This window comes from Myotis daubentonii, chromosome 4 (genome assembly GCF_963259705.1).
Source record: "Myotis daubentonii chromosome 4, mMyoDau2.1, whole genome shotgun sequence".
In the NCBI taxonomy this organism is placed as follows: Eukaryota; Metazoa; Chordata; class Mammalia; order Chiroptera; family Vespertilionidae; genus Myotis; species Myotis daubentonii.
This window is the reverse complement of record NC_081843.1, coordinates 14255902-14509840: the sequence shown is the minus strand read 5'-3', so window position 1 is coordinate 14509840 and position 253939 is coordinate 14255902. Positions and strand designations below refer to the sequence as shown.

Genomic DNA, 253939 nt, shown 5'->3' with positions numbered 1-253939 from the left:
AAAGTCCAGAGAAGGCAGTGCAGGCATTCTGTCGGAGTCAGACTGCATTTGCCTGCTCCATGCAGGTGCAGGCCTCCCTCCTCAAGGTTATCTCTCAGGGTCCAAGGGCTGCTGAGGCTTCCAGATGGCATCATCAGAAAGCAGCGCAGGAGCAAGAGGGCACAGCTCCCAGCGGCTGCCAGACACTTCTGCGTCCACATCACTGCCCAGAATGCAGGCATATGGCTGCACCAGCTACAAGGAGCTGGGACATGCAGATAAAACCCAGTCACCAGGACACAACTACAGTTTCTGTCGTGATTGTAGCAGGCAGGTTGGCATCCTCAAGGTGACCCCCTCCCCTATGTATGCCTTCGTTGTCCACCTGAGCTCACCTCATCAAGTAAGCTCCAGAGACCAGCAGAAGTGGCCACATCCTAAGGCCTGCTCCCTACCCATTCTCCATGTAGTGCCCTGGCCCTCTGGTTGCAGGGACTCAGAAAAACAAACAAACTGGACAGTTTCTTGCTGAGCAAATTCCAATCCCAGATCTCTGGTCTGGGATCCCTGGCCTGGCCTCATAAAGCAGCAGCAGACAAAACCAAGGAGTGAGCCAAGGCCAGCACCCGGAGGGGAGGGGAGGCTGGAAGGCAGGTCCAAGGGCGGCCACAGGCTCTCTGGGGATGAGGGGGAGAAGGCTCCAAAGGCTGGCATAAGGCTAGACTGCCAACCAGGGCAGCTGGTTCCTGCTGCTCCATCAAGTGACACCCCGTGCCTGCTGCTGTTAGCTCACCTCGGGCGTAGGCTCGCCAGGCCCTCTGGGACCCCCACTCGCACACAGGTGGGCCAATGTGAAGGTGAGTGCTGCCCACACTCATCCAGAGCCTGCCCGCTGCACTGAGGGACAGAGTGTCACCTGCAGACAGAGGGATGGACGTTCCTGGGTAGTTGGCCTGGGCCCTACCTGGACCCAGAGGGACTAAGTTCTATCCACTCTTGCATCTCAGAGATGGCCCAAACATTCTAAGAGGCACCCCCCACACACACCAACACCAAAGTTAGGGTTAGGCCAGTGGTTGGCAAACCGTGGCTTGCGAGCCACATGGGGCTCTTTGGCCCCTTGAGTGTGGCTCTTCCCCAAAATACCACGTGTGGGTGCGCGCGTACAGTGCGATTGAAACTTCGTGGCCCATGCGCAGAAGTTGGTTTTCAGCCTGGGCCAGTCTATTTTGAAGAAGTGGCGTTAGAAGAAGTGGGGGGTGTCGGTCGGGATAGGCAGCGCGGGGGAGGTACATTGTTTTGAGGTACATTCGCTGAGGTCGACCCCTTCCAACTCTCCCATCCACACTCGTCTATCTGAAACAAGTATACAAGACCAGTGTGGATGGGAGAATTGGAAGGGGTTGACCTCAGCAAACATACCTCAATCAGATTGAGGACGTTTTTAGCAAAGGCCAGCTTAGGAGTCCCCTAATTAAGTTAATAACAGTGTACCTACCTATATAGTTTTAGTTTTAAAAATTTGGCTCTCAAAAGAAATTTCAATCGTTGTACTGTTGATATTTGGCTCTGTTGACTAATGAGTTTGCCGACCGCTGGGTTAGGCTGCTCACCCCACGCCACAGCTGAGGCCAGTAGGCAAGTGTACGATATCCCACCCTCCACACAAAAGGCTCTGTTCCCTGAACCCTGCTAAGGTCTGATCCCAAACCCCGGAATGTTTAAGCTCCTGCAACCGTCTGCCTTCCCCAACAGCGGGCTCTCTAGGGACCCTGCATGAGAGGGAGCTCAGGGAAGGTGGGCCTGGAGACCACCAGAGAAGGGGCAACAATGCAGAGGTCCAGGCACCTGAGGAGAGGCAGCCAGGAGGCAGGACAGTGCTGGGCCCTGAGTCCCATCCCCACCTGATGGGCCCACGTAGTCTGGGCTTCAAGCAGACAGGGGGAGGGGCTGAAGCTGTGGGGTCAGGCCTGGGGAGCAGGGCCCCTGCCTGCCTTCCTTAACACGTGTTGCTGCCCAGGCCCCACTCCTGGGCCTGGCCCATACCCCACAGGTGCTGGCTTCAGAGGCCTCTGAGGTCAGAGAAGCTCCAAGGTGACTAGCTGTGTGAGGCACAGGGAAGGGGGGAGGGCTGGGGGCTTGGCCACACAGCTCAAACCCACTCAACACCACAGCATGGCCTGAGGCCTACCCAGTGCCACAGCACACAATTCACCTGCTCTGCACCCAGTTCCGGCCAGGCCCCATCCTGTTCCCTGTGACCGTCCCAGAGTGGGCAGCTCAGGCGTTACTACTGACTTCCTTGGGGCAGAAACAAACATGGGGCTTTGAGCATTAAAACCAGCACAGGCTCCCAAACCCACAGCTCAGCTGACCCGGCCCTGCAGCCCCTACTGATTTTGATAACAAAAATCAGTAATATTTAGAAACAAATTTGATTAATTTCATGTGATAAATCACATTTTATTTTTATTTTTTTTTAAAATATATTTTATTGATTTTTTACAGAGAGGAAGGGAGAGAGATAGAGAGCTAGAAACATCGATGAGAGAGAAACATCGATCAGCTGCCTCCTGCACATCTCCCACTGGGGATATGCCCGCAACCCAGGCACACGCCCTTGACCGGAATCGAACCTGGGACCCCCCAGTCCGCAGGCCGACGCTCTATCCACTGAGCCAAACCGGTTTCGGCGATAAATCACATTTTATATAAAACGTGTTACACAATGCAATACACAGATTATAGAACTGTACACCCAAAACCTGTCATTTTATTAACCAATGTCACCCAATAAATTCAATAAAAGTTCCTAAATATAAAAAAAAGATTAAATGTGTTAAAATCTAAATGCATGTCAAATTACTAGTATATTACATTAGGACATTTTCAAAAAGCAGAGGGGGTTTGTGAGGCCAGCTGGTTATTCCCCATCCTTCTCTGCTCATGCTAGGGACATGGGCCTGCCCCCCTCCCAACCGGGATGTCACTGCTGCCCTGGGCAAAGACTTGGAGTTCAAGGCCCTTCAGGCACCCACTGAGGGTTGGCCCAGGATGTGTGGGGCTCCAGCATGCTGCCACAGCCTCCTCACAGACCTCCAGGCCTGGACCACCAAGGCCACCCCAGCCCCAGTGCGAACACTGGGCCTCTGCACTGCTGCAGGACCAGGGCTGCCCCTCGGTTCCACTGACCCTTCCATGCCTGGCCTTGGCAGAGGTGACAGTGAGGCAGAGAATTTAACTTGCTCTAAATGTCCCCTCATCCCTGCCATCAAATCTAAATCCAAAGGGAAGACACCAACCCAGACGGACTCAACCTGCCAACCCAGCCCCAGGAACATGTTGGTGCCTCAGCGGAGGGGTCTGGGGGAGGCGGGGGGACTGGGGGGGGGGGGGAGCAAGTTGCTCCTCCCACGCCTCATTTGTCCGGACTCCTCAGACACCCTCAGTACAGGGTGGGGTGTTAGGGGCACACTTGACATCCCTGGGTGGGAGACACTATTGGAGGAGGGAAAGGAGTCACCATCACTGGCTGGGAACACCAGTAGAACAAGAGCAATGACTTGCAGAGGGCATCCACAGCACCGTCCATCCACCCCAAGTCACCAAGCCAGTCCTCCCCGATGACATCTAATCCGTCTCCAAGTCACATGGATTCCTTCCTCCAAAAAAAATCATCTAGGATCTATTCCCTTCTCTTCCTCACAGCACCTAACTGTGCAGACAACGTCTGGGGCTGGGTGCACATTCCTTCCTTCCACTAATAAGTCAAGGAAGGACTTCTTGCCAGACACCGAGGCGGGGTGGGGGGGGGGGGGGGGCGGAAGTGGGGGCTAGCGGTTGGCACAAAAGGGAACAAAACCCAAAGCCTGGCCCTCTCAAGTAGGCTGGCCGGGTCGGGGCCTCTACACCCTCACCTCTTCTTCTGCCTTTTCCTGTGCCTCCCTGCCACGCCGTCCACAGGCAGGGAGGGTGGTTGGGGGGAGCGGGGAGGCCTCAGGCGGTATCTGGCTCACCCTCCACGTGCCCCCGCACCGCTGAACTGCACCTTCCCAGCCCCGGCCTTCGAGCCGCCACACGGGCCTCCCTCCGCGTCTTCCAACGAGTCTCCGCGCCTTTGCATATGACGTTCCCTCTGCCGGCGCGCCCTTCCACGGGGCTGCAGTGTCACCTCCTCCGAGACGCCTTCCCTTTGGCACCTTGTCTTCTGCCTTTCGTACCCCGTCCGTGCTGGCCGCACTGCCCCGTCCGGTCCCTCCGGCCGAGTTCCGCCAGTGCAGAAGCCAGTCTTCACGGCCAACACGCACACCACGCGTGGTTTCTAACCGCACGAACCCATCCGCTGACCCGCCCACGCACATGCCCATGCCCTGCGGGCCTCCAAGACCTGCAGCCAAAAGGCCGCTGCCACCGCCCGGTCCCCCAGGGCGCGAAACAAATCCGTAAGGAGTTTAGCGCCCGGGAAACCGCCAGGTCCCCTGCGAGCCCAGACACGGGCCCACGGAGAGAGGCGGGGCCGCGTTAGCCAAACCCGCGCCGCCCCTTCAGCCGCCCGAACGGCTCAGGCCTTCCAGCCCCAACAAGCAGCCAACGTGTCGGGCCCCTGAGGCGCTTAGCGGGGGCCCAGGGCAGCCCAGCACCCCCGCAGAGGGCGTGACCGAGTAAGAATTCCCAGTGCATCTCCCCACAACCCGCCTGGGCTCTTTAACACTCCGAGCGCACGCGCCCATTGGCGGAGAGGCTCTACGTCATCGCTGCGCGCCGAACGGCGTCTTCCCGCTCCCTAACCCTGACAACTGAGCGTCGCCGACCTCAGCGGCTGAGGAGAGCGGGACGAAGTCGCGGTGGCGGGAAGATGTAAGTGGGGGAATCCGACCCCATCCGACCTTCGGGGGGTCGCGCCCCGCTATCGGCGGGGCGCATCTTGGAGCCGGCGCGCTCCTCGGCCCCGCGGCGAGGACGGCGGCCCGGCGGTGCAGCGCGGGGACTAAGAAGAAAAGAGTGTGGTCCGGGGTGGACGGAGTGGGAGGGTTCGAGGCCGCGGCCCGGAAGTAGTTGGAGCCGCGGCGGGCGGAAGGGCGGCCTGGCATCGTCCCCTCTGCGGCAGGCCCAGCTAGGCCCACCGGACTCGGAACGACCGCGAGCGTGGCCTCTGCCCTCAGGACCCTCTCGCCGGGCTGGAGATCCGGGCCTGCAACGCCGGGCCCTGCCCTGGAAGCGCCCGCGGTTCGGCGCCTGGACTGGGGAGTTGTGAGTGAACGGGTGCGGCGAGGTCGCGTGCGAAGCCCGTGCCCGGTGGGTGCGGAGTTGCTTTGTGGGATAGATGCCGTCTAATCCTCCCTTCAGGGCCATTAATTCAAACAGTTACTCCACGAATGTTCACTGAGCCCCTGTGCGCCCGCCATTCCCGGTGCTAGCCCGTGGGGATACGGCCCCCTGAGGTCACGGCGCGCGGATTGACGGCTGAACCCAGAAGGGAAGGTTAAAACCTATGGAGGAGATACGTGGCTTTTTCTCTTTGTTATTTTGCATGAATCGTGCCTAAAACGTACTTTTAAGTGGGGAAGGCTCTCTGAAGATTTGAGCTGAACGCCATCTGCTCGAGATTTAACTAATTGTTCTCTCCTCTCTCTGACTGTCGGACGCGCACCTTCTCCGGAGGATGGGGGAGGTACCCGAGCCCTGTGCTGTTAACCCGAACGTGTGTGAGCAGAGAACCTCAACCTTTGCTGGTTAGCGTTCGGCCACACCCGACGAAGAGTTCATTTACTCTGTGGTTTAAGTTTTAGTGTTTAAGAATAATTGGTGGTGCCTGTTTTCACAAAGTACATTCCAGCAGATCTTTAAGTCAGTGTAGGCAGCCATTGGCCACATAGGGCTATTGGGCACTTGGAATACAACTATACCAAATGGGGGTGTTTTTAGGCTTAATAGTGGGTGTTAAATGTTATACTAATAAGATTTTATACCGATTGCTGAAAAGGTAACACTTGTTGACTTCTACTTTTTGTGATGTGGCTTCTAGAAAATGTTAGGGTATGTTTGGAACGCTGTTGGACAGTGCTGCGCCTAGTGATCCTAAGGGGGCTGTTCAAGGACCACCTGTTGAGCACTCAGAGATATGTGGCTTTGGGGACAAGGGTTTCTATAGGGAAAGAGCCTCCAAACATGAAGAAACAGCCCTTACTGAGCCTTAACTAGATGCCCAGTCTCCTTCATGAGTTAATTTGATTGATGTCCTTGATAATTCTGAGGTGTAGGAAACTGTACTTCTCACCATTATACTGGTGAGAAGTTGAGGCTCAGAAAGGTTAAGTGACTTATCCAAGGTTACACAGCAAAGCTAACTCAAGCTGACTTCAGAGTCTTAACCCTAATCACTGATTGTCCAAGGACGCTAACCTTACCTGGTATTGCCAGCTCGGTGTCTGTACTGTATTAATGTTTTAAGGCAAAACATTAAAGATTTTACAGCCCAAGAAAAGAGGAGCATTCACTTGATTGTCCAAGGCCAGGCACTTTGTTAACCATACCATTATTCACATTTTGGACACTCCCTTCACACACGGAAACAGAATCCCAACGGGTGTGCTATGTCCATTTTACTTACAGGCTATTGAAAAAGGTGGGACAGAAGTACTGACATCCTGAGATCTTTGCTTACAACTCAAGCAAATTTTACAAAACCTCACGGGAATTCCTGAGGCAGCAGTCCCCAGGAAATAGGGCACATAACGAATTAGCAGTTTGTTCTTGAGTAAAATTTACTAATGACCATTTATTGAGCATGTACTGCAGTTCAGGCACTTTGCTAAATCCTTAACCTGTGGTATTTCATCCAATTCCAACGTCTACTTCCCATCCCCAAGCATTTTATCTTTGAAAGAATGTAAACATACAGAAAGGTTGAAAGAATTGTACAGTGAATACTCACATTACCACCACCTAGATTTTATTAGTCACATTTCTGCAATATTTGCTTTATCATATATGAACCAAAGTTCAGTGGTTACAATGACTACTCTTTAACGTATTGTTTCATTGCTTTTAATTTTAAAATGTTCATATGGGATAATTTATGTGTGTGGGTAATAAACTTTTTTTTTAAAACCTCATCTGAGGGCGTATTTGAGAGAGAGGGAGAAAGAGACATCGATCAGTTGCCTTCTATACATGCCCAATCCAGGGTCTAATCCACAACCCAGGTATGTACCCTGACCAGGAATCAAACTGGCAGCCTTTTGGTACAATGCTCAACCAACTGAGCCACTCTGTTTTGATGCCAGTACCAGTCACTTTTGAAGTAGTTTTTGCTTCCAGTAATATCATATATCCAAAGTATCCTATAAGGAAATTAGAGCAATAAAACAAGATCTAAACCTATCAGGAGAGCCACACACATTCACTTAGGTTTTTCTCTATTCTGCATGCAAATGTGCTGTAGTATTTCTGAGGGATTGTAAAGGGCTTATCGTCAAACTTAGAAGTGAAAAATGGGTAAATAACAGTGACCAGCATTTCCTTAAGAAAAAGACAAGCTGAGGTGACGATTCTACTGTGTGTCCTGTGAAGATGGGATCTTCCCTGAGGAAGTGGTCCCCGGGTGTTCCTGGCTTTGTGGACACTCGCTGCTGTGTTCTTTGCCGCCATCTTGTGTGCTCAGCTTTTGGTTGCGAACTAGATTTGTTGCCTTGTCAATTTGTTCACTCTGTAAATCCTTTTATCTTGTTATTAGGCTGCACTTTGGCGTAAATTGCAATCGATTAGGGATCGTTTCTCTGGCTCAAGTTAGAAGTGAGAGTTCAGATAAGTGAGGCCGCCATTGCTGCTTTGAACACCTCAGAAGGGGAGAATGGATTTATCAGGAGTGAAAAAGAAGAGCTTGCTAGGAGTCAAAGAAAATAATAAAAAGTCCAGCACTAGGTAATTCTTCTGTCAGATTTTTCTAGTGCTACTTTGGGGGTGCTTGTTGCTAGGGACTCTGAGAAAGGGGAAGATTGGAAATGTCTTACATTGTACGGTCAAAGTGACCTAAGCCACAGATCATTTTTGGTCTATGATGGCCTGGGATCTGTAGCCGCATGGATCCCCTCTTTTGGGTTGTGCTGTTGTTTCTGGGTTTGATCAGAGGGGCATGTGATCTCACACTCTTCTTCATCATCCAGGGCTCCTTCTCCTACCAAACGCAAAGACCGTTCTGATGAGAAGTCCAAGGATCGCTCTAAAGATAAAGGGGCCACCAAGGAGTCGAGTGAGAAGGATCGTGGCAGGGATAAAACTCGAAAGAGGCGCAGCGCTTCCAGTGGTAGCAGCAGCACCAGGTGGGGCTGACGGGATTGTGTTGAGAGGCCTAGCTTCCCCCTTGAAGAGCCCCGGGAGAGCTCTGTCTTTTTTATTATTTGTGAAGAAATCACACTCTGTTAATTGGCATTCTACTTGTGGCCAACTGGTTTGGGGTTTGCTCTGGTTATGTATAGGAAGTTGGTGTCTGGTTTTTCTTTCCTGGAGATGTTGAGGAATGAGATGTCTTGGGGTATATTTTTCTCTAAAGTGCTTTTTATTCGGAGTAATTGTATTGCCCTAGCCCTGAACTTTTTTCTTCCATTGAAAACCAGCCTCAGTCAGCCAATCAGTAGTTACCTTTCAAGCTGAATTGATGGCTCTGACTTGCCAGGCTCCTTCCTTACCTTTCAGTAGACAGGGCTTCTGTGTCAGTAGGAAGCAGCTCATTCTTCCTTTTTTGTCACTGCACAATGTGAATGCTGTTTCCTGTTCGTTCCTACCAAGGGTTTTGGCTTGAGTGTGAGATGGTAAATGTTTTCCCCGCTGGGGAACGTAGTGCCACTTGGAGAACAGAACAGCTATTTACTCTTGGGAGCATGGTGCAGGCTTGCTTGTGCTGTAAAGAAACATTGCTCCCACCTGTTGTCTGTAACACCCGCCTCCTCCATCTCACTCCTCAGGTCTCGGTCCAGCTCTACCTCCAGCTCTGGCTCCAGTACTAGCACTGGCTCAAGCAGCGGCTCTAGCTCTTCATCAGCATCAAGCCGCTCAGGAAGTTCCAGCACATCCCGAAGCTCCAGTTCCAGCAGCTCCTCCGGCTCTCCGAGTCCTTCTCGGCGCAGACATGACAACAGGCGGCGTTCCCGCTCCAAGTAAGCTCCCCTCCAACACCATTTCTCACCAAACTTGTGAATTATCTGTAAACGTAAGTTTACAAAGGGGGACTATAAAGTTACTGTAGTTATTCTAAAAGTAGACCCAAAAGGAGTCTTTCTGTCCTAGTAGTATTTCTAAGACAGGGATAATATGTATGAACTAGTAGGAAAGGCTTCCTTATTTAAAAACTCACACTAGCAGTTAACATCCCAACAAAAAAACTTTGACAACAGAAATTGATTGTTTTGGTATTTTGTTTTTTCAATCAGATCCAAACCACCCAAAAGAGATGAAAAGGAAAGGAAAAGGCGGAGCCCTTCCCCTAAACCCACCAAAGTCCACATTGGTAGGCTCACCAGGAATGTGACCAAGGTGAGGAATCCCAAATGCAGTGGATCAGGGATGGTAGCCTTTTGGAGGACTTGTGTGATAGATGGTACATGATTCAAGTAGTGCACTGATTAATTCATTTTAATGGAGTAAGTGTGTGTGTGTGTGTGACTAGATTTACCACCAATGCCAACAATGTGGTGAATTCTTGTGTGTGTTGTTTGTTTTTATTAATGATTTCAGAGAGGAAGGGAGGGGGAGAGAGATGGACACATCAATAATGAAAGAGAATCACTGATCTGCTCCTTCCTGCATGCCCCACACTGGGGATCGAGCCCGCTACCGGGGCATGTGCCCTAACCAAAAATTGAACCATGACCTCCTGGTTCATAGGTCGACGCTCAACCACTGAGCCACCGAGGCCAGGCAGTTCTCTTTGACTCTAATACAAGTGACTGGTGCTTAAGCATTAGTGACACTCCTTTCCCTTTAGGATCACATCATGGAGATATTCTCCACCTATGGGAAAATTAAAATGATTGACATGCCTGTAGAAAGGATGCACCCCCATCTATCTAAAGGCTATGCATACGTGGAGTTTGAGAATCCAGATGAAGCTGAGAAGGCGCTGAAGCACATGGATGGAGGTGGGTGTGGGTAGCCCTACCAGCACTCCTGGACTCCTTTCTCTGTCTCCTACCCACCATATATAGGGACCTTTAGAACCACTTTCTAACGTGGCTACACATCAAAATCTCTCTGGAGCCCTTTCGGGATTTTAAATCCTATTCAGTGGGTGTGTTTTTACCAAAAAACATGTATATGGAACATTATTGAAAAAAATTAGCAGACATGACTATATTAGCATTTTAAGAATTTTTCAATCTGTTAAAAAGCTTAAGATTGAATGGTGTGGGTTTTGTGGGGTTTTTTAACACTAGAAAGACTGAAATTTAGTATATACCTATATTGCCCAAAAGCAGTCAAAATGACTGCATTGTGAAAGAATAATATCGGAGCACTCTTCACTTATGTTCCTTAGCTTTTCCAATAACTCACTTCTATTCGACATTTCTTTCATGAATTTAGGGCGCAAAAGAAATAAAATAAACAACTTATTAGAACAAGTATCACTGCATAAAGATTCGAATAACAAGTACTAGTTTAGCTTATTGAGCAACTGCAACTTATCAAGTATCGACAATTTATCATGTACTTGTATGTTATCATGTGACGGTAATCGAAAAAAAATGAAAACTGTTATTTCAATACAGAGCCGAACTGGTCATATAAGAAATTTACTCAATTCAATAATAAGAGTCTAAAATTTCCCAAGCAGTCAAAATGACTGCTTTTGGGCAATATAGGTATAACACACATATATATACCGGAAATGAAGGAGGGGGAGGTAACTACAATTACTAATAAACACATTTATATGTTGTACAAAAAGTCACAAAATTCTAAGACATTGTGTTCTTATATACATAATTGTTTTTCTAATTGAAATTAAAAAGCAGTCAAAATGACTTCCTTGGGCAATCTAGTGTTAATCCTCTCGGTCATTTTTCTATTTTGCTAACATTTCAGCATTTTTAATATTTTTTAAATTACCTGAATTCACAAATTTAACCCATTTTCCAAAAGCTTGTATCTTAGCTGTTTCTGATGACATTTGCAGCCATTTGGTATTGAGCAGAATGGTTTTAACGGTTAAACATTTGTGAATAGTTTCAGATGGCCAGTTTTCATTTTGTCTTTTTTTTTTTTTTAATATATTTTATTGATTTTTTTACAGAGAAAGTGAGAGAGATAGAGAGTCAGAAACATCGATGAGAGAGAAACATCAATCAGCTGCCTCCTGCACATCTCCCACTGGGGATGTGCCTGCAACCCAGGTACATGCCCTTGACCGGAATCGAACCCGGGACCCTTCAGTCCACAGGCCGCCGCTCTATCCACTGAGCCAAACCGGTTTCGGCTCATTTTGTCTTTAAGGAATGTGTAATTTGTCTCTGCCCCAGCTCACTGACTGTTTCAGTTTATTTAAATCCCTTTGAACTGTTTTAGGGAGTAGTTTAGTTCAGAATAAACTACAGTCCATCACTTTGCATGCATCAGCTTTTGGCTTTGTGAGTCACACCTTTGTATTAGAGACTGTCAGTCATGTTTGATGGCTTGTGCACTTGCTAAAAATTCAGGAGACTTGGACACATCCAAGGTGTACCTGATTTATAAACATTCCACATTTTTTTAATATTCTGGTGGACTTTTGTGTTTCCATATTGTGCTATGCACCATCGAATGGAACAAGTCTACATTGTCTCCAGAAGGAAAATCCTGAAAAGGCTTGGCTTTTACTGGCAGCTGGCCAAAAGGTGTATTTGTCTCTGTTGTCTTATAATCAGTACCATGAATTTCATAACGGGCTGGCTTTGGTAGTGCCAGGGCCAGCTTAGGCTGCAAATACTTAAGCCTTTTGAGTCTTTTCTGAACACAGTTCCTTGTGCCTCAGTTATCCCCTCCATGCCTTTGACATTTCCTTAAAGGTTGGAGCTGAGAAGATCAAAGAGCCCTCTACCCTGTGGGGACACACAGGGGCTGTGCTTGGTTCCCTGAGCAATTCCTAGACTGAGGTTGCAGTGTATGCTTTCCTGGGGTTCCTGGGTCTGCGGCTCAGTGTCCTTTGGTCTTTCACTGAATCTCTGCAGGCTCTTCTGGCCTCCTTCCCATGCTGCCTCCCTGTGAGCACTTCCAAACTCTTAGGGTAGACTTGGCATCTCCTGAACCTCATTTCATTTTGTCCCCTCACCCCTGAGGTTTTCTTCCTCCTGAGCCCTACTTCCCAGGTGATAATTCATCCAAAACCTGGTGCTGATCATCTGTCATGGTTCTTGTGAAACCCCCTTGTGAGTCTCCCTTCTCTTGCCTGTCCCCTTCCCATTGTTCTTGAGAAGGAAGCTCAAGTGCTAATCCCATGGTCCGGCTCAGGGCCGGCACACTCTTCCCCTCAGTTTTGCAGATTCCAGCATGTTCTTTAGATGTTGACCCTGGGAGGCCATCCCAGTGCATCAAGATTGAGTCCCCAGTAATGTTCTATGCCCACTTAGAGTTTTCTAAATGAAACCTTCAATGATAGTAATTATGTGGTTATTTCTGTGAGGAGCTGAGTTTGTCCTTATTCCCAGGGCCCATTTGTCTTGCTTTCCATGGTATGCCTACATCTGACATGGGGCCTGGCCTAGATTAGGGGCATGTTAGATATTATGTGACTTGATCCTTTTTTCAACAGGACAAATTGATGGCCAGGAAATCACAGCCACTGCTGTGCTGGCCCCCTGGCCTAGGCCACCCCCCAGGCGATTCAGCCCTCCCAGGAGAATGCTACCACCACCTCCCATGTGGCGTCGGTCACCCCCACGAATGAGGAGAAGGTGAGTCAGTTTGGGGTTTCACAGGAGACGGGGGCCAGTCTGGGTTGGTTTTATTTACACCACAATGTGACAGTAATGACTTTGGGATTTTATTCAGCCCCACACGTACTCATGCACGAGTGCACACACACCATGATGCGCCTTCAAAGCTCATGTTCATTACAGCAGGAGAAAGGGAGAGAGACCACCAGAAGGTGTGGCCCTTGCAGGTTGCACCAAAACTCCAGAACATCTTTCCTTCGCAAGCTATCCTGACTCGGAGTATTGAACCAGGAAACTGTACAGAATTGTTCCAAAAAGCCAGCGTTGCCCCTGCAGTCCGAGATGCTGTTATAGGAACAGTAGTTGCACAAAAGCATGCCCTTTCCTGAAGGATCCTCAGGCTACTAGATGGGCCCTAGGTCATCTATGGAATGGAAATGTGCTTCCATGGTGTGTGCTTCAGTGTCTGATGTTTTTCCTCTTCCCACAGGTCACGCTCCCCACGGCGCAGGTCCCCCGTGCGTCGGCGATCCCGTTCCCCCGGCCGCCGCCGCCACAGGAGCCGCTCCAGCTCCAATTCCTCCCGATAAGCAAATCGCCGAAACTCTGCCCCGAAACGTATATCCCATCCAACCCAGTTCTGTCACTTTTCTAGCTGAAGGACAGTCAGTAGGAAACGAATCCTCACTCAGGGGCAGGCTTCCACAGGAGCATCAAGATGTTTCCTCTGAAGGCCAAGTTTGGCTGCAGAAGTGTTGTTGATTTGGGGTTGTGCCTATGAAGATGCTCTCCAGTTTCATAGCTAGAAAGTTCCCGCGTTCCCCGTCTCTGAGAGTCAGTAGCAGAGCCAACAGGAACAGAGCAGGGTTCCAGGTGGCAGTGCCGCCCCAGCCTGGGAGCACATTTCCATTCCATAGATGACCTAGGGCCCATCTAGTAGCCTGAGGATCCTTCAGGAAAGGGCATGCTTTTGTGCAGCTGCTGTTCCTATAAACCTGGCTGTGCTCCCCTGCTTGAGTTCTGACTCTAGAGAAACATCCCATGTTAGTTGCTGTAAATGGTTCTGTTTTCACATGTACTCATGTACATACATCCATGTGGCACATCTCCTTTTTCTCTGAAATTGGTGAGCAAATTGAGAGCTCTGCAAGGTCATCACAGACCTTCCCCCCCTCCGTGGTGGTCTTTGGGGTTACCTTGGCAACGTGTACATTGCTTTTTCGGCTATTATTGTACAGTCAGTACTATGAATTTTCTGTTTTGAAATTTTTTTGTAACTTTGTAGCATTTTAGATAATGTGTTTATACTTTGTTGTGTAGAGTAAAAGAATTGTGTTGAATAAATCTAGGATTAGAATGCAGATTGAGTGTTGGGTTCACTGCTTTCTTCCTGTCTCTTGGCCCCAAAGATAGCTATGATTGTGAGGGACATGTGGCTGCCTAAAATCTTAATTGGTTTCGTTTTCAAAGTCACACCTCTAAAATCAAAAAAGAGCACTGGTCAGTTGGGTTGCTCCTGCACATAGACATATATGAGGAAGATGTTTTATCACCTTTATATCCCCAGGAACTTCTAGTTCTGCCTGACTGGAAACATGGATCTCATTTGCTGCTGCTATATTTGATACTACGGGAAAAAATATTGTTCCTCATAAATTGGTTTGTTCCAAGAGGAAGACTTTGAAACACTTAAGGTGTTAAAGAGCAAAAGTTCGAATTATCCGACATTGCACTTGACCCTTGTTGTGCCCACTGTGCAAACCGAATGGTCAGAATAAGACCATGTCCTGCCAGGCGGTCCGAAGGCTTGCTCCCCATGCCTCTCAGGTCATCTTTATTTGTTTATTGGGTATCTTTTCAGTGTTTCTCCATGTGGGATCAAGCAAATGAAAACACCCACTATTTCTTGTGGAGGAGAATGGTCCTGACATAAGTGCCGGTTGCAGTCTGCAGCAAGTGTGCTGCCCTGCTGGGCTGTGGAGGAAGGCAGATATCCTTTCTCAATCGCCAGGCTGTGCGGATTGCCGTGCCTACATTACTATCCTCCACAGGCAGCAGGCAGAGCTCACACTGAGGCAGCACCCGGCTCCCATCTGTTTCCTGGTGTGAGTTTGCCAGGGTTCCCGGAGTCCCTATTACCTTAAACTGACAAGCCTCCATGACCTCTGTGAGTTATGGGCAGGCAGTCCCAGTTTCAACACTCCTGCTTTGGTAACTTGATCTTGGCCAGGTTGGGAAGCCTGCCAGCCTCCCATGGGCGCAGCTGTAAAGGGGGGGGAGGGGACGGGGGCGGGGCGGGTCTGTTCTGTGGGATTTACGGGGGGGGGCCTGTCTGGGACCGGCGCCCCACGCCAGTTCCTGCAACCCCGCAGCCCGTTGCACCTGGCGAGCCAAGCGGGGCGGGACCGCGCCGGCCTGCAGGAGGCGTGGCTTGAGGCCTGGGCGGGGAAGATGCGCGGCCGGCGTGACCCGGGGCAGCGGTGGAGTGGACCTCGCGGGCGGGGGCGTGGCCTTCCGCCCGGCAGCGAAGCCACACCCCTGCGCCGCGGCCCGCCCGCTTCCAGTCAAGATGGCGCTGGCGACGGGGATGCGCGTCCCGGCGCGCGCCCTGCTCCGCGCGTGTGCGTGACCTCCGGGTGGGCTGGGGCCGGGGATGGCGGGCGGGGGCGGGGGTGGGGGACGAGCTCACAGGCCTCGCGCTGCCGTTCACAGGGGCCTGGCTCCCGGGCGCGGCCCTCGGGCGGACAGGACCGGCGGCCGGCGGCGGCGTCCGACGATTCGGGAACCAGCGGGTGCTGGTGGAGCCGGACCCGGCCGCAGGTAAGCGCGCCCCGCGCCCGCGAGCTCGGAAGCCCGGCCTTCCGCACGCCCGCCTAGCCTGCTCGGCGCAGCGGCCCGCGGGCCCGGAGGCTCGGCGCCATGCCGGTGCCTGGCCAGCGTCCCGGCCGCCGAGCGGGCTCCCGGCCATGCCCGCCGCCCAGGGGCGGGAATGGCGACACGGGGTAACGCCTTGCGGTGCTGACAGCGGCTCCATGTGCCCTTTGCCGTATTATTCTCCTCCAGGGTTTGCGGTCTGTGCCCCTGCAGGCTGTTAAACTGGAAATTGAAAGTAATTGGAAGTATGTTTGGAATGGAATATTTTAATTTTTCTTAATGCTTTCCCGTGGCACAGAACCCAGCAGATATTGCACTAATTAAAGCAGGATCCACAGGTGGAATCACTCCTAATGCCACCGCCACTTTCCAAAGGGGATAGAAAAGGCACCTTGGAGAGAGACACCTGGGCACTGCAGAGCTGGGTACGGAGCAGGCGTGGGGGCAGAGGTGGGCGAAGTTTTGGGTTTTAGGACATGCTGTGCCATGGCCTCCCCGCTGTAAGGCCTTAGCCAGACGACAAGTGCAGCAACACATTTTAAACTTCTGGAAGGGATGGCGGTCGTGGCTGCACAACATTGTGAATATATACTTAACGCCACTGGATTGTACACTTAAAAAATGGTTTAAATGGTAAATTTTATGTTGTTTCTAAAAAGTATTGTTGAGATAATTTTTTTTTACCAAAGTGTGTTCCCACCCCACCACAGAACTCACTAGCTGTGCTGGCTTGTTGGAAAGTCAAGTTTGGGGTGTGAAAGCCAGAGCTGGTTTTGTCCTCACTGCTGGACCCACTTAGCTTTCAGGAACCTTGAGGCCTCGATGAAGTAATGCAGTAAAAGTGCTTTAAAAATGTCTTATTTCAGTGCTGCTACTGAAGCTGATCGTAGATTCGCTTGTAATATTTATTTTAATAATCACCCTGTGCCAGGAGTGTTGTTATTTATCTCTGGTTCATCCAAGTTCAGCCAAATTTCTCTCTGTTAACTCATGTTCACCTTTGGCCTCTTAACCTTTCCCCCCGTGTCCTGAATTCTGCCCCACCAGGCACCACAAAACTCCAGGGTCACCTTCAGGAACTTCCTTCTGAACCAAGTTTGGGTAGCTCACTTCTGAAAGTTTTGGTTGCTTCTTATATGTAATAATTACCTCTTCCTCCTACATTAACGGCCTCAAAAGATTCTTTAGGATTAGTTCTTGCTCTTACGGAATGGTTTGTGTGGACGGTCCAGGGAAACGCACCCTAAATGAACGGTGCCATATCTGAAGTCCTTGGGGGCTGCCCTTGCTCAGCAGTGAGAACAGATGGCCCCAGCCGGCCCGGGCTAGCAGCTGCACTGTCCACAAGGGCAGGCCCTGTCTCTCCTGCTTTTCCTGCTGCTGGCGTTATGAATGAATGAAGAACATCCGACACCCCCTCTCCCCAATATTTTTTGCCTCTATCCTTAGATAAGCATAAACAAAAAAGGGGGCCTTCCATGTTATTCTTTGAGATAACATGGAGGGACCTGGAGATTATGCTAAGCAAAATAAGTCAATCAGAGAAAGACAAATATCACATGGTCTCGTTTATATGTGGAATCTAATTAACAAACTGACAAACAAAATAGATCCAGAGACATGGACGCATGTGAGAGACTGATGATTCTCAGAGGGAAGTGGGGAGGAGGCAGGAAGAGAATAACCAATAACACATGGACACAAACAATAGGTGTGGTGAAGGCCTGGGGAGGGGTCAATGGGGAGAAAGGGGGGGCAGCTATAATATTTTCAACAATAAAGAAAAGTTAAAAATAAAATAAAACAAGCGAGAACCAGAGCACCTCACTGGATTCCTCTTTGCACATCTACTTCTCAGAGTTGGCTCACTCACTCCTTAAGAAACTAAGGCTGTTTCCTACTCCCATGGAGACAGTGGACTTGTGTGGAAGGAAAATCTGTACATGAATGTTCACAGAAGCATTATTCACAATAGACAAGAGGTGGAACCAACCCAAGTGTTCATCAGCACATGAAAGGATAGACAAAATGCAATGTACAACGGGATGTTATTCGATCTAAAAAGGGAATGAGGCTTCCCTGACGTGTGGCTCAGTGGGAGCGTTGTCCCATGTGAGTTTGATTCCCAGTCAGGGCACATACCCAGGTTGTGGGTTTGATCCCTGATCGGGGCATATACAGGAGGCAACCAATTGATGTTTCTCCCTCTCCTCTCTGTTAAAAAAAAAAAAAAAAAGGAATGAGGCGCTGATACATGTTACAACATAGGTGAACCTTAAAAACATGTTAAGTGAAAAGAAGCCAAACACAAAAGGTCACATGTGATTCCACTTATATGAAATGTCCACAGTAGGCAAAAATCATAGCAGCAGAAAGTAGATCAGTGGTGGCAAGGGGGTAGGACTGGAGGAATGGTGACTGCCCTGCCAGTCGGTACAGCATTCCCTTTTTAGGTGATGGGAATGTTCTGGAACTCAATAGTGATTGTACAACAGTGAATCTACTTAATGGACCTGGATTGTTCACTTTTAAAGGGTTGATTTATGTTATGCAAATATCACCTCAACTTTTTTTTTTTTAATATATTGATTTTTTACAGAGAGGAAGGGAGAGGGATAGAGAATTAGAAACATCGATGAGAAACATCAATTCAGCTGCCTCCTGCACACCCCTTACTGGGGATGTGCCCGCAACCAAGGTACATGCCCTCAACTGGAATCGAACCTGGGACCCCTTAGTCCGCAGGCCAACGCTCTATCCATTGAGCCAAACCGGTTAGGGCGACCTCAACTTTTAAAAACCATGTAACTTCCCATGGCCAGGTTGTGGGTGCAGGGTAACTAGGGGCACTTTTCCAATGCTGGGCATGAGCTTTCTCTTCACTTTCACACTAGGGATTGCTGTGATGAAGTTCAAGAACCCCCCAGTGAACAGCCTCAGCCTAGAGTTGCTGACGGAGCTCGTCATCAGTCTGGAGAAACTGGAGAACGACAAGACCTTCCGAGGCGTCATCTTAACTTCGGTGGGTGCTTGTTAGTGCTCCATGGCCCGGAGTTCCCTGATCAAAGTGTGAACCTGTTACCAGATCAGAGTCCAAACTCGGAGACCATCTGTACATCCTAGTGTGGAAGAACTAGGCATCCTTGGACGCAGATGCCCACGAGAGATTTCTGGGGATCGTGGTCCTAGGCAGGTGACGTTTTTGCAGGCACAATCCTGAGCCCACATTGATTCATGAAGTCTAGACCTGTGCAAACTGGGCAGTGGATTCCTGGGGTGCCCTCCCTGGGTGGTCCTCAGAACCTGGGCTGGTTTTAACACCAAGACCCGCAGGATTTGGCATCTCGTGTGTTTCTACCCTCCTCCAGTGGGCACCAGGCTTACCTGCTCTGCCAGGCACCAGAGGTGCCAAGAGAGGACACCGATAAGACCAGGCCAGGGAGGTGAAATGTGGACCCAACATAACAGGCCATTTGTTGGGTCAGGAAGAGTATTAGGGTCACCTTTCAAGTTAGGAGCCACAGACAGCATGAGGGCCCCCCAAAGCTAAATGCCACCATATTAGAGACCTGCCATCAATCAGTAAAGGTGCAGGAAGTAGACTGCCCAGCCTCTTTCAGCCAAGATTTGGAGCATCCACTGTGGGTGTACATCTGCTTTCTTGTCCCTCAGGTTGTCCCAGGGGCAGCCTGGTATTGTCAAAGCTCTGAGGAGCCTGGCTGCCTCTGACCCTGGGGGAACCAGCACTGCCAGCGACAGGGACCGGCAGGGGACTCCCGGGAACCGGGTGTGATGTATATGCCTGGTGGACAATGTGAAGCTGGGGTTTGCAGAACACAGCGTGGCCCCTGCCTTGGAAGAGAGATTACTCCATGTTTCCCCGAAGGTGGGACTGATACTCGTGGGTGTAGGTAGTTGAGGGCCTGGGGACAGAACCCCAGGGAACTTTTTGACAATCGCAGCAGAACTTTCTGGAGATGCTAAAATTGCCTGGGAACTTTTCACCCTGGGTAATTTCTGAAAATATTCCATTTAAGATCTATCCTAGCATGACATTTTCTTTATTGTGCTCTAAAGTGAGGGAACTGTGTGTCACCAAATACAGGACCTTCAGAAAGAAAGGGGAAAGCCATCGCTTCCCCAAGGCCCCAGCCTCTGTGCTGTGGACACGGTGCCACACAGTGAAGGTCCCTGCTGTCTCCAGGCCTCAAAGTCACACGGCCCTGAAGGGGGGAACCAGGGTTTGTCCCTCCACGGCCCATTTTCTCCCCACTACAGCGTGATCGCCCCCCACCTGTATCTCTGTATTGAGTGCCTCCTGTGCATGGAGTAGCACAGGCCTGCACAGTAGTTCCTCAGCAGATGAGTGTGGAATGATGTCACTGGTGTTATGTGACCACCATCACAAAGCACACAAATGGGCTGGTTTAAAACAACAGAATGGACCCTCACAGTTCCGGAGGCCACAAGGTCACAATGAAGGCATCGGCAGGGCTGACTCCTACAAGCCCTAGGAGAGAATCCTCCTTGGCCTCGTCCAGCTCTGGGGGCTCATGGTGTTCTCTGCTTGTCTCCACCACCAGCCTCCTCCATCTTCACAAATGTCTGCCTTGTGTCTCTGCTCTCCTTAGAAGGGGACCAGTCACAGGATTTAGACACCGCCCCCCCCCCCCTCACTGCAGTATGACCTCATCTTGATCACATCTGCAAAGACCCTATTTCTGAACGAGGTCATGTTCACAGATCTGGGGGTGAGGAGCTCACCTTGTCCTTTTCAGGGATGCAATTTGGCCCGCTGCCGCTGTGTTGCTAAATCACAGAAACAGGTCGTCCCACACCCCTTCTAGTTTATCTAACGGAGACCATCCCAGTTAGGATCATGTGGTTTATTCTCACATCCGAAATATGCTTTGCCTTTGATTTCCTGAATATGGGCAAATGCTGTTATCCTGCCCTACGTCTGTGCTGATACAATGTATTGGATTTTGTGGGGGGAAGGGGACCAGGGGATTTTGGTGGGAAAAGGATGAGGAAAAAGGCAGAAGCTGAATGTACTCTTGCCGTGTCCTTTAAGCAAGAGCAGCTCTGTCCCTGCTGCCATCCCTTTCCCAACCCAGGGCTGCCTGGCTTCCAGGTCCCTGTGTCTGGCCCATGAGGAACAGTGGACTTGGTATAATGACTTCACATCTTTCTCTGTTGAGTCTTTTTAAGTTACAGGAGTAGGACACAGTCCATGGAAACAAGAGGTCAGCCTCCCAAGTATTTTGCACATACAAGCCATTGAGTATTGACTGTCCTATATTTTATCTGCCTGCTCTTCACAGACAATGGGTGGTTGTCATTCTCATAAGCAGTGTGGTACCCACAGTCAGTTCTGGTTGCCACCAGCCTCAAGCACCCCATCCCCCAGCCATGGGAGTGTGGGAGCATCTCCTTTGCTCAGAGGTGCTGTGTCCACATGGGAGCCCCAGGGGTGGGTATTTCCAAGTGAAGGCTGCTGAGCCATCCCTACTTGTCTGTGTTCTTGGCCAACAATCCTTTGAACACACAGAACTTGGTGCCCATTGTGCTGGCAGCCCTTTATTTCCGTCTATCGCTCCTCCTGTGTGTTTGCTCTCCCTCCCTTCCTTGGCAGCTGTTTCAGGACCTGGGGCATCCATATAGGACATATGTCTTCAGAGTCATTCCCCAGGCTTCTGTCTTACATGTGACAGCCCAGGGCAGAGGTCTAGCTTCTTGACTGGTCACTGCCCCTTTCCTGACCAGACGGCAGCATCTTCCTGTCTGCAGCAGTCGGCAGCTTGCTAGACCTTCGGGAGTCTATCAACACGGGTCCCCAACAGACTGTCAGAAGCCCTCCCCATGCCTCTTAAGTTTTCTGCCTGGGATACCACATAGGTTTGCACAGAGCCTGGGGGAGTGCCTGACCCTGCCTGCCTGCTCTGCCTTTTCCAGTTTGAATTTGGAAAGGGAAGAACTTCCCAGGACAGAGAAGGAACTGAGTCGGAGGGAGGTGGAGGCTGAGTCCTCGAGCCCCAGCTTTGGGCTCCTTGGGGCAGTGTCCTGCCTCACCCTGAGCAAGACCTCAGCTTTGCTGCCCCTTGAACACCCGTGGGCTCCCCCTGCTCTGGGAGCACATTGCCCTGGAAGGGGGACTCTGAATGGGCCCTTGCTCCCTCACTCACCCAGGACAGACCCGGGGTCTTCTCAGCTGGCCTGGACCTGAGGGAAATGTGCGGGAGGAACCCGGAGCACTATGCTGAGTACTGGAAGGCTGTGCAGGAGCTGTGGTTGCGGCTCTACCAGTCCAATATGGTGCTGATTGCCGCCATCAATGTGAGTGTTTCCACTCTCCACTGGCCTTTCTGCCTCCCTGGAGGCTGGGGGGCGTGGGCGGGGGGGGGGGGCAGATGTGGCCCTGCCCTCGGGAAGCCCTCAGAGGGGAAGGGTGCCTTGGGGAGAGATGTGCACAGGTAAGCGTGCCATTACAGATCACTGTGACATGGTGACAAACAAGGTAGGGGCCACAGGGGTCAACTCACTCAATGAGGTGGGGGCAGGGCCCAGGATCCAAGGGCTATATGGGGAGCAAGTGGGGAATTGGACCCACATTTTGAAAACATCACTTTGGCCTGACCTGGGGAAGGCAGGGGCAGACCCCTAAGGTAAGGTGCTGAAGCTAAGGCTCCAGAACTGGTGTGCCCTGAAGAGATGTGGTGACAACCCAAGTAAGGTGCAAGGAGAGCCTGCGCCTGGCGGAGGGAGGAGTGGGGGTTAGGTCACTGTGAGAGCTCACACCCACCAGCAGGCATTCCTCGGGACCCTGGCTCTCTGGAATACTATTGGGACCAGCAATAGCAGCACCCAGAGCCCAGTGGTCTTGCTTCCCCTGCAGGGAGCCAGCCCTGCTGGAGGCTGCCTGATCTCCCTTACCTGTGACTACCGGGTCCTGGCTGACAATCCCAGATATGCCATTGGGCTGAATGAGACCCTGCTGGGCATCGTCGCCCCTTTCTGGTAAGGCCAGGAACTGCACCCATTTTCCACTTGGCCCAGGGATGAACCAACCCACCTGGGAGCCCCCAGCCCCAGGTGAGTGGGTGTCTGCATTCCAGGTTCAAAGATACGCTTGTGAACACCATTGGGCACCGTGCCGCAGAGCGTGCTCTGCAGCTGGGGTTGCTCTTCCCGCCAGCAGAGGCCCTCCAGGTCGGCATAGTGGACAAGGTGGTGCCTGAGGACCAGGTGCAGAGCACAGCGCTCTCAGTGATGGGCAAGTGGCTGGCCATTCCAGGTGAGGAGCACAGGGATGGGCAGCCACTGTGGGTACTGGTGAGCAAGCACAGCCTCCTTCCCTCCCCTTCTCTTCCTTCCCTCCCCAGCCTGATACTCCTGGTGAGACCGGAAAGTTCTCAGGTAAAAGTGCACCCTGCAAGTCAAGAACATGCAGACTGGCTTAGTGCCCTGGGGCTACTATAACAAATAATCACAGGTGGATCATTTGTGCTTAAAACAAATGTATTCTCTCACAGTGTGGAGACCAGAAGTCCAAAGTCAAGTTGTAAATAGGGCAACGATCACTCCAGATATTCTAGGGGAGGCTCCTTTCTTCCTCTCAGTTCCTGGTGGCTCCAGACATTCCTTGGTTTGTGGCCCATCGCTCCAATCTTTGATTTCATCTTCACATAATCTCCTTTATCCCACATCTCCCTTTCCTTTCTATTAGAAGGACCTCATCTTAATTGCATCTGCAAAGACCCTCTTCCAAATAAGGCCACGTGCACTGGTTCTAGAAGGGTGGTTAGGACTTATATCCTGCATATATGTTTATAGAAATAGGGCTGGTTGTGTTAATTACAATAGGGACTTGGACCAGCAGACTAAAGAGCCAGGTGGATTTCTGGCTTTGTGGGTCACACAGTCTCTGTCACAACTGTGGCATGAAGGTAGCCACAGAGAGTGTGTGAACTAATGAGCATGTTGATGTTCTGATAAAACTGAAATTTTATTTCATGTAATTTCACATTGCAACATATTACCCTTTTTGTTCAACTATGTAATAAAAGGCTAATATGCAAATTGACCAAACGGTGGAGCAACTGGTCGCTGTGATGTGCACTGACCACCAGGGGGCAGACACTCGATGCATGGGCTGCCCTCTGGTGGTCAGTGCACTCCCACAGGGGGAGCACCACTCAGCCAGAAGCCGGCTCTCGGCTAGCGAGTGCAGAGGCTGTGGTGGGAGCCTCTCCCGCCTCTGCAGCAGCGCTAAAGATGTCCAACCAAGGGCTTAGGCTGTCCCATGGGGAGTGGGCCTAAGCCCTCGGTTGGACATCCCCCAAGGGGTCCCAGACTGCAAGAGGGCACAGGCTGGCCTGAGGGACCCCACCCCCGGGATTCACGAATTTCATGCCCAGGCCTCTAGTACTATATAAAAATGTAAAAACCATTCTTAGTTCACAGACATGGGGATGACCAAATATATTGAGTGACTTGAAAAATATTCTCTTTTTTTTAAAATATGTTTTTATTGATTTTAGAGAAGGGAGAGGGAGAGAGAGATAGAAACATCAATGATGAGAATCATTGATCAGCTGCCTCCTACACGCCCCACGATGGGATCAAGCCTGCAACCTCGGCCTGTGCCCTTGACCCAAATCGAACCTGGGACCCTTCAGTCTGCAGGCTGGCGCTCTATCCACTGAGCCAAACCAGCTAGGGCTGGAAAATATTCATGATAAGTCCTGGCAGGTGTGGCTCAGTTGGGCTTCATCCCATGCATTAAAAGGTTGCTGGTTTGATTCCTGGTTAGGGTACATGCCCAGGTTGCCCGCTTGATCCCCAGTTGGGGGCATGTAGGAGGCAGTCTCACATTGATGTTTCTCTCCCTTCTCCCTCTCTAAAAAACAAAAACAAAAACCTTTAATAAGAAGATGTTCTCGATAATATAGTTGAGTGAAAATAAATAGGCTAAAAATGCAAATTACTATTTTTTTTTATTGGTTTCAGAGACAGGAAGGGAGAGGGAGAGAGACATGGAAACATCAATGATGAGAAAGAATCATTGATAGGCTGTCTCCTGCACAAACTGTACTGGGGATTGAGGCCATAACTGGGACATGTGCTGTGACCTGGTTTGTGGATTGAAGCTTAACCACTGAGCCACATTGGTCGGGCTAAAAAGGCAGTTTTTACAGTATCATCCTATCTGTTTTTAAAAGATAACGGTAGTGGGAACATAGGTGATTTCATTTTCTTTTTACTTATGTTTAACTTCTAAGTGTTCTGCTAAAGTTTGTGTTGGAACTCTCTTAGGAAGGTTGGGAATTATTTTCACACATGGACCCTGTTATCTTTAGATCACGCTCGACAACTGACCAAGAACATGATGCGAAAGCCCACAGTAGACCGCTTGGTGAAACAGCGCGATGCTGACATCAAGAACTTTGTCAGTTTTGTCTCCAGAGACGCCATTCAGAAGTCCTTGCAGATTTACTTAGAAAAGCTCAAACAGAGGAAAGGCTAACGGCGGGGCTGCCCACACAGGCTGTAGGCTTAGGCACCCTTCCAGGGGCACTCTGGTCCCACGGGGGTTTAAACAAGGTATTTTCCAATTTAAAAATCCTTTCAGCTCTTTGTTTTGCTGATCTTCCCAGAAGGCCCTGTTCCTTGTAGCCAGGGCCAAAGACCCACCACCATACACGAGTGCATTTTCTGCCTGGCAGGTGCGGTTTGCAGGCAGTGTCTGGATTGGGGAATTATGAACTGGCAGGTGGACCTATTCTGGGCCTGGGCAGTGTCACCGCTGAGTGCCTCCTTTCCCAAAGAAATATGACTGAAGCCCTGGCAGGTGTGTTTCAGTGGTTAGAGCATTGGCCTGTACACCAACGGGTCACGGGTTCAATTCCCAGTCCCTGGCGTGTATGGAAGGCAACGGCTCAATGTGGGACACATCGAGGTTTCTCTCTCTCCCCCTACCCCCTCCTTTCCACTCTCTAAAAATTAATGGGAAAAATATCCTCAGTTGAGGGTTAACAAAAAAAAAAAAAAGAATTGTCACTAAAGTTCTCAGGTTGTCCTATCCCTGGCCTCTGAGCTGCCTGATTGCTAGAAGCATAAGGGAGTCATGGGCCCTGATGATCCACACAAGATACCTCCCCTCTCCCCCCCACCCTTGCCCCCAGAGAAAAACCCTTTGGCTACCACATTTGTTCATTTAGATGGAGGGAATGTATGACAATTCAGAGAAATCAGGGACTTGAAGAGGATCAAGGGAGGCATTATTTGAGAGGCATTCTATGTTGCAAGTGTCCTACATCTTAATTTAAAAAGACTTGTCAAGAAAAACCTGCTCGAACTTTTGACAAAAAGGCTTTTCCTCCCACCATACAATTCAGGACAGTTACCAAATCCTGCCAAAAACTAGAAACCTCATCAGGCCCCTGTCAGTTATGCCATGTACTCCCGATCCTCAGGGGATGGGTTTACCTGGGATACAGGCCATTGTCCTGACAAGTCCTTGCCCAGCCCAGGGCTCCTGAGGAGAACCTACCCAGGAAGGCACCACCGAAGGGCTGTACCACGTGGAGTTCTGTGGGCAGGATCTTAACCTGACCCCCTGCAGTGATGGACAGGACTCCTCATACAGACCAGTGCCTGGGGGTTGAGGAACATTGGGGCTGGAAGGTTGGCCTTGCAAGGCAACACTATACCTGTGTGTGTGCTGATCCATACTGCATTCACAGTGGTCTGGAAGTGGTGGTTTCCAGCAGGGTGTGAAATGGGCAGGCCAGACCGTGCCTGTCCCCTAAAGCAGCAATCGCCAGCCGGTGGTCTGCGGATGAGGTCCAAAAGGTTGTCAACCGCTGCCCTAAAGAACCTGCTGGGCTGCAGGACAAGGTTTGTGCCAGAGGAAGACAAGCTAAGAAAGGACACGGAGGCCTCTAAGCTGGCCTGTTTGTGGTCCTAGCTGAGCACTCTTGTTTATTGAGCAGAGCCACACCCAGTGCTCTGGGTTGCTCCTCACACCCCTGTGAGGTAGGTAGTGGTAGGCCATTTACAGATGGGAGGATCGGCTCCTGTTCCAGTAACATGTCAATGGCCACCTGTCCAGGCCCAGTTCACCCTGCCCTGCAGCCTTGCTGAGGGCAAGCCAGCCACCTTGAGTCCTGTGGAGCTGTTCCTCATAGCCAGTCTGCAGGCAGCATGCCCTGGCCAGTCCTCGGAGCTGTCAGTGGGACTTAAGGGTCACCTCCACAGGAAAATGGTCACTGATGGCGAGGGCCTGGAGGGAGAGGGGCCAAGTCTCAGTGGCCCTGCTGGGCAGCCTGTCCTTCCTGAGGCTTCACCTCAGAGAACTGGCCCCCCACCTAGGATGAAGCCCACTGGGTTTGTAAGAGACCACCGTCTAGGGGAGCAGGCCAGTGAGGCCTGGGCTGTTCATCCCTGCTGTTGCCTGCAAGTGGGGTGTGGGCACAGACTCAGGACCCGACCTCTGGGAGAGGCGAAGGCATCCTATTGTGCCTTCCCAGACTTGTTCCATTCAACCACAACTGACCCTGTAGGGGCCTGTTCCAGAAACTAGGGCAGGGAGGGGATTGCCAGGTGCACTGAGGCTGAGCCTGGTTCTGGACAGAAGAGAGCTGGCTCCTGTCTGCCAGTGCAGAGCGGCCAGGGGACACCCCCCACCCCCCTCCGGTGGAGCTCAGCCCTCACCTGAGTCTGGTCCAGGCCAAACACCTCCTGGAAGTTGTGCACTGTGGCCGACTGGGGCTTCAGGCTCCTGCGCAGGTGAGCACCACAGACAACAATGCGGTCGTAGGCGCAGTCCGAGTTGCCCACTGTAGTGTCAGCGCTGTCCGGGATGAGCCACTTGAACACTTCGCTGCTGCGCAGGCGGATAGCCGCCCAGTCCTGCTCCTTCACGTAGCTGCAGTCCGCGTTGAAGTCGCCCAGGAACAGCATGTCCTGCAGGGGACCAGGGTCAGCCAGCCCACGCCTCTATGGCCGCCCCCAGGGCCTGCCTCCGGGGACCCAGGGCTGTGCGGGCGCGGGGCTTACGTCGGTGCCCCACTTGTCGATAATGTCCAGGTACACATCGTAGAGAGCATCGATCTCCGCCACTGCGTGGTGGGGCGCAGCATGCAGCGGGACCAGCACAAGCTCCTTGGCAGCTGTTGGAGGGGGTAGGTGTCAGGGGTGGGTGGGGCCCGCGGAAGGGGCGGGGCCTGCAGTAGGGGCGGGGCCTCACCGGAGCTGGGGGCTGAAAATTTGACCACGAAAGGTTCACGACTAAAGGTGTCCTCCGGGTCCGGGTACTGGTACGTGTCTACCACCGACACCGCGTCCTTCCTGGGGGCAAAGGGCGGGTGGGTGCGCCGAGCCAGCCACCTCCTACCCCGCACGCTGCGACCCCACTTCTCACCTGTAAACGAACAGGTACATTTCCTTGTACTGATCCCGCCCCAGGGGCTCACTGCTCACGTAGCTGTACTGGTGCCTAGACACGCTGCGGAGATATGGGCCAAGCCCCGAGTCAAAGCACCGCTCCCAGGCCTAGGATGCCGGCCGGAGCTCCCGACGCTGGGCCCTGCCCGCCACACCTGTTGATCTGCTCCATGAGCACGGACACTGCGCTCAGGTCCGGGTCTCGCACCTCCTGCACGAGCGTGATGTCATAGCCAGCCAGGATCTGGAGAGGGGACCGTAGGGGCGGGTCACGCGCGGCAGCTTCACCCGCAGAGCCCAGAGGCAGCAGCCCCAGCCCAGGCCCCGCCTCACTTGTGCGATGACGCTGGCACAGTCTGAGTCCAACACTTTGCTGTCACCAAAACTCTGGATATTGAAGGCTCCAATGCGCAGCGCTGCTGCCCCGGCAGCCCCCAGGGCCCAGAGCGCAGCCAGTAGGGCCCGGGGCCGTCCCATTGCTCCGAGGCAGTGGCTGGGAGGACAGACACAGCCCTGAGCGCCCACCCGGAGTCGGACACACCCAACCACCCCTCACCTCCCCAGGTGTGGGGGCCTGACAGGGTATGCCACCCGATGCTGGCCAGCACCAAGGGCGGGCTCCCCCTGCGCTCTCCCCAGGGTGGTGTGCTGGGCTCATGGCCATTCTCCTCTCCGTGGGAAAACTGAAGCCCAAACAGACGCACCCCATTACCATCCAGCCCGACTCACCTGAGATGTGGACAGGGCAGTGCCAGAGGCTCAGGATTTGGGCCCAAGTAAGGGTTTGGGGTCCAGGCTGGGAGTGTATCCGTGGTACCAGACTCCAAGGGCTTGGTCTGGCAAAAGGTCTGTCTGATGCCTGGGCACACTCAGGTATTTGAGGCCCTGGTCCAGGGAGGGGCCAGCTGTGCTGGGTCCCGCCCCCTCAAAGTTGGTGCCAGAACTCCTGGCTCCCATTTCCACAGAGAACCCAGAAGACAAGGCAACAGGGGATCCACGCTGAGGCTCCAACCCCCAAGTCTGTCAGAATCAGGACTCAAGCCCCTGCCAACACCCCAAGATCTTCATGAGGAATGAGGGAGATGGCCAGCCAGGCCCTGAGTCCAGGCCTGCTCTTGTCTCCACCCCTCAGAAACTAGGTCATCCAGAATCTCCCTCCTAGAACAGCATCCCCTCAGGGAAACTAAGGCAGTACACTTAGGAAAGCCCCTCCTCAGCTCCAGTCTTCCACTGTTTCTGCTACATTGTTAGAGGCTCCTGGTCTCCTGGCCTAAGTCCCCTGCCCCAGGGAACCACATCGGGCCTCAGGAAGCTAGGGTCACAGATCCCAGTGGGCAGGGCACCAGCAGATGGCTGCCTGTCCACATGCCAGTGACACCCACACGCAGCCAAGGTGTCGCCAGCCCCATCAGGAATACTGGGCGGGGTGGCCCGGGCAGGCAGGTGCTGCCATGGGAGAGCCTGCCAGGGCTGCCACTGCCGCAATATCACAAGAGGTGGGTTTTCATGTTTTATTGTAAAGCAACAAAAAACTCTATTTACACCCCCACGTCTGAACATCTGGATTCTGTGCTGTGTCTTGTCCATACTAGGCCAAGTAGGAGTGGGGAGGGCGCTCGGGTTCCTTGCCCCTGACCCAGCCCAGCCCAGTGGGACCCTACAGGCACCCACGCTAAACAATGACAGTCTGCACCTCGAGCTGGCCCTCTGGCGAGGCAATAACCAGCTCGCCCGCGTGCTCCAGGATCTCAATGTCCTCCGATGAAACCATGGTCACAGTAGCCTGTTCAGTGCCATTTGCACCCGCACGGGCAGTAAGCACAGTGCCCTCGCTGATGGCTGAAGCCAGTGTCATGGCCACCTGCTCTGTCAGGCTTTCCGGGGTGGCAATGGTAATGGTGTCTGCAGCAGCCGCTTCTGGACCTAGCTCCGCCTCCTGATCCATGGTCACATTCTGCACAATGATTTGGTGCCCGGCGCTGGCCTGGTGTACGATCTGCTGCACCACCTTCATGATATGGCTATCCACCTGTGGGTGGCTCACAGCTCAGCCCACAAGGTCGGGTGAGGGCACCACACCTCCCTTCTCCCTCTCCCCCAGCCCCTCACCTCTGTCTGGGTGCCCTCGATGATCTCTGTAGCTTCACTGGTCTCTGTATCATCCGTGGTGGCCTGGAAAGAGGGTCAGAGGTCAACCTTGCCTGCCCCTGGGCCACATCCCAGCCCTGCCCTACACCCACCTCAATGATGTACTCCTGGGTGTCAGCCACCACGGATGAGAATTCAACCAACACAGTGTGCGGGTCTTCATCGAGGACAGTGGCAGCTCCTGTGGGGCTCTCTTCGGACACCAGCAGCTCCTCCACCTCCAGCAGGCAGCCCCCTGAGGTGGAGGGCTCAGTCAGGGCTGGCCTCCTGCTGCCCCTCACCCCCTCCTGCCTCCCACTCGCCCCGAACCTTTAGTGCGCAGGTGCCGGTTGAGCGTGCCATGCTCGGCAAAGCCACGGCCACACTTGTAGCACTTGAAGGGTTTCTCGCCCGTGTGGTGGCGAACATGTCGCACCAGTGAGCCCTTCTCCCGGAAGCCTCGGCTGCAATATGGGCACACGTGCGGCTTCTCTTCCAGGTGTGTCCGGAAGTGTACCTGCTGGGCATTCTGAGGAGGCCACCGTCAGGATCAACCTGGTCTTGTCCACACCTAAGACTGAGGCTTTCCCCACCCACTTCTAGGGCCGGGGAAGGGGGGGATTCATTGGCCAGCAGGGAGGGTCCGAGCCAACACTGGGCAGAGGGGTAACAAGGGAGGGCTGGGGCAGAAACAAGGGACGGAGCTGGCACACAGAGTGGGGAGCTCATGGGCAGGGGGGTCAGAAGTCAGGGCTGGAGGGCCCACCTTGGTCTTGTAGCGCTTGCCGCACTCAGGACAAGGGTAGGGCCGCTCATCTGAATGGACACGCCGGTGGCCGCGCACGTGAGCGATGGTCTTGTAGAGCTTCCCACAGTCCCCACAGCGGAAGCGGCGCTCGTGCACGTGGACCTCCTGGTGCTTCTTGAGCAGGTAGGCCTTGGGGAAGGCCTTGCCACACTGCACACATGTGAACAGCTTCGGCCCTGGGGCCACAGGCAATGTCAGGCCACGTCCCATCCCCAAGGGCCCCCCCAACCGCCTGCTGCCTGCCCACAGGCCACCCTGACCACCATTGCCCAAGGGACCACCCTGGCCACTCACGGTGCCCCACTCGCCACCCACCTGCGTGGCTCCTTTTGTGGGCCTCTAGGGTGGCAGCTGTCGGGAAGGTTTCACTGCACTGAGGGCACAGATGGGTCCTGGATACCACTGAGGCTTCATGGGCCACCTGCTGGGGGACCACAGCGTACTTCCAGCATCCACTGCAGGCTGGTCCCACAGACAGACCCGTAGCACCCCCACCCTGAGAGGCTCATCATGGGCTCAGGGGTAAGCAGCTCAGGGGACAAAGTCACTGCAGAAAGTGACAGCAGGGAGCACAGCAAGGAGGCTGGCGGCCAGGCCAGGGTAGCGAGCAGCTTCCTCTACGGTGCGGCCCCCAGGAGTGAGCACACTGGCAGCACAGGTACCTACTGTCTCCACCTGCTCCACCTCCAGCAGCGGCAGTTCTGGGGGACCGTCTCCTAGGGGCTGGGCACTGGACGCAGCGGGAGGGACTGGTTCCAGGGGCCCCTCCTCCGCAGTGACCCGCTCAAGGACAATGCCAGAGTTCTGCATGGCCTGGTGCAGCAGGTTCTCCCGACTGTCCTCGCTGGAACAGGGAAGCTCCTTGGGAGCAGGGGGCTGTGGGGGAGGGGAAGGGAGGAAAGTTGGCCAGGCGGCTCCGCATATGGCACCCACCCGCACCCACCACACAGGAGAAATCCAAGGGGCCCAAGGACCACTGTGCACACCCAGCATCTTCACTCAGGAATGCCCCTGGGAGCCCACCGTCCACTCCCATCTGCTCTTGCCTGCCCCATCTCGGGCAGCCATTGGTCTTTCATCGCCTCTGCCACCACACAGAGTGCAGGCCCAGGTCAGTCCCATTCCCACTAGAGCCAGTGCCCAGAACAGATCCTGGCGCTGAGCAGTCAGAGGCCACACCCCCACGGCCCCCACCTCTGGGGTTAGGGCTTTCATGCCCAGGGGAAGCTCTTGCATCTGGACATGGACTTCATGAATGACAGTGCCCTTGGCATCTGTCACCAGATGAATCACGGGTGATGTCTCCATGGGCTCGCCTATCACCGATGATGATGTAACGGTCCCCACGGCGGAGGCACCAGACCCTTTAAGGCAGAACCAAGAAGAGTCCTTGAAGAAGCCTCCCTGACCAGGGCAGCTTCAGGGCTGGAACAGGGAGCCTTCACCATGCTGACCTGCATGCGCGTCCTCTTTGCCAACAACCACATCCTTGCTCATGGTGAATCGGATTTTTTCAGTGCACGGGGTGAGAGACTTGAGGTGCCGGGTCAGTGCACCTGACTCCCGGAAGCTCTTTCCACACTTGGCACATTTATAGGGACGCTCATCTGTGGAATGGAGTCAGCTTTGGGTAAAGAAGGCAGGCCTGGAGCCATAGCCTCCCACCAGGAGGCAGGGGTGCCCCACATACTGAGCTAGCTCACCTGTGTGCCGCCGGTGGTGCCGGATGAGGGAACCCTTGGTCCGGAAGGAGGCCCCACATAGCTTGCACTCGTGGTCCTTACGACTGCTGTGGGTGACCATGTGGGCCTTGAGGATGCTACCCTGAGAGGGAGGGGCAGCGAGGCTCAGGCAGCTCCCTGGGCAGGAGGCCTGGTCCCCTTAGCTGACACGGCCCAAGATCTGGGGCTCACCGTCTTGAAGGTCTTGTGACACAATGCACACACGTAGCGGCCATCCTCGTTCACTAGCAGCTTGAGCTGGGCCTGTTCACCCTGCCCGGCCAGCCCGGGCCCCTGAGGATCGGGGCTGCCTGAGGCCTCTGCCATCTCGTTGTCGCCTGGATCCACCTCAGCAGCCACAATGACCTCTTTGATGTGTCCACTGTCTAAAGAGAAGCAGGATGAGTCTCAGGACGCCGTGGCCCTACCCCTCCTGGGATCCTGGCCCAGGAGTACTGCTGGGGTGTATTGGAGCTGCTTGGAGAAGTTCCAGGCCCCCAGAATGTATCCAGTGGAGACCACGGTGAGCAAATGCCCCCTCCCCTAAGCCAAAAGGAGTACAGCACTAGATGTGCACAGGGGTCCTACCACTTCTAAGGGCAATGGAGTAGCCAACACAGAGACAGTGGGCAGGCCAACCCAGCTCACCGTAATCTATCCTGCTTGCTGCCCCAGCTCCCACTAACATAAGAAAATGCCTCCAGAGTCACCCACTAGCATCTATTTTGAAGCAGGCAGGCGAGGAACCCGGCCTCAAAGTGAATGCTCATGAGACACCTGGGACAGCCTGAGGTTTCTGCACCTGTCGAGAGCGTTGAAGAAATCTGACAATCACGCTGGCTGGGTAGCTCAATTGATTAGAGTGTCATCCCAATGTGAGTTCGATCCCCATTAAGGACACAACAAGAATGAACCAATGTGCCTTGTCTAGTGTAGCTCATCCCTTGCACTGGGAGGTCGCCAATTTGATCCTGTCAGGGCACATGCCCGGATTGGGGGCTCGATCCCTGGTAGGAGTGTGCAGAAGGCAGCCAACAGATGTTTTTCTCTCACATCAATGTTTTTCTCTCCCCCCCTCCCTTCCTCTCTCTCTCTAGAATCAATAAAAACATATTTTAAAAAAAATAAATCTGACAATGTGTAAAGCTAAGCTGTAAACACTTCACAATTTCTGTTCATAAAAATGACAGTTGGAAATGGTTGTGAAACTGCTTCTTTGAAGCCTCAATCAAGCTGGCACCATGTGTTGACAAGTCATTCCCTCCAAACAGAATGGAAGCACAACAAATAAGGGCCCAGCCAGTGTGGCTCAGTGGTCGAGCATCAATTTCTAGTCAGGGCACATGCCTGGGCTGCCAGCTTGATCCTCAGTAGGGGGTGTACAGAAGGCAGCCGATCGATGATTTTCTCTCATCATTAATGTTTCTCTCTCTCCCTCTCCCTTCCTCTGAAATCAATATTATATTAATAATAAGAAGACGACGATAAAGCATGCCTAATGCTTTATCTTTCCTCTGCCCCAGAATGTGTCATACAGTAGACCAAAGGTTCAGGGAAGGGGTAACAAGTGAAATGCAAGTTTGTTTCCCAAGAAGAGGCAGGAATGGGTATCTAGCTGCTAATCGGCCCCAGCAACCTCCGCTGACCATGCAAAGACACAGAGCTCTCAGCCCTGGGACAACAGCAGATGGTAGTTTAGAGTCTGGCCAATCCTGGGCTGTGGACCACTGAGCAGCTTACACCAAGGGGACATTTGGGGCACCCAGGATGCCTGCAAAAGGAGAAACTCCCAAGGATGTAAGAGAGGCAGGGTGCCCACAGAGGAGCCCCAGAGCCGCCGAGCTGCAGGCATGGGCAGGCTGGAGGGCAGGCTGGTGGGAAGATGGCTGACGGAACAAGGGTCTGCAGCCCGTAGATGCTGCCCAAACACAGAATTTGTTTTTTCTTTCTTTATTTTTATTTTTTAAATCCTTACCCAAGGATAAGCCTTTTTGATTTTTAGAGAGAAAGGAAGAGTGAGAGAGAGAGAAACATCAATGTGAGAGAGAAACAGTGTGCAGTTGCCTCCCATACGTGCCCTGACCGGAAACCGAACCTACACCTTTTGGTGTACAGGACAGCACTCCAACCAACGGAGCCACCCAGCCAGGACAGGGAACTTGTTTTTCTATGACACCACCCACCCCAGAAACCAAACACCAAGCCAGGGCTGGAGCACGGCCCCACCTCCCACAGGACAACATTCCTATCCCAGAGGGGCACCAGGTGAACTTCCTTGTCCACAGGAATCTCATGGGGAAAGAGCATGGAGACAAGGACAGGTGCCCATCACCTCCCTGAGGTGGGGCCTTGGCAAAAAGCCTGCTCCAAGGTTCCCCTCCCCCACTCTCCTCCACCACCCCTTCCTTCTACCCCAGATGGTCCTAAGAGCTTCCCAAGGGCAAATTCTACCTGTTGCCCAAACTTCCTGTCTAGCGCCTCAACCCACTCATGCACCTGCCAAGGTCTCTGCCCAGCAGGCTCCCCCGGTAACCACCATTCCCTTCCAAATTTCCCAAGGCAGCAGGCTCAACCCAGCCTTCCTTCACGGCTATGCACACACCCAGCACCTCCCCTCCCCCCCCACAACTCTCTTCACCTGCCCCAGCCCTGAACTACCCTTTACATGTCCCCCTGCATTGGCCTGTCATCAATTAATGAGTGTGTGATCCAATCCAAACATCTCAACTCCCCTCCCCTATTGTATACATCAGAAGGTACTTTAACTTAAAAAAAGCCATCAAAGGGGCTGGCTTGGCGTTGTATGCTCATAAAAGCCTTGTGAGAATCAGGTCAGGAATCACTATCCCCACAGGGAGTGAGCACTGGGGAGTAGAAGGCCAAGGTCAGGCAGCAGATCAAGGCCAAGCTGGAGCAGCAGATGCACCCCATGCATACCCACCTGGAATCTCCAGAGCCAACTGTGGGGGGAAAAAGGAACCAGGGGGTAGCAGAGAAGTAGGGAAGATCCTAGGGCAGCCCAGGCAACATGCTTTCCCTTTCCTGGCAGGGGAGGGCCTGACCCCAATGCTCAATCCTCCCATAGACCTTGCCCTGGGGAAGGTGCACACCGGGCCTCAGTTCCTCCTGGGCCAGGCCTTGCTCTCAGGGATCAGAGGAGTGTGGGCAGCAGAGGTTCCCAGCCTCCAGCCCTGACCACTGATGGCTACCAGGTCAGCGACACTTCAGGGCTGAAAGACAGGAGTGGACACGCCCAGTGGGGCCAGCTTACCAATATCAGGTGTGTGGCTGATGTCTGGTGTCAGAGCAGCTGCCTCCACAACAATGTGGGCCAAGGTGATGGGCTCCTCCGGGCTTGCCACGGCCGGGACCACCTATCGGTGGTGAACAAGGACAAAAGGAACTCGTCTGTGGAGCTCCCAAGCTCCCTTGGTTTGGGGAGTGCAGGCTTGGTTTTATGTCCATGCAGGATGGCTGGGGGGAGGCTCTCATCTCCCCCAAGAGACTCACTACTCTGAGCCCAACTCCCAGCCTGGCCCAGGGTGTCAGCCCCATCACTCTAACACCTCTGGCCCCTGAGGAACACAGCACCAAGCACCCTCAGGGAGGCCTCCAGAAGGAAGTGATCAGAGCTCCAGCTCGAAGCAGCTGGCTGTGCAGGAATGAAGGTGGTGAAGGTAAGCTATTACACCCCCAGCCCCAGCCAGGGGTCACAGGAGAGGGCTCTGGGAGTGTGGGTCCAGGGGCCTTCCTAGAGGAGAGGGCACTTCTGGGAGGGGCAGGTGCAGAGCATAGGGTCGGAGTAAGACAACTCTGGGCCCACTGTCCTCTAGGCTACTCCCTGTAGTGACCTGACCTGAGGCAACAGACTTGTCTTGGAGCCTCCTTTCCCACTTCCTTCCGAGGATGACAAGAGTGCCCACTGTGCGGGGCGCTACGGGCCTTAACTGTGTGTGTACAGCCCCAAGCACACATGGGGTGCAACAACGTCGGCCATTTTTATTATGGGGTGGCAGGATCCAGAGCCATGCTCTGCTTGTGGGATCCACAAGAACTATCTGTACAGGATAGAAGACAGGCCAAAAATACAAAAAACCACCATGATACCCCTGAGCCAAGGCAGAACTCTGGGCCACAAGAAAGGAGGGACCACAGGCCCCAACTGCGTATGCTCCAGCCAGAGGCTGCTGAGAAGGCCAGGCCATCCAGGAAATCCTAGAGCACCATCAGGCTCTTGGTGGTAGAGCCAGATGCCCCCTCACCCCGACAGAGGGCAGTCCCATCCGGATGGCTGAGTCAAAGCCAAGCACTGAGGTGTCTGCCACCCACTTAACCCTCCCTTGGCTCAGAGTCACAAAATCGGATGCCTGCTCTCTGCCTGCCCCGGTGTCACTGGGAACCAGCTGCACAGGTCTGTCCCCGCATGCCACCTCCTCCTCATCCTGCATGTGTGTGGGTGGTGGGCTTACCTCCTGGCCCAGCAGCGCAGCAGCCGCAGGGGTGGCAGGCAGGGCCTCCGGGGGAGCCCGCTGGCAGACCTTCTGGAGCTTGTGCTGAACAAAGTCCTCCAGAGCAGTAAACTCCGCCTGGCAGCGGCCGCATCTGTGCACATCATCCTCATCTGTAACAAGCCTGAGGTCAGTGGGGCTGGGCAGGGCTTCCAGGCCCTGGCCAAATCCACCCCAGGGTGGCATCAGAACCAGAAGCGCCTTCCCTGACCCTCCCAGAGGGGCTGAGAACACTCTCAGGAGCCCAAGGTGCAAGCCCTCATCCGCTGGAGGTCAGCCTCAACAGTACACTTAGGCTGCAGGAATCCACCCAGGCCGTCATGTCCACAGCCCCCACCTCAGAGACAAGGGGAGAGAGGCCCAGGGAGGCGGTCATGAGGCAGAGGCATTTGACCAGTTTGGGGACAGTGGCTTATAGGGTTTCCATGTGACCTTGGGTACCTCAATGACCACATCTGGGCCTGTTCCCTCAACTATAAAATGGGCTGACCCAATGCAGAGTACAGCAGAGGGAGAAGAGGTGCTGGTGCCCACAGGGCTCTGGCTAAGAGGCCGGCCCTTGGCAAACACAGAAGAGGGGGCACCCTGACCCATAACTACTCTTCTCTCTCTCTGACTTGGTGCTTCCTTGGTGCCAACAGGCAGCACCTCCCTGCTCTGGTGATGACACCCAGGATGGAACCTGAGAGGGACTCCACGCCTTAGGGCCACAGCACCTGAGCCCCTCACCATCTGGGATAACCAGCCAGTAGTGCCTGCCTCTCCTGCTCACCGAGTCCCTACCACATTCCAGGCACCTCACTGGGGATGTCACCAAATCCAGACAGCACCCTGGGGAAATGGAAATTACTATTTCCACTCTAGCAGAGCAACTTGGGATTCAAGACCACCCAGCTGGTGACTACTGGGGCCAGAACCTGAACCTGAGGGTCTACTCTAGAAATCCCACTGTTTAGACAAAGGGATGGGAAGCTGTTCCCTCTGCTTCCGTAAAAGTCTGCTAGTTCCCATCATCTCATATGCAGCCCCTCATTAGGGTCAAACCCAGGCCTGGTGCACAGGGGCCGTCAATGTCTATTGAATTAATGAGCAATCAAAGGGCCAAACCACCGCCATGACTCGCCTACAGGCCACCTGACAGAGGGCAGTCCCATCCAGATGGCTCAGAGTCACAAGCCAAGCACTGAGGTGTCCGCCACCCTTTTAACTCGCTGAGTCTGACTCGGCACCAGGGTATTGAGGGTTGAAGGAACTCCTGCCACAGAAGGGGACACACCCAGCCCATGTGACACTGAGACAACGCCATGGGCAAGCCCAACAGGGCACAGCAATCTCCAGAGAGACCCCTCTTCAAGTTGGCCCTGCCCCTACTGGTACTGCCCCTCCCCACGCTGGAATAAGGAGTAAGAAAAAACTGTACCAGGAATATGAAGGCTGTAGGGAATATGAATGCTGTAGGGACAATGGCCACCAACCCAATATCACTAGCTGACCCCCTCCTGTCTGGCCCAGGCTACAGCCACATGGATGGGACAAGCTCAGAGGGCAGAGATCTTAGTTCTATCTCCAAAAGCTACTTCTCCGTGAATGAGCCTCAGTGTGTTCCAGCATTGTTCTCAGTGATTCACATGCTGTTTTCATTCTCACCACTGCCCTATGAGATGGCAGCACACAGGAGCGTGTTGAACTGTCTCACAGTCCTGGAACCCAGTCCAGTCCTTGCTGCTTACTAGCTGGGTGACTTGGTCACTTCCACATTTTTGAACCTCAATACTCCTCACTCACAAAATGGGAAATAACAACAATAATAATAGTGTCCAGGGTTGGTTTGAGGATGAAAGAAGCTGATACAGGTTAAGTGCTTGATACCTTGTTATCAGCAGCATCCCCATTTGTAATAGGAAATGGAGCGGTGTGTGGCCACCTGCCCAGGATCAAAGAGCTAGAAACGGGCAGGTCCGGGACGGAGCCCGCAGGCTGGCTGCAGTGCACCGGCTCTCCTCCCCAGGTGCCAGCTGGACAAAGCCCAAATCCTGGAGAAACCCGAGGCCCCGCCCTCCTGGAGCCCCCAGTCACACCCAGCCAGGGCCCCGGCGGCCCGTCAGGTTTAGTGGGAGGGGGCCCAGGGGAGAGCTGGGCTGGCGGTGGAGGCGGTCGTGGAGGTCCATCCGGACAGCCCCGAAGGCTTGGGCAACTGTGAGTATCCAGGAGTCAGCACCGAACCCACGGGGATGACTGGCGCCCCGCAGGTGAGGCCCGAGAGTCCGAGGAAACCGGGGACTCGTGCAGGTGTCTGAGGGGTCCCCTGGGAGAGAAATCCGGGTCTGGGAACGTCAGTCGCGCCTGCAGCTCAGGTCATCGGGGCCTCCGCCAGGCCCGGGCAGAGTTGCCCCCACCCCGGCCACACCCCGCCGCATCCGGCCGTGTTACCTTCCTCGCTAAAGGGCGCCGGGAGGCCGAGGAAGCCGCCAGGAGCTAAGGCCGCCGACGATGCCGCCTCGACCCCGCCCTCGCCCGCTTCCCTCCTGGCTTCGGCCCGGGCTTCTGCCGTATGAGCGGCCGTCACCCGCACTGCCATTGCGCCCTCCATGTCGCAACGCGCCGCAGGAAGATGGCGGATTTACGACCGTGTCGTCATAACAACGGGCCGCGCCGGAGCGAGGAAGACGACGCCAGGTTGGCGGGGCGGGGCCAGGGTGAGTTTGATGGACAGGTGGAGGGGCGGAGCTTATAACGAGAGGTGGTGGGCGGGGCTTCTTATGGGGGCTGGGTTACCGTGGAGCGGACTGACAAGCCGCGGGCTGGGTCTGGAGGAGGGCTCTTGGGTTTGGTTTAGGAAGGAAGGGACGTAGCTGAGCTAGAGGAAAGCAGAAGGCTGGGGCGGGCCTGGAAGGGGCTGGGCTCGGTCCCGAAAGCGGCATCTGGACTTGAGAGCTGGAGTATAGGGGCGAGGTGGCCCGGTGCGCCACCCGGCCAGCCTTGAGAATGCGCTATGGCCCTGGGCACCACGCGGGGACCCCGAGCTCTAGAGGGCTGTATGGGGCCTTCGGTCCACCCCCGACCCCCCTCAGGTGTCAGAACGTCCCTTGTTGGTTGCCCGGGTCATGGAGTAAAACCGAGTTTGGGATGGCTCACGCACAGTTAGCTTCACTAGGCCTCTTATTCTTTTGTGTATTTTTTTAACTTGTGATAAGTACACATAAAATTTATCATTAGTGACATTTAGAACATTCGCAATGTTGTGCAACCATCACCATCATCTAATTTCAGAACTTTTGTCATTTCAAAAGAAAACCTGTACCCATTAGCTGTCATTCTCCATTATCCCCTTACCCCAGCCCCTGGCAACCACTTTCTGTTTCTATGGATTTACCATTTCTGGACATCCTATATAATAAAAGGGTAATATGCAAATCAACCTAACTGTGGAGCAACTGGGTCGCTATGATGTGCACTGACCACCAGGGGGCAGATGCTCAAAGCAGGAGCTGCCCCCTGGTGTCAGTGTGCTCCCACAGGGGGAGCGCCACTTAGCCACAGGTTGGGCTGATGGCTGGTGAGCGCAGCAGAGGTGGCAGGGAGCCTCTCCTGCCTCCACCGCAGCGCTAAGGATATCCAACTGTGAACATCCCCCAAGGGCTCCGGGACTGCTACAAGGTGCAGGCCAGACTGAGGGATCCGCTCCCTCCCCCTCCCCCACCTCCAGTGCACGAATGTGTACGGGCCTCTAGTTTTATATAAATAAAATTACACATGTGGTCTTTTGCCTCTGGCTTTTTTTTATTATTATTAATTTTATTGATCTCCGAGAAGAAGGGAGAGAGAGAAACATCAATGATGAGAGAGAATCACCAATCAGCTGCCTCCTGCACACCCCCCCACTGGGGATGGAGCCAGCAACCCCGGGCATGTGCCCTGACCGGGAATCAAACCATGACCTCCTGGTTCATAGGTCAACACACAACCACTGAGCCACTCTGGCTGGGCAACCTCTGGCTTCTTTTGCCTAACACAATGTTTTCAAAATTCATCTGTGGTAGGCAGTTAGACAGACATGAACAGAGCAAGGGCTAGGTACTGGCAGTCACCAGGGCGGGAATCCCTGGGTGCCAAGCAACAGACAAAGCCGGGAAACAAGGACCTTGCCCTCAAGGTAACCTTTCCTCCCCTAGCATATTGCTGATGATGCAGTTTAGACCCTCTGACCTTCCATATCACTGGTCACAGTGTTCGGACCCTCCCCTGACCTTGCCTCCCCTGGCACAGTTGCTAGTCATGGGGTTGGGGGTTGGGGTGTGAACAAGGGGACTGGAGAATAGCCGTTAAGCATTAACCCCGAGGGATAATGTCTAGGCTTCAGTTGTATTTCAGCTACAGAAAAGCAACAAAACCTGGCAGCTGACCTCAGGACCAGCTGCACTGACTGATGACCCCCTGCCCTGGCACCTACCAATCTGTGGAGACCCTGACCCTGAAACGATACACCTGGAAAGTTGATGAGTATTCTATTGGGATCCTCCCCTGGTATTGCCCCTAAAACCCCCGCCCTTAAAAGCCCTTAGGGTGGAGGACCCAGCTTGCTCTCCCTCCCCTGAGCATACCCCCCACCTTTCCCCTCCCATGCCTCTTCCCTCTCCCCCCAAAGCATGTTACCTCCTGAGCCCATTTCTTCTGCCACTCACTTCTTCCACCTCTGTGATTTTCTAAATAAATGTTCTCTCATAGTTTGAGTTTTGGCTCTGAATTCTTTCCTTGCCAGAACTCAAGTACCAAGGTTGCTGAACCCAGGTACAGTCTGACCCCGCCGGTCTAACACCTGGTGCCATTCTCACCACCTCCAACACATCCAGGTTGTTGTATGTATCAGTACTTGATTCCTTTTTATGGCTGAATAATTATATGGATACATCACAATTTATTTATCCATTCAGTACATTTGGGTTGTTTCCACCTTGTATGGTAAATGGGAACCTGGGCCGCTTCCCATGTTCCAACTCTCCTTCCCACCCTATTGGAAATATAGTGATGACCACCTGTAAGTGGACTGTGAGACCTTGACCAGAAGAAATGCCAAAGAGAAACTGCTTCTAGATGTGAGCCAGGATTGTAAATAGTGTTTCGATCTCACATAGCTTATGTACGGGCACATCCCTCTCCCCGTGTGCCCTGTTTTTCTCTGTTTTTTGTACTCCATAAAACCTTGTGTTGGGAAAGTCTGGGTAGCCGCAAAACAATAGCACCAGCCGGCCACTCCCAGTGCGGCCTGTCTGCAGGCCAGATGGGACTTAGTGGGACAACTTCACAGGTGGAAGCCAGTGTGCTGGCAAACTTCACTGGTTGGTCGCCACTGGTATACACGTTAAGTCCTAATAAACCCATGTCTTTCACCATCAGTCCTCTGAGTTATTTCTTTGGAATTCACAAACAATATGCTAAGGTTTTCTGGGACCTCAGCACTTTGCATAACAAGCCCCAAAGTGGAAACAACCCAAATGTCCATCAACTGGAGAAGAGATCAACAGGGGTATATTCTTACAATATTCCACAACATTGTAACAACTCCGGATAAAAAGTGGCCATATGCTAACCTGACTAGCTCAGGGAAGGCCTGCATGGTGGCCTTGCAAACTCAGAGACCTAAAGTAACCACAAAAGTTACTTTGTGATAAATACACATAAAATTGTATCTATGGTAGCCTGAAATTAAAACTTTTTAGCTAAAAAAGTGTGTGGTGGGTAGTCATGTCCTAGGCCAGCATCTTCCCTAATTGAGCCTGTCATTGTCTTTTTGCAAAGATTGACAAAGGTCAATCTTTACCCTAATAGAGCCTGTCATTGTCTTTTTGCATCTGTGATAACATATCTTTGGAATGTCCAAGTAATTTTCCTTTTTCTGGACCCCTCAAAGCACAGGCACCCTTCTGTGGAGACCAAGACCATAAATCCCCTCATTGTCACTGAGTTTATTGTTGACTGTTAACTATCCTTTACCCACCTATATGTAAAAGAAGTATGTGTCTGTCATTTTACTTTTTATCCAATCCCAGAGGTTCCGCCCCTTTCCCCGGCTTTCTCCTGCCTCCCTAATCTACCACCAATAGATTTCATGTCACCCACATACATCTCTTTTGATTGTAATGCATAAAATAAGGTGCAAAACTGCCATTCTCCAGAGCATTATCTCAATCCGTTGAGATTTTGCTCCCGGCAATTGTTGACAGTTTGGCTCAAATAAACTCACAAAAGTTCTTCACAGTTTTGAATGTTTTTTAAGTTGACACAACAAAAGCGAAACAAAAACACTAAGAAGGAAGCATTTCACAGACATTATGTTGACCCAAAGAAGCAAGAGCCAGAAGAATACACACAGTAAGATCTTCCTTTTAAGATGGTCTAGAACAGGCGAAGGAGGCCATGACTTCATGGTGATAGTAGTCAGAAAAGAGGCTGGTGGAGGGGTCTCCGCTATTGGCTGGATAGTGATGTGAGGGAAGCTGAAGCGATGGAAATATTCTGAATCTTGATCTGGGTTGTGTTAACACAGGTGTATAGGTATGTAAAAACCCCATCAAGCTGCATACTTATGATTTATGCAACTTATTATACATTACACCTCAATCAAAGATAACAATAACCTAATAATAATGCTGATGACCAACTAAGGACCCTAATTCCACCGCCTCGAAGTTACTGGTTCACAAAACCACTAAGACCGCAGCGAAAGCATTTTTGGAAATGACAACGCAAGGCTTATGAGGAAGGAGTTAGTTCCGAGGTGGCTCTCGGGACTGGCCGTAGTCTGTCCGCACGCTGACACTGTGTGCGGAGAATGTCCAGTGGGAAGGACAATGCCCGGCCCAGCCCAAGCGAAGGTGGAGACGTGACTGCCTCCGAAAGGGGGGCAGCACCCCACCCCTACCGCGCTCCTGCGGAGAGCCCCGCCCGCACGACGGGAGAGAAGCCAGCCAATCAATAGCCTGCCCGATTGAGGGTCATTCGATGAAGGGTCTCCGTCACCTAAGCTGACCACGCGCCTCCAATGAGCGAGCTGCCCGCTGAGCTGCCCAATAAGCAGCGGCCTTACGTCCGGCGCCGGCTCCCCGGCTCCGCAGCGTTTCCGCAGTCAAGGTTCCACTCGGAATACCGGTCGGCTCCCTGCCAGCCAATCACCGAAGCGCCCCTGGACTTACAGCCAATAGCTGTCCTCCTCCCTGCGCCGGGCCGTGACGGTTGGCGCTGAGCTCCGGCAACCTGAGGTAGGCAGGGGCGGATTGGCGCAGGCGGTGTCCAATGGGCGGTGCGCGTGAGGCGGGGGGGCCAATGAGCACGGCGGGGGCGGGGCGGACACTGTGGCGGGCGGCTGTGAGGAGCGGCCGGTGGCTGCCGGTGGCGGTGACGGCGGCAGGCGGCCATGGCAGAGGCGGAGGCAGGCGGCGACGACGCCCGCTGCGTGCGGCTGAACGCCGAGCGGGCCCAGGCGCTGCTGGCCGACGTGGACACGCTGCTGTTCGACTGCGACGGCGTGCTGTGGCGCGGCGAGACGGCCGTGCCTGGCGCGCCGGAGACCCTAACGGCGCTGCGGGCCCGTGGCAAACGCCTCGGCTTCATCACCAACAACAGCAGCAAGACCCGTGAGGCCTACGCCGAGAAGCTGCGGCGCCTGGGCTTCGGCGGCCCCGCGGGACCCGGCGACAGCCCTGAGGTCTTCGGCACGGCCTACTGCACCGCGCTCTACCTGCGCCAGCGCCTGACCGGCTCTCCGGCCCCCAAGGCCTACGTGCTGGGCAGCGCAGCGCTGGCCGCGGAGCTGGAGGCCGTGGGCGTCGCCTGCGTGGGCGTGGGGCCGGATCCCCTGCAGGGCGACGGCCCTGGCGCCTGGCTGGACGTGCCGCTCGAGCCCGACGTGCGCGCCGTCGTGGTGGGCTTCGACCCGCACTTCAGCTACATGAAGCTCACCAAGGCCGTGCGTTACTTGCAGCAGCCCAGCTGCCTGCTCGTGGGCACCAACATGGACAACCGGCTCCCCCTCGAGAACGGCCGCTTCATCGCGGGTCCGTGCGCCCCGGGGCAGGAGGTTGGCGGGTGGCGGCGGGCCCCTCCAGCCCTCTGACCTCGGGCGCTCTCCTCCCCTCCCCTCTCCGCCCCTCAGGTACCGGTTGTCTGGTCCGAGCCGTGGAGATGGCCGCTGAGCGCCAGGCCGACATTATAGGGAAGCCCAGCCGCTTCATCTTCGACTGCGTGTCCCAGGAGTACGGCATCAACCCCGAGCGCACCGTCATGGTGGGAGATCGCCTGGACACAGACATCCTCCTGGGCGTCTCCTGTGGCCTAAAGACCATCCTCACCCTCACTGGAGTCTCCTCTCTAAGAGATGTGAAGAGTAATCAGGAAAGTGACTGCATGTCTAAAAGGAAAATGGTCCCTGACTTCTATGTTGACAGCATAGCCGACCTTTTGCCTGCCCTTCAAGGTTAAAGATTTAGCGTCTTTAATCTACAGAATAAAAAAAAAAAATTGAAAACCACTTAACCAAATTAATAGGTGGGGCTTAAGCACTTGCTCAGCTAGGTGGCTTTAAAGGTTATACTTGGAGTTAAGCAAAGGCACTAGTTAACCTTGGAAGTAAAGGTTTGGGGTGATTTTGTTACAGGTGTTTATAATTTAAGATGCACTTTTTTTTTCTCTTTAAGAGAGGGAAGGAGAGAAACATCAATTTGCTGTTATTTATGCATTGATTGGTTGCTTCTTGGATGTGCCCTGACTGGGGATCGAACCCACAACCTTGGCATATCAGGACAACCCTCTTACCAACTGAGCTACCTGGCCAGGGCCTAAGATGCACTTTTAAACTTGGAGGGCATTGTGGGAGTTCTGGGCTTTGGTTGCCATTGGCAAGAGCAGGCTTCACATCTGTCCAGAATTCAGATAACCTAAGGGCCTGCTGATGGGACTGAGGTAGGTCTAGGGGTGTCACATATTTTATTGAAATTTTTATTCAGGGATCAAGTCCTCTTGTAGGGCAAAGGGGAGAAGGGACTGATTATTTTGACTATCAGGAGAAATGTACAAACCAACCCAAGGCCCCATGGGTGGGGTCATCAGCAGAGGAGCTTGCTGCTGTATTCCAGCTCCTCACCTGCATGGTGGGATGGAGGATGGGGTGGTCCTCTGGTAGTGTCTCCCTGTCTTTGGGGTGTGGAGAGCTGTCCTCACCACCGCCACTCCACATTTCCTTACAAACCACTCTGCCATATTGAGTGTTGTGTTTCAGATGCTCAGGGCTGCTGCTCCTCATACATGGTCGTGCAGCTCTGTAAACTCACCCCAGCTAAACCACAGTTTTCTCAAATGTGCATTTAAACCCAAGTGACATGGAGTGAGCATATTGTTGGCTGAGTAGCCAGAAGGACATGGGTGCCTTTGCTGAACTTTGGCCTGCTGTGTAGGGAGCTCAGAGTAGCATTGTTATAAAAAAATTATTTTTTTAAACTTTTGAACAACTTTGTCAAGGGGTGGAATTGAATCATAAGCATGTTAATAGCTGTGCTCAGTCTTGTAGGGCAAATCCCACCGAAGAAATCTCCAGGCCCCGCAGTGAGCAGCAGGGCTAAAGTCATATGCAGGCCAAGGAATGCCTGTTATCCAGGGTGCCCTCTGGGTGGGAGAAGAAAGAAGTGTCCCCAAGAACAGGAAAATGGTTCCTACAAAGCATCCAGCCTCTTCCTGTCCTCCCATACCTTTGGTTGTGTGGGGGTTAGATGCCAATGGTCCGTGAGGCCAAATATCTTGGCTCTGAAGTCCTTGGTCAGTGGCCAGCTGGAGGACTGGCAGGGTTCACCAGCTAGCCACGGGTTCTTGGTAGGGAGCCCTGGCCTTTTCTGCCCGTTCCCTAAGTTGCTGACCTTTGGGAACAGGCCTGATAAGCAGACTTTCCAGCTGCACTTGTAGGGTAGAGCCTGGGAAGCTGTTCCTTTGGGCCGACTCCTTCCCGGGGCCTTGCTCTGCACCCAGTGGTGTCTGCCTACAACCTGTGGCTTCTCTCCTAATCCCAGAGTTACAACACTCTTTTACTCCTTTCTCTGAGAGTTCCCAGTAGTGAAGGGTGTCCTGAGCCTTTAGCTCTCCCAGGCTTGGAGTGTCTGGGGGTTGGACTCTGCCAACAACAGCAGGGCAGCCGGTGCCTGTGAGGTTGGTGGTGCTGACGTTGGCTCTGCAAGGTCGGCTCAAGGTGGGTCTGGATATTGAGCAGGCCTATCAGGGCGTTGTCACCCACACCAGGAGCACACAGCAGGTGCGGCAGCCAGCGACACCTTCCTCTTCTGCGCCCCATCTCTGCCCTTATTGCACTGTGTGAACTCAAATGCACATTAAACTCTCAAACCCATGCTGACTAGCGTTCCTTGTTCTCGTCTTGACAGCAGCCTTCACACACAGGCTGCAGCTGTCTAGCCTTCATGTGGGTATGGGGCGGGAGGACTTAGTTGAAGGATCTTCAATTCCAGAGCTGGAAACAACCCCAGGTTCATAACAGGACAGGTTCTGAAGATCCAGGAAAAATGAAGCACAAAGCAAAACCAGAGTAGGAAAGGGCTCCTGGTAAGGGCACCCATGTTGTGAAAGCTGCCTGGGGAGTCCTGCCTGTTGCAATCCAGTGTTAGATGACTGGAAATGCAAGCTAGGAGCCAGGGCCATAGCACAGTTAGAGAAAAGCTATGCTGGTCAGGGCAGAGGCTGGTGGACACAAGGCTGACCTAACCATCTCGGTGCAAAGGAGGTTCGAGTAGTCTACCTTTTCTGCAGCAGAGCTTCCTGGAAGCCATCCTGGTGTGGGGCACATTCTCTGGGATGCTACCCAACCCAAAATTGCAGGGGTTGGGAAGTGGCTGGGGTTTATGGGGAGGGAAGTAGGATGGCAGTGCAAAATACCAACCTTTCATAACATAGACATTTATTGATGGTTTGCTATGTGCCAGGCCTTGTGCCCAGCCCTAGGAATCTGGAGGTAACCCAGGAGACTAGTAACAGGCCTCTTTAGGAAAAGTTAATCTGCCCCCAACAAGACAAAGCTGCTCTTGCCAGGCCTGAGCTGCCCTCCCTGCTATTCAGCAGGTCTTGATTTCCACAATGGCCATGCTCTCATGCCCTACCAGGTTTGTGCTCTCAGGTTAGTACAGGCCAGGTGTGAGGAGAGCCAGGCACGGTGACAAGCTCATCCCCCTCCCCCAGGTGGAGGGGAGAGGGCTGTCTTGGCTCAGGTAGCTGGGCTGGGGAGGAGGCAGGAGGGGAGGGGGCCAGGACGGTTTGGCTTATCAGAGGCTCCTGAGGTTTTCCTGGCTGACTCCAAGGAGTGGCAGACAATCAGTGCATTGTCACCAGGGCTGCATCATGGAGCAGGGGAGCTGCTGTGCAGAGGATCCTAGGCCTGGGCCTATCAGGGTGAGTGCCTCCCATCACCCAGTGCCCTCTCCTGGGACAAAGACCCAGGGCATGCCCTGAGCAGGGGACAAGAGGGCAACACCCATCACCCACACCTCCTCAACCCCTATCTTCCCTGAGCCAGTCTGCTCCAAGCCCCACTGACTGCAGTGTGCCCTCAGGTGAAGACCAGACCCTGCCATGGGGGCTGGAGAGCCCTGGGCCTGCTGCTGCTGTTGCTGGCATTGGCCACTGCTGGGGCTGTCACTGGAGGGCTTTTTGGCTTTGCTCACAGCCCTCCCAAGGTGAGCCTCCTCAGGACCTGGGCACACTAGGAAGGGGGAGGAAAGGCCAGCACATCCAGCCCTCCAATGAATCCAGGGCTTAGAGCTGAGCTTACAGGGAGAGGACAAAGGCGTGGAGGGGTCAGAAGCCTTGAAGAAGGGCTGGGGAAAGAGGGTGAGGGAGCCCTAGCCTGCCCAGCTGAGCTCTGGCTTCCCACCCAGCCACTGCTACAGATGCTCCGTCTGACCCGCCCGAGCCCCAGGGTGTACCAGTTCAACCAAACTGCCCAGGTGGACGTGGCCGGGAATGTGGCAACCATCAGGGTGACCCCGACTCAGAGTAACCACAGCTGGGCGGTGCTGTTCGATGGGCAGAGCGTGAGTTGACTGGTGGGGAGGGGGAGGGGGTCACTGCCTAAAGGTGGTCAGATGGACTTTCCTTACCTGCCTGCCTCCCCAGGACTGTGTCTGTTACCGACCTGCAGAGCACCGGGCCTGCTTCCTCCACCCAATGGAGCCCAGAGATCGCAAGACCCTGCAGCTGCTGGTGAACACCTCAAAGGTGAGCGGCCTCCATACTCGCATGGTCAGGCTTTCCAGGCCATGGGCCAGACAAAGGGTCCTGTGTACCGCCTGGGCCCGGGGTGGGCTGGGGCTCTGGTTTCAGGGGAACAGAAGCTCTATCTTCCCTTTGCTGAGACTGCTGACAAGAACTGAGGGCGTGGCTGGCACAGTGCTGGCATGTCCAGAGATTCATGGGCCCTGCCCAGCCAAAGGCAGTGCAAGTATCCCTGGCCCAAGGCCCACCGGAGCCTTCTCTGCAGACCCAGGGGTCTAACAGCCCCAGCCAGGAGACCCACTACGCTCAGGAGCTGCTGGCCGTGCTTGGGAGCCGTGAGGTGGACCCTGCCCAAGTGGGGGCTTCAGTGCGGCACTTTTGCTCAAAGATCCCCATTTACTGGGCCCGTCGAGCAGAGGGTGAGTCGGGGCAGCTATGGGGAGAGGCCTGGGCTCCCATGGACATTCTGGGAGAGGGAGAGGAACTCTTTTGGGGTTCATTAAGGCCCTTCCCCACAGGGCCCCGGAGGCAGCGGCTGATCTATCTATGCATCGACATCTGCTTCCCAAGCAACATCTGTGTGTCAGTCTGCTTTTATTACCTCCCAGACTGAACTCCCAGCCCACCAACCAGCCAGCTGGACGGCCCTATCATCAGTGCCATGGAAGGCGGCCACCAGCAGGGGCTAATAAACCCCTCCACCTGGCCGTGATGGTGTTTTCTGTGGTCTCGGGACATGTAATGGGTGGGGAGGGGGGAAAGCACTGGCTTGGGGGTGGGCAGCAGCCAGGCTGCTTGGGTCAGCCTCCTGAGCCCTGTCACATCCAGATAAGCAACCAGGGACTAAGAGAGCCCTCAGCAGACCAGCTTGGCCCATCTAGGCTGGCCAAGGGGGCCAGGGCAGTCAGTCAGGTCCAGCTAGCCCAAGCTGGTAGAGGCTAGCCCGAGGAAGGGTCCGCTCTGACATGGCAGCTGAACAGTCACATCAGCCAGTGCTGCCTGATGGCTGCCTGCAATCCCAGGGGGGCACAGGCTAGCCCAGCACACTGTCATTGAAGGCCAAGCAGACCACGGCTTTCTGGTGGCCGCCGTATTCTCTCTTGATCTCTCCCGTCTCCACACACCAAAGCCGGGCCAGGTTGTCAGAGGAAGCTATGGGGAGGGAGGACATGGGTATCAGCTCAGGATTCGGCCCCACACTGGAGGCTGGCTCCCAGGTAGCAGGGAAGCCGCAGGAAGCACCACTGGGCTAGCAAGGCAGGGAGGCAGGGTAGGTGGGACTCACCCGTGACAATGTACTGGGAGTCCCCAGAGAAGGCGCAGCCCCACATCCAGCCTCGGGATGACTCTCCGGGGTTGCTGCTCTTGATGCTTAGCTCCGTCATCAGGGAGAAGTTGGACGTCCTCCAAATCTTGCACGTCTGGTCAGCTGAGCAGGTGGCGAGGAGCCTAGGGGTGGGTATGAGCATGGTGGGTGTGTCATCAGCAATCACTCCAACCTTGCATCCCCTTGCCATCCACCAAGCAGTCCCAGATCCATCAAGCCCCCAACCCAGTCAGGTCCCTTCCTCCCCATAGCCATGGAGAACTCCTGGTCCACCGGGCCCTGCACACACGTGGAGTCTGGGCTGAAGCGGCACTGCAGGGCGTAGCGGGTGTGTGCTGGGATCTTGGTCTTGGGGATGAGTTGTGTCACCTCATCGCCAATGCCCCCCGTCAGATTCCAGACATAGCAGTTCCCCTGCAGGGTAGGAGGAAAGTCATGAGGGGACCAGAACCTCCAGTCTGACACATGGGGATGGATGCCCTAGCAGGTAGACCCAGATCCAGGGGCTGCCATCCCACACCATGGCTGTGCACAGGGGGTCTGGGGGCCAGGGACATGTTGCAGGCACATCAAGTCCTGCCTGCAGAGAGCCCCTGGAGGCCTGGCCCCAATCAAGGGCTACACCTGGTGGGCTGAGAGCAAGAGAGGCTATATCTAGCCTTCCTGATGCTGCTGGCCAATCAGAATGTGAAGAATGAGATGGGCCAATGGTTAGAGCATTGGCCTGCATCCTGAAAGGTCACAGGTTCAACTCTGGTTCAAGGGCACACACCTAGGTTGGAGGTCTGATCCCCGCCCCCAGTCAGGGTGAGTGTGGGAGACAACCAGCTCATGTGTCTGTCACATCATGTTTCTCTCTCCTCTTCCCTCCAATCCCTCCCCCCACCACATCCTCCCTGCCTTCTACTTTCTAAAATCAATGGAAAAAATATCCTCATTCCTTGGGTGAGGATTAAAAAAAATGAGATGAGAGGAGGGCACCCGCAGTATCTTGAGGCCCTGATAAGGAGCCAGGGTCGTCATGGGATTTATTCAGGGAACAATGGGATCAGGCTGGTTCTACTGAAGAATGCCCTGGTGGTAGAAAGAGAATGGATCGGGGTGAGGGGGGTCAGAGGGAGGCCACAGAGAAGGGGAGGCAAGGGAAACTTGTGTCAGGAAATGGGGTAAGTGGGACAGTAAGAGATTCAGGAGATGGGAACTGTTGGGACTACAGCAGGAAACGAGGTGGCTTCTTGACTTTGGTGACTGGGTTGGAGCTGGAGTACAGGAGGGGAAAGCAGAACTGTGGGGTAAGGGAGACACCTGCAGGGAATAAAGGAGATAAGGGGCTGGGTGCTGAGTTGGTCTCCCCCACTGCACCCACCCCAGGACTCACAGTGCTGTTTACTGCTGCCATGTAGCTGGCATCTGGATCAATGTGGGCAGATGTGATGGAGACCTCAGGCTCAGGGATCAACTGCTCATTGTGGTCAGTTTTTAAGTCCCAGATGTGGATAGCGCCGCTCTGGTCACCCACAATGAGTTCTGCCTGGGGTGCAAGGGAGGTGAGATAAGGCAGGACCCCTATCCCCCAAAGCCCCAGGGTGCCCAGACCTGTGCATACCCCTCACCTGGTTGGGGTGCAGGCACACACAGTTAATGGGTGCGTTCACCTGGAAGATCCGCTGACACTGCAGGTTGCGGGACCTTTGGGGTGGGAGACAAATACTGTAGGAGATGCTGTTGGTGCCCCACCCAGATGCCCTTTCCCAGGCCATTTATCCTAGTCCCTCTGCTGAGAAGAACTACCCCACAGGAAATACTTAGGAGGCTCACACTCACCAGGGGCAGTCTGAAGCCAATGATTGACTCAAAAGGGACATAAAGGCCAGTCCCTGCCTCAAGGCAGGACTTGCTCTTTGATGCAATTTATTCTCCAGAGTTCCCTGTGGGACAGGTTGAGACTGGACTCATCTTTGTGTGGCTTTATCTCTTCTCTAACCTGCTTTCCTCATTGCTCTCAATAAATCACCCACATAGCAAACCCTGTCTCGGCTTCTGCTGAGAGGGAACCCGACCTAAGTCACTCTCCAGTTTGACCCTCATTCCCATACACCCAGAACCCCTACATATCCAGGCAGCTGGCCCTCCTGCCTGGCATCCACACCTGAGGTCCCAGATCCGGGCAGTGCAGTCCTCCCCACCCGTGTACATCCAGCGGCCATCCTCATGGAAGCCCACAGACGCGATGTTTTTATTGACCCCGTCATAGCTGATGATGGGGTTGGGGTTATTGGAGTTGAGATCATACATGCGGATGTGCTGGTAACCTGTGGGCATAGACCAAACTGAGGTTTGGCTGTGTCTAGATCAAACCACCAAGAGGTTAGGGGTCAGGTTGAGGGTACAGGTACCTGCAGCAGCAATCATACTGCGGTCAGGCGTGATTTCCAGTGCATTCACCTGCTATGTATGCTAAGGATGATGACCAGCAGAGCCCTGGAGTCAGGAGCCCTCAAGGCCTCCACCATCTGGCTCAGCTGCTGCTGTATTCTCCCCACCCCAGGCTGCTATCCCCACCAGGAGTCCTGTCCAGCACCACCCTCCCCGCCTTCCCAGCAGAGGATACAGAGTCCTGGTGCTGCACCGTGCGAGTGCAGATCCCGCTGTGGGCCTGCCAAAACCGCACGGTGTGGTCATAGCCCGCAGTAGCCAAGATGACCGGGTCACTGCCCACAGTGCCTGGGGATGTGTTCATGTTGTGGCTGCTTGGAAGACTCAGCAGGGATCAAAGGTCAGAGGATCTGGAAAATAGAAAGGTGAGTATAACCCTGTATGTCCTAAACCAGCGATTTTCCATCTTTTACAGCTCATGGCACACATAAACTAAATACTAAAATTCTGCGGCACACCAAAAAATATTTTTGCTGATCTGACACACACACAAAAAGTTATAATTCTGATTCATTCACACTGAAGGCCTACTGTTGTGTTGGCTGTTGTCATTTTTAAATTTGACAATCTAAGGAAAAAGAGGTCAGTGTCCCGGACTAAATGGGAATTGCATGTTTTAAAAATTCTTGCGGCACACCGGTTGAAAATCGCTGTCCTAAACAGAGTATAGGTCCACTCGGAGAGAAATAGACATCATTCCCATTTTAGAGATGGAGAAACTGAGGCACGGAGAGGTTTAGGGACACGCCCGGCAACCGGCAAGGGGCAGCCTCCCAGCTCTACGGCGCGCTCCCGCGCCGGCCCCACAGACACGCCGCGGACGCCGCCACCCGCAGGGGCAGTTCGCCCGACGCCACTCTGCCGCAGGGAGGGGTCGCGCGTGCGCAAGGCAGCAGGCGGGCCGACGGGAAAGCCGAGTGCTGCGACTGCGCATGCGTAGCAGGCCAGCGGCTAGACCTGATGTGAGGGGCCCTCGGTGGCGGGGTCCTGGCGCTCCCTGGCTCTCTGCCGGCCGGCCGGGCTCCGTCCCACTGGGCCAGCTTCCTCCGGGCGCGCTCTCCGGGCCACACAGCAGCTGCTTTCTAGCCCTCGTGCCGCGACCTCAATCCCGTACAGGCGCCTCGGCGCTCCGCCGCAGTCCAGGACGGCGAGTGGGGCAGGAGTGAGTCGATAGAGCCTGAGGCCGAGCGTAGAGTTATCGATGGGCCGCTAGGGCGACACCACGGCCGTGCGGGGGTGGGTGGGACGAGACCAAAGTTCTGCTGCCGCGGAGCCAGTCCCTCCCTGGGAGAACCAGCGGAGGTCTCGGTGCTGGCCGGCGGCGAGGGGTAGGTGGACGAAGTAGTGGCCTCAGCCTTCTCCTCACTCGAGCACCCCACCCTTGTGGCCCTCGTTTTCCGTGCTCGGGCCCCGAGGCCGGGTCGCGCAGTCCCGTCCACCCCCTACTCGCCATGCCGGGGTAGGATTCCCAGGTAAATTACGGGACGCTTAGTGACATGTGAATTTCAGATGAGCAGCAATAACTTAAAAAAAAAGTCCCAAATATTGCATGAGATAAACTAAAAAGTTATTCGTTGCTTACCTGAAATTCAGATGTAACTAGGCGTCCTGTAGTTTTATTCGCTAAATCTGGCAACCCTAGTCCGGGCACTCACAGGGCTTTGTAGCCCCATCCTCCATTCCCCTAACTCAGCCCAGTGATCCCTCCAAAACTGGGGTCCCTCATACTTTTATTTTCCATCCTCTCCCCCCCCACACACACACACACTCCAGGCACGTGGTCTCACCCCTTTTCACAGAAAAACAGCCCTTAAGACAGGCTCTCCCACTGTTTGTGCCCACCAGGCTCAAAACGCAGCTGCACCTCCATCCCCTTCCTCATCTGGCCCTTGTACCAAGGCCGCCCCTCCAGCCCATCCACCCAGGCTCTGGGTCCCAGGAACCTTCCTTCGTGTACCTTCCCCACCTCCCCTTCTTCCTTCTCCCCAGACTTTAACGTCCATAAAACAACCCAAAACTCCACTTCCAGCCAGCACTCTCTCCTTCAAAGAGCTGTCTTCAGAGCCTTGCTGGTTCCACATTCTCGCTTCCCACTCCTCTTGCTGTCAGGACTTTTATTCCCAGCGATCCAGTTAAAATGTCACAAGGTCACTGCCCTTCTCATGCTGCCAAACCCAGTCGATACTTTTCTTTCTGGATCTTGACACGTTTACACAGTAGTTGACAGCACTGCTCGGGAAAAGCTCCTGTTGCCCAGCTTCTTGTCCAGGCACTCAGTCTCTTTCTTTGTCCCTAAGGCTGGTGCCTTCCAGAGTTTTTGTCTCTGCACACCACCCTGTCCCTGGGGTCTCCAGGGCTTCTAGTACCACCATCCCTCCTCCCGGGTCTCCAGCTCAGGTCTAGCACCCCGTGAGACACTCCCTGGAAGGCCCCACGGACATCTCTACTTTTCACAGCCAAGACAATTCACTATGGACCTACTCCTCTGTGAGCAGTGGCTACCTGGGTGTTACAACTAGTTACGATCCAGATGCATCCCCTACCCACTCTCCCACAACATTCTGGCCTGCCTTCCCACACCACTCGGGCCCCCCTTCAAGCTATCCTACACATTGCAAAACTGTCTCTTAAAAACCCAAGTCTGAGCCCTGTTAAAAGCCTTCAGGAATTTCCTGTCACCCTCCAGACTCCTGGGTCTGGCCTCTACAGACCCACCAGCTTTCGCCCTCTCTCGGCTCCATAAGCCACTTGCTCTATGCTCCATCTGGCCAGAGCAGATGGTTTGCCACCACACTCTCCCTTCTGAACCTTTCCCCACACCTAGGATGCTTTCCCCTCCACCGCTTTACCTACTGAACTCCTGGTTTTCAGCACCTTTCATAGCATTTTGAGGGCTTATTCTGTGTGAGGCGTTACGCTGTTTTTGTTTTAATTGAGGTGAGATTCACATAATATGAAATTACCTTTTTTCAAAATTTGTGACATTTAGTACATTAAAAAGGCGTGCAGCTACCACTTCTATCTAGTTCCAGAATATTTTCATCACCCCAAAAGAAAACCACATATCCATTATGCAATCACTCATCATTCCCCACCCCCACCCCCCTCAACTCCCCCAGCTCTTGGCAACTACCAATCAATCTACTTTCTGTCTCTATGGACTTGCCTATTCTGGATATTTCTTTTTTCTTTTTAAATTTTTCATTTCCATTTCTCCGCCTCTCCCCTTTAAGCATCAGCTTGTTCCTAGTGTGCTTCTGTTTTGTTTATTCATTTGTTTTGTTTTTAGGTTCAACATGTAAGTGAAATCATAGGGTATTTATCTTTCTTGTCTGGTTTATTTCACTTAGCATAATGCCCTCTAGGTCCAACCATGTTATTGCAAATGGCAGGATCTCATAATTTTTATGGCTGAGTAATATTCCATTATGTATATATACCAGATCTTCATTATCCATTTCTCTATTGGTGGACATCTATGTTACTTCCATACGTTGGCTATTACTAGTAATGCTGCAGTGAACATAGGGGTGCATATATCTTTCAAATTAGTGTTTTTGTTTTCTTCAGGTAAATACCCAGAAGTGGATTTGCTGGATTGTATGGCACCTCTATTTTTAATTTTTTGAGGGATCTCCATACTGTTTTCCATAGCGGCTGTACTAGTTTACAGTCCCATCAGCAGTATATGTGGGTTCCCTTTTTCCACATACTCACCAACATTTGTTGTTTATTGATGATAGCCATTGTGATAGGTGTGAGGTGATATCTCATTGTGGTTTTGATTTTAATTTCTCTGATCATTAGTGATGTTGAGCATCTTTTCATATATCTGTTGGCCATCTGTATGTTCTGTTTTTGAGAAATGTTTATTCAGGTCCTCTGCCCATTTTTAAAAATTTTTATTTTTCCATTAAAGTTGACATTCAATATTATTTTGTACTAGAGGCCCCGTGCATGAAATTCATGCACTGGGGGAGGGGGGTGCGTCCCTCAGCCCGGCCTGTACCCTCTCACAGTCCGGGACTCCTCGCTCCTTACCACCTGCCTGCTCGCTGCTCCTGTCCACTGGGCTTGCTGCTCCTTAGTGCTGCCATGGAGGCGGGAGAGGCTCTCGCCGCCACCGCCACTCTGCTCACCAGCCATGAGCCCAGCTGACCACCATGGGAGCACACTGACCACCAGGGGGCAGCTCCTGTTTTGAGCGTCTGCCCCCTGGTGGTCAGTGCACATCATAGTGAGTGACCGGTTGTTCTGTCCATTCCACCAGAACGGTCGCTTAGGCTTTTATTATACAAATTAGTTTCAGGTGTTCAGCATAGTGATTAAACAGTCATATACTTCATAAAGTGATCACCCCAATATTTCAAGTTCCCACCTGGTACCATACATAGCTATTACAATATTATTGACTATATTATGTATGCTGTACTTTTATATCCCTGTGACTATTTTGTAACTGTAGTTTATTTTTGTTGCTTTTGTTGTTGTTTTTATTGTTGTTTTTGTTGCTGTTCTTAATCCTCACCTGAGGATATTTTTCCATTGACTCTTTTATTTAGAGAGAGTGGAAGGGATGGGGAGAGACAGAGAGAAAAACATCGATTGGTTCCCTCCTGCACGCACCCTGATAAGGGCCAGGGATTGAGCCTGCAACCAAGGTATGTGCCTTTGCTGGAATTGAACCTGGGAGACTTCAGTCTGAGGGCCCATGCTCTACCCACTGAACCAACTGACTAGGGCCCAATTTGTACTTTTTAATCCTTTTACTTTGTTCACCCACCTCTGCCCATTTTTTAAATTGGATTTTTTTGGTGTTAAGTTGTATGAGTGCCTTATATATTTTGGATATTAACCTTTTGTGAGATGTGTCATTTGTGAATATCTCCTGCCATTCAGTAGATTATCTTTTTATTTTATTGATGGTTTCCTTCACTGTGCAAAAACTTCTTAGTGTGATGTAATCCCTTTTTTCTCTTTTTTCCCCTTGTTTGAAGAGACATATCCAAAAAGATACTGCTAAGAGTGATGTCCAGCACAGCCGGTGTGGCTGGGTGGTTGAGCGTCAACCTATGAACCAGGAGGTCACGATTCGATTCCCAGTCAGGCACATGCCTGGGTTGTGGGCTTGATCCCCATTAGAGGGCATGCAGGAGGTAGCCGGTCAATGATTCTCATCATTGATGTTTCTATTTCTCTTTCTCCCTTTCTCTCTGAAATCAATAAAAAATATATATATATTTTTAAAAAGAGTAATGTTCAAGAGATTACTGCCTATGTTTCCTTCTAGGGCAGTGGTTCTCAACCTTGGCTGCACATTAGAATCACCTGGGAATCTTTTTAAAATCCTGATTTCTGGGCCCCATCCTCCAGAAATTCTGTTTCTTTGTTACTAATGTTGTGGCCCCACCCCATAACAAAGAAACAGAATTTTCAGAGGATGAGGCCCAGAAATCAGGATTTTAAAAAGATTCCCAGGTGATTTTAATATGCAGCCAAGGTAGAGAACCACTGTACTAGGAGATTTTGGTTTCAGGTCTTACATTTAAGTCTTTAATCCATTTTGAGTTTATTTTATACTAGAGGCCCGGTGCACGAATTTGTGCATGGGTGGGGTCCCTTGGCCTGGCTGGCGACTGGGGCCGGGGTTGTCTCGCCCAGTCCCTATTGGGGCGATCAGGGCTGGCCAGCTCGGGGAAGAACCGCAGGAGGTTGGTTAGCTGGCCTTCTTGATCGGGGCTGATGGGGGGGCCAGCCGGCTGCGGGGAGGAACTGTGGGAGGTTGGCTGGCCGCCCAAGAAGAGGGACTGCAGGAGGTTGGCTGGCTGTGGGAGATTGGCTGTGGGAGCACACAGACCCCCAGGAGACAGCTCCTGCATTGAGCATCTGCCCCCTGGTGGTCAGTGTGCATCATAGCGACTGGTTGACTGATCATTGGGTCGCTCTGTCGTTCGGTCGCTTAGGCTTTTATATGTATACTAGAGACCTGTTGCACAAAGAGATTCGTGCAACGGGCCCCCCTTTTCCCTGGCTGCTGGCACTGGTTTTCCTCCGGCACCCGGCACCCGGGCCTTCGCTCTGGCCGGGCTCCAGCCGGAGCCGACCCCACAGCCGTGAGGCTTTCGCTGCTCCACCGGCCCCGGGGCTGTCAGGCTTCGCTCCACCGCTTGGAGCCTACGTATGCAAATTAACCGCCATCTTTGTTGGGTCAATTTGCATACTCTCTGATTGTCTGGTTAGTGTAGCGAAGGTACGGTCAATTTACATGTTTGTCTATTATTAGGTAAGATAGATATAGATATATAGATATCTATAGATAGATAGATAGATAGATAGATAGATAGATAGATAGATAGATAGATAAGGTGTAAGAAAGTAGTCCAGTTTCTTTTCTCTTTTTTTTGCATGTATCTGTACAGTTTTCTCGACACTACTTATTGAAAAGACTGTATTGAGTATCCTTGCTTTCTTTGTTGTAGATTAATTGACCATATAAGAGAAGATTTATTTTGGGGATCTCTACTCCATTCTATTTATCTGTATATTTGTTTTCATACTAGTATCACACTGTTTTGATTATTGTAACTTTGTGGTATAGTTTGAAATCAGGGAGTGTGATTGCTTCCACTTTGTTTTTCCCCAAGATTTCTTTGCCTATTCTGGGCCTTTTGTGGTTCCATGTAACTTTTAGAATGAGTTATTCTAATTCTGAGAAAAATGCCATTGGTATTTTAATAGGGATTGCATTGAATCTGTATCATCTGTATATAGATAGTGAGGACATTTTAACAATCAATACTTTCAATACATGAGCTAGGTATAGCTTTCCATTTATTTGTATCTTCTTCAATGCCCTTTTTAAAAAAATATATTTTATTGATTTTTTTTACAGAGAGGAAGGGAGAGGGATAGAGAGTTAGAAACATCAATGAGAGAGAAACATCGATCAGCTGCCTCCTGCACACCCCCTCCTGGGGATGTTGCCTGCAGCCAAGGTACATGCCCTTGACCTTTCAGTCCACAGGCCAATGCTCTATCCACTGAGCCAAACTGGTTAGGGCTTCAATGCCTTTTTTTTAATGTCTTAATAGTTTTCAGAGTACATGTCTTTTCACCTCCTGGCTTAAGTTTATTCCTAGGTATTTTATACTTTTCGATGCAGTTGTAAATGGAATTGTTTTCTTTTTCTGATCACTCATTATTGGTGTATAGAAATGCAACAGATTTCTACATATTGATTATCCTACAACTTTACTGAATTTATTTATTCTAATAGTTTTTTGGGGAAGTCTTTAGGGTTTTATATATATCACGTCATGTTATCTATAAATAATGAGAGTTTTATTTCTTCCTTTCCATTTTGAATGCCTTTTCTCTAATTGCTGTGGCTGTGGCACCAATACTATGTTGAATAGAAGTGGTAATAATGGACATCTTTTTTCTTGTTTCTGATCTTCCCGGAAAAGCTTTCAGTTTTTTACCAGTAAGTATGATATTAGGTGTGGGCTTATCATATATAGCCTTTATTATGTTGAGATATGTTTCTTCTATAACCACTCTGTTGACTTTTTATCATAAAGGGATGTTTAATTGTGTGAAATGCTTTTTCTGAATCTATTGAGATGATATATGATTTTTATCCTTAATTTTGTTAATGTGATGTATCACATTGATTGATTTACAGATATTAAACCATCCTGGCATCCCTGGAATGAATCCCACTATGTCATGGTGTGTAATCCTTTTAATGTATTGTTGAATCCAGTTTGCTAGTATTTTGTTGAAAATTTTTGCATCTGTGTTCATCAAGAATATTGGCTTGTATGGATATTTCATATAAATGGGATTATACAATATATGGCTTTTTGTGTCTGGCTTCTTTCATGTTCTCAAGTTTCATCCAGTTATTAACAAGTATTAGTACTTCTTTCCTTTTTAAAAAAAACTTTTTTGTATTGATTTTAGAGAGGAAGAGAGAGAGAGAGAGAGAGAGAGACCCATGATGAGAGAGAATTATTGATCAGTTGCCTTCTGCACACCCCACACTGGGGATTGAGCCTGCATGTGCTCTGACCGGGAATCGAACCATGACCTCCTGGTTCATAGGTTGATGCTCAACCACTGAGCCACGCTGCCTGGGCAGTACTTTTTTCCTTTTTATGGCCAAGTAATTTTCCATTGTGTAGCTAGACCACATTTTATTTATTAATTCAACTTAATTTGTTTCTACTTTTTGGTTATTTTGAATGATGCTGCTATGAAAATTCCTGTACAAGTATCTTTTTAAAAAATGTATTTTTATTGATTTCAGAGAGGAATGGAGAGAGAGAGAGAGAGAGAGAGAGAGAGAGAGAGAGAGAGAGAGAGAGAGAGAAACATCAATGATGAGAGAGGATCATTGATCGGCTGCCTCCTGCACACCCCACACTGGGGATCGAGCCCGCAACCCGGGCATGTGCCCTGACTGGGAATGGAACCATGACCTCTTGGTTCATAGGTTGACACTCAACCACTGAGCCACACAGCCAGGCTATACAAGTATCTTTTTGAGTACATGTTTTCATTTCTCGTATACCTGGGAGTAGAATTGCTGGGTCACGTGGTGACTCTGTTTAACTTTTTAAGAACCACCAAACCGTGCTGAGCATTTTAACCACATTATGCATCAGGTTGTCACAATGGCTCTGCCAAGGAGAAACCACCCCATTTTGGAAACAAGACTACTGAGGCTCAGAGATGTAGAGTCGTGTCTAAGGGCACACAGCTAGAACACGCTAGAACCCATCCTGCTGTGCTCAGCCCTCCTCTGGTCTCCCCGCTTCTGGCTAAGGTCACTACTCTCTGGGCAGCCCCCTGCATTTCGTACGTCCTCCCCATTTTCCTCTGTAAGTACAGGAGCTATCCTCCTTCCGCAGGGCAGCTGCACCAGGCTCAGAGGCAGACGAATATGCAGGCCCCAAAGGCTGAAAAAGGAAGAGGGCTATGAACCCCAACATTTGAAGGGTATCCCGAGCAAGGCGGCAAAGGAACCTGAAAGCAGGACAGAGGGAAGGGGCTGACGGGAGGTTGGAAGCCTTGGCCGGGTGCCTATGGTGTTCCACTTTGGGCTCAGGAGACAGGCTCGAGCTATTTGCTTTTGTGTGGGGGCTCTGGGTGGAGTGTGGCAGCTGCACGTGCTCCATGCCTCGGGGCAACTGGCAGACCAGGCCATTCCCCATGCCCAGCCCGAGCAGCTCCAGCATCTCTGCTGGACAGGACGCATGGATGTGAATCCCCTCTTACGCATCAAGTGTCGGAGAATGATAGAAACCATGGCAGCTAACATATACTGCACGCATGCTCCCAGAAGCCCCTGGGGAGAGTACATTCATGATGTCATCCCCGCTTTATATATAAGGAGCAGGGTACTAGGGCTCCGGGGGGTGGAGACGGGCCCTAGGGAGTGCCCGAGCAGGCCTGTAGCTGGTGGGCAGAAGCAAGGGCTGGGCCTGCCGCTGGAGGCTGTTGTGCAGTGGGAAGGGGGCCAGCCCAGGCTGCAGTGAAGTGGCCGCCAGCTCTGCTCCAGGCTGAGCCTCAGCAATTCCGCTGGCTCAGCAGCCCCTCCTCCCTGCCATGAGATTGGAGGCTGGCTTCCTGGAGGGCTGCCGAAGTCCCACACTTCTGCATCCGAATCCCTCCGCTGGATCAGCTGGTCTGCTCGGTGGCCCCGTCCCCGGGGTTGGGGGATTCCAGGAAAATACACATTTCTGTTTTCCTATGGATCTTCCCGTCAGCCCTGGGCTACAGGCGGACCTACTGGCCCATTTTACAGATGAGGCAGCTGGGCATCAGGAGCTTGTACAAGGAGCTAGGCAGCCGTAGACCCAGGACTTCCTGGCCCTTCCTAGGGCATTGGCCTCACGGAGCAGGTTGAAGCTAGGAGAATCTAGACAACATCTTCCCAGGTCTGTCCTCCTGAAGGTGGACTACACAGCAAGGTGCCCACCCCTAGGTGTGAGGTGTGACTAAGGGTATAGATGGAGCTGGAGCTGGGCAAGGAACAGAAGTGCAGCAGCTGCAGGCAGGGGCCAGTTCATTGCCCAGAGGAATCAGAATTCTAAATTGGAATTTGGCCTTGCAGGTCATGGTGAAGGTCTATTTGTCAACGTAGGATGATAGGACATATTTTATTTAACAGGTTATTAGCACGATTTATAACATTGAACTATTTAGACATTTACTGTGTGGGCGTCTGTTTGTACTCTGGCCCCAGGCCCTGCAAATGTTAGGCTCAGGCCAGAGTGGTTTACCTTAGCCAGCCAAAACATAGAAATAATAGTAAGGATGATTGCTATCTTTTTACTTTTTTGTAGTGTTTCCTGTGTGCTACACTGATAGGGTCTGCAGTTACAAAGATGAATAAAATCCAATTGCTTCTCAGATAGCCCAGGTAGGGAAACACAAGAATATCACAATATTCACAGCAGCTATTTGTTGAGCACTTAATAAGTTCTACTGCAAAGTGCTTTATTGATTGCATCATAATGTATCCTCAAATAACCTAAAGGAGATATTCTTTTTTTTTTTAATTGATTTTTAGAGAGAGGAAGGGAGAGGGAGAAAGAAACATTCCTGTGACAGCGAAACATCAATTGGTTGTCTCCTGCAAGTCCCCTACTGGGAATCGAGCCCACAACTCAGGCAAGTGTCCTGACTGGGAATCAAACCAGAGACCCTTCAGTGCCCCTAACGATGCCCAACCAACCAAGCCACACCAGCCAGGGTGGGAATATCATTCTTACCACGTTTTATGGAGGGGAAGCTAAGACTTGGAAAGACAGAGTGACAAAAAAACAAACCCAAAACCCCAAAACAATAAGAGGCAGAACTGGGACAGTGCAGCTGAGACTAATGTGGGTTCTAAGCAAAAACTCATGGCCTCGAGGCTCTGGGACCATAGGTGAGTCGCTTGCCTTCTCTGAGCTTCAGTTTCTTCATCTGTAAAATGGGCACAAGCTCATCTCTGAAGTGACTAGCACCTCACTCAGCAGGTGCCTAGGAATTGGTCACCATAAAGGATGGGAGACAGGGCCCTTGCATTTAGCCACCCCTCTGTCAGACCAGATCCGGACTTGCTCCCTAAACTTCATGGGAGAACCCACTGGAGAGGGCAAATGACCAGCTGCTGGTCACCTTCTTTCTGGAGGTGCTTGATGGTCTGGGCTATAGGAAGAGGGGCATCAGGCCATTATATGTGCAAACTCTCATCAAACAGCCTTGCCCCATGGGGTAATGATCTTGCCCTCCCTGCAAGTGAGGAAACAGCCTGAGCCAGGAGACAGCCGTCAAGCCTGTTATCTCCGCAATGCTGCCGCCATTACAAGGTGAGGGACTGAGGCTCAGGAGGTCAGAAGGGTGAGACCTGTGTGGGTGTGTGTGAGTGTGAGTGTGTGTGTGTGTGTGTGTGTGTGTGTGTGTGTGTGTGTGTGTGATGTGGGGGTGTCAGCATCTGTCAAGCAGTCCCTGTCTAGGGCTGCCAGAGTCTGGAGGGTACACAGGCTTTGTGGGGGCTCAGATTGGTGCTGGGCAGGCCTGTGACCCTGTTGGTACTGGAGATGGGGGTTGAGGACCCCTTGGCAATAGGTGGGGCTGCACCCCAGTTTGGGGTGCTTCACTGGGGTTGGGGTTCAGATGGAGCCTTGGGAGGGAGGAGCTATTGCCCAGTGTTGTTTGTGGAGCCAGGGAATTCAAGGGAAGAAGGTGGAGAGTGCAGGGCGGAGCGGGGGTGGGTGGTGCAGGTTCCCTGACACTGAATTCATTATTGGGAGATTCCTCTTCACAATCCCTCGACACCTCCCACGGGAACCACGGGCCAGAAATGTTTGACAGCCTCTGGCGCGCCGACTCCCATGGCACAGCTGGTGCTCTGGTCTCTCCGTGCCTGGGTCTGTGCCCGGGTACCCGCCCGCCCACTGCCACCGAGTTACTCCCCCGCCTGGGTCCCGCAGCCTCTGGAAGCCTCTCCCAGCCTCAGCCTAGCAGCGTCGCCGCCGTATCGGGGCTTAGGGTCCATCTCCCCCTGCGTCCCCAGTCCCCGGCGCTGGGGCAGCGGGGTGTTCGCGTAGGCCCGGCCTGACCCCCGCGGCCCGCACGTGGGGAGGGGGCGCCTAGGGAGGACGCGGCCTGATGTAGGGGCGGAGCCAAGGAGCCGGGCGCGCGGCCGGTGCGGCGGGCGGACGGAGGTCAGCAGCCACCAGAGAGGGACCCAGGCGTCCCGGAGGCGGTGCCAGGTGCCGCGCCCCCGCCTCGCGCCCGCCGCCGGCCCCCGCCTCCGGGCCGCCCCCCGCCCGTGACGCGCTCCCCGCCCCATCCTCGCCCGGAGCCCGAGCCGGAGCCGGAGGACGGCTAGGGGCGCGGGCGGAGGAAAAGGCGGCGGAGGAGGGAGGAGGATGCGGCCGGCGCCGCGGGGCTGCCGCCGTCGCCTCTGAGCCGCGCAGAGCGCACGGAGCGCAGCAGCGTCGCTGCGGCCCCGGCCGCGCCATGGGGAAGGAGCAGGAGCTGGTGCAGGCTGTGAAGGCGGAGGACGTGGGGACCGCGCAGCGGCTGCTGCAGAGGCCGCGGCCGGGGAAAGCCAGTGAGTGTAGGGGGCGCGGGGTTGGGGGGGCGGGGCGGAGGGAGCCGCGGCGCGCGGGGGCCACCTCCGGCGCGGAGCCCCTCACCCCTCCTGGCGCAGGAGGGGGATGCTGTCGGTCCCCGGGGGCGGGGCGGGGCCGGGCCAGCAGCGCCCAGAACCTCGGTCCACACCCGCACCCCCAGCCCTGGCGGAGGGGCGGCACCGAGCCCCCCAGCGGGCGCCTGGCGATACCCACCTGCCCGGTCTGGGCATTCGCATCCCTCCCTCCCTCCCAGCCTCGGTCCTTTTCTCTCCCCAGACTGTGGGGCTGACAGCTGGAGGTCTCCGCTGGGCCTTTAAAGGGCAAGGCGGATGCCCTCCCCTAGGAGGGAGGGCGGGGCCCCTTGCGGTGAGGGGCATCAGGGCGCCTGGGAGTCCCTGTCAGACCCCATTCCCGCCCCATGTTTAATAGCACGCTTTTCGGGGAAGGGGGGGCAGGGCCATGCCGGGGGTGTGGCTGCCCAGGCATGGCTGGGTGGGGGCCATTTACTGATAGGGGAGCAGAGGCCCAAGGTCGCCCAGCCCAGGCCGGGCTGAGCTCCAAGCAGGTACAGACCCTGCAACAGATCCCAGTTCACTCTGGCTTCCCTGCTGGGAAAGAGGGCTGTGGGAGAGGGAGAGGTCTCCCACCGGCCATCCTGAGCTTGTGCCGGGGGCACCCCAGGGAAGGGTTGGGAGCTTGAAGCCCTGATCCCAGCACTCATCCCAGCTCAACCAGGAGCCTCCCCGGGGGCTGCTGGAGATGGATGGATGGGCGTGTGGACCACATGTGCGGCTGCGCACGTATGGCTGTGTCAGTGTACCAGGGCACCTGTAGGGGCGCGGGCAGGGCTCTGCGGGATGGCACGTGGAGTCTGGGGACCCCACTCCCTACACCACCCCCAGGAACTGTGCGTACGCCAGGGAGGCCCCCTTCCCCTCTCTCCAGGAAGGATGCCGAGAACTGAGACTGGCTCGGAAGGTGGGAGGCATGTCCTTGAGCCCCAGAGGGACCCTCCTGCGGCAGAGCCTGCTCGCCAGCTCCCGCCTGCTCTGTGCAATTAGAGAGCTGCACAGCTGTGCCTCGCAGGCACACATACCCAGGCTGGCCTTGCCTTCCACGCCTCGCTGGGGCTGGCTTCAGGGTCTCAGGATTTCGAGGAGACTGAGCCTCGAAAGCAGGTGGAGGGATTGAGAAGTGGAAGGCAAGGTCAAGACTTCCACCTAGTGGTCGTGCCACCTTGTACATAAACAACTCCAGCTCCCCAAGCCGCGTCTGCAGGGCGGATATTCGTGGTGCCTGTCTCCTGGCGTTGCCCTAGGAATAGTGAGGGAGCGAACATGAGGCTCAGGCTCTTACTAAGTGCTCGCTCAGTAAGCACTGACTGGGCCGTTTCCTCAGCCCAGGGTGGGCAGGCCAGGGAAGTGGGAGCGTCAGATTTGGAGGTTCCCCCTCCCGTCTACTCTGGCCTCTTGGGGGAAGGTGTGGGGACTTTCACCTTTACCTGGGTCTCTCCTGGGTCTCTACCTACACCCCTGCCTGGACTGGTCTCTGGGCTCTGACTCACAGGAGCGGACTTAATAAGTCAGACGGAGAAATCCCTCCATGAATTAGCTCAGTCGTCATGACAACGCTGGCCTGCTTTGGAGTAAGATGTATTTTGATTCAGCAAAGTACAGCTGGAGTTTGGGCCACGGGGTGGGGGGCACCCAGCAGTGCTCCGTAGGGCCCACTAGACTCCAGAGGTATTTTCATAACCTTGTTCCCATGATCTCCTTCCTGTGCTGGCACCTTCCCTTGGCCCCAGCCCCCCAGTGTGGCCCCAGGCTCGGTCAGCCCCCCATCCCACCTTGAAGGGCGCCTCCCTTTACACACACAGGAACTAGCACCCTTAGCACTTGTCTTTGAGGGGAAGAAGGGAAAATCCTGGGTGGGAGCTGGCCTTATGCTAGGTGGGGGATACCCTGCCCTTCCTTCTGGCCCAACTTGCCCTGTCTGAGTTTCCTCAACATTACAGGCCAGTGCTCCTGTGTTCTCTCCCCTTGGCTCACTAATTGTTCCGCTCCAGCATCTGACCTAGAGTCCCCTGCCTGGGGGCCGTTGGAAAGGGGGCTGGACTGGAACTAAGGAACGTGGTAGGTGGCAAGCACTGACCCTGCTTCCCTGGAGGAGCTGGGAGGGTACCTTGACCCAGGGAGGCCATAGGGCTCAGCTACTCTGAGATGGGACCGGAGGAGACCAGGACCACATCCCCGTAGGGCAGCGGTTCTCAACCTTCCTCATGCCGCGACCCTTTCATACAGTTCCTCATGTCGTGGTGACCCCCAATTTCATTGTTACAAATGGAACACAATTAAAGCATAGTGATTCATCACAAAAACAATATGTAATTATATATGTGTTTTCCGATGGTCTTAGGCGACCCCTGTGAAAGGGTCGTTCGACCCCCAAAGGGGCCGCGACCCACAGGCGGAGAACCGTTGCTGTAGGGGAAGAAGAAGCTCTGTGGGGCGGCCTATAAGAGGCCGCTGTAGTTGGAGGAGCTCTGGGCAGAGGGGTACAGGGGGGCCATGAGGGTGGAGAGGGGCGGGGCCTCTGCAGCCTTGCGTTTGGAGCTGACCTCAAAGGTAGAGATGGTTCCAAGAGAGTAGTTAGAGGTCAGAGGTGATCAGAGACTGAAGTCATCTGGTGGGGTGGGGGGCGAAGTTTATGCGCTGTTACTGATGCCAAATCCATAGGCTCAGTGCCCTTGTGGAAAGGGAAAGGGGGCGCCTAAGACTTTCAACTTGGTCCCCACTTGCCCCCTTATCCCACCCTTACCCAGCCCCCCCCCCCCCCCCCCGGAGCCGTGCTCTGCTCCAGCTTCACTCAGAGCACCTGTCTCCACCTGGTTCAGCCTCCCAGTCCCATGCAGGGTTCAGTTCTGGGACCTTCCTCCGTGCTCAGTGTCCCCCATAGGAATCAGGTGACTATTCCAAAACCCCAAGCTCCCCTCCATCCAGTTCCAGCTGTTTTCCTCTTTGAGGAGACCAGTGAGGGAGAAGGGTGCGACGACCTTACATGATGCCCTCCTCATGGGAGGGGTGATCCCCTTTGGGATGGAGCCTCCTCCTCCACTGGCGACTGAGTCACTTCCTGGGCCTTGACCTCCAGCCCCTCTGAAATTTCAACAAGTATGGGCCAGGTGAGCAGGCGGGCCTGGCTGTGGGTTCCGCTTGGAGCACCGGGCTCAGCGGCTGCCTGGAAGGCATCTGCTGTGGGAGGGAGGAAAGGGGGCCGGACTGGGAAGTCTTGCTGGAGAAGCTGAGAACTGGCTACTAAGAACTGAAACTAAGAAAAGTGGCAGGTGGCAAACATTCGGATTGGGCAAGGTGTGTGTGTGGAGATTGGGGGGCGGGGTTTGAAAATGTCCTGAGTGTGATCCTGGACAGGGTGGGAGGTGCTACAGGACAGCCATGTCTCTCTCTCTCTCTCTCTCTCTCTCTCTCTCTCTCTCTCTCTCTCTCTCAATTCTCACCTGAGGATATTTTTTCCATTGATTTTAAAGAGAGCAGAAGGGAGGGAAGGAGGGAGGGAGGGAGAGAGAGAGAGAGGGAGGGAGGGAGAGAGGGAAAGAGAAACATTGATGTGAGACACATCGATTGGTTGCCTTTGGCACGTACCCGGCCCACTCTAGCCACTGAGCACACTGGCCAGGGCATCACTGTCTTCAACGTAATAAGGAACTGCAGCATAGGGCCCAGTGCAACATGGGTGCCTTGTCCAAAATTCAGAATTTAAAATAGCAGTGTGAATGAACAGCTGCAGATATGTGTTCTATAATAGGCCAGAAATAAGGGAGGTTTCAAAGTTAAGGAATAAAACATCTCTTCATTTGTAGTGTATCTCTTTATTTTTTTTTATTTTTAAATACATTTTATTGATTTTTTACAGAGAGGAAGAGAGTTAGAAACATCGATGAGAGATGTGAGAGACAAACATCGATCAGCTGCCTCCTGCACACCCCCTACTGGGGATGTGCCTGCAACCAAGGTACATGCCCTTGACCAGAATCGAACCTGGGACCTTTCAGTCCACAGGCCAACGCTCTATCCACTGAGCCAAACCGGTTAGGGCTGTATTATATCTCTTTAGTCAGAGTTATCCTAATATACAGTGGGGCCTTGACTTATGAGTTTAATTCGTTCTGAGACCAAGCTTGTTAAGGAGCTCGTTAACTCAAATTACTCTCAATTCAATGCAAAAAATCAGCCGAGAGACAGCTGTTATCTCAAAAAACTCGGGACACTCGTAAGTCAAGGCCCCACTGTACTCTCACATTGCAGCTTCTAAAAAATTGTTCAAAGAGCTAAAGACAGCACTCTGTAAACAGATAAAAGTATTGCGCATAATGTAGGCTTAGAAATCCCATAATATTTATTAGGAAAAGGTTAGTACATTTTTCAGAGATTTCCCTTTGAGTCAATAAGATTTTTCTATGGGAACAGCAACAACAACAAAAGAATTTAAGATGACGACAAGCAGAGCATCCAGCCAGATGGGGGGCCCTTGGGCGTGACTGTGCAGGTCACATGCCTGACACTGGCCCTGGCAGGTGGACAGAGTGTGGGACTAGGATATGACCTCAGTCTCTGATTTACTGAGCACCTTGTGTGTCCCCGCGCTGTTTCGGCCACCAAGGATACAGCAGTGAGCAAATGAAACGTGGTCCTCTTGGAGCCAGCAGTTCAGTGACAGAGGTGGACAATGAACCAGGCCAATGGTGGTGATGGGGGCTAAGGAGGAATCTACAGCAGACCTGGGGCGGGTGGGGGGTTACTGTTTTAGATGGGGAGACCGAGCAGGTGACATGTGGATAAAGACCTAACGGACATGAGATGAGGAACCCTAGGACTAACGGGCGGAAGAAGAGCCTCACACATGTATGTAACGTGTGCAGTGTCAGTGGCAGGGTGGCCAGTGTGTTGGAGCGCCATTATGTGCTGAGGAAGTCCAAGGGCCGCATCATGCAGAGCCACCGTCCGGCGAGACGGGTGCTGCTGGGGGTCTTCCGGAGAGGAGCGAAGGCATCGCATCGGGTCGTGTTCTGGCAGGGCCCCCCCGGGGATGGAGGGCGGGCTGAGGGGGGCCACGGGGAGTGAGGGCACCGTGGAGAGGGGATGGCAGTGATTCCTCTGGAGACGCTGGCCCGGCCCAGGGTGGCGAGAGGGGGTAGATCCTGAGTGTGCTCGGGGAGTGCCTTAAGGACAGAGCCAGCGGGACTCACCGATGGAGGAGATTTAGGGTGGTCAAGGAGGGACTCCGGGTTTGGCCTGGACCACTGAGGAAGGGTGGCATTGCCGCGGAGACAGATGGGTTTCAGCACCAGCAGTGTCTGAGCAGAGGGCAGGGCAGGGAGGGGTGAGGCCTCTCTTCCTGGAGCCTCTGCTCTGGGCAGGAGAAGCCCCCCATCACTGGAGGGTGTGGGTGGGGTTCCCAGAGAGCTAATATTAGTCATCGCCACTTACTGAGCCGACTCCTTGCCGAACGCTTCATGCTTTCTGTCTGGAAACGTCCTTAGGTCTCCGAGGCCAGCCTTGTTAGCCCCCCTCGAGCTCATTGCCGAGGCCACAGGGGTAGTCTGAGGGGCAGAGTAAGAGTTTGGATTTGGGCCTGTCTGACTCTGTGCGCTTTGTGGGCCATTGGGGGACCTACACCCTGCGCTGAGCTGCCCTGCAGCAGCCCCTCTGTGCCTCGACTCCCTTGGTTCCCTGTCCTTGGGCCCCCCTGCCCCCATCCCTGTCCTGGGCCTGGACAAAGGGGCTTCTGTCCTGCCAGCCCCTCCCTCCCTCACAGAGCAACTGACCCACAAATAGGTTATGTAACCACGGCCTCGACAGGCAGGGGCTTGGCCTGCGTCTGGCTGGACCTGAGCCCACGGGGAGGGTGTCGGAGGGCCCCCCTCCTTTTGGCAGGCAGCTTCTGGGGGCCCCAGGAGGAGACTAGAGCCCTGAAGGGAGGACTTGGGCCCCTCGGGCTTCCGGTGGTGAGCCCTAGGACCTGAGTGTGCCCCGGAGCCTGTATATGAGGTGGCCGCTCTCATGTGGTCACTCGGAGGCACTGGCCCAATCGCCTCCCTTCCCTTCCTGCCCTGCTGAGTGGCCAGCCCCAAGGCTGGGCGTGGGGGAGGCTGCGTTGTGGGAAGGCAGATCTTCCCTCAGAGATACCCTCATTTCTGGTGTCCCAGCCTTCCCGGGCCACCCCCAGCCCATCTGGGTCCTTCTGAAAGACAGATTGGGCCGGCTCCCTCCCTCCCACTGTCGGCCGGGGATGCGTGTGCACATGTGTGCGCCTGTGTGGGTGCACCATCCTGGCTTCTGTCCGCAGGCAGGGCCAGGCCTGAGACCTTGGACCTGTGAACCTCCCAACGTCTTAGTTTAGTGGGAAACCAAGGTCTAAAAAGCTTGAGCTGAGTGCAGGGAACAGAGTTGAGTGAGTGAATGAATGTTTTTCAGTCTAAACACTTAGATAGCTTTGGCTCTGAGCCTGCCAGGGAGCCAGCTAGCACCCTCTGCCTGCTTTTGAGCGGCGGGAGTGGGCTAGGGCCCAGGCTGACTGCAGGAGGGGCTGGGCAGAGCCTCCTCACTTGTGTCTCCTTCCCTCTCCCAGAGCTCCTGGGCTCCACCAAGAAGATCAATGTCAACTTTCAGGACCCGGATGGGTGAGTTCTCAGGCAGGGCAATGCCAGATGGGATGGGGGCAAAAGGGCTTCTGGGGGAGGCTGGGTGCCCGAGTCCCTGCCCATATGTGTTTGTCACCTGTCCCAGCTTCTCTGCCCTGCACCACGCGGCCCTGAATGGCAACACGGAATTGATCACCCTGCTGCTGGAGGCCCAAGCTGCCGTAGACATCAAGGACAACAAAGGCAAGGCCTGGCAGGGACCTTAGAGCAAGGGGATGGGTTGAGGTCAGGGGTCCCTTGAGGACTGGATGGTTCTTCAATTGAGGTCTCCACCCAGGGTCTCAGGCTGGGTCTAGGCAGGTCCTCATGGGCTCTGCATCCTAGAGGTCAGGGGTGGGCCCCGGGTGAGAGACCAGCTCCCAGTGGCTCCTGCCTGCCCCCAGGCATGCGGCCACTGCACTATGCGGCCTGGCAGGGCCGGAAGGAGCCCATGAAGCTGGTGCTAAAGGCAGGCTCAGCGGTGAACATCCCATCAGATGAGGGCCACATCCCCCTCCACCTAGCGGCCCAGCACGGTCACTATGATGTGGTGAGGACCACCTCGGGGGTTGCGCGTGTGGGAGGCGTGAGCCTGGCGGCACGGGGCTGACTGCGCTCCGCACCCGCAGTCCGAGATGCTGCTGCAGCACCAATCGAACCCGTGCATGGTGGACAGCGCCGGGAAGACGCCTCTGGACCTGGCCTGCGAGTTCGGCCGCGTTGGGGTAAGTCTCCCAGGAGCTGAGAGCCACTCCATCTGCTCTGCTGCCTCTTCTGGGGTTGGAGTCGGGGACAGACCTGCAACCCCCCTGGCCTGTTTCTGGGTGCCCCCTACTCTGACCCCTCCTTCAAGGTGGTCCAGCTGCTCCTGAGCAGCAACATGTGCACAGCCTTGCTGGAGCCCCGGCCGGGGGACACCACCGACCCCAATGGAACCAGCCCCTTGCACCTGGCAGCCAAGAACGGCCACATTGACATCATCAGGTACGGCTCTGTGGGGGTGGGGTTCCCAGCTCTGGGGCTCTGCTCCTGGCTTGGTGATAAGATGGGAGCAGTCTCGGAGCTGTGGCCTCTGGGTGCCACGGGCACCTCCAGCTGCCCACACGAGGGATGAGCTAGAAGGGCGTGGGGAGTGGGCATGGATAGCCACGTAGCCTGGGCTCTGCTGCAGTCCTGTCACTCGCTGGGTGACTTCGCGGATACACTTAACCTCTCTGAGCCTCAGCATTTCCATGGGCCTCACAGCAGTGCCAATGGGAAAAGACGAGGTAGCTGCTGTGAAGGGTTAGCACAGGGCGGGCACTTCCGCAGTGCTTCGTCACTGTCAGGTATGTTGTCAGGGAGATGGGTAGGGCTGGTCCATCCTTAGGCCCTTGGAAATCGGGGCTCAGCCTTGGGGTGCTGGGGCCGAGGGCTCCTGCTGTAGGCCCCGCCCGCTCCCCCTGCCTTCCCGCCAGACTCCTGCTCCAAGCTGGCATTGACATTAACCGCCAGACCAAGTCCGGCACCGCCCTGCACGAGGCTGCGCTCTGTGGGAAGACAGAAGTGGTTCGGCTGCTGCTGGACGTGAGTCGCAGGCGCAGGGGGAGCTGGGTCCAAGGCGGGGTTGGGGGAACGGGGTGCTCTTGACAGACCTCCCCTCCTGGCCCCTGCAGAACGGGATCAATGCCCACGTGAGGAACACGTACAGCCAGACGGCCCTGGACATCGTGCACCAGTTCACCACGTCGCAGGCCAGCAAGGAGATCAAGCAGCTGCTGCGAGGTGGGCCCAGGTGGGGCAGGGGGTCTGGGGCGGGGCCTGGGCCGGGCTGGTTCGAAGGACTGGGGAGTCTACCTCCTGTGTCCCCAGAGGCCTCGGCGGCTCTGCAGGTCCGGGCGACCCAAGATTATTGCAACAACTATGACCTGACCAGCCTCAACGTGAAAGCCGGGGATATCATCACAGTAAGGACGGCCTGGGGCGGTGGAGCTGGGATGCTCACCCCACACTCCCCCTCAGCGACTGGGGAGTCAGTTGACCCAGAAGTCTCCCTGCGTGTGCTCTCCCACCTCATCTGGCCAGGTCCTCGAGCAGCATCCAGATGGCCGATGGAAGGGCTGTATCCATGACAACCGGACAGGCAATGACCGGGTGGGCTACTTCCCATCCTCCCTGGGCGAGGCCATCGTCAAGCGAGCAGGCAAGTCCTACCCAGGTCTGGGCTTGGGGGCCAGAAGGAAGGCAGTGCACATGTGTGTTGGATGGCAGGGCCAGGACCGAGCTCTAGCCATGGCTAGGTGTAGGGTCCAAAGTGGTGTTCAGAAGTGTGTCCTGCCAGCTGTCTCCTCAGTGTCCTCATGCCCATTCCTTCATTTATTCAACCGACATTGCACACTGACCACTAGGAATAGATGGCGACTCAGATGGATATCGGTCCTGCTTTCAAGGAGCTTGCCCCCAGGGAGGGAGGGGAGCAGGGGACAGTGAAGTAACCACAGAATGAAACACACCAGCCAACGGCAGAGAATGTGGATGGAGACCTGCTTTAGATGGGGTGGTCAGAGGAGGCCCTGAGAAATGGGAGGGACTGGCTACAGGCAGAGCAATCCAGGCAGTGGGAACCACGTGTGCAAAGGCACTGAGGCAGGAAAGAGCGTGATGTGTGTAAGGATCCATAGGAGGCCAGCATGGCTGGCGCAGAGCTGGGGAGAGGGAGGGGGGTGAGGACATGGCCACAGGGCCATCGAGTGGTTTCAGGCAGGGGACTGGTGAGATCACAGAGGTGGACAGGTGGGATAAAAGAGAGAGTGGTCCAGTTAGGCGATGCGGCTAGTCTACCCATCTAACTGGACCACTAGTTCTCCTGGGGTGGAGAGCCTCGCCCCAGGCTCCTGGGTGCCTCTTTCCTCCCCCCTGTTGCCCTGGCACAGAGGAGGTTTCACCCTCTGGCAATCTGCACCCCTCCCCCCAACAGGACCACAGGGCCACTGGTAAGCTGGCCAGATAGCCTGGCGTGGGCTCCTCTCTGCCACATGCTCCTGCTCTCCAACGTCCGGTGTGGGGAGGGGGTCTCCTAAGGGTCTCTCAGGGCAGGAGGAGGCTGTTGTGCACGTGTTGGGCCTCTACCTAGGCTTGGGGCTGGGCCAGGGGACGCTCTCCTTTCGGTGTCTGGCTCCCAGGCCTGGGCTGGTCCAATACTCAGGGAGGCTATGGTTGGCCCACAGGTTCCCGAGCAGGTGCTGAGCAAAGCTCACCTCAGGGAGGCAGCTTGCCGGGACCCTCTGCACCCCCTGAGGAGATCTGGGTGCTGAGGAAGCCTTTTGCAGGTAGGCGGGGGCCTCTGGAGGGCGGGGCAGCAGTACTTCCGCAAGGCAGCTCCCTAGCGAGGCGGGGCCAGCGCTGGCTGATGCTCCCTTGCGCTGGCAGGTGGGGACCGCAGCGGCAGCTTGAGCAGTGTGGCTGTCGGCCGGAGCAGCGGGGCCCATACCCTGCACGCAGGCTCTGAAGGGGTCAAGGTAGGTGGGGTGGTGCCGGGGCCGGGGCGGGCTGGGCCCGGAGCAGCACTGGCCAGCTGACCTGTCTGGGTTGCAGCTCCTGGCAACCGTGCTCTCCCAGAAGTCCGTCTCCGAGTCTAGTCCCGGGGACAGCCCCGTGAAGCCTCTGGAGGGCTCAGCAGGTAAGAGCAAGGACGCAGCACTGCTGTCCTGGCTGACAGGTAGCCTTTGGGCAGCCCTTGGCCCACCGTGCCCTCTCCTCCCCAGGGGCGGCCAGGTCCCAGCCTCCAGTGGCCCATGCTGGGCAGGTCTATGCGGAACTGCCGTCCAAGAAGCTGGAGCCGGCATCGGAGGGCAAGGTACAGGGCCTGGGCTGGCAGCGGGGATGGGTGCCCGGGGCAGCCTGCCTGGCCTGGCCACAGTACAGCCGGGGGCTCTTGACAGGCTAGCCCCCTCCTTCTGTCTGTGTCAGTCTGTGTGTGTAGGTGTTGTCTATTGTGTGGGCTGTGCGTGTGAATTAGTATGTGTAAGAAGCGTGCACGGGTGTGAGGTGAACGAGGGTGTGCATGTGTGTGTGGTGTGACTCTGAGGCGGGCACGTGTGCATGTGTGCGTGTGTATGAAATGGCACGAGTGAGACAAGACGAGTTGTGTACATGGGTGAGGTGGGTCCTGTGTGCATGACTTGCGTGCTGGGGAAGGTGCGAGCTGCCGGCTGAGTCCTGCAAACTTCTGGGCAAAGCTCACCTTCCAGGGACTGAGGAGCAGTGCTGAGGCCTCATCCTAGAGCCTCACCGGGGGCCACACTGCAGGGTGTCCCTGGTGCAGGAGTGGGGGGGATGGTCAGACGCAGCTGAACCTTCCCGGTGGAGAACAGAGCGATGCTGCAGTGCCGTGCGGAGCTCGAGACAGCGGCAGCCAGGACCACAGAGTGAGGAGGGAGCACCGGTGCCAGACTGACTGGGGCCTAGCTGCACGTGGACCCGCGGACGGCAGACTGAGCTGACACAGAGGAGGCACCGTGGCGGCTGGGGTGTGCGCCCGGCGGGCGGGCGGGCGGGCGGGCCTGCAGCGGTGCCTTGTGTCTTCCAGAGCGCTGAGGCTGTGAGCCAGTGGCTCGCCACGTTCCAGCTGCAGCTGTACGCCCCCAACTTCCTCAGCGCTGGCTACGACCTGCCCACCATCAGCCGCATGACCCCTGAGGTGAGCTGCCCAAAGGCTGGCCACCAGCCGTGACCCGGAAACAGATCCCCTGCCTCCAGCTAACGGGCTGCTCCTCTAACTAGGACCTCACGGCCATTGGGGTCACCAAACCAGGCCACCGGAAGAAGATCACGGCAGAGATCAGCAGCCTCAGCATCCCCGACTGGCTGCCTGAGCACAAACCCGTAAGGCTCCCTGCACCCTGTGGCTGGGCCCAGGATGGGCAGATAGACAGACAGACTGCCTCCCTGGCTACAGCCCTCAGCTGCCCTCTGGAGCTCCAGGGAGTGGAGACCAGAGGACGGTCCCTCAGCGTGGCCCACCTGGACGACGTCTGTCCATCACAGGCACTGGGACCAGCCTTCCTGAGGCAGGAACAGGGGTGACAACCTGTGAGGGCCGTCAGGGTGAAGGGAGAATACCTCTCTCCACTCCGCGCTCCCGCAGAGACCCCCCTCCATACTCAGGCAGTCACACAGGGACACCGGCACCCCAGCAACGCTGCCCCTTGCACACCTGCATTGATGGGATATGCTTGCACACACCGGACGTGTGCATGGGGAAGATATGTGAGTGTGCATGCTCCATGTACACAGACAGCACACGCACACTAAATATATTCAAGGTGCCCATTGATGACTGCACGCACACACCCACACATTTAACTGCACGTGCCAGCTGTGTTGACAGCTGACACCCACTCTGACTGCAGGCTGCGCTGTTTACTGACAGGCACTCATATGGTGGAACCGGTTCTGGGCCAGGAGAAGGTAGGCTCAGGGCCTGTTGCCTCAGTGCTGCCTCCCTGGTTCTCACGCAGAGCTGTGATTCCCCATCCATTGATGGGAGCTATGCCATGACCACCAAAGCCCCCAGGGCTGTGGGTCAGGGACAGGTAGGTTGACACGCATCTGCCTTGCCGCACTCAGTCAGTGGCTCCGCGGTCCTCTGGGTGAGCACATCGGGGTCCCAGGGTCTCACTTGGCTCTTGCGGATGTGCTGTGCGTTGGTGCGTTAGCGATGCCCTCCTGGGCGTGTGGACAGGTGGATGCCATTCAGGAAGCCACTGGGTGGTACTGGGTGAAGACTCTCATGGCTGTTTGCACACATGTGTGATGTGGCCGTGTGACTGTGCCTGATGCGGGTGGGAAGTTGTGAGAGGGTGTGAGCATGACACAGAGGGAAGTCAGTGCCCGTGTGTGGCTGTGATCCAGGGTATGCGTGTACACGTATCTGGTTGGTGGAACTGTGTATCTGCGTCCATGATGTACGGCGTGTGTCCACTGGGTGCTGTTCCCATGGTTGCCTGGACAGGTGAGGAGGAAGTGCAGTCTTTCCCCAACGGTGTCCTGAAGATAGGGTTGCCCTGTGTGTGCGTGTTTGTGTGTGTTTGCACGTGCACGTGAGCTGGACTTGGGCTCCTGCTGAGGCTGCGCTGTCTCCAGGGCGGACACTTCTGTTGGTTTGTCCTCTGTTTGTCTGTACCGGGCTGGCCCGATGCCCCTGCCCCAGCAGCTCCCAGTAGTCGACGGGCTGTGGGTAGCCAGCTCTGGCTGCCCTCTGTGTCCCCTGCTCTGTGTATAGGCTAACCTGGCTGTGTGGCTGTCCATGATCGGCCTGGCCCAGTACTACAAGGTGCTGGTGGACAATGGCTATGAGAACATCGACTTTATCACCGACATCACCTGGGAGGACCTGCAAGAGATTGGGATCACCAAGCTGGGTGAGGCTCCCGCCCCCACCACTTCCTGGTCCTTGCCACTCTCCCTGGTCTGACCTGCCCCTTCCCCACTCAGGACACCAGAAGAAGCTGATGCTGGCAGTGAGGAAACTGGCAGAGCTGCAGAAGGCCGAGTACGCTAAGTATGAAGGGGGACCTCTGCGCCAGAAGGCGCCGCAGTCTCTGGGAGTGATGGCCATTGAGTCGCCGCCCCCTCCCGAGCCTGCCCCAACTGAGTGCCAGTCTCCAAAGATGACCACCTTCCAGGACAGCGAGCTCAGTGGTGAGCTGCAGGCTGCCATGACTGGCCCGGCAGAGGGGGCTGTCACCCCCGCCGCTGCCGAGAAGCCCTCCAATCACCTGCCGCCCACCTCAAGGGCCTCTGTGCGTCAGGAGCCCGGTCTGGGTGGGCGGGCACGGCATATGAGCAGCTCTCAGGAGCTGCTGGGTGATGGGTTCCCGGGGCCTGGCAGCCCTATGTCACGAAGCCAGGAGTACCTCCTGGATGAGGGACCAGCCCCTGGTACTCTGCCCAAGGAGGCTCGGCCCGGCCGCCACGGCCACAGCATCAAGCGGGCCAGTGTGCCTCCGGTGCCCGGCAAGCCACGGCAGGTCCTTCCCCCAGGCCCCAGCCCCTTCACGCCCCCCCAGACTCCCACGAAAGCTCGGCCAGGTTCCCCCCAGGCCCTGGGGGTGCCTCATGGTCCAGCCCCAGCCACAGCCAAGGTGAAGCCCACCCCACAGCTGCTGCCACCTATGGAGCGACCCATGTCGCCCCGCTCCCTGCCTCAGTCACCCACACACCGGGGCTTTGCCTATGTGCTGCCCCAGCCCGTGGAGGGCGAGGCAGGGCCAGCTGCTCCTGGGCCTGCCCCCGCCCCCGCCCCTGTGCCCGTGCTGTGTCTGCCCCCTGAGGCCGATGTGGAGCCAGGGCGGCCTAAGAAGCGCGCCCACAGCCTGAATCGCTATACAGCGTCTGACAGCGAGCAAGAGCGGGATGAGCTGCTGGTGCCGGCGGCTGCCGGGCCCTATGCCACAGTCCAGCGGCGAGTAGGTCGCAGCCACTCAGTGCGGGCACCTGCTGGTGCCGACAAGAACGTCAATCGCAGCCAGTCCTTCGCTGTGCGGCCCCGGAAAAAGGGCCCCCCCCCACCTCCGCCTAAGCGCTCCAGCTCAGCCATGGTCAGCGCCAACCTGGCTGATGAGTCAGCACCTGATGCTGAGACCAAAGGAGCTGGGACTGAGGATGGCCAGCCGGGGGTCCGGGCACAACGCCGGCGGGCTAGTGACCTGGCTGGCAGCGTGGACACGGGCAGTGCTGGCAGTGTGAAGAGCATCGCAGCCATGCTCGAGCTGTCATCCATTGGGGGCGGGGGGCGGGCAGCCCGCAGGCCCCCTGAGGGCCACCCCACGCCTCGCCCTGACAGCCCGGAGCCAGGCAGGGTGGCAACAGTGCTGGCCTCCGTGAAGCACAAGGAGGCCATTGGGCCTGATGGAGAGGTGGTGAACCGGCGCCGCACGCTCAGCGGGCCTGTCACAGGACTTCTGGCCGCTGCCCGCCGCGGGCCTGGCGAAGCGGCAGGGCCTGCAGATCATGGCCACCCTGTAGAGGATGGCACTACCCGGCAGAGGCCTCGAGGCCCAGCCAAGGGAGAGGCAGGTGGGGAGGGTCCTCCCTTGGCCCGGGTGGAGGCCAGTGCCACGCTGAAGAGGCGCATCCGAGCCAAGCAGAGCCAGCAGGAGAATGTCAAGTTCATCCTGACTGAGTCCGACACGGTCAAGCGGCGGCCCAAGGCCAAGGAACGGGAGGCAGGTCCGGAGCCACCGCCCTCGCTGTCCGTGTACCAGAACGGCACAGGCACTGTGCGCCGCAGACGGGGCTCTGAGCACGCTGGGCCCCCGGAGCTGCCCCCGCCACCCGCACCCACCGAGCCCCTGCCCTCCGACCTGATGCACTTGCCCCCGCTGCCCCCACCAGACAGTGATGCCCGGAAGCCAGCCAAGCCGCCTGTCTCTCCCAAGCCTGTCCTGGCTCAGCCGGTACCCAAGATCCAGGGGTCACCCACACCCGCCTCCAAGAAGGTGCCGCTGCCAGGTCCCAGCAGCCCAGGTAGGTGAGGGAGCCAGCTGGGGAAGGGCCTCCACCCCACCTCCCCACTCCGTGGTCTGAAGGGTTTTTCTCCTCTTGGATTTGATGGCAGCCAGGTGGAGTAGGGTGGAGTGTCCTCAGACTGTCTCACCCATCCACCTAGAGGACAACTCTGCCAACCCAGAGCTGGGAGGAGGGTGGCTGGTCCTCCGCTTGCTCCCTGAAGGAGGCACAGAAACTTATTAATAGCAGCACCAGGGGAGGGAGGACTCTGACCCAGCTGGAGAGGGATCCCAGGACTCGGGAGGGAGGGGAGAGGCGTCCAGGCAAAAGGATCGGAGGTGCAAAGGCCCTGTGGCAGTCAAACACCCCAAGGGCCACACCTAGAAGGGGATGCAGTGGGGGGGGGGGGGCGGACCGGGAGGGATTTGGAAACAGCGATGGCACCAGGATTTGCATGGGGAAGCACGTTCTTTGGTTGCCATGGGAGGCTGGGGTGGGAGGGGCAGTGGAGAGCTGCGGCGGCGGCGACGCTGTGCTGAGGACCACGGTATCTCCGCTCCTGGGTGGGAGGCAGCGGGCTGCGGCGGGGCTGGTGCAGGGATGGGCGGCGTGCGCACTGCGCGACCCCCCGCAGCTTGGGAGTCTCCTCCTCCCCGCAGAGGTGAAGACACATGGCACACCGCCGCCCGTGTCTCCCAAGCCGCCGCCGCCGCCCACGGCGCCCAAGCCGGTCAAGGCCGCGGCGGGGCTGCAGTCAGGCAGCGCCAACCCGTCGCCCACGCCCTCGCCGGCGCGCCAGCCGCCCGCCGCCCTCGCCAAGCCAGCCAGCACGCCGCCCTCGCTGAGCGCCAGCCCCGCCAAGCCCCCGTCTCCGAGCGCGCCCGCGCTGCACGTGCCCGCCAAGCCCCCGCGCGCCGCTGCGGTCGCGGCCGCTGCAGCCGCGGCCTCCGGGCCCCCTGCTGCACCCGAGGGCGCCTCGCTGGGGGACAGCGCCCAGCAGAAGCTGGAGGAGACGAGTGCGTGCTTGGCGGCAGCGCTGCAGGCAGTAGAAGAAAAGATCCGGCAGGAGGATGCTCAGGGCCAGCGGTAGGTGGGGCGGGGTCCGGTTGGGCGTGGGCATCTGGGTGCCTCTCGGGTTAGTGAAGGTGTAGTGTGCGGGCTGGGGCGTAACCAATGCCTGGAGGGCGTGGCCTCGGACACCTTACACAGCGGGGCGGGGCCCGGCGTGGGCGGGGCTTGCACGCCACCCTGTCATGTATTCTGAGGCAGCTGTGCTCCGCTGGAATAGGGGGGTGGGGGGAGTCGGAGGCCGCGGGGCGGGGCCCCGCCCATGCACTGCTGATTTGAGTGGGAGGCCTGGTCTATGTAGGGAGGGGGCACGGCCTTTTCCGCCGACCCCACCTTGCCCCCCTCTTCTCACACTGCGCCCACCCCAGCCCCTCTGCCTCGGAGAAGAGCACGGGCAGCATCCTGGACGACATCGGCAGCATGTTTGATGACCTGGCGGACCAACTGGACGCCATGCTGGAATGATGTGGCACACGTTGGGCCCACCTATGCTGCCTGGGCTCTAGCTGCACACTGACCTTTACCTCAGGATGGGCACTTCTGGGCGCAGCGCAAGTGGGCATGGTTGGCGGCCGAGGGGGACGGGGTGCAGGGGACAGCCTGCCAGGGCCGCGAGGCGGGGGCGGGTCGTGCTGCCCTGTCCCTGCACAAGCACAACTCCTGCCCCCTGGGCCCAGGCAAGATGCCGAGCGTGGAAGACTGCCTGGCCTAGGAACCCAAGGGCTCTGGACAGACGCTGCTGCTCTGTGGGTGCCTGTCCCTGTCTGCTGCTCCCTGTGCAATAACTGCTGGGCTACCCGCCCACCCGCCACCGGGCTCTGCCCAGTGTGTAGAGGAGGGGCAGCCCCTGGCACCCTGCCCTGAATCCACGTTGGGCCCACCTTGGGAGGTAGTGGGAGGGGGGGCAGCCACTGTAGCCCCCTCCCCAATCAGTGGCAGAGCACAGGCCTATGCCCAGCACAGAACTGCCCACTGGGGACCTCTGCCAGCTGCTCTGGCACAGCACAAGGGGCTGGGGTCAGGACCCCTGCCCTACTCTACCCCACAGAATATAAGCTATTGAGAGTATTAATTTATTGGGAATAAGCTGAGGCAGATTTCCCTAGAGAAACAAAAAGGTATAACTTTAACGAATATATATTTAAAGAAAGAAAAAATATTATTGATTCTATAGAAAACCATTTACCAACTGCAAGGACACTGGAGTCTAGCTCAAGACAAAAGCTGTTCCAGGCTCTGGCCACTGTCTGTCCTTTCCCTCTATCCAGGAGTGGCCAGACCCCTGGGCCAGTAGCACACACAGTAGGCTGGGGTCTGTGCTCCACCAGGGCCTCCCTCTGCGCTCTCTTAACTTCTCTGTGTCTGAAGAACTCGAAGGATGTGCCTTGCTGCTGGGCTGTGTCCTCCATGCCGTGGAGATGGCGGGGAGGGCTCCCTCCTCTCTGGGGGATGCTGCTGTGAAGGTCTGCCTGGGTTTGGGGGAAGCTATGTGCACAGCGTGAAGTGGAGGTCAGCCGGATGACAGCAGTGGGTGCAGGGCGTGCATGCCAGGCTGCGTGTGGCGCGTGTGAAGGTGTGCCTGACTCTCCCTCCCCAGGCTCCGAGCAGGCAGCCAGCCCACCCCCATCTGAATTCCCACGGATGCTTCTGCTCGTGGTCCAAGGCTGTGTCGTGTGGTTGTTCTCGCCTCTCTCTCCTCGCCCCCTCCAAAAAAGTACTGACCAGCCTCCTCTATTGTGTTTGCTGACCCACGTGTGTTGGACACAACTTTGACATTTCTTAAAAAAAAAAAAATTAAAAATGCCAAAAACCAGCAATTGTGATGCAGGTGGGCGGAGGGGATCAGCCAAGGTGGCATCTAGGAATGTGAGGCCCCTTTCAGCTGTCATGTGGTGGCGCTTCCCCTAGTGGATTTACCTGGTCGTCCACCTGACCTCTCCTTAGCGGGTGGCCAAGGCTGGGGCTCCGGCAGGTCGGGAGGGGGGTCTGGGCAGGGCGGTACTCTTGGCTGTCAATAAACAGCAGAAAACGGCCTGGCTCACTGTTTGGTGGTGTGTGTTGGGAGAATGGTGGTGGTGGTGGTGGTGGTGGTGCTGAGGGGGAGAGGGGGGGGAGTTGGCCTGTCCATGGCAGGGAGGGGAAGTCAACTGAGAGGGCTACATCCTGGGGTCAACAGACAATAGGAACGCTTTTTGTGACCCCTCCCAGCTTCCCTCCCACTGGCTGCTGGTGCCTGGGCACACCAGTGCTCTAGGGCAGCCTCTCCTCATCCCAGGACCATCCCTACTCACAGCCACAGTCTGTGCAGCTTTTATTTCAATCAGAAGTAATCAAATCTATGTACAGTCTAAAAACAATAGAAAAGGTGAGTAAAAAAGTCCTGTAGTCCATCAGGAATGGGGATGGAGGGTGGACCGGGCAAGCATTATACCTGGAGTGTAGAGAGAGGGTCTGGGCACTGTTCTGGCAGCAATGATGACAGAGCCAGACAGAGGGAGACTCGCCGGGTGCAGGATCAGGACAGTGCCTGGCCAGGTGCGCCTGCCCGCCTATCCCCTAATAGGCAGGCAGAGACCCTGAGACCAGCCTGGCTTAGACAGGCCTAGGGTGGGCCCAGAAGAAGTCAAGACCTGGCCTGGATTCTGTCAGCAAGTCCAAACCTGTAGAGGAAGGGCTCTGTTTCAGGTGCCCCTCTGGCCATCCTGCCCCAATACCACCTGCCGTTTATAGCTGCCCTCCACCGTCACCTGCCCGGGGCTCCTGGCTCCTCACCCCCAATACCCTGCTCTCCAGGTGCAGTCAGCCCCTTTGGATGGCCCCAGCCAAGGCTCTGACCTTCACAGTGCTGTCCACGGCCCCTGAGAAGAGCCGGCCCCGGGACACGGCCAGTGCAGTTACACTGCCCTGGTGACGCAGCAGGGTCTGGGTGCAGATCATGTTGTCCATACTCCAGACCTGGGGGCACATAAGACATGAGGACTGCCAGGCCGGGCTACCCACCCGGAGCCTCCCACTGTCACCAGGCCAGCACGAACCCTGAGAGACCGATCATAGGATGCGCTGAAGACTTTGGTCTGGTCTGGTGTTGAGATGACTGCCAGGGCATACACGGTGCCGACGTGGCCTGTCAGGGTCCGAACCTGCTCCTTGGACTCGATGTCCCATACCTGAAGTGATGGCACAGGCAGGTCAGAGACACAGATGGGAGAGGACAGGGGCCCAGAGCCAGGCCTTGCCCCTAGGTGTCCACCCTTACGTGGATGAGGTTCTCGTAGGTGCCACAGACAATGTGGTGATTCGTCACGGCGATGGAGTACACGCTGCCACCAGATGTCTGTAGGACATGGATGCAGTCGAGGGTCCGGATATCCCAGATCTATGGGCAAGTGCAGAACACTTGGTCGTAGGCCAGCGTCTCTGGGGCTTCAGATGTGGGCAGCCCACCCACCACCCAGGTTGTGTGTGAGGGTCTCCCTGTCCCAGTGGGAAGGGGGCAGGGCAGTGCTGGTACAGGGAGGGGCCCTGCCACTAGGAAGGTGGCAAAGGGGTACCTTGATTGTCTGGTACGAGCCACTGTACAGGTAGCTCTGGGCAGCCACCAGGGCCCGCACCCAGTGGTTTAGGCCTGTTAGCTCCTTCTTCAGCTTCAGCTCAGTGCCCACAATGTCCCAGACCTGTGAGAACGTTGTCAGCATGGGCTGGGTGGCCAGGCATCCGGCACCCCAATGCCTGGCGCCCGCACACACACTGCCTTGCCTGACCTTGATGGCCTTCAGGGAACCACTGAAGAGCATGTTGTGAGAGGAGACCAGCGTGCACACCGGGTTGTCATGGGCCCGGATCGTGTTCACCTTCTGCAGGTTCTGGATATCCCACACCTGGTGGGTGGAAGGACAGGAGCCTCAGCACCAGCCCTGCTGCCCTGAGCCCAGACCCCAGTGTGCCTGGGACTCCCAGATACCAATACGTGTCCTGGACGCCCCACGGGCCCTACTCACAATGATAGTGCAGTCTGCGGAGCCGCTGTAGAGCTTGCACCTGGGGAGGCAAAGCTAAGGTGTCAGGGCAGAAGGCACTGTCCTCACTGACATTGCCCTGCAGGCCAAGGTAGCACTGGCCACCAGGCATCAGCAGGTTGGGCACTGCCAAGGCCACTGCCGCCTCCTTGGGCCCAGTCTTAGTGTTTTGGCCTCAGTGAGGGATGCTGGAAGTGGAGGCCCAAATCCTGGTGCCTGCCTGGCAAGTGCCGAGCTGGGAGGTAATTACCCAGTTAGCACTGCTGGCAGTTAAGCTGCTACTTCTTGTGATTGAGAATCCACCCGCTGCCCGCCCCCCCCCCCCCCCCCCCTGCTCTTACTCATGCCCAAATACACCACCTCATTACCCGAGACAGGAGGGAAGGTCTAGAAAGGGCCACCCTGGGGGCATGGAGGTGGCTGAGCCAGCTGTTGTGTGGTCCTGTCCCCGAGCTGTGCCCATGCCAGAGATAGCTGAGCTCCTGCCTCCACTCTATGATGGCCCACCTCTGTCCTCTAGCTGTCTGAGGCACCCAGGGCCAGGGCTATGTTTTGTGAATGCACATCGTCAGAGATGCAGGGCCCACGTTACCAACGAGATGCCACCTTGCTCAAGGTCACAAGTGCCTCACAGGAGAGGCAGACACATGTGGGCTATACAGGCTTGAGCTCACCATCCATGGGGCAGTAGCATGGGGTCTCATGTCCCCAGCTCCATGTGGGCCCGTGGACAGTGGGTACACACATACACTCACCCCTGGATGCAGAGTGCCAGCACAATGCCATCATGGCCCTCCAGTGTCTTCTGACACTTGTAGGTAGTACATGTGTCCCACACCTGCAAAGACCAGGGTCAAGGTGGGTCCCACAAGATCAGCCAGGTGCCAGGGGTGGCACGGTGGGAATGAGGAAGCAAGCCATCCTCAGAAAGCCCTGCCTATAAGAGGAAGACCCGCCCACGGCCAGGACCCACCCTTCACCTGCCAGGCTACAGAGCCCACCCAGGCAGGATCCCACCCACCTTGATGGTCTTGTCAGAAGAGCCACTGAAGAGCAGGTCCCCCATGGAGTAGACACAGAGACACCAGACAGGGCCCTGGTGGCCCACAAAGGTTCCTTTGCACTTGAAGATCTGCTGCGGGTCGTAGGCTGCGGAGACAGGAGCTGTGAGAGACGTGGGGGGGCCTTGGGGACCGTGGTGGGGCAGCAGGGGGCCCATACTCACATCCTAGGATGCCCATGTTCAGCCGTGCATTGATGTGGGACAATTCATCCTGCAAGGCCAAGAGTGGAGGGCATGGTGGCTGTGGCTCCACAGCACCCCTGCCCGCCAGCCTGAGGTGCAGCAGCAGCCCTCCCCACCCGACACCTGATCCTGAGCAGGGCAAGCCTTCCGTTGGGGCCCAATCAGGGGGATAGTCCTGTGTCCCCCACACCACCCAACCTTCCTGTCTCTGTCTCTCGCCCGCTCACGTTCAACATGGATGCGTCCCTCCGGAACTCCATGAGGTCCTCGCTCAGCTTGCTCTGGTTTTCATCCAGGACATCTGGGCGGCAGGGCAGAGGGTGTCAAGGACCAGGAGAAGGAGCTGCACCCCCATCCCTCCTGGGCTGGGCTCTCACCGAACTTGAGCTCCAGGCTCTTCTCCAGCTGGTCAATCTTCTCGGAGAGCTTGCCCAGCATGGAGCGCAGGAAGGCGATCTCCTGGTCCTTCTGGGCCAGTGCCACGTGCATCTCGTGGAAGCGGTCATCCGTCTGCTGGAGGAACTCCTTCAGGCCCTCAAAGCGGCAGGTCTCCAGGTGCGTCTCATACGTGTCCTGGTTCCCGATGAACGTGCACCTGGAGCGACAGGATGGCTGCCTGCCCCTTTGCTCACCTGCCCGCCCATCAGGACCCTCCCCTCGGCCTCCCCAACCCTAAAAATCTCTCTTGAATCTCACTTTTGTGCCCACTGCACCCAAGATGGGCCACCATGCCCTCCACACCTGCACGCCCGCCCATCTCTCCTGCTCCCATCAGCACCCAGCACCCAGCAGGCCACTATGCAAGGAATATCCAATCACTCTACTCCTGCTCAAAGCTGCTCAAGTGGCTCCTCCACACCCCTCATCGGCGCGCCTCTTTCCCCTCCACCTCCCCTCTGCTCTCAGCTCTGGCCATGTGTTCAAGTCCACCCCTGCTGGTCCGGCTGTTGGAAGCCCTTGCCCTGGTCTTTGCCTGGCTTATGCCCACACATAGGTTAGTGCTCATCTCACCCCTTCCCTGACCACCCTCCACTCCCCGAATGCTCTGACCCGTGTTCCCATGGGACTTTGATCTCTCCTTGGAAGCACCTGTACCTCCGTTTGTAATTACACAGTCGACGGTGTGGCTCCGCTAAGGTCCATCTCCCCAGGGACCCTGGCTGTCTCCCCAGTGCCCGGCACACAGGTGGATCTCAACAAAGGTTTGCTGAAGGAGGGACCGTGAACGCCAGCCCAGGCCCACCCACCCTCCTGCCCACCCGCCCCTGCCCGAGGACGGCCCCCTTGAGCCCACCCCCGCCCACTCACCCGTACTTGGAGTGGGGACACTTGATGTGCTCGCACTCCTTGAGATGGGCCTCCAGGTTCATCTTGAGAAGGGGCGGGCAGTTGGGGTTGTTGGGGCACCGCACAGGCCTGTAGTCACAGCTGCTCTCGTGGTCCCTGTGGGAGACAAGACGCAGAACAGCTGAGTCCCCAGAGGCACCATTTTTAGCACCCTGACCGGTGGGGAGCTGGGGGCCAATGGGGGCACTTACTTCCGGGCACTGAGCTTAATGGTGAAGGGGCACCCTCGGGGGTCCACCTCAAAGACAGTGGGCTTCCCGACCCCCACTGCCCGACAGCCATGCTTGCAGTGGATGGAGAGCTCCCCGATCTGCTCGGCCACGGCAATGTTGTTCACCACCACCGTCAGCTTGGCGTTGTCCACAGGACACTTCTCTGGAGGGGAGGACATGCTGACCCCATGGCCCGCCCAGCCAGCCCCTCCCCTGGAAGCTCTGCCCAGGGCACTGTGGCCAGGCTTTGCAGGGGCGAGTGGCTTGGAACCTGCTCCCACTGCTGGTGGGTTGAGCCTGTTGGGGGCTTGATCTACCCGTCTACTGCCCTTCTGAGATGCCCAGAACAGGAAGGGGGTCACCAAAAATGCCCACTGGGTGAGTGAAGGCCTCTCAGCTGACCCGAGAGTGTGAGACAGGGCCAAGAGGACTGGAGGCAGAGCAGGAGGGAACCCAGCCCTGGGCCCAGCAGGGATGCCCGGATGCTACTAAAGTTGGAGATGGTGAGGCAGCAGCCTTGACAGTGAGGGCGGCCTCCACCAGGGAGAGCGGGTGCAGAGCCCTTACTGCTCTGCTGGTCCACGCCTTGAGCCTGGCCCGAGTGCAGCCAGGGGCCGCCACCCACAGCAGAGACGCTTTGTGCAGGCCTAGGGAGAAGCTGCTATGCAACCAGGGGCACCGTCAGTGCTAGAGCTGGGCTGGGACCTCCCTCGAGGGGCCCTCCCCCAGCTGGGGAACAAGGTGCCCAGGCCTGGGCCTGAAAGGGCCCTACCTGACTTCAAGGCACATCTTCGACAGAATGTATGCTGTGGAAACAATGGGTAGAGTTGGGGCATGGCCGTAGTCACCCCTACCCCGTGCCCCTGCAGAGGGCACCTGCTGGGCAGCCAGACCAGGCCTATGACCAAGGCCCAGGTTCCAATGGATGGGCTGGCAGCCCACGCAGCCCCGAGGTGCATAGGTCATGGAGGGGACAGGCAGCCTCACCCCACAGGTGGTGATCACGGGGTCCTTGAACACACTGCAGCACAGCTGGCAGCACAGCTTCACCGAGAGCTGCTCGGCAAACACCAGTGGCTCCTAGAACCAGGGAGGGCAGGTGAGGGCAGGCCCCGGGGTGCTGACATGGGTCGGGGAACCCAGCCCCCCTCACAGGCCTGGGCTACCCTCTCAGTGTAGAGGCACCACAGCTGGGGTGTGTCCCAAGAGGAGCCTGCTAAGGCCAAGGGCTAGACCTGAACTTGAGGGTGGCCAAGCAGGGAGGACTCCTCCAGCCGTGTCCTCGGCCTGCCAGCACCTACCCTCTACCTGGGATGGCAACAAGAAAGGGCCCCACATGGGTTCCTGAAGCTGGTCCCTGGGCAGCGCCCTGGGGTTGGGGACCTGGCCTGGGGTCCTTGATGTGGATCAGACAAGTTGGAGGGCTCTGACGAGGCCCTATCACCCCCTCATTGTGCCTAAGGGGAAAGTGCCCCCTGACCACGGCCACAGGACAGTAAGGGTCCTTTGGGACCATCGGCACTGAGCCCACCCCGTGACCCCCACACCTACCGGCTCCTCCTCCTCCTCAGGCAGCGAGAACGTGGAGCGCAGGGACATGCTGGACTCGGAGTGCAGGGAGCGAACGGAGATGGCAGAGTCCGAGCGGCGTGGGGTGCTGATGGGGGGCTGCAGCATGGAGACAGACACCCGTCAGCCAGGAGGAGGGCGGGGCCCAGCCCCTGAGTACACTGAGGGCCACACCATCCTAGCGGGTGCTCACTCAGGCTGCAGGGACTGCGGCGTGTGTCCCGGGAGCCAGCGCAATGCCCAGGCCCCCCTGCCCAGGGCCCAGGCCCTGTCGGGCCGCCCACTCACGTCTGCCAGCTTTCTTTGTGTAAATGGAGACTTCCTGCTATTCAATTCTGTGAGGACACGCTAGCCCTGCTTCCTGCTTCCCGTGAGGGAGTGCGGGCTGCACAGGGGGCATCTCCAGCAGCCAATCCCAAGGCAGCGGCAGCCCTGGACTGCTGGAGCGAAGGGAATGGAAGGCTGGCCGGAAGAGGCTCCAGGTCCGCCTGGCCTCCCTGGCCGGGGACACTGGGGCAGGCAAGTGAGGCTCCAAGGGAAGGCTGGACATCCTAAAACCCTGGCCAGCCTTCGAGTGCAGGAGAGATGGCCACGGGTGCCGGCCTCTGCCAGAGCCACCAAAGGTGAGGATTTGGGGGAATCCTGGGGTGGGGGCTGTCCCTTCCTCCCCTCCAGGCCTGGAACCCTCCAGAAGAGATCCTCCAAGAGCCATTGCTCCCACACTCCTCCTCTCATGCTGAGAAGCCTCATTCATGAGCCATAAACCTTCTGCCTCCACAGGCCCCTCCCCGTCCTGGCAGCTCTGGGGCCCAGTTGCCTCTGAGCCTCTGTGGGTGTGGGAGCTGTTGGAACCAACCCCTCCCCACCAGCCGTGTGCTGGACCCACCAGGGACAGAGGGAGGCTTGGCCAGGTGCTGCCAGCTCTTCACAGAGGCCTGGCCAGTTCCAGGGGCCGGCTTTCCCAAGTGAGGGCAGCAGACACCCGTGCCCCTGGTGTGCCCACAGAAGCACCTCCCTCACCAGTGCTGTGCCCACCTCCCTTCACAGCATCCCAAGTGGTGAGTTTGCATGGAAACGCCGCATGAGAAACCAGGGGAAAGTCAGAGGAAGTGAGTCAAACCATCCCCATGGGCAGCATGGAAACCAGAGAGCAAGAGCAGGTCCAGACAGGAGCTGAGCCAAGCAAGCCAGGCCCGGCCTGGCTCCGCTCTCCACTGCCTGCCCGCCCTCCTCGGTGAGGGGGCGACACTGTCAACCACCCAGGGCAGTGGAGGGGCAGCCTGCGGGGGCCCAGCAGCCATCAGAGAAGGTGCCCAGGTGGCCATGGCCTCAGGGCCCTCACAGCACATTTCCACCTCTTTCGAGCCAAGATCATAACCACACACACAGGAAATTTGCTTCCTGGGAGGCCTGGATGGGAGGGTAGGCCTTCTGATCCCAGCCACACTCCTGTGGGCCAGTCAGGGGTTGTGCAGACGGAGGCAGGAAGAACTGGGGGGAGTGGAGCAGTTGTGTGACTTGTCCTTATGAAGGCCTAGTGCAGTGCCTGGCACACAGTGTGCTTGTTCATGTAATCAAAAAAACTCCTTTCTTCCCATCACATAGGGAACAAAGGCCTGGCAGCTCAACGTGAGAGGCCGGGAGGGTAGGGGAGCCAGGAGGGTCTGTCAGGGGCCACCGCCAAGGGGAAGCAGAAAGCAGGGCACAGGCCAGGACAGTGGCAAGAGGGCTCAAGCGTGCTCGTGTCCCCCCACGTCCCCTCCAGCTGAACCAGTCCTTGCTTCCCCCAGCAGGTCCAGAGCCCAGCAACAAGTGTCAGTGGACAGACAGGAGGGCGTGTCCACTATGATCCCAGCCACACGGCCTGGGCACCGACAGCAGGGTCCACTCTGCCTTGAACCCTTTTCTCGCTCTGCCGACCAGCAGTAGGGGACTCTCCGGCTTCCCCGCAGTCAGCACGGGCCTTGCAGGCCCCCTCTGCTGACCCTGTCTTCCTTCCCCACCTGCTGGGGCCCATCTCCCTCATCAGGAGCCCCTGCTCAGGGCTCCTGCCTCCACCTGGCACCCACCCCTCATCCTCCACTTGGGCAGCTCAGGGGCTTAAAAAATGGGGATCAGACTGAACGTTCTGTGGCTCCCACCCACTCAAGATGGAGCCACACACACCACACCCTGGCCCAGCAGTCCCTGGCGGCTGCCTCTCCATGAATCCAGCCTGGTGCTCAGGTCTCAGGGGTGCACACGTGCTAGCCTAGCCCTCTGTCCCCCAGCTCACTTCCCACGACAGACTGTAGCTAAGGGCTTCTGGAGGCTGAGCAACCCACCCTCAGCTTCTACTGGGATCCTGCCCCGGGGGGATGAGTGAGACCCAGACCTACCATGCTGTCCTCCTCATCCCGAGGGGAGTAGGCCAGGGTGCTGGAGGAGGAGGGCGTCCTGCGGTGCTGTTTGTATGTGCTGGTCCCATCCGCTGCCGAGAAAAGAGGGCCAGGATGCCGTGAGTGTGGGCCACAGAGGGAGGCCTGACTTAGCGTGCCCACGCTGGCTCCCACTGCCTCCTTCTGGATTTGAGGGCACCTTGGCTAGGGCTGGGCTGGGGGGCAACGGGAAGTATACAGGGCTCAGCATGAACCGGCCCTGTCCGTCCGTGAGAGCCCCGGCCTGCTCTGTGGACCATCCCTAGCTCTCAGCCCTCCGCAGGGCCGGGCAGGCGGGGAGGGACCGGCTCAGGCGGCTCTCCAGGTCTAATCGCTGCGGCTCCCGGGCAGACTGGGGGTGATGGTGGACGGGTCTTCTCTCAGGCTCTGCCAGCAGCTCCCAGCACCCAGCCGGCCCTGGGGCCACTTTGCCCAGCTGAGGCTTGAGGTCAACACCTGAGCGATTACACCGAGGGTCAACGGTAGGAGCTGGGATAGCGTCTTACCTGACCCTCGAGGTAACTCAGCCGAGTGGGTTATCAGGCAGCCTCAGTCCATAGAGGAAACTGAGGCGTGGAGAGGTCTGAAGCTCCTCAGCTGGCATATGGAGAGGCCAAGACGGCAGCTCCTTTCCCACCTCCTCCCCTGGCTCCACCACAACCCGGAACTGCCCACCAGCCTTCTTGCTTCCTCCAGGGAAGGCAGCTGGACGCTCTCGCCCTCCTCCTGCTGCCCGTCACCCTGGCTGCCCTAAGAAGGCACTGGTCAGGGGCCTCCCTCATAGCCCTGCAGGCGGCAGCCAGAGGCTAGGAATGGCTGCCACTGGCCTCAGGCCCCAGCCGGGCCCAGATGTCACAACCACCAGCGCTAAAGGCCTGGGTTTATGATTCAGGCTTCGACAGGCTGCCCTGTGACTGGGCCTCCCCCGTGTGCAATGAGGGGCCGGACAAGGCAACTGGTCATGCCCAGCTCTGGCCCATCCCTGCCGCCGAGGGGGCTGCTGGGCGGGAAGGAAGCGCAAGGTGGGCCTGTCATTCACTGCCGGGGAGCTGTCACCTCTGTGACAAGGCTGTGCCATCTCCACAGGTAGATGGGGATTAAGAAAATTACTTGGGTGATGAAGTTAGAGGTGAGGTTTATTTTTCTCCTTCGGGAAAGCATGCCTAAGGAGAAAAGAAGGCGCTTCCAGAGCCCCTGAGGATGTCACCAGCGATGCAGAGGCGCTGGTGTGAGCAGGTGTATGCAGTGGCCCTGTGACCACACCGCCACATGATCAGAGGAAACCAGGGAAAAGCAATGAGAAAACCAAGTAGCAGCTAGTGTGCTCCTACGAGGGGCCAAGGGCCTGACAGGAGGGGCCCACCGCCCTCGTGACTCTGGGAAGGGAGCTGTACCCTCTCATCCACAACCTCCTCGAACACACTAGCTGTGGGATCGGACTTGAGAAAGGACCCATGAGCACTTCTCCCTACCCGTGCCTGCGAGGAGCCGGGGCAGGCATGAGCGGGGGTCACTGTGACAAGGGCCAGGTGTGCATGGGGCGCCGGGGAAGGTGGGACAGCCCTCCCTAGGCAGGTGATGAGCAAGGCACCAGAAAGAAGGAGCAAGGGGAGGCCGGAGGGCGGGGACACAGCGGCAAGAGCAGGGCCACAGGGAGCAAAATGTCAGACTCCTGCCCGGGGGGGGGGGGGGGTGCTGAACCAAGCTGCCAGCTCCCACTCCCGACCCCACCGCACCCCACCCCACCCCACCCCACCAAGAAGGGCCCCACAGGGGCCCAGACTCTGCCTCGCTGGACTGGCCCGGCCTCACAGGCTCACCTTTGGTGATAGTGGTGACAGCTGAAAAGGCGGGCCCGAAGGTCGTTTCCATTCTGGTCTGGAAAGAGAACTGATGAGACTTGTGGACTCCAGAGAGAACACGGACACACGTGGACATGCCATGACATGCTTTCACACTCACACACCATGTGTACACATCACAGACACACCACACACACACACATCACAGCCTGCCCACCGGACCTCCACGTGGGGAGCAGACTGCTCTGGAAGCTCTACTGGGGGAACCCGGACCTACGGGGGGTACACAAAAAGCAGACCCTTACTCATGGGGTGTCCCTTACCCCGGAGGCGACGTCTGGGGTGGGAAGATTGGCAGGTCCCCCAGAGAAGCGGTTGTACCAGGCGCTGTTGCCCAAGCTCATGCTCTAGAGAGGCATCTAGGGTCCTCCGGCAGCGTCTCCTGTGGGGGGGCACAAGGAGGGGCTTTAGAGATGGTGGCCAGACCCGTCAGCTGGCCAGGGCTGCTCCACACAGCAGCCTGCTCTGACCAGTCACCACAGGCACACCTCCACCTTTCTCCATCGCCAGTACCGACAAGGGCAGTCCATCCGGGCAGCTCCTTCCTCCCCTCCCTCCCGTCCCAGGTGTGACAGGCCTGAGGCAGGGAGGAGGCCCTGGGTGCAGGCAGGCAACGGGCACTCCGTTTTACTTTCCTTTAAGGCTTAACCCTTCGGAAATGCCCACCAGCTTCAACCCAGAGGTGGAGAGCCCCCACCCAAGCTCTGTCTGCTCCTCCGGGTCTGAGGGCCAAATGTCCCCGGGGCCAAGGCTGGGCACACAGTGGCCAGGTTACATGCCGAGCGCCTGCCACCATGGCAGAGACACTGGCCATGCCCTAGAGGGCCTACTGGGTGCTGTGCCTGGAGCCCAGCTCCTCACAAGCCTCGTCACATAAAGAAAGCCCTTCTGCCGAAACCGGTTTGGCTCAGTGGATAGAGCGTCGGCCTGTGGACTGAAAGGTCCCAGGTTCGATTCCGGTCAGGGGCATGTACCTGGGTTGCGGGCACATCCCCAGCGGGAGATGTGCAGGAGGCAGCTGATCGATGATTCTCTCTCATCGATGTTTCTAACTCTTTATCTCTCTTCCTTCCTCTCTGTAAAAAATCAATAAAATATATATTTAAAAAAAAAAAAAAAAAAAGAAAGAAAGCCCTTCTGGGCAGGGGCAGGGAGGGACCGAGAAAGGAGCCAACCCTTCACCCTGTGCAGGTCACCCACCTGGAAACAAAGGACACCCTCTTGCCCCCCAACTGTGTGACTCCAATCTCAGGGATTGGAGGCAGGGAGAAGGCAAAGTGTGAACCCTCCCAGGATGCCAACGATCCCACCCCCAGAAGAGGGGGACCAGAGTGGCCAGGAGCACCGGCCAGGCCCGGGCATCCTGTAGAAGAGGGAAGATTAGAGATACTGATGACAGCCGGGAGACTGCTCTACTGCCAGCCGGCGCCCACCCTCCAGTGGTCTTCCTACCGCCATGACACACAGCAGTCTGTAGGCAGGAGCCCCGCCTGCCCCCACTGGGATAGAGTCGGTTGTGTTGAGCCACAGGAACAGGCTTGAAGCTGGGCTCCCCATGGGGAGGGAGGCCAGACTCATTCTGCTCCCAGTGGAAGGCCCCTGAGCCCCCCCACACTGTGGGAGAAGGTGGGAGACACACTGTGAGGTGAGTACAGCATGGAGGGCAACTGCACAGTCCAGCTGGTTCTGTCATTTCCTCCATCAGGCCCTCCTGACCTGGCCGATCTGGCAATGGCTCCCTCCCTACACACCCTGGCAACGCACTGTGACCTAGGGTCTGCCCGGGGTTCTCCATGCGGGTCTCAGGGAGGGGGCTGGCTCCTGAGCCCTGAGTCCCCTCACTGTGCTCAGGAGCTACCTGCCATCCCTGCTGTCTCCTTGTCCCTCTCTCCCCGTCTGCCTCTTCAAATGCCACCTGCAATGCCACCCTCCCAGCCTTCCTGCCTCAGTCCTCCTCGGGAAGGCTCTCGGACCCTGAAGTTGGCACTGACACCAGGCACTACCCCTACCCCGGGTTCTGAATGCCCTTTGGGTCCAGGGAGATAGGGAGTCCTGAGAGTTTGGCCAAAGCCTCCCCATCTGTCCACCGCTCCCCCTGCTGTGCCACAGACCAGGCTCTCTAGTGGCTTGTCCTCTGGGGACAGGCAGAGTCTCCTGAGAGTGGGCAGTGCCACGCTCTCAGGCAGAGGTGTGACTATGGGCTGTCCGGGAGCCTCACCTCCAGCACCGCTGCTGGTGTCACCCTGCTTTGTGTAAGAACACCTTGCCAGGGTGAGGTCCAGAGAGCTCAGAGGAGGAGCTCCAGGACTCAACCAGCAGGTGGAAAGGCTCCGCCTTCTCAGGAAACCCAAGGTTCACTCGTGTCTCAGCACCACAGGGCAGAGAGGAGGTGGACCCACAGGGAGGTCACTAGCTGAATCGACCTGCATTTACAATCCCTCTGCTCCCTCCACTGCAAGCTCCCAGGGCCAAAAGGCCAGCTGATGGCTCCAGTGAGCAGTGCCTGAGGTCCGGGGCCAGGACACCAGCAGGCATTCCCCCTGGGACCACGGCCAGCCCGCCAGCCCACCAGCCCCGATGGGTCCAGCCTGCCCAAGTGCAGTCTGGGAGAGCAGGCGGCTGGCTGTCCCTCGCTATAAAATGAAGTAAACAGAAAGGCATGCGGGGCTCACTGGAAAGTCCCGGGAGGCCAATAGCGGCCAGGCCCACAGCCCTGACACATAAGCTGGTGAGGCACCTACAAGATTGGCCCACCAGTCAAGCTGAGCCAGGCAAGGAGGGAGGGAACCGCTTCCGGGTTCACACGGGTTCGGCATACAGGCCCAGCCAGGGACTGGGGTGGGGGACCCAGTGCTGCAGTCCAGCACCCCTCATCAGTATGCCCCGCCCAGCCCTGAACACAGTGACTGCTTGCTAAACATCCCAGAATTGAGCAAGATGCTCTCAGCCCGGTCCCCCAAGGGCTGCATTTTGCAATAACAGTCTTCCCCTTATGGTGTCTTCCGGCCCTGCAGGCCCAAACCCCAGCTATGGGAACGCTGGGCCCAGCTGTCCTGGGGATGTGCCCTCCGCCACCCCCAGGGCAGGAGACCGCTTCCCCACCCCATAGTCAGCCTGAGGCTCTCGGGCTGTCAGAAAGTGGCATCTAGAGCAAGAGTCCTCACTGCCTGAAGGCCTGGTCTCGGCCAAGCTGGAAAAGCCTTGGGCTGAGCAGGCTAGGGAACCCTGGGTGAGGGTGGGGAGGGTGAGAAAGGCTTTCCTCCCCTCAGCTCCCTCCAAGCCTCCACCCGGCCTGTTTCCAGAGGGCCTCAGGGTAGCCCAGGGGAGGGGCCCAAGGATCTTTGTCTACCCAGGTCCATATCCAAGGGGCTCCTGGCCCTGGGAGGAGGGGGCGGCCGGGAGTCCCTTGGATATGGACATAAGAAACCAGAGAGTCACCTGCAATGCTCTAGCCCCTCTTTAGGCAAGCCCCCACCAGACCCCTTCTCTGAGCAGCCTGCATGGGAGGGCAGGCCAGCTAGTTGGGAACCTCTCCCCAGCCCACCCCTGGAGAGAGCCTATGATCTGCTGCCCCCCAGCGGGGTTGTGGATCAGGTGTAGCTGGAGTTCCCGCCCACTTGGGTCCTGTGGCTAGTAGCCAGGGGAGTGGGAGGCCCAGGCTGGCCATGCTGAAGTCAGGGGCAGTGGGGTGGCCAGATGCAGGTCCCCACTAGGGACCAAGCCTTGCCTTGAGGCAGCTCCGCGAGCACCCCCAGGCCTTTGCACATCTTGCTCCCTCTGCCCGGCATGCTCCTCAAGCAACTTCCAGGGCAGTCTGCTTTCTATAGGTCCCCCAACCCACCCCAAACCTTTCAGGAGCCTTCTGTACTCTCTCCGCGCCCTGTTTCTTTCATAGCACCTACCACAGTCTTCATGAATTTGTCTTGTGTATTATCAGCCCTACGCCCTCTCTAGATCACCGGTTGTCAAGAGGGGAGGATTTTGTCCCCCAGGAGATGTTTGACAACATCTGGAAGACATTTCTGGTTGTCACAACGGGGTTGGGAAAGGTTACTGGTATCTACCGGGTGGAGACCAGGGATGTGGCTTAACACTCTAAAAGGCACAGCGGAGAATGATTGGCGCTGAGTGTCAACAGTGACGGGGGTAAGAAATCCTTCCCTAGAAGAGCCTCTGAGAACTGCGATCCTGCTCTCCACGGTCTTCCGGCGCCTACAACAGTGCCGGGCACACCGGCGGCGCTCAATAAACGCAGGAAGAAGGAATGAATAAAGAGGAAGAAGAAAAAAGAATGGAGCGCGCGATGGGCCAGCTGACAGTCAAAGAAAGGGAAAGGAGCGGAGACCCCGTTTCGTGTCAGCTCCGTCCCCCCAGGCTCAACCCTTCGCCGACCCCGAAGCACCCGCCCCCGCCCCACCGTGCGGCTCCGGGGCGTGAGCCCCCGGCCGGGCGCGCCGCGGGGACACTCACCCGCCCGCCGCCGCCTCCCGGGAGTGGCAGCGCCACCCTCCCTCTTCATCGTGCCCCCACGGCCGCCGGCTTGGAAAGGGACTGGACGCGCGAGCCGGAAGTGCTCAGGCGCGGAGCCCGACGGGACTTGTAGTTCTCCGGCTCGCTCAAGGCCCGCGCAGCTGCCTCCAGAGCGACTCTTCAGAAACTACGACTTCCGGCGACTCAGATGTCGCGGGACGGGATTGGCAACTTAAGAATCAGTCTATGTAGCAGGTAGGAGTCTGATTGGCTCTGTGCATCCGTCACTCACAGGTTTAATAGTCTCTTCGAAAGGGAGGCTCGCCCCAAAAAGAAATGCTGTGGTGCTATTGGTGGAAACAAGGAGTAGCGAGCCGAGCGTATCAGCATCGGGGGTGGAGGATGGTACTTCCGCTGGGATTGCCCAATCGCCGAGTTGGGGCAGTTTCTATAAAAGCTTGAACCTCAGCCATTCTCGCTCTTTTGGGATAAACTTCAAGGTTGAAGTGTGTTAGGTCCGTGTGCTACGCTTGGATTGGAGAGGACCTGAGCACCGAGTGAAGCTGAGGGGGTCGCCCAAACCCGTAGGCCGGCGTAGCCCCGGGGCCAGCCTCGGCCTGAGCGCCATCGTGGTCCTCGGCACTGTAACATGTTCCTTTCGCGCTCCCCTCCCCAGTTCCGGCGGGGAAGTCCGGACCTCCAGACCTGCAGCTCCCTACAGGTGAGACTGGGCCCGGCCTGGCTTTCCCGATGCCGCCCAAAGCCTATGATGAATTGCTTTATTTTCTGACACCTCGTATGAAAACTGCACGTGCAGTCTGATTATTTTGCAAGACTGAGGCTTTGGGCCTCCACCTGCCATGGGCGGGTGGGTCTGGGGGTGAAGACGGATGGGGAGAGTGGGCTTCTGTCTAAACTGCGGCCCTCCTTGCCTTTCAGTGCCGTTGGTGGGCTGGTTGGAGGCATTGAATGTGAACCAGCGTCAGTCAGTCCAGGTGCCTGGTGGTAAGTAAGGCTGGAGCAGTCCTGTGAGAAGCAAATGATCTTTTCATACATCTTTCATCCCAAGATGTAACCCAGACATTTTGTGACTTAACCTGAGACTAACAGTCCACATCTACCCGAAGTGCTTAGCAATAAAGCAAACGTGGTATGAGTTGATGGGGGTGCACGAGTCTTTATTTTCACACCAAATGACTCCGTGGGAGGACGGGCTCATCCCTGGGCAGCCTTGGGAAGGGGGTAGAGGCATGAAAGTGAAACTTAATACTTGCCACCTGCTGAGACAACCGCCATTTTTGCCTGTAAAGCCAAAAAAGGATTTTGTGTGCCTTTTGCCCTAGGGGGGGCGTCATGAGGTGTTTTTAATGTTTTTATTGATGTTAGAGAGGGATAGATCATCAATGAGAGAAACATTGATCTGTTGCCTCCTGCACGCCCCCACACTGGGGATTGAGCTCACTCCATGTCCCACCTCTTCCAGGTCAAAAAACAACTAGGCTCTTCTCTGGCCCCACAAAATAATTTTGAAATCTTAACTTCCACTCCCGGAGAAAAAGGGGTCTGGCTGGCAGCTCAGGCACATGCCGATGGTCTCCGTTGGTGAGATGACCAGCAGCTGCTCAGAGAGGATGCAGTCCCCCCAAAGCGCCCTAAGTGGGAATTCCAAGTAGACTCCCCAGGCCTCCGTCTCCAAGCCCACATGGTAACATGCCTCCTACCAGGGCTCCAAAAGACTGCCCACACGGCAGTCAATTATGAAACAGTTCAAAGACATTGCCCAAGGCCAGAGGGAAATTCTGCCCTTTTTCTCTCTCCTAACAGACAAAAAATTCACCGCCCTACATCCCACTTCTAGGGAAGGACTAATTTCTAAACAGGAATTCCATCTCTCAATCTGTACCAAACATCAGGCGCAAATTACAGAAATTATAGGACGTCCCTCAAACCCCACAAAAGGACCTTTTAACCCTTTGCAGTCCAATTTTTATTTTGGGGATTCAAACAGTCTGGTCCAAATTAATTGACGGGATTGAATGTTGTTAACCAGTTTGTGGTGTCTCAGCCTCCATGTTGGATTGAGAAGGGTTAAATATAGCCTTTAAGGTTTTAACAACTGGGATAAGGAGGCCAGAGTACAGAAACAAGAGATCAGGCTATCAGGGCTCCTATGGGAATAAGCCTTCTCTCAGGGTCAAAAGTCCCAAAACATTCAAATGTAACAAGGAAGGACATTGGGCTGAGGCCACACCCTCCCTGGAGCTCTGTCCCTGCTCAAGGCAGGGCTATATCCCTTCCTTCAGGACATTCAGACCATTTACCAAGCCTCCTGGGCTTGGCCAGAGAAGACTGGGGCCCTAGGGTAGCAGGTAAACCAATCTCTTGATATTCTGCCTTACTGGAATTTACAGACCTTGCTTACCTCGCAAGTCTATTGTGGGAGTGGGCCTGCTTTCTAAACCCCTGGTCACCCCTTTAAGTTGTCTCCAATAGGAATTCCCTTTAGTCGTTCCTAATTTCCCCAAGTGCTCAACCCCCATTCTCCGCTGAGACATTTTGTCAACCTCCCACTCCCTGCCTTCCTAATTAACCCAAAGTATGGCATACCTCAGCCCTTCCATTGCCTGACATCACAGCCAGATTTAAATAAAGCGGGGGAAAAAATCTACGTTTTCCTGTCAACATTTCCTATCCCTAGAGAACAGAAAGGGCTTCCAGCCTGTCATAAATGTCCTAAAACCTAATAGCCCCACCAACTCCCCATACAATACCCCCATTGTACTCCTCAAGAAACCAGATAGCTCCTACCACCTAGTTCAGAATCTTTGAGTCATCAAGCTGTCCTCCCCGCACATCCCATGGTACCCAACACCTCTCACTTCATGGTCCTGGACCTGAAGTATGCCTTCTTTGCCATCCCTTTACACTCAGACTCAGATTCTCTGCCTTCACTTGGACTGATCCCACAACCCAATAATCCTGTCAGCTGTCGTGGTGGACTGTCCTTCCCCGAGGCTTTTGAGGCAGCCCCCATCTTTTTGGACAGGCACTGGTGTCAGACCTTCCCAATCTCCATCTTGGCCCCAGTATTCTCCAATATGTAGACTACCTCCACCTCTGTAGCTCCTACTATCTCCCACCAACATACTACTACTCTCCTCAATTACTTAGCAGAGAAAGGATACCAAGTCTCAAAAAAGATTCAACAGTCAGCCTCCCAGGGCATTTACATGGGTCTCACCACAACTCCCCAACACCGTGCCATCATCCTACATGGAAAGGAACTTGCTGCCTCCCTTTCTCCCTCAAAACAAGACCTCTCCTTGGGACTCGCAGGGTACGTCCACATTTGGATCCCCAATTTCAGTGTCCTTGCTCATGCCTTATATCAGACACCAAGAGGTCCACTGACAGAACCTTTAAATCCCACCACTAATAGCGCATATTTCAAAAGACTTCAACAAGCTCTCATTTTGATTTCTCACTCAGACCTCTCCAAACCTTTCAACTAATGAAAACTAAATGCCAAACACAACCCTGCCGCTCTTACCCGTTCCTAACAAAGATCTCACATTCATGCAGAGAAATTCTTGACTTCAAAACCCCCCACTTCTCAAATACGGATCAGCCTTTATCTAATCCTAATGACACTTGGTTTATTGATGGTAGCTCCTGTTCCCAACCCTGTAGTATCACTCGATGGACTTGCTGAGTCAGAGTCTCTTCCCCAAGGAACTCCCTCCCAGCAGACAACTGACTGCCCTAACTCTGGTCACGGATAAGACCTTCCATGTATACACTGATTACAAATATGCCTTTCACATCATACACTCTCATGCCTCAAATTTGGGAAGAAGGGATTCTTTTTTAATATATATATATATTTTTCTTTTTTTTTAACAAAGAGGAAGGGAGAGGGATAGTTAAAAACATCCCAATCAGCTGCTTCCTACATGCCCCCTATTGGGGATGGAGCTCGCAACCAAGGTGCATGCCCTTGACCGGCATCGAACCCCCTTCAGTCCGTGGGCTGTCTCACTATCCACTGAGCTAAACCAGTTAGGGTGGGATTTTTTTTTTTTTTTAATCTTCACCTGAGGATATTTTTCCATTGATTTTTTAGAGAGGGAAAGACAGAAATATTAATGTAAGACACATCAATTGGTTGCCTCCTGCACATGCCTGGAGTAGGGCCTGGGCCAGGGAGGAGCCTGCAACCAAGTACATGCCCTTGACCGGGATTGAACTCGGGACCCCTTGGTACATAGGCCGATGCTCTATCCACTGTGCCAAATTGGCTAAGGCAGAAAGGGGATTCTTAACCACCAACGGCTCCCCCATAACGAATGCCCCCTTAATCCTCAGTCTCCTACAGGAAGCAGACCTTCCTAAGGCAGCAGCAGCCATACACTATGGCAATGATCCCGTAATACAGGGCAATAACTGGGCGGACCAGGAAGAACAGTGGCCCAAAGAAAACCCTCCTCTCAGCTCCTAGCTATTTATAACCACAATACACACCTGGGGAACTTGAGTCCCTCCTTGTTCTCGGAGCCACCCAGGAAAACCCCTAGATAAGACTTCAGGGCACACATGTCCTCCGCCAGGGACAAGCTCACCATATATTATGGGCCATTTATGACTCCTTACACAGCATACAGACCACTTATACAGCTTTTAAGACCTCTTATTACATGTCCTGACCTAGCTTCCTTATTACAAGATATCACCAAAACTTGCTCTGTCCGTTGTACAGTATCGCCACAAGGACACATTAGATCTTCCACACTCACCAGGCCAGGGGCCAGATTCCTGGACAAAACAGGCGAGATGCCCTAACTGGTTTGGCTCAGTGGATAGAGCGTCGGCCTGCGGACTGGAAGGTCCCAGGTTCGATTCCGGTCAAGGGCATGTACCTTGGTTGCGGGCACATCTCCAGTAGGAGGTATGCAGGAGGCAGCTGATCGATGTTTCTCTCATCGATGTTTCTAACTCTCTATCCCTCTCCCTTCCTCTCTGTAAAAAATCAATAAAAATATATTAAAAAAAAAAAAAAAGGCGAGATGATTTCACTCATATTCCCCCTATTAAAAGAAGAAAATATCTTCTACCCCTGGTAGATACCTTCTCAGGCTGGTTAGAGGCATTCCCTACCACATATGAGAAGTCATCTGAGGTTACACAACCCCTCATACAAACATGTCATTCCTTGATTTGGACTGCCCACCTCATTACAGTCAGACAATGGACCTGCCTTTATATGCCAAACAACCCAAGAAATCTATTCTGAATATCCAGTGGAACTTACATACCCTTTACTGAACCCAATCTTCAGACAAAGTAAAAAAGGCCAACTCCCTAATTAAATCCCATTTAACTAAATTAAGTCTTGAGACTAAGGAACCTTGGACCTCCCTCTTACCCCTCACCCTCATATGCATCCGAACAACTCCCTGGGCCCCATCCTTTCTCAGCCCCTTCGAATTTGTGTGGAAAGCCCTTCCGACTAGGAAATTTACCTTCCAAGGAAAACCCTTTAGGAGATTATATACCTCCTAGAGGCCCGATGCACGAAATTCGTGCAGGGAGCTCGGCCCTCGCGGCCCTGGCTTTGTCCAGAAGGTCACTTGGCTGTCCGGTCTAATTGGCATATTACACTTTTATTATTATAGATAACCTCGTCAGGCAACTAATGAGTGCATACAGACCAGATTTTTCCACAGCCCTTTACGGGAGAGATCCCTCCCACTCCCCTACAGCCAGGGGACTGGGTCCTACTGAAGGAAATGCATCCATCAAACTACAGCCCCAATGGCAAGGCCTATATTAGGCCTCTATCACTCCTCTGGCCACTAAACTGCGTGGCCACCCCACGGGGTTCCACTTTTCTAGGTTAAAACTGGTCCCCAGAACACCATCACCACAGAACCCCCTGTCATTGAAATCCCCCAAGATACTTCAACCACCAAGTCGGACCCACGAAACTTCGACTCACCTGCATTCCAGAGGAAGAAGACAAATGAGTGAGCACCTTCCTAAGGCAGCACATGTCCCCTCTGTACAACCCTCGATACTTCTGAGCCCCCTGAAAGCCTACCACCTCTCCCCCAACAAATGCTCTCATCTTAGCCATGGCCCCTCTCCTCCTCCATGTCTGGATTCTAACCTTTGGGACTCTTATTTACAAGGAGACTTCAACTACCCATGGAACAAAATCTCTCCCTACCCGGATCCAGAAAGCATCCTCATTTTCTCTTGGGGGAGCCCAAGCCCTGGACACTGGGACTAGCTCTCCTCCTTTTCCTCTGCCAACCCTGTTCTCCCACTCCCCTGAAAAACTTCCTCACCTCAATTCTCTTAACCGCACCCATTCTCTTCTAAACAAACCAAGCCCAGCACTAGCTCAAGACTGTTGGCTTTGCCTGTCCTTTTCTTCTGTCTACATTGCTATCCCGGTACCACTCTTTAAGTGGAATCAGGCAAAGGCCACTTTTACCTGTAAAAAGGAAAAAGGAGCCATTTTCCTAGATAAAGCAAATACTCTCCTAGGCAACTATCCTGCCAATCAGGCTTCTCTTCCATCCGCACTTACATTCAAAGCCTCGCCACCGTAGCTCCCACCTCCATACTTGTCACAGGCCCTGTCACCCTACACACCCCCCTAATTGCCCAAGTCCCTTTATGCTTTACAAGATCAGAGGGCAATATATTAATAGGCCATCTTCCATCATCACCTTGCAACACCACAGTTACTCTAGTGAGGGGGAATACAGGGGGCGCCTGGGGGTGGGGGTTAGCAATCTGAACCTGTGCTGGTAACCAGTGTCCTAATGCACAATCTTGTTAGCCTATAATTAAGTCACTGCCCCTTCCTTAGGCAATAATCTGTTTTCCTAAATACTCCCAGTTTACAAAGGCCATAAACCAAGAATGTAACAGCTTAGCTAGAGGGGAGGTCACTGGCAGCACCCAGGCCAGGCCTCTGGGTGTACTCTCATTTCCCCCACCCCAACCCACAGAGGGACTGCAAAGCCCCCCAAAAGTCTAGAGCCTGGTCCATATTTGGGGAGACAAACCAAGGGGACAAATGGGAGAGACTCCACATTCAGCACTGGGGCTTTGGAGAACTCCCCCGAGTCACCTGCAAATAAAGAGTTTTTCCTGAACCTTCTGAGTACCCGTTGTTTATTTTTCGGTCGCCTGGTAAATTCTGAAACTCCAGAACTCCTGATAGGCCGTTGATCCCAGTCGGTCAACTAGCAGGTCTCATCAGAGGCCAGTGGTCATTTCCTACGGCCGGTCTGCTTTACTGCCTACCCAGTCATCCAAGCCCAGGGCATCAACTGCTCCTTTCTTTCCCTCTTGCTTTCCCCTGGGTGACAAGCCATTCTAGCATTCCCGCCCACTCTCACTGCACTAAAACCTCAACCACTCAGCTGTCACTCCTTATCGGCGGCACTTTGGCGACCACCCTTATGATTTGGAGCACAGAACCAGTAAAACAAGGGAAACCCATTACATACCCTCTATCCACCTTTTTTCCTCTACATTTCTCAGTTTGCCCGATTTGGGATTTTTTTCCCCTCTGGGGGGATAATGGCTACATCTGCCTCCCAACTAATTGAACAGGAACTTGCACCCTTTCTTATCTCTCACCCAGTGTAGATATAGCTCCCAACAACCAGTCTTTGCCCGTTCCCGTAACCCTTCACATTCGACATAAAAGGGCAATCAATACAGATAGTCCCTTCCTAGTAACCCTTGGAATCACCTCAGGAGTCGGGACTGGCATAGGGGGGCTGACTACTGCTCTCTCATATTTCAGAACCCTATCCTAGGACTTACAAGAGGGCTTAGCCCTAGCCGGTTTGGCTCAGTGGATAGAGCATCAGCCTGAGGACTGAAGGGCCCGGGTTCGATTTTGGTCAAGGGCACATGCACAGGTTGCGGGCTCCATCCCCAGTAGGAGGCATACAGGAAGGAGGCAGTCAATCAATGATGCTCATCATGGATGTTTCTATCTCTCCCTCTCTGAAGTCAATAAAAATGTATTTTTTTTAAAAAAAAAAGAGGGCTCAGACGATACTGCTAATAGCTACAATCCAAGACCAAATTGATTCCCTTGTAGCTATAACATTACAGAACAGACGAGGCTTAGACCTGCTGACAGCTGAGAAAGGTCTTTCTCTCTTCCTGGAAGAGAGCTGCTTTTACATTAACCAGTCAGGACTAGGCAGAGATGCAGCTCAGAGGTTGACAGAAATGGCCACCAAAATTAGAGAGCGTCAGTCCAACACATGGGACTTGGCTAAAAAATACAAATTGGTGTACCTGACTTCTTCCTTTTATGGGCCTGTTAACATTCATGTTCCTTAGTCTTGCCTTTGGCCCTTGTATTTTGCGCCACTTTTCTTTATTTCTTCAGGACCATTTCCAAGCTTTCACCAACCATCCATACAGAACCAGAACCTCACCCAGACGGGAGGGGACCAGTACCTCACAGGGGCTGACTACCAAGATCTGTCTCATTACGTCTTTGGCGCCCCATCCAGCCTGAAGCAGATACAGAAGAAACAACCTCTGCCCCCATTCCATAAACAAGATCTGGGCAAGCAGTGAACCAGACCTCCCCTAGAGCTTGTCCTTCCCTGCATGAGAACCTGGCTTTAGACATCCTCCTTGACTAAATGCAGTCACTTTCCATCCTGCCCGCCCAGAAGAAACCCACCCAGGGTCCTGTAAAGGCCCTGACCGCTCATGGGTGATGCCATTTTGGGACTCAGCCCATCTGTTTGCAGATGCCTTAATAAACTTAACATTCTTTACTTCATCGGGCCTCATGCGTTCCTCCTCCAGCAATCTAACGCTTAACTACAGGATTAATTGGCCACTGAGAGCTTTCCCACTGGGTCTTGTGGAGGGAAGTTGACCGCCCAGATCACCACGTGCTCCTTGGATAGCACTGAGGTTCCCAGCAGCCCTGCTCTGTTTTCTTTCGTGGGCATCTTCTTGGGTCTCAACCTGGTTATGAGGGAGTACCACCCTCTTAGTGTTGAAGTCGGGATCTGGGCTTTGATTTCAACAGATGAGACAGGCACTCCAGAAAACACAACTTTATTCGCTAGGACTGGAAACAAAGGCTCTCTCTCAACAGGCTTGGAGATTTTAGTGTGAGGTGTAGTGCACTACCAGCCCTCCCAGCTTGACCTCACCCAGTACAGGCCTCAGCTGTGTGAAGACGGCACCTTCGTCAGCAGGCGAGGGCTGGTGGTCCCAGTGTACCTGACATTTTTGTGATTTGCCACACGCTATTCCTTGTATTACAAAGCCACAGTCTTGGCATCCTCCAAGGGGACGTGAGAAAAGATCCTGTTGATTGAACCAGAGCCTCCTAGTGGGTGGGCCGGGAGCACGTGCCCCTGGTCCTTGGTACGAACGCATGTGATTCTCAGTGAAGTCCTCTGCCTGGGGCCCGGCCAGGAGTCCTGCCGTTCTCTGCCTGGGCAGCAAGCACGGCCAGCTGAAGACGTGGCTTGTAAGGGGTTAGGAACTGCTGCCTGAAAACTGAAGATGTCCAGGAGGGGGCAGCAGAGAGCACCAAGTGCCCTGCACAGTGCGTCCCTTCCTACAGCTGCTTTTCCGTGAAGGCCTGGGGGGTAAGGCTCTCCGGCAGCAGCAAGTGCAAGGGCTGCAGCCCCGCTAGCTCTCTGGAGCTCATTTGTTAGGACTGAGGTTATACAGATTGCAACACAGACAAGGGAAGGGCTAGGCTCAGCCCGAGAGTCCTGGAAACCCTGGGATTGACCACCGGGTGACAGGTAGAGGGCCCCGTCGACCAGCTGTCCCTGGCTCAGGGTCTGCAGCAGGAGGCCCTGCGGCCCTCCCTCTTGACATAGTCGTGCAGCTGGAAGTGGAGCTCGCCGGTGCTCTTCATGGAGCGTTGCTTCAGCTCCCTGTGGGACAGGGGTGACCATGGAACAGGGTGGCCAGTACCCCCAACAAGGGGATTCAGAGCTGGGATCTGAATCTGGAGGTCTTCCTGGTGACTGCGAGGACTTACTTTGCTATGGCTGTGAAGGCCAAATCCACGTTGAGGCCCATCTTGGCACTGGTCTCCATGAAAGGCAGCCCATACTCCTGCAAATAGCTGCTGCCAGCCAGGTGGCAGCCTGGTGGGGACAACCCAGGCCCTACAGCCCCATGGGGGGCAGCCCTAGCCACCCACCTCACCCAGACTCACCTTGGCCAGCTTCTCCCCATCCTCCCTCTTCACCACGCGCTCCTGGGCAGAATCCACCTGACACAGGGATCTTGGTGAGAGCTGGCCTCGGGCTCACCGCCCTGTAGAGCCAGGGGAAGAGGACAGGCAGGGGTGCCCACCTTGTTCCCTAGCAGCATGAGCACCACGTCGTGCTGGGCATATTCTTGGATCTCGGTCAGCCAGGCCTGTCACGGGAGAGCTGAAACCAGACTGGAGGCAGGTGTTCTCCACACCCCTTGCCTCTCCAAGCCACACCCCACACAGTGCCTCTCTAACAGGAAAGGCCCAGAAATTTAGCCATGGGCCATGCTGAGATACCCCTGACAAGTATCCAAGATGGTTGGGCCACCTTCAGCTCATACTCTAAACTTGGGCCACCAGGAGCCCAGAAGCGCCCTCCTTCCCCCTCCCTGCTGTCAGTAGGGTCCTCAGACCATCTACCTAAATGAGTTTGGAGTGGGACCAGGACCCATCATGGCCTCTCACACCACACACACACACACTCACCAACCCAGAAGGAAGCCACTGACCTGGATGTTGTCAAAGGAAGCCTTGTTGGTGACATCATAGAGCAGTAGCAGTGCTGGGGGCAGAGGGCCAGTGAGGACACCTCCAGTCACCCACAACCCTCCTCTGAGCAGAAGCCTAGGGAACAGGGCACACACAGACACAGACCACAGCCCCGACTCCTTGGCCTGGGACACTGCCCACGAGCTCACCATGTGCATCACGATAGTAGGCATGGGTGACACTGCGGAACCGCTCCTGGCCAGCTGTGTCCCAGATCTACAGTGACAGGTACAGGCCGGCGGTCAGGCCTGCCCAGTCCCTCCTGAGTGCCCTCAACTCACCCTCCCCCAGTTGCCTCACCTGCAGCTTCACCTTCATGCCATCCACGTCCAGAACTTTGTTCTGAAACACAACCAGCCAACTCCAGTAATGGGCCCAGTGCCATGTTCTGGCAGGGGCCAAGGGGTGGGGGAGGGGAGAGGCAGGCAGTGCAGGACCAGGACTGAGCCTAAAGTTGATGAGCCCCTGAATTGACTCTGCCCCCAACACCCACATGGTAACACTTCCCCTTGAACCCAAGTCCTAGAGTCAGCCCAGCTCTCCCTGGTGCCTTTGGTGAGCCCCTCCTGATAATTCATGCTCAGAGGGCACCGGGCCTCTCTCCTGCTCAGATGGCCATACTGATAGACTTGCAGGGTGTCTAATTCTGGGCCAGGTTGTCCTTTCTCTGCCCACCCTGCAGCCTGGCACCTGGCCCCACCACCTCCACTGCCCCTTGCCACCACCCACCACAGTCAGTCACTGACTCCAGTTGCTCTGGCCCTCTCCCAGCACCTCTCAAGCCCAGTCCCTTCACCCTAGCCTGCCCTCTCCCTGGTACTCCCGATTCAGCCTCACCCCACACACCTGTCCCCTACACGCTCCCCAGAGTGTAGACCCCAGCACCCTTACCAAGGACTGGCATCTCTCAGCTCTGCAGGTGCTGCTCCTTTTACTTAAAGCCATTTGCGTGATATTGGAAGTCATCCACTGTGAGATTACTCTGTGCCTCAGTTTTCCCACCCACAAATGGAGATAACCAGGGCACCCATCACATAGCTGCTCCAGTGACTTTATGAGTTACTATGTGCAAAGCACTGAGAACTGTCTGGCCCAGAGTGACAGCTAAGAGCATTTGTTCTAATATATTTAATTTAATGTATTTATTATTGATTTTAAAGAGGGAGGGAGAGAAACATCAATCCAGTTCCCTCCTATAAGTGCCTCAAATGAGCCTGGGCACATTTGTTCTAATTTAAAAGCTGCTCTCCGCCCTAGCTGGTTTGGCTCAGTGAATAGAGCATTGAACTGTGGACTGAAGGGTCCCAGGTTTGATTCCGGTCAAGGGCACATGCCCAGGTTGTGGGCTCGATCCCCAGTTGGGGCCTGCAGGAGGCAGCTGATCAATGATTCTCATCATAGATGTTTCTCTCTCTCCCTCTCCCTTCCTCTCTGAAATCAATAAAAGCACATTTTAGAAAATAAAAATAAAAGCTGCTCTCCACATGGGGATGGCAGTTCTCTGAGGACAGGGCCCAGTGCAGTAAACAGAGTGCAGAGCTCTGCCTCGTACACAGTGGGTGCTCTCTATGTGTTGGCTGCCTGGCCATGCCCTCTAGTCAGCCCTAAATGTTGGGGCCCAGCCCTGGCTTCCATTTGCTGGGTGGGGATGAGGGGTGGCTGGAATGTCACTGTCTCCCTTTTCCCAAACTGCTGCTGTCAGGTGCTTCTGGGTCTCCAGGGAACCAAGCCCAGCCATCTGCCAGGCTGGGGAGGACACCCCGCCTTCCCTGACGCCTGGGACAGAGGTATGAACCTCCCTCACCACCTGCCCCAGAGCCAGGAGGGAGGTGAGAAGGGGGAAGTAGGGCCAGAACAGGCAAAGGACCGCCTGCCCTGGGCCTACCACAGCCCCTTCTGACACCTCAACCTTTATACTTCCTCCCAGAGGACTTGAGGGGACCTTGTCCCCCTAAAGAGGGTAGAGAATGGCCCCCAGACTGGAGGGAACTCCCCTTTGCTATCCCCAGAGTGGGCCTCCCTCCCAGCCTCAGAACAGCTGTGTCTAATTAAAGGGTGAGAAAAATGCAAATTCAGGATTTGCAGAGAACACACCGGCACTTACACAGCACCTCAGCACTGACACGTGGAATTTAGACGGATAGGCAGAAGTGGGAGCTCTGATGCTGGAGCCCTGCAAGCCTCAGACCCTGGTCCCCATCATTTCCTACTGACCCCATAAGCTGCCTGGGGCGCCGTCAGGGCTTTGGAGCCAAGAATCCAAGGGCACCCCCAGAAGAATCTCAGGACACAGCCCTCCTGCTAGGGGTGGTAAGGGGACTTTGGCAGGGGAGAGTAGCTGGGTAGGAACATTTCCCGTGAGCCTCCTCACCCAAGGGCAGGGACCTCTGCCCTAAGCAATCCCACGGTCTCTAGATAATACCCTTTCCTCAGCTGCTGGATGGGGTGTGTGTTCAAGGGCCACAGCCACCTGTCTTGTAGATCTTGGATGGCCTTCCTGGCACCTCAGGGCCCCCTTTGGACAGTGGGGCAGCAATGCTGGCCTTCCATGTGAACACTGACCTTGAATTCCCTCTGACAGCTCTGGGGGCACCCGTGACCACCTACCCAGAGGCACAGGTTAGAGCCCCGGGGTGTGCTGGCCCCAGGCACAGGGATGCCATCGCTGCTTTGGTTAGATGGAGCCACCATCTGCCTCCAGCACCCTGGGGTTTTCAGGCAGCTTGATGGTTATGGCATTCCACCTCACCCACCCTGACCCTGGGAGCCGGGGGTCCATCTAGGAGCTCCACCGCATGAGCCTGTAAGTGCCCCAGGATCATGGAGAACCAGCTGCCAGGGGTGTTGTGAGAACTCAGTGAGCTGGTGTTGGGGGCCCCAGGCATCCATCTCACTCACCCGGAAGTCGATGCCCACTGTGGAGATGAAGGTCCCTGCTAGGAAAGCCCCATCCTTGAATCGCACAAGCAGGCAGGTCTTCCCCACGCCTGAGTCCCCCACCAGCATGACCTGAGGTGAGCAGGAGGGGCAGAGGTGTTACGGCAGAGGCGACCAGGGTGCTGGCCCACTCAGAGGGGTGTCTAGTCTTCCCGGAGCTGGCCTTGTCAGAGAGAGGCTGTGACTGAGGGGCAGGAATGGAGAGAGGCATCCCAGGCCCACAGGTGGACCCCAGGACTTGGGTTTAGGACTGGGGCGGGGAGGGTGGTGGGAGGAAGAGACACAGCAGCTATGATCCCAGCTGGCCTGCACCTCCAGCTTCTACCTACCTCTGCAAGGTTCTGTCCCTTCTATCCCAGAAAGAGGCCCATCGCAATCAGTGGGGAGTGGGGGCAGATGCCTCCACCCAGGGCCCTACCGGACCCCCACCTCTCGGCCCTGAACACCATGCTTGATCTAGAAGGGGGCATCTGGGGAGCAGAGCCTGGGGTTTGGAGGCTAGGGACCTCCTAGGAGGCCTGTGGGGGCCTCTATGCCAGAGAGTTTCCAATCTCGACCAGACTCAGGAGGAATGTGCCACTTGAGGGTCAGATCTTGTCAGAAGGGGCCTAAGCCAGGTCTGTGGATAGGAAGGGGCAATCAGGCCTAACCCCTCCTCCACCTCTCCGGTACCCCCCCCCCCCAGGCCTGCTGCCAAAGGCCCCAAATCCAAAGATGGTCCTGCCACCCCTCACCCCCATCCCTGTGCCACACACACACACACACACACACACACACACACACACACTTTCACAAGCTTCTACAGCTGGGGGGGCGGGGGGGTGAGGGAAAGCAGCATATGGTAAATAATGAGATTGGGGCCCCAGCGGGGGAGGAGATGTTGGGGAGCGGGGAGAGAGCACCTGGATCTGACTTCCGCAGGACCCCTTATCCTGCCCGGCCACCTGGGGGTAGGGTGGGGGGCAGGCCTGTTGGGTATCCCAAACCCAGGTCTGACAGCTGTGTGTGTGTGTGTGTGTGTGTGTGTGTGTGTGTGTGTGTGTTGCGCGCGCGCGATGCGCTGTGCCAGCCGCTCCAGCCAGCTCCGCGGCGAGGGATTCGCAGGGCCCTGCACCCCTGCCCCGCACAGCCTCCGGATCAGCTCCCGCCAGACACCACCTGCTGCCGCTCGCATGGGGGGTGGGGGTTTGCCCGGCTCACCTTGAAGGCGACATCGTAGAAATCGCCACCAGTGCCCAGCGAGGGCCGGCCGGGCTGCGGGGGGCCGTTGGGCGGCGCCTGGGGGCCGAGGCGCGCAGTCCCGGGGCGCGCCGCCCGGGGCCCGTTGGCAGCGGGCAGCACGGAGGTAGTGGGCGCGCTGGCCCCCTTGCTCTTGGGAGTCTTCTTCCTGGACATGGCTTGCGGGTGGGCACTCAGTGCGCTCCCCCTGCAGGCGCCGCACACGCGCACTCGGCCGCCCTGCTCTCTGCTCCCGCGGAGCGCGACCCGAACCCGAGCCCGTCCCGTGGCGGCGGCCGGGGCATCCTGGGCGCGGGGTTGTCTACAGCCCCCCCCGCGCCGCCCCACAGCCCCGCAGCCACTCAACCCCGGCCTCTCGCCGCTGCCACCAATGGCTGTGCGGAGGCGGGGCCATGCAAATGAGCCGGCCTCCCCGGAGGCGGAGTCAGGAGGACCCCCACCCCCACCCCCACCCCCACCGCACAGCCCTGAGTGAGCGGGTCTGTGCGCCCCTGCCTGGTGGGCAGCTCCGTGGCCGCCTCGTGGTCTGCGCGGAGGTATGGGGCAGTGGGCCTGGGTGAGGGAACACGCGGGGTCCTGTCGCTCCTCTGCGCGCTGTGAGCCACTACTCCCCGCGCTGCCTTTTGCCCAGTGACCACCCCCCTGCCCTCCCCCCCCTCCGGGCCTGGGACAAGGGGAATACTCTGAGGCAGGGGGCGCTGAGGCAGTGGGTCTGCATGGGGGCGGGCACCCTGGGATTCTGCTTCTTCGCAGCCAGAGATGCCACCTGGCCTGTTGCAGAGCCCCCCTCTCTCCAGGGCAGGCGGGTCCAGGAAGCTCCAACACTTGGTCTTGGCAAACAAACGCCGCCGCCGGTGTACCAAGGGCTGGGGCTCAGGTGACAGCTGGTTATCAGAGGCAGGACTTAGTGACACCGCTGAGCGTCAGGGCTGAGCTGGCAGGGCCCTCCCCCACAGCTCCTGCCTGCTCTGCTGAAGTCGTGGGAAGTCAGCTCTCAAAGATCTGGTTGCTGAAGTGAGTGGGAGGCCCCTCCTCCAGGCAGTGGCTGGCCCTGGGGCTTCCATCGCCAGGTTCTGGCCCCAAGCAGGCCAAATGCTGATTATCAAAACCCCACACGGGTCCCTCTCCAGAGTCTGACACCCTCTCCCCACCTGGGCTGCCTAGAGTTCTGTCTCAGGACCCCCACCTAGGTTTTGAGAATGAGGCTGAGATGGTAATGGAATCTAGGAATAGTAAACCACGGTGCCCCTCATCCAGGGTTCAAGGATAGTAGGTGCAGACGGAAGGGCAATCTCTGTTCCATACTCTTCTGGGAGCTGGAGGGATGACCTTGCTGTCCCCCGCCCCCCCCCCCCCCCAGATGTGACAGCGATCACTGGAACCCTGGGCCCTTCTGAGGCCTGATCCTTGTCAGCTGGCAGTGGCCAGAGCTCAAATACTTATGCTGCTCACAGGCTCAGAGGTCTAGGAAAACACAGATGGAGATGGAGGGATGCTGCCCAACAGAGCAGTTCCTCCAGAGGACCTGGCAGGGACCTGCCTGGGAAAGGCTGGGGAAAACTGGCTTTCATTAACATCGTCATGTGCCAGGCACTTGTCATTGTCAAAACTGTCCATGAGGTGGGTGCTGCTATGATCCTCAGTGTGAAGATGGGAAAACAGGCCCAGAGAAGGGAAGGGAGCTGTCCGCGGTCACCAGGCGAGGGAGTGACAGAGCCAGGATTTGCATCTGGGAGCTCTGGTTCCAGAAAGCATAATTGTCTCATGGGAGGGTGGGCCCAGGGCCCCTGGAGACCCAGACCTCATGGCCCTGTCATAGCTGGGGTGCAAACCCGAGGGAGCCCCTGGCCTCTTTTCCTGACTCATTCCTCTGGCCTCCCACTTTTTCCAGGCCAATGAACAACAAAATATGAGGGTAGTGGGACTTGGGGTGGGATTGTTGGGCTCCCACTGCTGCGGCCCTGGGGACTCCAGGTGCCCCACCCCTACGAGGCCAACTTCAGGGTGGCTGGCCAGGGTCTCAGCTAGCCAGATGTCCACTGGCCCCAGGGTCCTAGGCAGTGGGCTCCCTGCTTCCTTCTGACAGCCACTGCCCAGAGTGTCCCCCCAGGAATGGAGCCATGTGGAGTTTGGGTGCCTTAGAGGTGGGGGCTGCAGGTAGGGCAGTCTGAGTTGGGGTAATGGGGAACGAGTGCTGATGGGGTGACCAGGAAGAGAGGAGGTAGGCATGCTGGGGGTGGGGGGAGGGGAGAGGCCAGGAGGGGAGGAAAGCTGAGAGCAGCAGAGCAGAAAGGCTTGATCTTGCAGCAACCTTTAAAATTAGAATGGCCCTAGCTGGCTTGGCTCAGTGGATCATTGGCCTGCAGCCTGAAGGGTCCCAGGTTTGATTCCGGTCAAGGGCACATGCCTGGGTTGCGGGCTCAATCCTCAGTGGGGGCCAATAAATGATTCTCTCTCATCATTGGTGTTTCTATCTCTCTCCCCCTCTCCTTTCTCTCTGAAATCAATAAAAATATATTTTAAAAAATAAAATGAAAGTAGAAAAATATGTACAACTCCAGGTTTCTGAAAAGAGGGAGTTCTGGGACCCTGCATCATAGCACCCCCTTGCTTCTCTCCCTCTTTTTTTCTTTTCTTTTCTTTTTTTAAAAATATATTTTATTGATTTTTTACAGAGAGGAAGGGAGAGAGATAGAGAGTTAGAAACATCGATGAGAGAGAAACATTGATCAGCCGCCTCCTGCACATCTCCTACTGGGGATGTGCCCGCAACCCAGGTACATGCCCTTGACTGGAATCGAACCTGGGACCTTTCAGTTCGCAGGCCAACGCTCTATCCACTGAGCCAAACCGGTTTCGGCTCTCCCTCTTTTTTTCATCCTCACTTGAGGACATGCTTAAAGGGAGGGAGGGAGAGAGGGTGGGGGAGAGAGAGAGAGAGAGAGAGAGAGAGAGAGAGAGAGAGAGAGAGAGAGAGAGGCGAGAGAGAAAAATCGATCAGCTGTCTCCTGTATGTGTCTGTATGCACCTGTACACTCCTGTATGCTCCCCAACTATGGATCAAACCTGAAACCCAGGTATGTGCCCTGATTGAATTCGAACCGGCAACGTTTCAGTGCACAGATGGTGCTCAACCAACTGAGCCACTCTGGCCAGGGCCCCCTTGCCTCTCTTGCCTTCCAGTCCTCCTCATCTTTGATCATTATGTGTCTTGGTGCCTCTGTTTGCCATCTGTAGCACCCTCTGGAATGTAAGCTCTCTGGGCACAGGGAGTCTCTTGTCTTAGTCACTGCCATATCCCTGGCAGCTGGCTCTGGGCCTCAATAAACAGTTATTAAATTGGTGAAAGAAATATGAGTTAGACACATGGCTCCTACTTCAAGGGCCATGTTTCTAACAAGGATTCCAGGCAGAATGTGCTTCAGTGGGCAATGATGAGACTAGTGTGAGCAGGCTTTGTGGAGGAGGGGCATTTTCTCTGGGTTTTGAAGGTAGAGCAGAAGTCTCACAGAACGGGAGACAGAGAAACTTGCCAGGCGGAGGGAGTGAAAATACGTGCAGGCTCAGAGTGCCAGTAGGTGGCCACTTGGAGCAGAAGAAGCTAAAGTGTGGTCCAGTTGCTTGGAGAAAATGGCAGTCCAGTTGGTGACAGGAGGGGGCTAGATTACATGGCAAATGTAAATGTATTACCTAGGAGCTTGGAAATTGTTCAGCGAGAAGTAGGGAGCCATTCATGGTTTCTGAGCAGAGCAGCAGAGAACGGACACTGCTCTAGGAACATTGGAGAGCAGCAGAAAGGGAATGGATGTGGACAGGGGGTAAGCTTGGAGGGATTGCAGTAACCAAGGGGAGGTAACAGGGACAGGGGACCTCCAGCAGAGACAGAATCCGCAGGCCTGGAGGTGAGGCTAAGGGTGAGAGCCCACAGGGCAGGGAGAGTGGAGCGCTGAGATGGCTGGAGATGGAAAAGTCCTTGCTACTCCTCCCGACCAGAAGGGAGGGCCTGTGTTCCCTGCCCTTGGGTGTGGGCAGGAGTTGTGATTGCTTTCCGGGCAGAAGTGACCCCGTGTCCAGTTGTGGACTCAGAGCTTACATACTGGCAGCTCCTCCTTCCTGTTTCCTGGGACACTCGTTCTTGGAATCCAGCTGCCATCCATGAGAAAGCCCAAGAAGCCTCTTGGAGAAGCCCATGTGGAGAGGAACCCATTTGCCAACCCGCGTCATGCGAGTCAAGTAGGCACACTGGCGGTGGGTACTCTAGTGCTGGCAGATGCCATGCAGAGCAGAGTTACACCACCCCACCCAGCCCTGTCCAAAATGCAGATCTGTGAGCATTTGGGGCATGTTTGTTACACAGCTACAGAGAACTAGAACAGGCTGCTGGCTACGGGAAGGGAAAGGGCCCATTTGGTGGAAAAGGTCAAGAGAAGACAGCCCCCCCCCTCCAACCCCCTCCTGGGTCCAGGTCAGGTTCCTGTGGCAGGGCATGCGTTGTGAGCCATAGGGCTGAGCAGTGGAGGGTGAGGACCAAGCCCCACTGGGGAGGGGTACCTACAGCCCTCAGTCTGCTGGCATGGGGCTGGCTCTGCTGAGCAATGGAGGGTCTACATGTGTTCATGACCCAGAAAAGGGATGGAGCAACACCAGCCTCCTTGAGGTCGCATCCCTGGGCCCCCACCCCCAGTACCCTCAGGCCCTGATGTCTGTCCCCTCATGCCTGGGGCCTCTAGCTCTTAAACTCTGTCCTTAGCTTACCCTTCTGAGTGTCTTACTCCTTGTCCTGGAGCAGTATGTGCCATGAGTCCCACATACAACAACCCTCTAGGACCTATGGTCTGGGGCAGTGTCTCTCCGGATTCCTGTTTTCCAAGCCCTCCAGCTTCACCCCCACATTTCACTCACCCATAGGGATTTGCCCTCAAGACAGGCAGGCTCAGGAAGCAATGAGAATCCTCTACCTTCCAGGCTCTGCTTAGAACCCACTCTTCCAGGCAGCCCTCTCTGATTTCTTCCCCCCTTCTTGCTCCATGGACACTCAAGTTTGCTGTTCAGTGGTCCCCCCGCCCCGGGGGGAGGGGGCACGTGCACTGCCTTTCTCCCAGCCTGTGAGCTTCCTGAGGGCAGTTCCCAACCTGCCCCCACCAAGCGCTGAATAGAGAGCTCAGTGACTGAGCAGGACAGAGGTAGGCTGGACTCCAGGAGCCCGTTAGCAAGGGGGACATGGCAAAGCCCCCAAAGATTTTGCCCCCCAGTGCACCTTCCAAGACGTCAGCCCTGCAGAATTCAGCTGTCTGCTATATCAGGGAAAGGAACCCTGGCTGAGAATGGTGCCAGAAGGTAGAAGCTCCCGCGGGGTCCCTGGCTTACTGTGTGACTCTGGGAAAGTGGCATCCCCTCTCTGAGCCTGTCCACTCTGTGAAATGAGGGAGTGGAAGGAGCTGATCTCTGAGGTTCCTTCCAGTTCAAACACCTTATGTTCTACAAAATCCACATGATTGTTGCCATGGAGACATCAGAGAGGAACTGTAGCAGTGCCAAGTGCAAATTCTGCCTCAAAGAGAGAAGAACCCACTTACCCCGGAAGCAAGTGGGGTTAGAGATGCGCTCCCCCATTGCCCTCAATGCCCCGGTGTGGCCCACTCACCTTTGTGACACTGAGGCCCTGCCCGGCAGGTGGTCAGGTACAAGTGTCCATTCCTGCCCGAATGGGGAAGGGACCGTTTGTGGAGGGCTGGAGCAGAGGGCAGGCGCACCCTCGGCTATCACTGCTCACATCAGCTCCGTCCTCACACATGAGTACTCTTGGCCGCCTCAGGATGCAAAAAGTGCCAGCTGTAGAATGGAGGAGGCCTGGCTCTGACCCAGGCCCTGCACTGAGTCTCCATGTGGGCGAGACCTCTGGGCTTGGGCAACACAGAGCATCTCCAGTTGCCTCATGGCCCAGGCTCTCCACAGTCTCTGAATGTCACTCCTGGTCTTATAGTGGGGGAGGCACAGGTGTAGTGTAAAGGAACGAAATGGACCCCTATGTAGCCATGACAACCATTAAAGTCTGAGCACTGGCTGCCCCTGGGTTGGGCCAAGAGCTTTCTTTCTTTCTTTCTTTCTTTCTTTCTTTCTTTCTTTCTTTCTTTCTTTCTAAATTATTTTTTTTGAGAGAGAGAAAGAGGGAGAGAGAGATTTGTTGTTCCACTTATTTATTGATTATTGTACGTATATGCCCTGACTGGGCCTTGAACCCGCAACCTTGGCATATCAGGACAATGTTCTAAGCAACTGAGTTACCCAGCCAAGATTTCTTTTCCTTAATTATAAAAAATAATATATGATGTTTGCTGGCATGTCAACAACTAAAAGGTAAAGTCAAGAATAAAAGTTCTCATCCTCCCCAGATCCTACCCTTCAGAGGTAAGCACTATTAGATTTGGTAATGGCACCTGCATCCGTTTCCTATGGCTGCTGTAACAAATTTCCACAAACAGTGGCACAAAACAACTCAGACTTATCCTCCTCCACTCAGGAGGCCAGGAGTATGAAATGAGTCTTAAGGGGCTGGAGTCAAGGTGTCCTCCGCAAAGCTGATCCTCCTGGGGGCTCCTGCAGAGAATCCTTACGTCTCCAGCTTCTGGTGGCTTCCAGCTTTCTTTGACTCATGGCCACATCACCCCAATTTCCACTTCCTAGTCACCCGCCTTCCCTTTTCTGCTGTCAAACCTCCCTTTTGTAAGGACACGTGTGATTACATTTAAGGCCCACCTGTGTGACCGGACGGGGACCGGACCCGGAACAGGTCTACCTCGGGCCCACCGGTAGTGTGTGGGTTTTCTACTCTGTGTAGGAAAGATATCACAATACGAGTCCAGGTGATTTGGAGAGTATGCTAATTAAAGCTGGGGACAGTGACACAAAGGAAGGGCGACAGCAGAAGCAGCAACAGGAGAGAGCGAGCCGAGGCAGGGCTGCATGGGCTCACGGAGAAATAAAAGTCACAGTGACAGAAGGGAGCTCACGGGGAAGTAAAAAACAAAAGGGGGGGAGGCCCTTGATCAACAAAAATATATTAAAAAACCAAAAACTGAACTTGGAGACAGGTTCAGGGGTTAAGCCCGGATGAGCTGCCACTGACCCCTGCTCCCCTGGTGACCCTAAGAAAAAGCAGAGATACAAGGCCTGGGCATGCTCTAGGCCAGCGGTTCTCAACCTGTGGGTCGCGACCCCTTGGGCGGTCGAACGACCCTTTCACAGGGGTCGCCTAAGACCATCCTGCATATCAGATATTTACATTACGATAATAACAGTAGCAACATGACAGTTATGAGGTAGCAACGAAAATAATTTTATGGTTGGGTCACAACATGAGGAACTGTATTTAAAGGGCCAGAAGGTTGAGAACCACTGCTCTAGGGAAAGTGTGACTGTGGCTCCTTTGTTTTGAGGCTTTTTATCTTTCTTTGGCCAGCTGGAATCCTAGGGAAGGTCTCGGGAGAAGGTTTTTTTTTTTAATACATTTTTATTGATTTCAGAGAAGAAGGGAGAGACAGAAACATCAATGGTGAGAGAGAATCATTGATCAGCTGCCTCCTGAACGCCCCCAACTGGTGACTGAGCGGGGAACACGGACATGTGCCCCTGACCGGAACCGAACCTGGGACCCTTCAGTCCGCAGGCTGAGCTCTATCCACTGAGCCAAACCGACTGTGGCTCAGGGGAAGGTTTTAATAGAACATTCATTAGCTTTTCAGGTGTGTCCTTCAATATGTCGATTCATCAAAGTGTTTGTATAGAGAGGTCAGGGGTTATTTTCTTTCTTTTCTTCTTTTTTTAATTGTCACCTGAGGATATGTTTTCATTAATTTTTAGAGAGACAGGAAGGGAGAGTGAGAGAGAGTGTGAAAGAGATCTCAATATGAGAGAGAAACATTGACTGGCTGCCTCCCCCCTCTCCTACTGGGGACTGAGCCCACAAACCGGGCATGTGCCCTTGACCAGAATTGAACCTGGGACCCTTCAGTCCGCAGGCTGACGCTCTATCCACTGAGCCAAACCGGCTAGGGATACATGATTAGATTTTTACAAATTAGCTTTATTTATGTACAATAACATTAACCAATTTTAACTATACAATTTGGTGAGTTTTGACAAGTATATAGTCATTTATTTATTTTTTAAAAAATATTTTTTATTAATTTTTTTACAGAGAGGAAGGGATAGAGAGTTAGGAACATCGATGAGAGAGAAACATTGATCAGCTGCCTCCTGCACACCTCCTACTGGGAAGTATGCCCACAATCAAGGTACATGCCCTTGACTGGAATCAAACCTGGGACCTTTCAGTCCACAGGCCGATGCTCTATCCACTGAGCCAAACCGGTTAGGGCAACAAGTATATAGTCATTTAAACATCACCATACTAATTATTATTATTTTTTGTTAATCCTCACCTGAGGATATTTAAAAAATATAATAGCAAGATGATGATGATGATGATGATGATGATGATGATGATGATTATTATTTTAATCCTCACCCGAGGATATTTTTTCCATTGATTTTTAAAAAATTTTTAAAATATGTTTTTATTGATTTTAGAGAGAGAGGAATAGAGAGAGAAACATCATCAATTGGCTGCCTCTCACTTGCTGCTACTGGGGATTCAGCCCACAACCTGGGCATGTGCCCTGACCGGGATTCAAAGCGATGACCTCTTGGTTCCTGGGTCAATGCTCAACCACTGAGCCACACTGGCTGAGCTCCATTTGTTATAGGTTCACTCAGCGAGATAGACCACCAACTCCAAATTTAAATTTAAGAGCCTTTATTAAGCTGGCCAGCTGACCACAGTCACAGCACCCTGCCGAAGCAGAGGCTGAACTGCAGCGAAGACTATAGGAGTTACATTTTATTATTAAATTTTGTGGAGGCCCAGAGAAAAATGTCTTTCAAATTCTGGGCCCCCCAATATGGAGGAAACTCTCTTTATTTATACTTTTTCCAGTCTTTTGTCTCCCAAATTTGGAATGAGACTTCCGGGCCTTCTGAGAAAGAAGGCCTGCATGCTGGGAAGGGGCCATGAGACCACATCTCAAGGCCTGGCCTGATGTCAGTACCTTCCTATCTGTGTGTTTTAGGAACAGACAGCACAGCATGACCCGTCTGGCCAGAGTGCCAGATATGCAGCCCAGTACACATTGATTTTTTTTAAGAGAGAGTGGTGAGAACGGAGGAGGGGGGAGAGAGAGAGAGAGAGAGAGAGAGAGAGAGAGAGAAACATTGTTATGAGAGAGACACATTGATTGGTTGCCTCTTGAATGTGCCCTGACTGGGCCAGGAATCAAGCCTGCAACCAAGGTATGTGACATTGATGGGAATTGGACCCATGGCCCTTGGGTCCGCAGGCCAATGCTTTAACACTGAGTCAAACCTGCCAGGTCCCGAGAATATTTTTTTCATTGATTTTTAGAGGGGGAGAGAGAAAGAAAAAGAGAAACATCGATGTGAGACACATTGATTGGTTGCCTCCTGCACATGCCCTGATTGGGGGCTAGGGATTGAACCTACAGCCCAGGCTCCCTTGACTGGGAATCGAACCCGAGACCCTTTGGTGCACCAGCTGACTCTCTGACCACGGAGTCACTTCAGCCAGGACAACACCATCTACACTAATAAAAGAGAAAAATGGTAATTGGCGTACGACGATACCCTTTTCATTGGCTAATCAGGGCTATATGCAAATTAACTGCCAACTAAGATTGGCAGTTAACTGCCAACAAGATGGCGGCTAATTTGCATACGTAGGCACAATGCAGGGAGGCGAAAGGGAAAGCAGGAAGAAGCCCCCTGCCACTGACAGTGATCGGAAACCCAGGGGGAGCTAAGAACTGGGGGGCAGGGCAAAGGCGGCCCTGGGGCCGCCTTTGCCCTGCCCCCCAGCCATGATCGGAGAATCAGGTGCCTTTGCCGCCCTGGCCAGTGATAGCAGGAAGTAGGGGTGGAGCCAGCGATGGGAGCTGGGCACGGTCGAAGCTGGCAGTCCCGGGAGCTAGGGGCCCCTTGCCTGGGCCTAAAGCGGAGCCCACGATCGCGGGGCCGCTGCAGCTGCAGGTCCCCACTGCCCAGGCCGGACGCCTCAGCCAGAGGCGTCAGGCCTGGGCAAGGGGCCGATCCTGCGATTGGAGGGTGATGGGGGTCAAAGCCTGAGGGCTCCCACTATGTGAGAGGGGGCAGGCTGGGCTGAGGGACACTCCCCCCGCTCCACACCCAGTGCACGAATTTCGTGCACCGGGCCCCTAGTACTAATTATATAAAACATTTTTTATCACCCTCAACATTCCCTTCTGTCCCTTTACAGTAATTTCCTTTCCCTATCTCTAATCCCTGACTACCTGCTTTTTTTGTCACTATAAGTGGTTAGATATTAAAAAAACAGTATTGCCCTAGCTGGCTTGGCTCAGTGGATAGAGCGTTGGTCTGCAGACTGAAGGGCTCGGGGTTCAATTCTGGTCAAGGGCACATGTCCACTGGGGGATAGGGGAGGCTAGGGGACTGTCAAGGGCGGGGGGGGGGGGGGAAGGACACATATGTAATAATGTAATACCCTTTGTAATACTTTAAGCAATAAAAAAAAAAAAGGCACATGTCTGGGTTGCAGGCTCGATCCCCAGTGGGGGGTGTACAAGAGGCAGCCGATCAATGATTCTCTCTCATTATTGATGTTTCTATCTCTCTCTCCCTCCCCCTTCCCCTTTAAACAAACAAACAGACAAAAACAGTGTTATTGAGGTCTGATTGACATCCAATAAATACACATATTTAAAGTGTACAATATAAGTTTTGACATAAGTATACACTCATGAACCATCTGTAAACAAGATAATTAAGATATCCATCACTTGCACATTTACCATCCAATGGCCTAGATCAGTGGTTCTCAACCTTGGCTGCACATTAGAATCACCTGGGAATCTTTTTAAAATCCTGATTTCTGGGCCTCCTCCTCCGGAAATTCTGTTTCTTTGTTATGGGGTGGGGCCACAACATTAGTAACAAAGAAACAGAACTTCCGGAAGATGAGGCCCAGAAATCAGGATTTTAAAAAGATCCCCAGGTGATTCTAATGTGCAGCCAAGGTTGAGAACCTTGATTGTCAGAATATCCAGTCTCGTCCCAAGGTCCTCTGTAGACAACTTTCTACTCTGGCGGGCGAGGCTAGGGCTAGCTAGGGTGAGCTTAGCGGTGGGCTGGACTCAACATATGGTGTGGTGAGCAGGTGAACGGACCCACAGCACCTCTAGGGGGCGGTGTTGCCTAAGGCCACTTTTTTTTTTTTTTCACTTTCTTGCCTAATCATTTCTCCTTGACCTTGCCAATATGCTGTTACATAAACTAGAACTTGTTCATTGTGCTGTTCAAATCATCTATATCAGTGATTTTTCAACCAGTGTGCAGCAAGAATTTTTAAAACATGCAACACATGACTATTTAGTCAGGGGCACTGACCTCGTTTTCCTTAGATTGTCAAATAAAATAATGACCACAGCCAACACAATATCTGTCCGGTGAAAGTAAATCAAAATTATACTTTTTTTTTTTAATCGGCAAAAAAATAAAAATACACTTGTTGGTGTGCTGCAGAATTTTAGTGATTAACTTATCTGTGCCATGAGATGAAAAAGATTAAAAATTGCTGCTCTCTCTATGCACTGACTTTAAAAATTGCTTCAGCCCTAGCTGGTTTGGCTCAGTGGATAGAGCATCGGCCTGAAGGGTCCAGGGTTTGATTTTATTCAAGGGCACATACTTGGGTTGCAGGCTCCATCCCCAGTAGGGGGTGTGCAAGAGGCAGCCTGATTATTGATTCTCTCTCATTATTGATGTTTCTCTCTCTCCCTTCCTCCTCTGAAATCAATTTAAAATATATATATATTTAAAAAAAAAATTACTTCAGCCATGCCCAGTTGGTTAGATCCTTGTCACCATACTCCAAGGTTGTGGGTTTAATCCCCAGTTGGGGAACATAAGGATCAACCAATGAATGCATAAATGGAACAGCAAATCGATGTCTATCTCTCTCTCCTCATACCCCTCTCTCTAAAATAAAAAAAATATGTTAAAAAGTTGCTTTATTTTTTTAAAATATTTTTTATTGATTTCAGAGAGGAAGGGAGAGGGAGAGAGAGATAGAAACATCAATGATGAGAGAGAGTCATTGATTGGCTGCGTCATGCACACTCCACACCAGGGATGGAGCCTGCAACCCAGGCATGTGCCCTGACTGGGAAGCAAACCATGACCTCCTGGTTCATAGGCTGATGCGCAACCACTGAGCCATCCTGGCCAGGCAAAAAAATTGCTTTATCTTTACACTTCAAAGGAAGGTATAATAAAGTCTCCCACAATGATTTGGTGAGTTTCTAATAATTTAGCTTTGCATATTGATTTCTATTTTTGAGAATACAGTGGTTCATTATATATTTTACACAAGTTATACCTTTAATTAGTGTAACATAGAAGGGTTGTTTTCCCATTTATTATCTTTTGGTTTAGATTCTATTTTTTTGTTTTTAATCCTCACCTGAGGATATTCTCTTTTTAAAAAAAAATATATTTTATTGATTTTTTACAGAGAGGAAGGGAGAGGGGATAGAGAGTTAGAAACATCGATCAGCCGCCTCCTGCACACCTCCCACTGGGGATGTGCCTGCAACCAAGGCACATGCCCTTGGCTGGAATCGAACCTGTGACCCCTCAGTCCCCAGGCCGATGCTCTATCCACTGAGCCAAACCGGTTAGGGCAGGATATTCTTTAAATTGCTTTTCAGAGAGAGTAGAAGGGAGGGAGAGAGGGAGATGGAGATCAATGTGAGAGAGACACATTGACTGCCTCCTGCATGCCCTTGACTGGGGGCAGGAAGTAAACACAAAACCCAGGCACATGCCCTTGACTGGGAATCGAACCCAAGACCCTTGGGTGCCCAGGGTAATGCTCTAACCACTTAGCACACTGGCCAGGGCAAGTCCAATTTTTTAAAATATACATTTTATTGATTTTTAGAGAGAGGAAGGGAGAGGGATAGAGAAGTAGAAACTTGATGAGAGAGAAACATCTGATCAACTGCTTCCTGCATGCCTCATACTGGGGATTAAGCTCACAATCTGGGCATGGACTGGGAATTGAACTATGACCTCCTGCTTCATAGGCCAGCACTCAATCACTGAGCCACACCAGCCAGGCTCAATTTTTTAAAATTAATATTGCCACATTCTCCTTATTTATGTGTTTACTTTCCTATCTTTTTATTCTCTGCCTTCTGGGTTATTTATCTTAGCTTGTTCCTGTAAACAAATTTAGTGTGTTTTCTTTAATAGGGAATTTGACTCAGTCACATTTTCATCCATGTGCTTGGTCTTATTTTGTGTGTTCGATTAAAATACATTATTTCCTTTTTAAAAATTTATTGATTTTAGAGATAGAGGAATGGAGAAAGAAAGAGAAAGAGAGAGAGAGAAACAACAATTTGTTGTTCTGCTTATTTATGCATTCATAGGTTGATTCTTGTATGTGCCCTGATTGAACCTGCAGTCTTGGCGTATTGGGACGAGACTCTAACCAACTGAGCTACCCCACCAGGGCTTATTGTTTCATTTTTGTTTTTAAATTTTTTATTCATTTTAGAGAGGGAGGAAGAAATATATGTATATGTATATGTATATGTATATGTATATGTATATGTATATGTATATGTATATGTATATGTATATATTAGATAGATAGATAGATAGATAGATAGATAGATAGATAGATGTGAGAGAGATACATCGATTGGTTCCCTCCTGTTTTGCTGGGGCCAGGGATTGAACATGCCCTAACAGGGAACTGAACCTGAGACCTTTGAGTGCACGGGGACAATGCTGCAACCAACTTAGCCACACTGGCCAGGGCTCATTGTTTCCTTTTAAATCCTTTCCTGGACCAATCAGGTTTTTTGTTTGTTTGTTTGTTTGTTTGTTTCTCCCCTTCCCGGCAGTTTCCACCTTTATTTTATGCTAATGGTTATATTAACTGTTAATAAAAACCTTAAAATCAATATCCAATCGTGAATTAAGCATTTCTCCAATGTCCCCCTCTCAGAATCAAATAAAGATCTTTGGTAAATTTTATTTTCTCTGTTTTACCACAAAGTTTGTTGAACTTGTCTGGAATTTCATTTTGAAATTATTAATTTATTCTTTAAACATATCTATTTTCACTCTGGCCAGTGTGGCTCAATTGTTTGGGCATCGTGCTTTGCACCAAAAGGTTGCTGGCTTGATTCCTGGTTAGGGGACATGCCCGGGTTTCAAGCTCCATCCTCTATAGGGCGTGTGCAAAAGGCAGCCAGTCCATGCTCCGCTTTTGATGTTTCTCTTTCTCCATCTCCCTTCTCTCTCTCTCTAGAAATCAATAAACTATTAAAGAAAAAATATGTATTTTCTATTTCAGAAGTATTTCCAAACAATTGCATTTATTCCACAACCATATTCAAACAATCATTTAGATTCGATTAATCTTTTTTCCTCATTTTGCACCACTGTTTTTTGTGTGGATATCTTCCCTCATCTTGAGTTCTTGACTCTTATCAGTTTGTCATTTGTCTGGATTTAAAAGTTTGGGTTTGGAATATAATCCCAGTTTTGGCATTTACCTGCTGTGTGACATGGCACATTTCTTAACCTCTCTGTGCTTTAGTTATGTCATTTAATAAAGAGAATAATAATAGCCCTAGCTGGTTTGGCTCAGTGGATAGAGTGTCCGCCTGTGGACTGAAGGGTCCTAGGTTCCATTCTGGTCAAGGGCACATGCCCAGGTTTCGGGCTCTGTCCCCAGTGGGGTGAGTGCAGGAGGCAGCCAATCAATGATTCTCTCTCATCGCTGATGTTTCTCTCTCTCTCTCTCCCTTCCTCTCTGAAATCAATAAAAATATTTTTAAAAAGAGAGAATAATAATAGTATCCACATCCTAGAGTCTTGAAGACTCAATGGCATAAGGCAATGAATGAATGGATGGGGAAATGACACATGTGGGATTCCTCCCTCCTATCTCTGGAGAAACTATCACTAATCGTCCCACTCGCTGTGCCCAATGATGGAACAGTTTTTTAAATTAAATATTTTTGTTGAATTTTAGTGAGGGAGAGGGAGAAAGAGAAACATCTAGGTGAGAAAAAAAACATCTATCGGCTGCCTCCTGCACGGCCCCTACCAGGCACTGAGTCCACAACTCCGCACGTGTCCTGCCTGGGAATGGAACCAGTAACCTTTTGGCGCAGAGGAGGACACCCAACCAACTGAGCCACACCCGCAGAGCTGGACCATTTTATTATTTCTTCATTATTTAAAAAGCTGAGATATAATTCACATACCATAAAGTCCACCCTTTTAAGAGCACAAATCAGGGATTTTGAAAGTATATTTACAAGACTGTGCAACCATCATCACTAATTCCATAGTATCGTCATCCCAAAAAGCAACCCCATATCCATTAGCAGTCAACTCTCCATGTACCACACCCCCTGGAGCCACTGATCCACTTCCTGTCTTTATAGATTTGTCTATTTTGGACATTTCCTGTAAATGGAATCATAATAACATGTGGTCCTCTGTGTGGGACTTCTGGAGTGTTTTCCAAGTGCATTCACGTTGTTAGGTGTGTATTCTTCCCACCACGAGCGTTAGTTTTGTAATGAAATCTTGCACAGCCAGGGGATCAGATGCCTCCTCTGCAGAGCCGAGCACGGAGTAAGTACTTCGTGGGCAAGCGGCGGCCGGAGACGGGGGACGCGGTGCCCCGTGAGCGAGCAGAGCGCAGTGCTGGCTGCTGGCAGGAGGGCGGCTGGGAGATGATGCTGCCTTTCACTGTCCCAGGTGAGGCCACTGTGGGCGTCACCTTTGTGACTGCGGGGACTAGCAGTCCTGCCTCGCCGGCGCTCTGGCGGAACTCCAGGAGAGAACTCAATGTATGTTTATATTTTTTAAAATATATTTTATTGATTTTTTACAGAGAGGAAGGGAGAGGGATAGAGAGTTAGAAACATCGATCAGCTGCCTCCTGCACACCCCCTACTGGGGATGTGCCCACAACCAAGGTACATGCCCTTGACCGGAATGGAACCTGGGACCTTTCAGTCTGCAGTCCGACGCTCTATCCACTGAGCTAAACCGGTTAGGGGGCGTCTACAGTGCGCCAGTTTCTCGGGATACCGCGCAAATCGAAAGGGACAGAGGCGCTGAGAGTGGATGAGCACGCACGGCAGGCGCCCCGAGATCTCCCTCTGAGGTTGTTATTGCCGGTGCTTTCCGTGCGGTGACTGTGGAGACCGCACGGGGCTGGGAGGCACCAACGCGACCGGGAACTGAGGCGAGCGCCCTGTGAAGAGTGCAGAGGGGCGTGGCCTTAGGACGCCCCGCCCCTCGCGCCTCACCCCGTGCGGCGGCCACACTGCCAGAGCGAAGGGCGGAGCCTCCAGACGGTGACGGAGGGGGCGGAGCCTGTGGGCGCCCCGCCCCGCCGCGCGGGGAGGAGGAGGAGCCGGTGGCGGGCCGCATTGCAGCGCGAACGCGCGAGCGGGTGGCGGTGGACGTTGCGCGTGGCGGGAGCGGGCGTCACGCAGGCAGACAGGCCACGGTCGCCCCTGGATCCCGCCCCGCCATGCCGTCCGCAGGCCCCGCCTGAGTCACGGCCGCCGGCGCCGGGCGGGCTCGGGGTCGGGGCCATGCGCGCGCTGCCCTGACGATGCCGCCCGCCCGCCTAGCGCTCGCCCTGGGCCTGGGCCTGTGGCTTGGGGCGCTGGCGGGGGACCCCGGGCGCGGCTGTGGGCCTTGCGCGCCCCCTTGCCTCTGCGGCCCGGCGCCCGGCGCCGCTTGCCGCGTCAATTGCTCCGGCCGCGGACTGCGGACGCTCGGGCCCGCGCTGCGCATCCCCGCGGATGCCACCGCGCTGTGAGTAACCCGCCGCCCCGCAATGCGGACCGGACAGTTGCCATGGCGCCGTGCGGGCGCGAGGACAGAGTTGGGCGGTGGGGGCCTAGCGGGGAGCGGGACGTGGGGAGGCCTCCGCGCGCCTGCACCCTCCTGGGAGAGGCTGGCCGGGCAGGCCGCCGGCCTGGCGGGCCTCGCAGGGCGTGGGCGCGTCCCCGGCCTCTAGAAGGGGAAACGGAGTGCGGGCCAGGCCTTTCCCAGGGCGAGGCTCCAGCGCAGTTAGGTCGGCCCAACTAAATAAGGAAAACCTGGGACCGCGGCCGGCTGTCAGCCCGCCTGGAGTGAGCCAGAGTGAAACAGAATAATCTCTGTTTCTGTGAAAGCAGAGACATCCCACCCGGTGGGGCTCTGCAAACGCGAGCTGACGGGGGGCGGGGAGGGGGGGGCCGTGGCAGCGTGCGGGGGCGGGGTGGGGCGGTCTCTGAATGGAGACTGCAAACACTGAAGCCCTAATTAGGGACTAATAGGATTTGGCCGGCGGATACCCAGCACCTTAGAGCCCAACGGGAAGCTAGGAGGTGGAGAGCTCTCTGTGGGATGGCAGGGAAGGGCTCCCAGGAGGGGTGTCTGGACACGGATTTGATGGATGTGTAAGAATTGGCCTGAAACCTAAGGATGGGCAGGAAGGTGGGTCTAGGGCAGGAAGGTGGGTCTAGGGCAGGGGTGGGGAAACTTTTTTCTGCGGGGGGGCCATTTGGATATTTATAACATCGTTCCATCATTCGTGGGGGTCATACAAAATTATCAACCTAAAAATTAGCCTAAGCTGTCTTTGGTCAAACATTTAATTAACTCACCCCTAGTGCCTTGGCAGGGCCAGACCAAATGATTTCACAGTCGGTCGGAGGGCTGGATGTTCCGTACCCCTGGTCTAGAGGAAGGGAGGAGGGAACCATGTCTGCAGAGACCTGGGGGCTGGGCTTGGTTGTGTGTAGCTGCAGTGTTGCAGCTGCAGAGAAAGTGTGAGGGGATGGAGGCCACATGGGCAGGGGTCCTGAGGGGCCTCAAGTGTCCTGTCTAGGTCTCTGATGTTATTCTGGGAACAGTGGGTGGTGTCAGGTTTGCATTTTGGAAGTAGTAACAAGTCAGCCTTTATGGAGAGCTTGCCTTGAGTGAGGTCCTGTGCCAAGCTCTGGTGGTGGTTGTCATGCTTAACCCTCACCCTAACCCTCTGAGGTGAAGGTACAGTGAAGATCCCCGTTTTAACAGACGAGAAAACGGAGATGCAGGTGATGCATCTTGTCCAAGCACAAATACCAAGTAATAGCCAGTACGTGGCAGAGCTGGGTTTGACTGAGGTGCTCAGGATCCAGAGTTGGGATAAAAAGGTTGCAGGGGACCAAGATTTGCAGACAGTTTTTCCTGGGGGTGTGGGGAGGCTCAGGGCCTGCTGATCCACATCCCCATGGTCCCGTGTGGATTTCTTGGGCACTTCAGGCACTAAGGCAGGACTCCATCTCTCCTTGGCCGAAGGTTGTTAAATCTGGGGGTGGGCTCTGGCATTCAGTTTTGTAAAATTGTTCCCTGGGTGACTCCAGTCACCTTTAATTAGGGGGCCTGATGGTCAGTGTTTGGATGTTGGGGGGCGGGGAGTAGGGGTGTGTGCTTCTCCTGAGCAGTCCAGATGTTCTTGGGGCTTTGCCAGGTGGACTTGGGGGTGGGGGAAGAGCAGGTTCTCCAGGACCAGCCAGGAGCTGTGGGGGCTGCTCTGGGCCTATTGTCTTGCTTCATGACCACTAAAGCATTTGCTATCTCTGCTGTCTCTGTGGAGATGAGCCTCCTGCCTGCCACCAGCGCTCACATAGTTGCATCAGACCCACCCTATCCCTTGTTCCTGATGCTGTGGGTGAGATTACTTTAATCCCTGGTGGGCTGGGAGTTGCTAGGGATCTGGCCTGGCTCCTGCTGGCTAGTCCCAGCCGGCTTCTGGGAACTCTCCAGGGAATAAACAATGCTGGTGGGTCCAAGGCCAGCAGCAGGGCCCATGCTCAGGAGGCTCTAGGAGACAGTGATGGGGCCCAGGCCTGTTGCCTTGCATGTGTCGCCTTAGGCTCTCCTCCTGGGTTTGGGAGGTCCTGGGAGCTGGCCGCCTGGCCCGACCTGACCTGGCAGAATTCCAGGGTTGTTGGCCCCTCTGAGTGTGTGTGACAGGACCCTTGGAGGCAGGTGGATGGGGAATAGAGGCGACTTCATGCTCTTCTTTACACCCTCAAGCTGCTTCTGGGAGATTTCCAGAAGGCTGAGGGCTAGGACTCAAGGGAGACTGGACCCTTGGGCGCAGATGGTGAGGCCCCCGCTGGCTTCCCATCTGCACTCTGTGGGCTGCCCAGCCATTCTGCCTACCCACCCTGCAAATCCCCTCCTCAGGGAGAGGGAGATAGATGGGCCTTCTCTTCTCCAAGGGAGAAGGGCTGAACTTGGAGAAGCCAGGAAGCCTTCTGGGCGAGGGCGTGGATGTGCAGGGGACCCAGCAGTCTCTTCTGGGAGGCTTGGTGCCTCTTTATCATTGCAGCCACCCTCTATTTGAGACCCCTTGGCAGGACCTGGGTGAGAGTCTGACCCGTGTGGGCTCCCGAAGCTCCCAGCCTTTCTTAGGTTAACCAAGCAGCCTGAAAACAGTGACATCACTCAGCAAAATGCTGCTACTCTAGTTGTAAAGCTTTATCATGGAGACTTTGAACATATATAGAGGTAGGCAGAATAGCCTGGTGAACCTCAGGGACCCACTGCTCTTTGGCCTGATCTGCCCCTCCACCTCCACCGCCCTTTTTTGAAAAAAATTCTAGCATCCTGTTCTTTGATCTATAAGCATATTGGAGTGTATGGCAACACCATGATTACACCTGCAACAGTAATTCCTTAATCCCATTACATGTCCATTGTGTTCAACTTTTTGGTTGTCTCAGTTTTTTTTTTTTAATATACAGTGGGGCCTTGACTTACGAGTTTAATTTGTTCCGTGACGGAGCTCGTAACTCAAATTACTCGTATGTCAAATCAATTTTCACCATTACAATGAATTGAATGCTGGGCTGATGTTGTGGCGTTCACTGTGACGTTCGCTGCGCCAACTAGCGGTGGGGTATCTGAAGCTGGCTCGTAACCCGAATTTTAGCTCTTAACTCAAAGCAAAAAATCGGCTGAGAGACAGCTCATATCTCGAAAAACTCGTTAGGCAGGACACTCGTAAGTCAAGTCCCCACTGTATATATATTATTGATTTCAGAGAGGAAGGGAAAGGGAAAGAGAGATAGGTCTATGAGAATCATTGATCAGCTGCCTCCTGCACGCCCCCTACTGGGGATCGAGCCTGCAACCCGGGCACATCTCCTTGACTGGAATTGAACCCAGGACCCTTCAGTCTGCAGGCTGACACTCTGTCCATTGAGCCAAACTGGCTAGGGCAGCAGTCGTCAACTGGTGGTCCGTGGACCTCTGGTGGTCCATGAGGTCCAAAAGGTTGGCGACCGCTGGGCTAGGGCGTCTCAGGTTTTTATAGTAGTTTGAATTAGGATCCAAATAAGGCCCACACAGTGCAATTAGTTGGTGTCTTCTTTTTTTAAAAAGGTAGTCTTTTTTAATTACAATTTTTTTTAATTTTTATTTTTAATTGATTTTAGAGCGGGAGCGATACATCAATACATCCATGAGTTATCTCCCTTATGAGCCCAGTATGTGCCCTGACTGGGAATCAAACCTGAGACCTTCCAGTCCATGGACAACACTCCAACCAGCAGCCTCACCGGCCAGGGCAGTTGGTGTCTTTTAGATCTCTGCTGGTGGATAGGCTTCCCTTTCATCTTTCCCCCGTGCACTTTGTTGAAGAAACTGGCTTGACAGTCCCTGGGGTTGGCTTGTGTCTCTGCGTCACCTCCATGGCATCATCCAACGTATCCCTCTGCCCTCTGTTTCCTATAGATTGATAGTTGGGTCCAGAGCTGCATTGTGTGGCGACACATATTTCAAGTGCTCTGGAGCCAAGTGGCTACTGTGTTGGAAAGGACAGCACAAAGATAGGATGTTCGTGACCACAGAAAGTTCTGGGTGTGACAGTGCTGCTGCTCCAGGTGTGGTCTGTCCATCAGTTAGTTTCAGGTGGGGGTGATTTTGGCCGACGATTTCTCAGGTATTGTGTGCTGCGAATTTTGGCCAGGTGCTCTTCCTGGGTTTTGTGTACTGTCTTGTGCATGTTTTGTATCTGGGTCTAGGCTAGGAACAGGGACTCAATTGGTTTGCTGATTAAAATTTGGGGGGCCTTAGGATCATCTGTTGGCTGGGAGCACTCAGGGCCTCTCCCTTCCCTGCCTGTACCCCTAAATGACAGGAGAGTGTGGGGGAGGCTCAGCCCCTGTTGTCTGCACAGGGTGTGTGTGAGGTAAGGTGAGCAACTCCTGGACTTGGTCTGGCCTGGTGTGTGTGTGTGTGTGTGTGTGTGTGTGTGTGTGTGTGTGTGTGTGTAAGTAAAACATGTTAGACTGCAGGTGCCCCATGCGATGCTGCCTTAAGGGCTGGCTCAGCAACAGAGGATTCCTTCCATGAGCCCTGGGCATGACTGCTGTGTGCCAGCCCTGTGCCAGGGGTCTTCAGGACCCACCTTTTTGAGACTCAGTTATGAGGGAGCCGTTGTTAAACCATAGACAGATAATGGGGGGGCACTTTGGAGGGTCTGCCTACAAGGTCCCCCAGTGTAAGTGACATTGAAGTCAAGACTCACAGAAATCATGTAGGGGCTGGTGAGAGTATCCCAAACAGATGGGGGACAGCCTGGCAGAGTGCCAGACGGAGAGGTGGGAGGTGGGGCCTTTATTGAGAGAGCGGGTAGGGGTGGCATTGAAGGATCTAGGAGGAAAGTGGCATGGTTGGCATCTTCTAGAAAGAACACTGGCTGCTGTGTGGAGATAGCATGTACTAGGACAGTGGTCGGCAAACTCATTAGTCAACAGAGCCAAATATCAACAGTACAACGATTGAAATTTCTTTTGAGAGCCAAATTTTTTAAACTTAAACTATATAGTTAGGTACATTGTTGTTAACTTAATTAGGATATTCCTGAGGCTTAGGAAGAGCCACACTCAGGGGACCAAAGAGCCGTATGTGGCTCGCGAGCCGCAGTTTGCCGACCACAGCCCTAAGAGGATCCGTGTGTCCTGCACTCTCTGCTGGTCTCACCCTCACATTTCCTGAGCTGCACATGACAGTTGGCACTTGGGAATTCAGACTATAAATGTGTGTGTAATGTTAGTTTCCTGATGAGACACAGAATGCAGATTTGCCAAAACTGTGGACAGGAGGGCACACACCTCCTATACGTGGTCCCCTGAATGGGGACCAGGATGGAGAAAATGTTCAAGTCATCTATTTGATTAGGGACTTGTAGCCAGAATATATAAAAAACCCTTGTAACTCAATGCAAAAAAAGACAAATGACCCGATTAAAAAATGGGAAAACAGACATATCTCTAAAAAAGATATACAAGTGACCAATCAGCACATTAATAGATGCTCAGTGTTTAGCTTTCAGGGAAATGCAAATCAAACCCCAGTGATAACATCCACTGGGATGACTAACACCAAAAAGGCAGACAATAACAAGTATTGATGAGGATGTGGAGAAATTGGAAACTTCCTCCACTGCCGGCGGGGATGTAGAATGGGGCAGTCCTTTGGAAAACAGTTGGGCAGTTCCTCAGGAGAGTAAACATAGAAGTTCCATAGGACCTAGCAATTTTGCTTCCAGGTATCTATCCACGAGGAATGAAACGTACGTCCACACAAAAACTAGTATGGGAATCGAACCTGAGGCCTTCCAGTCTACCTTCCAGTGTGGCTCAGTTGGTTGGGCGTCGTTCCATGCACCCAAAGGTTGCTGGTTCGATTCCCTGTCAGGGCACATGCCCCGGTAGGGGGTGTGCAGGAGGCAGCTGATGAGTGTTATGCTCTCACACATTGATGTTTCTTCTCCCTTCCTCTCTTTCTACAAATCAATAAACTATTCTTTTTTAGAAAACAAACAAACGTGTATACAAGTGTTCATAGCAACATTATTCTTAGTAGCCAAAGGTGGAAACAACCCAAGTATCCCATCAGATGAATGAACAGAATGTAGTCTATTCACACAGTGGAATATTACTCAGCCTTAAAAAGGAATGGAATACTGACACATGCTATAATCATAAATGAATCTTGAAAACTTGATGCTGAGTGAAAGAAGCCAGACACAGAAGGTCACATACTGAATAATTCCCCTGATATGAAATGTCCAGGTGGCCAAATCCATGGAGGCAGAAAGCAGACTAATGTTGTCTACAGCTAGGGTGCGGGATGAGGGTGGGGCAATTATGGTCAAGGAGTGTGGTGATGAAAATGTTCTAGAAGTAGCCCTAACCGGTTTGGCTTAGTGGATAGATCATTGGCCTGCAGACTGAAGGGTTTCAGGTTCGATTCCGGTCAAGGGCATGTACCTTGGTTTCAGGCACATCTCCAGTAGGGAGTGTGCAGAAAGCAGCTGATCGATGTTTCTCACTCATTGATGTTTCTAATTCTCTATTCCTCTCCCTTCCTCTCTGTAAAAAAATCAATGAAATATATTTAAAAAAAGAAAAGAAAATGTTCTAGAAGTAGATAGTGGTGATGGTTGCACAACCTTGAGAATATCCTAAACCACTGAATTTATACTTTAGAAGGGTGAACTTTATAGTATGTGAATTATGTCTAAATTAAAAAACAAATCTCTGAAGAAAATAACCACCACTGCCTTGTCCTATCCCTCTAAAGTTGCCAAGTGCTGGGCTCTGTATTAGACCCTTTCTTGCCTTTATCTCAGTGTCTCACAGTGCTATGGGGGTGGAACCACTCTTGGTCCCATGTTACAGACCAGGACACTGGTCTCCTGGAGGTTGAGTCAACTCCTAGGGTCACGTGACTGGTGTGTTGTGGCAGAGAGGTGATTTCATCAGCATGCTTTAGGGCATAGCCCCACAACTGCATGCAGGGGCCTGGGGTACAGCAACCTGGCTTATAAATCAGAGAGAAGTAGCAGTGGGGGTATCCCTGAGTGGGACCAAGTGGGCTCTGGACTCAGGCCCCAGCTGCTTACTTGGCCCTGCCCTTCCCACCAACTCCTCAGACCTCCCTCTGCTGTCTCTGTTCTAGTCCTTTCCACCGACTTCCTGTTTGGTTTTAGGAGGGGGGCATGAGAGCCCAGGAGTTGGGAATTCAGGCCCTGGGTCAAACCTGGTTCATATCCCAGCTCCTATACTTCCGGTGTGACCTTCGCCAAGTCATTCAGCCTCTCTGAGTTTGTTTTCTCACCTGGGAAATGGGTGCCATGAGTGGATACATATCTCACAGGGTTGTGGGGCCTCAGAAGTAAAAGTGTCTGGTACATCCACAGGAGTCAGTTGCTGATGGTCCCAATAATTGTAACTGTTGCCAGAGTGGCCCCTTCCACCTGTTCCTCTCCATGGTCTCAGAGCCCATTACTGTATCCTAAGCACTAGCCAGCAGGGGATGGTTCCCTAGGACCTTCCCTGCTGCAAAGCAGAACTCAAAAGCCTGAGTAGAAGTGCCCTTGAGCTGGTGCATATATGCCCATGACTTTGTTGCTCAGACCAAATGCCACAGCAGATAGAAACACAGATGAGGCTGAGCAGGCAGACTCCTACACACCCCTCAGCACCCAGGCTGGGAGACCACATCCAGAAGCCTGGTCTGGCCCTGGAAGCGCCTTCAACGCAGAGCCACACAGCTGGTGGGATTCGTCATGCCTAGGCCTAGCACATTCCACTTGTGTTTTTATCTCAGTTTTAAGCCTTTATTTTTGATGCATTTAGGTGAGGCTATGTAACACAGTGAAGTTACGAGGCATGAATAGAGTGCTGTGAACTCTCTTGAGCACCTTGGTCTTGATGTGGAATCCACACGCATGTAAGCTGCTCAGTGTCCCCCGGCACACCCGCTCTGCTGCCACCTCAGCTGTCACGTGCACACCCTGTGATTTCACTGGGGGAGCTAGCCTGTTATGCAGGTGCTTTAAGGGGACTCAGTTTCCTTTTCCCAGTTCTCTGCAGGCTTGGCCTGCAGCCCATGCCTCCACCCCCTTCCCCAAGGCCAGGGCATCTCCTGGTAGACTTCCTATTAGGACCTCTTTGTCCTCTCTTCAAAAGCCATGCCTGGGGGCCACCATCATGTGACAACTGGCTGGGCTAATTGGTACTGCCAGATGTGGTCCCACCCTCAGCCCCTCTCAGCTGCCCCTGTGGCGGTTGGGTAGGGACTGTGGGGAGAGACCCTGGCTGGGTTCGGTTTCCAGCGAAGAAGCCATTTTGGATGGCGAGGCACATTTTCCTTTCTGGAACGTTGTGTGGTGGCAGTGCCGCAGTGAGAACCCAGTGGGCCCAGCCTGCTGAGCACTCTGGAATGAAAACATCCCGTTTCCCCTGCCACTGTCTGGGGTGGTGCGGTGTCTGGGCTCTCGGCACACCGGGGCCTGGCCCTGCCTGCTGGGTGTCTGCGTCTCCAGCTGGCCAAGGCGGCAGAGGCGCTGCCAAGTGAAAGGCAGCTGGAAAATGCAGCTCATGTCCTTTTTCCCCGGAACACCTCGTTCTCTATGGTTTGGCAGCCGTCTCCGTGAAGGGGCCCAGTGATGCCCAGCTGCTGATGTCAGGGAGGAGACTGCATTTGGGGGCCAAGGTGGGCGGAGCCCTTTCTCTTGCTGAGGAGCCTGTGGGCCCGGGCCTGACACAGTGTAGTGCTCCCAAGTTTAGCAGCCCCCCTGCCCGGAAGGCATGGCGCCCGCTCCTGTATCCTGGGCCCACTCTGGAAGGGGCTTTGTACCAAGGCAGAGCAGAGCCAGCTTTTCCTTCTAGTGGAGATGGAGAATGAGAGCCAGGCTCAGGGCAAGGCTAACGGCACTGGAGGCTCCAGGGTCCCACACCTCCAAACAGCTCTGTAGCCCTGGCCTCAGGCTGCATCGTGCCATTGGCAGTGCCCAGCAGCTGAGTGGGTGGTGGGATTGCCGGCCATGCTGGACTGATGCGTCTGGCCCTGTGCTGGCCCCCTGGCCGGGTTGGGAGAGCCCGGCTGCCTTCTTCATTCTTCAGATTCTAAATAAATGATGGTGGGGTGTGGATGGTGGCTTCCCTGAGCCTCAGCATTCTCTGTAAAGGGGTGGTGCCCCCCCTGCTCGGGCTGGCTGTGACAGGCCAGCGTGAGAGGGACATACCAGTTGAGTGCAGTGCCTGGGGGGCACCCAGGTGCTGGTTCTTTTCCTCTCAACTTGGAAGGGGGTCCCCAACTCCCTAGCTGCAAGTGGAAGGGTGAGCTGAGCCCCTCTCCTGGGCGGGCCCCCTCTTTCCCAGCCCCTGGCCCCCACCCTGGTCTGTTAGTACCCTGACCGTGGCTGATCTCCAAATGCACCTCCTCAGGGCTGGGCTGTGTGGAGGACACCCCACAGCTTCATCTGCCAGTGGTCCCAGGGGGATCCTAGCCAGTTGGTGTTACTGTACCAGACACCCATGGCTCATCCTGGTGACAACTTAGTAATAGGATGGCAAAGCTCCTTGAGGGAGCCCCACAGAACACCCTGTGAAATGGGCACCGCCTGCTGTTCCATGCCCTGGGGCTGAGGCTGTGGCGGGCTCTCACTCTGGCCTTTCCCTCTAGTTTTCAAGGCTGAGCCATCCCCCACCCCCCTTGCTGATTCCCTGGGCCCTGGTTTAGAGCCAGGTGGGGGCTTGGGCACAGAGCCAATGTGGGTCTGGTGGGCCCTCCCTGCCCCTTCTCCCTGGCAGGGCTGCCTCCTGCCCCCCTCCCCAGCTCATCCTCTCTGCATGTTTTTCTTCAAATCGGCTCTCTCTGTTAAACTTGAATTTATTAAAAGTCATCGTTTCCGGCCCTGGAAGCCAGCCTCACTCTCCACAAATAGAAGGGAATGAAAACAAAATGAGGTTATTAGACTCAAACTGGCACAGGACTGGGCTCCTGACTGCCTGTACCCAGTGCTACAGGACACATTAGTGAGTGACGAGGTGGCAAGTGGGTGACACTACCTGGCCGGAGGGCTGAGGTGGGGGCAGGGGTCCCCTGAGGGGCCCAGGACCAGCACTGTGGCCTTTCTTCCCTTCTGCCTGAGCCTGGCTTCCAGGGACTGTGTGTGGCGTTCCCCTTGATGGGTGGAGGGGAACCTGTTTCTTCCGGAGTGTGTGGCACCTCCAAGGAGAGGACAGGCCGGCCCAGCCAGACCCACTGACACTGTATTTCCAGGAGATCTGAGGGTTCAGGCTGGAGGGAGCCTTGGGCCCTGGATGGGGAGTAGGGTGCCTTTTTCTGCTACCGCTGTGCTGTGCTGTCCTGTCGGAGGGAGGAGGCAGCTGCTGGCTTGGGAGGAGCAGGTTACATAACATGTGCAGGCGGCCCTTCTGGAGCCCATTCCCCTCAAGCCCTGTATCCAGCACAGCGGCCAGCACTGGGATGGGGGTGCTGGGCTGGGGCCTGGCACTCACCCCCGCCGCTGACCACATGTGTCTGGAATGTGCAGATGTTTCCTTGGGGGCTCTGACTGGCCCCCAGACCTCGCCCGGCATCTGGACTGGGGAGCTCTAGACGAGAGCAGGCACCCAGGCCAATCCCGTCCTCGGCCGAGGAGAAAACTTAGGCAGCTCTGGGCTGCAGGGCAGCTTCCCGGCTTGTCTGGGGCGTTATTTCCTCAGCTCTGAAAGGGACTGCCCTTGGAGCCACCCAGGGGCCACTCCAGCCCTGTTGTCACAGCAACCTCTCTCCTTGGCCTTCACCTCTCCACCCCACTTACCTTTGCACTCAAAGTCCCTTTCCATCTCTTTCTGTTCTGGTCCTGGGACTCCCTCCCCTCCCTTTCTCCTCCCCTCCCCTCTCCCCCCCTACCCGTCCACTGCCACCCCTCCTCACTGCAAGGCTTGGGATGTGAGCAGGGGCAGAGCCATGTGTGGGCAAGGGAAGCTGCCTTTGTCCATTGGGTTGGGAGGGCCCTCAGCCCCTTCTGCTGGGCAGCTCCAGCTTGGTGGTGGATGCAGGGATCCCCCCTTCCCTCACCCTACCCTCTCTCTTGCTTGGAGCAGGAAAGATCAGAGTCAGAGGCATAGGGATGTGCTACTGGGTGCTCAAACCCTGAAGACAAGGATGCAGGCCCAGGGGAAGCTAATGGTCCTCCCCTTGAGAATGTCTGATTTAGAAGGCAGAGGGAGTTGGGACCACCCTGCGTGGGGACAGACCGGGCTCCCCAGTGACTGCTGGGGCCCTGTTGGGGGAGGAGAAGGAGGGCCCAGATGCGTGGGGCAGACCAGGGATCTCCCCTTCCTCTCCATCACACTTGCCTGTCTGGGAGCAGGAGAGGGGACGGCGGAAGGAATGGGCTGGGAGTGAGTCCCCATCTCCATGGGACTCGTGTTCAGTGTAGCCGGCAGTGGGGGCCCCTCCCAGCCGTATCCCTGGTGCCTGGGGAGGTGACACATGTCTTGTGCTGTTGTGGGTGTGTGCCTGTTCCCAGGTCACCCCCCCCTCCCCAAGCTGGCCTAATCTCTCCAACCTTGGCATCCCTGGAAGTTGCTGGCTTGGGGTTTGCAGGGACCTGGGATGGTCCAGCTGGCTCAGAGGGTGGGCCTGCTTGGCCTAGCATCGCTCAGGGTGCTGTCCAGCCAGGCTGCTGGCTCTCCTCCCGTGGGTCTGGCCTCTGCTGTACTGCCCACTCACTGTGTGGGCTCCTGTAGGCAGCTCCTTGGGCCTGCTGTGTCCTGTCGTTTTCCCCTCCCTTGTCGTTTCCCCCCACTTTTGCAGGACTATGGGCAACTGAGTGTGGGACAGGGTGTCAGATTGCGATGACATCACCTGGGGGTGCAGAGGAAGCTGAGGGGCTGGAGAGGGGATGGGGCTGGCCCGACGCCTTGGCGTTCCCCCAGAACAGTGATGGCAAAAGCAGATGGAGATGTGGAAAGTGGCTGTTCAGGGCCTCGGGGCTGTGGGGCTGGGTGAGGACTCTACCTCTGTCCCCTTCCAACGATTCTCCTTTTAGTGACCCTCCCCCATGACCCTTCCAGTGACCTCCACTCCAGTGTTTTCTCTGCTCCCACCCTTCCCAGTGTACACTGAGCACAGAAATGGGTAGTGCTGCCCACTGTGCCCCCTAGTAGAAAGCATATGCCCCCCATGCCTCCCAGACCCACTTTAAAAAATATTTTTATTGATTTTAGAGATGGGGAGGGAGAAGGAGAGAGAGAAAGAGAAACATCAGTGATGAGAGAATCATTGATTGGCTGCCTCCTGCACGCCCCCTGCTGGGGATCAAGCCCGCAACCAGGGCATGTGCCCTTGACCGGAATCGAACCCAGGACCCTTCAGTCCGCAGGCCCACACTCTATCCACTGAGCCAAGCCGGGTAGGGCCCAGACCCACTTTTGAGCATGTATCTCGGCTTACCTGATGGCAGCTGCCAGACTGAAAGGAAAAAGCCTCCTCCCACCCCCATGTCGGAGGGAAGGGGGAAGCTGGGCTCAGATGGGGAGAGCAGAGGTGTCCCTGCCCGAGGCCCCATCTCCATGTCCCCTAGCCCACAAAGGTTCTCCCTGGAGTTCTTGGAACCACACTCTGGGCATGGGTTTCTGTCCCACAACCCTTGAGGCAAACAGACCTGTATGTGCAAGCACACACTCCCGTTTCCAGATAGAGAATCTCAGGTCTCGGTGAGAGGGTGGGGCACCGAGCTCAGCAGCAGGGCAGGGATCTGACCCTGAGGCCACAGTGCCACTTCCTGGAGTGGAGGAGGCCTGGGTCCTGACCTCCTTGGCTGGAGTGGCTTCTGACTACCCTTGCCCACCCTCCTACGTCAAGAGCAGAATGCGAGTGTGGAAAATCTGGGGTACCTGCCTGCTCTTGAGAATAGGTTTGTTACTCTGCATCTCTTCCAGCGCTTTCTTTAGTTCTCAGTTTGAACATTTGGGGAGCGGGGGCTGTGGTTTGCACCTGTGTTTCTTGTGCCTTTGTGTGCTGAGGAGGCACCGAGCCACACCGCTGATGGGCTTAGGGCTCTCAAACTAAATCAAGTCTCATGTCACAGGGGAGGGCAAAGGACGTCTGGGCCTCTCAGTGTGTGTGGCTACACCGGTTCCCAAAGCAGTCAGGCTCTCAGGGTGCGGGTGGCATGATTGCATGAACTGGCACCTGCACTGCCATTCGACCTTCTTGCTGGGCGGAGAGCCTTGCCAAGCGAGGTGTCCTGGCATCCTGCCTGGTTGGGCCACTTGGTCAGAGCAGTGGTGGGGCTGCTGTGGGTCCTCCTGGCGGAAGTCCCTGTCTGGTCCCAGCAGGAGCTCTGACCCACCAACGCCTCCCCCGCCCTGTAGGACCCCAGTCTGGTTCTGCAGAGGCTCCACCGCCGGGAGGACCTGCCTGGCCCGTGTGACTGTGTCTGGAGTTCCTCTTAGCCCCTCCTGCTCACTGGAGGACCGTGTGCTTGCTCACTTGCTGCCTGTACCCTCTGACTGAGGCTGCTCTTGGCCTGCTGCCCACCCCCGGCAGGCCTAGGGCAGTGTCAGTGGAGCTCTTCATGTCCATGTGCTGTCTGCTCATCGGCAGAGAGAGACAGAGAGACACACACACACACACACACACACACACACACACACACACACACACACACACACACCAGGCTCCCAGTGTTAGCTGACTGCGTCCATAGTTCAAATCCCCACGCCCCCTGAGTGGAAGCCATAGGGGGACTGGGCCAAGCCTCCTGCATTGGTTACTCAAAGGCCAGTGGTGTCCCCCCAAACTCCCTAGGTAGCCCCCTGGCTATGTTGGGAGCCAGGATAGTGGGAGCAGCCTAGCTGAGACCCAGCCTTCAGTCCCTGTCCGTGGTACGTGGCCAGCATTCAAATATCGGTTGCCATGAAGCTCCACGTGGCCGGCAGGTCTCCAGGGAGGAGCAGTGGTCAGAGGCTGGGGTGGGGGTCATTTCCTGAGCCTGGCTCCAGAGGTGGTCCTGGTTGTGAGCTGAGCGGGTAGACTATGTCAGGCATCCCAGTCAGCCAAGCCCTGGGACCTTGTCTTCCCCTCACCCCCATGACCTTGGGCCTGTGTGTGTGGAGGCCCAGAGGCCTGGGCTGGTCCTCAGTGCCTCGGCTCCCGGAGGACCTTGTTTCACACCAGCCTGTTCTTACTCAGCTCTTGTTGTGTTCAGAGCGGGCTGGAGAAAGCAGAGCCAGAGGGTGACTGATGGGAACTGGGCTTCAGGCCACTCTCCCACCCCAGGCTGCCATGGGAGCTTGGATAGGAGGGCCCGTGGTGGCGGGGCCAGGGCCAGGGATGGGGGCAGGATGGGGGAGGCTGTGTGTTTTAGGAGCTGGGCCTGGAGGAGGCATCGATGGACCCCGGTCTCTGCATGGCTGTGTGGTCACTGATGGGAAGACAGGGTTGGTGAGAGGTGTTCTGAGACATCAGAGGGCAGAGGCTTATGGGTAGGAGGTCCAGGCCTTATTTATTTAGAGACCTGTGGGAGCCTGGGGAGAGGATGAGGAGGATAGGGTGGTTAGGTGACTGGGGGTGTCTAAGTGGTCTACGGTCCCCGTCCCAGGAGATAGATGGGCAGAGTGACTGTGATCTCCCCCTCGGGGCTGGGAGGGAAAGTGGGATTATTGGCTAATGTCCTTGTTGTGTCAGTCCCGTCTTCCTTTGCACAGATTCTGGTGGGGTCACAGTCTGTTTCAGGAGATTCCCTTGCTCTCATCTGTCAGTTCATCCACTCCTACACAGGTAGCACAGTTTAACATAGGGTCAACCCATGTTTCCACCTTTTCTTGATGGTTCTTGCCCAATTATGCTTCTCACTGAATCTGTGTTATCTTGACCGTGTGGGGCATGTTATCGAGGTCATGTTAACCTTGAGGTTTAATTGGGGCTGTTACCATCACTATGGTGCTGGGTCATCCACTAGGGCCCTATCCCTTGTTCATCTGGACTTTGTGCCTCGTTGTGTCTCAGGGACATTCAGAGGCCTCCCCAGTGGCAGCAGCTGGCCCCTGTGTGGAGGGGGGTGAAGTCTGCCCTCTGTGGTGTGGGATGGCCTTGCTGGGCCAACGGGAAGGGGACTGGGCAGGGCCTTGGATCTGCAGGAGAGGGGGCAGGGCATGGATGGAGTTTGAGGGGCCCCAGGCCTCTCCTGCCTTGGTTTTCCCAGCCGAGAGTTCATTCCGATTCTCCATTCTGGCCCTAGGGATAGGGAGCTTGGGGGTGGGGTCCTGGGGAGCTTCCAGGACGGCCTCGGGGTGGCTTTGTGTCCTGCCCCGGGACCCAGTGCTGACCTGTGGCCGCTTTGTTCCCCAGAGATGTCTCCCACAACCTGCTCCGGGCGCTGGATGTTGGGCTCCTGGCGAATCTCTCAGCGCTGACAGAGTTGTGAGTGTCCCCTTCGGCTCAGCTGTGGAATTCCACAGGGTGGGAAGGTGGCGGCAGCTTGTCACCGTTGTGGTTATGGGGGCATCCCTCAGACCCTGCCGAATCCCCCCTTTCTTTCAGGGACATAAGCAACAACAAGATTTCTACACTAGAAGAAGGAACATTTGCTAATTTATTTAATTTAAGTGAAATGTAAGTTGCATTTAAAAATATATATATATTTTTATTGATTTCAGAGAGGAAGGGAGAGGGAGAGACAGATAGAAACATCAGTGATGAGAGAGAATCATTGATTGGCTGCCTCCTGCTTGCTCCACGACTGGGGATCGAGCTTGCAACACAGCATGTGCTCTTACTGGGAATTGAACTGTGACCTCCTGGTTCATAGGTCGATGCTCAACCCACTGAGCAACCCGGCTGGGCTAAGTTGAATTGTTTTTGTTTTCTATTTATTTTTTGTTAATCTTCACCCAAGGATATTTTTCCATTGATTTTTTTTTTTTTAGAGTGGAAGTGGGGGGTTGGGGGGCGGAGAGGGAGAAACATCGATTGCTTGCCTCCTGCATGAGCCTGGACCAGGACTGATGATCAAGCCTGCAATCCAGGTACATGCCGTTGACCGGAATTGAACCTGGGACCCTTCAGTCTGAGGGCCAACACTATCCACTGAGCCAAACCGGCTAGGGCTAAGTTGTGTTGTTTTTGATGGGTGTCAGTGGCTTGACCCATGGCCCCGCAACAACACCCTGCCCTCCTGACCTAGCCTTCATACTTGCTTCCTAGTTTGAGACCAGACTCTGAGAGGCTGTTTGTTCACTTGTTGGGGGTTGGGGGGCTGACCTCCCTGGGATAAGCACGGCCTAGAGCAGCCGTGGGCAAACTATATCCCGCGGGCCGGATCCGCCCGTTTGAAATGAATAAAACTAAAAAAAAAAAAAGACCGTACCCTTTTATGTAATGATGTTTACTTTGAGTTTATATTAGTTCACACAAACACTCCATCCATGCTTTTGTTCCGGCCCTCCGGTCCAGTTTAAGAACCCATTGTGGCCCTCGAGTCAAAAAGTTTGCCCACCCCTGGCCTAGACTCTTCCTCAAGGCCAGGCCTGGTCCCCTGTACCTGCCCACCACACACTGAGTGCCTGGCCCTGCTCCTCCCACAGAAACCTGAGTGGGAACCCGTTGGAGTGTGACTGTGGCCTAGCTTGGCTGCCGCGCTGGGTAGAGGAGCAGCGGGTTCATGTGGTGCAGCCAGAGGCGGCCACTTGTGCGGGGCCTGGCCCCCTGGCTGGCCTGCCCCTCCTTCGAGTCCCCTTGTCTGACGGTGGCTGTGGTGAGTGTGGGCAGGGCCAGCTGCGTTTCCTGGGGTACAGCCCTTCCAAGCAGGGCCTCTGCCGGTGCTCGGGTCCCCAGCCTCCACAGTAGATGGGGACCTGGGGACAGGGCTGAGACAGACTGACTGGGCCAGGAAGGCCCTCTGGACCAGGGTGTGGGCAGGGTGGGGGAAGACCAGCAGTGGGGTGGGGTGGGGTGGGGTGATCTGGGATCTAGAGTGGGGCCTGAGAGGCAGCCATCTGCCCCTTTCAGGTGAGAAGCACGTTGCCTGCCTCCCCAACAACAGCTCGGGTGCCACGGTGCTGGTGGCCTTCTCAGGTGCTCATGAGGGTCCACTGGTGTCCGAGGCCTGCAGTGCCTTCTGCTTCTCCACCGGCCAGGACTTCGCGGCCCTCTCAGAGCAGGGCCACTGCCTGTGCGGGACTGCCCATCCCCCCAACACCTCCTCCATCTGCCTGTCCTTCTGCTCTAGCTCCCCACAGCCCCCTGCCCCTGCCTGCGGGGGCCCCACGGTCCTCCAGAATGTCTTCCCTGCCTCCCCAGGGGCTGCCCTGGTGGGGCCCCAAGGACCCCTGGCCTCTGGCCAGCCAGCAGCCTTCCATGTCACTGCCTTGCTGCCTGTCAGCTCCACACACTGGGACTTTGGTGACAGCTCCCCTGAGGTGGACATGGCTGGTCCTGCCAGCGTTCACCGCTATGCGCTGCCTGGGCGCTATCACGTGACAGCAGTGCTGGCCCTGGGGGCTGGCTCAGCCCAACTGAGGACAGAGGTGCAGGTGGAGGCGGCTCCCGCCGCCCTAGAGCTCATGTGTCCAGCCTCGGTGCACAGTGATGAGACCCTTGAGCTCAGCATCCGAAATCGTGGTGGCTCAGGCCTTGAAGCTACCTACAGCATCATGGCCCTGGGCGAGGAGCCAATCCAAGGTGGGTACTTCCCTGGACCCGGGTCACCACTCCTGTTTCTCACCCCAGGGTCAGGGGTGGGTGGGGCAGAGGCCCAGGTGGGCACACATTAATGCCCCATCTCTCTCCCTGCCGGCCCCCAGTGGTGCATCCGCTATGTCCGTCTGACACCGAGATCTTCCCTGGTAACGGACACTGCTATCGCCTGGTAGCAGAGAAGGCAGCCTGGCTGCAGGCGCAGGAGCAGTGCCGGGCATGGGCTGGGGCCGCCCTGGCCATGGTGGACAGTCCCGCCATCCAGCACTTCCTGGTTTCCCGCGTCACCAGGTACCTGAACCCGGCCTTGAGAGGCTGGGAGGTTGGGGTGGCGAGGCTGAACACTGTGGTGGGGACAGCCTGAGACAGTCAGGAGGACAGGTGGCTGGAGAGGCCTCAGTGCCAGCCCAGGCTGGCGATGGGGGCAGATCCCCACCTCCTGGTCCCTGTGTGGCAGAGCCCAGTTAGACAGCGAAACCATATCCTGCCAGCCTCAGCGTAGAGGAGGGGAAATTAGTTGAGGGTCAGATGGTCAAACCCACGCCCAAGGTCACTGGTTAATATGCTTGGCCCCAGTGCCTGGCTCTGACTACAGCGCCTCATTTCTTTCTCTGTGTCTGTCCCTGTCCCTCTGCTCGTCCCTGTGTCTGTCCCTGTCCCTATCTCTCTGTCTGTTTCTGTGTCCATTCCTAGCTATGTGTCTACAGTTCTTGCCCCTAAGAGGGTCTTCCTACCTTGGCAGAGCTATGGAGAATATCCCTTCGGGAACTGATATGTGGGTGTCATGGTCCCCAAATGCCACACTCTGGGCCTCCCCACAGGACATAGTGCTGGTCTGATTGAGGCAAGATCCTTTGGCTGGGCCCCTAGCCGCATGGTGAGGGTGGCTGGATGGGAATTACTATGGGCCTTGCTCTCCTCGTCATGTCTCTGAGCCTCGGTTTTCCCATCTGGAGAGTAGGGGCAGGGCCCACCTGAGGGATGGCTATGAGAAGCCTGCCCCTAGAGAGGATGAATGGAGGGGCACTTGTTTTTGGGGAGCCCCCTGAGTCCTCGCCCTCCCCATCATCTGCAGGGGCCTGGATGTGTGGATCGGCTTCTCGGCTGTGGAGGGCGCTGAGGGAGGCCCGCGGTCTCAGGGTGAGGCCTTCAGCCTAGAGAGCTGCCAGAACTGGCTACCTGGGGAGCCACATCCCGCTACTGCAGAGCGCTGTGTGCGGCTTGGGCCTGCTGGGCAGTGCAACACGGACCTGTGCTCAGCACCACACAGCTACGTCTGTGAGCTGCGGCCTGGAGGTGCGCTGGGGCTGCTGGGCTGGGGGGTGCCTTCTGCCCTGGACCAAGACAGCTACTCTCCAAGCACAGTCTCCTGGCCCCAGAGCTCCTCCTACCCTTGGCTAAGACAGTGCCCCCCCCCCCCCCACCTGGCTCCTTTCTTAGCCGGTCAGTGTTCATTAGGTGTTTGCTGAGCACCTGCTGTCGTCCTGGGCACCGGACGGAAACAGACAAAGATAGAGGAAGCTGGAGGGTTGGGGGGCTGCTGCCAGGTGGCTCCGTCCTGCCCTGGTCCCTTTCACTCTCCTCTTTGGCCTGGGACCAGTACCTCATTGCACACTTGCCACCCCAGGCCCCGTGTGGGATGCGGAGAACTTCCTCCTGGGGGCGCCCAGCGGAGACCTGCAGGGACCACTGAGCCCCCTGGCACAGCAAGAGGCCCTCTCTGCCCCCCAGGAGCCCGTCGAGGTAGGCCAGTCAAGACCCTGCCCCCGAACACAGATCACTCTTACTGTGTGTCTCTTTAGAAAACAGCTGCTTTTTTTTTTTTTTTTTTTAATTTCAGAGAGGAAGGGAGAGGGAGAAAGAGATAGAAACATCAATGATGAGAATCATTGGCTGGCTGCCTCTTGCACGCCCTCTACTGGAGATCGAGCCTGCAACCCAGGCATGTGCCCTAACCAGGCATCGATCCGTGATCTGGTTCAGAGGTCGATGCTCAACTACTGAGCCATGCTGGCTGGGCAACAGCTGCTTTTTTAAGGGCCCTTTTTAATTTCCTGTGTGCCCAGAAGAGATGGTTTAGAATAGCAGTTGCCACACTTTCGGACCTCGCGGACCACCAGTGGTCCGTGGACCACCGGTTGCCGACGCTGGTTTAGAAAACCCGCTGTTTGCACAGGGAGGAGAAGCCCCTGGCCTGGTATCCAGGAGAGCTCTGAGTTCCTGTGCCTTTTCTCTCTGTGTCTGTGGAGTAAAAAAAACCCACGGTGCCGAAACCGGTTTGGCTCAGTGGATAGAGCGTCGGCCTGCGGACTGAAAGGTCCCAGGTTCGATTCCGGTCAAGGGCATGTACCTGGGTTGCCGGCACATCCCCAGTGGGAGATGTGCAAGAGGCAGCTGATCGATGTTTCTCTCTCATCGATGTTTCTATCTCTCTCCCTTCCTCTCTGTGAAAAATCAATAAAATATATTTAAAAAAAAACAAAAACAAAAAACCCACGGTGGGGGTCCTGCTGCTCACAGATGCTTTGACATGACTTTTCCTGCCTAGCAAAGCGTGTGGGGAGCCTCAGAAAGCCCCTTGTTGTGGCTCCTTCCCCTCTCGGCTGGTGGGGGCTACACGCCGGGCTTGTGGAGCTGGGCATACCAGACCCCCTCCTACCTGCACCTGCTCCCCACCCTCCCCCTTCCTCCCCGTCCTTATTCCTTTCCGCCTCACCAGGTGATGGTGTTCCCCGGCCTGGGCCTGAGCCGTGAAGCCTTCCTCACCGCTGCCCAGTTTGGAACCCAAGAGCTCGGCCGGCCTGCCCAGATGAGGCTGCAGGTGTACCGGCCCATGGGAGGAGCAGGTGGGACCCTGCCCCGGTGGTGGGAGTTGGGGGGCTTGGGTAGCCTCTGTGCATTGTCATGTCTGCTGGTCTCTTGACCATTGGACTGGTCTCTAGCCTCAAGGTGGACAGAATGGTGTCCACAGAGACCACTCGTGCTGGAGTCCCAAGGACAGATTGGATAGGGCTTGCCTGGGTGGGGGTTCTCCCGGCTGTCAGCTGGCCCAGTGTTGGGAAGGGGAGGGGAATGATGGTAGAGGCTGGGAGTACTTCATGGCAGGGCCCCAGGTAGTAGTGGACATCCTGACTGGAACTCCCCGTAAATCAGGACCTGTGACCCCCTTCCTCTCCTCACAGGGGTCCCAGCAAACAGCAGCGAGCCTGAGAGTAGGTCCCTGGAGAACAGGACTGAGCTGGCTCCTGACTGTACACCGGAAGGTGTCTGGTGCCCCAGATCCAACATCTGCCTGCCACTGGACACCCCCTGCTACCCTCAGGCCAACGGCTCCACGGCAGGGCCGGGGCTCCCAGGGGCCTCCTACACACTGTGGAGGGAGTTCCTCTTCTCTGTACCTGCGGGGCCCCCTGCCCAGTACTCGGTATGTGTCACTGGCCGGGTGCCATCTGCCTCCCCATTAAACAGACAATATGCAGATTCTTCCACGTAGTCCACGGGCCCCCTGCCCACCCCCGGCCTTGTCAGAGCCCTTGTTCATCTCCCAGCACAAGAAGCTCCCGCCCCAGGACCGTTACGCTTTCTGTGCCTTCTGAGGAGGACTCTAAACCTCCTGGCTTGGCCTTTTCCTTCCTCTTCTTCAAGTCTTGGCTGCAGTGTCCCTCAGAGGTCCCTCCCCTGTCCGGGAAGCCCCATCTGCCTGCATTCTCTCTGTCTTGCCTAGTGCATGTTCTGTTTGTCTGAGGCTGTCCCTTCTGTCCCCACCATGAGTGCCTGGGGCCCCTGTGAAGCCTGGTAGAGTGAGTGAGTGGTAAGTGTTGAGATCATGTGGAGGAGTGACTCCGGGTTACCCGCTAGGGTCCTACCTGCCTGTTGGAGCCCTGGCCCAGTGTTCTCTGCAGGCCCCTGACCAGAGGTGGCCCGCTGTGAGGCCCTGACACAGCCCCACCTCCCTCTCCCGTAGGTCGCCTTCCGTGGCCAGGATGGCCCCCTGCTCCCTGGTGACCTCATAGGCTTCCAGCATGATGCCGGCCCAGGCGCCCTCCTGCGCTGTACCCCAGCACTCGGCCATCCTGGCCCCGAGGCCCCATACTTCTCTTCTAATGCCTCGGGCTGGCTGGACTGCCTGCCTACCCAGCTAGAGGCCAGCCGGGCTGGCCAGGCCTGTGCCCTGCAGCTGCTCACTGCCACGGAACGGCTCACCCCACTGCTGGGCCCCAGGCCCAATCCAGGGCTGAGGCGGCCAGGACGCTATGAGGTCCGGGCCTCAGTGGGCAACAGCGTGTCCAGGTGGAACCTATCCTGCAGCTTCGATGTGCTCTCCTCAGTGGTCGGGCTTCGGGTCGTCCACCCCACCCCCCATGATGGCCTCCTCTACATGTCCACCAATGGCTCGGCCTTGGTGCTCCAGGTAGACTCCGGTGCCAACGCCACAGCCACGGTGCGCTGGCCCGGGGGCAACATCAGTGCGCCCTTCGAGGCCACCTGCCCGGATTCAGTGGCTGCCCTGGTGCCAAGCTGTGCCCATGAGGCCAACAACACCCTGTTCTCAGTGTTGGCACTGCCGAGACTCCATGAGGGCGAGCATGCAGTGGAGGTTGTGGTGGAGAACAGCGCCAGCCGGGCCAACCTCAGCCTGTGGGTGAAGGTGGAGGAGCCCATCTGTGGCCTCCGAGCCATGCCCAGCCCCGAGGCCCGCGTGCTGCAGGGCGTCCTGGTGGTGAGTGTGGCCAGCAGGTCTGTACGACCTCTCCTGAGATAAGGTGTCCGTGCAAAGAGTGGCCTCTCCCCGATGATGAAAGAGCTTGGTTGGTTAATGGGCAGGTCCTGTTAGGTGGCCATTTATTCCTAAATTACTGAAAAGTCACTGCTGGAGCAGTGGCTCTAAAAACGTTTTTTCCACTCTCACATTTCAAGAAACAAATTGTAAAACTCTTCGCATACTTCTGACCTCATTAACCCTGGGTGTGTTTTCAGGCCCTGAGCACTTTTTGAGAAGGGGTCTGATGCCACCTGGCCACATGAGGGCCTTCGGGGAAGGGGCTGTCCCTGGGCCTGGGGTGCCCACCTGAACAAGGCAGCCACCAGCTCTGCACCTTTGCACAGGGACTTTGGAAGGGCTGTTTCTGACAGTCCTGCCACTGTACAGTGTGTCCCGCAGCTTGCCCAGTCACACCTGTTCACACCTGTTCTATCAGGTGATGCAGGTAAATATCTAGCATGAGACGCATTGAGACTCATGTGCCTTCCCAAATGGCACTGTGCTGTTCAACTCAGGGGCTTGAGCAGGAGCCCTGGAAGGGGTGTGCCCATTCAGAGATGACAGGTGGGGAACTGAGGTACAGAGAGGTCAAGGTGTGACTAAACCCCAGCTCAGCCCCATACCATGTGGCTCCTTAGTCGAGGGTGAGCCCTGAGGCCCTCCTCCTACCCCTTCTTGCCTTCACTCTCCTCCACAGTGTCTTCAAGTCCTGTCCCAGGGAGCCCCACAGGGAGGTGTGTCCAGGACAGTAGACGTAGGCTGAGGGCAGAGTTGGTCCTCCAAAGACCCTGTGCTGGGGCAGGGCCACCGTGGGCTGACCTGTGCCCTTTCCTCAGAGGTACAGCCCCGTGGTGGAGGCCGGCTCGGACGTGGTCTTCCGCTGGACCATCGATGACAAGCAGTCGTTGACTTTTCACAATGTGGTCTTCAACGTCATCTACCAGAGCGCCGCGGTTTTCAAGCTCTCGGTGGGTGAAGGGCGCAGGAAAGGCTGCGGGCGGGCGGATGACTAGTGCTCGCCCTTGCCTTCTGTTTCTGTTCCGCGTTGCTCCTGCCCACCCTGTGGTAGCTGGGGTGAGTGCCTGCTGGCCACCTGAACACCACCACCTGTCTCCACAGCTGACAGCCACCAACCATGTGAGCAATGTCACTGTGAACTACAACGTCACCGTGGAGCGGATGCATAAGATGCGGGGCCTGCGGGTGTCTGCAGTGCCACCTGTGCTGCCCCCCAATGCCACGCTGGAGCTGGCGGCTGATGTGCTAGTGGACTCGGCTGTGGAGGTGGCCTTTCTGTGAGTGCACTGGGCCCAGCAGGTAGCAGGGGTGCCAGGTTCTTTCTCAGCACCCCTTCCCCAGTCCCCTCCTCATCTGTCGGGAGGTGATGGGTACATAGGATCTAGGAGGGGGTGGGAGCTGAAGCAGGGCTGGGTGGTACCCTGAACGAAGGTACAAGAATAGTGACTATAGCCAGGCAAGGGTGCCCCCTACGGGAGCGGCCAGCCTGTCCCACTCATCCTCCCAGATGTTCACTGCCTGCCTGCTGCCCTGGCAGGTGGACCTTCGGGGATGGGGAGCAGGTGATCGGCCAGTTCAAGCCTCCATACGACGAGTCCTTCCAGGTCCCAGACCCCATGGTGGCCCAGGTGCTAGTGGAGCACAACACCACTCACACCTACACCATCCCAGGTGAGGGCGGGCCCACAGCCCTGCTGGCCCCCACTGGGCGAGCCCTCCTAGGGGCAGCCCCCTTCAAGTGAGCTTGGGGTGATGGCCCAGGGCCTTACTAGGGTGAAAGAGGGGTGGCTGGGGGTGAGGGGTGGACTAGGTCACTGATCCCTGTGAACTGAATTTGCTGATAGGAAACTAGACCCTCCTGTGTCCTTCTCTGAACCTTTTTTGGGGGAGAAGGGGTGGAGGGCTACTGTTTAATTACTTTTAAAATTCCAGAACCCTCATACACAGAATGCAAAGTAAATAGCAGGGTTCCCATGATCCTTGCTTTGCTCTGGCCTCACTCTGTTAACCCCAGTGAAGTCTCACTCAGAGACGGTCTGTTCCTCATCCCAGCTCTGCTGTGGCTCTGTGTCGCTCTGTGCTGATGGCACCTGACACACACCTCTCTGTGAGGCCCCGGGGGTGGGACCCAAGGGTGTTCTTCCCGTTTTGACCACGGCCCTACTCTGCCCTTCTGAGAGGTTCCTGCGCACAGCAGCCCTCATGAGGTTAGGGAGGGATTGTGCTAGCAGGCGGCATGGTGGCCACAGCGCCATTCCCACTCTGGGCCTGTCTCCCAGGTGAGTACAACCTGACCCTGCTCGTGTCCAACGCCTTCGAGAACTTGACGCAGCTGGTGCCTGTGAGCGTGCGTGCCATTCTGCCTGCCGTGGCTGTGGCTGTGGGCAGCCCTGTCCTGGTGGCTGGCCGGCCCGTCACCTTCTCCCCACACCCACTGCCTTCTCCTGGGAGCATCCTGTACACGTGGGACTTTGGGGATGGCTCCCCAGCCGTGGTACATCACCAGCCAGTGGTCAACCACACGTACACCTCGAGGGGCACGTACCACATCTGCCTAGAGGTCAACAACACAGTGAGCAGCACGGGGGCATGCACTGATGTCCGCGTCTTTGAAGAGCTCCGTGGCCTGCGTGTGAGCCTGAGCTCAGCTGTGGAGCAGGGCACGCCGGTGGTGGTCAGCGCCGCCCTGGAGTCGGGCGACAATGTCACGTGGACTTTTGACATGGGGGATGGCACGGCGCTCACGGGCCCGGAGGCCGCAGTGGAGCATGTGTACTCGCAGGCCCGGAACTACACGGTGACCGTGGGCGTGTCTAGCCCCGCTGGCCACCTCGCCCAGAGCCTGCCCGTGCAGGTCTTTGTCCTGGAGGTGTTGTGGATTGACCCTGTGGCCTGCATACCAGTGCAGCCGCAGGCCCGGCTCACGGCCCACGTCACGGGGAACCCTGCCCACTATGTCTTCGACTGGACCTTTGGGGATGGCTCCTCCAACACGACCATCTGGGGGGACCCGACTGTGACTCACAACTTCACACAGAGTGGCACGTTTCCCCTGGTGCTCATCCTGTCAAGCCGTGTGAACAAGGCGCATTACTTCACCAGTGTGTGCGTGGAGCCCGAGGTGGGCAACGTCACTCTGCTGCCTGAGAGGCAGTTCGTGCGGCTTGGAGACAAGGCCCAGTTGGTGGCCCACGCCTGGCCGCCGTCCCACTACCGCTACACCTGGGACTTTGGCACCGAGGATGCACCCTGCGTCGGGGTTCCCGAGGCCACGTTCACCTATTGGGATGCAGGCTCCTACCTGGTGACGGTCACTGTGTCCAACAACATCTCGGCTGCCAACGACTCAGCGCTCGTGGAGGTGCAGGAGCCCGTGGAGCTCACGGGCATCAGGGTCAATGGGTCCCGTGTGCTGGAGCTGCAGCAGCCTTACCTGTTCTCCACGGTGGGCCACGGGCGCCCTGTCACCTACCTGTGGGAGCTTGGGGATGGCGCACGGCTCGAGGGCCCTTCGGTCACTCACATCTACACCAGCACAGGCCACTTCACCGTCAGGGTGGCCGGCTGGAACGAGGTGAGCCGCGGGGAGGCCCAGCTGAATGTTTCAGTACAGCGGCGTGTGCAGGGGCTCAGTATCAATGCCAGCCGCACAGTGGTGCCCTTGAACGGTAGCGTGAGCTTCAGCACCTCGCTGGAGGCGGGCAGTGATGTGCGCTACTCTTGGGTGCTCTGTGACCGTTGCACACCCATTCCTGGGGGCCCCACTATCTCCTACACCTTTCGCTCTGTGGGCACCTTCAACATCATTGTCACAGCTGAGAATGAGGTGGGCGCTGCCCAGGATAGCATCTTTGTCTACGTCCTGCAACGCATTGAGGGGCTGCAGGTGGCTGGTGGTGGTGGCGGCTGCTGCTTCCCCACCAACAGCACCCTTCAGCTACAGGCCGTGGTCAGGGATGGTACCAACATCTCCTATGGCTGGACTGCCCAGCGGGACAGCGGCACAACCCTGGTTGGCAGCGGCAAAACCTTCTCACTCACTGTGCTTGAGGCTGGCACCTACCACGTCCAGCTGCGGGCCACAAACATGCTGGGCAGTGCCTCAGCCAACCGCACCGTAGAGTTTGTGGAGCCCGTGGGGTGGCTGTCTGTGGCTGCCTCCCCGAACCCGGCCCCTGTCAACGTGAGTGTCACCTTCTGCGCCGAACTGGCTGGTGGCAGTGATGTCATTTACACCTGGTCCCTGGAGGAAGGACTGAGCTGGGAGACCCCAGAGCCATCCACGACCCACACCTTCCCCACTCCTGGCCTATACCTGGTCACAGTCACGGCCAAGAACCAGCTGGGCTTGGCCAACACCACCATTGAGTTGGCCGTGCAAGTGCCTGTGAGTGGCCTCAGCATCAGGGCCAGTGAGCTGGATGGAAGCTTTGTGACGACTGGCTCCACTGTGCCCTTCTGGGGGCAGGTGGCCTCCGGCACCAATGTCAGCTGGTGCTGGGCTGTTCCAGGTGGCAGCAGACATGGCCAGCACGTCACTGTGGCCTTCCCTGATGCTGGCACCTTCTCTGTCCAGCTCAATGCCTCCAACGCCGTCAGCTGGCTCATCGCCACACACAGCCTAGTGGTGGAGGAGCCCGTCGTGGGCCTGGTACTGTGGGCCAGCAGCAAGGTGGTGGAGCCTGGGCAGCTGGTCCACTTCCAGATCCTGCTGGCCTCTGGTTCAGCTGTCAGCTTCCACTTGCAGGTCGCGGGGGCTGGCCTCGAGGCGCTCCCAGGGCCTCGCTTTTCCCGCAGCTTTCCCCGGGTGGGGGACTACACCGTGAGCATCCAGGCCGAGAACCACGTGAGCCGGGCGCAGGCGCAGGCGCGCATCCTAGTGCTGGAGGCCGTGGGTGGGCTCCAGGTGCCCAACTGCTGCGAAGCAGGCATCGCCACAGGCACTGAGAGGAACTTCACGGCCCGAGTGCAGCGGGGGTCTCGTGTTGCCTATGCCTGGTACTTCTCCTTACAGAAGGTCCAGGGGGACTCGCTGGTCATCCTGTCCGGCCGTGAGGTCACCTACACCCCTGTGGCCGCGGGGCTCCTGGAGATCCACGTGCGTGCCTTTAATGAGCTGGGAGGCGTGAACCAGACTCTGGTGGTTGAGGTCCAGGATGTCATCCAGTACGTGGCGCTGCGCAGCGGCCGCTGCTTCACCAACCGCTCCGCCCGGTTTGAGGCTGCCACCAGCCCCAGCCCCCGGCGCGTGGCCTACCACTGGGACTTCGGGGATGGGGCCCCGGCAGAGGACACGGAGGATCCCTGGGCTGAGCACTCCTACCTGCAGCCTGGGGACTACCACGTGGAGGTGAATGCCTCCAACCTGGTGAGCTTCTTCGTGGCGCAGGCCACAGTTACCGTCCACGTGCTGGCCTGCAGGGAGCCCAAGGTGGACGTGGCCCTGCCCCCTCAGGTGCTGATGCGGCGCTCCCAGCGCAACTACCTGGAGGCCCACATTGACCTGCGCGGCTGTGTCAGCTACCAGACGGAGTACCGCTGGGAGGTGTACCGCGCCGCCAGCTGCCAGCGGCCTGGGCGCGCAGCCCGTGTGTCCCTGCCTGGCGTGGACGTGAGCCGGCCCCAGCTGGTGGTGCCTCGCCTGGTGCTGCCTGTGGGCCACTACTGCTTTGTGTTTGTGGTGTCGTTTGGGGACACACCCCTGTCACAGAGCATCCAGGCCAACGTGACAGTAGCCCCGGAGCGCCTCGTGCCCATCGTTGAGGGAGGCTCCTACCGAGTGTGGTCGGACGTGCAGGACCTTGTGCTGGACGGGAGCAAGTCCTACGACCCCAACCTGGAGGATGGCGACCAGACACCGCTCAGCTTCCACTGGGCCTGTGTGGCCTCAACGCAGGTCCGATTCTCGGCAGGGCCAGGAAGGGGCATCCTTCAGTCCCCTCGGGTGTCTGCAGTAATGAGCCCAGCAGGGGGAGAGGGTTCATCTGCTGGCAGAGTCCTGGTGGCTTGATCCCAGCAGGGGGAGGGGTGTCCCCAGCTGTCCTCCGGGTCAGGCTCTGCTTTGGGGGGGGAGGAGTCCAGGGTCTCACCGCCCCTGTTCTTGGCCACAGAGCGAGACTGGTGGGTGTGTGCTGAACTTCGGGCCCCGCGGAAACAGCATAGTCACCATCCCTCGGGAGCGTCTGCAAGCCGGCGTGGAGTACACCTTCAATCTGACCGTGTGGAAGGCTGGCCGGAAGGAGGAGGCCACCAACCAGACGGTGGGTGCCACCTGCCCTTGGCCTTAGCCCAGGAAAGGGGAGCCAGAGGCCTGCATGGCAGGGGGGCGGGCGGGGGAGGAAGGGCTGCCAGGAAGGCTGAGTACACAGGGCTGCCTCCTACGGATAGCACCAAACACCCTTTAAGGTTTTCTATGTTTAGTGCTTCTAGCTGCTTCAGCGTTATTTCCTTCCAAACCTTAGAGGAGCCGTACAGCTTTTGTGATTTGTGAAAAAGAAACTGTCCCAACAGCACAAAGGCCACAGTGAGGAAACATTCTCCCTGAGAGCGGCTGTCCTAGCCTGACAGGGAGGCCTGTCTTCCCTCTCCATGGGCTGTGCTCTGCTCCCCTCCCCTGGACTGGCCAGGAGGTCAGGGCCCCTGTCAGCCACTGCAGCTGCTGTTGGGCAGGGCCTGCTGATGGGAGCCGGTGTGCCAGGCCCTGCTGGTGCCTGGGTTGGGGTGTCTGTCCCCAGTGCCAGGCCTCTCCCGGATGGCCTGCCTCGGGACTGTCTGGGAAGGCAGGCGCTCCGAGCAGGGTCCAGCTCAGCTGGGCTGTCAGAGGTGGACCCCGCCCCCCAGGACAGCAGGAACCTCAGAAGGGGCTGTGTAGAACACAGCTGTCCTCATTCCTGTGTGCATTCATATGTGAGCACATATCAGGTGCCTCCTGTGTGCCAGGCCCAAGATAGGCACTAGATGCTGCAGAAAATAAGCCCAACATGGTCTCTGCTCCTTTAGATGATCCCTGCTCCCAAATTGGAAGATACAAAACCCGATGAATGCCCTGGGTGAGGGCCAAGCTCACTGTCCTTTGGGAACTTGGACTTGGGGCCCAGAGGGGAGCTTCCCCATTTGGGACAACAGCATGTGCAGAGGAAGAGGCCCTTCTCCTGGGCCCAGCCGCCCCGCTGACCTGGGCAGACTTGGGGTCTGGGCCTCAGAAGCAGCGGCCCTTATCTCAGGGCCTGGTCTTCCTGTGACGACCCCCCCCCCCCCCCATCTCCAGGTGCTGATCCGGAGCGGCCGGGTGCCCATAGTGTCCTTGGAGTGCGTGTCCTGCAAGGCGCAGGGGGTGTACGCAGTGAGCCGCAGCTCCTACGTGTACTTGGAGGGCCACTGTGACAACTGCAGTGAGGGCTCCAAGCGCGGGGTGAGCTGGGTGGGCCTGGGGTGGGCAGGGCTGGGTGTAGGGTCGGTGCTTAGGTGGCGACGTGTCCAAGCCCTGAGGGCTCAGCAGCCCCCATCCTGCCCCTGAGTGCGCATCTACACCCACAGCTCTGGGCTGCTCGCACCTTCAGCAACAAGACGCTGGTGCTGGATGAGACAACCACCTCCACAGGCAGCACTGGCATGCGGCTGGTGGTACGGCGCGGTGTGCTGCGGGACGGCGAGGGCTACACGTTCACACTCACGGTGCTGGGCCGCTCTGGCGAGGAGGAGGGCTGCGCTTCCATCCGCCTCTCCCCCAACCGCCCTCCGCTGGGGGGTTCCTGCCGCCTCTTCCCACTGGACGCCGTGCGCGCTCTCACCACCAAGGTGCACTTCGAGTGCACGGGTGAGTGCGGCCGGGAGGGAGGCGGGAGGCACGGTGATGCCCAGGGAGGCCCGCAGGGAGCGGCTGAGGTGACTTGTGGCCCGCAGGCTGGCGGGATGCAGAGGATGCGGGTGCCCCCCTCGTGTACGCCCTGCTGCTTCAGCGCTGCCGCCAGGGCCACTGTGAGGAGTTCTGTGTGTACAAGGGCAGTCTCTCCACCTATGGGGCTGTGCTGCCACCCGGTTTCGCGCCCCACTTTGAGGTGGGCCTGGCTGTGGTGGTGCAGGACCAGCTGGGTGCTGCCGTGGTCGCCCTCAACAGGTGAGCAGGGCCCCTGGGAGCAGGGCCTGGGGGATGGGAGCAGGGGCTGCTGCCTGTTCACCTATGACCTCTGTGTGCAGGTCTCTGGCCATCACCCTGCCAGAGCCCCCAGGTGACCCCCTGGGAGGCCCCCCAGAACTCACCCCATGGCTGCACAGCCTCACGGAGAGTATGCTGCCCAGGCTGCTGAGACAGGCTGACCCCCAGCATGTCATCGAATACTCACTGGCCCTTATCACTGTGCTCAACGAGGTCAGTTCCGGGGCTGGGGCATTTGCCCTCAGCTGTTGGGTGCTGGCCCAGAGCAGTACTTCTGACTGGAGCCGCGAGTTCTTGCAAAGGGCTTGTCCCTGGCTCCCGACAGACAGAGTCCCTAACCTCCTTGAAATGGCTTCTCCTCTCAGCAGAGGGCTGAGCGCCTTCACTGATGGTCCCTTCCTGGGACCCTCCTCAGTGTCAGATTCCCCCTGCCTTGCCCCTTCGTGCGCCCCAGAACCTCAGGAGGGCCCTGGAAGAAGCAGGGTTTGAGTCACTGCCTACAGTGTGCAGCACCTGAGATGGTCTGCACTGTGCCCACCAACATGGCTACCTGTTGTCCACTGATAGCTGCCTTGTGCCCACCACCCACAGTATGAGCAGAACCTGGCCATGGTGGCAGAGCCAGACTTAAGGTGGCAGCTGCAAGCCGAGATACGCAAGAATATCACAGAGACCCTGGTCTCCCTGCGGGTCAACACCGTGGACGACATCCAGCAGATCGCAGCCGTGCTGGCCCAGTGCATGGTAGGATGGGGCCCGGGCTCTTCGGCAGCACTAGGCCTCCCTACCCAAGCGTCTGGCCGGCCGTGTGCCCTTCCTGGGGGAGCCCAGCATGAGCCATAGGTGCCCCCCAGGATGACCCTGCAGGGTGGCCCAGGGCAAAAGGAGCAGCCCAGGTGTGGAGAGGGCTGACATGGCTTCTCCAGCCCCGAGAGGCTGCCCACCACCTCGCCTAGGAACCAGGAGCTGCTGGGCTGGGCCACGTCTTGATGGGGTGGGGGGCACTGTACCTCGAGTGCCAGGGTTGCTACAGAGGCCTTAGCAGAGGAGCAAAGAGCCTTCTGGGAGTCTCCCTGTCTGCCATGTGGCCTTTGTGGCTATTTGTGTGGCTGGGGTGGCCAGTAGGGCCATATTACCTTGGGTTTTGTTGTAGGTAGGGAGGAGCCCCAGGAAGGCTCTCAACAGGGAGGCATGTGGGGGAGGCTGTGTTTGGGTGGTTTGGAGAGACCCGATGGGAACAAACAGGCTGTGGTCATGGAGGTCACCCCAGAATCACAGTGAATGTGATGGAGTTAAGCTGGGCCAGGAGCTTAAGAGGGAGCTGCCAGGCTGGAGCGAGGCTGGGCATGGCCTGGGTTCCCTACAGGTGGCCAGCAGGGAGCCCGTGTGCCGCCCATGCCTGCAGAAGACCCTGCACAAGCTGGAGGCCATGATGCGCATCCTGCAGGCGGAGACCACGGCGGGCACTGGGACACCCACCGCCATTGCCGACAGCATCCTCAACATCACAGGTGTGGGCTGGGGCCGGGGACCCCACGGGACTCCTCCATTCCTCCGTCTTTCTGCCCCCTGCCGCTGCTTCGTTTCTCTCCCCCATCCCTTCTTCCCTTGTCACATTTCTTCCTACTAACCTCTCCCCCAACCCTCCCACCTCTCCTCCCAACCTCACCCCCCATGTCTCCTCCATCCACAGGCGACCTCATCCACCTGTCCAACTCAAACGTGCAGGACCTGCAGCCCTCAGAGCTGGGGGCTGAGCCGCCTGCACTGAGGGTGGCATCCAGGGCCTATAACCTGTCGTCAGCCCTCATGTGTATCCTCATGCGCTCCCGAGTGCTCAATGAGGAGCCCCTGACCCTGGCGGGTGAGGAGATTGTGGCACAGGGCAAGCGCTCAGACCCACTGAGCCTGCTGTGCCAGGGCAATGCCTCGGGCCCCGGCTGCCACTTCTCCATCCCTGCCGCCTTCAGTGGGGCTCTGTCCAACCTCAGCGACGTGGTGCAGCTCATCTTCCTTGTTGACTCCAACCCCTTTCCCTTCGGCTACATAAGCAACTACACCGTCTCCACCAAGGTGGCATCTATGGCCTTCCAGACGCAAGCTGGCACCCAGATCCCCATTGGGCAGCTGGCCTCGGAGCGTGCCATCACCGTGAAGGTGCCCAACAGCCCTGACCAGGCTGCCCGGGTCCACCGCATCCCTGCTGGTTCCGCCATCGTCCCGCCCCGGGCCTCGGTCAGTGCTGTGGTCACCCCCAACCACAGCAAACCTGAGGCCGGGCTACACCTACAGCTCACCTACACGGTGCTGAACGGTGGGTGCCAGGGGCCGGGCAGTGGGCTGTGGGGGAGCCAGGGAGGAGCAGGAGCCGTTTCCCGCATTGAGTTCCTCCAGCCGTGCAGGAGGGAGGGTTCAGGGGCGCTCAGGGGTGTCGCCCAGGTGGGTGGTCATCTGACCCTATACATGCCGCCCCCAGAGCACTACCTGTCTGAGGAGCCTGAGCCCTACCTGGCTGTCTACCTGCACTCAGCGCCCTGGCCCAACGAGCACAACTGCTCGGCCAGCAGGAAGATCAGCCTGGAGGCGCTGGTGGGCAAGGACCACAGGCCCTACACCTTTTTCATCGCCCCTGGGTGAGGACCGGGAGTGGCCTCCATGCTGGGCCACTGGGTCTGACAAACAGGACCAGGACTCGGTGGCAGGGGTGGGCGAGCTGGACACGATTAGAACCGTATGTGCCGAGGTCGCGTGGGCTCCCTGCGGGGGCAGGTGGCAGCAGAGTGACGGGGGCGTGGCCAGGCCTGGCCTTGAATGGTGAGCGTGGCTGTGGCAGAGAATACTGCGGTGATTTGAGACCAGGGGCTGGGCACGGTGTGGCTGTGACATCCCCCCTGCTTCTACAGGACCCGAGACCTGGGCGGGAGTTACTACCTGAACCTGACCAGCCACTTCCGCTGGTCCGCGCTGGACGTGTCTGTGGGCCTGTACACGTCCCTGTGCCAGTACTTCAGTGAGAAGGAGATGATGTGGCGGACGGAGGGGCTGGTGCCCCTGGAGGAGACCTCGCCCAGCCAGGCTGTCTGCCTCACCCGCCACCTCACGGCCTTCGGAGCCAGCCTCTTTGTGCCCCCCAGCCACGTCCACTTCATCTTCCCTGTGAGTGGGCCATGGTCCTGAGCAGTGGGGGCCAGCTCCATCCTGAGACTGTGAGGCTAGGGCCATGCTTCCCGCCTGATGGCTCTGTCTCCCCAGGAGCCGGCCTTGGGCGTGAACCACGTCGTCCTGCTGACGTGTGCCATGTGCCTGGTGACCTACGTGGTAACGGCTGTGGTCCTCCGGAAGCTGGACCAGCTCGACGTTAGCCGGGTCCGCGCCATCCCTTTCTGTGGGAGGGGCGGCCGCTTCAAGTACGAGATCCTGGTCAAGACTGGCTGGGGCCGAGGCTCAGGTGAGGGGAGGCCACTTTCTTTAATAGCGACCGTCCTCCTAGATGACAGAACAGGGCTCACTTGACACAGTGCTGTGACCTGTGGACAGGTTGTCACCTTTCCTGAGGAGAACGGTCTCTGTGCAGCAGGTGCTGTCGGCCTGGATGGCCTTGCTTTGTCCGGTCACACGGGACCTGCTAGTGTGCACAGGGCATGTGAAAGCGAGCTCAGTGATCCAAAGAGGAAATTATTTTGTTGTTATTTTTTTGTTAATCCTCACCTGAGGATATTTTTCCATTGACTTTTTTTTTAGGGAGGGAGGGAAGGGGAGAAAGAGAAACACATCAATTGGTTGCCTCCTGCATGCGCCCTGACTAGGGCCAGAGAATGAACCTGCAACCCAGGTACATGCCCTTGACCAGGAATTGAACCTGTGACCCTGTGGTCTGCAGGCTGATGCTCTAACCACTGAGCACACCAGCCAGGGTGGGAAATGATTATTAAATGATAATAAATCATTGTGAAAACAATAAAAATTATTTCCAAGATGGTAAAAACCATTGGCTATAAACAGTACAGTATAACTTGAAACATTTAGTTAGTACAGCATACTTAAAACAGACACACTGGGAATTAAAGTGTTTTATTTCTTTGTGAAAAACTTACCAAGAATAGTTTAACAGTGTTTTCTCATGTAACTCACAATACGGAGTGACCGTCTTTCTGTGCCCTGGCGAAAGGCCGTATTCTAACACAGTGGTTCTCAACCTTCTGGCCCTTTAAATACAGTTCCTCATGCTGTGACCCAACCATAAGATTATTTTCGTTGCTACTTCATAACTGTCATGTTGCTACTGTTATGGATCGTCATGTAAATATCTGATAATGCAGGATGGTCTTAGGCGACCCCTGTGAAAGGGTCGTTCGACCCCCAAAGGGGTCGCGACCCACAGGTTGAGAACCGCTGAACCTAACATTTCTTGTTTGCACTCTCCATATCATGAAATACCTTGGAGAGTTCTTTTAATACGAAGTTTTTGCCCCCATATTTGTTCTGTAACATCATTGTCCATTTTGTCACGGCCACTGCCCTTATTTATGCTGGAAAGTTTGTCACTGGTGGCCTTTCTGGAGTCTCCGCAGGGTCCGCACTCCCATGGCTGCTGCTTCAGTGGTGCATTCACCTTGGATTCAGAGTTCACATCCAGCATTACCATTTTTCATTTATTTGCTGTACTTTCCTCTTTGCCGGCCAGTGCCCTGCTTTGGTGGCTCATTCTTGTAAAACACGGGTGGCTTCATTTTGGGGAGAGCAGGAGGCAGCACCATCACACACTGGGGGGTCTGTGGGAACTGAAAGACGCACCGTGACCGTCATCAGCCGGCTTTGGGAGAAGTGAGCGATGGCCACTGATCAGGCTGTGCATCCCTTATTTACACAGTGGACTGAAGAGCTAGCAGCCAAGTTTATATTTCACACAGTTACAGTTAACATACCGTCATATCTAACATATGAATCATGTCATTGGGGCTGTGTTTACTTAACAAATTAGGTAACTGAGATTTGTGTTCATAAGAGCTGAGCAGAGTGAGGACTGCCTATGCTTGAATGAAGGAACAGGAAAAAAACGGCTGGTGGGCAGCAAACCTAGAGTCCTACCGCCTCCCCTTCCATCCCCAGGCACCACGGCACATGTGGGCATCATGCTGTATGGGGCGGACAGCCGGAGTGGCCACCGGCACCTGGATGGGGACAGAGCCTTTCACCGCAATAGTTTGGACATCTTCCAGATTGCCACCCCGCACAGCCTGGGCAGTGTGTGGAAGATCCGAGTGTGGCACGACAACAAAGGTCTGAGTGGGCACCTGCTCCTGCCCCTCTCTCCTTCCCGACTGGCACTCTGCCGCCCTGACCCAGCTCCCGCCCCCTCTGCAGGGCTCAGTCCCGCCTGGTTCCTGCAGCACGTCATCGTCAGGGATCTGCAGACCGCCCGCAGCACTTTCTTCTTGGTCAACGACTGGCTGTCAGTGGAGACTGAGGCTAATGGGGGCCTGGTGGAGAAGGAGGTGCTGGCAGCGAGTAAGGGCCTGCTACTACCCCTGTCGCACCCCGAGGCTGGAGGAGGAGCCGGCGCCTCTGGCCTCCTGGAACCCCATCTGTGCCCTTTCTCTAGGTGACGCAGCCCTTCGGCGGTTCCAGCGCCTCCTGGTGGCTGAGCTCCAGCGTGGCTTTTTTGACAAGCACATCTGGCTCTCCATATGGGACCGGCCGCCACGGAGCCGCTTCACTCGCGTCCAGCGGGCCACCTGCTGTGTTCTCCTCATCTGCCTGTTCCTGGGTGCCAATGCGGTGTGGTATGGGGTCGTGGGAGACACTGCCTACAGGTGGGTGCCTGGGGGTTCGGAGTACTCCCTCTGCCCAACCCCTCTCCTGCCCCCCCGGCCTAACCTGGCCAGGTCTCTCCTCTCTTGCCACATAGCTCGGGGCCTGTGTCCAGTCTGATTCCGCTGAGTGTTGACACGATTGCCGTTGGCCTAGTGTCCAGTGTGGTTGTCTACCCCATCTACCTGGTTATCCTGTTCCTCTTCCGGATGTCCCGGAGCAAGGTGGGCTGGGAACCTCGGAGCCTGGAGAATAGGGCCCCATTGCCTGTGCAGAGGGCTGTGCTGTCCAGCATGGCAGCTAAAGAGGGAAAATCAGCAAGGCCTTCAACTGGAGGAAAGGAGAAATACAGTTGTTGAAATGATGTCACTACCAACAACACAGAAATTAACAGGACTGATAACTCAGAAGAAACAAACAAGTTCCTAGAAAGACAAACTACCAAAACTGCCTCAGGGAGAAATAGGAAACCTGAGCACACATGTGGCAAGTACAGAGGTTGAGTTTAAAACCTCCCATGAAGAGAAGCCCAGATGGCCCCACTGGTGATTATACCAAACAGTTACAGAAGAATCAGCAGTTCTTCCCAGGCTCAAAAGCAGAAGGGCACTTCCTCACTCACCCCACAAGGCCAGCATGGCCCTGACACCACAGCCAGACAGGGGCACCACAGACCACTCTCGTTAGGAATATGCAGGCAAAAATCCTCAACAAAATAGCAAATCAAATCCAGCAGCTCATAAGAGGACTATACACATGACCAAGAGGGATGTACCCCAGGAATCCAGCACAGTGATATTAGCCATATGCAGCTGTTTATATTTACACTAGAGGCCTGGTGCACAAATTCATGCACAGGTGGGGTCCGGCTGGCCTGCCCCAATTGGGGCCAAACTGGCTGGGGGGAGGGGCCACAGGCAGCTGGTCGAGGGGACAATTTGCATATTAGCCTTTTATTACATAGGATAGGATCAACACCTCGGTTCCTCAGTTGCTCCAGCCACATTTGAAGTGCTCTGTAGTGGCACGGCAAGCATGTCAAACTCAAAGGCTAACACGGGCCAAATAAACAAGGTTTAAGTTTATGTGGGCCGCAAAAAACAAAAGCTTCCATTTACATGGAAACAGGTTTATTTCGATAGAGACATGCTGAATACAAAGGGCTGAAATAAATGAGTAATCATTAACACAAAATAATAGAACATTTTAATAAAAATTAATATTTTTTCTTGAACATTAACTTACCAGACACTGAATAACTGCACAAATTAATAAGCATAATGCAAATAAACCTATTTTTCTTGTTCTCCAAAAGCGATACATTTCCTGTTGCACACACCATACAAGTCAGTACAAGACTAATGACATGGCAATCGGCTGCTAAAATATTCGCTGCTAGTATTGGTGGAGAGAAATGGTGTGCCTGCGTGTAAGGGAAATGGATGCAACACAATTATAGCAAACAGTCATTAGCTAACATTGTCGTTCATTATTAATAATCATGTATAACAGGATATTGTAAAAATTAAGTTAGGAAATTTTTATTAAGACGTTTCTTATATGCTGTTATATTGGCTGGGCCGCAAAAATATTCGTTGATGAGCTGCGAGTTTGACATGCTTGGGCTGCGGTGACAGTGCAGGTATAGAATGTGTGCGTCATTCCAGAACATTCTGTAGGAAAAGCTAGTCTAGACTCCACCTGCTCAGGAGGTTGCATGTGTCCCTGAAATAGTAGCTAGAGCTGCCCCTTCTGACTACCTGCCTTTCCCTGTAGGTGGCTGGTGCCCCAAACCCCACACCCACAGGGCAGCAGGTCCTGGACATGGACAGCTACCTGGACTCTTCTGTGCTGGACAGCTCCTTCCTCACCTTCCCTGGGCCCCGTGCTGAGGTGAGGGCTCCCGACGGGCCCTGCCTGGGTTGGGTGGGTGTCACTGCCTCTGGGCAGCTTGGAGTCTGAGGCTCTGTACTTTTCAACAGGCCTTTGCTGGACAAATGAAAAGTGACTTATTTCTGGACGATTCCAAAAGGTGGGGGCCCCTAGAGAAAATGTGGACCTTGGTGTAGGTCAGCTGCACATGCCATGTCATGGTTACCTGGGCTGTATGTGTGTCATGTCATGGTTACCTGGGCTGCGTGTGTGCCATGTCATGGTTACCTGGGCTGCATGTGTGCCATGTCATGGTTACCTGGGCTACGTGTGTGGCATGTTATGGGTGTCCAGGCTGCATGTGTGCTATGTCATGGTTACCTGGGCTGCGTGTGTGCCATGTCATGGGTATCTGGGCTGCATGTGCTGTCGCGTGTCCTCGTCCAGTGTTTGCTGGCCCTTTGTGTTGTCACACACTGTTCCAGGGGGGTGTTTGCTCAGAAGCCCCATGTATCCATGTGTGACTGGATGTGCAGACGTGTTTCCTTGGGCTCCCCCTGCTGACCCGTGTCATCTATAGCCTAGTGTGCTGGCCATCCAGCGAAGGCACGCTCAGTTGGCCAGACTTGCTGAGTGACCCATCCATCGTGGGCAGCACCCTGCAGCGGCTGGCACGGGGTCGGATGGGCCACATTCTGGGCCCTGAGGAGGACAGTCTCTCCCTGGTCAGCCCCTCCTCACCTGCCAAATACTTCTCAGCTTCAGGTGAGCAGGAATGGGAGACACCCGTAAGTTCTCCCAAGAGGGTTCTAAGGCTCAGGGTGGGAGGAGCCCAAGCCACCCTGATGACACATCCTGCTTTCTTTAGATGAAGACCTGATCCGGCAGATCCTGGCTGAAGGGGTCAGCAGCCTGGCCCCCACCCAGGACACTCAAGTAGAAACGGATCTACTCACCGGCCTGTGAGTGCCCAGCTCTTGGGGGGTGGAGGCATGCGAAGGGGACCCAGGCCAAGAAGCCCCGCTTCCTGCATAGGACTGGCCTCATGTTGTCCAGCCCCATGGCCCCAGTGTGGAGCTGGGGTAACGTTGTTTGACCTCTGAGTCCCTCATTGGTTGAAAGGACTTCCTGGGATCAGCCGTGGCCCGGCGAATGTTCCCTTTAGTATAGCAGGAGGAGGGACATTTGAGGAACAGATAGGGTGGCTGTGATAAGAATCGTTGTCAGGTTTTTAAATGTCCCATTTTTTTCTTTTGAGACGACTTGTTTCCAATTTAGTAACAAGATTCACTAGGAACTCCCGGCTACTTTTTGTTGTTGTCGTTAACCCTTACCCAAGGATATCTTTTTCATTGCTTTTTAGAGAGAGTGGAAGGGAAGAGGGAGGGAGGGAAAGAGAAACATTGATGTGATAGAGACACATCAATTGGTTGCCTCCTGCACATGGCCCGATCAGGGCTGGGGATCGAACCTGCAAACCAGATACGTGCCCTTGACTGGGAATCGAACCCGGGTTCCTTGAGGGCGCAGGCTGGTGCTCTAACCAGAGAAACACTGGTCAGGCACTTTGCTTATTTTCTCATATTTATTTTACTATCTATATTTATATTCCTTTAACTCTTTTAATTTCAAGCAACCAAAAATTACTGAGATGCACAAATTGTCCCAGGACACAGAGAAAAAGGGAAAGTTTCTCCAATCATTTTATGAAGATAGATAACCATGACATGATGGCATTTTTATGAAGAAATGCCAGTTGATTAAAAACTGTAACATAGGGAGATTCTAGGGTAGTAATTATAAGCTGACCACCCCCAACACCCGAATACCTGCAGCAGCACACCCCCTGCGGATCCCTGTTCAGACACCGACTGTCTGCCCACAGCTTCTCCTCGTGGATAGTTAGTGTGCAGTACGGACTTAACAACATGCACTGAGCACTTATTTCCCCCCTGAGACATTGCCACCCCCAGCCAAAAACTGTAGCTTCATCCTTGACTCCTTTCTGCATCCTTCCGTACACAAGTCTTCTCTCCATCTGCCCGTGCCCCTTCCATCCAGGCGTCATCTTCTGCCTGGTCCATTCCAGGGCCACCTTAGCGGAGTGCTCCATCGACACCAGAGAGAGTCTGCTCCGTGAGGCAGGCCCTGTCACAGCCTTCCTCGGGCACTGGTTAGCTATGGCTGCATAATGGGTTGCCCCCAAATTCCGGGCTTAAAACAGCTCAGATGACGGGCATCTTGGTGCTGGCTGTTGGTGGGAGGCCTCAGCTTCTCCGTCTGGACCACACCATTGAGCTGCTCAGGCGTCCTCACAGCGTGGCGGCCAGTGCCCCAGAGTGGATGGTCAGCTCCCTCAATGGTCAGCCTCGTTAGTCACACACTGTCATTCCACAAGGTCCTCTTGGTTTCTCCCTGGGAGGAAACTACGTAGGGGTGTCATGCCAGGAGGGAAATGTCATCGGGGCAACTTGGAGGTGCCCACCAGGACTGGGTGCACTCCTTACATGCCTCACAGCCGTACCCAGCCAGGCTCCACACCTTCCCAAGTCCTTTCCTGCCACCTTCCCTCTGTTACCCACTTCCTTCCGGCTACATCCCTCACTCTTCCGCCTCCATCCTTTGTTTCTGCTGCTCCCTCTGCCTAGCCTGCTCCTCCGCAAGACAAGAGCTTCATGGTCTACTTCCTTCAGGTCTTCACTCAAAGCTGCCTAACCAGAACCTTCCTTCCTGCCTTAAGCAAAGGCAGTAAGGTGCAACAACATGGACCCATGCACATGTGCACATGTGCGCGCGCGCACACACACACACACACACACACACACGTACGCCTCGGTCCCCTCCCCTGCTTCCCATACAGTACGCAGTGTTCATGCTTAATGTTTGCTTCCCCCACTACCATGTGCACATTGTAAGTTTGTGCACTTTGTTCTTTTCACTCAGTGCTTAGAATAGGGCCTATATTTCTAGGGGATCGGCATACTTGTTGGGTGACTGAAGGAATCGGTGAATGCTTTCCAACAGCAAACATAGCCTTTGCTGTCACGCGGCTTAGACTTGAATGTAAATTTGTGTGTATGCTATGCTGTATCCACTATATGATTTGATACATGTTTATACACACATGTGAAATATAAACATGAACATATAGAAAAGGGATTAGAAATAACTATAACAATACTGCTCCTGTCATGATGGAAATGCGGGTATTAAGTATCTGTTCTCTCTCTTTCGAAATTCAAATGTTTAATGAACTGTGCAGGGCTGGGGTGGGGTAAATTTGCCACATGTTGGGGACACCACAGCTGGGCCCATGGCGGTGGCTGGACTCGCTGCCTTTGTGTGGGGTATGTGTGTGTGGGGGTGTGTGTGTGTGGGTGTGTGTGTGTGTGGGGGGGTGTGTGTGGGGTGTGTGTGGGGGTGTGTGGGGGTGTGTGTGGGGGGGGTGGGGCTGTGGGGGGTGTGTGTGGGGTGTGTGTGGGGTTGTGTGGGGGTGTGTGTGTGGGGTGGGGTGTGTGTGTGTGGGGTGGGGTGTGTGTGTGGGTATGTGGGGTGTGTGTGTGTGTGTGGGGGGGGGTGTGTGGGGGTGTGTGTGTGTGGTGTGTGGGGGGGGTGTGTGTGTGGGTGTGGGGGGGTGTGTGGGGGGTGTGTGTGGGGGGTGTATGTGGGGTGTGTGTGTGGGGGTGTGGGGTGTGTGTGGGGGTTTGTGTGTGTGTGTGTGTGGGGGGGTGTATGTGTGGGTGTGTGGGGGGGTGTGGGGTGTGTGGGTGGGGGTGTGTGTGTGGGGGGTGTGTGTGTGGGGGGGGTGTGTGTGTGTGGGGTGTGTGTGGGGTGTGTGTGGTATGTGTGTGTGTGTGTAGGGGGTGTGTGTGTGTGGGTGTGTGTGTGTGGGTGTGAGTGTGTGTGTGTGTGTGTGTGTGGGTGGGGTGTGTGTGTGTGTGTGTGTGTGTGTGGTGTGTGTGTGTGTGTGTATGGGGTGTGTGTGTGGGGGGGGGTGTGTGTATGTGGGTGTGGGTGTGGGTGTGTGGGGTGTGTGTGGGTGTGGGTGTGTGTGGGTGTGTGTGGGTGAGTGGGGTGTGTGTGGGTGTGTGTGTGTGTGTGTGTATGGGGTGTGTGTGTGTGGTGTGTGTGTGGGGGGGGTGTGGGGGTGTGTGTGGTGTGTGTGTGTGGGGGGGTGTGGGGGGGTGTGGGGTGTGGGTGTGGGGTGTGTGTGTGTGTGTGCACGCGCGTGTGCGCGCTGCGATCCCTGTAGAACTGTACACACAGCTTTCTAAGTGGCTGGAGTGGTGGCCTCGGCGCCTTCTCTCGGTGTCCATCGCTGAGCGGTGACGCAGCAGCTGTCAGCATTCACCGTCTTCATGGGCTTGTTTTCTTCCAAAGCAGGAGCCCTGCCTGGACACACAGGTCTCTGTACATGGTCTCCACAGTGGCACAGTCTGAGTTCTGTTTCCAAATGGCTGGTCTTGGCCCTTTTCTGGGTGAACTCTTGGAACCTTTCCTGAGTGACCTTGTAATTATAAAGCTGATGCATCCGCTCCTCCAGCTGCTCTGTCAGGTCCCAAACCTTGTCTTGAGGCTGTGCCTGAAGTCGGGCGTGAGTGCAGGGTCCTGCCTGCTCTGGTTGATGTTTGCGATCAGCTCCGGGGCGCTCTCCTTCAGGATCTTGATGCTCAAGCCCAGAGAGGAAGAGCAGGGCCCTGGCTTCCCATCCATCACCATCAGCGGGCGACTGGCCCTGGAGGCGGCAACAGGAGGGCTAGAAACCCCACTTCTGGCTGCCCCACCAGCTTCCTCTGGGCGGCCTCCTTGTCCTGCTGCTGCTCCTTGCTGTCCTCCAACGGCTGTGGCTCCTGGTCCTCACACTTCATGTGGGACATGTCTACTCCCTGTCTCTCCACCTTGTCTTTTCTGTTCTCTAGTTATTAACCTACTTTCTACAAAGTTTATGCTACTTTTATAATCAGAAAAGTCAGTTTCAAGGAGAATTTGGCACTGCTATCCTCTGTGATCTCCCACTCCCCTGGACAATGTTGCCTTTGATCCTCTAGGACCGTGGTCGGCAAACTGCGGCTCGTGAGCCACATGTGGCTCTTTGGCCCCTTGAGTGTGGCTCTTCCTAAGCCTTAGGAGTACCCTAATTAAGTTAATAACAGTGTACCTACCTATATAGTTTAAGTTTAAAAAATTTGGCTTTCAAAAGAAATTTCAATCGTTGTACTGTTGATACTTGGCTCTGTTGGCAGTGAGTTTGCCGACCACTGCCCTCGGAGATGCATAAACTAGAAATATTCAGGGTAGCTCAGTGGCAGGCAGGTTCTGAGATTGTGGGGCCTGTTCTCTTCTGTTTCTGTAGTCAGGGCACAGCTGTGCAGACATCACCCTGAGTGTGTGCACTGCCTGCTCGGTAAGTGCCTGCCCCGGTCCTGCTTCCCTTTCCCCGCTTTCTTCTTTCTCCCGTTTCCTCTCATTCTCTCTCCAGGGTAGCAGCTGGGAAGGCCGGTGGCACCATGAGAGACACGCAGTGTGTGGGTCCCATGGACTGCTGTGTGCTATTGGAATTTGTAAACATACGTCCTCGTTCAAAAGTTAGTCTTAGGTTCCAAAGGTGCGCGAGCACAGGGCTCTCTGTGCACCGTGTGCAGCGGGAGGCTGAGGAGGGAGGCCCGAGGCATGGGCAGTGCTCACAGGTGTGAAGAGCGGGCAGGGGGACGCTGCTGTGAAGCCGACGGCTGCTGGAGTGGTGGCAGGACAGGAGAGAGGTGGCACAGGTCACAGAGAGTTATGGGGCAAGATCGACAAGTAAGCAGGAGGTGAGGGGGTGAGGGACAGGCTGCCAGGACCTGGGGGTGGGAGTGAGGGGCAAGGCCCAGCGAGGCTCAAGGAACGGCCTCAGAGGAGGTGGGCAGTGTGTGGGCTGCCAGGTGAGCGTCGCTGCTCCCCTCCTGTGCCTCAGGTCCAGCGCTCCTGGGGAGAGGACGGAGATGCTGATGCTGCAGAGACGGGGGGAGAGCGGCCTCCCCAGCCCAGGCCTGATGTGGGAGCAGCCCCCGTCAGCAAAGCTCACCAGGACAGGTGCGCTGTGTCCCCAGGGTGCCCCCCCCCGCCCTCCCTCTGGGCCCCCGGTCACCCACCTGTCTCTGCCTCCCCAGGGCTGGTGGAGGGCCTGCGGAAGCGACTGCTGCCGGCCTGGTGTGCACCCCTGGCCCATGGGCTCAGCCTGCTGCTGGTGGCTGTGGCCGTGGGAGTCTCAGGGTGGGTCGGCGCCAACTTCCCCCCTGGCGTGAGTGTCATGTGGCTCCTCTCAAGCAGCTCCAGCTTCCTGGCCTCGTTCCTCGGCTGGGAGCCGCTCAAGGTGAGTGGGATGCGGGGGCCAGGCTGCCAGCCTCTGGCACGCGTGGGCCTCTCTGATGCCACCCCTGGCTCAGGTTCTGCTGGAAGCCCTGTACTTCTCCCTGGTGGCCAAGCGGCTGCACCCTGACGAGGATGACACCCTGGTGGAGAGCCCGGCGGTGACACCTGTGAGTGAGCGTGTGCCCCGTGTGCGGCCCCCACACGGCTTTGCGCTCTTTCTGGCAAAGGAGGAAGCCCGAAAAGTCAAGAGGCTACACAAAATGCTGCGGGTGAGTCAGGCTGTCGTGGCCAGTGCCTGCCCACCCTCTATACCTCTTGGCCAGTGCAGCCTCTTCTCAAAAACCTCACATGTACCCCTTCCTCTCCAAAGAAGGCCCTAGGGCTCTGCAGCCTGGGTCCGTCTCCCTCCCTTCACCCCAACTCCTGATGCCCCTAGTCCTTGCTCTGCCCCTTGTACCCACCTCCAGTGCCTGCTTCTGCCTGTTCTGGCAGGGCCCTAGGTGTGGCTTCCCTGGCCTTCCGTGGGTCACGTGTCTGCCCCCAGGTGGGGTGTCTGTGCTGCCCTTATCAGTGCTGGGCGCCCTGGCCGTGGGCAGTTGGCTGCCCAGAACCTCGCCCTGTTGCGGCAGCTGGGCTGGGATTGGCTGACACGAGGCTGTCCCTGTCCCCCAGAGCCTCCTGGTGTACATGCTCTTCCTGCTCGTGACACTGCTGGCCAACTATGGGGATGCCTCGTGCCACAGCCACGCCTACCGCCTGCAAAGTGCCATCAGGCAGGAGCTAGATAGCCAGGCCTTCCTGGCCATCACCCGGTACGGACACCCTGGACGCATGTACACATCTGTTTGCTGGGCCAGGGTGGTGCTGATGCCAACCAGGGTTCACCGTGATCCTGCCCTTGGTCAAGCTCAGCCCCCAAGGGACATTGGGAAGGGTCTTGACACATTTTTGGTTATCAGGACTGGAGTGGGTGCTGCTGGCAATGGGTAGTGACCAGAGATACTGCTGAACATGCTAGGGCACCCAGGATAGCCCATAAGAGTTATCTGTCCCCAAACGACAATAGGCCAAGGTTATGCCTCATCCCCTCTGGTGCACTGACAGCCTCTTCTGGCTGGGCCAGGCTTGCAGTAGTTGTGCTCCCTGGATCTCTGACCCCTGGCAGCACGGGGAGCTGAGGGGCGAAGCATGTGACTTGTTTCTGGTGCGGGCAGGTCTGATGAGTTCTGGCCGTGGATGTCCCATGTGCTGCTCCCCTACGTCCATGGGAACCAGTCCAGCCCAGAGCTGGGGCCCCCACGGTTGCGGCAGGTGCGGCTGAAGGAAGGTGAGCTGGGGGCCACTCTGTCACTTGTCCCTGCTCTTTTCCAAAGAGAAGCCTTTGGCAGGGTTTTGATTCAACTCCCTAGCTATGTGACTTTACCCTCTCCCTGATTCATTTTCCTTATCAGTCAGTGAGACCAGGACATCTATCTTCAGGTACTGGGAGGGTTTCAGGGGAGAGCATGTGGAGCTGGTCAACAGTAAGCCATCCTGTTTGGGTCATGCTCAGTCCCCGCCCTCTGATTTCAGCTCTCTGCCCAGACCGGCCAGACTCAGGGGCGCACACGTGCTCAGCAGCTTCAGGTGGCTTCAGCACCAGCGACTATGGCATTGGCTGGGGGAGTGCTGCCCATAACGGCTCTGAGATGTGGGCCTACTCTGCGCCAGACGCGCTGGGGTGAGCACAGGAGGGACCAGGGTGTTCTCCAGAGGAGCCCCTCATCCCGGCCAGCATGGCTCCCAGGTTGCTGCAGGGCCGGGCTGTCTCACACTGCCCCTCACTTGCAGCGTCTGGTACTGGGGCTACTGCTCTGTGTACGACAGCGGGGGCTACGTGCAGGAGCTGGGGCTGAGCCTGGAGGAGAGCCGCGAGCAGCTGGGCTTTCTGCAGCTGCACAACTGGATCGACAACAGGTAGGCGCTCATGAGATAGGCTGCCTCGCTCTGCCGCGGCCCACTCAACCCTGGGTGGTCCCCTCATCAGAGAGCCCAGTTTACGCCCACTCCCCAGCTTTGTCGCTCCAGATCAGTCACTGCACTTCCTCCCCAGCCCACACATCCCCACCCCCACCCCAGACACCAGAGGCCCTGCCTCTGAGGTTCCTGCCCTCTCACCCCTCCCTTGTCCTGTTCCTCACCCCTGCCGTCTGAGAAGGAGCCGGGCAGTGTTCGTGGAGTTCACACGCTACAGCCCTGCCGTGGGACTGCACGCCGCCGTCACACTGCGCCTCGAGTTCCCCGTGGCGGGACACGCTGTGGCCTCCCTCAGCGTCCGTCCGTTTGCGCTGCGGCGCCTGAGCGCAGGCCTCTCATTGCCTCTGCTCACCACGGTAAGCTCCGCCCCCAGCGCCCCCTGACACCGCCCACACCCTCACCCAGCCCCGCCCCCAGCGCCCCCTGACACCGCCCACACCCTCACCCCAGCCCCGCCCACAGCGCACCCTGACACCGCCCACACCCTCACCCAGCCCCGCCCCCAGCGCACCCTGACACCGCCCACACCCTCACCCAGCCCCGCCCCCAGCGCCCCCTGACACCGCCCACACCCTCACCCAGCCCCGCCCCCAGCAAGCCCAACACACCCTCACCCAGCCCCGCCCCCAGCGCACCCTGACCGCCTACTCAGGTCCTGCCCCGCGGCCCCCTCCGCAGGTGAGCCTGTTGCTGTTCGCACTGTACTTCTCGGTGGCGGAGGCGCGTGCCTGGCGCAGGGAGGGGCGTGTGCGCTTGGCGCGGCCGGGGGCCTGGGCGCGGTGGCTGCTGGTGGCACTGACGGCTGCCGCCGCCCTCCTGCGCCTGGCCCAGCTGGGCGCTGCCGACCGCCAGTGGACGCGCTTCGTGCGCCGCCGCCCACGCCGCTTCACCAGCTTTGAGCAGGTGGCGCAGCTGAGCGCTGCGGCCCGTGGTCTGGGCGCCTCGCTGCTTTTCCTGCTCTTGGTCAAGGTGAGGGCTGGACCAGCGGGCACGGGGGGGGGGGGGGGGGGGCAGGCGGGGCCAGGGTTGGTCGGCTGACGCCCCTTGCCCACAGGCCACCCAGCAGCTGCGCTTCGTGCGTCAGTGGTCGGTTTTCGGCAAGACGCTGTGCCGGGCCCTGCCGGAGCTCCTGGGGGCAGCCTTAGGCCTGGTGATGCTCGCGGTGGCCTATGCTCAGCTGGCTGTTCTGGTAGGTGATGGTGGGGCTCTAGGGGGAGGCTTAGCCCGGGGTGCACCCCTGACTCAGGCCACCTTTCCCCTAGCTGGTATCCTCTTGCGTGGACTCACTGAAGAGTGCGGCCCAGGCCCTCTTGGTGGTGTGCCCCAGGGCTGGTTGGCCAGCCCTGTGCCCTGAGTCCTGGCGCCTGTCCCCTGTGCTGTGCACGGGGCTCTGGGCCCTGCGACTGTGGGGTGCTCTGAGGCTGGGGGCAGTCCTCCTCCGGTGGCGGTACCATACTCTTCGTGGGGAGCTCTACCGCCCGGCTTGGGAGCCACAGGACTACGAGATGGTAGAATTGTTGCTGCGCCGACTGCGCCTCTGGATGGGCTTCAGCAAGGTCAAGGAGGTGGGTACGGCCCAGAGGGGGGGAGAGGGACGCGCCCTGGGCTCACCAGGGCGCAGCCGGACTAACCGAGCCCCTGTGCCGCCCCCAGTTCCGCCACAAAGTCCGCTTCGAAGGGATGGAGCCACTGCCCTCCCGCTCATCCAGGGGCTCCAAGTCGTCCCCGGATGTGCCCCCGCCTACCGGGGACTCCGATGCCTCCCGTCTCTCCACCTCTTCCAGCCAGCTGGATGGGCTGGGTGTGGGCCTAGGCAGGCCAGGGCCACGGGTGGAACCCGAGCCCTCCCGCCTCCAAGCCGTGTTCGAGGCCCTGCTTGCCCAGTTTGACCGACTCAACCAGGCCACGGAGGACGTCTACCAGCTGGAGCGAAGGCTGCAGAGCCTGCATGGCCGAAGAACCAGCCGGTCCCCAGCCTTCCCTGCCCCTGGCTCCTCCGCAGGCCTGCAGTCAGCCCTGCCCAGCCGCCTTGCCCGGGCCAGTCGAGGCATCGGCCTGACTACAAGCCCCAGCAGGGCTTCCTTACGGGCCAAGAACAAGGTCCACCCCAGCAGCACTTAGTCCCCAGGGACCTGAGCTCATGCCTTTTCCCCGGGGTGGCCTGTGGCTTCACTCCAGCCCCTTGGGCCCAGGAGATAATGCTCAGTATTACTTTCTGCCGCCCTCCAGGTCTAGGGCCAGGCAGAACAGCTGCACGCAGCGCCCCCAGAGAGCGGGCAGCACTTGTCTCTCTGTGGGCTTCAGCACTTTAAAGAGGCCAAGTGGCCAGTCAGGACCCAGGGTCCCCTCTCCAGCCCCCTGCGGGAGGACACAGCAGTATTGGACCGAGTGCCCGGCCTTTGAGATACTAATTTATTTCCCAAGTCCTCAGGTACAGCGGGCTGTGCCCGGCCCCACCTCCTGGGCAGACATTTCCCCCTTGCTAAGGATCCAGGCTGCGGGGAGGGAACCTGCACCCCTTATCCTCCCCCTAAATTATTACCTCTCCTGTCCCCTGCTGAGTGCACTTACTTCCAGCTGCCATCTATGTCTATTGTCAGTAATTTATATGGGGTTAAAAATGTATATATTTTTGTACGTCGCTATTTTTCACTAGGGCCAAGGGGCCTGGTAGCTGCAATGGCCTGGTGCCCACTGTTGCCTGCATGGAGGGGGAGTTGGGACTGCAGAGCTGGCCTCCTTCCCTTAGACATGTGCCCACATGGCCAGAGCCAAGGAAGTGACAGCTGCTGCTTGTTTCTGAGTCTGGCCTTGGGCAGGTGCCGGGGCTTTTGTTTGAGGGCACGGCTACTCCCTAGGCAGTTCTTATCACCACCATGGCCTTGCTGCCCTGCCCAAGGCCAGGCAGTGAGAGGCAGGGCCCAGGCCTGCTGGTGTCGGGTCTGAATCAGGAATAGCACTACTGTGGGGGAAAGACCCCTCCCTGGGGCTGGCTCCCGGGGCTGGGGAAGGCGAGTGTGCAAACAATTTGTGTGAGGCTTTCCTGAAGGGGGGAGGCCTTGAAAACAACCTGATGGGCCCCCTTAACTCTGTGGGCATGGCCAAAGCTTCAGCCTTGATCCTGCCCCTCTCCACCTCCCCCCAACAGACAAAGTCAAATAAACGAGTTGGCTGACTGCTACCTGTGTCTGTCCGAGCATTGAGGGCCAGTGGGCACATGACCACTTTATTCATTTGCACAAATAAATGCTGCCCAATGCCTTGTAGGGGGCAGGGAGTCTAGCAGGGCAGCTGCAAGGAGCCCTGGGCATGTCCTCAGCGTCGTGAGCTCCCCCAGGACCAGGCACTGCCCCAGCTGCAGCCTCACACGAACTCTGTGAAGTCATCCACGGAGGAGATGAGGCGCTTCCGCTGGCCTGTCTCATAGGTGGGCATGGGCTCGGCGGGGGCCTGTGCTGGGGCTTTGGCATGGCCCGTGGGGTGCATCAGGGGCAGGCTGGGGTTCGAGTAGTGGGCTTCCTCACGGATCTGAGGAGAGAGGAGGCCTTGGCAGCAAGCCCAGAGGGCAGCACGTGTTTTCTCCCAGGTGGATATTGGTGCCCACCCTGGCCAGCCACCATTGTCTGGGGGAACCTCTGCAACCAGGTGCCCATCCACCCTACCCGGTGGCGGAGCCTCTTGATGTGGCGGAGCCTGGCGATCCACTTGGAGGGATAGATGTCAGTGGGGTTGGAGCGGCTGTGGTGCACCTGTGAGGCCATCTGGGGCAGGGTGGGCACAGTGGTGAGTCCTCTATGGGTGGTACCTATGGCCTGTCCCACCTGCCCAAGATGCCGCCTCTGCTCACATTTGCATGTAGGGCCATCTGGCGGGCCACGAAGGGCAGGTTGCGGTCAGACACAATCTTGGCCACGCTGGTGTCCACAAGGCCCTCCATGTCTGGGGGAAACACAGCACTCACATGGGGCTCAGGACCCCAAAAGCCTCCCCACCAGGCCCCAGGCCTCACCTTTCCTGCACTGCAGCGACACCAGGTTGCACTCGTAGTCCAGGGGGGTGATGATCACATGGACGAAGTTGAACTGGCCCTGCTCAGACAGAAGCAGGGTCACCCCACACCGAGGCCACGTTCTGCCCCTTCCTCATGAAGGGCAGTGGCTCGTCAGTGCCAGATGCTCGCTGATGCCATTGCTGTTTTTGCACACTCCCTCCTATCCAGCCTGGGGACTGGGGCTGGTATATGTCCTCTCGGCTGCCTTATGTTCTAAAACCCAACTTCTCCACACCAGGATCCCAGCATATGAATTTGCCAAAGTTTAAATTCACAGTCAAAATCTTAAACAGTCACAGAGTCCCTCCCTGCCCGCCCCCTCCCCCCCCCCCCCCCCCACACACACACCACTGTCTGGGGCACTTGCTGCCACCCAGCTGAAAACTGCCTCATTGTCAACTGAAAGCAGCACGTGTAGCTCTGCAGGCTCCCAGCCCCTGGCTCAGATGCCCTCCACACGCTGACAGCTCCCAAGAGTCTCACCAGCCGGCACGTCCCAGTACCGCACACTCACCTCACGGGGCAGCCTCAACCACCCACGCCTCAGCACTCCCTGGGCTCCCAGCTTTGCAGCAAAGGAGAACCAACCAGCCTCCCTACAGGCACTCCTGCCCTCCACCGGGTCTGCCCAGAGCCTGTGTTCAGTAACCTCCAAAGCTTCCCGTTGCATTGAGAAGAAATCTGAACCCCTCTGAGCACCAGCACCTCAGACACGGGCTGTGCTGGGCTCCCCACCCTGCTTGGCCTTAGCTGTCTTCCATGTCCCCACTCTGACAAGTTGCCAGGACTGAGCCCACCTCCTCCCCTTAGGACCTCGAGCCCAAGCACATGAAAAGGGGAGGGAATCCAGGGCCTATCCCCACCCCCACCACGCTGCAATGACAGGAGGTAGCAAGGGAACAGGGCTCACAGCGTTATGCGCACACTAAGCACCTGCTACATGCACGCACCCTGCTAAGCACATTGCATCCTCACAAAACCACCGCCGTGTGCCACAGGCTCAGAGAAGAAACTGGCAGGGTTGTCATCCTCATTACAGAGAAGGACACGGCTCAGGGGGGACCTGGCCACCCCAGCTGGCAGTGCGGGACACAAAAGCAAGTCAGTGCTGCTGCTTGTCACCACACTGATCTCAGTGGCACTCACTGCTTCTATTCAACAGGTGCCAGTGGGCACTTCCCCAGAGACGTGGCCCCCAGCTAGGGTGCCCAGGGACCCAGATTCATGCCCACCCGCCCTGAAAGCCCCTTGCTCACTTTGATGGTACCCAGCTTGAAGTCCTCGCCAGAGTCATTGTAGACAATGGACACAAAGTCGTTGCCCAGGTGGCGCTTCTTGTCACAGCGGTGCTTGTCTACGTCCTTGGTGGGCATCAGGGTGGCAATGTGGAAGACAGCTGTGAGGGAGAGGGGGAAGCTGCATGGGCCCGGCCCAGGCCAGGCAGGGTGCCGGCCAGGGGCAGTGGGGTCTCTATGCCTCTCGGCAGGAGCAGAAGCTCTGGGCGCCTGCAGGAGCCATGTCTCTGGTGCCTGGCCAGCAGCTTGGCTCCTCCCCCTGAGGGCAGAGCTTCTGGAAGCAGAGCTGCAACCCAACTGCTGCCTCAGTGCTTAGGCTGATGCCCTCAGGCCCTTGGACACCTCCCCTGCTCCCCTGAGGACAGGCCAATAGGAAGGAGGTTGGGAGAACACATGCCACAGAACGGCTCACACCTTGCATGATGTCATCATGCCAGCAGTAGGTAAACTGGCCGTCCTCGCCACACACGTCCAGGCCACCTAGGTACACCTTATCCGGCTGACAGTCCTTGAGCTCGATGAGCTTGCCCAGGCCTGTCAGGAACTCCGTGTACCTGTAGGAGCCATGCTCGTTGGACAGGATGGCGAGTTCACTATTGCTCTGTAGAGAGAGAAGCATGGTGGCACCTCTCCCAAATTGCCCCCCCCCGAGCACAGCTCCCAAGGGCCCCAGGGGGTTGCTGGGAGCCGGGGGTGGTCGGGGCGGGGTGAATGGTGTGGCTTGGCAAAGACGGCCACTTGCGTCATCAACCCGGACTCAGTGCAAGGTAACCTCATTCCAACAGTTGCCCAGGTGACATCCTGGACTTCCCCCTTCTCTCATAATTAGTCTGCCAGCAAATGTAGTCAGCTCAACCGTCAAAACACACCCAGAACCCTAGCATTCCTCAGCACCCACTGACTACTCCTCAGGCCTGCCCCTCTCTCACTTGGACTGTCACTACCCCACTTCTCCACTCGGCAACCAGAGGATGCTTTTGAGGTTTCGGTTGAGTCATAGCAAGCCCTTGACTCAAAGCCATCCAAGACCCTCCCACCTCACTGGGAATAGAAATGCAGCCTTATAGTGACCCATGAGGCTCTCGCTGATTGGCCCCTCCCCATTAGCTCCCCACCTCCACCTCCACCCCCTGCCCAGTGCTCACTCACTGCCAACCCTCAATTACACAAGGCGCGCCCCTCCCCAGGGCCTTTGCATGGGCTTTTCCTACAATGGATGCTCCCACACACACCTGCACACATACTATCTCCCTCACATCTCAGCTCAGTGTCACCTCCCTTGGATCACTGACGAGAGCAGCACCCTGCTCACAGTCAGGCTCCTGGGACCTCCCCTCCCCCTCCAGTCCTCAGCACCCTCTGGGGTCCATGTGCTCACACACTGACCTTTCCCACTCCTGGGTCCTCACATCAGAATAGTACCTGGCATGGAGCTCAACAACCACTTCATACTCTAGCAACTTACATGGTAACAGCCCTGTGGAGGACCAAGGTCCACACTCCCAACCCCCAACCCAAGCAGGAGGGCCGCCCAGCTCTGCCTGGCACTCAGGCCAGGCCCTGCCATCCCAGCAGCCTCACCTGGCCTTCTCCCACGTACAGGACGGCAATCTTGTGCGTGTCATATGATGGGATCTGGTCGAGGAGCTGCACTGACCGCTCGAAAGACTATAGCCACAGAGCCTGGTCTGAGTCCAGGGCAGTGGCTTGTCCCCTGCCACCCGCCCTGCCTAGCCAGGCTCAGCCAGATGCCTGCCAAAGGAGGGCTCACCCCACCCGGGTAGGTCACCACAGGCTGCCACAGGGAGCGGAGGCTGCAGCCCTCTGCAAGCCTGGGTTAAGGCCACCTCTACCCAGAGCTGGACATCCCACTGTGCCCTGACCCCAGGCTCCAGGGAACCCCTGAAGGGGAGAAAAGGCACGCCCACCTCATTGGGCAAAAGGATTGGCTTGTTGGACTCGTCACCAAAGAAAGGCGAATGGTAGAGCTGTAGGAACACAAAGCTGCAGAGGGAAAGATGATGAGGGCGGAGCGTGGCACTGCAGGTCCCAGATCGAGGTCCTGGCAGTGCAGTCAGCACACACAGAGCAGCAGGGCCTGTGCCCACGGCCCAAGGACTGCCCTCTCCTGTGACTCTGAACAGCCAGAACAGAGGATATGCAGACCTGTACCCCAGCCTTTTCTACCCAAGCAATTAGATGCCGCGTTACCCGAGACTGTCCGGGAGCTCCAGCCCAGAGGGTGAGGCTCACCTGGGATTGATCCCTGGCACCTTCTCGGCATTGGCGGCTCCTGCTCTGCTTTTGAAGGAGTCCCTCTCCACCCTCTTGCCCCTGCGTGACGGGGCCGAATCAGAGATGGTGTAGCCTCGGGGCCGCAGGCCACTGGGGGAGCGGGGACAGCCGGAAGGCATGGGACCCTCGGCGTGGGAGGGGCCCCGGCTGGCTTCGCCTGGGGCTGACCAGGCAGTGCCTTCCCCATCGAGGATCCCTGACTGTGACCGAGCCTTAGCCTCAGGGCTCAGCCGGCCAACATCAGCCTTGTTCCCAGGGTCCCCGAGGATGTCCTGCAGGGTCTGCAGTTCAGGAGAGGAGCTGGACTTGCTCAGGGGCTGTGAGGGCTGGAAGGAGAGGTCCACGGAGGGCCGGGCTGCCTCGGAGGAGACAGCCCGCTCGATGGGGATTCCCCCAGCAGACAGCTCCTCTGCGTGGAATGACTTCTCCTCCTGGCTAGAGGTTGAAGATGACTGGAAAGAATGTATCCCAAGAAAACATTCATTGTCACTGAGCCCCTGTGGGGTTTACCTGGCGGCAATGAGGCCCCACATGTCCTCCTGCCCAGGGCCACAGAGCCACCAGAACCAAGCTGATGATCCCAACCTCCCCCAGGACAGCACCTGCCTGTGCAACACGCTGGGCAAAGGAGCCAAGTACCCCACAAACCAAAGGCTGCCCCAGTAAGGAGCCACCCCTAGATGGAGCTCTTAGAAATCCACTGTCTGAGCAGAAGGGACTGGGAGGAGCAGCCATTTCTCTGATGAGAAAGGTGGGTTAAAAGACTCGCTTAAGCCCTGGCTCTATCAGTGGATAGAGCGTCAGCCCAGGGACTGAAGGGTCCCAGGATCGATTCTGGTCAAGGGCACATGCCCGGGTTGCGGGCTCAATCCCCAGTGGGGAGTGTGCAGGAGGCAGCTGATCAATGATCCTCTCTCATCATTGATGTTTCTATCTCTCTCTCCCTCTCCCTTCCTCTCTGAAACGAACAAAAATATATTTAAAAAAAAAAAAAAAGTTGGGGAAAAGACTTGCCCAAGTTCAGAACCACAAAGCTTGAGAAACCCTGCCTCAGTCTTACCCCTCCTCCCTCACCCCGTGGCTCAGGCTGAGATCTGAAAGCAAGCCTGGCTCTGAAGGCCCAAATGGAGAATACCCACAGGGCCCCTCAGCCAGTGGCTCTGGTGCCCAGCGACACTCACCCTGCTGTAAGCCTCAGCGTGCCGACAGCGCCTGTCTGTGCCTAGTGTTGCCTCAAAGTCCTCCAGTTCTGGGGGCAGCAAATTAGCCTCGTCTGGACTTCCCTCCTCAAGAACCACAGCAGAGTCTGGGAGGACACATATGGCTGCTGGGTGCTGGTCCGGCCCAGGGAGCTCACGTGGCCTCAAAGGTACCAGCCTTTTCCCCATGACAGGGCACAGGTGCCCCCAGCAGAACCTGACCCAAGGCCCTCCTTGCCTGTGGCTCTAAGCCACCCTGCCCACCAGGCCAGCTGGAGTGGGTGTGAGCCCTGACACAGGGCGACTCCTACACGGGCTCCAGGGGGCCAGGATGAGGGGTCATCAGGCTTCTCGAATTCCCACCCACCCAGCCAGGTATCCAGAGAAGCGCCGCTGCTCCTGCAGCAAGGCAGGGAGGCGAGGGCAGACGTCCCCGAGAGGGAGGGACACCTTGGATGAGGCCCAGCTCAGGAGGAGTGGCTGGACCAGCCGCAGGACCTGGGGAAAGAGGCCTGAGCTCCTCCCTGCCTGGACGGGAGGAGAGACGGACACGGGAGAAGCCCCTGTGCAGACAAACGGGGGAGCCTGTTCTGGGAAGCAGAGGCTTGCCTTCCAAATCCAAGCCAAACCTGAAGCCAGGTGTGCTCAGAAGGCATGATGCCCCAAAGCAGCATTTCCTGTGCCAGTATCAGGGCTGGGGGCAGGGTAAGAAGCCACCAAGGGTTAGCTCAGCCCAAGGCCACCCACAAACAGCCCTGCACATGCACAGTGCATTAGCTACCTGCCAGAGCCCATCTGCACACTGCCCCTTCCTAACCGGCTCCTGCCCACACAGGGGATCCGGGCAGACCAGAGTGCTGCCCAGGTCAAGCCCTCCCTGCCAGGGCCTGGGGGTAACAGGCCAGAGGCCAGTCTGCAGGGTCCTCAGCCAGTCCATGACTATAGTAAAGGCAGACAGCCCAACCTGTGAGACCACCAGAGGCCAGGGCAAGGTCAGCTCGGCTGAACCGCCAGGGCCAGGCTCACCCCTAAAAAGCTGTGCCCTGCCGGCACCTGTGGCTCAGCTGCCCAGTGTCACCTCATCAAACCTGAAGAAGGGGCTGGAAGGGCCCATCCAGAGGGGTTCCTGCCGGCAAAGCAGACATTATGCACAGATATCTCCATGCGAGTCAGGGCCCTGATCCTGGAGGGTAAGGAGAGGCTGACAAGATCACGGAGGGATGAGCGGAGGAGGGACAGTGAAAACAGCACCTATGAGGCAGAGCAGGGCTCTGCAGCAAGCCCTGCTTTCCTGAGGAGATGCACGAATACCTGCCCAGGAAACGCTCCTGTGCAACCTTCCTTGGCAACTGGATTGGTACAGGGACGAGAAAGAGGCCACTGCAAGGGAAGCCAGCAGAGACTGTGCACAGGTGGAGCAGAAAGGACAGGCACCACGAGAGCCTGGAGAGAGGGGAGGGCCCGCAGCGTCCGGGCAGGCAGGTGGGCAGGTGCGCACGGGGTCTCAGCTCTCTACGCTGCTGGAGTGGATTCTGGGGAGGGAGTGCATCCCTCCCCCTCGGGAACAGAGCTCGGCCTCTGAGCCTATCTGTGGCCAGAGCGTGGCCTAGGACGGCCCCAGTCCAGTCAGGCAGGGGCATCAGAGCTCACAGGCAGGCTCAGGCTATGTACTTGGCGCATCCAAATCCACAACCCAGCAAAAGTGGGGGCCCCCCTGTAGCCCCCCACACTGAGCACCCGGAGGAGGGAGCAGGGCAGAGGCTCTCACAGCCCTGCCCACATCCATCCTGAGTAGGATCGCGGAGGAGACATCAGCCTGCCACGCCCCCAGTGCCGTCTCTAAGGAGTCCCGCTGCTGGAGCAGGCCCTGCTCCCAAACATCAGGGTCAGCAGCGTAGGCACCCTCCCTGCAATGCCCGAGGCTGGCAGTACCAAGAAAGATTTGGGGGCCCCATTGGGCATGTGCCATCGTGTGGTAGACCACACCGCCACCAGATGGGGTGTACCAGGTGGGAGACAGGCCAGTGCTCACCTGTGTTAGACCGTGGGGGTGGGGAAGGCTTGGCTGAGCTGGCTGCCGGCACTGACAGTGACTTGTACAGGGCCGTGTCGCGGCGCTCCTTGAAGCGCTCTGCGGCCATGAGGGCATTGGACAGCTCCTGCAGTGGCATGTTGTTGATGTCCGAGGAAAAGGGGCTGAGCGGGTTCTCCAGGCTCATCAGCCAGCTGGTATTCCCTGAGGGCAGGCAGTACCCCTCAGGCTGCAGGTCCATGCATCCAACCTGTCACCTCCCCACCCCCGGCCCTCCCTGGGCAGCCCCTGGTACGCCGTCCTTTCGGGTATGCACCTGGGGTCAGACTAACACCTATCTAGCGGTCACCCTTCTTAGTGATGAGCAAGCCTCTGCCCAGGTCAGCTCTTGCACCCAGACCAGGCTCAGGAGGCATTTCAAGGCAGCAGACTCTTTGCCAGTGGACTGGGCAGGGCCTAGTTTCAGAGGCTCTGGGCTCTGTCCTCCTCCACACAAGGCTCTGACCCTGGAGGGTAATGGCTCAACCTTTCTTCCTGAGCCTCCTCACATCAGTGTCTCACCTGACCCCACCCACATCCTCCTGCCTATCTGGCCCTTTCTCACCTGGTCTCCCACCTCCCGATGGCCCCCTCTCCAACGGGAACCCAGGGGGACTGGGCTAAAACACGAGTGAGGAGCCTCTCCGCACCCTCACCTCCAGGGCCTTGCGGCCCAGCATCCCATCCCTCTCACCACTCGGTCACCATCAGCCCAGACCATGACCAAGGTGCCTCCTCAACCCTGCGCCTTGGCTTCTAAGTCCTTCTTTAACCCGAAATACCTGTTACAGTCTATCTCCCTAAAAGTCATGTTGAGTCTTAACCCCCAGGATCTCAGAGGGTGACTCTATTTGGCGATGAGGTCTTTAAGTAGGAGATTAAGGTAAAATGAGGTCGTACTGGTGGGCCCTATACAATCTGACTGGTGTCCTCACAAGAGGTGATATGGGCAGAGACACATGTAGAAGGACATCAATGTGGGGACATGGGGAGGAGATGACCATCAATAAACAAACCAAGGCCTCAGCAAGAACCAGCCCTGCCGACATCTTATCTCAGACTTCCGGACTCCAGGACTGAGGAAATGCATTCATTACGGAAGCCCCCCAGTCTATGGCGCTTTGTTATGGAACCTGGGCGGACTGTTTTGTCCCCACTTAGCCACCTGCATGTCCACCTCTGCGGACTTAACTCAAATGCCTGTGGCCCAGCCTGCCTGTTGCTCGCTCGTGTGATTCCCCCTTATGGGTAACTGTCCCCCACTATGTGGTAAGAGACCCACGCTGGCTGAGCACAGGGCCACCCCCTCAGTACCTGTGGGCCTCCGGACCAAGATCTCTGCCCAGCCCTGGGTCAGCAGGGGCACATAGGCCGCCAGGTTGGTCTTCTCCTTCTGCACCGGGCGCTGGGTGCTGGCCGAGGCCTTCTCAGGCTTGCTGGCTGGTGCAGTCTGTGGACCCGGGAAAGCAGGGCTGCCTGGGAAGTGGGAGGCTGGAGTGTCCAGGGCACCAATGCGAAGGCCGTGGCCCCCTGAAGGGGTTGAGGGCAGAATGGCTGGTGACCACCTCTTGCCCGGTGCAAAGCCACCCACACAGAGCTGGCTGCTCCACCCAAGGCCCATCTGGCCAAGAGGCCCCACGTCAGTGCCCAGAACAGCTCAGCCCTCCCTGGGCATGGCCCTCTTAGGGCATCTGAGAAGAGCCCAGGGGTGAGCTAAGCTAAAGGCCAGGATTGCTGAGGGATCACAGGAAACACTGGCCGTGAGAACAGACCCCTCAGCAGCCTTTGTTACACCCTCTCCCACCCACGATGCGGGCTCACAGAGACAGCACCCCCTCATTCAGGAACTGGGCCAGGCCTAAAGCCAACCACCTGGGCCCCTGGCTCTCAGGGCCTTGCTGAGCTCAGGGATCTAGAGACACGTCTGTGAGGGAGTGGGGTGGAGGCTCACCAGACATGGAGCGAACCCGGTCCCGGGCCCCGAGGCACACCTGCTGCCCAGCCTGGGACTCCAGTTTGGCTGGTGCCTCCTTTGTCTGTCTCCTGTGCATGCTGAGGTCAGAGCTGGAGACAGAGGGCCCATACAGAGCGTGACCAGGGTGCCCCATGGGCTCAAGACCAGCACAGCACTGTCCCATGCAAGCCTGGGCACTGTCAGGGTTGAGCAGGCAGGGGGCGGAAGGTTCAGTCACCTCAACTCTGGACTGCCCTCCAGTTCTCCAGAGTCCAGGCCCAGAAGCGACCGGGTTCCAGTCCCCACACTAGTTGTCACGGTGATAAGCTTATTCCCAACCAGCCAGGTTTTGGTCCTACCTCCGGCCAGGAGAAACTCTCCCACAGGGGACCTGAAAGCACAGGAGTGGAGGCCCTGCTGCTGGACCACCCGGGGGAGCACTGGAGGGGCATCCTCGGTCACGCAGAGCTGCCCCGCCTGGGCCAACCCGCAGGCCACACCTGCTGCCACCACTTTGACCAAGTACAGTCACTGGTCAGAGCAGTGGCAGGAACGCTGGCCCGATGCCCACCCGGCCCCGGCCCCGGAGCCTGGCCACACCTCTTCGGGACGGCGGTGAAGTTGGAGAACACGTATCTGGCCATCATATCCAGACACGTTTCTGTGAGCTCCAAGTGGAGATTTTTCAAGTTGTCATCGGCCTGGGCCATCGAGTTCTCATCTGCAGACCCCAAGCTGGAGCTCGTGAGGGACGTCTGGATCCTGCTGGAGGGAGGGGCCACGGCAAGGTCAGGGCACTGGGCAGGCCCAATTATCTACCATGGGGACCAGAGATGGTGGCATGCATGTGCTGAGAGGGCCAAGCCAGAAAGACCCCGCCAGTGCACGTGGCCACGGGAGCCACAGCTTGGCCAACGGAGTGGACATGTCACCCCAGAGAGGAAGTGCAGGAGCTGATGGCAGACCCAGGCCCACTCCTGGGAGCAGAGGCTTAGGAGGCAGGAGAGATAGGACATCCCCTCACCAAAGCACGGGAGTTAGGCGATGGCTTCGTGGCGGAAGTTTAGTCATGCACAGACAGCGAGACCACGGGACGCACGCACAAAGATTGCATTCTGCCCACAGGGCCTCCCATTGAGGACAGGAAGGGTCCGGGCTTCGTGTGTGGCTCTTTACCCTCACACTCAGGTCACCCTGTGCTCCACATGCACCCCAGTGACCAGAAGAGGGGGGTTGTGCAGGTTTAATTCTGATACAAATGCCACATCACCTTTGCCATGTTTTGTGCATGGAAAAAAGCTAAGAGGGAGCCTCACTGACCACTGCCCTCCCACCCCCACCCCCGCCGAGCCAAACCCCGTTCAGTGGAGGCCAGCCTGAGGTTGGAGCCCAAGCCAGGCATCAGGGAGGAGGTGGGTCTTTGAGCAGCAGGACACAGGTCTGAAGGGGCTTCCAAGTGAAGAGGCAGGTATCCCTGGTCAGCACGAACAGTGACCCCGAGAGTCAACACCTGCACCCCAACACAGCAGGAAGGAGACCAAGACTTCACCCCTCAAAAGTCCAGACCTCCCGTGCCCCTCCTAGGTTGGCCCCCACCCCTACTGCCCTACAAACACCCCCGTTCCCTTTCCGCTACCACAGAAAGCAGACCTTTTCTACAAGAAAGCTCAAGAAGAATGTTCACTAGAGAGGTTATGGAAAGCCAAACCCTGGAGAATGTGTCCCCACTGCTTTAACTTGCAAAGGCCCCTGATCACTGGGGACAGGCCTGCAGGAGGCTGCCAATGGACACCTGCTTCCGGCTCCCAGGCGGCCTGAGGAAGCCGTGTAGCCAGCCCGTGCTTGTTCGAGGCTTGGGGACAGAATGCAACCTTCCCACCCTCACTGCCAGGCTCCCCGGACCAATGGCTGGGGTCAGCAGGGCAGGCCACGGTGGCCAAGAGGTGCCACTTGGGCTCTCCCCGCTTCAGCCAGGGAGGGCATGGGCAGGCAACGAAGTCATGCAAGCAGCCCCATGCACCGCCACCCAGGTGCTCCCGCCTGGCAGCGCCACTTCACGGGCCAAGCTCCAGGGTCTGAGCCCCCCGCCCCACAGAGCCCACTACCTGCGGACCACATGTTCAGACACACTGATGCTGCGGCACCGGAAGGCCTCGGCTGCAGAGCTCTCCTTGAATTCTTTGACGGGTGGAGAGTTATTCAAGCCTTGTTTGGGGGGTCTGGCTATCCTCAAACTACCAGGTGAGGAAGGAAGGCCCAAGCCCCAGGGAGCCCAGCTCCCGGGAGGGGAGAGCAAGCCATTGGAGGGATGAGGAGGAAAGGTCACAGGCCACAGGGTCAGCATGGAGAGCCCGTGGGTGAGATGAACAAAAAATCATGCCAGAAGCCAGTTAGCAGGGGAAGAAACAGAAAACAAAAACGCATGAAAATACATCTTGTAAACATGACAGAAAAAGGTTTCACTCGTGATACCAAAACAAAGGACACTAGTGCAAACTAAACATGTGGATCTCCCGCACGGCAGATTCCAGGCTGTGCTGACCAGTGTCCTGCGCCCGGAGGAAGGCCGGCACTGCCCAGCTCGGGGACTAGGAAGGGCTGAGGCCCTGAGGGTAACTGTTCCGAGAGGCCCCCAGCCACCAGAGGCTTGAGAACAGCTTGTGACTTTTGGTCCCACTGACCTGGTCATTCTGGAAAATGCCGTATTCCCACTTAGGGAGAGCCAAAAAAGCTTAGGCAGGAAGGTGGGGGACAGGAAGGGGGGGAGCCGTCCACATGAAACGCAAACAAGAACACAAGGCCTGGCACAGATCTGTCAGATTTGGCAGAAGCGGCTGCGATGGTAGAGAAGAACATGTCCCCTAGTTAGCCAAGGGCTGGGAGGTGAGTTCTGGAGAAAGGGCACCCGGCCCGAGGCTGGGCTGACCACAGGGCCCTGGGTCCCCGGGGGAGGCTGTTGGGGCCCTGAGGCTCCTCCCCATCCAGGCCAGGTGTGTGGCTCCTCAGGAGTCACAGATGCCCTAATGCAACCCTGGGCTCCTTCAGTAGAGTCAGACCCAAACACAGATGTCCTACTTACTGTTGGCACCCCAAACCCCAGCTCAGCACCTCTTGCACTGGCCACCCAGGCAGGCCAGGACTGGCCACGGCCCAGCACGCAGTCTCCATGATGCCGCAGACCACACGGCCGCTTGGTGAGAAGAGCTCTGTGCTCTCCAACTGAACGTGGAGCACTAGTGGCCTTCACAGGCCCTGCCCTGCCTCACAACCCCAGGGCACCTTGGTGCCCAGCACAGCCTGCACAGGGGCCGACCCTCAGCCACACGTCCCATTTCCATTTATTAGCCTGGGGACAGCCGGGCAGCCCCAGGCCCTGCATGCACCATGCTGGTCACAGGTCACAGCTCACAGACCTGCCCTGCCCCACCCGGACACCAGGCACACCCATGACAGGCCCCACACCTCTTGGGCCTCTCGTTGAGACTGGTGCTCCGTGCTCTGAAGCTGTCCTTCTCAGGGGTATCATCAAAAGACCGGAGGACGTTGGAGCGCAGGCCCTGTCAGAGTGGAGCAGATTGAGCTGGAATTGGGGGAACTGGCCCTTGAGGCACCCACATGCTTCTTCCCTGTGCACTTATCAGCCCCACCCAGGTATGCTGCCAACCGGGATAAGCTGCAGGTCTAGGACAGCGATGGCAGCTCCTGCCCCCATGCCCACAAGTGTGTCCCAGTGGGCCAGGCTCAGCAGAGCAAGTTCCTGGGCATCGTAAGCATAGAACCAAACAATGCCCGACCTCTATCACCATCTATCACCTGGCTCCAGCCATGGACAGCCGACAGCAAAGCCAGTCCCAGCCCAAACACTGGCTTACCTTCGTGATAAAAGGAACAAAGTCTTTCCGGAAGGGCAGGCGGCACCTAATGAACCACATAGCTATGACATGATGGGCCAGGCACACAATGTACTGGTTGAACCTGTGAGAAGAAAGTGCAGGAGCTCCATCCCGGCACTTGAGAGAAATGCTCCAGGAGCTGGAAGCACAGACCAATTCCAGGGCACGGAGGCAGCATGGCTCTCTGCTCCAAGAGGCCTGGCCTCTGGGCTGGCCTCCCAGGGCACGCACACCAGCACTTACTTGGAAGGGTTGGTATATGGCAGGGAGATGGCAAACACGCTCGCGTACTGCTCTGCTGCGAAGTTCCTGTAGAGATGAGGCAGCCTGGCCAGAGCTGCCAAGCAAGAAGGTAGCCAGTGAGAGTGCCCAGGCTAGCCCGGCAAAGACAGCCCAAGGCTTGCAGCGGGGGCTGATGTTACCAGAGTCCTCTGTTGTCTCTGAAAGCCAATGCTGTCATTTTGACCCAAGAGGGCTGCAAAGGAATAAAGGTCACAGCCCACCAATATGACCCTTGGCCCTGGCCCTCTATACCCAGGGCTGACAAACTATGGTCCCTAGACCAAATCTGGCCAGTGGCCTGCATCTGTATGACCCATGAGCTAAGAATCATTTTTACATTTTTAAAAGAGTTGTAAACAAAATGAATGTACAACATATGTGGCCCTTTGCAGAAGTACTGGCCCTGTCTGGCTTCTGTTGTCCACACACCTGAGGGCCTACTTAGGGCCAAACACACACTAGGATACTGGGAATGGGGGGGTGAGCGAGGCACCTTTGGTTCCTGGAAGTCACAGTCTGAGAGGTGAGTCAGCAAAGCCCCTCCAAGCTGTGGTGTGTGCTTTGAGGGGGACAAAGAGGAGGCTGTGAGAGCCAGGCTGATTGCAGGGGCCAATGTCAGGTAACAGGAAGCTTCTGTGCAACTTAAACTGACACTGAGGGGGAAAAGGAGCCAGCCACTCAGAGGCTAGGAAGGAGGAAAGCATTCAAGGCACAGGTGCAAAGGCCCTGAGGCAGCAGAGGGTGGCATCTCCCAGGTTCCCAGGAGGACGGTGCACCTACATGCAGCCACAGAAAGGTTACGAGATGAGGTCAGAGAAGTCAGCTCAGGGTATTTCAGGGAGGGCAGGGCACAGCCCCAAACTCAAGGGTCCACCCCACACTCACACATGCATGCACATGTGCACACATTTACACACATGGAGTGCAGACACTTACTTGACAGGAACTCAAGAAGTGGAATGGCCATACTAGCTGTGGCCGAGATGTGTGTGAGCTTCACAACCAGGACGGGCAGAGCTTTGATCATGATGTCGGGCATCTCCACGCTGCAGATGGCCAGGGCCACCACACACTGGCTGGCGCAGCGGAAGATGAGGCCTTGCTCCAGGCAGTACACCATCTCCCGCTATGGGCAGCACAGATGCCTCAGACCCAGCCCCAGACAAACCAGCCCTCTGTACCCTCACCTGTCTGACAGCTGTTCTGGTGAACCAGGGCATGGTCTACCCTCACCCACTCTAAAATATTCTGCACAGAAGGTCAAGGTTTATGAAGGTTAAGTGCCTTGTCCCAGGTCTCCGAGCATCCAAGTGGCAGAGCCACCAGCAGCTGGCCCCACCCATGCTGACTGGATATGGGGGCTACTCCAGTCAGATGCTTCCTGACACTTCCCCACCAGCCAACACCCTGGAGCCAGGACACGCTGGGCACATCATTCCCTGGGTTCTGGGACCCCAAAATGGTTGGCCTATATAAGCAAGGGGAGGTTCTGCCTGACACAGTAAGGCCGCTAGGCCCACATGGACCCCGGCAGTATCCTCCATGAAGACAGTAAGGCTGGGCCCGTAGACTAATGCCAAGTGCAGGCTTGGGCCACAGCCTCAGCACAAACCACCCGGCAGCTCGAGGCCCCACGGATGATCTTGATTTCCTGCAGCTGCCCCACCCCCCAGAAGCGTTCCGGGCCTCAAGGTTCTCAGGGAACTCAGCCCAGCATGGCTAGCTGCCCCTTGGGGGATACGAGGAGGGAACGGGATGGGAAGTGAAGTGTGAATTCCCACAGTGCTGTGGTGATCAGGAACTCAGAAAGCCCAGAGTACAGGTCTCTCTCCTTGCTGGCCATGACTTTGAGCATGCTACCTGGCCTCTCTAAGGCAAGGTTTTGACAAAAAAAGGTGTCAGGAATTTATTTTATTATTATTTTTTAATCCTCACCTAATGATATGTTTTTATTTATTTTAGAGGAAGGGAGAGGGAGAGAGAAAACAAAACAAAACATCAATTTGAGAGAGAAACATCAACTGGTTGCCTCCTATATGCACCCTGAACAACCAGGGATCAAACCCACAACCTGGGTATGTGCCCTGACTGGGAATCAAACCCACAACCTTTTGATGTATGGGCTGATGCTCCAACCAAGCTATTCTGGGCAGGGCAGGTGCTGTGAATAGAACCAAACAATGCCCGACCTCCATCACCATCTATCACCCGGCTCCAGCCATGGACAGCCGACAGCTGTCAATGAGATAGTAGTAAATGTAAGGGCTCAATGTGGGCCTCACTCACAGCAGCAATGAATAAATCAATCAAGCATTGCTATTCATGCTTGCTGCACCCGATGACAGTTGTGGAGGGAGATGGAAGTCAGGGGGCCCTCGGCCCAGCCACACTGCCTCTCAAAACAGGGCCAAGCTCTGCCAAGAAGCTTGGCCACCTGTCCTAAAGCTGTACCAAGGACAAGCCAGGCAATATTCCTCAAAAAGACGCTTCTGCCCGGCCAGCATGGCTCCGTGGTTGAGCATCGACCTGTGAATCGGGAGGTCACGGTTCGATTCTCGGTGAGGACATATGCCCGGTTTGTGGGCTCCATTCCCAGTGGAGGCGTACAGGAGGCAGCTGATCAATGATTCTCGTCACTGACGTTTCTCTCTCTCCCCCTCCCTTCCTCTCTGAAATCAATAAAAACATATTTTTTTAAAAAAAGATGCTTCTGGGTGTGTGTTGGGCGGGGGAGGGGGCAATCTGGTGCTTCATTAAGCTCACACACCCCAGAGGAGTGCTCAGGAATGCCAGGGGATTCAGATGTTTGCAGTGCCAGGGTGGGTCAGAGCAGGGGTCCAGTGGGCACACAGGAAACCAAAGCCAGGCCCCTCGCCCTGGCCTAGCAGCCACAGTAAGTTAGGAGGAAAATGTTGAGCCCATTTGCCTGAAGCAAACACCCTGAGGATCAGACAGGCACCACAAAGTTCGACTGTCACTCTCCCATCTGGTACCTGTCTGAGTTTGTCCAAGTAGTTATGGTAAGAGATCAATGCTGTCAGCACAGGAACCACAGCCAGATATAGGTCAGTTCTGGAGAACCCTTCTGGGGTGCCTCGAAGTCGTTCGAGGGTCTTGGGACCTGAAAGCTAACAGACGAGGGCCAGATGTGAAGCTGTGCTTGGTGGCTAAGTCAACTGCCGGGCGGCCAGAAGTCCCTGGGAACATAGGCCCAGTGGGAGGAGGGTCAAAAACCCAGGGCCTTCCTACTTCCTTTTCCGGCCAAAGGTCTGCCTTCTCAGGGAGAGACAGGAAATGTGATTGAAGTCCCTGTCACAGGAGCCCCGGTGAGGAAGAGACCTCACACTCAGTATCCTGAGTTCTAGCTCTATATTGGGGACCTCCCATTTTCTGCCCCGTAAGCTGGAAAGAAGGGCGGGTCCTGGAAGCATGGTCTGCACTCTAGACAGAGATCACATCTCTGAAGGAAATGCTTTGATCATGTTGGTTTCACCATGCCTCCCAGGGCTTGAAGCCTTTTGGAGAGAGAGGAACTATGCTGCAGCACCACCGCCAGTGGCACAGGAACCCTTCAGTGAGTGACAAAGGAAGCAGCACGTTACCATGGCGCACAGAGCAGAAGACAGCTGGTCAACGCTGCATGGAGAGGTGAAAATGAGGACCTTGTAACGCAGCGACTCAGGCAGCTTGCTGAGCACAAGCTTCAGCACCTTCCAGTCAGTCTCCTGCAGGAAGAGGGGTCAGTCAGGGGGAGGTCTGCACCCTGGAGAGGGGAGATGGAGTTTCCAAGTTTGAATCTTTAGGCCAGCGGTTCTCAACCTGTGGGTCGCGACCCCTTTGGCGGTTTCACAGGGGTCGCCTAAGACCATCCTGCATATCAGATATTTACATGACGATTCATAACAGTAGCAACATTACAGTTATGAAGTAGCAACAAAAATAATTGTATGGTTGGGTCACAACATGAGGAACTGTATTTAAAGGGCCAGAAGGTTGAGAACCACAGCTCTAGTTGGAGCTGAATAGCTGGTGGGGGTGGGGTGTGTGGACCCTCCTCTTCTGTTTTCCACGCTTCTGGGCAGGGCAACAGCTGCCCTTGCCTTTGCCAGGCCGAGTGAAAGCCCAGTGCAGAGCCAACACTGCCTCTCTCTCCTTAGCTGGATCTGGAACTTCCACCCACCTGGCTCCCTCCTTCCCGTTCGCCCAACAGAGACCACGGGACTGCCTGCCTACTGCACTGAACCTCAGCGGCCCTCACTGATGCCCACTCAGCACGACAGATAAGGTGCTAGTACAGCAGGAAAAGCTATTGCACCAGCTCCAAGGGAGCAGCAGCAAGCATCCTCTACAATCCACGAGCCCGGGTAACTGTTGCAGGACTGAAGTCAACCCAGGGCTACAACAATGGGGAGGACACAGTCACGGCACCACCAGACCCATTTGGTGGCCCGCCAACCTCCATTAGAGGTGACCCTGCCATGAGCTACACCAACCGCCACAAGTCCTGAAAGCCTTCCTCAGACCCCATCTGTGATACGGAGGCCTTGAGAGTCACAGGAACTCTCTGACGGTGCCCTCCCCTGTAGCCCTCAGGAGCTCCCCTAGCCTGTTACAGGCTGTGCTGCCCCACCCTGCCCGGCACACTGCTGTCCACTTCTTTCTTGCTGTCCCGTCAGGAAATGGGCCTAAACTCTTCTGCCTTCCCATCTCCACCCAGCTACACCTCTGCTAACAAAACTGCACCTACCCTACTTCAAAGCTTGCTTCCTCCTGCCCCTGGGACCTTCCCCGCCTTTCAAAACTGCCTTACTTGCCCCTCCAGGTGCCCCAAGCAGATGTGGCTGCATTCCCTTGCAGTCCCACAGGCAATCTGCTCCGGAGGCCAGCCCTGCTCCAGGACTCCAGCTGTCTGTCTGGACACCTTAGTCTTGCACCAAAACCATCTCCTGGAGGCAGGAACATCTCCACACCCAGCTCTGCACACAGCAGGTGCTCAGCACATCGCTACAGAACTGCTGTACAACCTCAGGGTAGACACCTGAAAACCCGCAGCAAACTTCCCAAGGTCACTAATACAGGGAAAGGGACTGTATGACACTCTTGGCAGCACCAGTCATTGCTATCTGCCATTAGGGAGCTCAAGGGACCAGCCAGCTCACCTGCTTCAAACACTGCAGGAGGACTCCGAAGACCAGGGAGTAGGGCAGAGAGCCAAGCCGAACGGCGGGGCCTGCAGATGCTGGGCCAGACAGCCCGGTGGGAGGGGACAGGGGGCCACCGGCCTTCTTCTCAGAGCCTCTCTCTACCTCCCTGTGGAAGCAAACGGGGAAAGCACTGAGGCCGAAGCCCCCGATCCATAGGGTAAGAAGACCCACTGGGCCCCTCAGACACAGGGCAATCCTTGGGGTGAAGAGCAGCTAGCTCCACCCACCTGCCCCGTACCCTTAACGCCATGACACGGGGAAACGGGTCTGACAGCGGCAGAGGGAAGAGGTCAGCCACACGTACATGTAGTCACAGAGGCAGTAGGGGCTGAACCGCACCACGCCATCCTTGGTGGGCAGGCCGAGGCGATGCAGCGAGTCGGCCCGCAGCAGCAGCAGGAAGTCGAAGGCCTGCAGGGAATAGAAAGCGCCATCCACAGAGCAGGACCATACTGGACCCACGCCCTCACACCCACACGTTTCTCAGGAAAGGCTGCTTCCACTAACAGCAAACGCACCCCAACTTCTCCACGCAGTGGCAGGTGGTGAGCTGCAGCATTCACGGCCCTCTCCCTCAGAGCCCAAGGGCTCTGTGACAGTCCCATAGCAGATGGCAATGCTGTGGCCTCTCACACCATAGGTCCCACCCGCAGGACAAAGGAAAGGGATGCCTTTCCTGCTGGCTGGGCAGCACTGCACCAGGCCTGAAGTGCCGGAGAGCAGACCTCTACTCAGGACACTGTCACTTCCTCCAGTGAATGAAGGCTCACTTAACTGGGCTCCCTTCAGGGCTGCCCCATCAGGGAGATGCTCTGGGCAGGGCCGGGCTTCTGTCCCAGTGACCTTGGCTCAGCCTGGTGCCAGCATGCACAGTGGAAGCTCAAGGCAGTTTGTCCTGCCAAGCCCCCCACCCCACACAGCCACACGCTCTGCTGTAGGTTGCCGGCAGACTGAAGCACCAGGAATGGAACACATGCCACCCTGTAAGTTGGTGTGACCCTTTCTCTGTCCCCCTCCCGGGCCACTGTGTGACTCCGAATGACATGCCAGAGGCTCTCAGGCTGCAGGCAAAGAGAAGGGCAGCAGGTGCCGCAGCTGGTATTAGCGGCAGGAACAGTCTGCTGAAACCCCTCCCCCTCCCCGGGACATCTGCCACCAAGTCTCCTGTTTGAGGTCCCTATACCACCAACACTGAGGCAGCTGCTGGGCCCCCGGGGAATCGACCTCAGGCCAGCCCAGCAGGCCCATCATACCTGCAGCCGGATGCTGCTGGCAATGGGCAGGGTATAGCTGTGCTTATAGTGGAGCTGGATGTGACTGACGAGCATCTCGTACACACGCAGAGCGTGGCTGGCAGGCAAGGTATACAGCTTGGTCTGCAGAGAAAGGAAGCTGGTCACCAGGAGGGCAGGAGGCCACAATGCAGCCAGGGAGCTGGCACCTGGCACCCGGGAGGAGAGAGACCAGAACAAGCTTTAGAGGCCACTGGGCAGCATCTACCATTTAAAATGCATGAACACTTCCAAGTCTCCAGGACTTTGCCCCTCAGACATCCCCACACGCAGGCTCTCAGTAATAGCAAATATCAGAGCCAGCTTCGTCCCTATCATCACAGGGAATCAGTTACTACATCAGGAAAGTCCATCCAGCAGAGCACCATACAGCCGGGTGTGAGAGGGGACCCTGGGCTGACAGAGCACACTCACCACCACACGGCAGAGGAGGATAAGCCAGGGCAGGACAAGCTCGCAGGGTGCTCTGTGAGGGGTATAGGGTGTCTTTTTATTTTATTTTTTTTAATTGAGTTCAGGGGAAGGGAGGATAGAAACATCAATGATAAGAGAGAATCACTGATCAGCTGCCTCCTGCACACCTACTGGCGAATCAAGCCCACCACCCAGGTATGTGCCCTGACCAGGAATCGAACTGGTGATCTCTTGGTTCATAGGTCATAGGAGCCACATCAGTCAGGCATAGGTGTCTTTTTTTTTTTTCTTCCCATAGGTGTCTTTTGAAGTGATAAAGATGTTCTAAAAGTGTCTGTAGTGATGGCTACACAACTCTATGAATACGCTGAAAACCACTGAATCATACACTTTAAACAGGTGAATGGTACGGTATGTGAATCATATCTCAATAAAGCTGTTGATAAAACCAAACAGCCTTGGGGACACATGGATGGCAGCCCTCCCCTCCTCAGCTGCTGGGAGAGCTGAGGGCATTGTTGGGCAATGACTCAGGAATGGCTCTGCACAGTATGGCCCTGACCAGGCTGCGTCCACCCCTCTCCATGCTGTGACAAGTCAGAATCACACCCAGGCTGCCCTCTTTGACCCCCATGGAGCGCTCAGTTCTCCCAGGAGATGTGTCCCCTGAAGATCAGCACTCTAACAGACACAGCTGGTCACCACACCCTCCCAGAAGAGCGGAGGCCCACCTGAAGGATGACTAGCAGCCCCAGGACAGCAGTCTTCACGTCCTCCAAGGAGGCAGAGTATGCCGCCATGTCTCTTTCCTCCAGCTCTGGGGGCGGAGAGAGGGAGCGGGCAATCACCTTCGGAGAGAAGATCTGTATTTAAATCCCGGATCCAGGCTCCCAGAAGGAGCACCCATGAGATTCCGAACTGTCCCCCAGCATGTACTTTCTCCTTTATTTCTCAAAAGGAGAGATGCACTCTATGCACCTGAGGAATCATTCAGACACTGTGCTGCCTTTCCAAATTAAAAGAAAAGGATGCTGGCTGTGTAGGCAGACCATGGCCAAGCCCACCCCAGCTGACCTGGGCTACCACCACAGCCGCTTCCCAGGCCCCGGGCAGCAGGACATTGCTGAGCGCCCATCACTGCTGGGAGGGAAGCCCTGCCTCTGAGGGACCCAGCCAGTCATTCTGCAGAGGATGGGGACAGAGTCCAGAGCATGCTGCTGCATGCAGGGCTTTGCCCCAGACAGGAGGGGTCCTTCTAGCAGCCCAGGGACCCGGAGCCCCCAGAGCTCTCACTTTCTCAATGATGTCCAGCAGGCTGTTGAAGTGGTGGGTGTGGCAGCCTTCGGCCAGGTCCACCAGCAACTGGGTGGCCAACTTCCGGACCTGGTGGTCTCTGTCCTCAGGGATGTGGGAGAGCTGTGAGATGACCACCGTGTTGATCAGCTCCTCCTACAGCAAGCACAGTGGAGTGAGGGGAGCTGCCTGCGACAGAGGCTGGAAAGCAGCCAAGGCACCACTCCAAATGGGGAAACGCAGGGCAGGGATGTGTCAGCGCCTAAGAGGCCAGAGTCCCTCCCAGGGTGCTCTGCCTGGCCCCTCAGTTCAGGAGAATGGCAATGGCTACATGACGGCCCAGCCTAGGCATAGGCCCTCAGCCTCAGACATGATGCCACAGTGAATGTCCTCACTTGCTCTTTGTCACTGACCATCACAAATAACATAATCTTACATGGAAGGCCCTGTGTGTGTGCGAAGGCCTTGTCCCTAAATCACGGAGTCCACCTTAATAGGACAGCATGACGAGAGCTTTTGGGAAGGCAGGGCAAGCCTGACCCTGATGTGAGGGGTCCGAGAACCCAGAGCGGCTTCCTAGAAGAGCGACACTACGCTGGGCTCTGAAGGAGGGTGGAACGCCAAGACACAGAGACTCAGGGAAAGGGAAGGCTGAGAGGGCAGGAGGAACACCGGGAATGCCGGGTGCGCTGAAAAGCAAGGGAGGCACAGAGCCTGAGGTGCCTCTGCTGGAGGAAAGAGCATGGCGGGCAGGCTCCGGCCACAAACCCAGGGAAAGATGGGCTGGAGGGAGGGAACGCAGTAGAGAGACAGGCAGGGCCTGGCACTGCCCCAGCAGCTAGTGGTCGGGCTGGATCCAGAGGGTGAGTGTGATTACAAAGACAAGAAGAAAGGAAACATCCCCATGCAAGACTCTGCAAAAACTCCTAACAGGACAGGATCTGTGCCCTCCTGGCTGCTCAGCCACACCTCTGAGCCCAGCACAGGCCTGGCAGAGGACACCATGGAGTATATGGATGGATGGATGGATGGATGGGTAAACCAACAAGGGAGAAACAGACAAAGCCTATTGAGAACACCTGTTACAAAGGAGTGTGTCAGATCCCAAGTCCCGGGCAGATCCCCGGAGGCTCTCAGTGCCCAGTGAGGGCCATGCAGGGCCTCTAGGGCCAGCCTCACCCTCAACCCTGATGCCCCAGGTGCCCCCGCCAGCCATGGGACACACACCTCATAGAACTGCCTGTTGATGAGCAGCACGAAGGACAGGACGTCCAGCACCTTGATGCGCACGGCACTGCGAGATTCACTCCTAGGGACGAAGGCACACCTCCTGGGGCCTGGTGGCAGCACCACTGCCAGTCTCAGCCCCTGCACGCCGCCCTGCTAACACTGCATCCCAAACTCCGAGAGCTCCCCCAGGGACCCAGACCGCAGGCCCACCGCAGGAAACTGAGCCCTCCCACCCCAGCCTGGGTGGCAAGACACTGACTCTATTTCGCCCTGTGTGGGGCCCAGCTTGTCAACATCCAAGGAACTGGGGAACGAGACACAGAGCTCGGCCCTCAGAGAGGCATCTTTCTAGACAACCACTCCGCATGAAGAAGCAGAGGCCTCCAGAATTCTGCCCAAAAGGAAAGCAACATTTTCCTGCTCATCGAGAACAATTACTTCCAAGAATCAGAAAGGAAAGCCCTCACTCTTGGTGTCCTAGACCCCAGCCCAGTGGTCGGCAAACTCATTAGTCAACAGAGCCAAATATCAACAGTACGACGATTGAAATTTCTTTTGAGAGCCAAATTTTTTAAACTTAAACTATATAGGTAGGTACATTGTTATTAACTTAATTAGGGTGCTCCTAAGGCTTAAGAGCCACACTCAAGGGGCCAAAGAGCCACCTGTGGCTCACGAGCCGCAGTTTCCTGACCACTGCCCCAGCCCAAGGCATAGACACGGGGTCAGGTCCCAGGGCCCAAGAGGTCTCCAGAGTCTCCCTACCTGAAGAATTTCTCCATCAGTAACTGCAGGTTGTGAATCCAGCCAACCTTCGCTGGGTGGATTGACTGAGCCCTGTAGGTTATTAAGTTTAAGAGGGAGGACTCCTGTCAAAAGAAGAAAAACCTGTTGTGAATGAGCCACTTTGCCCCCCCAGAGATTCTGTGATAAGCACACCCTGTGCTAATGGCCCAGGAGAACAGTTTGCTCAGTGAGACCAGCCACTTCAAGGCCCCGGCGGGGAGCCTACCAAGACAGAGCTTTACTGGCAGCAGCGAAACGCATTTAAACGCGCACGTAAAGCCTTGGCATTAAGCTGAGCATTTCTGGCACAAGGACTGCCTCCCGCCGAGAGAGCAGACATGCTGAGCAACAAGTCTCCGGGCGCGGGCCAGCACCGTCCTCCGCACAGGTGGGAGGAAACTGACAGTTAGGCTGGCGCTGTGCTCTGACCCACACACTGTTTTCTGACACCTTCACAGACTTCCCTGCTGGAGTACAAATCTCAGGAGAGCAGGAGCCTTTGTTTCAAACACAATTTCAAACCCACGCAGCCAGGGTTCCCGGAGCTGAGCAGAACCGCCCCCTTGCCTGAGCAGCAAAGGCCCCACCAGGTTTGCGAGAGGTGATCTTACAGGTCTTTGGTCTGCACATCTCTCAATGAGCTCAAAGTATCTCTCCTGTGAGCCATGGAACTCGTTCTGATCACATAGCTCTTCCACTGTGGTCAGCAGGTCATGGACAATGGCTCTGAGCTCTGGGCTCTCCAGGCTCTGCAACACAAAGGTGCAATTACACAGGAGTGACTTCTGGCTTCCCTCAAGGACCCAAAACCAGCTGCATCCAGATCCTCCTCATGCCCTTCCACTGGACAGGGGGAATGACCCCCACGATGCTGGGGACCCCTAAAGCAGCCAGGCTGTTCCTGCTCATTCACCAACCCCAGGGAGTCCTGGCTGTGCCCACACTGGGACCAGCTCCGAGTACTTCACACACTCCCAGGCTCAAACGCCCTCTGAAGACCCCAGGGAACGGTCTCCAGCCTGCCACTCTGGGATGAAGCGCCAGCTGGCCAATGGACAATGAGGGATGAGAGTCCAATCCTTCCTCCCCCTGGCTGGCCACCTAAACACTGGTCCACGCCGAGTCCCCCAGAAGACCCAGCTCTGAGCCCTTGCTAGACAAGACTTTGTGATCTCTGTAGCCCCCACATCAGCATGTCCCCCTCCTGCTGTGGTCACACTGTCCATACTATACCAAGGTTATGGCTGGCTTTCTAGATGCTGAGGGAACTGTCTTCAGGGTCCACTTCCAGGCCATCAAGTTGACCCAATCCTGATCAATGCCAGCACTGCCCCCTGAACACCTGCTACATATTCCTGCTCCCAATGATGGAGCATACTTGGAAAACCCAACTGTCTTTAGTGGATGGTGAGTTGACACCACCGAGCATCATCAGGGAACACACCAGGCAGGCTCAGAGGGAAGGGCTTATGAGAGCTATCGTTCAGGTGAGATGAGCCAGCCAGCCCCACAGGTCCAGGCCCTGGTCCCCAAGGAAGGGCCCTTGGGCCTGCTTGTCCATGGTCTTGGTCCTCCCTGTGCCCAGTCTCCTCACTGGCCTGACCTGAAGCTGCTGAAGCAGGCGCTCGATAATGTTCAGCAGAATGTCCCACGTCACAGCCTGGAGCTCCCTCTTGTACTTCTTGATGAGCCTGGTTATAGAGAGGACGATCTCATAGGACACCACCTCGTTTGGACAGGTCATGGCCTGGAACACAAGGCCCAGGGAGCAGGCGATGGTTAGCCACTTCCTGCTCACCCACAGGAAGGCCCCATCATGTCACCCTTGAAACCAGGCATAAGATGCCTGAGAGGGCCACGCTCCCCACACTTATCCCAGGGGCCACCCAAGAATCACAGGAATCCAGAAGTGTTTTCTACACTGGCTCCAAAAGGCCTGACTCGGCTAAATTTCAGGGCCCTGCCCTAACCAGTTTGGCTCAGTGGATAGAGCGTCGGCCTGCGGACTCAAGGGTCCCAGGTTCGATTCCGGTCAAAGGCATGTACCTTGGTTGCAGGCACATCCCTAGTGGGGAGTGTGCAGGAGGCAGCTGATCGATGTTTCTCTCTCATCGATGTTTCTAACTCTCTATCCCTCTCCCTTCCTCTCTGTAAAAAATCAATAAAATATATTTTTTTAAAAATAAAATAAAAAAATAAATTTCAGGGCCCTGACTTACTGGCCAAGAGGAGCCTGAAAGCTACCTTGATGCAAGCTAAGCCCAAAGGCCCCACACTCCACTGCCCAATGAGGTATGGGCAGGGCAGGAAAAACAGCCCATCAGGAGATTCTTTGTTGACCCTGTACACAACACAGCTCGCCTGAGCTGCTTTCCCTGTGTGAGATGAGGTTGGTACGATGGCCCAGCTCACCGGGGTGCTGTGATAACTACGTGAGAAACATACACAGAAAGTACTCCAAATAGGACCAGGCACCATGGAAACAGAAGCCCCATCACTGGCCTCAATTCTAGAGCGAGTGATTTTACCAAATGAAATCCTCACCAGTTAGTGTCGCCACCCCTGGTGGAACCTTGAGCAGTTCTAATGATAATTTTCAAGATACGAAATTCTTAAGATACACGATTTGCTTGAAGAAGAGACTTTCAAACGGCCCGAAACCTCATTTCCAGTTGCAAAGCAAGAGACTGGAATATCCCCACAGCCCCTCAGCAGAACCCGTCCAATGGGTCTGCTCTGGCCAGGCAGGAAACCGCTCCTGCGGCACAAAACGTGAGTTACCTCATAAAATGATGGCAGCACAGATGTCGGGGAGTTCTTGAGAGAATGGAGTCGGTGGGCTCCCCAGAGAGCCATGCCAACAAAGAACACAGCTCCTCTCAGCAGCGGGGCATCTTCCATGTAGGCTCTGAAAATGTTCCCCAGAAAGACGAATGTGAGCAGAGCCTGGGGCCAGCGTCTGCCTGCTGCAGGGCCCCAGGGTAGGCCCAGGTTGGGCCCAGGCTCCTTGTAGCCTCCCCAGAGGTCCCTGCACCTATGGGGTCGAAGCAAAGCTGGGTGAGGAGTACTGGTCAGGGAACACAGAGGTCAGGGTCAGCAGCAGCCATCTGATTCATTCACACACTGCTCACCACGGAGCCATGCTAGATGCCAGGGCATGGAGGTGAAAGAGAGCTTACAGTCCAGGAGACACAGATATGAACCAAAGAGCCACGTAAGGAAATGCCAAGTTGCTACCTCAAATCACAGCTAAGAAGAAAAATCCCAGGATAGGTAAGCAATACCTGCTTGGGGTACTCAGGGAATCAACAATGGCGCCTAGATGTCAAGGAGCACTCAGAGAAACTTAACCAAGGTGAAAGATATTCCAGCAAGAGCAAAGGACACGTGCAGAGGCCCACGGCAAGACGGAGGGAGTGAGAGGCTATGGCTGGGGCAGGGCCTGACCACCGGGCCTTGCTGCAATGAGGAGTTTGGTTTTGACTCTGAGGGCCCTGAGAACCGCTGTAGCTTCACGCACAGGGTGACAGAGATCTGCGCTGGAAAAAGAACACGTGGCTGCCGTGTGGAGGAATGGACCTCGAAAGGCCAAGAGCGGGTAGAGCAGTCCATCGAGGAGATGAGAGCTGAGGGGGTGGGGTGGGGGCCCTCGGTGGACAGATGTAAGCCACCTCCAAGGGACAGAAGCAACAGGACTGATAATGGTTTGGCTGTGAGAGGTGAGGGCAAGGGCCTCAAAACAGGATCAAAGGTAGGCAGCCTCACTGGACAAGATCCAAATATGGGAGGGAGATTTCGAGTTCAGTTTTGAACGTTCTGATTTTACCAGCAGAAGCTGAAGAGGAGAGCAGATCAGGAGCATGAAGATGTACGCTCTAGTTTTAGGGCAGCTTCTGGAGCAGTCACCCCAAAGGAACAGGAAACCTCCCCGTTAGCCTATACCAGGCAAGAGCCAACACAGACAACTTCCTCACGAAGGCTCTGCAGCAGCGGATCCAGCACTTTACCCTCACCTTTTGCCCAGGCCTTCACCACACTCACCTGTCCTCCATGATGCGACACATGTTATAGATAGCACTGTGGCCCAGGTGGGTGCCCAGAAGGTTACGCATCAACTAGGAAACAAAACATACCAGATCCCATTGGCAGATACAGGTCCCAGATACGAGTCCCAGGGCCCCAAACTCTGGCCAGCCCTGCACAGCCACTGCTCCAACACCCTTCATGCCCAGCCATTTTCAACCATTTCTTCCCAAACACAGAGGCCACAGAGTTCCCAAAATGCCACCAAAACCCTGACTCAGCCCAACCACCTTGGGAAAACGTCACTGGACTCCCCTCAACAGGCCATTGTGTGGCCATTCCAAAAATCAGATGGCCATTCATTAAAGACTAGATGGCCCTTGTCCTGCCCATGTACCTGGCTTATAACTTCATCTAGGGAAGGACTCTCTAGGACAACAGTTCAGACCCCCACCTTCCAGCAAGGCTCACAGAGCTCCTTGACATTGATGGTGCGACAGAGAGTGACAATAAAGAGGGGGAGGCTCTCGGCTGGCAGGCAGTTGTAGCAGACCACGGCATCCAGCACCTGCAGAGACACCTGGTGGGGTGGAGAGAGGGGTCACACCAGCCCTGCCTCAACTCCAGCTCATGGGGAGGCAACATCCCCAGCCTCCTTCCCACCCTCCTCTGGTCAGTGACTACTGCCCCTCCCCTCTGCCAAAGCAGCCTTCCTCAAACCACAAGAGCAAGTGTCTGGGGGCACTTCTATATCCCAAACACTGTGGGTCAGCCCATCCTGAACGATGACCCCTTACTTACAGGAGAGTGTGAGGCTCAGAGAAGCCGAGCAGCTTGCCTGGAGCCACAGGGTCAGTGAGGGGACTTAATCCCAGAGCCCACCCAGACCACCCAGAAGGAGGCTGAAAGAAACTGTCCCCCAGAGGGCAGCTACTGACCTCTATGTCCACGGAGGACACAGTCTGCACACACAGCAGGCAGATCATGCTGTTGGAGGAAGCGCAAAGTCAACTGAAAGGTTACTTCCCAGAGGCTGCGTGGCTCCAATTCACTCTCTGGTGACTCCACAGAGGGGCTCCGCCTCCCTAGGGCCCCACTCACCCACGACAGGCAGGTGGTCAGGTTGCCCCTGCCCTCATGGATTTCACAGAATATTCAGAAAAAATGACAACAAGTAAGTAAAACCAGGTAAAATTACATCCATTAAAAATAAAATCCTAGGTCAAGCCTCAAAATAGCAACTTAAGTAGAAGGTGGCTATGGCCACTTCTAACTTCTCCATTTATCTGGTGGTTTCAACAGCTCTATTCACCCCAAGAGCTGAATTGAAGACCCAAGACAGTGGGACTAGGATCAGAGTAACGTTGTTAGAATTCTTTTCTTACTGGACCATTGATGCAATATATTCATCGAGGTAACAGCTGTTGAATTTGACCAGGTTCACAAGCACCAGAAGGAATTCTGAGGACAGGCCAATATCCATCCACTGCAGGACAAACTCAGCTGGGGAGAAGAAGAGAGCAATGTACTTCCTCCCACCTCCTGCCCAGGAAAACACATCCCATCCCACTCAAGGCTGGGAACCCCATCATCAGTCCCCATGCAATGACAGGCAGATCACGCATGCACAAAGTCGAGGGAGGCTCAGCTGGAGCCTGAGCAGGTCAGCATATCACAGACGCTGGAATTTAAATTCACCAGCCCCCAGCATGCACCGAGGGAGATCTGGGCTGAGAATCAATAGCAGCGCTTGTGCATCTGATGCTCAGAGGCCTGGCCCCAACGCCAAGGGTGCCAGCACCAGCAGGACACATGTTTAGGAGGCAGATTCCTGGCCCCCCATCCCCAGAAAGAATCTCTCGAAGGAGACACAGCAATGCTTGGCGTTAGCCAAGTAAACTTAGACAGCAAACCTGACCATGACCCCCTGTCAGCACCTGTCCTGGAGGCAAACTAACGGCCGAGGCCCATTTCTGGGCAATACAATAGCAAGGAATTTAGTCCGATTTACTTCTTCCTCCTCCTTTCCCTCCTCCCCTGACCAGTGACATGAAATCTCAAGGCTCACAGAAACCTCACACCATCAGAACAACAAACAAAAAGCCAGCAAAGGAGAGAGCTGGAGGTCAGACCCAGGGCACGAAGAGGGCAAGGAGGCAGACCCAGTGAGGCGGCCCCGGCCGCCCAGAAAGCTCAGGGCACTCTGGGTAAAACACAGTCTAATGCCCAGATCAGCATCCTGCACTTCCTACAGCAGCGCTCAGACCACCTCCTGCCTGCCTGAAAGGCACAGCTAAGCCGCATTCCCCAGGAGTTCTGAGCCAGCAGGTCTGGAGGGAAGCCCAGGACTCTGCATTTTTAACAAGCTCCCCCAGGAGATTCGGTGGCTAACCCAGGTGTCCCGGGTAAGCAGAGCTGTGTGGTGCAGCGCTGTCTGCAGGCCATTCCTGCACACTGCAGCGCTCCCGCAGGGCCCCAGTGGCTTCTACATCCCAGATTAAATTTGATCACCAAGGCCAGAGAAACCTCACACCCATTGTGGCACCCACCCAGCTCTTCTTCCAAGTAGGTAATGTGTCTCCCATTATCCGTAAGGGCCTTGAAAACTTCCAGTCTTTCGTGGAGGTCTTCGTTGGAGGGGTAATCCTTGATGACCTTGAAGAAGAGGGCCCTGAGCACACCCAAGCGATCCCCCTGAAGACAAAACCACAAGGTTAGCAGTCCTGCTGGGACCCCTGGTCACCTGGGCTCTCTGAGCAGCTGGAAGAAGTCCAGTAAGTGCAGCAGGCTCCAAAACTCCCAACTCTGGGCCCTTTTTCCTTCCCACAGGAACTGGCTATGAGGGACAAACTGGGAACATCAGAGCAGCTCCGAATAGGGAACCAGACGCACTGGTCATCGGCTGACCAGCGTGTGTGAAGCACCCACTATGTATCTGGCTGTGGGCACAAGTGTGGGCACACAGTAGGGACAGTGCAGTTCCATACCCCCACCTCTACCACACTCAGAGCCCAGGGTGGACACATTTGTGCTCACAGGACAATGAGGACGATCTAACTGCACTGAGGGTGATGGGGCCTCTGGGGCAGGTGGGTGTGAAGGAGCAGAGGAAACAGAGGAGGGGAGGAGCCTTCCAGGCAGCAATGGCAGAAAGTGGCCTGAGTGGTCCAGGAACAGCAGAGACCAGTGAGGCCAAAGCACAGTGAGTACGGGTGGCCCAGGGAGAGGGAACGAGGTCACCGAGGATAGTGGCTCACTCGTGCCAGGCACTGTTCTCATCATTTTGCATAAACTGTCTCATTTACTCCCTAAATATTCCAGAGGAGGAAGGAGCCATGAGCATCCTCTTCATAGGTGAGATGGAGGCTCAGGGAGCTCCAGAGACTTGCCCAGCACCCCACAGATACAAGAGGCAATGCCAGGATGCCCACTACGGCCATCCAGCTACAGAGGCCTTGGGAACTACAGGCCCTGGGCCTGGTGCCTTCACCAAAGACAAGAATCCAAGTGGGACCAGCAGGAGCAGTCAGTGGGTGGCCCAGTATCATCCCCTACACCCATCCTAGCTCCACCTGGGCACAGACCCAACACCCCTTACCTGTCCCTGCACGATGGCCTTCAGGAGAGCCAGTACTGCGTGGCGGGCCTCTGGTGGCCGTTCCGGCTGCAGCAGGTCAGCCACTGCCTTCCAGAGTGCTTCCACTGCATGCTGCCTCCAGCAAAGAGGGGAAAGCGATTAGGGTGTGCAGAAGCCCTCAACTGGAGAGCAAAGGGCAGAGCCGAACAACAGGGTCTTTTGACTTAGATCTTGTGTCATTAAAGCCCACATCTTGTATGCCTGTCACAGCCCACGGTGACCACGAGCCTGACAAGGGGAAGCTGCAAGCCACTTCAAAACCCTCACCAGTCCACAGGTTAGGGGAGGGAGAGAAGGGCAGGCGGGACAGAGAAAACGCCCAGGCTGCCTCCAGAGATCGCAGGGAGTCCACCTGAAAGCCTGCTCCGACTCTGGTGGGAAAAGCCAGCAGGAGGCTCAGAACAAGAAGCACCACAGTGGCCCCTGGGCTGGTAGCCTGACACAGAAATCCACCCCCTGGCTTCCCTCTGCGTAAACACACCAGCCCAGCTATGGGCCGCTCAGCACCAATTCCCTTCCCCGCCTCTGCTGCCTTGCTTGACCTGTCAGGAACTCTGTGCAAGCCTGGCCGGTGTGGCTCAGTGGTTGAGCACTGACCTATGAACCAGGAGATCACAGTCTGATACCCAGTCAGGCCACATGCCCCGGTTGCAGACTCGATCCCCAGTAGGGGGTGTGCAGGAGGTAGCCAATCAATGATTCTCTCTCGACCACTGATGTTTCTTTTCTCACTCCCCCTTTCCCTTCCTCTCTGAAAAAAAAAAAGAAAAAAAAGAAAAAACCCACAAAACTCTGTACAAGTTTCTGAAATTTGCCTCTAAATCCACCTAGCCCAGTGGTTGGCAAACTGATTAGTCAACAGAGCCAAATATCAACAGTACCACGATTGAAATTTCTTTTGAGAGCCAAATTTTTTAAACTTAAACTATATAGGTAGGCACATTGTTATTAATTAAGGTACTCCTAAGGCTTAGGAAGAGCCACACTCAAGGGGCCAAAGAGCCGCCTGTGGCTCACGAGCCGCAGTTTGCCAACCACGGACCTAGCCCATGGGAGACCTGGCTCTTGTTCCCTACAGCTATCCAGTAGCTCTCGTCACCGTCCCTTTTCTACATTAACCATCCCAACTCTCTTCAACCAGGGTTTTCAGACGACTCACCCTTTCCTGAGCTCACTCCTTTCAGGAGTGGGAATGTCTTTTAGATGTTGTCTGACCAACTCAGGATACACTTGAACTTTCACCTCCTTTGCCCCATTCACAATATTCCTATTGATACAACAACCGAAGCCACAACAAAACGGACACTGAGCCCTAGCCAGGATTGGCTCAGTGATTACAGCGCCAACCTGTGAGTTCGATTCCTGGTCAAGGGCACATACCTCAGTTACAGGCTCAATTCCCAGCCCAGGTCTGGGCGCGTGCAGGAGGCAACCAATCTTATCTGTCTGTCACACATCAATGTTTCTATCTCTCCCCTGTCCTTCTACTCTTTCAAAAAAATCAATGGGAAAACAAAACAAATCGAAAACAAAAATGGACGCTGAGTTTGTAGACTATCCCAGCCTCGGAGACCCTATCTGTCTATTCCCATGATAGCAGCTCAACCACATTTCACCTTTCTGTACCTATAAAGGTAAACTTATGAACACAAATGCCTATTTTCACTTAAAAAAATCTTTACTGTTGGAAGTATTACTGTTTTCACACTTATCCTCGGTAATGTGCAGCTTGCATGTTCAGACAGAGCTGCTGAGGGTGTGGTGGTCGCTCTCCCCCTCAGCAGATCTGAATCTGCGAGGTGTGAGGTCCACATCGCCCCCACTCACACCAATGCCGGGCAGGGCCCCAGGGCTCGGGCAGAGCCCTTGAAGCGCTCTAGGACAGCTTCCAACGCAGAGCCCCGGACATCAGGAGAGCCTGGAAAGAGCAGGCTGAGATAAATATGCCTACGCCATGTCTGTAGGGCTGCTTGGTACCACCAACCACGCTCCCCTCCCAAAAGGACAGACTGGTGGGCCTTGAATTGTTCTCTGTGAAACCCACTCTCTTCCCTGACACGCCTCTATTTTTCCTTCCCCCGAGTCTGTAATAAGAGGACAAATGAGGACATTTCTGGAAACCACTACAAACCCTTTCTCCAGTCTGCTGGGAAAGCCTTTAATCCCCTTGCTCTCCATCTCCACATAGGATTGGTCCCTCAGGGCTGTGCTCAGGGCATTTCCGGAAGCTTCCCGGTCACTAAGATGAAGTAACCCAACTGAGACAGACTTACGTCTTCAAATTTTTTCGTTTTTGCGACTTCACAGATCTGCCCTATCACCCGAATGCGATTGTTGAGGCCACATTCAACACTCAGTTCCTGGAAAAAGGAAAAGGAAAAGGGGCCGTGCTCAGGCACAGGATCTACCTGCCACGCACAGACCACCCTAAGAACTGTACCGTATGTCCCACTCCGGAGACTTGCAGCAGACCTTTCTGAAACTAGGCATTACTCCATCTCAGTGGAGTGAAAACAGACTTTTTGTTTCCATCACTGCATTTTTTTATTGTGATAAATTCACATCGTATAAAACTCACCACTTTAAACCATACAATTAAGGCTCTGGTGGGATAGCCCAGTTGGTTAGAGCTTCATCCCAATATGCCAAGGTTGCAGGTTCGATCCCCGGTCAGGACACATATAAGAATTAACCAATGAATGCATGATTAAATGGAACAACAAATCAATGTTTCTTCCCTGCCCTTTATCAATAAAAAAGTTAAACCATACAATTCATTTTTTAGCATATTTGCAATGCTTGTAACCACTTCTACTAATTACAGAACATCTTCATTACTTCAAAAGGAAACCTCATACCCATTAGCAGTCACTCTCCATCCCTTTCTCCACCCAGGCCCTGACAAATGCTCATCTACTTTCTGTCTCTACGGGCGTGCCGAGTCTTGATATTTCATATACATGGAGTTACACATTATGTGAACCTTTATGATTGGTTTAGCATGTTTTCAAGGTTCATCCATGTTGTAATTAACATGTATGAGCACTTTGTTCCTTTTTTGACATGCAATACTCCTTTGCATGGCTGTGTCACATGTTGTTTATACAGTTGGCCCTTGAACAATGCTGGGTTTGAGCTGTGGGGTCCACTTACACATGGATTTTTTAAAAACCTGGGTTTAAGGAGGCTTGACTTGTGGTGGTAAACATGCAATATACAGATGATGTATTACAGAAATGTACACCTGAAACCTACATAATCTTACTGACGAATGTCACCCCAAAAATTCTATTTTTAAAAAACACACAAAATTTGCATTTAAGTAGAGCTGTGCAGTTCAAATCTGTGTTATTCAAGGGGTAACTCACCAGGTGATGAACATAAGTTCTAATTTCTGAATGGGATACTTTAAAAGTGCAAAAGCTGCCTTGTTGGTGTGGCTGTGGTTGAGCATCAACCTATGAACTAGGAGGTCACACGGTTTGATTCCTGGTCAGGGTACATGCCCAGGTTGCTGTCTCGACCCTCAGTAGGGATGCGCAGGAGGCAGCTGATCAACGATTCTCTCTCATCATTGATGTTTCTATCTCTCCCTCTCCCTTCCTCTCTCTCAATAAAAATTTTTTAAAAATAAATAAATAAATAAAATAAAAGTGCAAAAGCTAAGTCCTGGCTGGGTAGCTCAGATGGTTAGAGCATCATCCAGATATGCCAAGGTTGTGGGTTCGATCCCCAGTCAGGGCACATACAAGAAGCAACCAATGAATGCATAAATAAGTGAAACAAGTTGATGTTTCTCTCCCCCCCCCCCTACACACACAGTTCCTCTCACTCTAAAATCAATAAATAAAAGCTTTTCAAAACTAAAAATAATAAAAAGTACAAAGACAACATTTATTTATGGACAAAGTATGGTGTCAGGAATGCTGGGAGATTCAAACAAAGACGAAAAATAAAGACTTCTCACAGGGAATCACAAATTACTAGCTCACACATGGTCATAACGCTAATCACCTGTGGAGACCAGGGCATTCAGATCCCATATCATAAAACGGGTTTTCTTGAATTGACATGTGAATACTAACTCATGTGCTGAACCAAGTCCTCTGACTTCCTAAATCTCCAGGAAAAAAGACATGTAAGCCTCCCTGGTACTGCGGACAGCAGCCCCATACAGACGGTCACCAGCAACTCATCTCCCACAGAACCTGTGACAGACCAAACCCAGCCTTCCTTGCACCTCCCAGGCGGCCAGCGGGGAAGACACAGGCAGCTCACTCACTCGCAGGATGTCCGCTGTGATGACAAACTCCGTCTGTTTGCCCTCTGCAGACCTGGGATTTGGTCTTGAAGTTCCCAGTCCCAACAGAATCTTGAACTTCTCCCTCAAGCCTGAATCTTTGCTTGTTGGCTTGGCCATGGTGGGTAGGCGCGCAACATGGGACTCTGGACGCGGGGGCAACAGGCAGAGAGCTCAGAAACAACTGCACACACCTGCCCCGGCGGACCTACAGCCACCCGGGAACCCCAGAGCTCTGGCGGGCACCTTTCCTCCCACAGCCACACTGTCCGGGCCAGAAACAAACCTGGGAAGCGCCAGGCCGCCCGCCCCTTCGTGCATGGGGTGGGGAAGGGGAACTGGGAGTGAGGGCGGGCACCGCGGGTCCTAGGGAGCCCTGACGTTAGCCATCGCTCTCCCCTCCATGTAAAGGAGGGCTCTCGGAGGGACGCGGGCAGCAGGAACCCCCTTTCACCCGCCAGGACTTCAAACCAAGGAGAGCTTGGCGCTCCATGGTCAGGCTAAGGGGGGCGCGGCCTAGACCCGGACCACTGCGGGGTTCGCCCCCGCCGCCTCATCACCGAGTAGGCCCGGCGCGGCCGCCTCCCCTCGGGGCCGGGCCACACCGCGGTCTGGGCGGGCATCGGTGGTCGGGAAACCTCGAGGCACTCACCCCGGGCCGCGCCCGCGGCACGCGCGGCCGGGCGGTCCCAGCGCGGAGAAGGGAGCGCACACCCCTGCCCCGACCTGACGCCGGAAATGCGCACTGCGTAGCGGTCGGCGTCCGAGGCCGCCGCATGATTTGCTGGGAGTCGTAGTTCTAGGCTTCCCTTGGCCAAAAGAATGGGCGAGGCAAGTCACATGACAGTGCCGCGGGGGCCGCCGGGATGTGTAGTCCACAGGAGTTCGACATGAGCACCGCGGGCACGAGGATGGTGACCCGCAGCTGGAGCCGGGGTCCTGGGGTCGGACCGAGGGGGAGTGGGGAGGAGGCCGCGCCGCTCCCAAGGGGAAAGTCGGCTGCAGGTAGCGCGCGGCCAGGGAAAGGCAGGAGGGGAGAGGGAGGGAACTGCAAGGGACTGAGGGCTGGGGTCCCGCGCCGCCCTGGAGGGCTCCGAGCTGCGCGGGCTGGGACCCGGAGGCAGCAAGCAAGTTCTTCGGCCCTACGCGCTGCTGGGTTCCCACCTAGCGCCCTGTTCCCAGGAGTCAGGGGCTGGGTTCCAGGAGCTCACACTACCCCGACCCTCATCCTGAACAAGGACGTTCTCTGGGGTCTCGGCAGCCTGTCCTGGGATCCCCCACTTGCGCCAAGCTCTCTGTGGGGCAGATTGGCCCTGTTGTCATAGCTGCTTACCTCTCAGTGAAGTCGGGTGCCCAGGACACCCTTAGTCAGAAGTCCTCTCTCCTTGCTAGAGAGCGATGTCTGCAGGATTGGCCAGAAGGGGATTCCCATAGGCGCCCAAGGACCCCAGGGGTAGTCCAGAAAAGGAGACCCACCAGAAGCATAGCGGGAGGAACTGGGCTAGAGGGATAGGCAGGTGACAAGTCCAGCCAGATAGGCAGGAGCTTTGATGCCAGGACACAGTTTAAGTTCATTGTGAGTACAAGGGTAAAACCAATGAGGATTTTTAAACAGGAAGTGACCCAATCCAATTTTGATCTTACAAAGTTCTCTCTGACAGTGTGGAGACTAGATTGAGAGGCATCATGGTAGAGGCTGTTACCAGAGTTCTCATCTGTTAACTTGGACTTGGTCAGGGGGACAGTGGCACAAAGAAGGCTGACCTGTCCCGGATGCATGCTACAGAAGACAGAGCATACCCCGCTCCCCAGCAGTAGATGATGGATGATGGGTGCTTGTCGAAAGAATGAATGATGAGAGATGAGAGAGCAATTAGGGCAGGGGTCCTCAAACTTTTTAAACAGGGGGCCAGTTCACTGTCCCTCAGACCGTTGGAGGGCTGGACTATAGTTTTAAAAAAAACTATGAACAAATTCCTATGCACACTGCACATATCTTATTTTGAAGTAAAAAAACAAAACGGGAACAAATACAATATTTGTATTTGCATGTGGCCCGCGGGCTGTAGTTTGAGGACCCCTGAATTAGGGCAACACCTTATCCTTACCTATGTCCCCCATTGAAAAGACTGAGTGACATTTTTTTGCAGAAGGAAGGAAAAGCCACCACCCTGTGAAGCGTCAGCGGAAGACACAAAGCCTGAAAGTGGCCTATGAAGCCTCAGATGGTGAGAAAGGAGAGGGGATCAAGCCGCTCAAGGTGCCAAGCTGGGAGCCTCAGGACTGGCAGCAGCAGCTGGCAAACATCCGCACCATGAGGAGTGAGAAGGACGCACCTGTGGACCAGCTGGGGGCTGAGCACTGCTATGACCCCAGTGTGCCCCCAAAGGTAGGGAGGGGCCCCATCTGCCTGGTGACCCTCTTCGGAACAAGATGCTTGATTCCTTTCAGGCCTGACACCTGGCCGCTCTTAGCTGACACCGCCCTGAGAGGGTGCACACCTGGCACCCAGAGCACTCACTGGGCAGCATTACTTGCTTCCTTGTGACCAATCAACAGGTCAGGGGTACCTGTGGCATGAGGCCTCGTGCTCTGCCTTCTGCCAGCACTGTGCTGAATCATCAGGGGCATTCAGTACATTTGCTGATAGAGAAAGAGATTTTTGCACTTCTTTAGCCCAGAGCCTGGTCCTTTGATCAATGTGAATCTAATCCCAGTTCTCCCACTGGGTGACTTGGGCCTCAGTTTGCTTGTCTGCAAAATGGGTAGTAGCATCATTCACATAGCGGTAACAATAACAGCCAATGGTGGCTGCACTGACATTGTGCCAGGTACAAGTCTAAGTGTAGTGAAAATTCATTTAAGCTTCCCAGTGATTCTGAGAAGCAGGTGCTATTATTGTCCCCATGTTATAGATGAAAAGCAGGCCCAGACCAGATCCCACCACACACCTCCCCTCATTGGCCAAGGTGGGTAGGAAGCTGACGTTCGGTCTGTTCCCACATGGGTAAAGGACTTGGCTAGAGCCTGGCCCACAGTGAGCACCCAGGACCGACCATCTTTCTGATCCCTGTCACTGAGCAGGTGCAGAGGTACCAGGTGCTGCTGTCACTGATGCTCTCCAGCCAGACCAAAGACCAGGTGACAGCGGGTGCCATGCAGCGGCTGCGGGCCCGGGGCCTAACGGTGGATAATATCCTGCAGACAGATGACAGCACACTGGGCGCACTCATCTACCCCGTGGGCTTCTGGAGGGTGAGCCCAGCCTGTGGCAACGAGGGCCAGGGTTGCCACTGGCCTGGAAAAGACATCGGGTCGCTGAGGGCGGCTGTGGGGGTGGCAGGAGGCTGGGTTGGACATTTCTGGCCACAGGAGCCTGGATATGAGTTCTCACTAGAGTCCCCCACCCCTCTGAGCTGTCCACAGGGGGCCAGGCAGTGGGGCCTCAAGTCCAGGCCTTGGAACTCCTTGGCCTTTCCTGTTTGCAGCCCACCCCTTCCTTCCTCCACCTCCCCACCCAGCTGCCTGGCCCTTCCCTTTCTCACTGAGGCTGCCTATCCACCTTTCCCTTTGTTTACTCCGGGCTTCCCTGGAGTGCGTTACACCCTCCCCTCCAGAGCCCCAAGAGGCCACAGCACAGGGTGGCCAGTAGGCAGATCTATTGAAGGTGGCCAGGCGGGTGTGGCTACTTCCCTGGGCACTGGTGTGGGTTGCAGTGTGTCAGATGGGTTTTAAATAGCCCCGTCTGCTCAGGCACAGGATGGGAACCGCCCAGCTGGCCTGTTCGCTGGCAGGGAACCCCAGACTCCAGCCTTCCTTCCTGCAGGTCCAGGTGCTGCTGAACCCAGCTCCTGGCATGGCCGGCCCTGCTTAGCCTGCCTGGCCTCTGGGGGTAATGATGGGGGAGGGGGGAGCCCAAGCTGGACCCCAAGACATGCCATTGGCCCAAACAGGTGGAAGACAAGGGTCCAGGCATGCATTGGGCTTCCCTCAGGCCGCCTGTTTCCCTTGGTTCATTCCTACCTCCTAGGGCGGTGGTCGGCAAACTGCGGCTCGCGAGCCACAGGCGGCTCTTTGGCCCCTTGAGTGTGGCTCTTCCTAAGCCTTAGGAGTACCCTAATTAAGTTAATAACAATGTACCTACCTATATAGTGTAAGTTTAAAAAATTTGGCTCTCAAAAGAAATTTCAATCGTTGTACTGTTGATATTTGGCTCTGTTGACTAATGAGTTTGCCGACCACTGTCCTAGGGGGACAGGAGCAAACAGGTGCCTCTGAGTGTGTCCTGGGTCGCTTTGGGCACCTGTGCTTCTTCCTCGGGCCTTGTCCTCCCAGGTTGGACTCCACTCCCACCTTCAGCACTTGACACCCCCCCCCCCCATTTTTCAGAGCAAGGTGAAGTACATCAAGCAGACCAGCGCCATCCTGCAGCGGAACTATGGTGGGGACATCCCAGCTTCTGTGACAGAGCTGATGGCACTGCCAGGCGTTGGGCCCAAAATGGCGCACTTGGCCATGGCTGTGGCCTGGGGTACTGTGTCAGGCATTGGTGAGTGGCATGTGCCCATGAGGAGGGTGGGGCCAGCTCTGAGCTTGCTGACTGCTGTCAGGGTTCCCCACATCCTCTGACCTGTAACCCCAATTCAGGTCTCCTCATCCACAGCTCAGCCCAAAGGGTCAGAAAGATACTCCCAGCACTGAGCTAGGCCTGTCCTGCCCTGAGATGAGCACCTACTGTGTGCTGGGCTCTGGGGATGGACTCGGTGTCGGTGGAAGTGATAACTCATCCAAGAGCTGAAGGGTAAGGCGGGGCCAAGAGGAGGAACAATGTTCCAGGCAGAAGAACAGCATCTGCAAAGCCATGAGGAGGGAGAGAGGGCCAGAAGCAGGAGGCTCTGGATGAGTGTGGGCAGATTAGGGTGATGCTGTGAAGACAGGGGAACCCAGGGAGAGGAGGAATGGGCTGGGGGGATGGGGAGGAGAACTGGGAGTGGGGAGCCTCTTCCTGGAATCCCTTTCCTGGGTCCAGGCCTAGCAGCCTGGCATGGGAGGATCTCTGGGTGGAGACAGGATTTGGGTCAGGGTGCAGCGGCTGCTTCCTAAGGTCTTTGCCCAGAGAGTTGGGGCTTCTGAGGCCCCCGCAGCAGCCCAGCCAGCCCAGAAACCAAGGCTTGACCCATAACCTCTCTGTACTCCCCAACCCCAGTGCCTCTCTGGGACTCCTGCAGGCGGGGCTGGGAAGGGGTGGGAATCCCCTCAGCTCCCACAGCTTGTGTAGCCTGCCCCTGGGGTGGGGCCCTTTTCCAGCACTGCCCATGACTAGAAAGGCAGCCCCGAGGGCCAGAACGGGGCCAAGGAGGGGCCAGGGCAGAGCCTCCCCCTAGGGCTCCTGTAGAGGCCGGCCTCTCAGCAAATACTCGGCTTATCTGGGCAGCTGTCCTCGGCTGCTCTTTCCCGGGAGTGGTCAGGCAGGTCTGAGTGAAGGGCCCCTGCCCAGCGCCCTGCCCCGGGTGTCAGAATGGCACCCTTTCTGGTGGCCTGTGGGCCCGGTCAGCCGTAGGGAAACCCTGGGGAGGGGAGGCTCTGCCTCCCGGGGCTTCCCCAGGAGAAACTCCCTGGTGAGAAAGCTGATCCCAGCTCTGCCTCCCCACCTGGGCGGCCTTGGGCAAGGCACTTGGCCTCTCTGAGCGTTGGCCACAAAGCAGGGGACACGGTTGGGCCTCAGGGAGCACAGTCACCTCCATGTGACGGAAGAGGAAACTGAGGCAGAGGATCCAAGGGTGCAACCCTCTCCCTGGGCTTGTTAGCAGCAGGAGAGAAAGCGGATGCAGGGACTGGCTTTCTCTTTGACAGTGAGGAGGAGAGGGATTGCAGATAGCTGGGCAAGGAGGCCTGGGTGACTGGGTGCCCAGGATGGGCCCTGGGGTGGCTGTAAAGGGGAGCAGGGGCTGCAGCTGGCCTGGCTGTGCTGCCCACTCTGTTCCTTACAAGTGCTGGCTCTGCAGGCAACAGCCTCCTGCTGGCACCCTCAGCCCGTGGCTGGGCCAAGAGGCACTGCTCCCTGCACCCCAAGTGAGGGCCCAAGTCCTCTGGTTCCTGCCTACAGCCCCTGCCCAGCAGTATGGTGACCTGGTGACCCACTCTCATGTCTGGCTCATACTGTGCAGTTAGGGGCCCTCAGAGCTCTGTGTGGGAAGCCAGGGCGACTCACCAACCTGGGCTAATGGGTGGGACCATGGGCAAGAATGGGGTGTCTGGGCCTGCCCCACACTCACCCCACCCTGTCTCCAAGCAGCAGTGGACACGCATGTGCACAGAATTGCCAACCGACTCAGGTGGACCAAGAAGGTGACCAAGTCGCCGGAGGAGACCCGTGCGGCCCTGGAGGACTGGCTGCCCAGGTGCCGCAACAGGGCAGGATGGGGTCCCCTTCCACCTTCCCTCCTTCCCTCGCTCTCTCTGCATTAACCCACTCCCGCCCCACAGGGACCTGTGGAGTGAGATTAATGGACTGTTGGTGGGCTTCGGCCAGCAGATCTGTCTGCCTGTCCGCCCTCGATGCCAGACCTGCCTCAACCAGGCCCTGTGCCCAGCTGCACGGGACTCTGGAGGCCCTGTGCCCAGCTGCACGGGCTCTGAAGGCCCTGTGCCCAGCTGCACAGGACTCTGAAGGCCATGTCTTCTGCGACTTGGTTGGGGAGCTGCAGCCTGTTCATAATAAAGTTTGGGGTTTTGCAACAGTTGGAATCTGTCTGATTTCTACCCTGGGGAGGCCAGCATGTGGACGTGACAATCTGGGCTGTGTACGGGGGGGTGGGTGCAGGGGCCCAGACTGAAGAGATGGATCGTGGGAGCCAGCTGGAGCCAGCTGTTGAGAGGCCTGCTGGTGACGCTGGAGGCCTGGGCTTCCTCCCTCCCTCAGCAGCTGGCTGAGGGCCCAGAAACACCCCTCTCCTGAACTTGTGCGCCCTGAGAGCCTGCCACTGCCAGGAGGCCCTACCCCCAGTGCTTACAGAGCCACCTGGCCTCCAAAAGGACACCAGGAAGCCCAGGCGGGGTGCCACAGGGCCCGAGGCCTGACCTTCGTACCTGCTGGGGGGTGGGGGGCTATATGAAGGCAGAGGGTGCCCATGGGGTGCCAGGGGCCCAGAAAGCTTCACAGAGGAGGTGTTGGCAAGGCAGCTGGACCTCACCAGGCAGAGGAGGTGAGCAAGGGCCCCGGGGTGAGAGGAGGGCAGGGCTCCAAGGGCAGGGATCCCAAGTAGTCTGGAGAGGGCAGGCGGAGAGGGAAGCAGGAGCTGAGAAGTGTTGGGACTTGGCTGCCAGGTGGATGGATTCGGGGAGGTGGGGGTTTAAAAACGAGACCTTTTGCCCTGGCTGGTGCTCAGTGGTTAAAGCGGCGGCCCGCAGACCAACAGGTCGTGGGTTCGATTCCCGGTCAAGGCCATGTACCTCCGTTGCAGGTTCCCCAGGCCGGTAGGGGCCTGTGCAGGAGGCAACCAATGGATGTGTCTCTCTCCCTGGCCTCCCTCCCTTCTACTCTAGAAGTCAATGGAAAAAATATCCTCGGGTAAGGATTAAAAACAAATTAAAAAAAAAAAAATGAGAACTGTTTCCAGTAGTTGAGATTTGGGGATGGGGCTGCTAGGCTGCTACCTTCCTGCCTGGACCACCGTTCCCCCATCCCCTGAGGAAAGACAGAGGCAGCCAGGGGTGTGAGGACGGCCTGTTTATTCCAAGGGCGCAGATGCGCTATGGCTTACAGGGCAGACGGCAATGTCGGTGGGTTTCAGGGCAGAGTCCGTGGGGTCTACTGGGGGAGGGCGCCAGGCAGGGGCCAAGCCCGAAGCCTGGAGGCACTCCTGGGGCAGGCTCTCTCACACAGCCACACCCCCCAAGCCGGGGGCTGTGGCAAAGGAACAAGGGGCCTGTCCAGAGGCTGCCCTCTTCAGGGGCAGGGGCCTCCATCCTCCGGCCCCTCCGAGAGCCCAGACCCTGCATCCCAGACCCCTGGTGCGGTGGGGACATGGGGGGCCTGGCCTAGCGAGCCCCCACACCAGGGAAGGCAACGAGGAGGCTGAGGGGAAGCTTCTGTCGCCACATCTGGCCTCCCAGCCTCACCTGAAGCCCCTCAAATCGCCTGCCCACTGCCTCTGTCCCAGGCAGTTCCTGGGACTCCCACCGGCATGGCTGCTGCCAAGAAGGAAGGGGTGGGGAGGAAATGGTTTGTAGAGAAAGGTTTGTTTTATTGCAATTATTTAGAGAACATGTCCTGGCGGGGGCGGGGCTCTGGTATTAAGTGAAAACATGTGTGGAGCTGGAGCTCTTTTTGGAAAAAAAAAAAAAAAAGAAGCAAAACCACAAATTCCTTTAAGTCAGCAGGCCCAGGCAGAGCAGCAAAGGCTGGCCCCTAGGGTCGCCGCCGCCTCTCCCGCTCTCAATGTCTCTCACACATTGGGGGCTCCCTCTCCCCAGTGCTGCTGCCACGTGCCCCCAGCACCCACGGGAACGGCAGGGGGATCAGGACAGGGACTCACTGGGATGTGGGTTGGTTCCTGGGTGGCGGTGGGGCCACCGCGGCTCCCGGGGGTGAGGATGCACCTCCTCCAGTCCACTGAGGCTTGGGGAGCTCTGGTCTGGGCCCGAGGAGGGAGGCCCAAAGTCCGTGCGGGGAGAAGGCCGGGCCCGCACACAGGCAGCGAGGGGTTCAGAAGTTGCTGAAGATCTCACGCTTCTGGTTCCAGTCCATCTGCGGGGCCCGCTTGTTGACCCTGGTGGCCTTCGCCTTCTCCTTGGCCTCAGCCGCCGTGGGGCTCAGGTGGAGGCCACTCTCCTGAAAAGGGTCGTGCTTCCAGGTGCTGCGGTCCTGGGGGCGGACAGGTAGCCAGAGTGAGCCCAGGGCCCAAGCCCCCAAACTGATAAATAACCCTTTCCAGGGAGCTCACACCAGAGGCCCCCTGGTGGGGCTGAGGCAGCGAGCCCAGGAGGGCTTCCTGGAGGCGGTGGCCCCACTGCCCAGGTTGAGAGCTCCATAAATACCCACCCCAAAGGCCTCTCTGGCCCCCTCCCAGCGTGTAAGCGCAGCAGAGCAAGTGGATGGACATTTGCTACCTCAGTGTCCTTGTCTAAGCCAGGCAGATCACTTCGGGATGAGCACGCTGAGCCACCATTGAGCTGGGAAACCAAGGGCAAGGTGCAGGAGCTTCAGAGGCCCTGCCCTGTCCTGTCACTACGTTCACACACGTGCATACACGTATACCCGCGCACACACAGAGCTGCATTTATTCCTCCCTTCGGCAGTGGGCACCGAGCCTCTACCATACTCCAGGCCCAGCGTAGGTAAGACACTGGACACTAAACAGTGAACAGGCAGGTGGCCCGGCCCTGGCCAATTCACAATGGGGAGGAGCCATTTCGATGCATGAATCACCCACATGCGTGTCACCTGGGGCAAAGCCAGGGCCAGCTTCCTGAGGAGAGACGGACACTCCAGGTACCCAGACAGTGCTGGGCAGAGGGAACAGCCAGGGCAGTAGCCCGGGGCCGGAGTGCCGTGTCGGGCTGGGTTGTGGCTGACCCAGGGCAGGATCCACAGCGGGCATTCAAGCTGGGAGTGTCGGGCCAGATTGGGTGTCACAACCTCAAATATACAAGGACCAATATGGGGGCGCTCCGTCAGGCTTGGGGACCCCTAGACGTGCCACTCCAGTCTCCTGGACCCACCCTGTCCACCTCCACCCATCCTCTCACCTGGGCAGGGCTGGTCCCATTGGTGACAGGTGATGGCAGTGGACCTGTGGGGACAGTGTGTCAAGGGCTGCCCAGCCCCCACGCTCCACCCCCACCCTAGACCCCCAGGGCAGCAGCCCACCTTCCACATGCTCCTCGGTGGGCGTGACCCGCAGCCTCTTGAAGTGCTCGTCCGTTTCCGGGTCCACCACCAACAGCCGGGCCTCATCCTCGCGTGCCTTGATGCTGGCAACCACCTCTGCGTGGCGCAGTCCCTCCACATTCTGCCCGTTCACCTGCCGCCGGCAGCACAGGGCAGCGCTGAGGGCAGGCCCCCACCAGCCCCCCGAGCTGCCTGGCCAGGTGTGGCATCAAATATTCATCGATGTTGTCACCAGCCACGGCAGCCAGAGGGATGCCAGCTCAAGTTCCCAGAAACTCCCCTCCTCCCAGAGCGGACCTGGGGCTCACACACAAACAGGGCACGCGGGCACAGACATGCAGACGGCGGACACAAGCACAAACACGCACCCAGGGGACGCGGGCACCTGCCACCCCAACGCCCTGGTGATGGTACCTCAATAAGTCGATCTTGGGCGCGGAGGCCGGAGTGGGCGGCCGGCGAGCCCACGTCCACCGAACGGATGTACTGTCCTGGCCGGGACTTGTCACTGTGCAGGTTGAACCCATAGCCCTGAGGGCCCTTTCGAAGGTGGCAGAGCCTCGGGCGAAGCTCCCTCGGGGGCCCATTGACATCCTGCAGGCACGCGGGACAATCTTCAGCTCCGACCTCCCACTCCCAGAGGCCACTGACACCACCCAAAGCCTCTGGCGCCCAGTGTGCAGCACAGCAGTGGTGGGGGGCAGGAGGGAGCCACAACCCTGCCCTGGGCATCAGGCCCTGCCCAGTGGCAGGGACAAACACTGTACACCCACACCCAGCGGGGAGGCGGCGGGGAGGCATTAGGCTGCCTGTGACTGAGATCCAGCTGTGACATCTTAGGCAAAGTCTTAGTTCCTAAACCCCAAAATGACTTCTGATAGGGCCAGGGGCCTTAGGGTTGTTGGGAGAATGAAAGGGCTCGAGGACAGCACTGAGCACAGGCCCGGGTCCTACGAGAGGCCAGGCGAGACCAGCTGCCACTCAGCTCCATGTCCCAGTTATCCAAACATATGTTCCAAACATGCTACACAGACACACCAGGCTGTCCTCACGGGCCCTGCCTGCAAGCCCCCCCTCCCCACCTCCCTCTGTGAGTGCAGGGCTCGCAGAGTCCCGGGCCTGGACAGTTTTGTTTTCTCTCCCACAGGGCTGGTGGCAGCGCTACTGTGTTTGCTTTCACATTCCAGAGCAAGCTGGAGCCACCCTCACCTCCACCCCTACCCCCACCGGCCCAGAGACTGGAGGATGACCGGCTGGGCTGCTGCTGGGGCTGCCGCCGCCCGCCGCCCGCAGGAGCCCAGTGACAGGGCCGAGGGTGGGGCCTGCCCTGCTGCCCTCCCTGCTGAGACACAGGGGCTATAGTGCCCTGAGCGTCCCCCATCCACATCCCAGGGCCCTGCCTCGCTTTACCTCTGGCATCCTGCAGTAGGGCTGTGGGCCAGGGAGCCTTGCCGGCAGGGGCCAGGCCCCAGTACCCCCACCCAGCCGGGGCCTGGGGCCGTCAGTGACCACAGTGCTGAGTGGCCAGCGGCTATCGGTGCTCAATTAAACATGGCGGTGGCCGGAGTGAGCAGGCAGGCAGCGGCTCAGGTTTCCCGGGACGCTCGGGGCTCCAGTGCGCGTGCAGGTGACAGTGTTCAGGGTGGGAGTGCTCACCAGGCCCCTCCCATAAGGGTGCTGGGTCAGGCTGGGGGTGACCCTCAGGGAAGGTCTCCAGGCCTTGGGTACCTGCCCCCCTACAGCCCTGGCCACCCCCTGGGCCATTCCAGCCTGCAGGCCTGCAACCTGATTCCAAACCCCAAATCTGACTGTGAGTGCTCTGGCCTGCCAGTTGGTGGCCACCCAGCTGTGGGACCAAAAGTGTCTTTCCTCACAGGGTGGGTGCCTTGCTGGGGGGCCAGGCATTTCCTGCCTGTCAGGAGCACCCTCTTCCTGTCCAGCCTGTGCCTTTCCTCCAAGACCCCTTCCCTAACCCCCAAAGACTGCCCAGAACCCCCTGGGGACCCCCACTGCAGGCCCCCATCTGGCCCTATAACCCCAAGAACTCCAGGGACAGAGCTGCTGCTCTGCAGTTCCCTGGGGCCTCAGCTGGGCCACACGGTCTGAATTGGAGGGTGAGACTCTCACAGACACACCTGGAGGTACAAGTGTGCAGCTTTGAGGGGGGCCCACACCTCTCCAGAGGCGCCGGAGATACAGGCCCCCAAGGTTGGCTGGGACAGAGCAGAGCCACGGCCAGGGCCAGGGCCAGGGCCAAGCATGGAACCTGGAGTGGGACGTACCATGCCTGGAATGTGGACATGGGCCCAGGTAGCAGAGGCACATCCCATGGTCAAAGAGACCAGATATCCAAACGTATGTTCACAAACACGCTACACAGACACATAAGGCAACCCACACCTATGAAGGGATGGTCCAGTGCGATGGGGCCCTGTGGCCTCTTCCTACACCCTCCACATTAACGTTCAGGGCAGGATCTGTCAAGGCGCCCAAAAGGGAGAAGAATTTGAGGGGCACAGATTTGGGGGCATCCCGGGGCATAAGGCCAGGCTGAAGTCACATCTGGGTTCGAAACCATACTGGCCATCCCGACCTCAATCCAGCACAGCTGCCTCTCATCACACAAGCCAGGAATGTTCTCCTAATGTCTAGCCTTAACCTCTCTCCTTATGAGAGACCAGGGCCCACGGAGCACCAGACCTGGCACTGGACCCACAAGCTGAGGGGCTGCAATGCAATGACCCAGCAGGGAGGCCCTGCGGGAGAGCAGGCAGCAGTGGGTCTGGAGGGGGCGCAGGCGGGCGGCGCATTGCTCACATTCCTCACTCCCAGCCCTGGCTCAGAGCACTTCCTGCCCTCTCCCAGCCAGGCCCTCAGGCTCCCACGGCTCCCAGCAGGGCCGCCCCAGAACTGGACAAGCCCTGGCCTCCCAGCTGTGCCTGTAACCAGACAAAGAGGCTGGCATGGGGGTACCCCAGGAGCCAGGCTGTGCCCCCCCCCGCCCCCCAGATAGTGACTCACCAGCCCTGGCAGAGGAGAAAAGCCCCATTGTTGCGCAGGGTCCGGCTTGCTCACCCCAGAGTCCTCTCTCTTAACCCTGGGGGACACGGGCTAAACTGGCTGGGGGGGTCCTCACTGCCCACCCTGCCCCCACCACACCTAACCTGCACAAGCCCCTGGGATGGGCTCGGTGGAGGGGCTCCTGAGACCAGGGTGGGTGGTGTGGAATTCCAGGAGTGGGCCATGGAGGCGGGACAGAAGTGGCCCACAGTGAGCATCCAGCCAGCGTGGCCTGAACTCTCTGGCTGGCCCAGGCTGCCACCCCATTTATGTACCTCCCACTGAGGCCCAGGTTCCCCAGGGACAGGTGGGGACATGGGGCTGAGTCACTCTGGGGAACAGGGCGGTGGCTGAGCCCCCCTCCCTTATTCAGGCTCCAGCCCAGGCCCCACCCCCCCACTGACTAGGTTTCCGTCCCAAGAAGGGAAGGAAGTTGCTGGAAGGCCCTGCCCTGCTCCCAGGACTCATGGCTGGGGAGACAGGGACATAAGGGAGGAACCCCAACCCAGAACAAAAGACAGTCCTGCTGCAGCTCGCGGGGCAGAGGCAGGAGCAAGGAGCCCCAGCACCCTCTGGCAGGACAAGGTCCTATGCCCAGCAGCCACCACGTGCAGGACTCTGTTATCTCACTCACTCTCAGCCCCCAAGGGCCTCCAAAACCAGAGGGTGGGGGCCCAGACTTCCTGTGAGGACGAGGAGGGCCCAGGGTCTATCAGTGGCCACACCTGGCACCACTGGTTGCTGGTTGCCCTGGCTCTTTTGGGGGCTGTCCCCTATCATCACTATCAGGATTGGCTGCTCTGCAGATGCAGCCACCCCTAGCCCTGTCTGGCCTGCAACTGAGTCACCACTGACAAGGCCCTCACAGCCCCGGCAGCCCCCCAGGGCCAGCCACATTAGTGTCCTCCCCTGCTCCCTCCCTCCCTCTCCTCCCAGCCCCAAGACAGGGGGTAACAGGCTGAGAGGGTGTAAGTGGCCTACAGGGCCCTGACTCCAGCTCAGCCCTTACCTCACGGGGGCACGAGGGGTGGGCCCTTCATCCTGCACCAAAGCAAACCACACACAGGCACCTTACCACCTTAGAGCAGAGCCCAGCATGCAAGCATCGCACACACCCCCCCCCCACACACACACACACACCCCGCCCACCCACCCACACACACCCAAGGCCCAGTGCTCCTTCTGATGACCTGAGTTCAGCCAACAAAATTGGGGGTCGCTATCCTCTGGCCAGCCTGAACCACAGAGGAACCTGCCAGTCAAGCCCCACTCTGTTCCTCTAAAAATATACCCAGAGGAAGCCCCCTCCCAGGGCTTCCTGCAGCCCCAGAGCCTGAAATAGCAGAGGGGGAAGGCTCCACCCAAGGACTAGGTGGGCCACCCCATCCTGAAGATAAGGCCTGAGGCAGAATTTTTTCCACAGGAAGGTGAACTCAGCCATTTGTGTCCAAGTCAATGGACAAACGTCTGGAAGGAGGGGCACTTCCTGGGGGTGGCGTGTGAGATGCCCAAGAAGGAGGAAGGCTCCAACCTTCAGGCCTGGGAGGGGCCCAGCCAGCATACCATCCCAGGACCCCCCTGAAATCACAAATCTGACCCTAACACCCCCCCTATTCCAGCGTCCTCTGGCCCCAGGACAAAATGCAAGTGACAGGGCCTGGCACCATCTACCTGAGACAACCCCCCCTGCACCCCACCCAGGGGTTCTCTGCCCTGGAGCACACATACCCCTTCAGAACAAAAAGCACAGGCCTATGCTCCAGTCCAGGTCTCAGGCACAGGGGGAGGCAGACGCTGGGATCCCCTGCACACCCAGAAACTTCAGCTCTCACACCTCCACTGGGCTTCGGCCAGTGGTTTTCAAAGCGGGATCTGGGGAACCCCTGGGCTTGAATCTCCTAAAGGGATTGATTTTTCTTTAAAAATAAAAAAGGGAGAGAGGACATGAGAGACACTAACGTGGGGCTTCCAGGAGGGAGGGACTAGCAGCCCCAGGCTCTGCCTCCCAGTGTCCGGATGCTTCCCAGGTAGGGTCACCCCCTCTCCCCGCACACACACCCCAGGCCCAGAAACCTAGAAGGAGGTGAATTCTTTTCCAGCTCTTCCAGCCTGAGGGTGGGGAGAAGGGCAGGGAGAAGAGGGAGGTGCCCCAGCCCTATAAACCATCAGATGAGGACTCAGCTTAGAGAGGAGTCTCCTCTGGGGCCCCCAACGATACACTGTCCACAGAGGAGGGCCAGCCCTACCCCCAAGGCCTTCACAGAACAATCAGGTGCCTAGAGACAGACACAGGGACAGAGCCAGACAGATAAACACCAGACACAGGCAGAGCTGGGCTCATTCAGTCCCAGGACATCCGAGCAGAGCCCCTCCCTAGGTTGGGTTCCTTAGCCCCTCGAATGGGGAGGGGGCCTTATCAGAGTGGCCCCCACCTAGATCAGGCGGCTCTGAGCATCCTGGAAGAGGGCTGGGGGGCGAAGGCTGCCCTCCTCCTACCCAGCTTAAAAGTCTCAGGGTATATAGCCAAGAGGGTAGGCACCAGGGGCAAAGAAGGGCCCTAAGAGGCAGCAAGACTGACAGTGCCTTCTGGAGGGAACCAGAAACAGACTGCCATTGAGAGGCCCAGATGGTTCTGGGAGAAGCAGGTGGTCCCTGTGGGCAGAATCGTGCCATACCTTCTGGCCATCCTTGGAGCCAAGGCTGCCTGCTCGTGTCCAGTCCGGCTTTGGCTCCCAGGGGTCATGGGCGGGTGGAAGCCCTCGCTGGGCCATCTCCTCAGTGCAGGTCAGCTGCCGCCGGCGCAGCTCCTCGTCCGTCTCCTTGTCTACCACCAGCAGCCGGGTCTGCCCTTCCACAGCCTTGATCCTCTGGACCACCTGGGACAGGCAGGTGGTCGTGGGTCAGCCGCCAGCTCTCTGGGCAGCACATGGACTGTGGCACCACCCAAGGCTGGCCAGGCTGACCTACTAGGGGTGGGTGGCTGGGCAAGAGGCCTGCCGGCTCCACCCCCCACCCCCGGCTTCAGCCGCTCCCTCCCTCCTCTCCTGGGGCTCCTGACAGAAGGGCCCAGGCGACAAGGGCCTCAGTGTGGTCCCAGGCCTTGCCTCAGCCCAGGGTCCTCTCTGGGAAGCTGCGTGAGGCATCCGTGCAGGCGTGCGTCTGTCTGTGTCAGGTCTGTCCTCAGTCTGGGTTTGAAAGGGCGGCACCTCCCGGGTGTCAGTCGGGGTGTGTCTGTGCCCGTTTCTGTCTTTCTCGGTGGTGGAGCATGGAAGGCTAAATCCCTGCCTCTAGGCCCTCTCTTTGCTCCAGACCATGAGCATAGATCCATTCCTGCTGGACCTGCAGGGTTCCTGTGGGAAGGCGCCTGCTCAGGTACCACCCATGATGCTGCGAGCAGGATTCAGACCCAGCAGGCAGAGGTGTGGAGGGGCAGGTCCAACTGTGGGGCCAGTGTGATATGTGGCCCATCCGTGTGTCTATGCAGGTGCCTGTATGTCTAGACCAGGGATCCTCAAACTTTTTAAACAGGGTGCCAGTTCACTGTCCCTCAGACCGTTGGAGGGCCGGACTGTAGTTTAAGAAAAAACTATGAACAAATTCCTATGCACACTGCACATATCTTATTTTCAAGTAAAAAAACAAAACGGGAACAAATACAATATTTGTATTTGCATGTGGCCCGCGGGCTGTGGTCTAGAGCATGTGGGTGTCCATGGGGCACGCGTGCCAGTGTATGCCTTGCAGGGAGAAGGAGCACTGGGCATTGGAGTAAGGAGGGCAACATCCCCATCCCCACCCCAAGGCCTGGGGCGGAGGGGCAGATGGCGCTCCCATCAGCTGCTTGGCAGAAGTTGTCAACAGAGAGGAGGGTCTGAATCAGACCCATGTTTCCCTGTCCCTCCTCTCTCCCCATGCAGCACCCTGCTGCCTCCCAACTGTGGTACCCAAAGGAGCCACTCAACATCTCTAAGCATCGGTTTCCTCATCTGTCAGATGGGAGCTATAACTGCATGTCCTCCCTCCTGGGGCAGTAGGAGGATCCCATGGGGTCCTGTGTGTGAAGTTCTAAATTATTTTTTAATTCATTTTTAGAGAGAGAGGGAAGAGGAAGAGAAACATCAATCGGTTGCCTCCCACACACACCCCCACCGGGGATCAAGCCCACAACCTGGGCACATGCCCTGACCAGGAATAGAACCGGCGACCTTCAGTGCAGGGGATGACGCTCAACCAACTGAGCCACACCAGCCAGGGCTGAATACTAAATTTTTATTTTTCATTTTATGAGAGAGAGAGAGAGAGAAAGAGAGAGAGAGAGAGAGATTGAGATTTTTTATTCCTGCTACCCAGTCAGGGCTTGTGAAGTTCTTAGACCAGCACCCAGAAGCCTGGGACAAGCAGGGGCAAGGGCGGCAGTGACTGTAAAACAGTGGTGAGGTACCACCTTTGCCAGCCTCTCCCTGTGGTCTGTCAAGCCAAGCCCTCTAGCCCTGACCCCCACCTTCCTTCAGTAAACAGCCTTATCAGGTTGACATTCTGGGTGGAAGATAGAACAGCAGACAGATGGATAGACAAGGGCCCAGGAGCTCAGCTCCCGTCTCAGCCAAGGACCGATATATTAATCTCTAGACCCCAGGGCTGGGCACCCAAACGGATCATGGATGCAGAGGTGCAGGGGGACGGAGAGGAGCCTGAGCACCCGCCAGGTGAGTCACTGGCAGTGGGAGATGGACACCCTCAGGAGTCAGAACCTGCAGAGAGGAGACCCTGCCCTCCCTCCGGCCTTCATCTCCAGCTGCAGGAGGCAGGGGCTGCGGCCCAGTGGCACCTGCAGGGCCAGGCAGCTTCCAAGGAGAGGAATGTGCTGTCACCAGCAGTGACTCCCACGGAAATCCAGACACCATCAGCCAGGACACCCTCGAGAACACTGGCTGCCAACACACACTGACGACTACACACAGCCAAGCCGGTCAGCACGCAGGCCCGGACACACACACACACACACACACACACACACAGCGCGCAGCTCACACACATCCAGGCGTGCAGACCCGTGTATTTTCACACACAGCCCAGCTCACACACATGTCCAACACAATCGCAGCTCGCATACACATGTCCAAGCAAACAGATCTGTCCACGCACATACCCACCTCGGTGCAGACCTGCATGTTCACATGCACACAGCCCGTACACACTCACGGATGCAGGCACACACACAGGTGTGCCCTTACTAAGACACCTCCTAGGTCCGCATAGATAGTTGTCTGCCCACATGGGTGATCCTCTGAGAAACCGGCACACTCACACTCAGACCCAGGTGAGTCCACAAGCTTGTACATAAGTTGCCTCTCACCTCCATACTTGGTACGCTCAGGCCAGAACAAGCCTGAAGATCTAGACCGCAGTGCGGGCCCCTCCCTGCCAGGATTCCCCCTCGGAGGTGCAGGGCTGCTGAGCTTAGGGGGTGGGGTACTAGGAAGGAGGCCGGCGGCCGCTGCCTCCGTGGCTCCGTCCCCCACTTCCTCCAGCGGGGGTGGGGGCACGCAGGCCCTGGTGCGACCCCCTCCTGGCCGGGAGCAGGGAGCTGAGGCCTGGGCGCCGGCAGCGCCGGGCCGGGTGGTCCTGGGTGCCTCCCCGGTCGCGCTCCCGGGGAGGGGGCCCGGCGAGCCGGGACGGGGCGCAGGCACCCACCTGGTGGTGCGTTTCGCCCTCCACGTTGACGCCGTTGACCTCGACCAGGCGGTCTCCAGCGCGCAGCTCGGCCGCCTCGGCCGGGGACCCGGGCTCCACGCGCCGGATGAACTGCCCGCGACGGCCCTTCTCGCCATGCAGGTGGAAGCCGTAGCCGTGCTCGCCACGCACCAGGCAGCACAGGCGCGGCCGCAGCGGTTCTGGGGTGGCCATGGCGCTGGCGACCCACCCGCGGGCCAGGGGCTGGCCTCGGCGCTCGCAGCCGCCGCCAGCTAGCCAGGGGCGCGAGCGGCTCGGAGGCGCCGGCGGCGCTGGGGACCTGGTGTTGGCTTCCGCGCCTCCCGTTCGGCTCCCGTCGCCTCGGGCCGGGGCTGGAGCTCAGGCTGCGACACCGCCCCCGCACCGCCCCTTCCCCGCCTCCTCCGCCCCCGCCCTGGGTCCAAGCCGTCCTGGCCTCGCCCCTATCTCGGCACCCCGCCAGCCCTGGGGAGCCCAGAGGAAGGCTGCAGGAGCTGGGGGTTCAGAGTCCCCGGGAACCCCTCTGTGTCGCCCCCACTCTGGACAGCCTCCTTGGCGTCAGCACCTTTGCCTCCTATTCCAGGCACATTTATTGAGCACCTACTGCATGCAGGGCACTGCACCAAGATAGGGAGGCGGGAGAGGGATGGAGAAAGGGTCCTAGCGCCCAAGGAGTCCCACACAGGAGACAGAGGGCTACAGCTCTGCCCACCTCCTTGGGAAGCACCACGCGCACCGCCGTCCATGAATCTGGACCCCTCCTGTGCCCACAGCTGCCCGGGCCCAGCGCAGTCCCAGGATGGTCCAAGAGGCAAACGGAGAGGTTTGAAGTGACTGCAGCCCCTCCCTGTCTACTGGAGGCCAGTAACTGAGTGACTCCCCGGCCCTCCCCAGGAGTGTTTGCCTGATCTGCGCCGTGTGGGTCCATTAAGCTTTCCCATCATCCTCTCCCTGTGCCAGGACCCCTCACTCCTGCCCATTGCCAGTGACTGAAAAAGTGGAAGGGTGGGGTAAGGAAGTACACTTGCCTGGCTGAGATGAGAAGGTCTTGGTCTTTGCTCTCCCCCTCCCCATCCTGACCTGGGATGTAATGTGCCGAGGACTTTGGTATCTGAGCTCTGGCCTGTGGTCAGCACTCACAGGAGCTGTTTTCATACGTAGGAACCAACCAGTGGATCTCCCCTCCTCTGCCCCAGTCCTCCCCTGCCCCCAGCCTCTCCCTCCTCCCAGAAAGAGTGCCCCCTTCTGCCACCCAGACAATAATAATCACAATGGAGAATCATTGCCTCCGAGTGCATTTTACCCGGAACAACCCTAGAGGGCTCAGGCCATTTTACAGATCGGGACTGAGGTTTGGAGAAGGAAGAGTCTCAGGCCAGGTTCCCCAGCTCCTCTTGAGCCGAGGGCGGTGAGGTTCCAAGGCCACACTCCTCACAGCTTCAGACACTGGAAGACAACTGGATGCAGGCTCCCCCTCCGTGTACCCCCCCCCCCACACACACACATACCTGGTCCCCAGGAGTCAGGCACAGCCAGCCCAGACAGTTCCCCATCGAGGGCAGGAGCAGGCTCCACACAGGCACAGTCCTTGCTGCTCCTTCTCCAGTGCCCTCGGCCTGGGCGCCCAGCTCCCACCCAAGCACAGGGCCCGCCTCTGGGCAGCCTCCTGGGCCAAAGCCCCTTGGGTGTCCACACCCCAGCTGCTGCCCCTAAAAGCCACTTAGGCCAAAGCTGCATGGCTACTTCCCCACCCCCACCTCTGAGTTCCTGGCTGAGGCTGCCATAGGCTCCCCTCTGGCTGGCCACCTCCATTTGTCTGTTTGCCTGTTCCCAGGCTGCCTGTCTGGCCTGTGACTGGCTTCCCTGTACTCAGCCTAGCGCTGCTGCATCCGGAGGCTGTGAGGATCGGTGCGGGCAGGGAGGTCTACCCTATACCACCCCCAGGGACCACCCAAGACCTGCCAGTCTGTAGCTTTGGGGCCACACCAGAGCTGAAGGAGGTGGCTCAGTGGGAGACCACCAGACAAGGTTCCCTGGGTCAGAAGGCTTGGAGACCCCTTCACTCCCTGGGACAGCAGCTCCCGATCAGCCTTGGGCCTTTTTCGCCTTCCACAGCGAAGGACTCAGCCTGTGAGTGAAGACGGATGGGAACAACACAGCTGGAGGGAGGGGTCACAGGGCATGTGGTCACAGCCAGGGGCCAGGCACAAACACTGGACCCAAGAGCAACAAAGGAGGCCCCAAAGCCGGGAAACACAAGGGAAGGTAACAAGAGTAAGGAGAGGGTGGGTAACAAAGGAAGTGGGTAACAACAAATAAATAAAGGCGCAGGGAAGAACGGCAGGTAAAAATGCCAAAGGGGGCACAGGAATGAGCGAGAGGGAGCAGGGCCAGTGTGGAGGGCCTCAAGTACCAGCCCGGGGGTAGAGGGGTGCGGGGTGGGGGTGGGGGAAGGGCGCCCAGCAGCTCTCCTGGGCAAAGTCTGCCCCAAGCCTCCTCCAGCCTGAGCCTCAGGCGCTGCGATGAAGGCGAGAGACGCAGCACAGGCAAAGGCAGAGGCCCAGGAGTGTGGCTGAAAGGTGCCCAGGAGCTGCGAGCTGGTTGGGGTCTCTGGGAAAGGAAGAGGGGAGGTGGACGGTGAGGCGGGCAACAGGCGGGGGGAAGTCAGGTCGGAGGTGGTCTGGGCGGTCCCCCTCCCCCAGGCCTCCCCACTCCTGCCACCTGGCTACGCGGACCTTGCAATAGAGGGCGAGGAGACCTGCCGGGGCTCCCCTCCCCTGGACAGTCGTTCGGTCCAGCCTGGGAAAGGAGGGGGCCGTCCCCGAGCTCTGAGTCCAGCTCCCTGCTGCAACACCCCAGCGATAGGCGGGGCCTGGGCCTGGGCGGTGACTTGGGGCGTGGCTGTGGGCAGAGGCCTGGCCACAGCCCGAGGATGGATGGGTTCGTGTCCCACGGGGGTGGGGTGGGGTGGGGGGCCTTACGCCTGTGCTCCCTCCCTAATGGCACTAATGGCCCCGCGGGAGAGCTAGGACCTCAGGCTTAGGGCTCCTCCCGTAGACGACACCAGGCCTCTCTTCCGAGCCCAAAATTGAGCAGCGGGACCACGGTGACGGGGGAAAATCTGAACGAGACCCAGAGACGACGGGGAGACAGGAGGGGAGAACCACGAGTACCAAAGAGGGAGGGGGCGCAGGAAGCCCACCGAGGACCCCGGGCCGGCCGTGCCCCGCCCACCCCGCTCGGGTCCGGCCAGCGACCCACCCACCGCTGGAGGCGCGGAGCCGGGCCGTAGCCCAGCAGCGCAGCCGCGCAGCGCCACCTGCTGTTTCTACGAGGGATCGCATGGCCCGAAGGGCTGCCCCAGGCTCCACCCCTCTGACTGCGACTGGGTCCAGCTCTGCGAAGTGGGGATTGGAGCGAGGTCGGCGCGCCTGGGCTGCTTGCAATACAGGGACTTAGGGGTGGCATACGAGTGGTAGGCAGAGAAGCCAAGACTCTGCAGAGCCCCTCATGGGCTACTCTCCCTCACCTTACCTAGCACCAACCTCTCTGGCCTGGGATACCTCAGGCCACATGAAATCTGGCCTTTCACCAAGTGCTCCAGCACTTGTGACCAAATATTTGCTGACCACTAGATGCCAAGCACTGTTGAGCACTGAGAAAACATCTCTGAGACCCATGGAAACGGGGATTTGTGTACGTGGCAAGGAAAGGCGAGGCCCAGGGCGAGGGAAGCCCCAAGGAGGGGCATTTAACCCAGCCTGGAGCCCAGGAGTCTTTCAGGGTGGACCATGGGGCTGTGTCTGGAACCTGACCGATGTCTGCTGGCTGTGTGGGGAGGGGAGGGAGCGATGAGAGTGGGGGACAGCTCCAGCCCTGTGGCCCAGACCCAGAGATGGATTTCATCCCACCAGTGGTGGGGAACCCTTTTAATGGGTACTGGGTGTGACGAGGTCAGTAAACCCATGGTTTGAAAGACCAAGTTCAAGGAGGAGCAGGGGCAGGAGTGGGCTCAGAGAGGGAGCATGAGGACCTGAGAAGTCTGGATCCACCCCTTCTGCCAGTGCAGATCCTGAGACTAAAGAACTGAGTGGGATCAGGGTAAATAAGTTCAGGGTAAGACTTGAGAGAGGGGAGTTAAAATGAGCACCCACATTAGGGGGTCGCGTGCAGAGGATGCATCCAGGAGATGAGAAGGAATTGCCAGTGAGGAGAGATGAGGCTTCCAGAGGCCAAAGGGGCAGTGTGGGGGCTGGTTCCACATGGGCATCCCGAAGCCAGACAGACGCGGGACCACCTCTCCTCCAGCCTTCTCTGGGTGTCCCAGTGGGAGACCATGCAGAAGGACTCCACGGGCAAACAGCATAAGAGCACAGTGCCCAGGTGCTGTGAGGTCCAGGGCAGGTGTGGGAGCTGAACCCACACTGAAGAGCTGAAGAGAAAGCGGGAGGGTGGAGGGGACCAGATACTTGTGAAGGAGGAGCTGGAAGGGAACCCCTACATAGGGGGGCTGGAGCCAATAACAGGGGGATCGAGGTAGAGGGTCCTTGAGGAGGCAAGGGGACTCGGTGGTGGGACTCTTTCTCCCTAGGGGGGAGCATGGCTGTTAAGGGGGCAGGGGTCCCCACTTCCTCTCCAGAAGCCTTCTGCTGAGAGGAGGGAGGGGTTCCTAGGAAATCTAGGTTTGGAACGAATGCTGGGAGATCAGGGAAAGGTTGGGTGGGCTGCCAGGTCTTGAGATCCCACCTCTTTGGGGAAGATAATCTCCCCAACCTGGCCAGGGGGCATAGTGAGGGAAGCTGAGGGGGGGGGTGAGTTTGTGGAGGGGGGGCGCTCCATCTCAGTGGGTGAGGTCTGAGCTCCTGCTTCCTCTATACCTTAGTGAATGACAGCAGGAACCCAGGGTCTGACTTATCCCTCTCCAGGGCAGACCCCTCCCTTCCTGGGGACCCCAGGGCCTGGCCTGATGACCCCCACCTCTGAAACAGGAGGGGCAACACTGGCAGAGAAGGGAGAAGGGAACCCAGGCCCAGGTAGTGTTTCTGCCTCTGTCTGTCTCCCCTCCCGTCCCTCTTGGACATACAGATGGAGGGGGGGGGGGGGGCGGGGGCGGGGGGCGGATTAGATTCTACTGGGCAGAAAAATCTAATCCTGACATTTTCCAGGATGTGGGCACGGCTGTTTGCGCCCCAAAGCTAGATGGCAAAGTACACACAGCAGAGGAAAAGGGTCACACGTGAGGCGCAGGAACCAGGCAAGTTTTATTGATCAAACAGCACGGCTTGGCCAGAGCTTCGCGCTCTGGAGGCCAGAGCTCCTATGCCTGAGTCAGGCTCCGAGGCGCGGAGGGCCGGGGCTGAGCTCAGGGCCGCCCTGGAGCAAGACGAGGCCCGCGAAGGCAGTTCGCTGCTGGAACCAAGGCTGAGGGGGAGACTCTGGAAAGAACATAGCAGGACCATGGGGAGAGGGCTGTGCGCCCTCCGCTACCGCACCCCCCCCCCCGCCCCTGCTCCAAGAAAGCCTTCCACCGCTTATAATGAGGGATGAAAAGGTAGGAAGGTGTCATCGGGCACGCGGATCTGCGCTCCGTGCTCAAACCTCCCGAGCCCGCTGCCGTCCGAGCCCCCTCCCTCTTCCCTGGAACCTGGCCCGCTCCGCTGAGGTCCAGGAACCGGGGACCAGCCGCTGCTCGGTGCAGGCAGCTTGGTTTCAGGCGCAGGCTCCCGGGCGCCCTGACCCTGAGCCCTGCGCGGGATCTACTGAGTCGCGCCTCCCATGGTTTCTGAGCCCCAGAGGGAGGCGGGACAGCTTGGCGGGCGCAACCTGGAGTAGAGGGTGTCTATGGCGGATGGCCCAAGGGCGTGCGCACGCAGGCCGAGGGGCCCAGGCAAGGGGGCCAGCGGTGGGGCGCAGCGCAGCGCGCAACCCACCCTGTGGCCGCCCGGACTAGCCGTGCGTTACGCCAGGCGCCTGCGGGCAGCGGCAATTCGAGCGGCGGCTCCGCACAAGGCAGGGAGCTGGCTCGGCTGGACCTGGGTGTGAGGTGGATTGGGGTACCTGGGAGCCTGAGCGCAGAAAGCTACGGGCCGAGAGTTGATCTCTGGTGGGTCCAACTGTAACTGCTCACGGCCCCTCCCCTGCTCACCCCCCCCCCCCGGACTCCCCAAGAGTGGGGAGGAGGGATGCAGGGAGAAAAGGAGCCCAGGTTGCTGCGTCTGGGTGTGGGTTACTGGAGCACCCTAGCTGAGCAGGCCTTTATTTTATTTATTTTTTAAATATATTTTTATTGATTTCAGAGAGAAAGGGAGAGGGAGAGGTGGAAACATCAATGAGAATCACCCACTGGCTGCTTCCTGCACGCCCCCTACTGGGGATCCGGCCGGAAACCCAGGCATGTGCCCTTGACCAGAATCCAACCGAGGACCCTTCAGTCTGCAGGCCGATACACTATCCACTGAGCCAAACCAGCCAGGGCTGAGAAGGCCTCTAGATAGAACGTACGTTGGAGCTCCCCTAAGGGTGCCCTTTTCCCCTCCAAAGAGTAAATGTCAGGGCATAGGGACAAAGAAATGCCCCTTAGCCAGAGTTCTTATTAAAAATACGTATTTTTATTGATTTCAGAGAGGTAGAGACACAAACATCCATGATGTGAGAGAATCATTGATCGGCTGCCTCCTGCACGCCCCACACTGGGGATCCAGCCCATGCAACCCGGGCATGTGCCCTGACTGGGAATCTAACCGTTCATAGGTAGACGGCCAACCACTGAGCCACACCGGCCGGGCCCAGAGCTCGTTTTGGTGGGGCACCAGCAGAGCAAAGACAGGGAGGCTGGCAGAGCCCAGGTTGGTCAAGTAGGGCTGATTGGTGGGGGGCCCTCAGCACCATTTCCGACCCCTCTGTGTCTCTCCTCCCCAGGGGCTTTCCCTTTTTTTACATAACCAGCTCTCAAATCTGTTCCCACACTTTGCTCTTCCACTCCTAGCTTCTCCCCACAAACCCATTTCCTAGCTGCAGCAGAGCAGATGCTTGAAACCACAAGTTTGGCCACATCAAGCCCTCCCTAAGTGGCTAGTGGTTCCCCAAGTCTCCCACAATAGTCAGACCCTCCTCGTACCCCAGCCCTGGCAACCTCCAGCCTCCTCTGTAGTCATGATCCCCCCAAGACCATTTCTTGGGCCCAGGCTGAGCAGGTCTGTGTCACCCCTATACACCAAGTTTGCAGAAGGCATGCGGGAGAGGGAGCCCAGGACTGGATCAGGGGAACAAAGGGTGGAATAGCTTGATGAACCCTGGGGGCTCCCAAGGTGGAGTGCAGAGCGGCCCAGGACAAAGCCTCTGCCATGCCTCACACCACTGGAGGCCTGGAGCCAAACTCCGTGGTAGGAGGTGAAGAGCCCACTCGCTCATGAGAACTCTCCTTCCTGGAGAGTCACCTCTCCTTGCATCCACACAACAGCCCCTCCTAGACAGCGACTGATCATGGCTTCAGACTGTCTGCATAACACTTTCCCCCAACACCACACCAAGCCCCCCACTGGCTGGGACCACATCTGTTTTGCACGCATGGCCCCAACCCCAGGCACAGAGCCTGGTTCCCAACATGAATTCCACCATAATGACATAGTGAATGAGCAAATCTCTCCATGTTGTCATTTTTTTAAAAAAGAATAGTTTATTCATTTCAGAAAAGGGAAACATCTATGTGAAAGCCCAACATCGATTGGCTGCCTCCTGCATGTCCGCCTCCCCCCACCCCACCCCTCTGTGCGTACACACACACACACACACACACACACGCACACACACGCACACTGGAAATTGAGCCCAAAACTCGGGCATGTGCCCTTGACCAGGAATCGAACCAGCAACCTCCTGGTGCATGGGACGATGCCCAACTGAGCCACACTGGCCAGGGCTCCATTCGGCCATTTTTAAAATTATATATCATACATCAAATTCTAATATAAGGGGAAAAATAAAGATGTCCACATGCCAGTCCTGCTTTCCGGGGGCAACTGCTTCCAACTCCTGAAGCTGTTTCTGCTAGTATTTACCTCATTTTAAAACCACAAACTTACCTGTTATTGTTAAAATTGGTGGTCTTTTTAAAGGTCTTTAAGTGCATGCATCTTTCTTTACTTTTTAAATATATTTTATTGATTTTTTACAGAGAGGAAGGGAGAGAGATAGAGAGTTAGAAACATCGATGAGAGAGAAACATCAATCAGGTGCCTCCTGCACACCCCCTACTGGGGATGTGCCCACAACCAAGGTACATGCCCTTGACCTGAGTCGAACCTGGGACCCTTGAGTCCGCAGGCCGACGCTCTATCCACTGAGCCAAACCAGTTAGGGCCATGCATCTTTTTTTTTTTAATGTTTTTATCGATTTTTAGAGAAAGGGGGGAAGGGAGAGGGATAGTGATAGAAACATCGATGAGAGGAACATCATCCATTGGCCGCTCCCTGGGGATCGAGTCCACAACCCAGGCACGTGCCTTGACCTGGAATTGAACCGGTGACCTCTTGGTTCCTGGGTGGAGCCACAGTGTCTGGGCAAAGTGTGCACATCTTAACATGTTGCATATGTAGACACCTGTGTGTACACAGCCCAGATCAAGATAAATTTCAGCTCCCAGGGGTGCTCCTTTTGCCCACTCCTAGTCAGAAGCCCCGTCTGTCACTTTAGCACCATTGACATTTGTGGGGCTGTAGTGAGCACCGTTGGGTATTTAGCAGCATCCTTGGCCTTCACGCATTTGTGTAGGCAGACTAAGCCCTCCCTCAGAGATGACTACACCCTAACTTGTGAATATTCACTTTACCTGGTAAGGGGGAATTAAAGTTGCAGATGAAACCGAAGATACTAATTAGCTGACCTTAACTTGACGGCCCAATGGAATCACAAGGGTACTTCAGTTTGGAAGGAGGCAGGCAGAGAGGTGACAAGGGAAACAGAGGTTGGAGGCTGCACCTTGCAGATGGAGGGGCCACAAGGCATGGAATGCAGAGACCTCCAAAAGCTGGAAAAGGCAAGGAACTGGATTCTCCCCTAAAGTCTTCCGAAGGAATTCTGGCAGCCTGCGCTGGCCGGGTAGCTCAGCTGGTTAGAGTGTTGTCCTGATACACCAAGGTTATGGGTTCAATCCCCCGGTCAGGGCACATACAAGAATCAACCTTTTCGGCTCAGGGGAGGCTCAGGTGCAACTTTCTTCGGTCATCCCGAATCGGGGTCACCGACACCCTCCACCATGCAGCTGAAGTGAAACCCCAACGAAATCAAAGTCATATACCCGAGGTGCACCAGTGGGGAAGTAGGGGCCAGGGCAGATGTGGCCCCTTGGGCCTGTCTCCAAAAAAGGTTGGTGATGCCCAGCCAGCGTGGCTCAGCGGTTGAGTGTCGGCCTATGAACCAGGAAGTTGCAGTTCGATTCCTGCACATGCCCAGGTTTGGGCTCAAACCCCAGCATGGGGCGTGCAGGAAGCAGTCAATCAATGATTGTCTCTTATCATTGATGTTTCTCTCTCTCCCTCTCCCTTCCTCTCGGAAATTTAAAAAAAAAGGTTGATGACATCACCAAAGCAACTGGTGATTGGAAAGGTCTGAGGATTACAGTGAAACTGACCATTCACAACAGACAGGCCCAGATGGAAGTAGTGCCTTCTGCCTTTGCCTTGATCATCAAAGCCCTCAAAGAACCACCAAGAGACAGAAGGAGCCAAAACAAACATTAAGCACAGTGGAAATAGCCCTTTTGCTGAGATTGTCATCATTGCCCAACAAATGTGGCACTGATCTTTAGCTAGAGAACTCTCTGGAACCATTAAAGAGATCCTGGGCACTGCCCAGTCTGTGGGCTGCATTGTTGATGGCCGCCACCCTCATGACATCATAGATGGTATCAACAGTGGTGCCGTGGAATGTCCGGCTAGTTAAGAACTACAAAGGAAAATATTTCAATTAAACATTGTTTGATAACAAGAAAAAAAACCCGACAAAAAAACCAAACAGTACATAAGGCAACTGGTCGATGTTTCTTCCTCTATTTCTGAAGTCAGTAAAAACATATACTCGGGTCAGGATTAAAAAATAAAAATTAATGTCAGAGAAACATTGACTGACATGCACCCTGGCCAGGGCTCAACTCCATAACCTTTTAGTATACAGGATGTTGCTTTAACTAACCGAGCCACCTGGCCAGGGCCTGTCATTTCTTTTATATACTTACTAGAGGCATGTGGGGTCCCTAGATCTGGCCAGTGATTGGGGCTGATGGGGGGGCGGGGGGCGACGCATGGGCCAGCTGGGGGAGGGACTGTGGGAGCTGGGCCAGTCCTAGGAGGTTGACTGTGGGAGCACACTGATCATCGGGGGCAGTTCCTGCATTGAACATCTGCCCCCTGGTGGTCAGTGTGCATCACAGCAACAGTCGATTGGTCTTTTGGTTGTTTAGGCTTTTATATAGAGAGCTTTTGTTATTTCACCCCAAATGCTGTAAGAGATATGTCAAGCTCCTTGCAATAAAATTTCCTAATTCTCAAGCACACAAGGTCTCCCATCATCCATTCTGTATTTACTCTGGAGACCTTCCTCTGGGAGCTGGTGGGCTCCTGCCCCAATCTGGACATCCACTTTCTAAGCCCCTGCACAGGAACTATGCAAATGGGGACATAGGAGACTATTTGTCTTTTTTATGTTAATGACATTTTGTGCTTGATTCAAAATTTTTCTGAGCACAAAATTTGTACATGAAAATCATATTCCCTCGGAAATTTGAGGAACTTCTAGCTTTCAGCATTCCAGGATTATAAGTGATTCTCTGTCCTTTTTAGAGGTTGGAATTGGGGTTCCAACATAGCAGGGTTCCCCAACAATAAGCAATTCTCAGATGCTAGCAGGGTATCCAATCATTCAGCTAAATCCTGACACCACCTGAAGACAGATGACCCCACAGGTAGGGCTCAGTCCTACAAGACCACTCCCACCCTCCAACACACCTCAGCGAGTGGCCAGCCGCAAGCCCAGCTGTTTCGAACCAGAGCTGGCTACAAATCAGATTCCCACGACCCACTTCTTGGGATTGGTGCATTTGCTAGAGGCTCACAGAACTCAGAGAAACATGTTACTTTCTAGATTACAGGTCTATTATCAAAGAATGTGACTCAGAGGCAGATAGAAGAGACACATAAGGCAAGGCACCAGGAAAGGGCAGGCAGCCCCTAGGCCCTGTTCAGGCGCGCCACTCTCCCCGCATTTCCACACGCTCACCGACCTGGAAGCTCTCACAAAAGGACCAGCAAACTGCCCCTCTGGGTTTTTATGGAGGCTTCATTAGCGTTATGATCAAGTCATCAGGAGTTGGTGATTGATTCAACCTCTTCCCGCTCCTGATATACGGGGATGGGACACAAAATCCAACCCGCTAATCACCTGGTTGGCTCCACTGGCAACCAGTCCCCATCCTGATGTGCTTCCAAAGGTCACCTCATTAACCTAACAAGATACACTTGGGAAATCCCAAGGGTTTGCAGCGGTTCTCAACCTGTGGGTCGCGACCCTTTGGCGGTCGAACGACCCTTTCACAGGGGTCGCCTAAGACCATCCTGCATATCAGATATTTACATGACGATTCATAACAGTGGCAACATTACAGTTATGAAGTAGCAACGAAAATAATCTTATGGTTGGGTCACAACATGAGGAACTGTATTTAAAGGGCCAGAAGGCTGAGAACCACTGGTTTAGGGAGTAGTCAAGCCAGGAACTATGGATGAAGACCGAACATCTTATAAATCACATATCACAGTACAACCTCTGGTCTTTGAACTCGGATCCCTCACAGCAAATTACTTAAGTCAGAAGATACTGGTCCAGCCCTGACTAGTGTGGTTCAGTGGTTAGAGCCCACTCACTGAAGAGTCGCAGTCAAGGGCACCTACCTGGGTTCTAAGTTTGATCCCTGGCCCCAGTTGGGGTGCAAGCAGGAGGCAACCAATCAATATGTCTCTCACATTGATGTTTCTTTCTTTCTCCCACCGCCCCCCCCACCCCCCCCCCCAAAATCAATGGAAAAAACATCCCCAGGTGAGGATTAACAAAAAGATACTGGTCCAGCCCCAATGGGTGTGGCTCTGTTCGAGTGTTGTACTGTACACCAAAAGGTGGGTTTGATCCCTGGGATCAATTCTCTCCCCCATCCCCTTCCTCTCTCTAAAAAAGATACTTGTCCACTACTAGAATCTCATTCAGTCATGAGTAACTATCCAGCCGTCATTTTATCGTATGCAAATGTCTTCCAGGGTGATGTCATTCAGTTTGCAAGCGGCCATTCAAACCTGTCAGGTTCCAACAGAATAGGTGGTCTCGGGAAAAGCATGGCTTCACCCCTTCGGACTGTATCATCTCTTGCTGAGCCCTTTTTCAAGTATTAAAAAATAAAATGTTGCCCTAACCAGTTTGGCTCAGTGGATAGAGCGTCGGCCTGTGGACTGAAGGGTCCCAGGTTTGATTCTGGTCAAGGGCATGTACCTTGGTTGTAGGCACATCCCCAGTTGGGGGTGTGCAGGAGGCAGCTGATCAATGTTTCTCTCTCATCGACGTTTCTGATTCTCTAGCCCTCTCCCTCCTCTCTGTAAAAATCAATAAAATATAAAACAAATAAAATAAAATGTTGGATTTCCCTTGTTGCATAACCCAATTATTCATCCCTTTGTCCTCTGCTATTATTTCTCCTTCTCTCCATTTGTTGTTTCTATTGCCCAGACTTTTCCACCCTTTGAAGGGTCTTTAGGTTCTGCCACGGTCCGGGTCCAGATAGCAGGCAGCCACGCTAGTTTAGCCAGTGCCTCCCCTGAGGCCACTCTCACTCAGACAGGCTGAGGTTACTGGTGCAGAACTCATGGGCTGCCCGAACCACTCGGCAACACATCAGCATCCACTGTCAGCCCCAACTCTGCCTGACGGGGTGAAGGCACAACCTATCCCATCAGGCTCTTAGGGATTCTGGCATAAAGGCTTTAACAGTAGTTAACAGTTTCTTGCTTAACAATCCTCCCTGCTTCCAGCACCCGCAGTTGTACCCCTGGTCCTGGGACCACTGCCAGGCAGGGGGGAAAAGCCACAGTAATGTGAGCAAGAACTTTAGTCACACCAGCACCCCCATCCCTTCCCCAGAACACTAAGCCCCCCTCAGATTGAGTGTGAGCACACACTGGAGAAGGCATGTAAGCCAGCCCTTCATGTCTTTATTCCTGCCGTTTTAGATAACCAGTGTTTGAACTGCCCATTTAAACCCTCTATCAAACTCCTACTGAGGAGGACACCTCTCTGCCTATTGCGGGACATTCAGTGCTGGCTGTAAAGTGTGTTCCTTGGTTCCAAGAAATGTAACCTGGTGGTACAAACAAGTACAGTACTTTCCGTTCCTATCCTTGAACAGTATTTTGTGCATCATTTGTATCTGCCATTGGGTATGCAAAGCCCTGTCTGGAGTTAAATGTCTATTCCTGTTAGGACCCGTTTATAGCCCCAGAGTGCTACTGGCATCAGTCCAATATAACCCACTTCCCCCAGGAAATCTTTCCCAGAGCCATTTGCAGCCTGTCTCTTGTTGACACAGTTCTTGTGCCTTGCAGGGTGCGAGAGGACTATGTCTAGATTCCGTCCATCTCCGTACTGCTGCAGCCCCCCTGGCCCACTCACGTCATGGGCCCAGGTACCACAACTGGGCGCACCAAAGGGTCTACTTGGTGGTGCCAATCACCTTCCGAACTTGGAAGGGGGTTCTTCAGATGGGCATTAACTTGTCCTATTTTAACGTACCCCTCAACTTCCCTCAGGGACTTCGGCGTCCCTTTAATAAGCCAGATGTCCATTGTCCTCATGCCTGACCACTGGCTACTGCCCATGACTGAGTAAAAACCCAAAGGAAGGAGCTTTTACTGCTGTTCAATTCTTCTGTCACTCCTGGAAAAACAGCAGGCAATTCAGCCCATTGAACTGATCTCTTTTTACCTTCTTTGATCAGAGTAGTGGCCTTCCAAACAGGACGTTGTCCGTTTACCTTGGAACTGGTGTTCACAAACCAAGCAGCTCTTTGTTGCTCAGCCAAGAGCTATTTATAGGGCACTGTCCAAGGGACAATAGAAGCTAGCAGCTCCTCACAGTTCCCAAGTCAGTCCTAGGGGAAAAGACACTTCCTCCTTCTATCTCCTTGCTATCGCCAGGCAGCCTGGTCTTGTGTATAAATCAATTCCATTTCATTATCTTACTCTTCTGGGCCCTGCAATACCTATTCGAGCATTTTTCTGTCATCACCCAAGACATGGTGGGTATTTCAGGTTTCAAGATCACTTTATGTCCTTCAGGCATGAGTAGCTTCAGTTTATGTCTGATAGCAAAGTAGAAAATGCTCCACAAATGAAAATTCTCTTGTCCAATGTCCCAGCAGCCATCAATAGGAAGTGCTCATGAAGTGCTGCCAAGCCCCAGCCCACACGCCACATGGGCTATTGCACAGAGAAGCTGCTCCAGCTTCGATTCCATCCGTGTGGGCTCAGGCCATCACACAGGTCTCCATTCAGCATGTCCAGTTAATGTGGCCAGAAGGGCGCATTGACAAGCCTGTTTTACAAGACTGGGTAGGGAAATGTCCCCAGTTAGATACAATGTCCACCCCGTAACACAGTCAGGTAAGAGACACGACTTCACATAAAGCCTGCTCAAGCATACCAATTCTCCTGCTAACTTTTACCTGAATTCCATCAACCCTCACATTTCTAACTGTAGGCCCTATTGGGACTTACCAACTGGTCTTGGTTTTACAATAGTAGGTAGGGGAAGTGTGCCCCAGTAGGACACAATATCCACTCCCATAAAACATTGGTTAAAGGAGACACAACTTTAAAAAAAAATATATATATATATATATATATGTATGTATGTATATATGTATATATATGTATGTATGTATATATATATATATATATATATATATATATATATATATATATATATATTTTATTTCAGAGAGGGAAAGAGAGAAACATCAATGATGAGAGAGAATCACTGATCGGCTGCCTCCTGCATGCTGCACTGGGGATTGAGGCCACAACCTGGGCATATACCCTGACTGGGAATTGAACCATGACCTCCTGGTTCATAGGTTGATGAACAACTTCTTTACATAAAGCCTACTTAAATATTCCAGCTTTCATAATCTACCGATCATTAGATTTTCATGTTCTCTCAATCTCATTGAGTCAGATTCAGCAACAGGCTTTGGTGCCACAGTTCATGGGTATACCATTATCAAGGAGTACCTAGAAACTTCTCTTTTCCATTCCGACCATTTTACCCACTTTTGTGTAAAAGGCTTTAAGTCTCATAGTGAGGGTCAAGGCAAGAGACCGGGGCCCTTTGCCAATCCTTAACTTGATTAACTGGCCTAACCACTGTCCTGGGCAGGTTGCTTGCACAATCTTCTTAGCCTCCCAGGTTCTGCAGTGCCTTCCTTCTTGGAAGGAAGCTAGCTACAGGTGTGCTGGGAAACTTGGTTTCATCATGCTACTCAAGACTGGCTGGCAGGGCAGGCTCTGGCAAAGCTGGGAGGTGCCCTCTGAGTAAGCCCATAGTCTCCCTGACTGTGCCCGCACCCCACATCTCTCCCAGGCCCAAGTCCATCTCTGTCCACCCCGTTACAGACTGACAGCATCCCCAAGTGTCTTTTTCTGATAGGGGACAAAGTAGGTGCCCACAGAGCATGAATTACAGAACCCACGTGGCTCCTTTAACATAAATGACTACTTTAAAAAAGAAAAAAGGCCCTAACCAGTTTGGCTCAGTGGATAAGAGCGTCAGCCTGCGGACTCAAGGGTCCCAGGTTCGATTCCGGTCAAGGGCATGTACCTTGGTTGCAGGCTCATACCCAGTAGGGGGGCGTGCAGGAGGCAGCTGATCGATGTTTCTCTCTCATCAATGTTTCTAACTCTCTATCCCTCTCCCTTCCTCTCTGTAAAAAATCAGTAAGATATATTAAAAGAAAAAAGAAGAAACCTATCCCCCAGCAGTGTCATTCCTGCCTCACCTCCAGGAAGAGAAAGTCAGATTCCCTGGCAGATGTCACCAGCCCAAGCTTTCCATGAACAAACCTGGGAAATTTCACAACGCTGGAAGCAAACAGATCTCAAAGTGCAGCAAACCATGGGAGCCACAGCGAGGTGCTCCCGGCCAGCAGCTGGCATTGCGGGGAGGGAGGGGGAAGCTCCCTGACGCCCTCTGACCCTTCCAAGGCTTCCCGGTCAGGACAGACTCAGGGAAACCCCCCCCCCCGCGCTCCCCGGAGAGCTGAATGAGCCCCCCGACCCACTGGCAAGAAGAAAAATTTCATGGAGTTCTCCACCCACCAAGCGCCCTGAGGAGACTTCAATGGTTCTGTCTCCCCCTCTGGGAGGGCATCAGTAGATGAAAAATGCCAGTCTCAGTACAGGGGCGGGGTTGAGGTAGGGGCAGGGATACAGCTCGCCAAGTTTGCTTTCAAAACAGGTTGCCTCTGGCTTCTGGAGGTGCTCACATGCCCTGTTTCCTCCACGAGAACTTTAGCCGAAGAGGCAGTAGCTTGTCTAGAAGGGAAAGCTTCACTTTAGTGAGAAAACATACTGATCAGGACTAAAACATGAGAGAGAGGAAGCTGAATTTGCCAAACCTTGAATGGTCCAGTAGGCAATTTAAGACGTCTAGGAGCTGCGTGAACAGGCTTTCCAGGGTCATACTGTGGACAGGTGGGAAAAGGTAGATGCTTTTCGTGGCCTTATTAATATTTCCCCACCAACAGTGACTCATAAATGCTACCACTTTGTCAACGGACCCATGGTTTAATGCATGTATAATAGTTAGGAGGGGAAATTTGAGAGTCTCCAGTAGAACTGAGTCCAAACCAGAGCTTTCTCGTTTTATCAAACCAACAATTGCTGGATTTCCAATTTTGTTTTTCTTTTGCTGGAGCCAACTGTTGGGCGTCTCTAGCCAGTTTTCCTAAGTTTCAGCTGTGGAAATATCCCTTTGGACCATGACAGAAGTGTGACTACTGCTGGTCCCCTTAAGGGCAACATCCCTTGAGGAAGTGTCAGCAAGGGGATTTCCTTTAACTTACAGAGAAGCCAGTTTAGAGTGCCCTGGGCTCTTAATAGCTAACGCAGCAGGTAGAAGTATAACAGTGATGGCGAACCCAGGACACGCGTGTCAGAGGTGACACGCGTGTCAGAGGTGACACACGAACTCATTTTCTTGGTTGATTTTTCTTGGTTAAATGGCATTTAAATATATAAAATAAATACCAAAAATATAAATCTTTGTTTTACTATGGTTGCAAATATAAAAAAATTTTCTATACGTGATATGACACCAGAGTTAAGTTAGGGTTTTTCAAAACGCTGACACGCCGAGCTCGAAAGGTTCGCCCTCACTGAAGTAGAACACCCAATGGTTCCCGAACATAGGGCCACTTCTAATTTTATTTGCAGTGGAATTCAGCCTGCTGTGAAGTAGCCTCGGTTAAAATGTCGCCTTCATGATTTCAAAGGAGGTTCAGCTTACCCAGTGCAGGGCTTACACGTTTCATTCTTTAAATGTAAGCTGTGTGTAAACCCTGAGAAACCAGCATTACCCAGAGGAGCCTGTAGCAGATCCTCACCAGGACTCAGGCGCTGATCCACCCGTGCCACGCGGTCACAAGCAGCTTCACCAGGACTGGAGGAAAGAGTGGCTGGATTCAAGTCATTACGTGAAAGCTATGTAGGCAACTTACTGAAAAATGCTGAGTGTAACGAGAATCCAGGAGAGCCTCTACTGCATGGGGTACGAAGATGGCTAAAGGGGATCCCACAATTTCCTCTGTGATTTTAACCAAAAGGGCAGGAATGGCTCTAAGAGGGGTAC

The 253939-nt window shown here is 55.9% G+C and overlaps 14 protein-coding genes, 3 long non-coding RNA genes, 1 other non-coding gene and 1 pseudogene across 54 annotated transcripts; 12 read left to right on the top strand and 7 right to left on the bottom strand.

The window, feature by feature from the left end:
- Positions 1-4684: 4684 nt before the first annotated feature.
- Positions 4685-14245, top strand: RNPS1 (RNA binding protein with serine rich domain 1). Of its 7 annotated transcripts, none has more exons than XM_059692777.1 (9): positions 4717-4836; positions 5087-5229; positions 7715-7902; positions 8145-8300; positions 8943-9134; positions 9408-9510; positions 9962-10115; positions 12761-12902; positions 13375-14245. In XM_059692777.1, exons 3-9 carry the CDS (start codon positions 7832-7834, stop codon positions 13472-13474), a joined length of 918 nt encoding a protein of 305 aa, XP_059548760.1. In that variant the 5' UTR covers positions 4717-4836; positions 5087-5229; positions 7715-7831; the 3' UTR covers positions 13475-14245. The 7 variants fall into 7 exon arrangements, with proteins under 7 accessions (XP_059548757.1, XP_059548763.1, XP_059548764.1 ...); XM_059692778.1 differs by having other exon boundaries at positions 5087-5241; XM_059692775.1 differs by having other exon boundaries at positions 5087-5274.
- A 1117-nt stretch (positions 14246-15362) lies between these two features.
- Positions 15363-25382, top strand: ECI1 (enoyl-CoA delta isomerase 1). Its single transcript, XM_059692773.1, has 7 exons — positions 15363-15505; positions 15597-15704; positions 18653-18780; positions 21948-22094; positions 22654-22775; positions 22874-23052; positions 25118-25382. The coding sequence occupies exons 1-7, from the start codon at positions 15454-15456 to the stop codon at positions 25282-25284; spliced, it is 903 nt and encodes a 300-aa protein (XP_059548756.1). The 5' UTR covers positions 15363-15453; the 3' UTR covers positions 25285-25382.
- A 1320-nt stretch (positions 25383-26702) lies between these two features.
- Positions 26703-29598, bottom strand: DNASE1L2 (deoxyribonuclease 1 like 2). The gene is given in 7 exon segments (XM_059692772.1): positions 26703-27042; positions 27474-27725; positions 27819-27947; positions 27950-28109; positions 28183-28266; positions 28361-28449; positions 28539-29598. Coding segments are annotated over 7 exon segments (912 nt in total). The 5' UTR covers positions 28683-29598; the 3' UTR covers positions 26703-26988.
- A 104-nt stretch (positions 29599-29702) lies between these two features.
- E4F1 (E4F transcription factor 1) lies at positions 29703-40016 on the bottom strand. Of its 3 annotated transcripts, none has more exons than XM_059692770.1 (14): positions 39800-40016; positions 37331-37482; positions 36133-36235; positions 33054-33247; positions 32844-32964; positions 32595-32747; positions 32335-32504; positions 31807-32016; positions 31456-31561; positions 31099-31316; positions 30663-30861; positions 30446-30588; positions 30315-30377; positions 29703-30234 (listed from the first exon to the last, which is right to left on the bottom strand). In XM_059692770.1, exons 1-14 carry the CDS (start codon positions 39957-39959, stop codon positions 29878-29880), a joined length of 2349 nt encoding a protein of 782 aa, XP_059548753.1. In that variant the 5' UTR covers positions 39960-40016; the 3' UTR covers positions 29703-29877. The 3 variants fall into 3 exon arrangements, with proteins under 3 accessions (XP_059548753.1, XP_059548752.1, XP_059548754.1); XM_059692769.1 differs by having other exon boundaries at positions 31456-31564; positions 39800-40015; XM_059692771.1 differs by lacking the exon at positions 31807-32016 and having other exon boundaries at positions 39800-40015.
- Positions 39934-42093, top strand: LOC132232945 (uncharacterized). The gene is made up of 2 exons (XR_009452517.1): positions 39934-40065; positions 41730-42093. It is a non-coding gene; the product is annotated as an uncharacterized LOC132232945 (long non-coding RNA).
- Positions 42094-44702: 2609 nt separating this feature from the next.
- Positions 44703-47753, top strand: PGP (phosphoglycolate phosphatase). Its single transcript, XM_059692765.1, has 2 exons — positions 44703-45420; positions 45519-47753. The coding sequence occupies exons 1-2, from the start codon at positions 44781-44783 to the stop codon at positions 45842-45844; spliced, it is 966 nt and encodes a 321-aa protein (XP_059548748.1). The 5' UTR covers positions 44703-44780; the 3' UTR covers positions 45845-47753.
- Positions 47754-48300: 547 nt separating this feature from the next.
- Positions 48301-54558, bottom strand: MLST8 (MTOR associated protein, LST8 homolog). Of its 2 annotated transcripts, none has more exons than XM_059692763.1 (9): positions 54348-54558; positions 53566-53740; positions 53351-53402; positions 53104-53266; positions 52568-52643; positions 52333-52485; positions 51244-51368; positions 50913-51076; positions 48301-50779 (listed from the first exon to the last, which is right to left on the bottom strand). In XM_059692763.1, exons 2-9 carry the CDS (start codon positions 53692-53694, stop codon positions 50661-50663), a joined length of 981 nt encoding a protein of 326 aa, XP_059548746.1. In that variant the 5' UTR covers positions 53695-53740; positions 54348-54558; the 3' UTR covers positions 48301-50660. The 2 variants fall into 2 exon arrangements, with proteins under 2 accessions (XP_059548746.1, XP_059548747.1); XM_059692764.1 differs by lacking the exon at positions 54348-54558 and adding an exon at positions 54028-54286.
- On the top strand, positions 48680-50335 carry BRICD5 (BRICHOS domain containing 5). Of its 2 annotated transcripts, XM_059692767.1 has the most exons (6): positions 48680-48805; positions 48967-49089; positions 49291-49446; positions 49529-49630; positions 49893-50046; positions 50146-50335. In XM_059692767.1, the coding sequence occupies exons 1-6, from the start codon at positions 48755-48757 to the stop codon at positions 50238-50240; spliced, it is 681 nt and encodes a 226-aa protein (XP_059548750.1). In that variant the 5' UTR covers positions 48680-48754; the 3' UTR covers positions 50241-50335. The 2 variants fall into 2 exon arrangements, with proteins under 2 accessions (XP_059548750.1, XP_059548749.1); XM_059692766.1 differs by having other exon boundaries at positions 49893-50335.
- Positions 54559-65588: 11030 nt separating the features above from the next.
- On the top strand, positions 65589-84317 carry CASKIN1 (CASK interacting protein 1). Its single transcript, XM_059692762.1, has 20 exons — positions 65589-66003; positions 72671-72722; positions 72829-72926; positions 73127-73272; positions 73352-73447; positions 73576-73706; positions 74180-74288; positions 74378-74486; positions 74574-74668; positions 74787-74904; positions 75929-76030; positions 76131-76219; positions 76296-76380; positions 76466-76557; positions 77290-77400; positions 77484-77585; positions 78985-79123; positions 79197-81230; positions 81872-82298; positions 82649-84317. Exons 1-20 carry the CDS (start codon positions 65910-65912, stop codon positions 82743-82745), a joined length of 4326 nt encoding a protein of 1441 aa, XP_059548745.1. The 5' UTR covers positions 65589-65909; the 3' UTR covers positions 82746-84317.
- A 257-nt stretch (positions 84318-84574) lies between these two features.
- On the bottom strand, positions 84575-99561 carry TRAF7 (TNF receptor associated factor 7). 6 transcript variants are annotated; one of them, XM_059692756.1, is made up of 21 exons: positions 99420-99561; positions 95213-95331; positions 94908-94965; positions 93049-93140; positions 90653-90769; positions 90089-90181; positions 89874-89907; positions 89081-89264; positions 88857-88985; positions 87920-88137; positions 87770-87843; positions 87522-87570; positions 87318-87445; positions 87052-87134; positions 86279-86318; positions 86042-86158; positions 85832-85954; positions 85537-85656; positions 85316-85447; positions 85116-85235; positions 84575-84940 (listed from the first exon to the last, which is right to left on the bottom strand). In XM_059692756.1, the coding sequence occupies exons 2-21, from the start codon at positions 95291-95293 to the stop codon at positions 84926-84928; spliced, it is 2007 nt and encodes a 668-aa protein (XP_059548739.1). In that variant the 5' UTR covers positions 95294-95331; positions 99420-99561; the 3' UTR covers positions 84575-84925. The 6 variants fall into 6 exon arrangements, with proteins under 6 accessions (XP_059548739.1, XP_059548738.1, XP_059548740.1 ...); XM_059692755.1 differs by having other exon boundaries at positions 88851-88985; positions 99420-99560; XM_059692757.1 differs by lacking the exon at positions 99420-99561 and having other exon boundaries at positions 88851-88985; positions 95195-95332.
- Positions 99562-99603: 42 nt separating this feature from the next.
- LOC132232937 (uncharacterized) lies at positions 99604-100580 on the top strand. Its single transcript, XR_009452515.1, has 2 exons — positions 99604-100140; positions 100359-100580. It is a non-coding gene; the product is annotated as an uncharacterized LOC132232937 (long non-coding RNA).
- Positions 100181-100263, top strand: LOC132233955 (small nucleolar RNA SNORD60). The gene has a single exon (XR_009452799.1). It is a non-coding gene; the product is annotated as a small nucleolar RNA SNORD60 (small nucleolar RNA).
- Positions 100581-104476: 3896 nt separating the features above from the next.
- Positions 104477-108249, top strand: LOC132232938 (uncharacterized). The gene is made up of 2 exons (XR_009452516.1): positions 104477-105442; positions 107845-108249. It is a non-coding gene; the product is annotated as an uncharacterized LOC132232938 (long non-coding RNA).
- A 268-nt stretch (positions 108250-108517) lies between these two features.
- On the bottom strand, positions 108518-114775 carry RAB26 (RAB26, member RAS oncogene family). Of its 5 annotated transcripts, none has more exons than XM_059692749.1 (9): positions 114388-114770; positions 113149-113259; positions 110551-110592; positions 110400-110466; positions 110211-110263; positions 109800-109865; positions 109660-109716; positions 109480-109566; positions 108518-109372 (listed from the first exon to the last, which is right to left on the bottom strand). In XM_059692749.1, exons 1-9 carry the CDS (start codon positions 114580-114582, stop codon positions 108740-108742), a joined length of 1311 nt encoding a protein of 436 aa, XP_059548732.1. In that variant the 5' UTR covers positions 114583-114770; the 3' UTR covers positions 108518-108739. The 5 variants fall into 5 exon arrangements, with proteins under 5 accessions (XP_059548732.1, XP_059548733.1, XP_059548735.1 ...); XM_059692753.1 differs by having other exon boundaries at positions 109121-109372; positions 109480-109556; positions 114388-114769; XM_059692750.1 differs by lacking the exon at positions 110551-110592 and having other exon boundaries at positions 114388-114772.
- Positions 114776-130970: 16195 nt separating this feature from the next.
- On the top strand, positions 130971-181299 carry PKD1 (polycystin 1, transient receptor potential channel interacting). 4 transcript variants are annotated; one of them, XM_059692733.1, is made up of 46 exons: positions 130974-131400; positions 146788-146859; positions 146980-147051; positions 148023-148192; positions 148447-149118; positions 149241-149424; positions 150209-150429; positions 150761-150876; positions 151853-151979; positions 152316-152557; positions 153098-153853; positions 154732-154863; positions 155015-155190; positions 155451-155584; positions 156193-159809; positions 160024-160173; positions 161181-161324; positions 161450-161729; positions 161816-162029; positions 162110-162281; positions 162636-162812; positions 163435-163579; positions 163762-164382; positions 164545-164701; positions 164972-165224; positions 165321-165516; positions 167178-167348; positions 167433-167576; positions 167671-167881; positions 167977-168103; positions 169656-169772; positions 169862-169911; positions 170332-170516; positions 170620-170713; positions 175705-175823; positions 175901-176103; positions 176177-176371; positions 176775-176914; positions 177317-177429; positions 177675-177822; positions 177933-178058; positions 178300-178474; positions 178797-179087; positions 179173-179307; positions 179381-179683; positions 179772-181299. In XM_059692733.1, the coding sequence occupies exons 1-46, from the start codon at positions 131195-131197 to the stop codon at positions 180237-180239; spliced, it is 12921 nt and encodes a 4306-aa protein (XP_059548716.1). In that variant the 5' UTR covers positions 130974-131194; the 3' UTR covers positions 180240-181299. The 4 variants fall into 4 exon arrangements, 3 of the variants coding, with proteins under 3 accessions (XP_059548718.1, XP_059548716.1, XP_059548717.1); XM_059692734.1 differs by having other exon boundaries at positions 130975-131400; positions 162660-162812; XM_059692735.1 differs by lacking the exons at positions 177317-177429; positions 178300-178474; positions 178797-179087; ... (1 more) ...; positions 179381-179683; positions 179772-181299 and having other exon boundaries at positions 130972-131400.
- A 4-nt stretch (positions 181300-181303) lies between these two features.
- On the bottom strand, positions 181304-218134 carry TSC2 (TSC complex subunit 2). Of its 7 annotated transcripts, none has more exons than XM_059692736.1 (41): positions 217990-218134; positions 217320-217483; positions 215311-215397; positions 212999-213109; positions 211950-212094; positions 210786-210903; positions 210339-210387; positions 209855-209980; positions 209419-209492; positions 208159-208285; positions 206981-207124; positions 205989-206126; positions 205357-205460; positions 204589-204670; positions 203362-203517; positions 202800-202916; positions 201616-201738; positions 200667-200773; positions 200318-200468; positions 198761-198883; positions 198152-198286; positions 196095-196284; positions 195120-195213; positions 194856-194958; positions 194446-194540; positions 193089-193217; positions 191584-191748; positions 191222-191374; positions 190981-191093; positions 190344-190559; positions 188991-189194; positions 186941-187065; positions 185718-186211; positions 185393-185468; positions 185046-185132; positions 183879-184065; positions 183426-183565; positions 182128-182206; positions 181966-182057; positions 181781-181879; positions 181304-181646 (listed from the first exon to the last, which is right to left on the bottom strand). In XM_059692736.1, the coding sequence occupies exons 2-41, from the start codon at positions 217455-217457 to the stop codon at positions 181482-181484; spliced, it is 5361 nt and encodes a 1786-aa protein (XP_059548719.1). In that variant the 5' UTR covers positions 217458-217483; positions 217990-218134; the 3' UTR covers positions 181304-181481. The 7 variants fall into 7 exon arrangements, with proteins under 7 accessions (XP_059548719.1, XP_059548721.1, XP_059548720.1 ...); XM_059692738.1 differs by having other exon boundaries at positions 190344-190520; XM_059692737.1 differs by having other exon boundaries at positions 191584-191745.
- A 54-nt stretch (positions 218135-218188) lies between these two features.
- Positions 218189-224077, top strand: NTHL1 (nth like DNA glycosylase 1). Of its 5 annotated transcripts, XM_059692746.1 has the most exons (7): positions 218189-218342; positions 219488-219726; positions 220422-220592; positions 221727-221886; positions 223633-223738; positions 223824-223969; positions 224000-224077. In XM_059692746.1, the coding sequence occupies exons 1-7, from the start codon at positions 218204-218206 to the stop codon at positions 224005-224007; spliced, it is 969 nt and encodes a 322-aa protein (XP_059548729.1). In that variant the 5' UTR covers positions 218189-218203; the 3' UTR covers positions 224008-224077. The 5 variants fall into 5 exon arrangements, with proteins under 5 accessions (XP_059548729.1, XP_059548727.1, XP_059548730.1 ...); XM_059692744.1 differs by having other exon boundaries at positions 223824-224077; XM_059692745.1 differs by having other exon boundaries at positions 218213-218342; positions 219491-219726; positions 223824-224077.
- Positions 224078-225881: 1804 nt separating this feature from the next.
- Positions 225882-236373, bottom strand: NHERF2 (NHERF family PDZ scaffold protein 2). Of its 5 annotated transcripts, XM_059692727.1 has the most exons (7): positions 235984-236368; positions 232965-233165; positions 227644-227823; positions 227209-227362; positions 227088-227131; positions 226449-226511; positions 225882-226203 (listed from the first exon to the last, which is right to left on the bottom strand). In XM_059692727.1, the coding sequence occupies exons 1-7, from the start codon at positions 236194-236196 to the stop codon at positions 226045-226047; spliced, it is 1014 nt and encodes a 337-aa protein (XP_059548710.1). In that variant the 5' UTR covers positions 236197-236368; the 3' UTR covers positions 225882-226044. The 5 variants fall into 5 exon arrangements, with proteins under 5 accessions (XP_059548710.1, XP_059548715.1, XP_059548711.1 ...); XM_059692732.1 differs by lacking the exon at positions 232965-233165 and having other exon boundaries at positions 235984-236373; XM_059692728.1 differs by lacking the exon at positions 226449-226511 and having other exon boundaries at positions 235984-236365.
- An 8639-nt stretch (positions 236374-245012) lies between these two features.
- On the top strand, positions 245013-245995 carry LOC132232929 (large ribosomal subunit protein uL11-like; annotated as a pseudogene).
- Positions 245996-253939: the final 7944 nt, after the last annotated feature.

Bases quoted from the DNA above. Each gene is read 5' to 3' on its own strand.
- E4F1 (XM_059692769.1), bottom strand. From the start codon at position 39,959: ATGGAGGGCGCAATGGCAGTGCGGGTGACGGCCGCTCATACGGCAGAA. The intron at 32,017-32,334 runs GTGGGGGCCGTG...CCTCCCCCACAG, and splicing joins TGAAAGCCCTAACCCCAGAG to CCCCCTGCTCCCAAGGAGCT. The intron at 31,317-31,455 runs GTGGGTGGCGAG...CTGTGGCCCCAG, and splicing joins CCACAAAAGGAGCCACGCAG to GGCCGAAGCTGTTCACATGT.
- NHERF2 (XM_059692727.1), bottom strand. From the start codon at position 236,196: ATGGCCACCCCAGAACCGCTGCGGCCGCGCCTGTGCTGCCTGGTGCGT. The intron at 227,363-227,643 runs GTACCATCACCA...TGCCGGCGGCAG, and splicing joins CCCAAGATCGACTTATTGAG to GTGAACGGGCAGAATGTGGA. The intron at 227,132-227,208 runs GTGGGCTGCTGC...CTGTCCCCACAG, and splicing joins CACCGAGGAGCATGTGGAAG to GTCCACTGCCATCACCTGTC.
- ECI1 (XM_059692773.1), top strand. From the start codon at position 15,454: ATGGCGCTGGCGACGGGGATGCGCGTCCCGGCGCGCGCCCTGCTCCGC. The intron at 22,776-22,873 runs GTAAGGCCAGGA...TCTGCATTCCAG, and splicing joins GGCATCGTCGCCCCTTTCTG to GTTCAAAGATACGCTTGTGA. The intron at 23,053-25,117 runs GTGAGGAGCACA...TGTTATCTTTAG, and splicing joins CAAGTGGCTGGCCATTCCAG to ATCACGCTCGACAACTGACC.
- RNPS1 (XM_059692774.1), top strand. From the start codon at position 7,832: ATGGATTTATCAGGAGTGAAAAAGAAGAGCTTGCTAGGAGTCAAAGAA. The intron at 7,903-8,144 runs GTAATTCTTCTG...TTCATCATCCAG, and splicing joins AATAAAAAGTCCAGCACTAG to GGCTCCTTCTCCTACCAAAC. The intron at 12,903-13,374 runs GTGAGTCAGTTT...CTCTTCCCACAG, and splicing joins CCCCCACGAATGAGGAGAAG to GTCACGCTCCCCACGGCGCA.
- TRAF7 (XM_059692755.1), bottom strand. From the start codon at position 95,293: ATGAGCTTGGGCAACAGCGCCTGGTACAACCGCTTCTCTGGGGGACCT. The intron at 87,446-87,521 runs GTGAGTATGGGC...CTGTCTCCGCAG, and splicing joins GAACATGGGCATCCTAGGAT to CCTACGACCCGCAGCAGATC. The intron at 85,657-85,831 runs GTACCCCTTTGC...ACTTGCCCATAG, and splicing joins GCTCGTACCAGACAATCAAG to ATCTGGGATATCCGGACCCT.
- RAB26 (XM_059692749.1), bottom strand. From the start codon at position 114,582: ATGTCCAGGAAGAAGACTCCCAAGAGCAAGGGGGCCAGCGCGCCCACT. The intron at 113,260-114,387 runs GTGAGCCGGGCA...TGCTCACCTCAG, and splicing joins TCTACGATGTCGCCTTCAAG to GTCATGCTGGTGGGGGACTC. The intron at 109,866-110,210 runs GTCAGTGGCTTC...CTCCCGTGACAG, and splicing joins CTTCCTTTGACAACATCCAG to GCCTGGCTGACCGAGATCCA.
- CASKIN1 (XM_059692762.1), top strand. From the start codon at position 65,910: ATGGGGAAGGAGCAGGAGCTGGTGCAGGCTGTGAAGGCGGAGGACGTG. The intron at 74,289-74,377 runs GTGAGTCGCAGG...TGGCCCCTGCAG, and splicing joins TGGTTCGGCTGCTGCTGGAC to AACGGGATCAATGCCCACGT. The intron at 82,299-82,648 runs GTAGGTGGGGCG...CGCCCACCCCAG, and splicing joins GAGGATGCTCAGGGCCAGCG to CCCCTCTGCCTCGGAGAAGA.
- PGP (XM_059692765.1), top strand. From the start codon at position 44,781: ATGGCAGAGGCGGAGGCAGGCGGCGACGACGCCCGCTGCGTGCGGCTG. The intron at 45,421-45,518 runs GTCCGTGCGCCC...TCCGCCCCTCAG, and splicing joins GAACGGCCGCTTCATCGCGG to GTACCGGTTGTCTGGTCCGA.
- MLST8 (XM_059692763.1), bottom strand. From the start codon at position 53,694: ATGAACACATCCCCAGGCACTGTGGGCAGTGACCCGGTCATCTTGGCT. The intron at 52,486-52,567 runs GTGAGGGGTATG...CTTGCACCCCAG, and splicing joins TGTGCCTGCACCCCAACCAG to GCAGAACTCATTGTGGGTGA. The intron at 50,780-50,912 runs GTGAGTCCCACC...CCCTCCCCATAG, and splicing joins CTCCCAGTACATTGTCACGG to CTTCCTCTGACAACCTGGCC.
- NTHL1 (XM_059692744.1), top strand. From the start codon at position 218,204: ATGTGTAGTCCACAGGAGTTCGACATGAGCACCGCGGGCACGAGGATG. The intron at 218,343-219,487 runs GTAGCGCGCGGC...ATTTTTTTGCAG, and splicing joins AAGGGGAAAGTCGGCTGCAG to AAGGAAGGAAAAGCCACCAC. The intron at 221,887-223,632 runs GTGAGTGGCATG...GTCTCCAAGCAG, and splicing joins GGGTACTGTGTCAGGCATTG to CAGTGGACACGCATGTGCAC.
- TSC2 (XM_059692736.1), bottom strand. From the start codon at position 217,457: ATGGCCAAGCCAACAAGCAAAGATTCAGGCTTGAGGGAGAAGTTCAAG. The intron at 212,095-212,998 runs GTAAGGGGTGTT...TTTTGTCTTCAG, and splicing joins AGGCCATCGTGCAGGGACAG to GGGGATCGCTTGGGTGTGCT. The intron at 189,195-190,343 runs GTACTGAGGGGG...GCCTGCCCTCAG, and splicing joins CTTGGTCCGGAGGCCCACAG to GGAATACCAGCTGGCTGATG.
- PKD1 (XM_059692733.1), top strand. From the start codon at position 131,195: ATGCCGCCCGCCCGCCTAGCGCTCGCCCTGGGCCTGGGCCTGTGGCTT. The intron at 164,702-164,971 runs GTGAGGACCGGG...CTGCTTCTACAG, and splicing joins ACCTTTTTCATCGCCCCTGG to GACCCGAGACCTGGGCGGGA. The intron at 175,824-175,900 runs GTGCGCTGTGTC...CTGCCTCCCCAG, and splicing joins AGCAAAGCTCACCAGGACAG to GGCTGGTGGAGGGCCTGCGG.
- BRICD5 (XM_059692766.1), top strand. From the start codon at position 48,755: ATGGAGCAGGGGAGCTGCTGTGCAGAGGATCCTAGGCCTGGGCCTATC. The intron at 49,447-49,528 runs GTGAGTTGACTG...CTGCCTCCCCAG, and splicing joins TGCTGTTCGATGGGCAGAGC to GACTGTGTCTGTTACCGACC. The intron at 49,631-49,892 runs GTGAGCGGCCTC...CCTTCTCTGCAG, and splicing joins TGCTGGTGAACACCTCAAAG to ACCCAGGGGTCTAACAGCCC.